Here is a 240,827-nt window from a genome sequence, read left to right as displayed (position 1 = left end):
AGATGATTACGTTATTGCAAGTGAAAGGCATCGTACATGGAACACAAGAGCTGTTTGCTTGATTTATCAAAACAAAAACACACAGTCCGGTTGGTGTCTCCTTGATGTGGAATGCCGGCTTACTTAGGCTGGTTTACTTAGTGTTTGAAACCAATGAGGTATCGGCTCCAGAAATCTTCAGTTAGCCCAGTTATCCTTCCCCAAGTATTCTACCGTGACGCGAAACTCAGTCGCAGGACTCATGAAAAGGCTTTTTTTTTTTTTTAAACGATAATAATCTATTCTTTCTAGTGTATGCTAATAATACAAGATTATTTGAAATGGTACATTATTTTACATTCTGAAAATCTTCTACATATCCTTTTAATTTTCTACCTAGGTCTATATAGGCATATACAGAGGCATATTTTATGGAAAATAATTTACACTTTTGAAGCATTATGCTTTCTCTTGACAAACGATGTGCAATAACTCACATGAAAGCAGGTGGCATATAACCTTCCATTTTTATGAAAGAGTAAGGGATTTATGTCTATGGGCCCTTTATCTTTCTTTTTTTAATCTAGAGGTTTCCATATCTTCTATTTTAACTAGTCAATCATTTGAGGTTCTAGAGTGGACCCTGGCAAGAGAAACAATTTGTTATTCATGAAATAAGAAACAAGGATAATTTAGTTTGTTTTATTATTTATTTATTTGTTAAGATTTTATTTATTTATTTGACAGAGCTCAGAAGCAGATAGAGAGGCAGGAGGGAGAAGACTCCCCGCAGAGCAGAGAGCATGAATGCAGGGCTCCATCCCAGGATCCTGGGATCATGACCCCAGTGGAAGGCAGAGGCTTTAACCCACTGAGCCACCCAGGTGCCCCTTTAGTTTGTTTTATTAAAAGACCTAAAACACTGAAGAATAAGAGTGTATTTAAAAATTCCTTTTCATTGAAAGGAAGTAGAAACCTGTCTTTTAACTCTAAGGCCTTGGGAGACACTAAGGATCCATGATTCAAAGGCAAAAATACAGGTCATGAGATGGAATACTATTCTGTAACAAGGCAAAGGAAATAAGGAACAGCAATCATCCTACTTGATGTCAAAACAGTTCTTTCACATATTGCAGAATACACCTCATTTTATTCTTCACTTCATTGCACTTTGCAAGTATTGCTTTTTTTCTTATTTTTACAATTTAAAGATTTGTGGTAACACTGTGCTGAGCAAATCTATCAGTACGATTTTTCCCACATTTGTTCATTTTGTGTCTGTGTGTCACGTTTTGGTAATTCTAGCAGTATTTCATATTTTTCGTCATTATTATATTTGTTATGGTCCTCTTGATAGTGATCTTTGACGTTACCATTTGAATTCTTTTGGGGGTATCACAAACCTCCTCTATATCAGATGGTGAATTGAATAAATATGTGTGTTCTGGATTGTTCCACCAACCAGCTGTTTCCGTGTCACTCTCTCCTCAGACCTCCATATTCCCTGAGACACACCATTATGGGAATTAGGTCATTTAATAGCCCTATAGTGGCCTCTAAGTGTTCAAGTGGAAGGAGCAGTTACAGATCTGTCAACTGTAAGTCAAAAGCTAGAAATGACTGAGATTAGTGAGGAAGATATGTTGGAAGTAAAGGAAGACATGAGATAGGCCCAAAGCTAGGTCTCTTGTACCAAACTGTTGGCCAACTTGTGAATGAAAAGGAAAAGTTCTTGAAGGAATTTAGAAGTGTTACTCCAGTGAGCACACAAATGATAAGAAAGTGAAACAACCTTACTGCTTACATGGAGAAAGTTCTAGTGGTCTAGATAGAAGATCAAACAAGTCACAGCACTGCCTTAAGCCAAAGCCTAATCCAGAGCAAGTTTCTAACTCTCTTCAGTTCTGTGAAGGCTGAAAGAGGCAAGGAAGCCACAGAAATTTTAACCTGGGGATGTTGGTTCGTGAGGCTTAAGGAAAAAAGTCATCTCCAAGATGTAAAATTGCAAGGTGAAACAACGATGATGTAGAAGCTATAGCAAGTTATTTAGAAGATCTAGCTAAGATAATCAATGAAGGTGACTACACCAAGCAACAGATTTTCAATATAGGTGAAACAGCCTTCTATTAAAAGAAGACGCCATGGCACTTTCATAGATAGAGAAGAAAAATCAATGCCTGGTTTTAAAGTTTCAAAGGACAGGGTTACTTTCTTGTTAGGGGCTAATGAAGCTGGTGACGTTAAGTTGAAGCCAATGCTCATTTACCATTCCAAAAATCCTAGGGCTCTTAAGAATTATGCTAGCTTTACTCTGTACACTATACATGGAACAACAAAGCCTAGGTGATGGCACATCTGTTTATGATATGGTTTACTTAATATTTTAGGCCCACTGTTGAGATCTGCTCAGAAAAAAAGATTCCTTTCAAAATATGATTGCTCATTGACAATATTCCTGGTTACCCCAGAGCTCTAACAGAGATGTAAAACAACATTAATGTTGTTTTCATGCCTGCTGACACAACATCCATTGCAACAATCCATGCAGCCCATGGATCAAAGAGTAACTTTGTTTTTCAAGTCTTATTATTTAAGAAATACATTTCATAAAGCTATAGCTGCTATAGATAGTGATTCCTCTGATGAATCTGAGCACAGTGAATTGAAAATCTTCTGGAAGGGATTCACCATTTTAGATGTCATTTAAGAACATTTGTAACTCCTGGAAAGAGGCCAAAATGTCAACATTAATGGGAGTTTAGAAGAAAAATTCATTCTGATCATCACGGATGACCTGGAGGGATCAAGACTTCAGTGAAGTACAGAACTGTTGATACGGTGGAAACAGCCAAAGAACTAGAATCAGAAGTGGAGCCTGGGAGTGCCTGGGTGGCTAAGTCGGTTAACCAACTGGCTCTTGGTTTCGACTCAGATCGTGATTCCATGGCTCATGAGATGGAGCCCCATATTGAGTTCCCCGCTCAGTGGGGAGTCTTCTTGAAGATTCTTTCCCTCTCCTCCTCCCTTGTGTTTTTTTTTCTCTCTCTCTCCCTCTCTCTAAAATAAATAAATATTTAAAATAAAGAAGACGTGATTGAACTACTGCAATCTCATCCTTTATCCGTTTTTCTATTAGGAGAATGTAGCTTGTTCAGACTTTTTTCTATCACCAAAACATAGCTACTCCTATACGAATACATATCTCCTTGTATATATGTATGACATTCTAAGTAAGGCCCATATTGTGGAATTGCTTAGAGAGGAAATATGCATTGTCAACTTTACGAGGTTTTATCAAATTTTTCTCAATATTCTTGTCAGCAATGGATAAGTGCTCAATAAAATCAAAACCCCAATTTTTATTTACACAGCTCATAATAATAAACAGTAAGGAACTGGGGGATTTAAGCTGACAATTAGTCTTAATTATTGAAATCATTTTTCCTTCAATAAAGTCAACAAAAATTAACATTTACTTAAAATTTACTATATCATAATCACTGTTACATATTTTCTCTTTATCATTCCCTTCATCTTCATTGTAAATTCCCTTCCTCTATGTTCATCTGTTTTGTTCTTTAAAATTCCACGTATTAGTGAAATCAGGTGATACTTATGTCTCTGACTAAGAATCCTGCCACAAGAGGGAGCAATTGACTAATTTATTTCACTTAGCATAATGCCCTCTAGTTCCACCTGCATCATTGCAAATGGCAAGATTTCATTCCTTTTGATGGCTGGGTAATATTGTGTGTGTGTGTGTGTGTGTGTGTAACATCTTTATTCATTCATCTGTCGATGGACATCTGGGCTCTTTCCATTTCTTGGCTATTGTGGTCATGCTGCAATAAAAAATCATCTAAAGATTTAATAGGTTTACTTATTACAGATTGTTTACAAGATAATTTCTCAAATATAACATATATAAATATAACATTTATTGAGTGCATACTCTGTGTCAAGAACCATACCACTATCTTCCCATTTTACAAAAAACAAAGACAAGGCTTAGGAAGGTCAAAAAATAGCTAGTAAACAGCAGTGTCAAGATGGGAAATTAAATCTGCCCAACCGTCGTGTTCAAGTACTCCACAACCATGCTATCCACCTTTTTTTTTTTAATTTTTTATTTTTTATTATTTATTTATTTGACAGAGAGAGATCACAAGTAGGCAGAGAGGCAAGCAGAGAGAGAGAGAGAGAGGGGAGGAAGCAGGCTCCCCACTGAGCAGGGAGCCCGATGCGGGACTCGATCCCAGGACCCTGAGATCATGACCTGAGCCAAAGGCAGCAGCTTTATCCACTGAGCCACCCAGGCGCCCCAACTATCCACCTTTTTGAATTAAATTTATTGTTGAAATTTTTATACTGTGTGGAAGGTAATCAAAAAATGAGCGAACATTTATTTCACATTTTCTGTATGAGAACTACTGTAGCAGAAGTCAAAGAAATATAACATGGTTCTGGGCCCCTTCACTTCCCCTCAAAAGCTTAGATTCTATTAGGATTACAAGACACCTAAAAGCATCAAAGGCATCATGGTAGCAAGTGAAAATAGTCAGGTGAAAGGTTTGTAAGTGTGTCTTTTCATCTATCCAGATCTTTTGCTGCTCTCAGGAGAGAGCAAATGAATGAACATTTAGAAGAAATCAGTTAATTTTGTTGGACCCATAGTGTTTTCTTAGCTTTTCTAAATGTCAGAAGATCTTCCATCTCTTTGTGAAGATACCTGATGAATGAAGGGATCATTCACCTGGAGAGAAGAGTCCCAAGGGGACAGAAGAAACCAGTAACAAGCTTGTAGACCTTGGGATCACCTTTCCAAAAATAACTTTGGATCTGAATTATGGGAGTGGAAGCTTAGGTGTTGGGGAAACCTTTATCAATATGACAGGCAAAAAAATTTTTTTTTAGTGTTGTTTAAAAAATTCCTTATAAGATTGAACATCTTTTCATATGTTTATTGGCCATCTGAGTTTTTTCTATTACAAATTGCCTATTTATGTCCTTTGTTCATTTTTGGTTTTTGATTTTGTAAGCAATTTCTGCTGAGGTGAGTTTTAGGCAAATTGAGTTTGAGATAATGTAAGTCATTGAAGATGTATGATGAAGTCTCCAAGGCAAGAATACAAATGAGCAAAAGTAGATTACTGATTGATGTAGCTCAAAGAGAAACAGGATCTTGCAGAGACAGAAAAGAAGTATTCGAAGTGACCTGGAAAAAAGTGTCCTCGTATGATCCTTACCAGTCACACTTCCTTTTACAATACAAATTTGTGTGGCATGCACGACTGCAGGAAGTCCAGTTTTTTGGTGTTTTTTTGTTTGTTTGTTTGCTTTTTTTTTTTTTTTTTGGAGTGTTCTTCCTCAAGTACATTCAAGAAGCCCCAAGGGAGCTGATTCATGCCCAGATGTCCGTCATTCTAGTATTATTATTATATAGTATTATATAAAGTATTATTCTTTTCTTAGCAAAAGAATAATTTTCTGGACCAAAAGTCAGTGTGCCCCTTGAGGCTAGAGGATTCCACAGAGCTGCTCCTGATGCTGTAACTCCAGAATGCGCTGCTGAGACAGGGTTGGCTAAGATGCCTGGTATACTGCTTTCTGAAATCAGAGCAGTCTGAAGACATGCCCTGACTAGGCCATGTTCCTGATGCCCAGAAACCATCTGCATCATCACTACTGTTGCAGGAACTGAACCTCAGGATAGCTGTCTGCTGACCCTGGCCAAGCCAAACAGCCGTGGCTCTAATTATGCCACCAAGGATACTGTAGATCCTAGTCCACACCATGGCTGTTCCTCATTGCACAGGGGAGAATTGTCAAATGCAATCTATGCCAAATATAGCCCAGCTTTACCACCTTCAAGTGCTCATGGTACACACAGACCTGGTTGGCCTCCAGCTGGGTGTGCTGGGGACGTATTCACTAATGAATCCAGATTTAGGATTGACTTTTCCCAGCTCATCTCTTCTCCTATCTTTCCCTGTCCTCATGGTAAATCATTTCCTAGGGATATTGTTGCTCTTCCCTGTTGCCTAATTTGGGTTGGGCTGTCCAAGTCCATCTAATGATATTGATTCTTTTGAATTTGACAGAGAAAGAAACAAGTACTCACTTCCATTCCTTCCAAAAATGGTATCATGTGTTGAGGGCTCTAACCAAAACACCCTCTTTCCCAGCAGCATCTCTGTTTTCAACAGTAATGAAAATGTTTGGGGGTGGAAGGGAGCTGTCTAAATGTCCTGTGGCATTACAAAAGCACCTTCTCTCACTATTAACTAAGCAAAGTTAAACTGCAATGTTGAATTCCTAACAGAGGTGGGCTATCCATGATGTTAATGAAGCTTAAGGGTTATTTGCCCTGACTCCTTCCAGGTAACAGGAAGGGCCCTCACCATGTAATCACATGCTCATGTACTTTCGTAAAAATAGCAAAAGTAAGGTATTTTTGTATTGCTTTTCTTAAAGAAGCTTTCTCCCCCCAATTATGTGACCATTGTGCTCTCTAAAACCTGGATCTATCTCTGATCTCTGGCAAAACCTTTTTGTTGTGTAACTTTTAGGAAACAAAGCAGCATAATGGCATCAAGCCGATCTGATTTCATCCCAAGCTTCACTTCTTACTAGTTGTGTAATCCTAAGAATGTTCCTTAACCTCCCTGAACCTGAGGTTCTTCAGCTAGAAAGTGGGGATGAAAATCCATGTCTTACAGCATTGTTGTGGGAATTAGAGCACCTTGTATGGTGTTTGGCACATAGTAAGTAATCAAAAGCATTTGTGTTATTATAACTTTGCCAATTGCAAAAAAGATCTTTGCTTTGGAAGAGTGGGTACTTATTTCCCAGCTTTCTTACATATCTATTTATTCTCTCTTCTTGCTAAGCCCTGATCAGAAAGAGCCTTGGACATGAAAGAATAAGCCAGAAGAATGGGGCTCTGCTCTGAGCTCTTAACTGAGTAATTCAATTGCTAAGCACTATTTTCTTTCTTTTTTAAAGATTTTATTTATTTATTTGACAGACAGAGATCATAAGTAGGCAGAGAGGCAGGCAGAGAGAGAGGAGGAAACAACTCCCCACAGAGCAGAGAGCCCAATGTGGGGCTGATCTGAGGACCCTGGGATCATGACTGGGCTGAAGGCAGAGGCTTTAACCCACTGAGCCATCCAGGAGCTCCTATTTTCTTTTTTCATATCTCAGATTTGAAGTTTTCTGGGTGCCTTGACTTTCCTGATGTTATATTACAAAAAAAAAAAAAATTGTATCTGATGTAGAAGAGATGCTAGGATTCGAAGCCAATGGCCGAGAAAGAATTCTTGAGATGCCTTTGGTGCAAAAAGGTGATTTTATTAAAGTGCAGGGACAGGACCCATGGGCAGAAAAAGCTGCACTGGGGTTATGAGGAGTGGTAGATTATATACTTTCAAGTTGGGAGGGGGTTAGGGATGACTTAAGTTACTAAGACATTTTGGAAGCAAGGTTTCCAGGACCTTGGGGTGTTAACTATTGTTAGGAAAAGGTCATTTACTACTGTCTAATAAAACCTTAGTCATGAGACCCTTCAGTTGGATATCAGTGGGCCATATGCTTGGGGGATGATTGTCAACATATCTCTTGGGGAGTACAGATAAAAGAAGCGTCCAAGAGAATTTTTATACATTAAAGTAGACTTACAGGATCCCATCCCTAAGAATAGCTTTTGCACTTAGTGAAGTATTAACATCAAGGCAGCCGAGTCTCAGAGGAATGTCACTTTGCTTGTTTCAAGAACTTGTCAATGGCCTATAAGTAGTTAGGAAATTAAATAATTTTTCTTCTGCTTTTGTTTCTCACATCAAGATCTAGGCAAGAAGGTTAGAAAATGTCTTTCAAAACCCTTTATTTTAGGTCTAAATCTCAAAGAGAAAATTCAATACTGGAAGTATAATTAAAGTCAATGTTATTTCAAACATGATGGGAAAGGAACAAGGTGGTGGTCTTCAACTTGCATACCAATATGTTAATTCAAGTGGCCATGTCCAGTAATATAGTGGTTCTTTTTTTCAATTAAAGTGCCAAACATATTTAGTCTTCAAACTACATGATGGGGGGGGTATAATTTAGTCATGTCCTCGGTTTAAAAAATATGAAATTTAAATATAGGTGCTCTAGTAAAAAAAGACATGGGGATGAAAGAAAATATACTCAAGCAATTATTTGGAACACAGAAGAAACCCAGGGAGATTGGTACATTTCTTATAATTGTTTAATTAACTGTTTTGCCTGTAGGTTACACTCTAATTCACTGTAACCTTAGCTTGTAATTGAAATGTTGTTTTAGTTAAGAAGACAAAATGACAATGAATCCTTCTGTGAAAGGATTTCAGCCCAAGGCATTTAATTCTGTCTCAGAACACAGGTCAAGTGGGTAGAAGAAACACATGCTTCTGAATTCCTTACTACAGAGCTTCAGCATCTTTGTCTGGCTTATTTTGAATATAGGCCTGCTGCCTCTTTCTCCCAGTGCACACATTGCCTGCCCCCTCAAGGACAGTAGTTCTCGGGCACATAGGGTTATCTTCATTTTTCCTCATTGCCCTCCCTTCTACCTCACAAACACAAAGGAGAGTGGCCCTGTAAAGTCAGTTGGAATTCTGCCCCCCAACTCCCTTCTCACTGGGCCTTGTAGACCAGACTTAAAGGCAACCCTTTCCAGCTTCTCTAGGCTTATTTTCTATCCTCTTCCCCTCTATATGTAATCTACCTTTCCCCATATTCCACAAGCATTTTCAACAATAGTCACAACAAATGGGAAAATTGCAATGATTTTCTAAATCCCTAAATAGTTTGAATACAATCCCCAAGTACTGCATTGCTGTACCAACATTCAAAGTCTGTTGGGAAAATCTTTCATTATTGTGAGGAAATGGTTAAAAAAGACAGCCTCTTCATATGGCAAGTGAGCAGAACATACTGAAAATACATAGGAAATCTGTCTGGAAACCTAATGATAAACCAAACTGCTCAAAACGCTTAAATAAAGGGAATGAGAGATAATTGAAAAGAAATAAAAAAGGAAAAAAAATACTCTCATAACTCCTCAGTGTTGGCCCCTCTTATTTTAAGTTTTACCACTTTTAGGAAAACAAGTAATAACAGAAATGGAAATACAAGGATACAAGGAAGTTGCAAATATTCCAATGTTCTTTCAGAAAACTCCCCTGGGCCCATTTCTCTTGGCACAGAGCTTTGGTATTTTATTTTAACAAGACTTTGGCATTTATTATAGTGTGACGGTTATACTGATGAAGTCCCAGAACCCAAGTCAGGTTCGGTGGGGTGAGGTTCGGAGCTGATGACTAAAGAAAGAATTCTTAAGACATTTGGTGCAAAATGGTGGTTTATTAAAGCACGGGGACAGGACCCGTGGGCAGGAGGAGCTGCTGCCCCGGGTTGTGAGGAGTGGCTGGTTATATACACAGGAGTTGGGTAGGTGAGGACAAAGGGGTGTCCAGAAGGGCTATTGGGGCAAAGAATACTATCAGGATATTGAAGGCCTGGTTACTATCAAGTAAAGACAATTGGGAGTCTGGTGGAATGTTACATTCCTGCTATCAAGCATCCTTGTTAATGAGATTTAGGTTTAGAAGAAATTTAACTTTATTTACTTTTCCTTCTACCTCCGCCTCCTTCGGTTTTTTATGGAGGGGAGGGTGACATTAGGGCTTGAGGAACTGAGTTCTGTGTCTTTGGAAATTGGGCTATTGATAAGGTAACTTCTTTGTTGTAATCTCAAGGACATTTGCAAACCAAGGGAGACTCCTGTCTTGCAGGATTGTGATCTCAGCAAGTTAACTATTTATCATTTTATGGCAGTCAGGGGTGCCTGAGGAATGCTACACACATGGAGGGGAGCGGATGAAGGGGGGGGGTGCAAGGCGCCAGCTTTTGCTTTGTCCTCAGCCAGCCTCCTGCTCCCTCATCAATACTGGTTATCTAAATAGTCCAGGTCAAGTCCTTCATGGTGGCAGTCAGCTGATGAGATGCTGGCAAGGAGAGGTCCAGGGAGCTGGTGTGAGCAAAAACTTTATCTCTTTTGGGCACAACCACCAGGGCATTAACACTATCAAAAAAGCAGTACTCTGGGGTGAATGTTAAGATGGTTCCCTTCTTCATAGACAGGGTGGAAGCTAAAAAGAAAATGACATAGGTCAGGAACCTGTGAACCTCTGTCAGTCTTTTTTTTTTTTTTTTTAAGATTTATTGAGTTTAGGGGCACTTAGATGGCTCATTAAGTGTCTGCCTTTAGGTCAGATCATGATTCCAGGCTCCTGGGATTGAGCCCCACAGTAGCTCCCTGCTCAGCAGGAAACCAGCTTCTCCCTCTCCCACTTTCCTTGCTTGTTATTTTAAAGAGAGAGAATTTTTTTTAAGCAAATTTTTTGAAATATTTTTATTTATTTATATGGCAGACAGAGATCACAAGTAGGCAGAGAAGCAGGCGGAGAGAGAGGAGGAAGCAGGGTCCCTGCTGAGCAGAGAGCCCGATGATGTGGGGCTCCATCCCAGAACTGTGGGATCATGATCTGAGCTGAAGGCAGCGGCTTTAACCCACTGAGCCACCCAGCGCCCCGGAGAGAGAAAATCTTAAGCAGACTCTCCGAGGAACATGAAGGAACATTGAAGCCCAATGTGGGGCTCAATCCCACGACCCTGAGATCATGACCTGTGCTAAAACCAAGAATCAGATGCTTACCTGACTGAGCTACTCAGGGGTCCCTCTATCAGTCCAGAAAAGCAGATAAATATGTCAGATAATGTGTGGAACAATATAGAGCTTTAAAAGCAAAATTATTGAACAGTTGTTTATCAGAATGTGTCTACCTTTATTTTTATGTTTTTGGTAAAATTTTATTTATTTATTTATTTATTTGAGAAAGAGAGAGAGAGAGCATGCACATGAGTGGAGAAAGGGGCAGAGGGAGAGGGAGAAGCAGACTCTCCACTGAGCAGGGAGACCAATGTGGGGCTCCATCCCAGGACCCTGAGATCAGAACCTGAGCCAAAGGCAGGCACTTAGCCAACTGAGCCACCCAGGCACACCAAAATATGTCTAATTTTAATTTAAATTATTAATGAGGGAACCAGGAATTAGACAATTAGACAAAAGAGCTGATTTCCATTAATGCTTTCTCACACACACACAAATGTTTGCACAGTTAGCAAAAGAAGGCATTGCTAATTGAGACACAAAACTGGTTAACATTCTATACTGCAATAAAATTGTAACAGCTTCAGGGTTAATTTCTCTAAAGGCTTTCAAATGTTAACATCTTATCAAGTCCTTCAAGGGTAACCTCTAACTTTCAAGGGCTTAACACTATCTGCCCTTTTATCTGTTGTGAGTTGTTAGTCAAATACACTTTGAAAACAAAATTACAACAGCCACCATAATCAGTTGAGGGTAAGCCAGGACTGCATGGTTTCCCTCTGCCCTTCCTCTGGAGAGTCTCCTTCTGGTATTATCTGTGAAAGTTCTTAATATTTACTTTGTAAAGGAGTCAGTATTTTCCAATACCAATGATGCAGTTTTGGAATGTTGGTGAGGTCTGGAGCCGACAGCCAAGAATGAATTCTTGAGATGTCTTTGGTGCGAAAAGGTGATTTTATTAAAGCATGGGGACAGGACCCGCGGGCAGAAAGAGCTGCTGCACTGGGGTTGTTAGGAATGGCTGATTACATACTTGAAGGTTGGGGGGAGGTAAGGAAAAACAGAGGTGTTCAAAAGGACTTTCATGTGCTAAAGAAGATTTACAGGATACTGGAGGCCTGGCTATTGCCCAGTTCACATTGTTTTTCTTCTAGTAAGGCAATAACATTAAGACAGTTGGGAGCTTTCTGGAGGAATGTATACTCTTTCTATTACAAGCCCTTGTCAATAGGCTGCAAGTGGTAAAGAAACAACTTTGTTTACTTGCCCGATTTTTCTGTTTCCCACATCTCTGGAAGGGAGGGTGATATTAGAGCTCCAGGATAAGGAGTTATAGGTCTCTGAGAGTTAGGCTATTGATAAGAATGCATTTTCCTTGTAATCACTAAGACAACTGGTAAACTAATGGAGACTCATGTCCCATAGAACTGTAGTCTCTATTCATTAATCATTTGTCCTTTTCTTCCCTTCATTTCAGGGCAGTTAGGAGGGTCTGAGGAAAGTCACACAGATCCCATGGGGGAGGTAGATGTAGGGTGTCAACTTAAGCTTTGTCCTCAGCTTGTCTTCTGCTCCCTCATCACCATCTTTGCTCGACTTGTGTGTAAAGGATTCATAGGAGGAGCTGTGTTTAGGGATTCCACTCATGACTTTCACTATTTGGAATGTGTGAAATCAGTTTTGGCTGCTCAGAAACCTTTTTTTGTTCAACAACTAATTGCTCACTGAGGTCTATTTAGGCAAAATGACTGTTCCCTTTCTAGCTGCCTTTACTGCCAATGCTGCCTCTCTCCAGTGCAAGAGCCAGAGGACTGTTTGTAAAACCAGGACCAAGAGAGATTGTGGTGGTAGGGATTTATTTTTCCTCTTTACTTAAAAAAAAAAAAAAATTCTCTATTGGAGAGAGAGAGAAAGAGAGAGCATGAGCATGAGCAAGGGAAAGGGCAAAAGGAGAGGGAGAATCCCAAGCAGACTCCACGTTGAGTGAGGTGCCCAACTTGGGGCTCGATTGCACAATCCTGAGATTACCACCCAAGTCCCCAACTGGCAGAGCCAGCCAGGCACCCCCCTCCTTATCCTTGTATCCCTACTCCTAACATAGGGTCTGGCACATAGTAGACATTCAGTAAATGAAGTAAGCATATACAAACTTAACTAAACTATGATTAATGATTTGTCCATGACTTTATCCAATACTGGAATGTGATAAAATTGGATAAATGGAGTTTGTGAATTACCTGTTCAAATTTCACTATCTTTTCAGAAAGGAGGACAGCCAGGTGTCCATCCTAGTAACCTCACCCTTCTTATGAAAAATCTCTTATACATTCATCCTCCTGCATTTGTCAGGCTAAATACCTCAAAATTTTGTCCTTATAAATGCTTTAGAAGAGACAGTAATTTGAATATGTTTCCAAATTTTGTTCTTTTGTGGTTTGTAGAGGAGAACTTCTCTTCCTTAGGGGCAATATTAACTTCTCAGTGATCAGGTATGAAACTAGCAATTTGTTATTTCATACTTGTTTGGTATTTACTGCAAATTGCTCCAGACAAGCAGGGAAGAAGCCCTTTTCAAGAGTGAAATATAATATCTGTCATAGACCCTATAGTATTTCCACAAAGTTTGTAAAAATCATTTGAGTTTATTCTTTACTGGGTAATCTGTGACACAGTCTTAGGAAGAATCTTATTCTAATGCAACAACATTTACTTAGTTTGTGTGTTTGCATGCACACAGACTCGTGTCTGTGAGGGAAAGAGAGCGAGCACTTAAATGTTTGGTTTGATTATTTTTGTTTGAGGAAAAAATCTAGATTTTTAGAGAAAGGTTGGCTAAGGTTACGTGAGCTCTCTGCTAAGGCAAAATCAATTCATGGTAGCAGAACCCTAATCTCCACCCTCTGGCTGCCTTCCAAGAGAACTGGGAGGATGCTGAACCCTCTAACTCAGATGTGGCTGTATTTGATGCTTAGATCCCACAATCTCACATTAGTCATAGTTCCTAGCCCTCTGGGTGAGGCAGGATACAATTTGTTCTGATGAAATCTGCACCTAAGAGGAGGAAACTCAATGGGGAATTAAGCTAGTAAGATGAAAACTCTTTAGAATCAAGTGATACCTGAGTTTTGTAGGCAAGCTGAATCCCCCTTTCTCTCTCCCCCGCCCCAGTGGTGTAAAAAAATTATATTTCCTGCTTGAGAGAAAGCTCTAGGGGTTTGGAAGCCACAGTTACAGTGTCCTTGGAGAACACTGACTTCTCTGTTGTTGTTAAGGAGAAGGTTAAAATGAACATATATTTCATCTAGTTTGGGGACCCAGTAGAATCCAGAGGAATGGAGATTGTTTGAGACAGAGTATTTGAGTTCTTGCTCATGGCTCATATCTTGTCCTCATTTTGTCTCTAAAGCAATTTTCCCAAAATGTTTTCCCTTCTCTGGTTCTATGTAAATAACTACCCATACAAGAGTAGAGCAAGGAAATAAATAGCAATTAAAATACAAACCTTTGTTTTGCAGCCATCCCCCAAACCCTTCCTCTTTGTATCTGGAAACCTATGCTTCTGTATGTTTCTATGGGTTTAACATTTTTTCCTTAGCAGAACCATGGTAGAATGTCTCAGAGGTCAGTAAAACCATGGCCTGTAAGAAAAGTAGGACATCGTAACTTAATATACTTGGGAAAATCAGTATGAACTCAAGACTTTTTTTTTTTTTTTTAAGATTTTATTTATTTACTTGAGAGTGCAGGGAGAAAGTACAGAGGGAGACTGAAAGGGACAAATAGACTCCCCCTGAGCCGAGAGCCCAAGGCAGGGCTCTATCCCAGGACTCTGAGATCCTGACTTTAGCCAAAGGGAGATCCCTAACCGACTGAGTCACTCGGTTTCCCCAAATTCAAGACTTTAAAGAGCTGTGTATTTTCAACTCTGCAACTTTTCAAATGCCCCAGCTGGCGGTGGTGTTTGCTCCTCACCAACTCTCCTCTGTTTAAATGCTCAGATTTGTATCTTCAATACTTTTCTCCGTTGAAGGAGCCTGGACTCCTTGGACTGCGGCAGTTTCCAAGACTTGAGGGAAGGGTTGGAGGGTAGAGGGGAGGGGGGATTTAAATGGATCAGGATGTATCCTTCTGTTGCCAGAAAACAAGGATTCTTTAAAAACACATAGCATGGGGCGCCTGAGTGGCTCAGTGGATTAAAGCCTCTGCCTTTAGCTCTGTAATGATCCCAGAGTCCTGGGATCGAGCCCTGCTCCCTGCTCGTCAGGGAGCCTGCTTCCACCACTCTCTCTCTCTCTGCCTACTTGTGATCTCTGCCTGTCAAATACATAAATAAAATCTTAAAAAAAGAAAACAAAAACAAAAAAACACACAGTTCTGGTGCCAAAAAGGCAAAGGAGCCAAATTAAAGGTGTTTCACTGACTAAATGTTGAAAAATTAAAAATGAAATTATTATTTTTAGGACGTTCATAATAATACTCAAAAGAAGGTTAAAGTAAATATTTAAAAAGGTGAATAAAGGGTGCCTGGGTGGCTCAGTTGTCAAGCGTCTGCCTTCAGCTCAGGTTATGATCACAGGATCCTGAGATCAAGGCCCACATTGGGCTTCCTGCTCAGTGAGAAGCCTGCTTCTCCCTCTCGCACTCCCCCTGCTTGTGTTCCCTCTCTCACTGTCTCTCTCTATCAAACAAATAAGTAAAATCTTAAAAAAATAAAAACAAAAAGGGTGAATAAAAGAATGGTAAAGATGAACAGATTTGTTCAATTTTTACTTTGTATTGAAATTAATTGGTAAAGACAGTTGGTAGTTTTTTCTTTCAATTTCTCTGTCTTGCTAAGAGATCATCTTTTTTTTTTGAGATCTTATTTATTTATTTGACATAGAGAGAGATTACAAGTAGGCAGAGAGGCAGGCAGAGGGAGAGGAGAAAGTGGGCTCTGCACTGAGCAGAGAGCCTGATTTGGGGCTTGATCTCAGGACCCTGAGACCATGATCTGAGCCAAAGGCAGATACTTAACCCACTGAGTCACCCAGGTGCTCCTAAAAGATAATTTTTAAAATAAGGCATTATATCTATATGATTTTCTCATGTAGATATACATAAGTCTATGAGAAAGAATTATTTAACTCATTAATTAAAGAGAGAACCATCCTCATGTTACTACTTGGTCAAAGGAGAATGCGAAGAACCACATATTACAGGCAATAAGGAAAGCTGAAATGCATTTACAGAGATGTAAAATGGGTCTATTTAGAGATAATAGTAAATTGCCTTCAACTGTTAATTTGCATTTACACAGATAAAAATTATTTGTACTATTATTAGTTCACTGCAATTTATAGAGTTGTAAAATAGTTTGTAGTGGAGGAAAAACAAATTCTTCTTCTATCTTTCTAAGTTCTCTCTAAGTTCTGAGACCTCTGAAACAAAAGACATTGACAAGAGTTTATTGACTATAAATTCTTTGCAACAAGAGAGACTTCATAAGAAAAAAAAGGCCTGAAGAAATGGTTATAACTGAGGGTTTTAGTGCTGGGTTGATGAAAAGTGAGAGAAGTAGAAAAATGTGGTAGAACAAAAAACGGGCATGAGCTTAGTATAGTAAACTGTGGTAAACAGAAAGACTTGTTTGTTCAGATTCTTCTTGGAGTCTTGGAGATAAGGATGTTCTTTTCCTCGGTGTATGGGGGGAGGCAGGGAACAACCTCTTACATAAAGATTTTATGACTTGCTTCAGGAGAAGGTTGGAAAGTCCTTCCTACACACACCATTGCTCAAATTCCTCCAGCTTAAAATATTCCATATGTCAAGATGCCCTATTTTGGGGTAGTGTGTCCTGAGCCCCATCAAGTTCAAAGACAATGAATCTTGGAAAAGTATGCTAGACAGGAGAGCCAGTAATTTTTTTTTTTTTTTGCCTATTTCAAAGTCTTTTAAAAATTTTCCTGACAGTCTGTTTAGAAAGTATACAAATGTTTTTTTTTCTATGTCTACTGTTAACCTTAAAAATAAAAGTATCAGTTATTTTCCAGGAAAAATGGGTTTATTTGGAAAAAGCAGAGAATTGCCATCCAGGACAAGCAAGCTATGGCAAGAACGATTAGCAGGCATGCCAAACAAAGAAGTATACTCTTTTATGGAAGAAAGAGGGAAGTTGAAGAAAGAGGGAAGGAAGAATGCTGTTATAAACAAAAAGTCCATCTGAGTAAATTAGGAGTTTAAAGTATGGTGCCTTTTCATTGGCTGAGCTGTGAGCTGTGACTTTCTCTCATTGGCTGGGCTATTGGGCTGAGGAGGAAAGCCTTTTTTCCTCCTGCTGGGATAGTAAAGTAGCACTGGCTTTTAAGGCACATCTCCTCTGGTTGGAGTTGCAATTGACTACTAGTGGTAGAACAGGAGCGCTCCCTTGCTGAAGCTCCAGATTCTATTTTATTATTATTATTATTATTATTATTATTATTGCTCCTTCTATTTTAGTGAGGTTTCCCATGATTAATTTTCACATAATATACAGAAAAGAATGTATGCAGGGAACATCAGAGGAGGTGAGGTAGGTATTATTCCTAGAAAGAGAAAAATTGACTCAAACCACCAGCTACAGTAACAGGAGAATAGAGATTCGACTTTTATTCAGCACACACCGCAGCCATGCAGGAGGATAACATAGTCCAAGAAAATAAAGAAGTAAAATTATCCCAAAGAAGAGAATTAACTAGGTAGGCTTAATCCCTCACCACCCAGAAGAAAATAACTCTACATCCTTGCTCTGCAAAATATGGTTCAAGGGCCAATAGCATCAGCATCACTTGTAAGATTATTAGAAATGCAGAATCTTGGGGCGCCTGGGTGGCTCAGTCATTAAGCGTCTGCCTTTGGCTCAGGTCATAATCCCAGCGTCCTGGGATTGAGCCCCACTCCCTGCTTCTCCCTCTCCAGCTCCCCCATGCTTGTGTTCTAGCTCTTGCTATCTCTATCATAAATAAATAAAATTTTAAAAAACAATTTTTTGTCAAAGATTTTACTTATTTATTTGAAAGAGAGCACGAGAGAGAGAGAGCACGAACAGGGTGAAAGCTGGAGGGAGAAGAAGACTCCCAGCTGAGCAAGGAGCCCGGTGCCGGCAGTCAGCCGCTGGATCACACAGGTGAACAACTGATCCACTTAGAACCATTCTGCACCCATACAGCCATTCTGTTTTTCAGTTTCTGTACAGTAGTCAATACATTACATGAGACATTAAATACTTTATTAAAAATAGGCTTTGTGTTGGATGATTTTGCCCAACCTTAGGCTAATGTAAGTGTTCTGGGTATTACAGGATTTCTCAGCCTTTAGTGCCCATCGCTCTTGATCATGCCACTTGGAAGAATGAAGAGGTAGAAGAAGAGTGGTGCGCAGCAAAGTAAAGTGTATTGAGCGACAGTACAAAGCTCCTGGAGAGCAAGAGGACCCAAGAGGGCTGCAATTGGAGTTTCTAAGTTTAGGGGTTTCTATGAGCTCCTTTGTGGAACTATCTTAAGCAGTAGGGGTGTGCTGAGTTGTGTCAATCAGGGCTTTGATCACCTATCTGTCTGCCTATTGGGCTAATGTCTATGTGCTGATGGTCTTTTTTGCTGACATCTGAGGGCTGGTATCTTAACTGCTCTTTGCCCTTGGTAGGGACAAATGCTTTGTGTCTGTCTTATTTTAGGATGTTTTGCAGAAGTCATTTCTGCAAAGGTTGCAAAACAGAATGCTAGTTGTGGGTGTGGGCTTGCCTAAGCTGGAAAACAGGATGTCAGTGCTGTTTTATCTTAGTTGTTCTGACGCCATATTTTCTTGTTGGGGACCCTAGTCCTGACTTTGGAATGGTCCAGCTAACTCCTAATATGAGTATGATTATTTTTTTATTTTTAATTTAATTTATTTTATTTTTTAAGTCAATTTTTAAAAAATATTTTATTTGTCAGAGAGAGAGGGAAAGCACAAGCAGGCTCCCCACTTTGCAGGAAGCCTGATGCAGGCCTCCATCCCAGCATGCTGGGATCATGACCTGAGCCGATCAGGTGACTAAGCCACCCAGGTTTCCTGAGTATGATTATTTTTTTTTTTGAAAGATTCATTTATTTCTTTGAGATAGAGAGAGCGAGAGCTCTCTAGTGGGAGAGGCAGAGGGAAAGAGAATCTGAAGCGGACTCCACGACTCCACACTGAGCATGGAGCTTGATGCCAGCCCAATCTCAGGATCTCGAGATCACAACCTTGAAATCACAACCTGAGCTGAAACCAAGAGTCAGATGCCTAAACAATGGCGCCATGTAGGCACCCCTGTTCTGAGTACATTTAAAGTAGGCTAGTCTAAGGTATGATGTTTGGTAGGTTAGTGTATTACATGCATTTTTGACTTCTGCTATTTTAAGATGTAACCCCACTGTAAGTTGAAGAAGATCTGTATAATAGAGATTTAATTAGAAGATCTGTATAATAGAGATTTAATTAGAAGATCTGTATAATAGAGATTTAATTTTTTTTTTAGATTTATTATTTACTTGACAGATCACAAGTAGGCAGAGAGGCAGGCAAAGAGAGAGGAGGAAGCAGGTTCCCCACTGAGCAGAGAGCCCGATTCGGGGCTTGATCCCAAGACCCTGGGATCACAACCTGAGCTGAAGGCGAGGCTTTAACCCCCTGAGCCACCCAGGCACCCCAGTAGAGATTTAATTTAATAACTAGTCTTTGGTGTAGAATCATCTGGACTGTGTGATCATATTCCAAATCCAGTTGAAAAGCAATCACTTGACTACCCAAAACCTGCAGTGCTGGTAATCAATATAATATTACGCCTGTGTTTTGTTTCTAAGTTTTTAAAAAACATTTATATGAATTGATATGTAAAATTTGTGATTTTAAGTAATTATTTAGAGAGTATACTTTAATAAGTTTATAACCAATGTTGAAATAACTGGGAAATTTTAACTTCTTACATCTGTCATTTAGTTTATCAGTTCTATGAATAGTGTATAAATGTTTAAGATAACGCTAGTCACTTGGTATTTAAAGAAATGCTAAGGGGCATATCTCAGTCACAGTGTCTGCCTTCAGCTCAGGTCATGATCTCAGGGTCCTGGGATGTAGCCCTGTGTTGGGCTCCCTGCTCAGCAGGGAGTTTGCTTCTCCCTCACCCTCTGCCCATTCCCTCTGCTTGTGCTCTCTTTCTCTCTCAAATAAATAAATAAAATTAAAAAAAATAAGTAAATGATAATTGCTTAATGCAATGCATCAGTCAGTTTTCTCTTGCAATTCTGATGTATAAAATGTATAAAATTTATTTCATATTCATGGTCTTCAGATGTGGCTCTCCTTCAGATTGTGAGTTGAGGTTAGGCATGTTCCATGTGTTTCTATTGTGGCACTAGTAGCTACTCAGGGCTTTTCTTAAGGCAGATGGCAGAAGTGCAGGAGAGGAGAGAGGAAACATGTGACTACTTTAATGCCTTGGCTCAAAACTGACAGGCTCTCTTTTCTGTCCACATTCCATCATCTAAAGCAAGTCACAGGGCCAAGGGAAGAATGCTGTGCCTACAGTAAACTGTGTCGAAAGAGAGAGGGCAGGAAAATTCTGAGCAAATAACATAATCACACTTAATGTACATATTAGATCAAAACACTGGATATGAACCAAAATAGTAGTTATCATTTTCCATGCACAAAAGCCTCTCATAAATAAAAGACTTTAGCTACAACAAAGTTCTGAGTAGTGAATAATCATTTATTTTTACGGGGTCAAATGCAATATGATGTGAACTTAACATTATTTGATCTTTGTGTTTTTGAAGCAGGTTTGCAAAATTACTCATGACATAGAAATTTAGAAGAGATCTAGTTTCTTTATTCTGTTTATAGTGATTTGGTCTTGTGGCCTGGTAGGTGGCAGGAAAGATAAAACAAAACCAAACAAATTCAGTTTAATCTGGGGTAGAGTGTATTGTGATCTAGTAATTTAAGCTACTTCATTAAGTGATTCTCAGATTCTCATATTTCTCACATTTTTAGTCCTCACTAATCTTTTATCAGTGTACATAGGGCCCCTTCTCTGTAAGCACACGGGGAAGGAGTATAGCTTACTGTATTCTTATAGTAGGGAGCGGTGTCGCTATGACCTTGTCCTGGTTCTTGATTGTGTACTGGTCTGTTCATTCAAGCTTTAGCTAAAAACTTCAGTAGTTGCTCAAGTTGTCTCTCTTTTCCTGGTTCAGTCAGGCCTCATTACCCTTGTCATTGGCTTGGCCCCATGTCAACTCTCTCTGGCTGTAGACCTTTCTAAGTCTCCTCCCATCCAGCACCTGGACAGGCTGTCCATCCTGAATACTTCTACTGTGGGATCATCTCTCCCACTGCCACAACAGTCCCAAGGCAGGCTGCAGACTCTCACCTCGGTGTCCATGTCACCAAGGCAGGCTTTGGAGTATGAATCAGGTTCTCTCCTCCCACCTCCCCACTTCTCCCAGGGACCCCAGCACTCCAATTTCCTAATCATGCTGGGGATCTCATGCTGAGAGGAAGTCAATCAATATAGCTCCTCCAGAATACCTCATGGGTAAGATGATCATCTTGGAACATGAGTTTCTCACTTTCATGAGAAAGTGAGTTTCATGCGTTTCACCTTTCCCTCCTTCTGACTCCTCTTTTCTTTCTCATGATCCCCTGGATCACAAGAGAAAGGTTTATTTCTAACTTCTCTATCACATTCTTTGTCCACCACAGAGTAGGAAGTTCCTTGGCATAGTTTTATAGACAAAAGAGGAAAAGCTCTATGATTTGGTGTTCCACATCTAGTTTTTAACATGTTAAGTGGAGCCAAAGAGATGCAGAAAATCTCTTTCACCTTGATAATTTCTCATTGCAAAATCCTAGCTTACATATCAGAAGCTGACTGTTACTTCTTTCCTTCATAATTACCATCCTCCCCACAACAGGCACCCAGTTGGATGCGTTTAGCTTGTTCAGGAGAAAGTCATGACTAGGAAAAGCAAAAGGGAAAAAGCACATGGATGTTTCAAAGTCTTGCTGTTGCCCTGACACTTCATATTTGTCAGGGCTCAAGTTGAGTAATATTTTAGGAAATCAGATCTGTTTCCACTTTTAGATCTATTATCTTCTTAGGCAACATGGTAAGTAGAGAGGAGTCTAGAGTATATATGACATGAAGGTTGATATTCACTTGTAAACAGTCATTAGCTTTTTGTACGTGTGTAGTTTGGGGGTTGGGGGAGCAGCCAGGAGGTGATGAGAATTATCTAATAGGAAAGAAAAATAAATCGTTCATCTCAAAAATCACCTGTCATTATAGTTTAGACTGTAGAAATCCTTGTCATGTCTATCACTTACCCTTAATCTCCGATCAAAGGAAGTCTCATTTGCATTGTCATGATTACCAGTTCTCTCTCTCTGTGCCAGACCCTGGGATATGTAACATTGGTACAATGAACTGCTGCTCTGTGGCATTAAGCACCTCTGAAGGACATCCCATCTCTTCCCTTGGTGGGCGGTTCCCTACTATTCTAGCAGGAGCCATACATCACAGAATTAATGCTGCCCCTGCTCTTCAGAGCTTTTAAGAAATAGAAAATTCTTCATAGGTATCATTCAGCTTCTCCAATCCTATCCAGAGTAGAGTTTTGTAGAATCTCTTGGAGGAGATTTCACTACAATCCCCAACTCCACCAGGACTTGCTAAGATCTGGGAGATGAACTGATATCTCCAATGAGAAGGAAACACCACATCTACTTCTCTTCTATAACTGGGATGGCACCCAGGCTAACAGAGACACCCTGATAGCAAGACACTTTGATAGCATCATATCCTGTGGAGTGATACTCTGAGAGTTACAAGTGTCTTAATAAAAGACAATATCTCTCTCAGCTATCTCCCGGGACCTTTAAAATCATTTTAAAATGCAGAATCATATTGGTATACACTTTACAGGAAAATCTGGACTCTGAGATTGATTATCCAGTCAACAGAAGAGCTGCAAGTATTTTAGAACCATTCTTGGACAAAGGGAGAAACAGCACTCTAGGGACCACTATCGTATTCCCACTCTCTGCAATAGGAACCCAGTTGGCATGAGCACAAGGCCAGTGAGACTGAAGTTGCATGTTCAGATCTCTAGGATACAGTTATCTTGAGCCTACCTCATGGCCTTATATGAGCATCCCAACCCCAAGGTTCTCCTCATAAGGAAAGCAAACAAGTGATTGGAATGATGTCTCAAAGCTCAGGTCTTAACTAATCCTGTAGATGGATTTTGTCCAGTCCTATGAACCTAAGGGACCCTAATAGTAGTAGGGCCCAAGAGTCTCAGTATTTTCAGTTTTTGCTGTAAGCTTTGTCAAATTCAACCACCATTTATAGCTCACCAAGGTTATATATTTTATTATATCTGGGAAGAGGTCCCTACTGATCTTTGATTCCAGACACTGAATTTAAGTGGATTCAATGATGCTTGAAGCCCCAAGAAGAACCTCAAGAAAACTTAATATTTTTTTAATGTATAAAATAGTGATCTTCCTCATCTAGATGGGTATACCTGCAGAAAGGGTATATAAGAGTCTCTGAGAGAAAATATTAATTTTTGAAACTTATTTAATATTTTAGTATACTTTGGGAATTGGATAGTAAGTGAAAATTTCCTATTATCTTGGAGTTTCAGCGGAAGCTTCAAAGGCCAAAAAGAATATGATACCAAGTGCTCTTACACCATCAGGAGGGAGGGAGACAAGAAGACTCCCTGCTGAGCGGAGCCTGATGCAGGCCTTGATCCCAGGACCTTGAGATCATGACCTGTGCCAAAATCAAAAGTTGGACACTCAACTGACTGAGCTACCCAGGTGCTTTCAGATGAGAAAGCCAAAGTTGAGTGAGTTGTCCAGGGCCCACCAGCTGGTTAGTATAAACTCTTTGAAGATTGATACAGAGTCTTAAAAATCATCGGAATCCCAGCACATGGCACAATGCTAGATACAGGAGAGGTTATTAGAGAGGATGTTGAATGAATAAACAAATGTATGACATAAGGCAGAGAAGACAATGGGATGCTGCTCAGCCTACTTCTAACTTAATGTTCTTTGTGCGCGCCGGGATCTGGATGCACAGTTTATACAGAACTTAGAACCAGGGTTGGTTGTGGCTTTTAACGTTCTTGTGCACTTTTGGTGACCAGAGCTTGATTTAGGGCCATAGTATGCCTGAGGGCAAATCGGGGTGGGTAGATCCTGGGGTTATCCATCCAGTGCTTCGAGGTGGAGTCAGAAGGGAATAGCCGGAGACTTAGTGGCCTGGCTTCCCTGGGGGCTGCTGGCTGGCTCAGAGCGAGCGGGTGGGCGGACTTAGGGAAGTTCGTGGATGTGGAGGGCAGTGGGGCCTGTGAGCTTTCCTGGCTAAATCCCTGTAGAAGGTGAGCTGGTCAGACTTCTTTCTAATTCACTTATTCCCTTTATTTGGTAAAACTGCACTGAGAATTCACTACGTACCAAACACTGCTTAGGAGAAGGAACACTGTCCAGGATTAGTAAATATTTCTTTCCCTGGCATTCCGGTCATCTCCGTTGTTTCTCCTCTGCTTTTGGCCAGGGAAGATGCGGCTTGAGGCCAGAGGCACAGGTCTTTGTCCCATTTCTGTCACCTCCTCCCTGGGTAAACCCCTGGAACAGATTTCTTTGAATGTCCTCTACTGATTTACTTTCTACTCTCTTCTCTCTGGCTCCCTGCACTGGGAGGCTAGCCTGGATGAACTGCCCTAGAAAGGGCTCCCTTTCTCTCTGGCTTTTGTTGAATTCAGCAAAAACAGGACACTGGCTGGAGATAGGGTAGATGACGGTGAGGTCGGGGTATTTATTCCTCTAGCCCCTTCCGCCCCAAGTGTCCAAAGCTGACTGGTAGTCCTTTCCACACAGGCCTCTGGTTTTAGTAACTGCTCCCTTTTCTCTCTCCTTCAGAGCCTGGATGGGAAAACTTTCCCGTGGATACTGGCTCTGTTGCTTTTCCCAAGTCCTGGCCACAGCTTTATGATAAATAGACAGAGTGTGTCTGCCACGTTTGGGAGAGAAGGTAAGTCCCAGTGAGGATTTAGATGTGGGCTGTGGTTAAGATTGGGGGCTGAGGGTAAGAACTATCACACGAGGGGAAGGACAGGGAAGGGGACAGAGAGGCAAGAAAGTGGAGAAAGGAGGCAGCAAGAAAAAGAGAGGCCGAATTAGGCAAAGCCAGCAGAAGTCCATGGTAGAAGCCTAACCCAGGAGTCTTTTAAGAATGAAGTGCCTAAAGAAAAAAAAAAAAAACCTAAATAATGAAGTGCCTTGGTTACTTAAGTGTAAGGTCTCCCTGTCTCCCCGGAAATCTTAGGCGGAATCTACTGTATTCTGGAACATTATATGTGTGTGATTTTGATGTGGAACCTAAAGAAGGTCACGGGTTTGACATAAGAGGTAACAAGGTCTGGGGTGGGAGCAGCTCAAGAGGCCACTGGAGACTGGACCCACGTGGTCCTGAGGTGGAAAGTCACTAAAATCCTGGAGAGGGCTCCGAGCTTCTCTTGGCCAGGAAGGTGGCAGGAAGGGCTAGGAATACCTTTAGCCATAAATGGAAATGCATGTAAAAATGAAGGATTTCAGTAAGATTATCCCTAAATTGTTGAGGGATAGATAGAAAAAGAGGGAGTTGAGGACAAGGAAGGGAGTGCATCTTCTTTTCATCCTTTTTTCATGATAATATATGAGGGAATTTGGGGTTATATGACAATATAATGTTGGGAAGAGCCTAGTTAGATTGTGTACCGCTTATTCCCCTGTAACATATCCTTTACATAGAGAGCTAATTTCACACAAAATGGGTTTAGCTTAGAACCAAATGGATTTTGACTTGGATTAATTAAGTGGCTGTAAGTAACAGATTATCTGACTAACCATGGCTAAACAATAGGGGTCTTTTATCAAGCATAAAAAGAAGTTTAGAAGTGGGAGGTCTCAGAAGGCTTAAGGATGCTTGAGCTCTTGGTCAGAGAGGCTGCCGTCCTCTTGGCTTTCTCCTCATGGTCACATGATAGCTGCCACTGTTCTAAATGTTCTGCCCTCATCTGATAATACTTAGAAAGGAAAGGGTTTTCTTCTCATGTGACTTTCTCTTTTATCAGGAAAGAAAATCTTTTTACTAACTCCCAGCTGATTTTTAAAAAAGATTTTATTTATTTATTTGACAGAGAGAAAGATCACAAGTAAGTAGAGAGGCAAGCAGAGAGAGAGGGGGAAGCAGGCTCCCCACAGAGCAGAGAGCCTGATGCAGGGGCTCAATCCCAGGACCCTGAGATCATGACTTGAGCTTAAGGCAGAGGCTTAACCCACTGAGCTGCCTAGGTGCCCCCACCCAGCTGATTTTTCCTCACAGTTAATTGACCCCCGTTGTGTTACACTTTCATCCTTAAGCCAATGTAAGTAAAGGGTACTGGAAATAACCATGATTGGCTTTGGCTGCTTATGATTCATTCCTGGAGGAGTATCCACCTTCCTTGAGCATATTGCTGTCTGGTACTTGAACACATCTGACATTCTGGTAGTGATGAAGAAGGGAAGAATGCAGTTTGATCTACAGTGTCTGTTATAGGAGCCTATGCCAAAGGTTCATAATGGTGGATCTGTGTGAGCATGGCTACTCTGATGAGTCACTGTTCTTCTGTGTTCGAGACGATTCTCCTTAATAACTAAGGCTCCTCTCTCATCCCTGCCACATGGATTAATGCAAAACATTGTATTCAAATTTCTGAGTTTGCACTTGTGATAAATAACTCTCATTCTTTGGTACATGGTGTTTTAACATAAAGCACACTATTGTTCCAAATTCCCACTCTTTGGTTCAGATGTTTTTGAGAAAGAACAATATGAGTCATTTTTCACAGGATTGAAAATCTGAGTACCTCCCTTTGGAATAGCACCCAAATATATAATAAAAAATGGCAATCATCCTCACCGTCATGTTTTGTGTTCCTGGTATAATAATAACACAGTGATTGGGTGTGGTGAAAAAATAAAAAAAAATAATGAATACTGTTATGCTGAAAATAAATAAATTTAATTAAAAAATAATAACACCGTGATATAATCACAACAGTGATGATGATGATGATGGTGGTGGTGGTGATGGTGATGGTGTGTACCATTTATTGAATGGTGCCGGACACTGGGCTGAGAATATTTATGCATACATGCATTTTTAATTCTCACAACAATGAAGGTAGGATTAAATATGCTCATTTTATAGATAAGAGAGCTGAAGGTTAGAGAGGTTGTAGGACTTGCCCAATTTTACACAGCTGGGAGCTAAGCTCTGAATCCTACTGCTGACTCGAGTGAGCCTGCTGGATGACTATGGTGTGCTGTGTTCACAAAGTTCATGAGATCACCTGCTCCAGATGAAAAACTAGGGTGGGGAAATGCAGTAGGAAGATAGATGTTTTCCAATGGCTAAAACTAATCCTTACTTAGGAGGAATTCAAAATTCATTTGTAAGAAGATCTTTTTTTAAAGTTTTTATTTCAATTCCAGTTAGTTAACACATGCCATAATATGAGTTCAGGTGTACAATATAATGATTCAACACTTCCATACAACACCTGGTGTTCATCACAGGTGCCCACCTTAATCCCAATCACCTATTTAATCCATCCCTCCAACCTCCCCTCTGGTAACTATTCAATTTGTTCTCTACAGTTAAGACTCTGTTTCTTGGTTTTTCTCTCTCTCTTATCCCGCCCCCCCCCTTTTCCTTTTTGTTTTGTTTCTTAAATTCCACCTATGAGTGAAATCGTAGTATTTGTCTTCCTCTGACTGACTGACTTTGCTAAGCATGATACTCTCTATGGATCCATGTTACCGCAACTGGCAAGATTTCATTCTTTTTATGGCTGAGTAATGTACTTCTTTATCTACTCATCAATCAAAGGACCCTTGGGCGATAGTCGCCATAATTTCGCATTGTAGATAATGCGTGTCGTTTCTTGGGTTGTTGATTTTAGCCATTCTGGCAGGTTTGAGCTCATATCTCATTGTAGTTCTGATTTGTACCTCCCTGATGATGAGTGATGCTGAGCATCTTTTCATGTGTCTATTGGCCAACTGAATGTCTTCTTTGGAAAAATGTCTACTCATGTCTTCTGCCAATTTATTAACTTGATTATTTGTTTTTTGGGTAGTTTGATAAGTTCTTTGTGTATTTTGGATTCTAATTCTTCATCAGATATGTCATTTAAAATTTTTTTTTAAATTTCTTTTCAGTGTATCAGAATTCATTGTTTATGCACCATACCCAGTGCTCCATCCAATACATGCCTTCCGTAATACTTACCACCAGGCTCACCCAACCCCCCATACCCAGATATGTCATTTGCAAATACCTTTTCCTATTCTGTGGGTTGCCTTTTATTTTTGTTGATTGTTTCCTTTGCTGTGCAGAAGCTTTTTATTTTGATGGAGTCCCAATAGTTTAGTTTTGCCTTTGTTTCCCTTGCCTCAGGACACATCTCTAGTAAGAAGTTGCTATGGCTGATGTCAAGGAGGTCACTGCCTGTGTTCTCTAGGATTTTATGGTTTCAGGTCTCACATAGATCCTTAATCCATTTTGAATCTATTTTTGTGTCTAGAGTAAGAAAGTGGTCTAATTTTATTCTTTGGCGTGTTGCTGTCCAGTTTTCTCAACACCATCTGTTGAAGAGACTCTCCCCCACCCCCCGCCCACTGGATATCCTTTCTTGCTTTGCAAATATTAGTTGACCATGTAGTTGTGGATTCATATCTGGGTTCTCTATTTTGATCCATCAATCTGATCTACGTGTAAGAAGACAAATCTTGAGCTTCAGTTTAAGGGAAGCATTATTGTATTTTCAAGGTTACCTGGAGTCAAGTCCAAGCTTTACCATTTACTAGTTGCAAATTATTTCAGCCGCCAATTCCTTAGTGTCTTTACGTGTAAATAGAGGTAATAATGTTATCTTCTTCACAGAGCTGCATGGAAGATTAAATGCGTTAATGGATATAAAGCACGTAAAATAGTGGCTGAAACTTGATGAATCATTGAGACGATATAGAAATATTTGGGCTTGGGCTCAATCACATGGGCTTGGATTTGACTCCTGACTGCTCCTGAACAGCTTGAGCCAAAATTCTAGACTCTCTGTGCTTAATATAAGCTTGTGTTAATAAATGGGTTTTAAGAATATGACCTGCTTATAACATTATGTCGACAACACTGCCTCTCCCTGTGTGCTCATTTCTTCCTATTTTGATAGGTCTGATTGATAACAAGTGACCAGTAACATCAGGTTGATGCTGCTTTGAGTATGGTAGCTCAGACTTCTCTGCTCTGAAGATAATTAGACCTGAATGCAGCATCTGAAATTAATGTCTTGCCAAAAGTGTGCAGCAAGTAAAACGTGGTTTTAAGAACTCAAAGAAGAGGGAAATGTTGGGCAAGGAGATTGCAGTTACCCACTAGGTATTTTATCTTCTGAATTTCTCAGCAAAGGAAGCTGGTACTAAGCAGGAAGCAAAGATGCATGGCTACTTGCTGTTGTTGCTTGTAAAAACATCTTGAAAGAGAATGGCTGTGGCTATGGTGTGTTGGGCAATTCTCCAAGGGTCCCAATTCTTTCTTCTCCAAAAATTACCCCTCCTCTCTCTTCAATAGATATATAAGAGATGATTACCCAAAGAAAAGGAAAACACTAATTCAAAAAGTTATATGCACCCTTATGTTTAATGCAACATCATTTACAATAGCCAAGATATGGGAGTAATTCAAGTGTCCATAAATAGATGAATGGATAAGGAAGATGTGGTACACACATACACACACACACACAGAAATATAACTTAATCATAAAGAACAATATGATCTTGCCATTTGTGACAACATCAGTGGACCTAAAGGTTATTATATTAAGTAAGATAAGTCAGAGGAAGAAAAATGCCATGATTTCACTTGTATGTTGAATCTAAAAAACGAAACAAATAAGCAAACACAGACTGGTTATCAGAAGGATGGGAGATGGATAAAATAAATAAATAAAGGGGATTAAGAAGTTCAAACTTTCAGTTATAAAATAGAAAAGTCAGAGAGATGAAAAGTAAACCAAAGGAAATATAGTCAATAACATTGTAATATGTTCTATGGTGACTATACTTTTCGTGGTGAGAACTGGATAATGTATAGAGTTGTTGAACCATGTGTTGTACTCCTGAAACTAATACATTTTATGTTCGTTTATACTTCAATAAAAAGAAAAGAAAAGAAAAGAGTATGTGATTTCTTTAGAGCTTCATTTCTAGTCAGATGCTACAGAAGAAGGAAATCTGACTAATGAATTCACCCAAGAGCATTAGTGACTTCTGTAATTGCACTATATAACGAAAAACCAGAAAGAACGGCAATTTACAAAATAAGATAAATAAATGGATTTCTAACCAGAGTTTAGGCTGTCAGGAGACTTTCTAAGGCTCCCCACATCTCGTGTGGTCTACTTCTCTCCCAGAAACCCCGGTAGACTAGGCTTTGTACATGCCCTAGGGTATGTCCAAGCAAGCTAAGTGCAAAGTTGGCCTCCAGTAGGGGCACAGAGATTCACTTCCTTTGGTTTTATGTCTTCATTTGGGACAGAATTTTTTCCTAAGACACAAACCAAGCACATTTAATATCATGAGACTAAAATACTATCTTAACCGGCATAATATGAACAGCTACAGCCATGACCTTATCTTACAATGATTTTTTCCTGCTCACTCAGTTTAGGCCTGCTCAGTCCTGAAGGCAGAAGGTTTTTATTTTGTGAAATTTTTATTATCAGACCCAAACTCCAAAAAACTCAGGCCAAAAGACGAAGTTCTTTCTTGAGTCCTTTGCTCAACAAGTTCTTTGCTCAAGCCATTTCTGTAAATGCTACTTGCCTTTGAGTTTTATGGAGATGAGTGAAAAATATTTCCCCTTTGGTAAGTATCAGGGGTTCAGATGAGGGCCTATAGAAATCCTGATTTGCTGGACTGCCATTCTGCTTTCTGGGATAAAATGGTAATTAATTTTAAAGCCTAAGACTTTTTACAACGGAGCTGACAGGCCAAAAGCAATTTTCGGTTTTTCCCAAGGATTCAGGAAGTAGAACTCCGTACCATACTATTAAACATTTGTTGGCAGGGCCTTGCTAGATGTTCCTGAGAGCTCTTGGCAGAAGGTTTAATGGAATCATCCTTTTTCCCTTTATCACCCCAGCAATTCACGGTTGATTTATAGTACTTTCTGAGAAAGGCAATTCTCAGTCCTAAGGGACGTCAAAATGAAAAGCACACCAAATGAAATGTTTAATTTCATCAACCCAAGGATTGAGTAAAAAGTCTTTTTGTCCTTAGGGCTTATAATAACAAAATTAAATAACCTTCTGTTGGAGAGACTTGTTTACACAAACACTTAAAAAATAAACTTCTGGCATTGATTATGTGTCATTTAAAATTGTAGCAGAGCAAAACATGGGAACGTAAACCTGTTCAATTCATTCCTCATAGGATCATATGCATTTTTTCTGTAACAAAGAGATCCTAGAATATGTCTCAATAGGATGAAAATTTATTCCTTATTATTTCTTAAATTACTAGGCTATTTTAGGGTTACAGAAAAATCAAGCAGAAAGTAGAGAGTTCTTGTATACTTCCCTTCCTCCTTACTAACTCCCTCCTCCACACAGTTTCTCCTGTTAAGAACATCTTGCATTAGCGTGGCACATTTATTACAATTAATGAACCTATATTGATCTATTATTATTAAAGTCCACAGTTGACATTAGAATTCACTTTTTGTTTTGAACATTCTATGGATTGAAAACACATGTAATGACATGTGACCACTGTTACAGAATCACACAGAATACTTTCACAGTCCTAAAGATCCCCATTTTTCACCTATTCATTCCTCCCTTCCCTGGCAACCACTAAACTTTTTCTGTCTTCATAGTTTTGCCTTTTCCACAATGTTGTATAGTTGGAATTATAAAGTACGTAGTTTTTTCAGACTGGCTTCTCACACTTAGCGATATACATTTAAGTTTCATCCATCTTTTCGTGACTGGACAGGTTTTCTTTTATTTTTTAAGAAGTTATTTTTAAGTAATCTCTATTTGTAACATGGGGCTCAAACTCACAACCCCAAGATCAAGAGCCACATGCTTTGCTGACTGAGCTAGCCAGGTGCCTTGTTTATTTTTATTGCTGAATAGTATTTTATAGTATATAATTGTTTATCCATTCACCTACTAAAGGGCAACTTGGTTGCTTTCAAGTTTTGGCAAATATGAATAAAGTTGCTGTCAACATTCGCATATAGATTTTTGTTTGGACATAAGTTTTCAACTCTTTTGAGTAAATACCAAGCAGTATGAGTGCTTGGTCACATGTAATAAAAATTTAGTTTTATAAGGACTGTCAAACTGTCTTCTAAAGTGACTGTAACCCTCCACATTCCACCAGTAATGAGAGTTCCTATTGTTCTATATACTGGCTGTCATTTGATCATGTTAATGTTTTGGATTTCAGCCATTCCAATAGGTACATAGTGACATCTCACTGTTGTTTTAATTTGTTTACACGCATTTTAAAGTGTCCTAAAACATATTGGTACCTTCTGATCTGGGGTGTTTAACCTAGAATTGACGGATCAGATTTAGACCTTTGTGTGATTGTATGTAAAATTGTGTGTGATTTTTTTCTTTTTTGGAATGTAAGACTTATTATTTTTTTTAATAAATTATTTATTTATTTTACAGAGTGAGAGAATACAAGCAGAGGGAGCAGAAGGGAGAGAGAGAGAAGCAAGCTCCCCACTGAGCAGAGAGCTTGATCCCAGGACCCTGGGGTCATGGCTTGAGCCAAAGGCAGATGCTTAACCAACTGAGCCACTCAAGACTTATTTTTATTGTTAGAATTTATGGGAGGTTTAACAACCAAAAAGACAAAGAGAGTCCATTTTAGACATTTTACTATTATTATTTTTTAGTCTAATTAACCCTTACAATATTGCTTTTTAAACTATTAATTATGGGCAATTATGTTCATGATCATCCAACACATTTTAGAGCATTTTTAACGTGACAAACACAAATATTAGGCCCTAGAGATAGCTCAAACACACGTGATCTCTGTTCTTAGGAAATTCAGGCTGTTGTAATTCAGATTATCAGTAATTATAGAGCAAGACCCTAAAGTGCTCTGTCATTTTGAAGATCAACCCTGGGTGCTTAGTGCTGGTTGTGCCAGTAGATGTCATTGTGGTGTGGGCCAACTAACTGATCAGTGGGTGTGAACACGTGGAATTCAGAAATGCCTTTTTTTTTGTCTTGATGCATGATGTACATACATATAAAAAGGCATGATGTGGATTTTCTTTTCTCTTACTGACACAGACTCAGAGCTGTCATAAGTATAATATTGTGGTTATTTTGAAAGCTAAAGGAGATTTTGAAGCCTAAATAAAAAATATTTGTGCAGGCCAAACAACAGTATAATGTCTAATAGTGTAGTTGGCAGGTTGAGCCTGTTAAGCTTTTAATGTGATCTTGAGGTTTATTACAATCTCCATGTAAAGAAAGCCCAATAATAAACATTACTTACATCTAGTAACATTTTCTAGATGTAAAGGAGTAACATTTTCTCCCATAAAACCCAAAGACAAACTGATCGCTTCTAGTAGCAGTGAAAGATTTACATTTTAGTGTTTATGACATATATCTTGTTCCAGACAGTATTCTATTGTGAAATGAAAAGAACTTTGTACAAGAAAAAGTTGAACTAATGGTCAAAAGCCTAGTTTTCATTCTTAAAGTACTCATTCATTTATTAAATAAGTTATGCTAATGTCCAAGATTTTCCAAGCCTTTTATGAGCAATGCAAATACAAAGTGAATAAATTATATGCCCTGCCCATAAGGAGATTTTATATCTAGTGAGAGTGAGTTTTGTTTTTGTTTTTGGAAACAAAAATTAGATTAGCAATTACATAGACCCAGACTCAATCTGATTTAACATGTGTTTTAGCTAGTAAGCCAGTAAGAAATCAATGAGGTACACTAATATGCAGTTGTGCTGAGGCTTAGAATTTTTCTTTAATACAGAGGGGTTAGGGTTCTGGAGCCAGTTACTGAACCAATAGGTATGTCTACCTTACTGTTTGGTAGACATATCCTAAAGAGGTCTTGCCAAATGCACACCCTTTTTTCATATAGAGAGTCACCATGAAGAGGCTGCTATGTTTTAAAATGTTCATCAATGGGACTCCTGGGTGGCTCAGTCATTAAACGTCTGACTTTGGCTCAGGTCATGATGCCAGAGTCCTGGGATTGAGTTCCACATGGGACTTCCTGCTTGGCAGGAAGCCTCCTTCTCCGGCTCCCACTCCTCCTGCTTGTATTCTGTCTCTCTTTGTCAAATAAATAAATGAGATCTTTTAAAAAATAAAATAAAATGGTCATCAAGTAAGTCGGTGAAAATCGAAAAGCTGTCCGATTTCTAGTGGGAGTAAGAAATGTAAGAAAATCATTTTTTAAAAAGATTTATTTATTTATTTATTTGACAGACAGAGATCACAAGTAGGCAGAGAGGCAGGCAGAGAGAGAGGGAGGGAAGCAGGTTCCCTGCTGAGCAGAGAGCCCAATGCAGGGCTCTATCTCAGGACCTGAGTTGAAGGTGGAGGCTTTAACCCACTGAGCCACCCAGACACTGCAGAAAATAATTTTTTGAGGTCAGCATTATCCTGATACTGAAACCAGACAAAACCAGCACAAGAAAATAAAAACTAACAACCCTAACCCTGCATAAACATAGACCCCAAAATCACCAACAAAGTATTAACAATCAAATCCAGCTAGATATAGAAAAGATAATGCATTCTGAACAAGGGAAGGCAAGGTGGCTCAAGATTGAAGCTAAATCACTGCAATTCACCATATCAATAGACTAAAGAAGGAAAACTATTTGATCATCTCAATAAATGCCAAAAAAAGCATTAGCAAAATTTAGTATTTATTCATGGTAAAAACTCTGAGTAGAAATAGGAGGATCTTCCTCAGTTTAATAAAGGACATCTATGAAAAACTTATAGCTGACATTATATGTAATGGTGGAAGACTGAATGCTTTCCCTTAAGGTCAGGGATAAAAGAGAACTGTGTACTCTCATCACTGCTATTTAAGTACTTTATTGGCAGTCATAGCCAGTGAATAAGGAGAGAAAAATAAGTAAAGATATTGAAAAGGAAGAAATAAAACTGTCTCTATATACAGATGATATGATTGTCTAGATAAGAAATTCCAAAGAACCTATAAAATAGCTACTGGAACTAATAAGTGAATTTAACAAGATTGCAGGATACATGCTCAATACACAAACCCAGTTATATTTCTATATATTGTCAATGAACAACTGAAGTTAAAATTAAAAAAATCACTTAACAATAGGACTGAAATCATTAAACACTTATGTATAAATCTAACAAAATATGGGTAAGATTTGTATGCTGAAAATTATAAAGCACTGATAACAGGATAAAAATCTCTAAAGAAAGACGATATCTGTGTTCATGGATTACAAGACTCAAGAGTGTTAAGATGTTAATTCTTCCCAAATTAATGATCAATGCAGCATAATCCTAATAAAATTTTTTAGCAGAATTTTGTTTTTGTTTTTCTTTTGGCGAGGAAATGGGGGAAGGGCAGAGGGAGAAGGAGAGAGAGAATCTTAAGCAGGTTCCATGCCAACGACCCTGTGATCATGACCTGAGCCGCAATCAAGAGTTGGTTGCTTAACTAACTGAGCCACCCAGGCGCCCCCAGCAGACTTTTTCTTTTATAGCAAGTGGCAAGTAAATCCTAAATGGAAATGGAAAAGCAAGGGATAACCAAAACAATTCTGCAAGGGAATGGCTGAAACAAAGGAATGGTGGAAGCGATTCTGAAAAAAGAAAAAATTTGGAGGAATCACTCCACTGCCTGATTTCAAAACTTATAATAATCCTGTTAAAAAATGGGCAGAAGACATGAATAGATATTTTTTCCAAAGAAGACATACAGATGGCTAACAGACACATGAAGAGATGCTCAACATCACTCATCATCAGGGAGGTACAAATCAAAATTATCACTTCACATCTGTCAGAATGGCTAAAATTAACAGTACAAGAAACAACAGGTATTGGTGAAGGTGTGGAGAAAGGGGAACCCCCCTGTAGTGCTGGTGGGAATGCAAACTGATGCAGCCACTCTGACAAACGCTATGGAGTTTCCTCAGAAAGTTAAAAGTAGAACTACCCTATGATCCAGCAAGTACACTACAAGGTATTTACCCAAAGGATACTAAAATAATGATTTGAAGGGATATATGCACCCTGAGGTTTATAGCAGCATTATCAACAAGAGCCTATTATTGGAAGAGCCCAAGTATCCATTGACTGATGAATGGATAAAGAAGTTGTGGTATATGTATACAATGGGATATATTCAGCCATAAAAAAGAATGAAATCTTGCCATTTGCAAACATGTGGATAGAGCTAGAGAGTATTATGCTAAGCGAAATAAATCAGTCAGAGAAAGGCAAATACTATACAATTTCACTCATGTGTAGAATTTAAGAAACAAAACAAATGAGTATAGTGGGGAAAAAGAGAGAGCCAAATCATAAAATGGATTGTTAACTATACAGAACAAACTGAGGGTTGTTGAAGGGGAGGTGGGTGGTAGATGGGTTAAATAGGTGATGGGCATTAAGGAAGGCACTTGTGATGAGCACTGGCCGTTTTATGTAAGTGATCAATCACTAAATCCTACACCTGAAACTAGTATTATATTGTATGTTAAATAACTGGAATTGAAATAAAAACTTGGAAGAAAAAAAGAAAAAAAAACCTAAAACCTTATAGGCCACAGTAACCAAGATAGTGTAGTATTGATAAAAGGATAGATATCGATTAATGAAATAGAGTACAGCAAGACTGGTCAAACTATAGCCTGAAGGTCTAGTTTGCTTGTTGCCTATTTTGCAAATAAATGTTTATTGAGGTATAGCCAGACTCACTTGTTTACATGTTGTTTATGGCTATTTTGCTGTAATGATAGATTTGAGTGGTTATAGTAGAGACTATATGGCCTGCAAAGCCTAAAATATTTCTTATCTGTCCCTTTAGAGGAAAAGTGGTCTAACTCCTAAAGCAGAATCCAAATATAGGACAACTCATATATGGCCAATTGATTTTTTTTTTAAGATTTTATTTATTGGGACGCCTGGGTGGCTCAGTCAGTTAAGCTGCTGTCTTTGACTCAGGTCATGATCCCAGGGTCCTGGGATTGAGTCCTGCATTGGGCTCCTTGCTCAGCAGGGAGCCTGCTTCTCTCTCTGTCTCTGCCTGCTTGTGCTCTCTCTCTCTGAGAAATATAAAAATATTATTTATTTATTTATTTGATAGAGAGGGAGGTCACAAGTAGGCAAAGAGGCAGGCAGAGAGAGAGGGGGAAGCAGGCTCCCTGCTGAGCAAAGACCCTGATGCGGGGCTCGATCCCAGGACCCTGAGATCATGACCTGAGCCGAAGGCAGATGCTTAACCCACTGAGCCACCCAGGCGCCCCTGGTCAATTGATTTTTGACAAATTGTTGAAGTAATTCAATAGAGAAAGGGTAGACTTGAAATACATACATACAATATATGCTGGACATATACTTCTAAGAATAGGAACCTTGACCCATATGTCACAGCCTTTTAAAAGCATAACTTCAAATAGATCATAGATCTAAGTGTAAAACTTGGACTATAATCTCTAGAAGAAAACATGTGAGGATCTTTGTGAACTTGAGTTAGGCAAATAGATCTCAAGTAGCATTCAAAAAGTGCAGACCAGAAAAGCAAAAGTTGATATACTAGACATGATCAAAATTTAAAACACTTATTCTTCAAAAGACACTGCTGAGAAAATAGAAAAAGAAGCCACTGGGAAAAGAACATTTACAAACACTATCTAATAAAAGACTGATTACTTTAATATGCAAAGAACTCTAACAACTCAATAATAAGAAAACAGAGAATTGCATTAAAAAAATCAACAGCCTAAGGGCGCCTGGGTGGCTCAGTGGGTTAGAGCCTCTGCCTGTGGCTCAGGTCATGATCCCAGGGTCCTGGGATCCAGCCGTGCATCGGGCTCCCTGCTGAGCAGGGAGCCTGCTTCCCTCTCTCTCTGCCCGCCTCTCTGCCTACTTGTGGTCTCTCTCTGTGTCAAATAAATAAATAAAATCTTAAAAAAAAATCAACAGCCTATTTGAACAGACATTTCATAAAACAAGAGATACAGATGGCAAATAAACACTGAAAGTATGTTTAGTCATTAGGGAAATGTAAATTAACACAGTGAGATCTTACTACAGTCTTAGTGTTGCCAAGGATTCTGTGCCGCTGGAGCTCTCATACATTGTGGGTGGAATATAAAAGGTGCGGACACTAGGAAAAAACCATGTGACAGTTTCTTATAAAATTAAACATGTACTTACTACGCAACCTAACTTATCTTCTAGGTCTTTACCCAAAAGAAATAAAAACATGCAAAGACTAGTATGTGAATATTTATAGTAGTAGATTTATTCATAACCAATCAAAACTGTAAACAACTCAAATGGTCATCAACCTGTGAAGGGATAACTGTGGTATCCCCATACTGTATACATTCATACAGTGATGCATTCTACACCACGAATTCCATACGATGCAATAATACTCTGCAACAAAAAGGACAAACCTTATTTGCATTATCCTAACCAAAAAAAGCTAGTCTTATAAGGCTGCATGCTATCTGTTTCAATTTATATGGCACTCTGGAAAATTTAAAACCATAGGGACAAGAATAGGCTGGGGACTGACCACAAAGGGGCACCTGGGATCATTTTGGCATGGTAGCAATGTTTTATATGGTTATATGGCTGAATGTGTTGGTCAGAATTCATAAAATTATACATCTGAAAAAGGTGAATTTTACTCTACATAAATTATATCCCAATAAACCTGACTTAAAAATAGCTATCCAGGGGCGCCTGGATGGCTCAGTTGGTTAAGTGTCTGCCTTCAGCTCAGGTCATGATATCAGGGTCCTGGGATCAAGCCCCACATCGGGTTCCCTGCTCAGCAGGGAGTCTGCTTCTTCCTTGCCCTCTGCCCCTCCCCTCTGCTCATTCTCTCTCTCTCTCATAAATAAATAAAAATCTTAAAAAAAAACAACAGCCATAATGAGGAACCTGGGTGGTTCCAGTCGATTAAGCATCTGCCTTCGTCTCAGGTCATTATCTCTGAAGTCCTGGGATTAAGCCCTGAGTCAGGGTCTCTGCTTAGCACTGTGTTTCCTTTTCCCTCTGCCTTCTCTGCCCTACCCCACTCGTGCTCTCACTCACCCTGTTGCTCTCTCTCTCTCTCAAATAAATAAATAAAATCTTAAAAAAAATAACTATCAAGTAAGAAAAATATTTTGAGTAAAAGTTGAAAAGCCGGCTAACCTGTCCTAGGAGGAAACTCAGCATTCAAGCTAGAAATTTAATTTAGAAGAAATCCGGAAGCCCACATAAACATTTGCATGTTGAAACATTTGATCTGTGAGATCTCAGAGTGTATACCCTGGGAGTATTAAGGAACTATGGCAGGTACCATAAAGTGTAAGAGTCTAATAAGAATCTATTTTTCATGTAAGAGACATACAGGCATCCAAGAGAGCAGGTAGTTTACTGTGCCTAGAGTCTCAGGCAAGCCTAACAGATAATGACATTACCTCCTGAGTAGCTTCTTTAAGGATGAGACAGGAATAAGACTGAAGAGACAAACATTCTAGACAGAAGGGACAACCTAAGAAACTAAGACTTGAGAGAGCAAAGCACCTTCTAGGAATAATAAGTATTTTTGAAAGTTAAAACACCGTTATTCATTGTATCTCACATTTATTAACTTTTCTCTTGTTTCATTTGTTCCCTTCATTTATTCCACACATTCCTGAGAACCTACTTTGTGGCAGGTACTAGGCAAGGCTTAAGGAGATAAAAATAATTTATAATTTCTGTTTGCCAGGAGCTCATGGCCAATTGTACACACACACACTCTCTCACACACACATGCATACATGGGCACACAAAGAACTGTTACAAGAGTTTTAAATAAGGGTATGTGCATGCCTCTGCAAGGTGCTCAGAGACTAGAGTCTAACTTAATATGGTGGCTGTGAGCAACCAGTAGTGAGGGAGTAAACTTGAAAAGACAAAGGATATTCAAGTTGAATCTTGAAGTATGAGCAAGATTTGTCAAATAGACTTGCAAGGTGGAAGGGACAGTATAGGCAAAAACATAGCCGTGGTGCAGAACATGGCCCTGGGAGAAAATGATGAGTTGTTAAGTATGGGTAGAGAGCAAAGGACAACGTGCATCTAAATGCATAAAAAAGAGGGGTGGCTAGCAGAGCGGACAAGGGCCCAGCATGCTAAAGCATTTGGACTTCTATAGATAGTCGGGAGCTGCTGAAGCATTTTACTCAGAGTAACGACATGATCAGATTTGGGTGTTAACAGTGCCATTTTGCCAGCTTTCTGGAATGTGATTCGACAAAAGAAGAAACCAGAAATAGAGAAACTGATTTTACAATTGCTACAAAAATGCACTTGTGAGTTGCTGAAGAGCTGGCCTGTGACAGTGAAAGTCTAGGTAAGGGGCACTTTCAAAAAGATACCTGATGGACATGTGAATCAGTTGCAAGTGCATGGGGGAGTGGAGGGACAAAACGGAACTTGGTGTATCTACCAGAGCTCTAGTTTGAGTTGTAGGATTGTGAAGATATTAACTGGGTTTAGTTATTATAGGAGAAAGAGCAAATACTAAATGCAGTTGTCTAATAAGGATTCATTTTTCACATTCTTCACATTGGAAAATTCACAAGGATTCATTTTACACATCCCAAACCATGTAAATTTGGGACGCCTGTGTGGCTCAGTTGGTTAAGCGTCTGCGTTCAGCTCAGGTCATGATCCCAGTCTTGGGATAGATCCCTGCATTGGACTCCCTGCTCAGTGCAGAGCCTGCTTCTCCCTCTGCCTGCTGCTCCCCCTGCTTGTGCACTCTCTTCTATCTGACAAATAAATAAACAATTTTTTTAAAAAGTAAAAACGATATAAATTTAAATTAGGGAAAGATGTAGAAATATTCTGGATCCTGTCCTCCTCTTCGCCAGTCAAGGACATGTTTTTTTGCTCATTCTTATTCAAATACAGACTGAAACAGAATGGAATCTGAGACCTCACAAACCATGTGCAATTTACTCCCAAACTGTTTCACTAGTGATACAATGGTTACCTTAGAAATGAGATAAAAAGAAAGTTGTTTCCTTTTGTGTTCCGAATAATTGTCTTGTTGCCTAGGAAGATAAGTTCTAACCTCAGGCTCTCTGTGAAAGGCTACCACCTTTTTTCTTTGTTGGTACACTACATTCTGCTTTGAGATTTCTTTTGAAATCTCAGAATATGTTGTTCCAAGTTTCTTTGAAATGCCTGTCTTCAATATTTTCTGTAATTATAATAATAGTTACTGAGTGTCTAGTATGTGTCAGGCACGGTGCTAGGTGTTTTAGAAGTATTATTTCTTTTAATTAAAAACATTTTTTTTCAGAGACAGAGCATGTGCATGATCAGGGTATGGGTGGGGCGCGGTGAGGGGGAGGGGGAGAGACAATCTCAAACAGGTTCCACACCCAGGGAGCCTGGTGTGACGCTCCATTTCATGATGCTGAGATCATGACCTGAGCCAATATCAAGAGTCAGATGCTTAACTGACTGAGCCACCCAACGGTCCCGCAGTATTATCCCTTTAATTCTCAGTAGCATTATGAGATAAAAGATAGTTAAAAGAAGAAGAAGCTCTGTGAGTTTAAGAATCTTGCCCAAGATTCCCTGACTAGTTAGTGAAATGAACCACTATTTGCACCTTGATCTATCTGATTCCAAAGCCCTTGAAATTTCCATTGTGTCATACTGATTCAATCTATGTATAGAAAAAAAAATTTTTTTAATGGAAGAGTTTAAACAGAGACAAAAGAATAGGGGATCATGTAATAAACCTCCTTACACTCTTCCCCCAAATATCTCCAAATATCTCATAGACAATCTTGTTTCATCTTTACCCACCTATTTTTCTCCACTCCCTCCTTCTACCACTGAATTATTTTGAACCAAATCTCAGGCATCATATCATTTCATCTGTAGACATTTTTGTATGGAGATTTAATAGATAGGTATTCTTAAAACGTCCAACCATTATACTGTTATTACATCTGAAGAAGGAGCCAATAAAGTCCTTAACATCATGAAATCTACAGTGTCCCTATTTCCCTGATTGTCTTAAACATTCTTTTAAACGGTTTGTTGTTTGCATTAGGATCGCTGGCACTAATTTTTACTTGAGATACATAGTTTCATTTAATTAAAGCACCAGCTTGTTTGGTCTATCATTGCATTCATGTGCATAGAAGCTAAGGGGAACTCAGTAACAAAATGTAAATGAATTACTGAATCAGTGAGTGGTATGTGGGTCTCTATTTCTTTTTTTTTTTTGTTGAGATATAATTGACACAATATACTAGTTTCAGGTGTGCAACATAAAGACTTGGTATTTGTATATATTGTGAAATGATCATCACAGTAAGTCTAATTAACATTTATCACCACAGAGCTACAATTTTTTTCCTTGTGATGAAAACTTTTAAGATCTACTCTCTTAGTAACTTTCAAATATAAAATACAGTATTATTAACCATAGTCACCATGCTGTACATTATATTCCCAGGGATTATTTATTTTATAACCTGAACCTTTTGACCCCCTTAATATATTTCTGATATAGACCAGAACAGACAAGACTGGAAGTCAATCCCATTTGTGATTTGTGTGAAATGAATCATTACTTTGACACCTTAACAACACGCAAAGTTTCACAGTGTTTGGCCAAATCTGGTCATCTTCAATTTCTTTGCTAACTGCCTCAGAAACAAGATGGAGAATTGAATAAGTGTAGAATTTTAATGTAGATCTTCTATCAGATTAAAATGTCACACAATAAAAAATGTAAGAGTTGTACACCTTTAGTTGCTATACCAAATCTGGTGATGCGCAGGTATTATAATGTATTTCATGGTGGTCGTGTTTTTGGAATAGATAATGTTTGTTCCTAGTACCCTCCTTCTCTTTTCCCAGTTTCCTTTTTGCTGGGCGTCCATATTTCCCTATGTCTTCCTAGAGATGTCTACTAAAAACAGGCTTGATCTGATTCCAAACTCACTCATTCTCTAATTTGCCAGTTCTTTACCTCATCCTCCATTCAAAATCCCTTTCCTCAAGGAAAAGCAAAAGTCATGGAAAGCCCGTAGGCTCTGGAGTCAGACAGGAATGTAGTGGAGTCCCATCTCCGCTACTCTGTGACCTTGGCCAAGTTGGTTAACTTTCCTAAACATGGGTTTTGAGATTAAACATTGGGTTGTTGGCAGACATAGAACTTGCAGGTAGTGCATTCAACCAAACTCTTTTTTGTATGATCAATCAAAAAGATTGATGGCTCACTGGATACACAGACTAATGGTAGAGACTCAGAGGTGGGCAGAGAGAAGACATGCTATTAACCAGTCTTTCTTCATTTTGTTTTATTTTTTACTTTTACTTTAATTTTTAAAATACTTTACTTACTTATTTGAGTGGGGGAGGACCAGAGGGAGAGAAAATCTGAAGCAGATTCCAGAGTGACCACGGAGCCCAACGTGGGACTCAGTCTCACCACCAAGAGGTCATGATCTGAGCTGAAACCAAGAATTGGTTGCCTGACTGACCCCACCCAGGTGCCCCTTGCTTTGTTTTTAAAAAGACCAAGACTCATATGCCATCTTCCCACAACTATTTCTTCAAATCACCAAAACAAAGTAGGCTGAACTCCCTTTCCCTGCTCCACACACCCCTTTTGGGCTATATGTTGCCATTTTGTGACTTGTAATCCCTTTCCAGATCCCTTGGGAAGTTCCCTGAGACCTGATTTAGAGGCAGGGGGGGGCGGTAGAGAGCAGAGCACACAGTATGGTTTGCTTCATTTCACCCGCCATTAGAAAAGGCACTGCCTACAACTATTCATCTCAGGAATGAGAGGAAAACAGTCTTTTAAATATCCAGTTAACTGGTATTTCACAGCATGGCCATGGGCAAGCAGAGGTCAGTCAGGGGCTGCCTGAGTGAAGTTGCCTATTGTATGATTCAGCATATTGTTCTGGGACCCATCCTATAACATTTGAAATAAGCCTTCTTCTGGCAGCCACTAAGTGAGACAAACAAGTTCTCTAACATCTTACAGGCAGTTTTAAAATGGTGCTCTGGGGACGCCTGGGTGGCTCAGTTGGTTAAGCAGCTGCCTTCGGCTCAGGTCATAATCCCAGCGTCCTGGGATCGAGTCCCACATCGGGCTCCTTGCTCGGCAGGGAGCCTGCTTCTCCCTCTGCCTCTGCCTGCCATTCTGTCCACCTGTGCTTGCTCTCTCCCCCCCCTCTCTCTGATAAATAAATTAAAAAAATAAAATAAAATAAAATAAAATAAAATAAAATGGTGCTCTGGGAAGGCCTGGAGTTCCAGTGATGATGGAGAAGAGGGTAGGAGAGCAGAAAGGGTTGTGGCACTCCATTTCTGTTCTGTAAGTTCTGCTTTGTTCAGTCTTATTTAATTTATTCAGTCTAAAGGAAATATTTGGAAAAAGAACAGAGGCTGCTCTTAAACACACACACACACACACACACTGGCAAACCAGTCTTGGATATTCTGTTCAAAAGGAAGTTAAAGAAAGATAATAGGAGCAGGAGTAGACAAGGAAGAAGTAGCAAAGCCCTTGAACTTGTCTTACAAAGAGATTGTATTACTAGTATTAGGTGTTTCCAATGAAGTTAAGAAAATATATGTGTTCATGCTCATGTGTGGTTGGTAGAACCTTCTGAGTGGTTCTCAATTCTGTTTGCACACTGTAATCAACCAAGGAGCTTTAAAAAGAATACCGGTGCCTGGATTTCACCCCACAGAGTTTCATAATGCTTGGTTATTAACTCACTTCTGGTGTCTAGTAATTAAAAACATATATCCATATTGTAATATGGATAAACAGATAAATGTATATATAATAATACACACACATAAAATATATGTAAATTGTATAAAAAAGTTTAATAGGGAAATTTTCCATAATTATAGAGTTGAATTATTAAAAATGACTGCTGATAATGTCATCTTTGGATATTTCCTCAATTTTATATTCTCCTCTGCTCATGAAGACACAAGATAAATGGCCATAAGCTTTCCTGGCATTGTGTTAGATAAAGAGAGGCCATAAAACAAACTTTTATCATTTTGTGTTTTCTTTATCAACCAGAGGGATAATAACATACATTCATCTTCATGATCTATTCCTGACTCCTGGTTACAATAAAGGCATTTTATTTTATTTTATTTATTTTTTTTTTAAAGATTTTATTTATTTGACAGAGAGAGATCACAAGTAGGCAGAGAGGCAGGCAGAGAGAGAGGAGGAAGCAGGCTCCCTGCTGAGCAGAGAGCCCAATGTGGGATTCGATCCCAGGACCCTGAGATCATGACCTGAGCCGAAGGCAGCGGCTTAACCCACTGAGCCACCCAGGCACCCCAATAAAGGCATTTTAGAGAGTTATTCTCTGGATGAATTATCTGATGTCAAACACTTGCCTCAAAATATGACTATAAGGGGTATTGGTCATGGTCTTGGAAAACACAAGGCCATAAATGTTCACTCTGCTTAAATAATGTTGTAGGAAAATACAAGTATTAAATAAATTCAGAAGCCATTTATCATAAATTTATTCCAAAACTCAGTTATTTTCAAGATGACAAAGTTAAACAGCCCACAATGAACCATATAGCATTAGAATATGAAGCAAACATGGATGCTTCTCACTTTTCAAGTATTTGAAAGAGCTGTGTTTCCTAAGTATATTACTTTTCACCATTAAAAAGGATGTGATGATAAAATCATGAAATGATTTGTCCTGAAGAATCCTTTAAACCTCATGGGAGTGAATCATGAAATATTTACAACAAATAACCCTTCTGAGCTCAGAGAGTAAAATTCTTCTTTCCTTAATGTAGTTGTTTTAAAGAGCATTCTATCTTCGCGAGCCATGGACTTTGTTGTCATGAGCCAAATAACTTCCTCCATCTCTGCCTGTGGGTGCTGTTACCCCTCTATTGCAGGGTGGGGTGGGGGGTAGCTGTAAAAGGAGAGAGTAGACTCCTTACTCCGTGGAATCTGTTCTATTCTGAGATTAACACAGGTTAAGAAAAATAGTTCTGAACTTAAAAATGTCCTTCTAAATGCATAGCCCACTTGAAAAAACTCTGGGAAGAGATTGTTAGGACAGCATGAATATGGGGGTGCTTACAGAAGGTCTAGGATTGTTCTTGTCCTTGATAAGTTCCTCTCACCTGGGTTCTTAAAATTAGAAAAGTTTTAGTCAAGAAGTCACAGATAGAATTTTTCCATTCCTAGTGTTATTTAATAAGGTCACTTTTGAATGAAAATATTTGGGAAAATAAACAAACAAACAAATAAATAAATAATCCAAAATGTTCCTCCTTGTTTGGCAAATAACAGTTGCCATCAAACAATAGGGAGGGGGAGAAAATGAACATTTATTGAATACCTATTGTAATCCAGGCTCAGTGCTAGGTGCTATTGTATGTACTATCTCCTTTAATCCTTACAAATGTCATGCAAAATGTTATTTTACAGATTGAAAATTAAAGTTTCAGAGGAGATAAGTAACTTTCCCCAAGTCATAGATCAGAAGGGTGGTGAAGCCAACATTCAAATTATAGCCTGCATTCAAAGTTCACTTTCTTTTCATTATACTAAACTGCATCTTTCCTAAGGGCCATCTGTACCCCAGTGTTTATAGAGCAGCAATGGCCACCATCGCCAAACTGTGGGAAGAACCAAGATGCCCTTCAACAGATGAATGGATAAGAAAGATGTGGTCCATATACACTACGGAGTATTATGCCTCCATCAGAAAGGACGAATACCCAACTTTTGTCGCAACATGGATGGGTCTGGAAGAGATTATGCTGAGTGAAATAAGTCAAGTCAAGTATCATATGGTTTCACTTATTTGTGGAACATAACAAATAGCATGGAGGACATGGAGAGATAGAGAGGAGAAAGGAGTTGGGGGAAATTGGAAGGGGAGGTGAACCATGAGAGACTATGAGAGACAATCTGAGGGTTTTGAAGGGGCGGGGGGTGGGAGGTCGGGGTACCAGGTGGTGGGTATTATAGAGGGCACGGATTGCATGGAGCACTGGGTGTGGTGCAAAAATAATGAATAATGTTATGCTGAAAATAAAAAATATATTAAAAAAATGAATTAAACCATATGAAACCAAATGAATTGTAGTATTATAGAGTTTGTTTGGTGGGGGTAGAGGAAAGTGGGCCAGGGAGGAGTAGTGGTTTAGCAAATGGACTGTGGGAAGAGATAGACCTAAATCCCAGATTTTTTAGTCAGCAGGCCACTGAATTTAGGCAAGTTACATACTTCATAGGGGCTAGTCTTAGTATTAAATAATAGGTGTGCTAAATAAAATCATTGGCAGTGCATGGCACACGACTGCTCAATAAATTCTAGCTACAATTATTTTCATTTTCAGGAATTTAAAGACTCTGTTCCAATACATTTAAAGAAGTAAAAGTGGGGGTTCTGAGAGTCTTAGTAAGTTTTTCAAGAACATAAAACTCATCAGAGGCAAAACTAGAATTGGAACTCTGCTCTTTGGGCTCCTGATAGAGTCTTGCCATTTTTCTATGGCATGGTACATTCACAGGAGGATTTCAAGAAAATGTTTTGAGTTATTTGAATGATGACCATATTTTCTAACCCCATGGAACAGAATATTGGAAATATAGGAAAACATTTGAAATATTTTCTTTAAAAACCCTCTGATATGGATACTGTTAGTATCTTAAAAGGCATATCTTCCTCATCCTACTTCCTAACATAATGCCAATTTAGTCCAGGTGTCCACCCCTTTCCCATCTCTTGGGGTGGATTTTACATAGCCTAACACATGGACATGGAATACATGGAAAATATATTTTATAATATATGGAAGGTTTGCTAAAACTCAGATTCTGGACTCCAACTCCAGCATTTCTGATTTGATAAAGCTGGAGTAAAGCACAACAATTTGTTTTTCTAACAGAGTTCCAGGTTCTCAGAAGCTTCAACTGTGGATGTGGGAATAGAAGTTTGAGAATCACTGGTTGAAATCAATCAATGTCATTCCTCTTTTCTGGGGATGGGCAAGTGCCATGAGTTGGTCCAATCTGACTAAAAGCGATGATTCATATTCCTTGGTTGGAGGACTTACTTTCTTCTGTTGAAGATTACTAATGAACAATCATTGGTTGCTGGCAGCCATTTTACTACCATGGGGACAGAAGAAGTGGGCAGAGCAAGGAGAAGGATAGAGCCCAAGCCTTTCATAACATTGAGCCACTGAATCAGCCAAACTAGGGGCTTTATCTTCCTCCTTACTCCCTGATATGCGAAGTTGTGTAAATTTGCCTTGTTTAAGGTACTCCAGATCAGAGCTTCTGTTATTAACTACTTAATGTCAGATACTTTCCTAAAACTCAATGAAATGAAAGTAAATGTATTTGAAATAACTAACATTTTTATTTAATGCCAACATTTCCTTTTCCAAATAACTGACCCCTTTTTTCTTTCATTAATGAGATAATAAAAATATAAATAGAATTTATTACTGGCCTTTAAATCATAGAAAGTGATGAGTAAAAGCCCTATTCTTAATGCTTTCGTGATAGACTATCGACAGGAAAACAAATTTTCTTTCAAAAGCTTGGGTGTGGGGACGCCTGGGTGGCTCAGGTGGTTAAGCATCTGCCTTCAGCTCAGGTCATGATCCCAGCATCCTGGGATTGAGTCCCACATCGGGCTCCTTGCTCGGCAGGGAGCCTGCTTCTGTCTCTGCCTCTGCCTGCCACTCTGTCTGCCTGTGTTTGCTCGCTTGCTCTCTCTCTGACAAATAAATAAATAAAATCTTTAAAAAAAAAAAAAAAAAAGCTTGGGTGTGATTATTTAGTAGTTGTCATAAGAAACATATTTTAGTACATTTCTAAATTAGGAAAAGCTTGCAATTCTTAGACAAGATAAATTCCTTCTAAGGGCGTTGATCCACATAATCTTAGTAATTGCAGTTTGTCAGTCTCCATTCTGTTCTCTAAGTTCAGAAAGGAGCAGAAGTGGAATGGATTACTTTACCTCATCATGTTCAAAACTCTTCATGTTTTATATTTTTACTGTAAATAACTGCAACCATGATAAGGATGTTAGAAATTAAAAAGCAAAACTCTCAAGTAACATATCAACTCTTCCTTTTAGCATCACAGAACTGAATTTTTTCTTTACCCAATTCATCCCTTCCTTGTAGAAACATTCCATTTATTGTTTGTGACTGTAAGCAAACAAACATTTTTGTCTGTGATTCTGATACATTTCCATGTAAGTATTCTCTGTATGGAAGGTTATTTTATTGTAACATGATCAGTTGTTTCCCTTTCAGAAAATGTATGTTAACTAGGGACAGAGCCTATCTAAGTCTTGAAGTTATTTTGAAGGGAGCCAATAATAAGTTTTAGGTTTTTTTGTTTCCTCTAAACCAAAGATCATGATGAATAGAAATAATAGCATTTGGTGCTACTTACTCTGTGTTAGGCATTATGCTAAGGGCTTTACAGGGATTTTCTTATTTCATTCAATCATTAATTCATCCAACAAACATTTGCAGAACTCCTAACATTTGCCAGTTTGGTACTACAGACTATTTTCTGCTAGAATGTTCATCAGGATGGAAAAGAGCAGCAGTCTGATTTCGGATCCCAGGACAAGAGCCACACAAGGAGGTAGGAGATGGAGTGGCTCAGTTGCTTAAGTGTCCAACTGTTGGTTTCAGCTCAGGTCATGATCTCAGTGTTCTGAGATCGGGGAGGAAGTCTGGTTCCTCTCTCTCTCCCTCTGCCCCTCCCCCTGCTTGTGCACTCTCTCTTTTTAAAATAAATAAATAAATCTTTTTAAAAAATCATATTCTCTCCCTTTTATTCCCCGAGGTTCTGCTCCTGCTGTGATATCTCCTGTTTATCAAAGTTTGTTCCTTGATAGCTCCAAAAGAGAATGATAAATATTATTTTAAAAGTTTCTTTGACTAAAAATTTTGAGGAGAAACATGGGAATTCAACCATGCAACACAATTCTTGACTATAGAAGTTCTCTGTGCCTTTAATATGCTTCAGGGCTGTCCAAGAAGGTGCCTCATTTTTTTTGCTTTATGTCCCAAACTTATTTGACCATAACCCCCTCCCTTCTCTACCCACCAGAGAAGGCACAGGGCCAGGGTTCCATGACACACATTTCAGGCAAGCCTGATCCAAGCTATTTTTGCTTTTAAAAGGTTTTTTTTTTTTTTTTTTCATTCCTCCCTCCATGTCACAGCTCTCTAGTGCTCAAAAGCTCCAGAATTGTGAACTCTCCAATCCCATGTCAATCTTCTGCATCTCCAACACATCTAGTTTTCAGACCTCATGGACATTTCTAGTTACATTTATGAAAGGCAAACTAGATGATTCACTTCTCAAATCCCTTCCTTCCTGGATGGTATCGTGGCCTTGTTCCACAATGACTAGGGGAGGAAGGAAGAAGAAGACAGAAGGAGGAAGGCTATAACCAGGAGGGAAAAAAAAAGTACATTTCAGTGAATAAGTGAAACTTGGCATGGCCCTTCTGAAAAACTGCCAACTCCTGACTGAAAGCAAAATGTATAAAAATTAAAGTCATGAATCGTGTTTATCCTAGATGCAAAATGAAAGGGAAAACTTGGAAACTGTCTGCTTAATCTTGTCATGTTTCAAAGTCAAGTCCAATAATTCTTGGAGGAGGAGGTGTGGAGAGGGAGGAAATGGTCTTTGGCACTTGGATCATGTAATTTGGCATTTATGTTCATTAAATATCTTAACCATTTCAAAACTCGGGTTTCTTTTGTGTGGGGTGTGTAGCTGTATATTGTTGTGAGTTACTGCACTAATGAAGTCCATTTGGGAAAGAGCAGGATAAGTAGCAACAACAGAAAAAGGAAACCTCTTAACTCTGGATACCTTTCCCTTCTCCAAGTTAATACATGCATCAGACCCCACCATTCTCTGGAAATGAGAAAAAAAGTAGTAGCCTCAAGTCGGGGAGAGGGGGGCTTGTGAAGTTCTGTAAGTGATAGCTTTCTTTTTGAAGAGAATTTTTTTGCATGAGCCAGGAACCTGATAGGAAACTGAATTCCCCATCCAAAATTGTTCATTGGAAGAGGTTTTAGAAAAGGGTGTATTTATGAGGATGAGAGTGTGGTTAAGGGCGCCAGCAATGATGTTGTAGTACTTAGGGACTAACAACAGTGAGAAGTTATTACCATTAGTAGGTCTGAGAGGGCAAGGAAAGCCCTTGTGTTTGCTGGAGGTGTTTACTGGAGGAGGGGCCACCCCATAGAAGCTGGACTTGTAAATATAGGGGACCAAAACAGGAAGGAGGCAGGAAAAGAAATACCTCTATCTCTCTCTTTCAGCCCTCAATTCTCCTTCAAGTTTCTTCCACTGGCCAAACTCAGACAGAACTAGAGCACGAGAGAAAAGGAGGTCAGGAGATATAGTGTGAGTAGCGAGACCAGACCAAGCAAGGCTCTGGTGAGGAAATGGAGAGTAATGAGACCTCTAACCTCTGGGTGAAAACTTTGAGCAAGACCTCATTATGTCAATAAAGAGTAAATTTTACATTTGGATCAGTCCAATTCCCTTATTTTATAGTCGAGAAAACCAAGAACTATAAAGATTATTCAAAGTCACACATCTTTTGAGATCAATGTAGGGGTTTCTGCCTGATCGTGACTTCTAGGTTAGTAATGCGTTTTTCATTCTCCCACTTACATATTTCAGACCCTCTGTGTCTACTCATTATCGTACTTCTGTCTCAAAATTCAGTTTCTCACATCTCCTGTGCCTTTTAGAGAAGGAAAAATAGGATTTCTTTTCCAGGCAGACATATGTCACCAATGCTGGGCTATCCATCTGAATAAGGTGCACAAGACACAGGAATGAAAATATGATTATATTCATGCCCAGCTACATCTCTTCAGGCCATCTGGATGGAAAAGAAAAAAACCTAGCTCACTAGCAGAGGTCAACTTGATTCTTCCAAATGTACCACAGGTGTGTTGTGTGACAGTCTGAATGGATAATCAATGTGGTTGAAAGGTTGCATCTATTATTAGGTTCAGTGGTGGCTTTGGCCTCCCAGGGAACACAGGGCACTTCAGGTTTTAATACTTTAGGGTCAGCCTCAGGGAAATTGAGAAATGGTTGATCTTTGCCTTAGAGTTACCTGGTGCCCACTCCTTTATCCAAGATTCTTTTTTGCCTATTGTCCTGAGCTAGTTCCCAGCTTAGCCGGGAGCTGGTCTTTCCCTCCCCCAGCCTTCCACCTGCACCTTGAGTGTGACTTCCTTGAATGTGGCCTAGCATTTCAGATTGTGCTTGGCCCTTTGTTCAGTCAAAGCCCATCTGTCCTTTATGGTTTCCCTTTCAGTGAGATTTCAAAAGGAGTCTACTAAACAAAGCTTTGTCTAACTGTCCAGAGTTGTAACTTAGTTTTTTAACGTGTTACTCTTCTCAAATACTCTCCCCATATTCTCATCCCTGGCCACTGCTTCCACATTTAGAGAGTCTCCACATTCAGGTAGAGTCCATGATGGGGGTAATGGGGTTTCATAGACTCCAGTCAACCCATGACAGAGGCAGCAGGGGGAAGATCATCTAGCTATCACTTCTTGGTTGAGAGGAAAAGGATGGTAATTCGCAGCAAGTCCCTTCCCCCCACCCCCACCTTTTAAAGTAGGCTTCACACTCAGGGTGGAGTTCAGTATGGGGCTTGAACTCATGACCCAGAGATCAAGACCTGAGACAATATTAAGAGCCGGACACTTAACTGACTGAGCCACCCAGGCGCCCCTCACAGCCTCTTTATAAAACAGAAAAGAGCTTCTCATCAGCTCCTGTTGCTAGTGGGAATACAGGGAAAAAAAAAACCTAAAAAAACAAAAACAAAAACAAAAACCCCCACAAACCCCAAAACCTCTGTCAGGTAGAATTTGAGGTCAAGTAAACTTTTCTTTGGTCCTCAAAGAACATCATGTTATTAGAGGTTCATCTACGTTTTCAGGGAACATGCTTTGTCTATGAGTCTTTCAAAGAAAGATCTTTCTGGGAGATTTTTATTTCACAGTGACCAAACACCTGTCAAAGTTCACTTTTCCCTTGCTTAAAAGAACTAGTATTATCTAGACCACTATTAATCATCATCATATTTTATGACTGATAGCTTAAGTTATTTAGTTGGAGAAACTGCCTTCAACTGTTTTCAAGCTATACATTTTGAAAATCCATCTGTTTTTTCCTCTTTGTACTTAACCTCTTTCCCATCCCTCTGTCCCAGCCTCTGTTGGCAGATTCTTCTCCCAGAAGTGTTATCTCAGTAATGTAATGTTAGTGACAATATACTGGAGTTCAACAGAAGGATTGACCAGAAATCACCTAGTCTAGAATTTCTCACTACTACTTTCAGGCCATGTACACATAGGTAACTAACACATGTAGTCTTTGGTTTACAGTAGAGACTTATTGTCTCAACTGATTGTTGATCTTGGAACTAGTAGACAAATAGGTCCTGGAGATCTGATGCACCTATAGTGAGTATAGACAACAATATTGTATTATAATCATCAAACTTGCTAAAAGTCTAGATTGTAATTATCCTAACCACAAAAAAAGAAATGATAAGTATGTGACATGATAGAGGTAATAATTGTAGCTACAATGGTCATTATATCACAGTATGTAAATATATCAAGTCAACATGGTGTATACCATAATTTGTATGTTATACGTCAAATATATTTCAATTAAAAAAAGATTGTTGGTTCTGAATCAGGATGTGGCTGAGCAGTGATTTGCAATGAAACAGACATGCAAGGATGCTTGAAAATTGTAGAGCATGGAAAAATCTGCATTAGTCATCAGGGAAGGGCAAATTAAAACCACAGTGAGACTACTTTTACATATCCACCAGAATAGCTAGAATTGTTTTTTAAAAATTTTATTTATTTATTTGTTGGAGAGAGTGAAAGAGAGAAAGAGAACACAAGCAAGTGGAGCAGCAGGCAGAGGGAGAAGCAGGCTCCCGACTGAGCAAGAAGCCCAGTGCAGGACTTGATCTCAGGATCCTAGGATCATGACCTGAGCCCAAGGCAGATGCTTCACTGACTGAGCCCCCCCGCCAGGTGTTCCTGGAATGGCTAGAATTTAAAAGACTGGTAATAGAGATATTGACAAGCATGTGGAGCAACTAGAACTTTTGTATTTCACTGATGGCTGTGTAAATGATACCATTACTTTGGAAAGTGGCTTGACAATATGTAAAGAATAGCACATGCTGATCCTAGACCCAATAATTGGACTCTTGAATAGATAATACAAAAGTGTACATACATGTATACTGAGAGTCATGTACAAGAACATACCCAGAAGCCTTATTTGTAATTAATTGCCCTCCTCTGAAAACAATCCAAATATCATGAGCTGTAGAATTGCAGATACATTATAACATATTCATATAGCAGAATACCATACGACAATAAAAAAGAATATAATTACAACAAGAAATATGGATGGACTCCACAAATGTAATATGGACAGAAAAAAGACTCAAAGTATATATTCTGTATTATTCTTTTTATATAAAGTATAGTAGGCATAGATACATTAAAGCAATAGGAGTCAAAACTGAGGTTGTCTTCGGAAAGGAGGGAGAGAGCGGTAATTGGAAGCAGGCCCAATATAAACTGGATTGTTGTCAACCTTTTCTCCTTTTTTTTTTTTTAAGTTTTTTTGTTTATTCATGTGTGTGTGTGTGTGTGTGTGAGAGAGAGAGAGAGAGAGAGAGAGAGAGAGAGACCACGATTGAGGGCAGGAGCAGGGGTGAGGGCCATTGGGAGAGGGAAAAGCAGATTCCCCACCAAGCAGGGAGCCTGATATGGGGCTCAACCTCAGGACCCTGGGATTATGACATGAGCTGAAAGCAGCTGCTTAACCAGCAGGGTCACCCAGTTACGCCTGTTGTCAACATCCTTTGTCTTGACCTGGCTCAGTGGTTGCAGGGTTCACCCGTGACGATCTGCTAGTGTAACCATATATTTTGTTTTATCTATTTTTCTACCAGCATGTTATGTTTTGATTAGAAAAAATACAATTACAGAACTGGAAGACTGATCCATGTTAACATAGCCTGTCCCTCCTTGACCCTTTCAGCAATCAGTCCCTCTGATTGTTTTCAGCTCCTGACACTGTCTTACAGCTCATGATCTCCAAAGTGGGACACCTTCCTAGGTACTGTCCCAGGCTCAGATATCTACATCCTTCCCTCTGTCCTCTCCATTTTCTTTTGTTAAGGGACATGGTTAATTAATTTTTTCTAATTTTCTGATGACTTCTCTTCCTGGTAAAATTCAAACTTGAAAAAAAATCCTAAAGAGTGATTTTTAGGGATTATTACCATGATTCAGCCCATAGAGGTAGAGGTTTTTAGGGGGAGACAACACCATTTAAATAACACAGGGTAATTGGGACTGGACATGTATCCCAAGCCTCTATTGAAGACTTGCCTCAGGTGAACAGAGAAGTCCAGACAAGGTGTTCCTTGGTTTTGCCAGGATAACAGGTATCAAGAAAGAACAGCTTGATGACTGTCTAGGTCACTGCAACATGGTGGTAGAGGAAACAGGTGCTGGGCTTGTCCTTGCTGAACACCAGTGATGATGTTGAATTCGCTCACTGGAATTTTTTTTTTTTCTGGCATAAATATCAGGGTGTGGTGCTGATGACTAAGTACATGAGGACAAAATTGAAAAATGGAAGTATTACTCATACATCAGATTCTCTAAAGCCAAGAGTTACAGACCAGAGTGAATGGGCTGGCAAAACTCTTTGGGGATGTGCCTTTTCGTGCCATTCTTTTTCATCCCTCTTCTTGCAACTGGGCTTCAAGTTCCCAGATTCATTTACCCTTCAACCAGTACTTGTGCTTGTTGAATTGCTTCTGGGGTACCACTTGGCAAGGAAACCAATGAAGCATGTGGCCCAATTGCTGTTTCTGCTCTCTGGGTGAGAGGTTAACACAAGGGAAACAATTTTGGAAACATGCAAGGTGATATACAATGAAGTGTTACATTGAATATGACTAAAATACTTTGTATCCGATGAATACAGTGAGTAGTCAGAAAGGGGAGAAATCATGTTTCCATTTGGTTTATGGAACCTGAAAATAATTCATAAACCAAACTGAGACTGGGGAAGAAAACTGACCACTTTTCATGTTTGTCTTTAACCTGTGTTTCTGAAGTTCCTCTATAGGCCAAGCAATTTTACTATTGCGGGATACCCAAAGATGACAAAACACACTTCCACCTCCTCTGGGGAGGAGTGGTGGTGGGGAGAAGTGGGGGGACTATCACTGTTTCTCACAGTATTCTACAGATTTTTTCCTGTGTTTTCTGATCTCTGGGTCTCTGTTTGGAAGAGAAAAACCTACATAAATTTTGTGCTTTTATACTAAATACTAGTGAAATCTTCTGCTTGTCAGCAGTAAGAAGAGCCTCTCTGCAGAATTTATGACAGCACTTTAAAGAGTTTTGAATAATGCATTGGCTAAGGTAAAGGGAATAATGTTTAACTGAGGTTTACCTAGGCAGAATTAATAATAGGCAGTGTATAGCCAGCTGCCTATTCATCTTAAAAAATAATGTACACTTCTTTTCCTTCTTCTTCTCCTCCTTCTTCTTTTTGTCATAAACTCTACCTGTTTTATTGTAGAAGATTTGGTAATTTAAAAACATGTATGAAGAAGAAAATTAAATTCACCCATGATTTCCCCATGCTTCTGTATAGCTGATATATACTTTTGACATGAACATTTGAAAACTGATTATGTCATCTATGCTGTTTTGTAACCATATTTTTTGTCTCCTTCCCATGTCATAAAATATGTTTGCAAAAACATAATTAACATAATGTTAAATAAAAAACACAATTTAACATAATGTTAAACATAACATACCCAAGAAGATGTCCCAAACACAATTCTTCTAGAAGACATTGGTTAATAAAATGTCTTAGGAGATCTATGTAGATGTTTTTCATTTCCAGTCACTTGAATATAGCAGCTACTCATTAGGTTTTCCAGCCCTACCCACCTCTCTGACTTTCTCATAAATATGAGCCAGCTTGGCTTTATTAATAAGAGATAAGAGAAAGGAGACATTTCCCCTCAAAATATCTGTTATAAAGATACCGAAATTTCAGTTTCAGTTTGTGACTCTAAAAATGTGGAGAATGTTTTCTTCTTTCTGGGATGCTATTTCTAGAGAAACTTGTAACCTACCTTGAAGGATAAAGTTCTATTCGTAAAATGCAATTGATCTGGCTTCTTTCACTGGGCCCACAATTCTGGGAGTCTACTTATTGGCTTATACAAGAGTGAAAGGTACAACCATTTACTTAGAATATCTTAGGGGATACAGATGGGAATCTTAAAGACTCTGGTAAGAGCTGGGACCTCACAGATGTTGAACACAGATGGGAGTTAGCGTGATTCATTGCAGAATGGGTTATCTCATTGCCCTCTTGACAGCAGGACTTCATTGATCCCTATCTTTATACAGTGACTCATCCTACTCTCTCTCTACTTCTACTGTCCCTTTGTTACCAATTCATCCTCTCTATGCTTCTTCTCTGCCTAATGGCTTCAGTTTACTCATAACTTGCCCTGCTTAGGGCTTCTCAGGGTATCTTTCTCTACCTGACTTTTAAATTTCTGCTCCCATCATGTGATTGATTTTCTCTTTACATTTCTGGTTCAAATTCTTGAAAGAGAATGGACATAGGTAGCCACCATCCCTGACTGGGCAGAGTGTTCTTATCAGGTCACCTTTTAGGCCTGGCTGCCTGAGGTTCTGTGGTTCTATGAAGGGGGTTGTAGTGCACAGATCATGTCTCAGCCTGCTGCCTCAGCTGGGTGTTCTGGCTGGAGTAGCTCTCTTAGAAGGGGAATCTGGCCCAGCAGGACAGAATGGCCTCTTAGGCACATTCTTCTTGTTTGTTACAAAAAAAAATTTTTTTTTAAATATACCACTAAAATAATATATTTTTCAAGGATTTTTTTCCAAGACAAAATTCTCCTGACTCTTCCATTTTAAATAGTCATGTTGCATAGAAACAAAGAGTCAGTTGGTGATTATCAAAGGCTTGAGGCTGGGGAAATGGGGAGATGTTGGTCAAAGGGTACAAACTCCCAGTTGTAAGATGAATAAGTTCTGGTCCTGTAACGCACAGCAGGGTGACTGTAGTTAACAATACTGTACTGTAGTCTTGGAAGTTGCTGAGAGAGTAGATTTCAGATGGTCTCACCACAAAAAAAGAAAAAAAGGTAATCATGTGAGGCTAAGAGTGTGTTAACTAACCTTATTGTGGTAACCATTTCACAATATATGGATATGAAATCATCACATTGCACATCTTAAAGTTACACAAGTTTCTGTGTCATTTATATATCAATAAAACTGGAAAAAATAGTCATGTTACCTAGCTATTTTCCAGCTGACTCTAATAGAAATATATTTGAGCTAAGTCTTTCTTAAAGTTCCTTAAATTTAGTATTATGGGGAAAATGTTCATGCTTTATAATGTTCAACTGACATTTTAATAAGTTTATTTGTAAGAAGGTAAATGCATTTTAATAGTTAATATAGAACTGTGCCTACAGATATCAGAGATTAGCAGAGATGGATAGGGAGGGTCTGGAATATGCTGATTTTCATAAAGAAATTACAAAATATTTCCTTTTTGAAACAGAACCTTCTCAGGCATTTTCCTTAGCACTTCGGTGCTAAAATATAAATGGTTATGTGTAATGGTTAACTGCAGACTGTTATTGTTGGAAATTACTTTTATATGCACAAATTGTGGTGGAAAGGAGAGTGGATTGCAAACATAAATTTGTGTTTTAATTTTATTCTGACTTAGAAGGCAGACTTAACTTAAATTGTCTTCTATATCATCTCACCACTGTAAAACAGGAAGTGAAGTCAGGGGAAAAACTGCTTCCTGTCTTGCAGAAAGGAAACAAATATGTAAATATACATAGGCAGTTTTCAGTCTCTGTGTCTCTACTCAGCCGAGCCTATGCGCAGTCCTGATTTAGCATGAGTAAAATATGATGTCATTCCCCTATTCTCAACTCTGGCGGTATGTTAGAATTACTTGGAAAGCTTTTAAAATAATCCCTATTTCCATGCCCCACCTTCCAGTTTTCTGATTTATTTGGTGTGGGTGTGGTTTGGGCATTGATATTTTTGAAAGGCATCCTAAGCAATTCTAAGGAGCAGACCAGAAGCCACTAGGCAAGAAAAAAGGACTGAACATTTGCATTTGCCTTCAAGGTCAATTTCCTATTATCATCTCCCCTCACCTCCCCAGCTTGCTGAGTGTGAGGCAGCTCATCTAGCTTCCCATGCTCTATGTACATTTCTTGTGCTTTGCTTCTTCTATTCCTTTTTTCAGGCATTCCAAGTGTCTCCTCCTCACACATTTTTTTTCTGATTCAAATTCCTGCCCATTTTTCAAAATAAGCTCAATTTTTGCCTCCTCCATGAAGCCTTTTCTGACTGCCTTTGACTAGAGGTCTTGCTCCCTCTTCCGAACTCACGAAGCAGTTATTTCCTAGAAAATAATCTAAATAATGCATCAGTCGTGTTCTGCTTTGTGTCTTCTCTTCTACTGTGTTAAATAGATTATTCTCACTTTTTTATGTTTGTTATCCAGCTACTTACACTGTAAGCTTCTAGCATTACTTTGTATCTTTGACGAGCTGAAGGTTTTGCACAGTGTAGGAAGTCAATTGATATTTTTCTCTTCCTTCCATTCTCACTTCCACCAGTGTGGTTCAGGCCTTTGTTTCTCCTGGAGTCTTGCTCTGGTCCTACTGTGCTTTTCTAATGTCAGACTCTTTGACTCCTTAAATCAAGCCAATGCACCAGTCACATGGCCAGTGGCCAGTAAAACTAATTGTATACTTGTATCCTGCTCATTCTTGCTCTCTTCCTATTTTTTACTCTACATGACCCTTTGGCTTCCTTTCCCCCTTTGTCTCCTAACTCTTCTACTCCCTATTCTGCCAGGACTTAGCAAAATTCAGTTTCTCAGGTTTTGACCCATTGTGTTCTCTAAGATGTTAGAGTATAATGTACTTTCTGAATCTTCCTGTCCCATTCCTTTGGGCCAACACTTCCCCTGGCCAGGCTCTGGCCCAGGTGACCTAAATTATTCTGCCAGCAGCCTACGTTTGATTTGTCAAGATTCCCCTCAAAGAGAATAGACACTCTATACACTGTCTTTAGGATTCTCACTCTTTAGAAGAAAGCTGATTGAATTGTCTGCATCATTAAAAGCTTCTGTTTGTCCCTTATTGCCTACAGAATGAGGTCTAAACCTGAGATGTCCAATATGGGAGTGATTCACACCCAGATAAGAAAAAGGGAGTTCCTAATGTCAGAACAATCTGGCTATGACATCTGTCATCCCATTGATTGCTAGGGTTAATTTGGCTGATCTGTCTTCCTGGGTGGGTGTCCTCTTCCCCTCTCAAAGCCGAATGTAGGTCAAAGAGGACAACTTGCACTGAGAGAGGAAGATCATTCTTTCAGTAGCTGTGCTCCCCTGTTAGAACCTACAAACAAGCTCTCAAGGTCCATTTATAGGAGAAGGCAAGGTAGTCAAACTTACTCCAGACACATCCAAATGAGGTGTGGCAGGTGGCAGTCTGTCTTTCTTTAAAAAAAAAAAAAAAAAGTTCCTCCTAACTGTGCCATAGGTAAGTGGCTAGTGGCTGTCATATTGGACAAAACAAATACAAATCATTTCCATCACTACAGAAAGCTCTGTTGAATGGTGCTCTTCTAAATACCTTAGTATATAACTATACTTAGAAGTGTAGTTCATGAGGCCTTTTAAAAACTCATCTCAACTTTTGCTTTTACCTTTTTGGCTGCTACTTACCTTCAGTCCTACCTACTTTCTCAGTGTTCCCCAACACCTAAGTGCCCTTTTACAATTTGATGCCTTTGAACTTGCTGTTCCTTTTTACTAAAATGCCCTTTGAGTTTCTTTTCTGGCAAACTCCTATTTACCTTTTAAGATCCAACTCAAACATTACCTTCCTTGTGAAATTCTTTGACCTTCCCAAACATAATAATTTCTTCCTTTGTGTTTCCGTTGCTCATTAAACCTAGTTTTATTGCCCTATCACTATATTTTGTTATTTGCTTATAAATTTGGCTATGCTCTTGGAAAGGAGATGCTGACTGCCCTAATGGTTACCTGAAATTGTTTGCTTGATGCCTGTTTGATATCAAGTATTTTCTTATTTATGTGCTTGTTATTCGTGTATTTGGCATGCTTAAAAAGATCATTCGGTGCTTGCTTTAAAGTCCTTCCTCTCTGTGGTATAAACCCAGAATGACTTCCTGTTTTCCAGGTTGAAGTCCATTTCTCTTCTAATTAATTCTGACTTCACTTGAGAGGGATGTGATAGGAAGAGTTGACAAGGTCAAAAAGAGGATCCATATATGTAGGAGCTGGTTCACATGTGCTCGGGTTCTGGTAGCCACGCAAAATATTTAGTATGTGTTTGGAATAAGGGTGGGGAGGGAATATGGAGAAAAATAGCACTTGGAGAGAAAGTTGGGGAATTGTGCTTGACTTTTTTGAGGTCAAGGCCAAAAGCAATGTGTAATAAGGTGGGAAGAATTTTAAAGACCATTTTGCAAAAGCATACATTTTTTTCCCTCTTGGTATTTGATAAGATTTTAATAAATTCTTGTGACTCGAATTAATGGGAAGTAAATCCTCCCGACCAAGAAATTAAAATGTGTTAGTTTATCTTCCGTGATTAGGGTTAACATCACTCCGAAAGGCTTATTTTCTTCTGAGAGGGCTATAAATCCGATTGGCTCTGGGTGTGAGAGACCCGAGTTGATCACTCTCACTAGCCTTGCAGCAAATCCTACCGTCAATCATTTTCTCTTTGGCACCCCGACCACGCCCAGTGCTCAGAACACGCCCATCTAAGTCGCCCTCCCTCCCACCTCATGGCTCCGCCCCAGGCCTAGCAGAGGAAGATTCTCATTGGTAAAGAAGTTGTCCTGGTCCCGCCTCAGGACACGGCGATAGGCCGAACCGGAGTGGGGCGGTGGTGGTTGGCTGCCTGGAGACGGGTCTCTCGCCGTGCCTGTCAGAGTGGCTGGCGGCAGTGGCGGCTCTCGGGGCTGGCTTGTCAGTCAGTGAGCTGAGGGGGAAGATGGCTCGCTGGGACCCGTTCTGTTAGGAAGAAGGGGGGCAGGTGGTGCTGCTACTCAGGAGAAAGCGGAGCAGCCGCTGTCGCTGTCGCTGCGAGCCAGACAAGTCGAGATTCTGGAGGTGGAGCTCGGGTAGCCGTTCTGGTGAGTCCGACCGAGCGACCCACGCCGGGCCCCCAGGGCGGCCGGCAACGGATAACTTTTTTGTCAGGGAGGAGCCGGGGCGAGGCGGCGGCGGGGAGGGGACCGGGACTTTGTCCCCGGGGCGGCGCCTTCGTTGGGGGTAACGGCTCCCTCGCGAGGCGCCGCGAGTGGGCGCGAGAAGGCACTGGGCGCTAGAGACGTCGGAGGAGCCGGAGCAGCGGGGTCGGGTGAGTGGGCTGCGGCCGGCGGCTGCTTGCCCCGAAGTTGGGCTCAGCCCGTTTGCTGACTGGGCGGCGGCAGCTTTGTAAGCGTGGACTCGGGTCTTTCTCTTTCCCGGCAAGAAGCAGTCCAGACTCGGGGCGTGCCCAGGGTGCAGCCGCTTGGGCCAGACCCGCCGCCCCTCAGCCGGGGGGTGGGGCACCCCCATCCCGTGGCGGCTGATGCTCCGGCCTGGCCTCTCCCACTTCAGGGAGGTTACCGCTCTCTGTGTGTCTAGTCTAGTGACCAAAATGGTCACCGTCGACCCCCCCCCCCCCCCCACCCGCCGCCCCATCTTTAAAAGCAGCGTTCGCCTGGGTCCTTGGTGTGTCTCCCAGGGCGGTGAGATTCAGAAAGCAGCTACGATTCCTTCCTTGGTCATTACACTGGAGATCCCCTCTTCAGCACTTGCTCCCGTCTAGGAGTTATTCCTCTCCCGAGGTTGATTTTTTTAACGTGCTCGGGAATCGTCGGGGGTTTGTCTGAAAATGGTTGCTTTAAAAGACCCCAAGTTTGCAGGCTTCAGCAAAACTGCGTATCCGCCCTTCAACGTGCACAACTATGCTCTGTACCCCTAAGTTCAGGCGTTCCTGAAAGATTTGAATTTTGCCCTAGTGGTTTCATACTGCACAGGATCGAGTCTCTGGTAAAAACGCTATCACACGCCCGGCAGCGTCTCCGCTCTTCAGGTAGGGGGAGTTTGTTCCAACAGGCAGCTACTAATTTCAGACACCTTACGAGAGGCAGTAGGACCAAGCTGTCCTTTTACAAATTATTTGTCCTTTGGGTCACACAGTACTTTTGGGAGCTGATATGCCACATCTTTGGTTCGTGTAACACTTGACAGTTTGAGGTTTTCAGCTTTTAAAATCTTATCTGCATAGAGTCATTAGGATCGGTGTAACCTTGAGTCAATGTGATAGACCCAGGAGGGTTGTTTTCCGTAAGAACATTCTCCTAACACCCACGGACTGGCTGGCCCTCCCTCCAGTTTCTAAGCATCTTTTCTTTGGGCTAATACATTTTAAGGTTTACAAGATGAATATTGGTCCCAAACACCATTTTTTTTTTTTTTTTGGAAGCGCAGGGAAACGCAAGAAAAAAAATTTTAAGATCTGCCTGGCCAATAGTAGCTTTAAAGTCATTTATTCAAAAAATAAATAAAGTGGCTAAGGGGAAAACCATCACATATTTAGATTAAAAAATTCTGGATTTGGCTTATTTTATTCTCTTTTTGATTTACTATAATTTTTATTGTAGAGGGACTATAAAACCTCTTAATTATCAACATTAACAGTACTTGGATATAGATACCCGGATAAGGTGTTGGTTAGGTCAGTATGTTATTCTTGCTATACTTTCTTTGTTGTGTTTCTATTTTATGAAATATAATCTTGGTTGCATTTCTTAGAGTGGTGGTGTTTTGACGGAGTTTAAACATATCTTTTAGTCAACTGTCTTGTTCAGGATCCTGTTGCATGATATTTATTTTATAATGAATATTTAAAATCTTTGAAAAATTGGTCAGGATTCCATAGTTTCAGTACCATTTTGGGGGTATCAAGTTTACGTTTTGTAAAGAATTGAAATTATGTCAAACATATATTTATTTTACACTGCCCCAGGCTGAATATGTTCTAGGGCAGAAATGGATGTCATAATGCTTGTCATTAAGAAATTTACTCTCTGATATACAAGACAGAACAAGTAACAGTTATAATACCATGGGATAAATGTGAATTGAGATATGCCTAGTGTAGTAAGGGAGCAGAGTAGGAGATAGCTACATCAGTTTGGATGTAGGGGGAGTCCGGAGCACACAGTGCAGTTTTGAAATATAATTTAGCCAAGTGTAGGAGGTCAGTAACTTTCCAAGAGGAGAATAAGTGAGAAGGCAAAAAGGCATGAGAAACTATGGCAGTTTGGAGAAGTCATTGCCAATGACATTGACATTAACATGACCTGAATGCAGGGGTTAGATAAGGAAACAGTGGAAGATGAGAATAGTGAGGATGGTAGACCAGGGCATGGTTTCCTTGGCTATAGGGATTGGATTGAGGGCAATGAGTAAGAAGCCATTTAATGAATTTTTGTTTGAAACTCTTACCCTGACACAGTGAGGAAGAATCTGATAGGTTTTGTCACCTTTGTAAAGAAAGGAGAAGTCAGGACTCTGAGGATTTTACTTGGTTCTAGTAACTGGAAGTGAGGGAAGATGGTTTAAGTTCTATTTGCGGTTTTTTTTGAATTTGAGGAAGCTGTGGAGCATTCAGGTCAAGATGTCAATTGGCAGTTGGATCCATGGGCGTGGAATTTACAAAGGAAATCAGGATTACAGGGCAGATTGGGGGTTGAATTGAAGCTGTATTGATTTGGTTATATTGAAATGATTCAGAGAAAGCTTTTCGTATGATCAAAGCAGCAGCTGGAGTACAGACTGATAAAAAGCAGAAATGGGTAGAGGAATAGTGGAAAGAGAAGAGTAGTAGTTAGAAAGGTAGGGGGAACATCAAAAAAGGTGCTAAGGAAGGAGAGAATTTCAAATAGAGGGGGAATGGGTCAACAATTTTGAATGCTGTAAAGAGGTGTCAAGTAAGGAGAGGACTCCAGGGACCAGGGAATTGGTCAGGATTCCATAGGTGACTTTAACAAGTACAGTTTTTGACTGAGTAGTGGTTCAGAAAGCAGTCTTGGGAAGATTGAGAAGGAATGGGTGATGATAAAATAGACATACTTGAGTGAAGTATTTCAAGAAAGCTGAAGAAGGAAGAGAATGATTGCTATAGAGCAGTGGTTCTCATTCATAGCTGCACATTTACAATTATCTGGGGAGCTTTTAAAAATCTTCATTTCGGGCGCCTGGGTGGCTCAGTGGGTTAAGCCGCTGCCTTCGGCTCTGGTCATGATCTCAGGGTCCTGGGATCGAGGCCCGCATCCGGCTCTCTGCTCAGCAGGGAGCCTGCTTCCCTCTCTCCCTCTCTCTGCCTGCCTCTCTGTCTACTTGTGATCTCTCTGTCAAATAAATAAATAAAATCTTAAAAAAAAAATCTTCATTTCCAGGGGAAAGCCCATCCCAATTTAGGGTTGAGGTGGAACCCAAGCGTTATATTTATTTCAACAGCTTTGTTGTAATATAATTGGCATGTAATAAACTACACATATTTAAAGTGTGCAGTTTAATGTTTGACATAGGTTTTCATTTCTAAAACTATCACCACAATCAAAATAATGAACATATCTATCACCTCCAAAAGCTTCCTTGTGTCTATTTGTAATTTCTCCCTCTCATCCTCAGGAAACCACTGCTCTACTTTTTGTTACTATAGACTAGTTGCACAGGTATATTAAAGTTCCCTGGGTAATTGCAACGTGCAGGCAAGGTTGAAAACCACTGAAGAGGGATAAAAGTTGAAGGAGTGTTACGTTTGTTTCTTTACATGCATAAAGAAAGTGAGAAGTAAGAGATTTAGGGAAGATGAGATATTTACAGGAACTAAATCCTTGAGGAGATGGAAATGGATGACACTCAGAGCTTTGGTAAATAACAAAGGAAGACAATTTGGAAGCAATTAGAATATGATGTTAAAGATAGCACATTTCTTTGTTATCAGCATCCACATCGTCGTCATGTAGTATCAAGACTGATTTTTTGAGTACTCAAAAAAACTAGAGAGCATCTTAATATTGTGGAAATGGATGCTGCTCTGGAAAACTCCTTAAATGGAGCTTGGGACCCCTGGCACCACCATGTAAGGCTTTGTCATTTTTTTGGAGGGGAGCAGATGGAATTAACAGTTTGACTATTGCTTATATGGTGAGCCAAGTACTGCCAGAGTGTTTTTGGTCCTGTTGGAGTTAGGCTGCATATCTGCACTGAGGAAAGAGAATATTTAACGTTTAAAAATCATCTTTATCCTCAGAAGAAATCCTGTTTGTTTGCCCTTTGGATATATGCTTTAAATACATTGGAGGGTAAAATCATTGCTCTGTCTCCCAAATGAGACTATGAAGGGTTGTGATTAGAAGTTGTCAAAGGCCCATACTTTCTATCCTGAGAAAGGTAATATTTATATTTCCCCTCCCCTCCCCCCTCTCCTTTCCTTCCCCCCTCCTTGCTCCCCCTTCCTCCCTCCCTTCCTCCCTCCCTCCCTTCTCTTTTCTCTCTCTCTCTCTCTTTATTATTTCTGGCTCAGTATTTGGATATATTTAAAAGTTGAACTCTACCAGTTCTGATGTCTAGGGCTCATTCCTCCCTTTTGATTTTTACCTCTGGCAGGGGGCTGAAAGCAGAATTGTTAATTCTAAATATTGTACATTGTACTTGATCATAAATAAAATGGAGCAAAAACTTTTGTCTGATTTTTAAAGTTCTGAAAATTTCTTTCACTATGATTAGAGTATCAAAGTATGATCTGACCTAGACATCCCTAATTTTTGTGCAGCCTAAAAGAGCGGGGATATCAATGTTAGCATGATTTTAGATACAATTGTTACTATAGTGATAGCAGTTTTGTAAACATTCTTTGTTTTCGTAATTACTAATGTAAGATATAATAACTGTAGGAAATTTGGAAAACTTAGGGATGCATACATGATAATAACATTTATAATGCCTCTACCCAGAGATAATATTAACACATTAGTGAATATCTTTATAAGTTCTTTTTAATGGGTATTTACATTTTTGTGTTAAAAAAAAAGAAACCATAGTGTATATACTATGTTTTTGCTTTTTTTTTTGTATATGCTGTTTTGTTACTAGCTTTTTCCCACTTAATTGAATAAATGCTTATCTGAGTCAATAAAATATTCTTTTATGGAAAAGCATCATTTTAAATCTATTGTTAATATTCCAGAATATGGATTTACTATCATTTATTTCAGGTGTTGAAAATTTAAGCTCTTTCCAATAATTTTGAATGAATAGTGTAGCAGTTAGCTTGATAGATTAATCATTGTCTGTATCTTTATTTCCTTAGGATAAATTCTGAGATCAAAAGGTATGCATATTTTAATTATTTTTAATAAATAGTAATAGATTGCTTTCCAGAAAGGGTTAATATCCATTTCCAACCTTTTCCAGAAAGGGTTAATATCCATTTTTTTGGGTATGCATGAGAATACTGACAATTCTCCATTTTCAGCACTATGAATTAAAAAAGTTTTTGATGTTTTTGACATGAAAAACTGTATTTTCTATATTTTAAAATCTCATTAATTATTAGTGGCATATATATATATATATATATATATATTTTTTTTTTTTTTTTTTTTCCCTAGGCTTTCTATTCTACTTCTTGGGGCTGTTTATTTTTTGTTCCAGTAATTTCAAACAGTCTTACTTTATCGTAACTTTTTAATGTACCTTACTGTATGGCTGTGGGAATTCCTATTATCTTTCTCAAAACATTTTTAGCATTTCTCATATATTTCTTTTTTCAAATTGCCTTTAATTCAATTTATTAAGATCTCAAAAAACCCCAGTGGGATTTCAAATTAACTTTTTTGAGGTAGATGTGATATCTTTACAATATTTTCATCATTTCTTCAAGTCATTTAAAAAAATTATTTTCTTGTTTTTTTATTAACTAAACTCTACCCCCAATGTGGGGCTTGAACTTACGATTCTGAGACCAAAATTCACATGCTCTACTGACTAAGCCAGCCAGATGCTCCCAGTCATTTTTAAAAGACTCTGTGTTTTATAGTTTTCTTCATGTGGTTCTTCCTCTTTTTAAAGTAATTTTTTTATTTTTTAAAACTTGCTTTTGCCAATGGAATCCTTTTTCATTGTATTTTAAAGAGGATTGCATCTTTCCAATGCAAGATATAAAAGTTGGTTATTTATGTGTATTATTTCCTAACTAGTCATTTTATGAAATTATTAATTCTTACAGTTTTTAAAAAAGATTTAAATTTATTTATTTGAGAGAGAGAGAGAGAGCAAACACCAGTATGGGGATGAGGAGCAGAGGAGAGGGAGCAAATCTGAGGCAGACTCCCTGCTGAGTTAATCCCAGGACCCTGAGATCATGACCTGAGTTGAAGTCAAGAGTTGGATGCTCAACTGACTGAGTCACCCAGGTGCCCCTTAATTCTTAGGTTTCTATTGGATTTTGTAATACAGCAGTTACAGCATTTGTAAATGATGATAATTTTGTCTTGCCAATATTTAATCCTTATTTCTTGCTTTACATTAAATGTCTAGAGTAGGGTGCCTAGGTGGCTCAGTGGGTTAAAGCCTCTGCTTTCAGCTTAGGTCATGATCCCAGGGTCCTGGGATGGAGCCCCACATTGGGCTCTCTGCTCAGCAGGGAGCCTGCTTCTCCCCCTCTCTCTTCCTGTTTCTCTGCCTACTTGTGATCTCTGTCTGTCAAATAAGTAAATAAAATCTTTGAAAAAAATGAAAAAAATGTCTAGAGTAATGTTAAATTTTATTAGTGAATAGTGAGCATCTTTGGCTTATTTCTCCTTTGAGTGAGAATGCCTTCAGTGTCTCACAGTTGTGTATTCTTTCTGAAAACTTTTTTCTTCTTCTTTTTTTTTAGCATGTTAAGAAATTAGTCTTCCTTAACTCCTTTTCAGAATTGAGATTTAACTGGAAAAAGATAATAATCACATACCTTCATTGATATACATTGAGATGATCATATAGTTTTTCTTCTTTTACCTATTGGTTGATGAATTATGTTGGAAGACTTCCTAATAGATTTCACCAAACATTTGCTGTCTTTGTAAAGACAGTTGTCTTTGTAAAAACAACTTGATAAAAGCATACTTCTTTAGAGTAGTGCTAGATTTGATTGCTTTGTGAGGTTATCTTTACTATTCCTCTTACATTACCTTTTTCAGGTTTCGGTTTCTGAATGTACTAGCTTTGCAAAATAATAAGAGGGAGGGGCATCTGAGTGGCTCAGTCAGTTAAGCTTCTGAATCTCTCTCTTTTTTTTTTTTTAAAGATTTTATTTATTTATTTGACAGACAGAGATGACACAATGACACATAGGCATAGAGGCAGGTAGAGAGAGGGGGAAGCAGGCTCCCTGCCGAGCAGAGAGCCCAATGTGGGGCTCCATCCCAGGACTCTGAGACCATGACCTGAACCGATGGCAGAGGCTTTAACCCACTGAGCCACCCAGGTGCCCTGAGCTTCTGACTCTTGATTTCAGCTTAGGTCATGATCTCAGGGTGATGAGATTGAGCTCCAAATATGGCTTCCCACTATGCAGGAAGTCTACTGGAGATTCTCTCCCTCACCCTCTATCCCTTCCCTCCATGCATTCTCTCTCTCTCAAATACATAATAAATCTTTAAAAGAGAGAGAGAACTGTATGGTGACTAACATAATGTAATAAAAAAGTTATAGAAAAATAAATGAGAGAGAGAGAGAGAGAGTCTTTCCATCTTTTGTATGCTCTGGCAATTAATCTCTTCCTTAAGGTCTGAAATAATTTAGCTGTAAAAATGACTAGGCATTTTGGATTGAATACAATTTTTGAGACTTTCATATGTGCTACTTTCTAAGTACTTTGTATAATTAATTTCATTTAATCTTTGCACAGGTTTGTGAGATATATTATTATCCTTAGTCTATAGATAAAGAAACTGAGACTCGCAGTGGTGAAAATACTTGTTCAAGTTCAGCAACTAGTTAGGGGTAGAGAGTTTAAGCTAAAGTCCTGTCTGATGCTCATGTTTTTAGTACCCTAATTTTTTCCTCATCATATTCTTTCTTTATTCTCAGTTACTGAGAATAAGGAATTTAATTTATTTTTTTATTAATTTAATTTAATTTAATTATTATTTAATTATTTTGAGTGTCTTATTGTTTTCCTTTTTGCCTAATTAATTTCAGTTTTTGGTAAACTTGTCATAATTTTTACTAGTCCGTTTTTTGTGATATCATATCTTTTGCTGTTTTCTAACAAATACATCCAAGTATGGTTATGGTAGAAAGTTCCAGAATGGGAATAGGATGATAATTGTATAATGTACTTTATATAATTTACATTTTAATTTATTGGGGATTCAAGATCAATTTGCATTCCTGAATCTAGTTTGTACCTTGTAAAGAATGTTAAGTGCAACACAGATAAAATTTCCAGAAATTGTGGAAATAGTACTTCTCCATTTTAGTTTAAATATTTGTCATTATTGAGGCTTGCATCAGGATAGCCTTTTAGTAGTAAATGTTAAGTGGTATTTGTTTGGTGTTTGTTTTTCTGAACAAAGAGTCTTTTGATGAACTGTTGAATATTAGTTGCTTTCTCATACAAATGCATAAGGATTCATTCAGTTATTTGTACTTGACTTAATGAAAACATTGTATATAAGTTCTTAAACTGTACTATGAAGATTATTTGAGGCTTCATCTATTGGAAGATTTATGTTTACTCTTTTATAGAATGATGTTTAGGCTTGGAAATTTGAGAGAATAATGTAAGCCCTAAAGGTGCTTAAATTGGGCTAGCAGTTATAAACTCTATTTAAAAAAAAAATGATTTTTAAAAATTTATTTGAGAGAGAGAGAGAGAGAGAGAGAGAGAGAGTGGGAACCATGGGGAAGGGCAGAGGGAGGGGGATAAGCAGACTCCCTGCTGAGAAGGAACATGGGGCTTGATCCCAGGACCTTGGGGTCATGACCTGAGCCAAAGGCAGATGCTTAACTGAGCCACCCAAGTGCTCCTTATAAACTCTATTTGAATCTTTTTGAGCTTGCCTGGGTTTTCTTTCCCTTTCAAATGTAAAGGATTCATTTAGTTTAGGATATTGGTTGTGATCATGTACACATCATGTACTCCCCACCTCTGTCCATGGGGCTATGAGAAGTTGCCAGTCTGACCTCTTTAAACGTGCCAGGTTTATATATTCCCTTTTGAACTAAAATTTCAATGTTCTTGCTGATTTGTTAATCCATAGATATTACTGTGGTGCATGGAGTAGCAACATAGCCCACCAAGCAGTGTATACTTTAGTAGTGTAGAAGAGGGAGAGACTCTTTTGGGAAATTATGAACCTTCAAGTGGGTCCTGATAAGGGAATGGAAGGGAAAGTGGAAATATCCTAGAAATGAGTTGGAGAGAGAAGTGTCTAAGTAGGGGAGATAGAAATGTGCATATCAAATGGACTGTTCAAGAAGTAGAGAAACTCAGAATGGTTATGTGGGTGATAGAACCAGAATATTGAGGACAGTGAAGTCTTCTTAGAGTTTTGGAAAGGAAGATGCTTGTGGCAAGGTTAAAGAGAAAGAATGTTGAGGGAAAAAAAAACCCCAATAGATTTGTCATTTATTATTTTTTTTAAAGATTTTATTTATTTATTTGACAGACAGAGATCACAAGTAGGCAGAGAGAGAGGGGCCCTGCTGAGCAGAGAGCCCATAGTGGGGCTTAATCTCAGGACTCTGAGATCATGACCTGAGCTGAAGGCAGAGGCTTTAACCCACTGAGCCACCCAGGTGCCCCAGATTTGTCATTTCTAAGTGATGGAAAGTATGGATGAGAACCAAATACACACTGTAAAGGGGATAAGGAATAAATTGATGGTGAAATAATTGGAGGCAGTGGCAAGAGATTAGGCTACTAAATCAAAAGTTAATCAGTGAAGAATAAATAAAGATGAAAGTAACTGGAGAGCATTAGAATATAATGAAGCCTTCCTTCTATCCACAGCCCTGCAATCTCCCCTCTTAGGAACTGTAAGCTTCTGAAATGCATTCTCAGTTGTCCAATTGATAAATCCTTTGTTAGTAATAATTAGAGCTATGATTATTGAGCCTCTATGGTGTGCTTTATTTGTATTATTTTTAATCCCTAAAACATTCCTGTGATGCAGACATTATTACTACTTTTCACAGTGGAGAGATTGAGATTGGAAAGTTTAAGTAATTTGCTGAAAATGAGCACAAGTGTTTTGGACTGTTTGTTGTGCCATGTTGCTTTTTTTGTTTGTTGAGGTGTGTTAAAAGCACTAGAGGGGAAGTTGTGCAAAAGGACTGTAAGGTATGATTACTCTCCAAGTAGAAAGAAGTGGAAGAGAAATTTTAGCTATGTTGCTATAATTTGTGTTAACTGCATTTTGTATTTAAAATGTTTTATAAAAAGATTCCCTTTTTTATTTTTTATTTTTATTTACTTATTTTTTTAAAGATTTTATTTATTTATTTGACAGAGAGAAATCACCAGTAGACAGAGAGGCAGGCAGAGAGAGAGAGAGGGAAGCAGGCTCCCCGCTGAGCAGAGAGCCTGATGTGGGACTCGATCCCAGGACCCTGAGATCATGACCTGAGCCGAAGGCAGCGGCTTAACCCACTGAGCCACCCAGGCACTCCGGATTCCCTTTTCTAAAAAAAGATTTCATATATTTCTTTGACAGAAAGAGTGAGAGAGAGAGAGCGCACAAGCAGTGGGAGCACCAGGTAGAGGCAGAAGCAGAGGGAGTAGGAGGAGCAGACTTCTTGCCAAGCAAGGACCCCCACGCAGAGCTAGATCCCAGAACCCCAAGATCATGACCTGAGCTGAAGGCAGACATTTAACCAGCTGAGCCACCCAGATGCCACTCCTTTTTTTTTTTTTTTTTTTAAGATTTTATTTATCTGTTTCAGAGAGATAGATTGTGAGAGAAGAAGTAGGGAAGAGGGGCAAAGGCAAAGGGAGAAGCAGGCTCCCTGTTGACCAGGGAGCAGATATGAGGCTCTAACCAAGGACCCTGGGATTGTGATCTGAGCCAAAAGCAGACGCTTAACCAACGGAGTCACTCAGGCACCCCAAAAGAATTCCTTTCAATAAGCTTCTCTACCATATGTGTAACATTTAATTTTTAACAAGTCCCTTTCTTTGGGAAGATAAAGTGCTTTTTTTATCCATAATATGATAGGTTGAGAGGAAAGGAAGAACTGGCCAAGAAAGGTGACATCAGGAAAAGTAAGGGTAAAACTTGTTCTTTTCACTATGAGAAATATGCTACACAGGTGTATGTTTTAGGTTGCACCTCAGGAAGGCCAGCCTCTTCATGGAAATGGTGTTGAGCTGGTCACTGATGTAATCAGGGTAGATACTTTCCATGTCAACAGATTGTAAAGCTCCAGAGTTCATAGTTATATAATGTGATTTATGGCACTTAGATTCCATCGGTCAAGAATTGGTTATTGGTGAAAGGGTCCAAACGGATGTTTAATTTTCTGCTATAAATCCTTTCTTCAGAAATAATGCATAATTGAAAAGAAATGCTTAAACTACTTTAGGGATTCTAAACATTCTTACAGTACTTTGAAGTACTTGGGGAGGAACCAAGATAGAAATTTTTGTTGTACTACTTTTAGTTTCATAATCAGTTGCAAAGCAACATCTAAGTTACATTTTGTTAAACTCATATAAAACTTAATATTATTGAAAACTTAAAAATGTATAATTCAACCTCTGCTGAAACAAATTCACTGCTACCCCAGTTAGTATGAATCAGCATGATCATACTGAACTATTTATTGCAGATTTGCATCCTATAATTTTTAAATCAAGGTAAACAACTATCTTAATAAGATCCATTAGGTTTCTGACTGAGACTAATTAAGCAGAATTTTATAGTACTGTCAAGATCTGTTGCTTTTATTATTATGGCTCGACTACTACACATTACCTTCATTGTGTTTACTTGTATTTTTTCATTGCACGCTCCCTTTGCCCCCATCATTTTCGAATTGAACTTCTGAGCCTCTATTGGCAGACTTTATTAATGGTTGAGAGTTTCATTCCAGTTTACAGAAGGGCAGTGACTCACTCTAAGACATCAACTCAACCCACAAGTCAACTGGAATTTGGTTCTCTTAACATTTCTCTTTTCCTTTTGTTCCCAACATTAGAACAGGGAAAACTGCCACTTAGAATGGAAAAAGCATTAAAGAAATTAAAGTAGAGCTGTGCTTTGGAAAGTGTATTTCTGTATGCTATAATTTTGGGGAAAGAGAGAAGAAAAAGTGGCAAATGATAGCAAAAGTTTGCAAGGTAAAGTTTACATTGGGCTTTCTTTTGCATTCCTCCCCATTTCCTCATAACATTTGTTTTTATTTTTTTGTGCTTATACCCTGATTTGCCTTGCTTTATTTAATAAGGGATTAAAGGGCACTTAATCTTGCTATGTTTTAGATTTAACTTGTCTCCCCTAGTGGACTATGAATCCTTCAAGCCAGGGACTATGTCATATTCAGCTTTGTAAACCTAGCATCTATGACATAGTACACATTCAATCTATTCAGTTTATGAATAAATGGATAATATTTAGATACCTCTAGAACAAGCAAAGAGAGTGAGATTACTTGCTACAACCCCAATTTATTACAGCTGAATAAACTGCATCATGGGCTGAATCATGTTTCCTGACTTCCTTTTTATATGTTGAAGCCCTAATGCCCAGGACCTCAAAATGTAACTGTAATTGGAGATGGGGCCTTTATGGAGGTGATTAAGCTAAAATGAGGTAATCAGGATGGGCCCCAGTCTAATTACTGGTGTCGTTATAAGAGGAAATTGGGACAGGACTTGGACAGACTGAAGATGATGTGAAAACACGGGGAGAAGATGGCTACAAGCCAAGGAGGGAGGGCTGGAGCAGAGCCTTTCCTTATGACTCTCAGTAGGAACCAACCCTGCTGACACCTTGAGCTTGGACTTCTAGCCTCCAGAAATGTGAGAAAATAAATTTCTGTTGTTTAGGCCACAATCTGGTACTCTGTTACAGTAACCCTAGCAAACCAATATGGGTGACTTGTCTGCTTGGATGTAGCAAAATTCCAAATACACTTAATTTACCTATCCCCAAGGAACAGTTTGCAGTGCTCAATGCCAAAACCTTAAAACTAATTGGGATGGTTCAATGGAGAAAGTAATAATTATTCGTCTCTTTTTCATCTCCCCCCACAGTACAGGCAATGGCAAGCAGCTGGCTGATTATTTAGTTCAACTGAATTTGTTTGGTTTGGCAAGGAGAAAGTGTTTATGGAGTATTTGCGTTCTTAAGTGTTCAAGAGCCTCTGCCAGTAGACTTGGTTGCTTTTTCAAAGTAGAAACTGGAAGAAGACTGAATAAAATGCTTTTGAATACAATGTTAATTTGAACTAATTGCTTGTTGCATAATCTTAGCAACATTACTTTGCCTGTGTTGTAATCAACAGGGGCAGAGCAGTGTATCTTTTGGCTGGTGCCTATTGCTTTAATAGTTGCCATATCCTCTGATCATCAACCAATCCTGCTGAGTTGCCTTAGTTATTTTCAACATTTTTCACCACATGCTTTAGCCATAATATAGATAATATGCATTTTTTTTGCCATTTCCTTCTTTTTTTTAATTGAACAAATATTAAATAGTTCTGTGTTTATTCAACTCCTTTATACTGTTTTGAGATATTTTGCTGAAAGAGAAAAATTTTGAACATATACACAAGTAGAACACTTATTCTTTTATCATTTAGAAGCAGTTATCAGAGTTTTGAGAATAGGATTAACTAAATTAACTAGTGAACTGTGTGTCACTCTGCTAAAGATGATTTTGCTTAGCATTCTATAATACTGTGTGTATCCATCAATACTAAATTCTGGCCAACAAGCTATATGTGTATATGTGTTGCCGAAGTGAGCACTACTGTGTATGTAAGTTAAAAGGGACTCAGGAGAGGAGGACTCCTTAAAAGAAAGAAGGAGAACATCCTCTTTCCTCCTTAACTATTTCCTGGAATGTAAGCAGGATAGCTATGGTAGCCATTTTGAAATGTGAAGTAGCCTTGAGGATGGAAGGATTTTTCTAGGATAGTAGAACAAAACAGGCAGCTGCTACCATACCAGCCCTGGATTGCCAGCCTCTTCCTATTAATTTTTAATGAGAAGGAAATAAACTTTTTGTTTAAGTCATTGTTATTTGGATTTTACTATAGTATGCACTTAATTTCTAGCCAATAGAATCACTTAAATTATAGTAATTAAAAGTGTGGTAGAGATCAGGAATAATAAAAAAGATATTGAAATAAAGAGTCCAGAAACAGACCCAAGTATATGACAATTTAATGTATATTAAATGTATTAATTCTTACCTCTGGGAAATGGTTGAATAAATGGTGTTGACATTACTGGTTATTCATTTGGGGAGAATAGGTTAGATTCACACTATGTGTGTGTGTGTGTGTGTGTGTGTGTGTGTGTGTTTAAAAAATCCAGAAGAATTAATGATTTACCACATAAAAAATAAAACAGCAATAACTCTAGAGGAAGACATTGGAAAAGATTTTTATGAAGCAAAATTCAGTATTAATAAAGGAAATAATTATCAGACTTGATTATGTAAAAATATATAACTCTATACAATGAAAATACCAAAAACAAAGGTAAAAGAGAAATGGCAAAACTGGGAAAGTATTTGTAGCATTTAAAAAAGATAATCTGTGATAAGCTCTATATTTAATTTATACATTTATTTTTTATTTGTTTAAAATCAATTTAATTAACAGAGTATATTATTAGTTTCAGAGGTAGAGTTTAGTGATTTATCAGTTGCATATAACATCCAGTGTTCATTACATCAAGTGCCCTTCTTAATGACTATCACCTAGTTATCCAATCCCCTATCCCAACTCCCTTCCACCAACCCTCAGTTTGTTTCCCATACTTAAGAGTCTCTTATGGTTTGTCTCCCTCTCCAATTTCATCTTATTTTACTTTATTTTTCCTTCTCTTCCTCTATGTTCATCTGCTGAACAGGGAGCTCAATGTGGACTCAATCCTGGACTCGAGGATCATGACTTGAGCTAAAGGCAGTTGCTTAACCAACTGAGCCACCCAAGTACCCTCTGTTTTGTTTCCGTAATTCTACATAAAATCATATGATAATCATATGATGAGTAAAATCATATGATAATTGTCTTTCTCTGACTTTAGTCTCTAGTCTTTCTCTGACTTTAGTCTCTAGTTCCATCCACATCATTGCAAATGACAAGATTTCATTCTTTTTGATGGCAAAGTAAAATTCCATCATCTATATATACCACATCTTCTTTATCCATTCATGTGTTGATAGACATCTGGGCTCTTTCCATAGTTTGGCTTGTGGACATTGGTGCTAGAGACATTGGGGTACGAGTGTCTCTTCAAATTACCATGTTTGTATCCTTTGGAAAAATACCTAGTAGTACAATTGCTTGGTTATAGGATTGTTCTATTTTTAACTTTTGAGGCACCTCCATACTGTTTTCTAGAGTGGCTGCACCAGCTTGTTCCCAACAGTATAAGAGAGTTTCCTTTCTCCACAGCCTCACCAACATCTGTTGTTTCCTGAGTTGTTAATTTTAGCCATTCTGATGGATGTGAGGTTTTGATTTGCATTTCTCTGATGCCAAGAGATGTGGAACACTTTTTCACGTGTCTGTTGGCCATTTTTATGTTTTCTTTGGAGAAATGTCTATTCATGTCTTTTGCCCATTTCTTGATTGGGTTATTTGTCCTTTGGGTGTTGAGTTTGATAAGGTCTTTATAGATTCTGCATACTAGCCCTTTATCTGCTAGGACATTTGCAAATACCTTCTCCCACCACTCTGTCAGTTGTCTTTTGGTTTTGTTAACTGTTTCCTTTGTTGGGCAAAAGCTTTTTATCGATGAAGTTCCAATAGTTTATTTTTGCTGTTTCCTTTGCCTTGAAGACATGACTAGCAAGAAGTTGCTGTGGCTGAGGTCACAGAATTTTCTGCTGCCTGCGTTCTCTAGGATTTTGATGGATTCCTCCTCACATTTAAAGTGTTTCATTCATTTTGAGTTTATTTTTGTGTATGGTATAAGAAAATGGTCCAGTTTTATTCTTCTGCTTATGGGTTTCCAATTTTCCCAACACCATTTGTTATAGGGACATTTTTCCATTGGGTATTCTTTCCCGCTTTGTTGAAGATTAGTTAACCATAGAACTGACGGTCCATTTCTGGCTTTTCAATTCTGTTCTATTGATCTATGTGTCTGGTTTTGTTTGTTTGTTTTTTGTTCCAGTACCGTACTGGCTTGATGATTATAACTCTGTAATAGAGGTTGAAGTCTGGAATTGTGATGCCACCAGCTTTGATTTTCTTTTTCAACATTTCTCTGGCCATGCTGGGTCTTTTCTGTGACCCAGCATAGCCAGATTTTAAGATTTAAGATTTTCTAGCTCTGTGAAAATGTTGATGATATTTTGGTAGGGATTGCATTGAATTTGTAGATTCAATGGTGGAGGGTGGTGGAGAGAAAAGGAAAAGGGGTCTTGCCAGGCTCCTGTGTTTTGCTGGGGCCCTGCTCCGATGATAGTCACCCTACTGTGCCAGGGTTTGTGGTTTACGGCAACACAGAGCATAAAGCTTGTGCCTAGACTTGCAGTTTTCAGTCAACTTTCCCGCTCTGATGCTTGGAAACTCTGCTTCAGTCAGGCACCTCCATTCTTTTTGTCACCCAGGGGATACTGAGACCACACTGTCCTACCTGGGATTTTGCCCTGCTTAGCCACCTGAGCACCTTTAGGCCAGGGGTGTCCACAAATGTAGCAGACTTCTCACAGTTCTGATTTTACACACCACTCCTTATCATACTTTCTAGTAGCCGCCTTATGCAAGCTCCCTACCCCCAAGGTTTATCTTCTAAATTTTGCCCCGGATTCATGTCTCTGCACTTCCTACCTTGCAAAAAGTGGTTGCTTTTTTACTTGCAGAATTGCAGTGATTCTTTTCTCAGATCTCCAATTGATTTCACAGGTGTTTAGAATGGTTTGATAATTAGCTGAATCCCTGGGACCAGAAGAAATGAGGGTCCCCTACTCCTCTACCATTTTAACTCTTCATGTACATATAAATTTAAAAGAAAACATAAGCAAAGTATGAGTAGGAAATTCACAGAAGAGGAAATAGAAATAATAAACATTTGAGAAGATTTTCGAAGAAATGCAAGTAGAAGTCTGCACTGTGGCTTTTTTGGCCCCAAAATTGGCAATAATTAAGAATATTAATAATGTCTACAATTGTTTAGGTTGTAGGGAAATGAGCACTCTCATCTATTCTTAGTGATATGTAACATGATATAACCCTTTTGGAGGGGAATTAAGTATTTATTTATTTATTTGACAGAGAGAGATCACAAGTAGGCAGAGAGGCAGGCAGAGAGAGAAAGAGAGAGAGAGAGAAAGGAGGAAGCAGGCTCCCTGCCGATCAGAGAGCGCGATGTGGGACTCCATCCCAGGACCCTGAGATCATAACCCAAGCTGAAGGCAGAGGCCCAACACACTGAGCCACCCAGGTGCCCTTGGAGGGCAATTAAATTTTAATCACAAGTAACCTTTGATCCAGCATCCTTAGTCTATCCTATAGAAGTAGTTGCAGAGATATGAGAAAGTTTATCACAACATTGTTTGTATAGCAAAAATTGGAATCAGTCATTTTAAAGGACTGGAAAAAAAATTTGAAGATGGGTAATAACCCCTAACTTACTAGATTTAACTTAAGTGTTAATATTCAGACTTTTTTTTTTCCAAAAGAGACCAATTTCTCTATGTATGTTCTATTAGTTATCTGTTGCTGTGTGACAAATTACCCCAAAACTTAGTAACTTAAAAATGACACAGATTTATAATTCTTGCAATTTTATGGGTTGACTGGGTTCAGTGGGGGCAGTTCTGCCTCTGTATAGCTGAAATCAGTCTAGCTGAAATCACTTGTGTAGCTGTATTTATCTGGGAGCTTACATGAGGCTAAAATCCCCAAGATGGCCTTTCATCTTCCAAGATCTTTCTCCATGTGGTTTCTTAGCCTCATGTCTATCCCTGAGCTTTTATAGCATGGTGGCTACCTTCAAAGAGGAAGTATTTCTAGAGAACATACCTCTGCTGGCTTATGCTTGGTTAAAGTCCTTTGGCCAAAACAGATCACATTGCCAAGCCCAGTATCAATGTGGGAGAGAACTGCATGAAAGTGTAGATAGTAGAAGGGTATGTTTGTTGAAAGCCGTAAATACAGTGGTGATAGGCTGCCACACATGGAAAAAATAAAGGTAAAAAGATAAATTCTTGGTGGAGAGTGATTACTTTTTTTGGGGACGGGGTGAAAAAAATCAAAACACAAATTGACTATCCTATTATATACCTCTCTTATCAATAACTTTGTAGGAAAATTATTATATTTATATATTTATGATTTTTTTTTTTTTTAGTATAGTTGACACACAATGTAACATTAGTTTCAGGTGTAGAACTTAGTGATTTGACAAGTTTATTCACCATGCTATGTTCACTGCAAGTGTAGTTACCATCTGTCCCTTACATTCCTATTACAATATCACTAACTGTATTCCTTATACTATGCTTTTTATTCCCATTATTTATTCATGGAAGATTTTTTTTAAAAGATTTATTTATTTATTTATTTATTTGACAGAGAGAGAGAAATCACGAGTAGGCAGAGAGGCAGGCAAAGAGGGAGAAGCATGCTCCCTGCCGAGTAGAGAGCCTGATGTGGGGCTTGATCCCAGGACCCTGAGATCATGACCTGAGCCAGAGGCAGAATCTTAACCCACTGAGCCACCCAGGTGCCCCTGGTAAAAATGTACTATTATGTAGACATGACTGGGTTTATAGTAACAAGTGTTTAAAATTTTGTCATTAAAAATTTCAAATATAATAGGTATCAGTAAATATAACCACCATAGTCAAAAGCTGTTTGGAATTCTCAGTAATTTTTAAGAGTAAAGAATTTTCATACCTGTCACTTACATAGTATATGCATGGAAAAGGGTTTGAAATAACTCAATAGTCTGACAGTGCTTTCTTATGAAGAGTGGGATAGCAGCATTGAGAAGGATGACATTTCTTTTAATTATGTGGAAAAAAGATGCGTTTAGCAATTTAAAAAATCTCCAGTATACAAAAATATTAGTGGAGATGAGAGATTAATAGTCCACCAAAGTGTTTATAGTTTTTTATTGTTTTCTTTTTTTAATAGAAATTCTGAAGTTTTTTTTCCCCAGTTGCATAATAAGCAGAACCCTTGTTTTAGCCTCTGCATTGCTGATTTTGTATATTTCTGGTGATTTTATCATGATTCTAGCACTTGTAATTATTCCCCTGGAAAAAATAAGGTGCTACCTTGATTCAATTTCCCCCTCATCTATCTTCCTCACGTCCTTTGCCATCTGGATTATAGGCTTCTATAGACACAGACCATATCTTACTGTTCTTTGCTATTATGACAAAGTAATGGACATGGTTTGCATTCTACTCAGTAGGCACTCGTGACTTATTGAATTATTAATGTTGCAATATGAATATATAGGAATATTAACTTTTTGCATAAATAAAAACATTGAGTGATTTATCCACATTACCTCCCATCCTAAGTCTGTTTTTGCCTAGTTTTGTTCTCTTTCTTTGTTCCCTCTCTGGCACTGACTGGCCTGTAGTCCGGATAAATTGTATGAGCTAGACTATAGACAGGGCTTGAATATTAAATTTGCCAACTTGAGGTCCTAATTTACTAACTATGTAAAAAACATTATCTAGCACCATACTAACTGCTTATACTGTATCTTGAATATTGATATTGAATGTTCAATGAATTGTACTGAGGTAAGTTTTATAATTTGAAATGTTTATACTTATCTCTTAAAATCTGTCAACACAAATTTTGTAATTTGTATCTTAGTTATTAGAGTTTCATGGACTTTGATTTACTGAGGTAATACTTGAATCATTTAGTATATACTATATATTTTGTTAAAGATGCTACAAACATTTGGAAAAATCTTATTTCAGCCAATAATTGGGCTTATAGATTTCTATCCAATATTATATGTAAAATCATTCAATTTGTGATACTTTTATTCTTTTTTTTAAGATTTTATTTATTTATTTGACAGAGAGAGATCACAAGTAGGCAGAGAGGCTGGTAGAGGGAGAGGGGGAAACAGGCTCCCTGCCGAGCAGAGAGCCCGATGCAGGGCTCCATCCCAGGACCCCGAGATCATGACCAGAGCCGAAGGCAGAGGCTTTAACAAACTGAGCCACCCAGGCACCCCTCTGATACTTTTATTCTTAATGAAATGCATACTTTGTATTAATGGGTGCTTCAGAATTCTTATAAAAATCTAGTAAAAGATTTTCTAAGCCAAGATCAATCAGTTAATCATTCTTTGAAACAATCAATCATATTTTGCTGTTGTGACGTACGCTACAGTGCCATAGTTCTCTCCTGACAATCTGCTTTTCCAACACATATACTTCATCAACACAAGTCCTGAGTTTTTCCTGGGTAGGTTTTAAAAAGCAGAGAAGTAAAAGGAAAATATGGTAGAGGGGAAAAGAATAGGCAAAGACATGAAGGTTGGAAAGGCATGATGTATTTTGAAGAATAGCAATAAGTAAAATTTAGATAGGTAAATTATAGCCATATTGTAAGAGGAACTTAAGGTGGAAGATCTGATAGAAATGATGTGGAAAATTTTCTAGTATGTTTCTGGAGAAAAACAGTGTTTTAGGAAGATTAGTCTGGCAGTAATTGTGTATTGTACACTGGAGAAGACACAGGATCAGGAACACTGTGTGAACTGAGTATACTGAGGCAGTACAGCTTCTGACTGAGGATGTTGCTATAGAGATGAAGAGCAGATGTTAAATTTGACAGGCATTATGAAGGATGAAATGGATTCCTTTATTCAATAAATATTTATTAAATACTTACTGTATATATATTTATGCTTCTGATATCTGGGTTGAACTTTGCTGATAATCACACCGATTTATTTATTTATTTATTTGAGAGAGCATGAGAGAAAGAGAGAGATCACGAAGGGAGAGGGAGAAGCGGACTTCCTGCTGAGTGGAGAGCCTGTTGCAGGGCTTGATCCCAGGACCCCAGGATCATGACCTGAGCCAAAGACAGACCCTTTTTTTTTTTTTTTTTTTTTAAAGATTTTATTTATTTATTTGTCAGAGAGAGAGTGAGTGAGAGCGAGCACAGGCAGACAGAGTGGAAGGAAGAGTCAGAGGGAGAAGCAGGCTCCCTGCCGAGCAAGGAGCCCGATGTGGGACTCGATCCCAGGACGCTGGGATCATGACCTGAGCCGAAGGCAGCTGTTTAACCAACTGAGCCACCCAGGCGTCCCTTTTTTTTTTTTTTTTTTTTTTAAAGATTTTATTTACCAAAGACAGACCCTTAACTGACTGAACCACCCAGGTGCCCCATCATCCACATTTTAGATTTTAAAATTATGAATATTGATGGTGAAGTTCTTAACATTCTCTTTTCTGATGATTTGTAATTTAAAACTTTTTTTTTTTTAAATTTTAAGTGGGTTCCATAGCATGGAGCCCAGTGCAGGGCTTGAACTCATGACCCTGAGATTGAGACCTGAGCTGACATCAAGAGTTGAATGTTTAACTGACCGAGGCATCCAGGTGCCTCTAGTGATTTGTAATTTTAAATATAATTTTACAGACATTTTTAAAATCAATGGCAAATATTTTTTTCCTAATCTTCCAAAAGAATTTGTACTTTGTTTGATTAAATACATTGGCCAAATGTGGAGAAAGCCAAGTTGCCCTTCAATAGATGAATGGATAAAGAAGATGTGGTCCATATACCCAATGGAATATTACTCAGCCATCAGAAAGGGTGAATACCCAACTTTTGCATCAACATGGATGGGACTGGAGGAGATTATGCTAAGTAGAATAAGAAAGTCAGTTATCATATAGTTTCACTTATTTGTAGAACATAAGGAATAGCATGGAGGACATTGGGAGAAGGAAAGGAAAAATGAAGGGAGAGAAATCAGAGTGGAAGATGAACCATGAGAGACTATGGACTCTGGGAAACAAACTGAGGATTTTAGAGGGGTTGGGTATTAAGGAGGGTCAGATTGCATGGAGCACTGGGTGTTAAATGCAAATAGTGAATCATGGAACATTACATCAAAAACTAATTGATGTATTGTATGGTGACTAACATAACACAATAAAAAAAAAGGGAATTAAAAAAAAATAAACACATTGGAAGGCAGCTACTTAATATGAGAAATCCCCTGGCAAGGAAATGGGCCTTTCTTAATGAGAGTGCTTTATTTTTAAAAAATTATTAAAGAGATTTTTTATTTACTTATTTGAGGGATAGAGAGAGAGAGTAAGAACGAGCAGGGGAATGACAGAGGGAGAGAGAGAAGAGAAGCAGACTCCTGGCTGAACCAGAGCCTGATATAGGGCTTGATCCCAGGACCCCAAGATAATGACCTGGGCCAAGGTTAGTCACTTAACTAACTGAACCACCCAGGCACCCTGAAGAGTGCTTCAATTTTTGAAATATCTTACATTTATATTTGTACATAATTAAGAATGTTCTAGTACCTGCGAAAGTCCTTTCTTTATAGTCTTGTAATGCCAACATCACTTTGTGCCATACTTTTAGCATCTTGTGGATCTGATTGCCACATCAAGTAATACTTAAAATAGGTTGTTAGTTTAAAAGAAACTGAAAAGTTCTTTAAGTTCAAGGCCATTTTCTCTGGTAATGCCAAGAGACATGAAGTATAGATGCATCCACTCAAAGAGCCATATTAATTATCCTTATAATATAAAAGAACATTTTCTTTAAGTAATGTAGCTAATACATAATAGTTTGCATGCTGGAATATAAATATAAGGGCATTGTGAGGCATTGGAGATAAATCATCGTGTTATAAATAATTTGCATCTTAGTTTGCTGATGCGGAAGTCAGTGAAAATTTAAACTTAAGGTATTGTCTCCATTTTCAAGATGTAAAAATACTTTTGTCGAATTACCTTTGTAACTTTAAGTATACTGCCTATATCATTGCTTTTATTTTTCTCTCCATTAGATCCCATTGAAAGTCTGGGCTTTAAGTGATTCATTCCATTGGAATTAAATTGTTTTTGGTTTCATCTTCCTGAACCTTCATCAGATTCTTTGTTGTAATTCTTATACATTTTTATTGCTTTCCTCTTTGATATTTCTCCTGGTTTTTGTTTTAGAGATTTCTATTTCGTTGCCCCTTTTGGAACCTTTCTCAGCCTAGACCCCTATTCCTTCTCTATACTAAAAATGGCTTCCACCATGAATATTGACTTAGTTTGGGGCCTCCTATACTTAGCCTATGTCCACTTTGGGAAAAGTCATTTATTGTTATTTCACTCATAATTACTTGACACATGGACAGCTTTACAACAGGTCTCTAGCTCTGATTCCTTACTTTTTCTTTAGTACAAAATTCCTTCCATTCAGAATGACTTACTGCATACTGCATACCATGTCAACTACCATCAAGGTAGAATTCAGGGCCCAAACGAGTAGAGATTCACAGGTTTGTTCTCTTATTCATTTAATGGGCAAATGTTTATGAACCTGTTATGTGTGAGCCAGCTTAAAAAGGCCAAATATGACTTAGGTTTTTAAGAATTGGTTGGGTCAGTTTGAAAAAGGTCTTGGGGTTTGGCTGACTAAGCCTAAAATGAGCTCTTTCTGTTAGACTTGATTGCTAAGGAAAGTTAAAAATATTGAGGTTTTCCTGGTTAAATTGTTGTGCCTTATATTCAGTTTGTTAGATTTCTCCTGGGATATTATAGTTATGGTAGATACTAGATATGTTTACTATTTCTGCCCATGCACAGCCTCTTCTAAGTAAACCTGTATCTACTTGAGTCTATATCATTGATCTCAATCCTCTGGACCTAAGGGAGGTATCTGTTCCATGGATGGTCAGTCTCTGGGCTGGCTAGTGAGTTGTAGTCAGGATCAAAGTCAGGATCTGGTACAATCAAAGGTTTATTTAAAGAATTTAGGTTTTGGAAATTGAGAAATACAGGTTTGGGTGCAAAGGAGAGTGTACACCTGGAGCAGAAAGATCATGATAGTTGGGACTAGAATAGCCAAAATGGACTGTAGTATGAGTAAGTTAGGAAGCCATTCAACAAATAAAGAATGGCACTGAGAAAATCAGAGAAATGAAAATAGACTGACAGCCTTTAAAGATAAGGATTTAAGTTAATAGTTTCTAGTTTTTAGATTCAATTTCCTTAAGCCCCTTTTGTGCTACAGTTCTTTCCCTTGGATTTCTTCAGGATTTTCTTTTTTTAAGCTAGCATGCAAATAGCCTTGACTAAAGTAACGTATAATAATTTATTGACAATTTGGATTTCTTTTAGGTAAGAACAGACAAGATGGTAAGATCTTTGAGAACCCCATCACTGAGATGAACCTTTTGACAATAACGTAACACATGCCTCAGTGGTGCAAGATTATTTTTAAGCGTTCTGTTTTATACTGTGGTTTGTGATGGTTTTTATGACCTGTTGGCTTCCTGACAGAGTGAAAATGTGTTTCTTGGTGGTTTTATTTTATAGTTACCATTTCTGTAGTCTTTATCTTTCCGCCCACCCTTTGTAGAATGGTAGAGTTTGTAAAACTTCAGTATTCAGGATTATTCAGTTTAAAGGCATTTTACATAGAATTATGCTCTGCATTTTGCCATCCAATTAATGAAAATCATACCTTTGGAAAATAGCAACATTATATTTTATGCTTTGAGATATGGGTATTGGACATAGGGGTTCTGTGGTCTTCTACATATATCCCTATCTAACATTAAAATAGCACATTATCTGAAAATGTCTAACAATGTAAGAACATTTTACTAAACTTTCTTTTGAATAATTTATTTTTATATATGAATGTGAGATGAGCAGGGACTTAAGAATCTTTTAGATTATTCCCTAATTTTCTTTTTAAGATTTTTTATTTATCAATTTGAGAGAGTGTAAGATTGAGACCATGAGCAGGGGGGTGGGTCAGATGGAGAGGGTGAGGCAGACCCCCCGCTGAATGGGTCGATCCCAGGACCCCAAGATCATGACCTGAGCTGAAGGCACCAGCGAGGTGACTAAGCAACCCTAATTTTCATCATAAGAGTTTTACTTAAAATTTCTAAAATTTCTAGACATAGGAAAGATCTATCACTGTCTTAAAGAATTTTGGAAATTTTGTTTTCTCTTCAGCAGGCTTTTATATTGAAGTTACCAGTAATAGAATTATTAATTATTCTGCCAACCTGAATACCTTAGTGTATTATTTGGCTTAAAAAATTTGTATTATATTAATTGTCTCAAAATTTGCAAATATCTTACACTATAAAGCAGAAAATCAAATGAAACCTCATTTTTCTTAACTGAAAGTTTCAATGGAATCATTGACATCTCAGGAAAATTTTGGGGTGTTGGCATCAGAATGTTTTCAAAATAAGATTGTTTATACCTAATGAATAAGAAGAACTTATTAATAGAGTGGCAGCTCTGATGGTTACTATGATATATTGGTTTCATTGATTCAGCATAGCATATATGATAGGGTCAATACTAATCAGTGAATTTTATTTCTCCACACTTAAAATTCTAGCCAACCAGTGCACCATATCTGCTGTTCTTAACAATAGGATCAGGCAAAAAGGTATATATACACAGAATATAATCACATTTGTTGAATATTCATAGGTTATGTTCTATTTATGATAGATTTTACTAATTTCAGAAAAAATCTAATTCCTTGATGGCAGGGACCATGTTCTGATCAAGCTAATATTCTCTGATAGGTGTTAGCACAGTGCCTTTCACGAAAATGTATACCCTAAATGTTTGATTAAGACAGTGTTTTGGTTATCCATTGCTTCCTAACAAACCAACCAAACTTAGTGCTTTCAAACAGCAAATATTTTTTATGTCTCACAAATCTGAGATTGACTTAATTTAGCTTGGTAGGTCTTCTGCCCTATGTTGTCAGCTGAAACTGCAGTCATCTGGAGACTTGACTTGGCTGGAATGTCCAAAATGGCTCAGTCACATGACTATTACTTAGCGTAAACTCTCAGCTAGTGGCTCTATTCTTTTCCATATGTTATGGTAGCCGGATTCCAAATGCATGAAAGTAGAAATGACATTTTTCTTAAGGCCTAGCCTCAAAGTTTTACAGTATTTTATTTTATTCTTTTGGTCACAGCAACTTATAGGGCCAGTTAAGATATTAAAATGGTTGTTGACAAATAGTTTTTTTCTAACTTCTATTTTAGTTCAAATCAAATATTCCTTCCCTAGATAAAATATTCTCCTGAAGTCCAGGAGGATTTGAGAAGAATAATAAGACGGAAATAGGAAATGGGGAGAGGGATTGCTATATTTCTTCTAATTGTCCTAGCTTTTCCAACAGAAACACCCAGGCCTGCTTGTCATAGCACATTGGTATCCCAGTACGATTTTATTTGTTCTTGGAGTAGAGAAAAGATGCTTTAGTCAAAAAACATTTCCCATAGGAAAAATCTCTGCTCTGTTTTTGATAACCAGACATTTGTTTTGTGATTTATGGGGAAAATAGGCCTAAATTATAGGTCTTCGGAATGACGTCCTGCACCTGGTCCCATAAATCATATTTCTTCTCCCGTGCCTTGAGAGGAAGCTTTATTCACTTGAGGTAGTGAGGCAATGGACAACACTTCTTTTTAAGCAACAGCATAGATACCCTATTCTTTCATAGGATATTCTAGTTGACTTGTCAGTTTCTAAGCAGTAAAATCCCTAAGATTAAATTAATTTTATTCTGTAACATAATTTAAGCATTTCCTTCTGCTCTGTTTTCCTGAAATTCAGCTAACTATATATTTTAAAGATTTTTACTTATTTATTTGACAGAGATCACAAGTAGGCAGAGAGGCAGACAGGCAGAGAGAGAGAGAAGGGGAAGCAGGCTTCCTACTGAGCAGAGAGCCCGATGCAGGGCTTGATCCCAGGACCCTGAGATCATGACCTGAGCCAAAGGCAGAGGCTTTAACTCACTGAGCCATCCAGGCGCCCCATCACCTAACAATCTTGATAATCTGGTGGTGCTTAATTTACTGCTATGACTCCATTTCCTAAGACAAATGTTTACAATTTCATGATGTGTTTTATAGAAACACATTTATAGAAACTTGATTTATTGATTTATAGAAAGATTTGTAGAAACTTGATTTTCATAATGATATAAAAAAGAAATGGTTATAAATGATTTGGTAGTAATTTGCAGTTAATACTTCATGATGAAGGGAATGATGTAAAATAATAGTAAGGAAATTAGAGTTTTACAGTGAACATTGTAAATACATTTTTCTTTTTCTTTTTTAATTAAAGTATAGTTAACATATAATAATATATTAGTTTTAGATATACAACGTAGTGATATAAGTTATATACATTACAAAATGCTCACCATGATAAGATAATTATACTTTGTCATCCTAAAGAGTTGTTACAATATTATTGACTGTATTCCTTATGCTATACTTTTCATCCCCATGACTTATTTATTTAGTAACTGGCAGTTTATATCTCTTAATCCCCTTCACCTATTTCACCTATCCCCTCCACCCGCTCTCCTCTGGCAACCACTAATTTGTTCTCTTATTTAACTGTTTGTTTCTTTTTAAAGTTTGTTTTGTTTTGTTTTTTAAATTCCATATATAAATGAAATCATATCATATTTGTCTTTCTTTGTCTTTCACTTAGCATAATACCCTTTAGAGCCATCTGTGTTTCACAAATGGCAAGATTTCATTCTTTTTATGCCTGAGTTATATTCCACTGTACATATGTATGCCACATCTTTATCCATTCATCTATTAATGGATGCTTGGGTTGCTTCCATATTTTGGCTATTGTAAATAATGCTGTAGTAAACATAGTGGTGCATATATCTTTTCAAGTTAGTGTTTTAATTTTCTTTGGATAAATGCCCAGAAGTAGAATTATTGGGTTGTTCGGTATTTCTATTTTTAGTTTTTTTGAGGAATTTCCATACTGTTTTCCATAGTGGCTGCCCCAGTTTATAATCCTACTAACAGTGCACAGGGGTTCCCTTTTCTCCACCTTCTGCCAACATTCATTATTTGTTGTCTTTTTGCATATTTTTTTCTTTTTATGTTCTTCCATAAGTGGATTATAAGAAATTATAATAAGTTATATGTCTCTTTTGTGTATGTAGCACTTTTGTGTATGCTTTCTGGAAAGCTTCTTGGGGAATCTGGGAATTGTTTGTTAGAGTTAAAATAAGAATATAACATGGGGACTAAAGAATAAGGCACTAGATTTAGAAAGGTCTTAGTAGATCTTAAAAATATATTTAAAAATTCACAAACTGTCTGCTTGTGAAATAGAATCCTAGCAAACTTTCTAATATAATTTTAAGTATTCTAATCCAAGATATATTTGATAAAGATAGGAAGTTAGTTACATAGCAGAGAAATCTATGATGTTTTATTTATTTAAAAAAAATTTTTAAGGGTTTTATTTATTTATTTGACAGAGTCAGAGACATCGAGAGAGAAGGAATACAGCAGGGGGAGTGGAAGCAATTATGGAAAGAAGGGAGGGAGAAGGGAGAAGGCTTCCCGCTGAGCAGGGCTCCATCCCACAACCATGGGATCATGACCTGAGCCAAAGGCAGATGCTTAATGGCAGAGCCACCCAGGCACCCTTATGATGTTTTAAATATGAGAGTGTATTTTGAATATTACATGAGACATCTAATTAGATTTATAAAGCTGCAAAGTTACATAATCAAGACTATCCTAAATGTTAATAGGTTACATATTAGATATGAAATGTGGGGTGGGTTAGCAACTATAGAGAGCCTCTTGCTGAGTGTTGGTAGAGAGAAACAGTTTTTTAAATCATAGTTTCTATTTTGTGGTCACTTTGCTTCTTGCCCTACCTAGTCTTTAATGGTGCCTTTAGTCATAATTGTTATTCATCTTGGAGACCAGGGCTAATGGAGAGAACATTTTTAAAAATAACATTACAAAGTTGTAAGGACAAAGAAAAGCTTTATCAACTGGGAAACAGTTTTTTACCTATCTTTTTACATTCTTATCCTATACTTAATAAAATTCCATTGTTCTGTTTCCCATATAATGCATTGATATTTCCAGTCACATTAAAAAGTTTTTTTAATTTAAAATTTTTTCTTCCAAGATTTTATTTCAATTCAAGTTAGTTAACATATAGTGTAGTACTGGTTTTAGGAATAGAATTTATTCATCACTTATATGTAACATCCAGTGCTCATCACAAGTGCCCTCTTTAATGCCCGTCATCCATTTAGCCCATCCCCCCACCTTAACTCCCTTCCAGCAACCTCAGTTTGTTATATCTCTGTCTTTTAAAAGACTTTTTATTTTTTTGAGAGAGGGGGAGAGAGAGCATGCACGAGAGGGAGGGGCAGAAGGAGAGAGAGAGAAAATCTCAAGCAGACTCCGTGGAGCCTGATGTGGGGCTTAATCTTATGACCCTGAGATCAGGAGCTGAGTCAAAACCGAGTCAGATGCTTAACTGACTGTGCCACCCAGGTGCCCCCTTCAGTTTGTTCGCTATAGTTGAGTCTCTTATGGTTTGCCTCCCTCTCTGTTTTTATCTTACTTTATTTTTTCTTCCTTTCCCCTATGTTCATCTGTTTTTAAAATTCCACATATGAGTGAAATCTTTCAGTATTTGTCTTTCCCTGACTGACTTCACTTAGCATAATGTACTCTAGTTCCATCCATGTTGTTCCAAAAGGCAAGGTTTCATTCTTTTTTATGGCTAAGTAATGTTCCATTTTTTTTTTTTTTTTGGTGCGTGTGTGTGTGTGTGTGTGTGTGTGTGTGTGTGAGTGTACCGCATTTTCTTTATCCTTTCCTCAGTGGATGGAGATTTGGGCTCTTTCCATAATTGGGCTATTGTTATAGTGCTGATTGAGGTACATCTGCCCTTTCAAATCAGTATTTTTGTATCCTTTGAATAAATACCTGATAGTTCAATTGCTGGGTTGTAGGGTAGTTTTATTTTTAATTTTTTGAGGAACCTCCATACTGTTTTCTAGTGTGGCTGCACGAGTTTGCGTTCCCACCAATAATGTAAGAAGGTTCCCCTTTCTCTGTATCTTCACTAACATCTGTTGTTTCCTGAGTTGTAATTTTCAGCCATTCTGGTGAGGTGTGAGGTAGTATCTCATTGTGGCTTTGATTTGTATTTCCCTGATTATGAGTGACATTGAACATTTCATGTTGTCTGTTACCCATTTGTATGTCTCCTTTGGAGAAACATCTTTTGCCCATTTCTTAATTGGATTATTTATTTATGTATTCCAAGTCACATATTTAGTAATTATTCATTTTATATTTTTCTTAAGATACTTTTCTTTTTATCAAATTTTAAAAACGTCATTTGAAAGGATTTTTGGTAAGTTTTATCGTATTTAGATTTACTTTGAACTACCTTGATTTGGTTATCTAAAATTATATATCTAAAATTGACTTGGTAATCAAAAATTATACTAAAATTATATTATAAATATAATATAAATTATATTATTTCACTTATTAACATTTTATAGCATACTTTAATATTTCTATGAAATTGTTAATTTAATTAAAATATTTCAATATTGTACTGAAGATTTTTGACTCACCATAAAGACAACTAAAATGCTTAAGTATGTTGCTGTCCTTAAAAAGCCAACTAGTGACAAGTCAGCATGATTTGACTTTTCATTCACATTTGTAAATCAGTACTATAATGATTTTCCTTTTTTAAATTACAGCAACAACTGGAAAGGAACTAGTGTGTCTCTTTCATAAACTTGTTTGTCACCTTAGTTTAGTGCAGAGAGTAAGGTACAGTGGAAAGTAATGTGCCCCTTTGGCAATAATGTGCCCTTTTGGCAACAATGTACCTCTCTGAGAAGCCCTTGTGTAAATCAAATATCATGGAAGTATTGAAATCGAAGCTTTATGTGTTCTTACATATATTTTAAAATAAGAATGATATAGAATGTTAGCAGGGGACATGAATATCTTTGAAGTGATCTTAATCCCATTTTTGGAAGGTGCTTTCAAATTACATTTGTGGCAGATAATAGGCTACATTAGTCTATATTTGCTACAATAAATTTACCTTTAAAAATTAGAAATGTCTATCTATACTAATTTTCATATAAGATCTGCCCTGTACAGTGGCTAATATCTTTCTACAGATTTGGAAATGAAGGTCTTGAGTATGATCTTGCAGTTAAAACATTATGCAGACAGTGAGCATCAAATCAGCTAGTCATTAGAGAAGTGCATATTAGGACTGCAGTGAGATACAACCACATGCCCATTAGAACAGGTAAAATGAAAATTAGTGGCTACCACATGCTGGCAAAGATATGGAGAAACTGAATAATTTGTACATCATTGGTGAGAATGTAAAATGCTATAGTCTGGAAGAGTGTATATCTGGAAAATAGTTTGGCAGTATCTCCAAAAACTAAATTTGCAACTATCATATGAACCAACAATCACACTTCTGGACCTTTATGTTATAGAAATGAAAACTTTTATTTGCACAAAAACCTGTATAAGAATATTCATGGCAGCAGTAATCATAAAAAATGAAACAACCCATACATATTTCCTTTAGTAGGCCAATGGATAAATAAACTGGTATGTTCATAATATAGAATACTAGTTTGCAATAAAAAGGAACAAAGTATTGATACATCTAAGAACTTGGATGGATCTTGAGGATACTATGCTGAGTGAAAAAAGACCATCTCAAGAAGTCATATAATATGTGATTGTATTTATATATCAGTCTCAGAAAGACAAAATTGTAGAGATGGAGAACAGATTAGGGCTTTCCAGGAATTAGGGTTGATGGAGATGAAGAAAGTAGGTGTGACTCTAAGGGGGATAGCACAAGGTAGATCTTTGTGATGATGGAGTAGTTGTGTGTCTTGATTGTGCTGGAGGTTACAACAATCTACACATGATACATGATAATATGGCATAGAAGAAAACACTCTCTTTGTAACAGTGTCCATTTCCTAGTTTTGATATTATATTATACTTACCTAAAATGTAACCATTGAGGGAAACTGAAAAAAGAGCACCAGGGCCTAACTGTACTATTTTGTTAATGAAGTAAAATTTCACTTAAAATTAACCATTTCATATTGTACAATTCAGAGACATTTAGTATATTTACAATCTTATGCAACCATTAGCTCTATCTAATATAAAAACATTTTTATCCTCCCAAATGGAAACCCATACCCATTAAGACTCTCTGCACCCACATCCCCTTTGTCATAGGCTCTGACAACCACTAATCTGCTTTCTATCTTTATGGATTTATCTATTCTGAATTTTTCATATGAATGGAATCATATAATATGTGATTTTGGGTTTGAATTCTACTATTTAGTATATTTTTTGAGGTATAATCATGTTGCTCATGTGTCAATCTTTCATTTCTTTTTATGACTGAATAATATCCCATTGTACAGATATTCCACATTTTGTTTATCAGTTTATCAGTTGATGGATATGTGGGTTAACACCTTTTGTTTATTGTGAATGGTGCTGCTGTGAACATTCGTGTGCAAGTTTTTGTTTGAACACTTCCTTTTCTTTTTCTTTCTTTCTTTCTTTCTTTCTTTCTTTCTTTCTTTCTTTCTTTCTCTCTTCTTTTTAGGATTTATTTATCCAGGGGCATCTGAGTGACTCAGTGGTTAAGTGTTTGACTTTGGCTCAGGTCATGATTCTGGGGTCCAGGAATGGAGCCCCTCACTGGGCTCCCTGCTTGGTGGGAAGCCTGCTTCACCCTCTCTCTCTGTCCCCCGGCTCTCTCTCTTTCACACTCTCTATCTCAAATAAATAAATACAATCTTCAAAAAAAAAAAAAGATTTATTTATCCATTTAGAGACAGCAAGGTGGGGAGAGGGACAGAGGAAGAGGGAGAGAAATCCCCAAGCAGATTCCCTGCTCAGTGTTCAGTCTGACAGCTTGGTCCCAGGACCCAAAGATCATGAGCTGAAACCAAGAGTTGGCCACTCAACTGACTGAACCGCCAGGCACTCCTGAACATCTACTTTCTGTTCTTTGGGATATATTCCTGGGATTGGAATTGCTAGGTCATATGGTAATTCTATGTTTAAATTTTTGAGAATTGCTAAACTGTTTTCCATAATGGCTAAATCTTTTTACTTTCCCTCTGACAGTGTACAAGGGTTATAATTTCTCTACATGCTTGCCAACCCTTGTTATTTTACTTTTTGAAAGAAAACTTGTTACTGCATATTTGAAAGTTGCTAAGAGAGTAGATCTTAAAAGTTCTCATGATAAAAACAATTTTTTTTGTAACTACTAATGGTGATGGATATTAATTAGACTTACTACAGTGATCATTTCACAATATATACAAATATTGAGTCATTATGTTGTATACCTGAAAGTCATATAATGTTATATGTCAGTTATATCTCAAAAAATTATTATGGTCGTCCTCATGGATAGGAAGTGATATCTCATTGTGGTTTTGATTTGCATTTCACCATAGACTAAAGGTGGTGAGAGTCTTTTCTTAGTCTTGTTGGCTGTTTGTATATTCTATTTAGAGAAGCATCTATTCAATTCTTTTACCATTTTTAAGTTTGGCTGTCTGCCTTTTTTGTTGTTGTTGTTGCTGAGTTGTAAGAGTTCTTTATACATTCTGGACACTAGATCTTTATCTGATACATGATTTGCAATTTTTTTCTCCCATTCTTGGGATTGTCTTTTCACTTTTTGATAATGTCCTTTGATGTGCAAAAATTTTAAATTTTGATGAAGTCTATTCTTTTCTTTGGTTGCTCTTATTTTTAGTGTCATATATAAGAAATTATGGCCAAAAACAAGGTAATGAATATTAACCCCAATGTTTTCTTCCAAGAGTTTTACAGTTTTAGCTTTTATATTTAGGTCTTCAATTCATTTTGAGTTAATTTTTTTGTTTGATGTGATGTAAGGGTGCAGTTTCATTCATTTTCATGTGAATAGCCAGTTGTTCCAGTACCTTTGTTGAAGAGACTATTCCTTCCCCATTGCAAGGTCTTGGTACTCTTGTTGAAAATCAACTGAACTCTCAGTTCACTTCCACTGATCTATATGTCTACCTTATGCCAGTACTACAGTGGTTTTAGTTGCTGTAGCTTTATAGTACATTTTGAAATTGGAATGTTAATTCTCCAATTTCGTTTTACTTTTTCAAGATTGTTTTGACTATTTGGAGTCCATTGAAATTCCATATGAATTGTAGGATCAGCTTGTCAATTTCTGCGAAAAGGCATTTGGGATTTTGAGAGGGATTACATCTAAATTGTTTGGGTAAGTATTGCCATCTAAATGATAAGTCTTCCAATTCACAAACATGAATAATTTCCATTTATTTATGTCCTTTTAAATTTCTTACAGTAATGTTTTATAGTTTTCAGTGTGCAAGTCTTGAGTTTCTTTTGTTAAATTAATCCCTGTTTCTTTTGTTAAAAAATTTTTTTAAAGATTTTATTTATTTATTAGAGAGAGCACAAGCAGGGGGAGCAGCAGGCAGAGGTAGAGGGTGAGGGAGAAGCTGACTTCTCACTGAGCGGGGAGCCTTATGCAGGGCTCAAATCCTAGGACCCTGGGATCATGACCTAAGCTGAAGGCAGACGCTAAACCTACTGAACCACTCAGGTGCTCCTCTTTTGTTAAATTAATCCCAAATTATTCTTTTTGATGGTATTGAAAATGGAATTCTTTTAATTTCATTTTCAGATTTATTGTTATAGTGTAGAAATAGAATTGATTTTTTTTTAGTCTTGATCTTTTATTCTGAAGCCTTGCTGAATGCATGTATTAGCTCTAATATTAGCTTTTTTTGTGTGGATTCTGTAGTGGATTTCCCTATATAGGATCATATCATCAATGAATAGAAATAATTTTACTTCTTCTTTTCTAATTTGGATGCTTTTAACTTCTTTTTCTTGACTTGATGTTCTGGGAGTAGTGAATGTAAATGACATTTTTGTCTTGTTCCTCCTGATCTTAGTGGAGGATTTTTTAGCCTTTCACCATTGAGTATGCTAGTTGAGGTTTTTTTTGTAGATACCCTTACCAGGTAGAGGAAATTCTCTTCCATTTTTACTTTGTCAAATACTCTTTTCTTCATGAAAGGGTGTTGGATTTTGTCAAAAAAATTTTTTTTTGCACTAGCCGAGGTGATCTTGTGTTTTCTTTTCTTCATTATATTAATGTAATGTATTATATTGCTTGATTTTTGTAATGTTGAACCTCTCTTGCATTCCTGTAATAAATCATACTTGGTTATGATGTATCATCTTAAAATGCTGCTGGATTTGGTTTGTTAATATTTTCTTGAAGAATTTTGCATCTATATTCAAAAATGATATTGGTCTAGAGTTTTCTTAGATGTCTTTGTCTGGCTTTGGTATCAAGGTAATGCTGGCTAGGAAGTATTTCTTAGGAAGTATTTCTTCTATTTTTGGAAGAGCTTGAGATGGATTGGTGTTAATACTTTAAATGTTTGGTAGAATTTACCAGTGAAGAAGGAGCATTTAAAAGCCCTATCCAGGGACGCCTGGGTGGCTCAGTTGGTTAAGCAGCTGCCTTCGGCTCAGGTCATGGTCCCAGCGTCCTGGGATCGAGTCCCATATTGGGCTCCTTGCCCCACAGGTTGCCTGCTTCTCCATCTGACTCTGCCTTCCACTCTGTCTGCCTGTGCTCGCTCTTGCTCGCTCTCTCTGACAAATAAATAAAATCTTTAAAAAAAAAAATAAATAAAAGCCCTATCCAGGGGGCACCTGGGTGGCTCAGTGGGTTAAGCCTCTGCCTTCGGCTCAGGTCATGATCCCAGGGTCCTGGGATCGAGGCCCACATTGGGCTCTCTGAGAGGCAGGGAGCCTGCTTCCCTTCCTCTCTCTCCGCCTCTCTCTCTGCCTACTTGTGATCTCTCTCTCTCTTTCAAATAAATAAATAAAATCTTAAAAATAAAATAAAATAAAAGCCCTATCCACCCATAAATCTCCTTTCTCAACAGCTTTCTTCCCAGTCTTTTTTTTTTTTTTTTTTAGGTTTTATTTATTTATTTGAGAGAGAGCAAGAGAAAGGGAGAGAGCATGTACTATCGGGTGCTCCTCCTTCCCAGGCTTTTTAGCCTGGCTGTTGCTTTTCCTGACCATTATCCCTAGTTCCAGGCTGCTCTGGTCCAATGCTTTTGCCTTTAAATGCTTCCAGCATATGCCGCTTAGGAAGCTTCCTAGCCCAGGGCATATCACTATATATATTGGGCAAAACAAAAGGCAACCCTTTGTACCAGTCTTTTAAGGAGCCACCAGACAGAATGAAGCAGTTACAGACAGTTCTTTGAGAATAAGGTCCCTATTGCTTTCTGTGTCACTAGCAAACTGCACCAAGAATTCAGGCTTCTCTGTCTTCATGGCCACTGCTGGTCGGAGAAGTTTGGGGTTGAAGATGAGTGATTTAAAATGTCCCAGTGCTTGCTTACCACAATGCAGAAGCTTCTTTCTTCACCAAACTTAAGAGAATTTACAACAGTTTATTTGCAGTTTTGGGCAGCTTATTAGTTTTTGTGGAGAGATAGAGCTCTGAAATTCTCCACTCCTCCATTTTTGGTGATATTATTGCTGTACTATAGTTTGCAACTTCCTATAAATCTATGGGTGTTTCGAAATAAGAAGTTTAAAAAATTATCCTAATTCTCAGACCTTCTAAGGGGACAAGCTATGATAAATTCATAGAAAAATAGTCTTTGTGATTGTGTGCAGATATTAGTTATAGAAAGTACTTTCTTTTCTTCTGAATAATTTGGTTTAGAATATGACAGCAACAGAGGAATTGATAGAAGGAGGTAGAGATTATTGGGACTATTGGGTGCTCAGTCAGTTAAGTGTCTGCCTTCAGCTTTGGTCATGATCCCAAGGTCCTGGATCTAGTCCCATATCAGGATCTAATCTCCTTACTCAGCAGGGCCACTCCTCCCTCTGCCTGCTGCTTCTCCTGCTTGTGCTCCCTCTCTCTCAGAAAAATAAATAGAAATAAAATATTTTTTTTAAAAAAAGAGCTAGAGATTATTACCCTAATTTGAAGATCTCTAAATTTTAGTGTGTCCTTTCATGTGTTCCTAGTTGCTATCGTATTCACATCTCATTTTGATGAGATGAATGTTAGTCTTCTTTGCTTTAGTTTCGGCATCACCTGGATATACCCTTTTGTGGATCTTGAAGAGGTAGGTATGATATGGTAGAGTGGAATTTGAAGGATATTTTATGACTATCTTCTATATTGAAAGGAAGGTAAGTAGATATAACTAGCTAGTAAGGCAGATAGAGTTGGATTTAATTAGAACCCAGCATGGGGTGCCTGGTGGCACAGTTGGTTGAATGGGGGACTCTTGGTTTTGGCTTAGGTTGTGATCTCAAGGTCATGAGATCGAGCCCCATGTGGGGCTCTGCACAGTCTCTTGAGACTCTCTCCCTCTCCCTTTGCCCCTTCTCCATCCCTGATGTTCTGTCTCTTCCCCAGCCCCCCAAATAAATAAATAAATCTTTAAAAAAGAACCCAGCTTAAATACTTTTCATTAGTGGTTATCGACATTTTTTTTTTTTTACTTCTCTTCTCCCTTAACACTTGCCACTTTTTTGTAGAGAATAAAGTAAAAGTCCATAGTTATTCATTTTGGAGTTAGCTTTCAAATTCTTGGTTCAAGATGGAGTCAAGAAATCTGAGCGATTTTGAAAACTTGTTGAACTTGCTTAACTGATATGTGTCAGCTTTATTATATTGACATTAGCTATAAAATATGTATAAAATATGACAGATTTATTTTTAAAAAGAGCTTGCAGTGTGTGTAAATAGGGACTATTCATTAACTTATGAGATCTTTCTGGAATATCTCTTACCTGACAAGTACTGGACTAAGTGCTGAGAATAGAATGTGGGCAAAACCAGATTTAGTTCCTGCTCTTAAAACACAGTACAGGGGCACTTGGGTGGCTTAGTCAGCTAAGAGTCTGCCTTTGGGTTGGGTCATGATCACAGGGTCCTGGGATCAAGCCCTGCTTTGGGTTCCCTGTTTGGTGGGGAGCCTGCTTTTCCCCTCTCCCTCTGTGGCAACCCCTGCTTGTGCTTGTTCTCTCTCTCTCAAACAAAATCTTTAAAACAAAAACAAAACAAAAATAGTACATCTCTGCTTAGTATACTATGTTACAAAAACAGACTGCCCATTAAATCTCTCCAGCAACACTTTATTTCTTGCTCGTATTACCTGTAGTTGATTGTTAATTAGTTGTCACTTGGTCTACATGTCTCTCATTCCAGGATAAATAAGTAGCTTTTATCTGGGACATTTGGGTGTTCCCTCATTCTCTGCTCTCTAGCCATATGGATTTCTTTATTTTCCTTGAACAAACCCAATGATTCATTCTCCAGAGCCTTTTCCTGTAACATTCAATTTGCCTGGCACACTTTATTATACACCATACAACACCATCTCATCATGTCCTAGTTAACTCATACTTCATTAAATCTCAGCTGAAGTGTCAGTTACTTAGGGAAACTTTTACTGACCCCCAAGTCTGTCTGCTTGCACTAATTCAAAGTGATCATCCAGTAATTGAATTGATTATTAGAACAAAAATCAGTACTCTTTAGAGGATTGTAACACTCTTTAGAGGATTATAAAAGCTCTATAATTTATCTTCCATAATGTCCAGTTTGTAATCAAAGTTCATAGCTATGCAAAGGAGGAAGAAAATGAAACTCAAGAAAAAAGAACAGCCAATAGATATCAACTCCAAGATGGTTCATAAATTGGACTTAGCAGAGAAAGTTTTTAAAGCAGCTATTATAAATACGCTGAAAAAATAATGCTTAAGGATTTAAAGGAAGATAAGACCTTAATGAATTAATAGATAGGGAATATCAGAAAAAGAGGAAAGTGAAAAAGAAAACAAAATGGAAATCCAATGAGAAATTCCTTGTATGAATGTGAGGGTGATCTGGTTGTGACATGTTACTCTATTGATCACTAGGCTTGATTTGGCTGATCTGGCTAGCTAGGCAGTGTCCTTTTCTTCCCTCACTGCTCTAAGTGCATCCCTCCCAAAGCTGTGTGCCCTGTCGAAGAGGACGACCTTCCCCAGTAGTGGAGGACCATTCTTCTGTCAAGGGCATACAAGTAGCTATGCTCCCCTGCTAGAACTTCCAAATAATCTCTCAAGGTCCATTTGTAGGAGAATGTAGAGTAGTCAAGTTTCCAAGATTCCAGACACATCCAAATGAGGTGCTGCATGTGGCAGTCTGCCTTTCATTAAAAAAAAAAAAAAAAAAAAGAAAGAAAGAAAGAAAAGAAAAGAAAAAGGAAAAAAGAAAAATTTCCTGTATGAATTTAATAGATTGGAGATAGCAGAATAAAGAGTACACATCAGTAGAAATCATCCAATCTAGGAAACACAGGAAAAAAAGATTGTAGGAAAGTTAACAAAACTTCTGGGATCAGTGGAAAAATATCAGAGTTTACATATGTGTAATTGGAGTCCCAGAAGAGGAGAGTGACAATGGTAGGAAGTATATTTGAAGACATAATGGATGGGATTTTCTCAAATTTGATCAAAAACATTGCTTTACTGATCTGAGGAACTCAGCTAGCGCCAAGCAGGATGAATTTAAAGAAAAACACACATAAAAGCGCAGCTGGGTGGCTCAGTTGGTTAAGGATCTGCCTTCAACTCAGGTCTTGATCCCAGAGTCCTGGGATCAAGTCCCCAGCTGGACTCCCTGCTAAGCAGGGAGTCTGCTTCTCCTTCTGCCCCTCCCCTACTTGTGCTCTCTCTTACAAATAAATAAATAAAATCTTTCTAAAAAGGAAAGAAAAACACACAGAGGCTTATCATAGCTAACCTGCTGAAAACCAAAAATAGAGAAAAATATTGGTAGGAGCCTATTTCAGATATGCCATGGCACCCATGTATTAGATGATTCACTGGAACTCACAGGACTCATAGGCAGTTATACCTGCTATATTCTATTACAATGAAAGTATGTAAAGCTGGATCAGTAAACGGAAAAAGATGCATCAGCTAAAATCAGAAGGCAACCAGGCATACGCTTTCATAGCTCTCCCTCCTGGTGGTAGCATAGGACACACTTTTTTCTCCTGCACGGAATTCTAGCAACACATAGGAAGTACTTGTCCCCAGCTCACCAAAACTGCCACAAAAAGAAATAGAAAATTTTAAATAGCTCTACATCTGTTAAAGAAATTGAATTCTTTGAGTAGGTAATGATGTTTTAGATAAGACCCAGAAAATACTAACCGTGAAAGAAAAAAATGACAAATTGGACTTCATCATAATTAAAACCATCTGCTATTTTAAAAAACACCATTAAGAAAATAAAAAGGCAAGTCACAAGCCAGGAGAAAATACTCACAAAATAGAATTCATTTTATTTTATTTTATTTATTTTATTTTAAAGATTTTATTTATTTATTTGACAGAGAGAAATCACAAGTAGATGGAGAGGCAGGCAGAGAGAGAGAGAGGGAAGCAGGCTCCCTGCTGAGCAGAGAGCCCGATGCGGGCCTCGATCCCAGGACCCTGAGATCATGACCTGAGCCAAAGGCAGAGGCTTTAACCCACTGAGCCACCCAGGCGCCCTAGAATTCATTTTATAGTTTGGTACAGTTTTATAGTTTTATAGTTTGGTACAGTTGGCTGTTGGTGGTGTTGTGTATATGTATATAAAGTTAAAACATATTGTTACTATATGACCTAGGAATTCTACTCATAGGTGTTTCACCATAAATAAAAATGTATCCACAAGATTTGTATATAAATTTTTCCAGTTGCTATTGTTGCATAACTGTCACAAATTTGACATAAATAAAGCCATTTTGTCACACTCATGGATTCTATAATTAAAACTTTGAGGAAAGGCAGATGCAGATGGCTTTTCTCTTTTCCTCAATATCTGTGGCTTTAGCTGAGAGGACTCAAAGGCTAGAGATGGCTGGGGGCTGGAATTACCTGAAGACTTGCTCACTCTTAAGTTTGTCTGCCGGTTGATGCTGACTGTTAGCTGGGATCCAGTAAGATTGTCAGCAGAGAATAGCTACACATGGACTCTCCATGTAAGTTAGTCCTTGGGCATTTTCATAATACAGTGGATAGATTTCAAGAATGATGGTCCCTAGAGAATCATTTGCAAACTGTATCACCTTGTATGACCTAGCCATAGTACTGAGCTTACTTACACTCAAGGGGAGGTTACCTTGATTCCACTTCTTGATGAAAGTTGTGTCCAAGTTATCTTTTAAGGAGATTGTGTTGTGGTTATCTTCAGAGAATACAATCTGCCACATGAGTGTTTATAGTAGCTTGATTCATAATAGCCCCAAACTGAAAGTAATCCGTATGTCCATCAGCAGCTAAATAGGTAAAATTTTGTGGTATAGTCATGCAAGTCAGCAATGAGAAAGAACAAGCTATAGATACACTCAACAGCATGAATAAATCTCAAAAACAAGCTGAGAAGATGAAACCAGAATCACATGTACATAGCATATGATTCCATTTGTTTGAAGTTCTTGTGCATGCTGAGTAATCTATAATGATAGAAATCAAATCAGTAGTTCCTTGGGATAGGGGGTTGGAGGATTGACTGGAAAGGATGGATACATAGAACTGAACAGTTGTAATGTGTATATTTTATTATATATAAATTATACCTCAAAGTTGATTTTTAAAAACTAAAAAAAAGTTGTAAGGACAGTTAGGAATTAGAAATGAGTATACAACTCTTTTGGGGAGTTTTAATGTAAAAGAGGAACAGAGATGTGAAAATAGCTGAAGAGGAAATGAAGTAGAGAGGGAGAAATTTAGGGAGAAGAGGCTTGTTAAAGTGATTTTGTTAGGTAGGCAAGAGAGGATTTTTTTTTTTTTTAAGATTTTATTTTATTTATTTGACAGAGAGAAATCACAAGTAGATGGAGAGGCAGGCAGAGAGAGAGAGAGGGAAGCAGGCTCTCTGCTGAGCAGAGAGCCCGATGCGGGACTCGATCCCAGGACTGTGAGATCATGACCTGAGCCGAAGGCAGCGGCTTAACCCACTGAGCCACCCAGGCGCCCTGGCAAGAGAGGATTTTGTAGTGTATTCTTCAAAGGCTTGGCCTCAGATAGGATTATGGACAATTCATTTAGTTAACAGAAGGGAAGATGAAGTGTAAAGATACAGATGCTTTTAGGTAGGTAGACATTTGAGAATTCATGAAAGTTCTCTTCTGATCAGTGAGGTAGGAATTAAGATTATCATCTGCAAGTAACAATGGGAAGAAGGTTTTAGAGTTTTGAGTATCTGGAAGAATGTATGAAACAATTAAGTAGGAGACTGGGAAAGTGAACAGACTATAGGGAACTGCATGATTGCCAGGCAACATTAAGGGTATACTTAAGATTCTTAGTCATAACTTTTTAAGTGTTGTTTTAGTTGTTTTTTTCACCTTGTTCAGCTGTATGGTTGCTGACATGGACCATGTGGAGAGTTGCATTTCACCAGAGTTGTATTTTTGCCAAGGGAATAAAACAATTAAGGGCAAAGTAGTTGAAGGAGTACATTCAAAATGGTGATTAGAATTAACTAAAGAATTTGAAATGGGCAAGGAGAGAAAGGAGAATATTGGGAAGTGACATTATATCCTGGTATGGTCAAAAGTTTTTGGGGTCTGAGTGCATAAAAGGATGTATTGAAAAGATAGGGAAGGTCAGAGGTCAGTGGGGGGAAGACAGTGGTTTCTCAAAGTATCATTTGGGGATCTTTTGGGGGTCCCTAAAATCCTTTCGTGTAGTCTACAAGCTTAAAACTATTTTCATAACAGTAGGACTTTTATTTGTCTTCTCACTCCTATTAATGGGTATACAGTAGTGCTTTCCAAAGGCTACATGATAAGGGATGACTAATGGGATATATGTTTATAAGTTCTTGTGTTTTAAAAATTTCTGTTTTATTTTTGAATGTTGTAAATACCAATAGATATTAACCTACATAAATAAAAAGCTGTTTCAGAGCCTCAATAATTTTTAAAAAATAACTTTATGAACAACTTTAGATTTATAGAAAAGTTGCAAACATAGTATGGAGTAGTCCCATATATCTCACACCCCAGTTCAGTTGCTCTTAATGTCATTCAAAGAATGTGCATTTGTCATTACTAATTACATTGCTCTTGACTAAATTCCAGACTTTATTAGGATCTCACTAGTTTTTTCATTACTGTCTTTTTACTTCTAGGATCTAATCCAGGTTACCCTATTGTATTCAGTTGTTTTCATGTCACCTTAGTCTCACAGTCTTTTTCTGTTTTTGTTTGTTTGTTGTTTAGGACCTTGTTACTTTTGAGGAATACGTATCAGATATTTTCGTAGAACATCCTTCAAATGTTTCTCTAATGTTTTCTCATTATTATACTTGGTTTATAGGTTTTTTGAAAGAATACCACAGGGGTAAAGTGCCCTTCTCATCATATCAGGGGTACATAATACTCACATGACATCTCAGGTGAGGTGAATCTTGATCAAGTCAGTGTTTGACATATTTCTCCACTATAAAGTTACTATTTCCCCCTTTTGATACTCTACTCTTTGGAAACAAATCACTATGTCCAATCCATTGTCAGTAGGAAGACAGGGACTAAACCCTTCCTGGATATATCTTTTGGAATTCTTCTGAGAGGAGGACTTGTCTCTTGCTCTCTAACTTTTGTTTATTATTTCATTGTGGACTCATGTATGTTTATTTTATACTGTGGGTAATAATTCAGTTCTATGTTATTTGTTATGTTGCTCAAGTTATTCCAGCTTTGGCCATTGGCTATTCTTTCAGGTTGGTTTAATATCTTAAAGTGTAAAATGGCCTTGACCAAGTGTTTGAGAATAGCTGGTATAGGTCATGATCATAGGATTGAATAGCTGAGGCAGGGAAGAAGACAATGTGGTTGGAAGAGATTTTTAGGAATTAAGAGTTCAGGGTGTGAGAAAATAACCAACAAGAATTCCAATTTCTATCTATCTATCTATCTGTCAGAGAGAAAGGAAGAGAGCACAAGTAGGAGGGGCAGAGGGAGAAGGAGAGAGAAACTCAAGCAGACTCCTCACTGAGCGTAGAGCCCGACTTAGGGCTGGATCTCATGACCCTGAGATCATAACCCCAGCCAAAACAGGAGTTGGGTGCTTAACCAGCTGTGCCACCCAGGCACCCCAATCACCAAGAATTTAAATAGGAGTAGTTTGAAAGACAGACAGTGAGCCAGAGTTAAAGTCATTTAGAAATGAAGGGGAGGTGAAGGGGATTTGACTGATAGATGCAGCTACATGAGTTCAAAGCAACTTTGGGTGGATGGTTTGAAAAGAGAGAGGAAGAATGATTTGAAAATGATAATAAGGAGAAAGAAGGAGGACAGTTACTTTACCTCCAGGCTTAGTGGTTTCTTCCGGGGCTACCTGAGGAAAAGCAGTCACTCTGAGAAGTTCACAGGGAAAACTGTCTTCAGAGAAGGACTGGGTTTCATATTAGAATAAGAAGAAAGAAAGAAGAAAGAAAAACATTCAGAGAATTGTTGAGGACACAGAGGATTTTACTGCTAACAGATTTTCAGTTTCAGAAGGCACAGTGAAAAAAACCTCCTTCCAGAATTTGAATGGGATAGGAGAGGAGGGTAAAACAGATGTGCAAGAGTTATGTAAATTAGTGTGTGAGGGCTGAGTGTAACCTGGGAGCTGTAGTGGTGTCCAACATAAACAGGGAACAGGGATGAAGGAAATGATGACTGGTCTTGTTAGACCTGAAGCAGATAGTTGTGGTAAGACTGTGAATGTTTCAAGAGTAGGGAGGTAGTTTTAAGCCTCTCTTTTGAGCTCTGTGGAAGAAGGTAAAGAGGTATGGGCAGGGACAATTTTACTTGAGCTTGAATGCATGCTGGACAAGTGAGTATTCAGACTAACTCAGCTGTGCAACTGAGGGCTCCCATATGATCTCTGTCAAGTGGAAGATAAGAGGCCTGGGGCTGTTACTATTGTATAATATACACACAGAAAAATGCACGAATCGGTGTGGAGTTTGGTGAATTTCCACCAAATGAACATACCTGTGTAACCAGCCCCTACATCAAGAAGCATAACATTACTAGAACCCAAAAAGTAACTCCCTCAAGGGCAGCCGTTATCCTAGCTTTTTTTTTTTTTTTTAAAGATTTTATTCATTTATTTGACAGAGAGATCACAAGTAGGCAGAGAGAGAGAGAGGAGGAAGTAGGCTCCCTGCTGAGCAGAGAGTCTGATGCGGGACTTGATCCCAGGACCCCGAGATCATGACCCGAGCCAAAGGCAGTGGCTTAACCCACTGAGCCACCCAGGCGCCCCCGTTATCCTAGCTTTTAACACAATTGATTAGTTTTGCTTGTTATTGAAGTGTATTCAAATGTAATATAGGAAAAAATATTTTTCTGCCTCCTTTTCCCCAACATTATGATATTAATATATTTATATTTTGATATAATAATATATATACACATAATTATATATAATTATATATCTTATTATTATCATTGTTGTGTAGAACTCCACATACGGTGTACCATAATTTATCTATTCTACTCTTGATGAATATTGGTTTGCTTCTACTTTTAACTATTTACAAAACCTGCTGCTATGGAAATTCTTAAGCACATCTTCCAGAAAACATATGTTCATGTTTCTGTATGATTTTTTTTTTTTATTTACTTATTTGACAGACAGAGATCACAAGTAGGCAGAGAGGCAGGCAGAGAGAGAGGAAGGGAAGCAGGCTCCCTGCTGAGCAGAGAGCCCGATGCAGGGCTCGATCCCAGGACCCTGGGATCATGACCTGAGCCGAAGGCAGAGGCTTTAACCCACTGAGCCACCCAGGCGCCCCCCTCTTGATTACTTTTAACCTTCTAAAAATTAGTCTCAATTTTAACTAGGGAGTTATTTTGAATTTTTGTAAAAATTTTATCTCCCCCAATTTTCTGTAATTTGATGTAGCATGGTTTTATTTGTGATAATTTTCTGCCCTACTAGATAAACATTGGATAAATATTTTAAAACCCTTATTTGCATTTATATTTACTTTGCTTCATTTTGCTTCACAAATAAATATTAATATAACAAGAGAAAAGTAAGTATATCCAGGGGCAGGATCTACCTGGTGGATGGCTTAGTTGGTTAAGTGCCTGACTGGCTCAGGTCATGATCTCAAGATACTGGGATCAAGCCCTGCATAAGACTCCGCTTAACCTGGGAGTCTGTTTGTCCCTCTCCCTCTGTTTCTACTTATCAACTCTGCCCCCACCAACTCATGCGCTCTCTCAAATAAATAAAATTTTTTTAAAAAAGTAGATCCAGGCGGAAAGAAAATAAGAGTAGGAGTATAATATGAAACAAGAAAAAGGATTAACTCAGGCCTGCTTTTTTTGTGTACAGAATTAGGGCAGAAACTGTGACTCCCACTTTATTATAATCAAAGTAAAGAGAATCTGTTATGAGAATCACAGTATCCATATGTAAAAGCAAACCAGTTACTCTAAAGGAGAGTTTTTCCTGGTAGGGAAAACTGAAGATGTGGATTTTCTATTCTTTTGCATTTTAAAGGTGGTAACGTGATCTAGCAGGATTTTTGGTAACATTTGGGACATAATTCCAAAGCCCAGTTTATTCGAGTGGATAGTTCTATAAAATCAGTAGTATGGTACATACATGTATTTTTTGATAGTCTGACTTGACCCGAGGATAAAATTTGGATTAAAAAATAAATGGGCTATTTTTGCTCTAAAAAAATAACATGCATATCTCTCAATTCCTAATGAATGAATGAATGTGTATGTATACACATTGTGTATGTATATGTGTACACATATTTTTCTTAACTATGGTTTTGTTTTTTTCTCTATTTTTTTAACCATGTTTTTAATGGGAATTAGACAATAGAAACTTTTTATATTCTTAGGCAAGAACCTATGTTGTTTATTAAGGCGTGTCTGTATGCTTTGGTAGACAGCTGAGCAGAGGCTATGTGAGTTGATATTCCTCAATAATAATATTGCATAGTATTGGGTGCCTAGGTGGCTCAGTGGGTTAGAGCCTCTGCCTTTGGCTCAGGTTGTCAGGACTGACAATCTGAGTCCAGCTCTCTGCTCAGCAGGGCGCCTGCTTCTCTGTCTCTCTCTGCCTGTCTCTGCCTACTTGTGATCTTTGTCTGTCAAATAAATAAATAAAATCTTAAAAAAATATATTGCATAGTATTAAAACTTTATTGCCAGGTACATAAATAAGTGCTTTTATTTGCACTTTTTAATTTAATCCTAACAATAACCCCTTGAAAGTAGGTGCTGTGGCTATCTGTATTTCACAGATGAAAAAAGTAAGGTAAAAAAGTTGCCCAACGTTGTACTACAAATAAGTAATAGAATCAGGATTCTGTTTCTGGCAATTATGCCTCTCTTTCTACTACATTATAAGGCTGATGAAAATTAAGAAGCCTAATGAAGGATTTGTGCTTGAGTTAGGAGGTTAGGAAATTCAGATAGAGCTAAGGTTTTCCTTCAAGAAACAGTTTTTAGGTCTACTCTCATACAGATGGGTGAAGAGAACTACTTTGTACTTTCACAGAAGTTTTGCTTGAGATAAGTTTGTTTTGCATTTTCTTTAGCTTCCTTTTCTCCTCATTTTTACCTAGCTAAATCCCACTGTTCTGAATAGCTATTGTTGAATATGATTATTATCTTGAATATTATCACTTTTATTCTTATTTTATGATTATTAAGCTTTCAGGGAACCAAGTGGCTTGTCTAAAGAAATTATAAAGAATCAAAATATAAGCAAATGGAATTATTTAAATGCTTCCTATAAAGTCAATTTTGCAGCATGTCTTTTTATATTTTTACAATTTTAAAATATTTTCTGAAGATGCATGATATTTTGGAGTTATTTCTTTGAAACAAGGGAAAGTGTTTAGTATGTTTTGCAGCTGGCGTTCCTAAAAGCTGAACGAAAACTGCAGAACCAATTTCCTTATGTTATTTATACTTTTATTAAAATTCTTGTGTTTGAATGCTTGTTTATGCACACTGTTTTGAAATGAGCCTAGTAATTTATGTTTTAAACTGCTTTAATTTCACAAATAAGAAGTAACTAAATTTTATAGGACTAGTTCTATTCATAGTAATCTGACTTTAACGTATGTTCAAAATTTTAACATTTTTTTATGTTAACTTTCAGGTCGAAGGTCTAGAACAGATGTGGAAAGATGTTCACTTCAGAGAAAGGGGCTGTGGAGGAATGGTTGTCAGAGTTTAAGGTAATATTTACTGTTTCAGTATAATAATTATATTCCAAAGAAGTTTTGTTTGGGATTTAAATCCCAGTGGCTGTTTTTAAAATTTTATTTTACTGGGGCGCCTGGGTGGCTCAGTGGGTTAAGCCGCTGCCTTCGGCTCAGGTCATGATCTCAGGGTCCTGGGATCGAGTCCCGTATCGGGCTCTCTGCTCAGCGGGGAGCCTGCTTCCCTCTCTCTCTCTCTCTCTCTCTCTCTCTCTGCCTGCCTCTCTTGTCTACTTGTAATCTCTCTCTGTCAAATAAATAAATAAAATCTAAAAAAAAATTTTTATTTTACTTTTTATAATTTTTATTTTTTATGACTGAAAGTCTAAGTATCTATGGAAGCAGAAATATGTTCCAACAAATCTTAATAAGGAATTTTTACACATAGTAATTCTTTCCAGGAAATAAATTCCTTTTTCTCCCAAATGGTTAAAAGAGTTTGTTTTCTCCTTTTCATAGCAACCTCACAAAGAATGGTTAAAGTTTCTGAATGTTAATGTTACCCCCTCCAACCATCAAAGATTCAGTGTTAAAATGTTTCTCCCAATTTGGAAGGGAACAGGAATGGGTATGATCAACAATGGGGAGAAGATGGGAAGATATTTACCCACCTTTCTACCAATGGATCCTTCTTTAGGTGGCTAACTTTTGTTTTCTTTTCTTAAAAAGTTTTCTGTATAATAGCTAAAATTGTGGGGTTTTTTTTTTTGTTTTTGTTTTTTGTTTGGTTGTTTGTTTTTTGCTGGGGTGTGGTGCAGAGGGAAAGGGAAGGAGAGAGAGAAAGAGAACCTTAAGCAGGCTCCACATCCAGTGCAGAGCCTAATAGGGAGCTCTGTTTCACAACCCTGAGATCATGACAGCCAATATCAAGAGTTGAACCCTTAACCAACTGAACCACCCAGGAACCCCTCAAATTATATTCTTTAACCAGTAAATTACCTTCTCCTTGTCCTTTAGATCTTGTTACACATAATTATGTGAACTTCATGATCCTAAACCATAGGAATGAAGGGTTTGGGCTGTAACTGTCACTTTTTTGTCCAGCCTAATCAGTCCATGACTTTCAAGGACAAATGTATAGCATGACTTTGAAAAAGTCAGACCTACTGGCTTGTTTCAAAGAGGGAGACTACAACAGGCACTATATGAGCATTTCACCAAACAGAAGAAAAGACAAAATCATGGTATTTGGAGGAAAGGTGAAGTTTAGATGAAACTGAAATGAAGCAATATTTTTATGGGCTTGATCAAAACAAAGCAGAGCTGTATGTAATGGAGTCAAAATCTGGTGTGGACTTCAAAGTGGACCCAGGGTCATGTTGTCTTGGAAACTACAAAATTAAATCTATGTGGAATGTTATGCTCAGAAACCCCTTATCTGAAGCTCTGGCTCTGTACCTTGGTTGAAAATCAAACCTGCTTCTCTGTGTCAAGGTGACTTAGATCCTCCAGGCAAAAGTGGGACGTTTCATTCTTACTGATTCATGTTTATACAGCCACGGTTTTGATATCTGTGATTTTAGATAACAAGCCTTCTCAGTGAATAAGAATATAGTTAATTACTCAAAAAGAGAGGTTGTAATGAAACTTAAGCTGCAGTGTGTCCTTGAGAGAAGCAATGTTTCCTGTTAATTTTGCAGCTTGCCTTATCAGTCATTATTATCTCATCCTGACAAATGCCTGGGCATATTTTCACTTTGTCAGTTATTATAGTCATGAGTTGAGTATCCTTCTACAGATCCCCTAAGTCATCATAAGTGATGTAGAATCTTATAAAAGTGCACTGTATAGTGCCTTCTACATATTTTAATAATTTGATTAAACATTCTGCATATGTTGTTTTTCTAAGTGTTTGAGTTGTTTTGAAGTCTTTTTTTTGCTTCTGGAGTGTTTAACATGGTTCATTATATCATGATTTAAAAAAAATATATTTATTTATTTGAGAGAGAGAGAGCACAAAAGGGGAGAGGAGCAGAGGGAGAAGCAGACTCCCCACTGAGCAAGGAGCCAGACATGTGGCTTGATCCTAGGACCCTGGAATCATGATCTGAGCCAAAAGCTGATGCTTAACTGATTGAGCCACCCAGATACCGCATGATGATTTTTTTGACAGGTTGATGGAAATTGTCAAGTTTAAGAGTTGAGTACTAGGACGCCTGGGTGGCTCAGTTGGTTAAGCAGCTGCCTTTTGGCTCAGGTCATGATCCCAGCGTCCTGGGATTGAGTCCCACATCGGGCTCCTTGCTTGGCAGGGAGTCTGCTTCTCCCTCTGCCTCTGCCTGCCATTCTGTCTGCCTGTGTTCACACTCTCTCTCTCTCTCTCTCTCTGACAAAAAAAAAAAAAAAAAGAGTTGAGTACTACTTCTAGGGCATTCTTATGTTTAATAGTGAAGTGAAATTTGCAAAAACAAATATAACCAGCCCATTAGCTGTTTTTTAGTATGGGAGTTGTGGAAAGGGGGCATGTTAAGGATGGGGGAAGGGTCAACTATTAAGGCAAATAATCGAAAATCATGACTGATCCCCTTACCTTCCTGTTTATTCCCTTGCTCTCCTAGCTTGGATATGTAGCACTCTAGCAAGTGTAGCAGTGAAGGGTAAGGGGGCAGTGCAGTAAGTAGTATAGGCAACAGCATGCCTAGTGTTTGAGGAAGTGGGTAGTTGGGGCAGAGGGTTGCAGAGGTGACATGCAGAAGACTCAGCCAGACTGGTTACATTGGTAGGTTGGTTACTTTGAGTAAATAAGTAAATACATGGAGGATGATAATGGGAGTTAGTTTCTCTATGTCTGAGAAAAGAATTAGAAACATGGAATGAGGAAATTGAAGAAAGAATGCTAAGGTGTTAGCTTAGAATTGAAAGAATCAGTATGAACTCATGGATCTAAATATGTATATGATAAATTTATACATGTAAAACTGTACATAAAGGCATCCATGTATTTCCCAGCTTTATTCACTGGGAGGGCCAAGAAACAATGACACCCTGGTAGTAATGAGTACACCATGCACCCAGATCTTGTATTCTAAATACGGTCTTCCACTAAAAGAAACTAGAATGTGAATAAAGTATTATCTGAATAATATTTTAGCAATATAACATATATTATGTGGGTAGCACTATTTTATCAAAATTTTTATGAGTTTAATTCAAGGATAAGGAAACTTTTCCATTGGAAGAAGGGGAGTAAAATCCTGGGCCCCGTGAATTAAAAAAATAATTTTCCTCTGGCTCCCCCAAGATTAAATTTACCCAATTTTCTTTTCTTTCTTTCTTTTTTAGAGTTCTTATTTATTTATTTTACAGAGAGAGCATGAGCTGGAGGGAGGGGAAAAAGGAGAGGGAAGAGCAGGCTTCCTGATGAGCAGGAAACCCATCCCAGGGCTTGATGCCAGGACACTGGGATCATGACCTGAGCCAAAGGCAGACGCTTATCTGACCAAGCCACACAGACACCCCTAAATTTAGCCAATTTCCAATCAATTTAATATAATGAATCTTTTAAATTTACATTGTAGCTAAAGAGAAGATACTTTCTATTCCTTGTTTAATTTGGTAAGTGTTCCTGAAAATTATTTTGAGTGTATTCTGAATTCTGTTAATATGTATTGAATTCAGCTCTGTTTATGTTTGATAAAGAGATTAAGCTTATCAGGCAAAATCAGCAGTATATTAAAGGTAATAAAAAGTAGAGAAGTGTTGAAAACATATTTTAAGTACTTTTTAAATTAGAGTGTCTTGTCTTTTGAGATGATTTGTGATGTTAGTTACAAGTTTTGGTTAAAATATTTAAGAAAGGAAGTTTGGATATATATATACACACACACATATACACATAATAGAGAGAGAGAGAGAAAGATTGAGGGAGAGAAGAGTGGAGAAACCTCTGTTTGGTTATTTAATTTGATAACCATGATACTATTAAAGCTATAAGATCATCAGATTGATGAAGTAGTCCAAACACATAGGTACTCAGAAACCTTTTGATGTAATCATTATTATTCTGCTAGATGGTTTTATGATGTTGGAAAAATCACATTAACTTTTTATGTTTCAATATCCTCATCAGAAAGAGTGAAGTGGGCGGTCTGTGAAGATGATTTTAGTTCTACATTGTTCTATGGTCACAGTCTGAACTTCCAGCCCTATATTCTCCATGCTCACAAATGCACAAGGACAACACAATTTGTTTTGTGCAATTTTTTTTTTCTTTTTTTGCCTTTGGAAAAACTACTCATACCTACTCTAGCTATGGGCCCTCATTAAATATTCTCTTTGTATACCAACAAAGTGATTAGACTTGAGACTTCATTATTTTAGTATTTCATTAATAGTTCAGTTTCTTTTTTTTTTTCAAGATTTTTTTCAGGATTTATTTATGTTAGAGACAGAGTGAGCACAAGTTGGGAGAGGGGCAGAGGGGGAAAAGAGAGAAGCAGAATCTGGCTGAACAGGGAGCCCTTGAGATCTAGACTGTAGGACCCTGAGATCATGACCGGAGTCGAAAACCAAGAGTTGGTTGCTCAACTCACCCAAGTGCCCCTAGATTTTATTTATTTATTCATTTGAGAGAGAGAGAGAAAGAGTACACCCACATGCATGAATGGGGGGAGTGGTGGAGAGAGGAAGAGGGAGAGAGAGAACCTCTCAAGCCAACTTCAGTAGAGTGCAGGGCTGAAAGAGGGACTTAATCCCAGGACCCTGAGATCATGACATGACCTGAAACCAAGAGCTGGCTGCTTAACCAACTGGGCCACCCCGGCTCCCCTCAGAGTCTATCTTTTTAAAGATGTATTTGTAAAGTATTATCTTTCAGATTGTATTGTGTTTTTCTTAATGTTATGTGTAGATTTATCTAGCAGATTTCTAGACTCCTAATTTTTTCAATTTTCTGGTAATCACTGAATCTTAAAATCTAATCTATGTATAATGTTGAATCGAGTTGTTTTATTTATTGGCTCTCCATCGTCTGTCTTCATTAATTCTCTTCCACCCAACCCATATCACCTCCTTACAGTTTTAAAAAACCATCTGCTAAATGATACTTTAGTATGAAGCATCTGTCTTCTTCAAATTTTGCCAAGACTAATTTCCCATTACTTTATTTTATTTATTTATTTTTTGTCTCCAGTTCTGTCTTCTGAAAAGTGAGCAAGCTTAGGTGGTATTTAAGAAGACCAGTACAGGGGTGCCTGGGTGGCTCAGTGGGTTAAAGCCTCTGCTTTCGGCTCAGGTCATGATCCCAGGGTCCTGGGATTGACCCCGCATCAGGCTCTCTGTTCAGCGGGGAGCCTGCTTCCTCCTCTGTCTCTGTCTGCCTCTCTGCTTACTTGTGATCTTTGCCTGTCAAATAAATAAATAAATAAATAAATAATCTTTAAGAAGGCCGGTACCTTTGAACTAGTACAGTGCAAGAAAATATAAAGGTTTGCTGTAATAGTATTTAAATCCATTGGGCCCTGTCAGATCTTAAGTTTTTCAAAGCACTGTTCATAAACGCAGCAATTATATTTTCTTCTTCTTTAAACGGCTTTTCCACATTTACAGAATGAAATAATGACAGAATTATGCACTAATTTTTAAAAGACCCTTCCTCATATTTAGCAGCATAGTGTCCTAGGCCTAGGGTATTTTCTGGGGTTTGTCAGAGAAGAGCTATTCTTTTGCCTTCAGCTGTTTCACAGAAAATATTTTACCTCATGAGGGTTGATTGGTACATAAACTGAAAATTGTAATTCACATTTTTAAAAAGATTTTATTTATTTATGTGTGAGAGAGAGACAGACGGAAATAGTGACAGATAGTGAGAGGAAAGATTGAAGGAGGCTTCCCGCTGAGCAGGGAGCCCAGCATGGGGCTCCATCTCAGGACCCTGGGATCATTACCTGAGCTGAAGGCAGATGCTTAACCAACTTAGCCATCCAGGCACCCCTGTAATTCACATTCTTAATGAATGTTACAGTTTTAGCCTAGATAGTATATGTAATATTATAATAATCTTTCTATTTCAGTTCACTAAGTTTTAAATTTTATATTTAGACACACACACACACATATTTCATATATATAACTCAGGTTTATTTCCATTTAGGGAGTTAAAAATCTGTTGTTTATTTGGGCGTTATTCCCTTTTATATAAATTCCCCTAGTATTAGGTTACTCTTGATCAAATAACGGAAATGAAATGTTGCCTGGAGATCTTTTGTGACATGCTTTTGAAATATTGAAGAATGCTCTAATCTCCTCTTTATGTAAGCATTTGCAGTGAAACTTTTTTTTTACTCTGGAGAATGGTGGAAGGTTTCCAGATAGTTCACATTTACTTACCATTCTGGTAAACAAAATATCTTATTGACTTAAAAAAAGAATCTATTCAGTTATATATCTTAAAATGAAATGTGACATATTTTTAAAGAATCTACTGAAGTGTAAACAGTGGCAATGTTTGTTTCTCATTTTGCTCATCTCTATTGAATCCCTTCAGCAAAGGTTTGAGTATGAGGGCTTATTCTGAGTGCCATAGATGGAGATATTATAAAATAGTTCTTGCCTTTAAGGAGCTCATGGTAAAATAAGAATGAATCATATATCCTTAGTATAAACATATGCTGTTGAATTTTCTGAGTCTGTTTATGCACACGTACACCTATATACATTAACCATAACTGTTTTAAATTACAAAATACTAGGAGATGGGACATGTAAGAAATAGTGTGTATCTTGGAATGACTCTTAGCAATATCTTGAGACATTATATCTACTGCAGGGTTAATATTTGTTGATTGATTGAAGTAATTTGCATGAGAAAAAATAATGACTTGGAGACAGATATTAAGGAAGGGATATACTCTAGAAAGGTAGGTTTTTGTCATTTGTTATGATGAAGTGTTTTGTTTTGTTTGTTTTGTTTTGTTTTCAGATTTCCCTACTCCTTATACCCAAAACTATCTGACTGGAGTATTATCTCTTCCCATTCCTTTCTGGTCGTGGTGTCTTTTCTGAATGAATGGTACCAGCAAGCTGTAATTAGTTGTCCATATTTTAAGTGGCATTAGGAAAATTAGTTTGCTGGTAGTGTGGCTATCTTTTTCTCCAATTCTGAGAAGTCTACAAATTTGCCCCCAATTCCTAACTTAATAGTCACTATATGTAACTCAGGAGTTACTTTGATAGATGGTCTGTGGCCTTAAGGTTTGAAACATTATTCAATCCTTATACAACATGTTTATTAAGAAATAGGGTCAATACACTAGTGAGATTTGTAACTTCTTTTTTTTTTTTTTTAAAGATTTTATTTATTTATTTGACAGAGAGAGATCACAAGTAGGCAGAGAGGCAGGCAGAGAGAGAGAGGAGGAAGCAGGCTCCCTGCTGAGCAGAGAGCCCGACGCAGGACTCGATCCCAGGACCCTGAGATCATGACCTGAGCCGAAGGCAGCGGCTCAACCCACTGAGCCACCCAGGCGCCCCAAGAGATTTGTAACTTCTATAATGCTACCAAAAATGTATCTCTGGCTTTACACATGTTTTGTATCCTACTTCTAACCTGAGACTGTGATCAAAGATGAAATGTTAATGTTAATTTATATCCCTGTTCATGATAAGAAAATTAATTATATTTTTGTTGAGGTATAATTCACATGACATAAAATCCATTGTTTCAGAGGGAAAATATAGTGGTTTTTGGTATAGTTACAATGTTGTGCAAATAACACCAGCATCTAATTCCATCACACCAAAAAAAAATCTCTATGCCTATTAGTCACCCACAATTCCTCCTCTCCCTCAGTCTCTGGCAACAATTAATCTACTTTCTTTTTATGAGTTTCCTTATTCTGGATATTTCATAAAAATAAAATCTTTTTTTCTTAAAATTTGTTTAGACACTTCCAGAAACATCTTTATCAAATTATGCCACAAATTTGAAAGACAAGAGTTCTTTAGTTTCATCTCTGTATAAAGTTATCCAGGAGCCACAAAGTGAGGTAAGTACTCTTACAGTTTATTGTGCTAGTAGCATTCAGTTGGTTGATTTTTAATTTTTTATTGTGAAATATAACACATATATAAAAGAGTAAGAAAAAGTATATGTTTAAAGAACTTTGGTATATATTATGGATTGTTTATCTGATTACATTTGAGAAATGGCGTGGTGGGGGGGTTAAGAGTAGAATACTATATGTTCAAAAAATAGTAGAGTAGTATGGTTTCACTTATTTGTGGAGCATAACAAATAGCATGGAGGACATGGGGAGATAGAGAGGAGAAGGGAGTTGGGGGAAACTGGAAGGGGAGGTGAACCATGAGAGACTACGGACTCTGAAAAACAATCTGAGGGTTTTGAAGGGGCGGGGGGTGGGAGGTCGGGGTACCAGGTGGTGGGTATTATAGAGGGCACGGATTGCATGGAGCACTGGGTGTGGTGCAAAAATAATGAATACTGTTATGCTGAAAATAAAAAATAGATTTAAAAAAATAGTAGAGTAAACAAAAAAGAACTATAATAAAATGAACTTCACTGTACCGTCTCCTAGGCCAAGAAATAGAATTATTACCATATTCTAAATCCATCTCTGAACATGTTCCTTCTCTTCCTTTATCTTCTTGTGTGTCTGTTTATCTATCCATCTTGTTAGAAGTAGCCTAGAAAGTCAGGGCCATTATATGTATTGATTGATTCAACAAATATTTGTTTGCTCATTATGAGCCAGCTTCAATGCTAGGCAATAGAAAGTCAAAGATAAGTAACACATGGTCTTTATCCTGAAAGAAGAAAGGGAGAGAAAATAAGTAAATACATACATCAAGGCAATGCCTAGATGGATATGCACAATTCCAAGTATGCAAGGTGAGAGGACATTCCAAACTGTTGGGTTAGTGTATGGAGGCCTGAGAAAATGCAAAAATATTTAAGGAATGGCAAGCAGTTTGGCCCAGCTGGTGTTTCTCTGTCCTTCTTTTCTCTTACCCCCATCTTCTTTTCTTTTTTTTTTAGAAAGAAAATATAGTTTGAAGGTGATAAAATGATCGATACTCCAGATTCTGGTGCTTACAAACCCCATCATTCACAGTAGAAATAGAAAAGGGTTGGAAATACTGTGGAAAGTAAATGGCATGGTACTTAGAAAAAAAGCGAATAGGATAATGCAATAGATAACAAGAGAGTAAGACTGGTACTGAAGCTGGAAGGATTAGTTTAGGCTGTAACCATGGTGAGTCTTGAATTCCTTCATAAGCAGTTTAGACTTTTTTTGCACTGAAGGCATGAGTTGGTCAGATTATTGTTTCAGGAAGTTGGCTATGTGGAGGATAGATTGGAGAATAGAAAATTGAAAGCAGCAGATGCTGGGACAATAGCCCGGGAGGGAGCTGTTGAGAATGGAAAGAAGTGGAGTAGAGGGGAGGGATATGAGGTATGTAGTTTTTGTTTGTTTGTTTGGTTGGTTTTTTTGTTTTTTTGTTTTTTGGTACCTTAGTTTGGTAGATCACATGGCAGCTCTAACACCACTAATGTTATCATTCATTGGTAAAATAACTTATACCCTTAGTCCGGTCCTGTGTAGATCTATGTGCCTTTTGGATGAAGCTCTCAAAGCTTCTCAAAGCTTTGGAAAGGATTCTGGAAAAACCCAGCTTCTGATTATGCTATAAAGTACATCATGACTTTTGCAAGCTGAAGAAAAGATTGGGGATGAAATTGACAAGCCCCAAACTTTACCTGGAATTACTGAATAAAGCAATCATATTTTGCCTCTCCCTTCCTTCTCCCCAAAGCTTTCCAATTTCTATCGTATGTGTAGGAAGCTTGTTTTCTTGAAGGGTGTTAGATTTTAAAGTATTTGGGTAGAAGGTATTTTAAAGTTTTCCATGTTTGAGAATTATTTCACCAAAAAGAATAGGTATAGATATGCTCTTTATTTTTAAAAACAAGTTAAATCTTGTTTCTAATTTACTGTTTAGTATTTTGAAAGTCTTAAAAATTATTCTGTGATGAATGGTGTTTTAACCAGCCTACTTTGGATATAGTTTATAAGGTAAATTTCTGATAGACTAGTTAGGTTCATAGCATTTCTTTTGTTCAGAGTGATTACAGCTCTCATGGTTCAAACCAGTATTTCTCAAAGTGTTTGTGGTGAAGAACTTTTAAGAAGCCTTTTAAAAAATTGCAGTCTGTTACAGACCAATATGTGTACATAATGTACATGATGAACATGTAACTCACATCATATATGAAGTACCACACAAATTTGATAACCCCTAACTGATCTATACTATATCCTGTTCAGTAAGTCTGCTGATCACCTACTTGAATGTTGTAATATCAAGTTGCTGCAAGTTTCTAAATGCTTCCAATTTCTGTATTTACATTGCTGGGCACTGGTAACATTTGTGGATAGTCTTTGGTCCATGGACCACACTTTTAGAAGTGCTAGTTTAGGAGGTTTTACATGTTAAGTTTGTTGTATGTTTTTATCTTGATTCATGTGGTAAAGATAATGTGTATTCTGTATTCTTAAATCACAACTCAATCTTTAAAAATATACTTAGAAGTGTTTCTAAAGTATAACAGTATAATTTACCTCAATATCATAACCCACCTTTTCCTCTTTATTTTGTATTTTAATTTGGAGATATTCTTAAAATGTTGATCTCATCCATTGTCTTTTGGCATTTTTGAAATTTGGGTAATGGTTTGGGTGTTATTTGAAGTTTGGCAAATTTGTTATTTGGATTTTATTAAGAGTACTTTTTCATTATTCAGTTTATTTCATTTAGCAAGTATTTATTGAACCCATATAATATGCCAGAAATCCCTTAGAAATGTAGCAGTGAACAAAATACACTAAATTCTTGATCTTTTGGATTAGAACTTGTATTCTGGTAGGTGAGGTAGACATTAAGCAAATACCTAAATAAACAATACAGTGTTAGTTAGTGATAAAACTATGAAGAAAAATAAAGTGGAGTAGGGAGAGTACATGTTGAGATTCTGGAGGTATTATTGGTTGAATCAGCTCTGAATGAACAAGGGGGGAAACACAAAATTAGGGGCAAGAGTTTTCCAGGAGATGAAATAGTAAACGCAAAGACCCTGAGATAGGAAATGTGTGGTATGTTCAAGAAATTATAGACAGTTTATGGGTACAATGCAGTTTGCTTGACTAGTCCTTTTAACTGACTATAACTTTAAGACAGCCATATGATTAGAGGCTAGCAGAGCTCAACTGTGTTATGAAACCAGCTGTTTTGTGAAAGAGCCATATAAAATCTCTTTGGTGCTCTAGGCACAGGGAGCCCAAACTAAGGAGAGATCATTCAGGGGGTACTGACACCTGAACAGTGGTGTCCTTCCAACTTTTCTGTATCTTTTTCCTACCTATGCTCCTGAGTAATAGTTCAAAGTAAAAAAATTAATTTGCGAGATTTTCTTGTAAATTTATGCAAACTAAACTCTTTTTCAACTTCTATCCCTGCTTTAATCATTCAAAGGCATTTTAATGTCACATTTCTATTACCATTAGAAATCTCTCTTAGGATGCAGACTTCTTACTTACAAATGGATTTACAAAAGTTTATTTATAACCTACTTGCTTTAGAGTCCAGAATGTATTTTAGAATGGGAAAAAAGTACATGATGACTAGGTTCTTCTTAGATCCACAAAAAGCCCATTTAATACTGAAAATATACTCGAGATACAATTCTCTCTTAATAATACTGTAAAATGTACCCACCAAATATAATACGTCCATGAGAAAATACATACAAAAAGTCAAACCAAACACTAGTTAACACAGCATGTTCTAATGTTCTATTGCTTGTCTCAAATATATTTAAGTTAGATATGTCAAATACTGGCTGTATTTCTCATCTTATGTATTTGTCTATGCTTTTCTGATATTTTTCAGGTATGTTTGTAATGGAGTCAAAAAATGTTAGCTCCAGTTCTAACATTTGTGAGCTGCATAATTTTGGCCATAGTAGATAGCCTTTGTCTCAATTTCCTTGTGTAGAAAGTATGGATAATGATATTCAACCCTACAGTGGTGTGGGAATTGAACAGGTTCAAGTCCTTTGAAAGTACTTTGCAAGTTGTAAAACACTGCACAGATATTGGTATATCTCTCTCTTGGTTTGACATGCATAATTTCATCTAACCTCATTTTAACGGTGTTTTCTCCACCCCTTTGAAGCTGTCTTCATTTGGTCCTGCTTTCATAAAGCAAAAACTCTTTTAATTTTCAATTTTAAATTGGCTGTAAGATATTTTGAGGGTGTTTTGATTAAAGTTGATTGTGTTTCATGCAGACTATTGAATCAATTTTCAACATAAGATTTCATAATTTTGCAAATTTTGTTTGGTTACATAAATTGCTTTAACCAAAGATTTCCCAGGTATTTAAGGATGAGGGCTGTTATACAACAATACAAGATTGCTGACATTGGTCCTCAAAGAAATTTTAAAGACTCTACTCTGAAAGCCAAACATTTCCCTGCCAGTTTTTCTTTTTTCCTACTACCCCCAACCTAGTTATTTCAAATTCCTACTTTAAAAACATCTCTTGTTATCTATGAATGGGGTTACTTTGCCTCTAGCTGTCCAGTTTCCTGTTACCCTTGCCATGCCCTCTGACAACCATTTTGGGAATGAAAAAAATATGCCTTAACTGTCAGTAGTTAGATAATTTTTCTATAGGAAAAATTAATTAGACAATGTTTATTGCAGTGTAATTTCCACTATACCTTGTATATATAATACTGACTTTAATTATACCCAGTATATTTTACATATTTAGCATATTTGAAATCAGAACATCTACCATATCTTAGTTTCTGTTCATTACAATTACTGGAAGTAGAGATTTTGTTTAGTAAATTAACTTAAATCTATTGCCTAAGTTAGTGAAGTGAATGAACTCTAGTTCATTCAACTATATGAAAATAAAACAGCCTGAAAAATTTCTGAAAAATCAGTACCCCGTGAATCTCTTCATATATTTATGACTTGTGTGTGATTATTGTAAATGCTTTAAAGTAATCCTTACATATAAGAGTATCTTATGTTAACTTTCTGTTTTTAAAAAAGTGTCTATGATATAGTTACCTCTATTAACTGGGTAATGCTGGCATGTGGTGGGAGAGGAAAAAGTTATAGATAACTCCAGATTGTGTCAGATAAAATGATAGCAATGTTTAGATTATCCAGGGACAATGAATCATGATTTCAATAGAGATCTAGATCTAGGGTGCTGTAATTATTCAGCTATTCCACACACATTGCTGTGGGGTGCTGCCTAATTATAAGCTCAGGAGGGTAATATGATGATTCCCATTTCAATTTCTCCAACCCTGTATGTAATCATGTATATACTGGCATGTTTTATCAGAAAAATAAATTAGGATTATTAGGGAAGAAACTTCTTACAACCTAACTATTTTAATAAGTTAAAAAGCTGGTATGAATAACAATACCACTTTAGAGTTATAGATTATTTTAAAGTTTACAGGTGCTTCCAAATGCATTTATTTTGAACTGTTTGGCCTTCCACTAGAAGTAAACCTTCAAAAGTTTGCTAAATAACTTAGCAGTGAATAGTTTTGCTTTCAAAAAAAAGAAAACATTTATATATTTCAGTAATTACCAATCAGGGAAAGCCATTTTTATTTCCTGTGTCATTGTCATTCAAATACAGTCTAATCCTTGAATTAACACTTCATCTTTTTTCCAGTTGCTAGAACCTGTCTGTCACCAGCTCTTTGAATTCTATCGCAGTGGAGAAGAGCAGTTGCTTCGATTTACACTGCAGTTTCTTCCAGAATTGATTTGGTGCTACCTTGCTGTCTCAGCCAGCAGAAATGTGCATAGCAGTGGATGTATTGAAGCTCTTCTTCTAGGGGTTTACAATTTGGTTTGTATTTAATGTAATTTGTTTGTATTTAACAAATGTTTGTCAAAAGCAAATATATAACCTTTTCAGCAAAAGTGAATACATAATATTAACTACTTTTCATTGTAGTCAAGCTAATATTTGTTTTTCAAATGGAGGTTGAAGGGCATACAGGCATACATATAATTAATTATGTGACTATACCTTTTTGGATTGATTGAAGGCTGAAAATCAGACCATTTCAGTTCTTTTATAGATAGATCTAAAAATATCAATGTTGAATTTTAAATTTTTAAAATTTTAAAATTTATTGTTTATAAATTGTCTTTTAGTGGCCTTCACAGAAAGCTTAGGAGAAGAGATCTAGTCTAATATGTACCTCTAATAATTTCATAAAATCTGGACTGTTTCTGGATTTACATACCATTGATTTAACAGATAGTTTTCATTCTAGATATTTAGGGTTTCTACTTTTTAAAAAGGAAAAGAAATTTAAGGGCCTTTTCTTGACATATTTCATAACTATGTTAATTGATTTAGAAAATGTAACTTTTTACATAAGGATAACCAGTGATTATTAAGACATTACGCATCTCTATTTCAGCTATCCTATGTTATGAAGGTTAACTCCTGGTGTTTATAAATATTTGATAACTGATTATCATAGTTTATGATTTTAGTTGGCCTTAAAATTGCTTTCATTTCAGGTCTTTTTTTAAGACTAAAAGCTTATAATTAGTTTTTAAACTTTTGTATAAGAAATAAATATTTTAAGATTTTTTTCCACTTTTATAGGAAATAGTTGACAAACAGGGACATAGCAAAGTACTGAGTTTTACGATTCCATCTTTATCCAAACCATCTGTATATCATGAAGTAAGTGACATTTTATCAAGGTAAATTTTTTGGTTCTAAGATTTGAAATTGCTATAAATTAGGGTCTGGTTATTGAGGCCCCCCAAAATTGATTAATTTATTACTACCTTAAAAAGTATAAAACACCAGACAAGGTATTTACTATTCCTAAAGTGAAATGAGAAATCAGAATTATAAAACTTTAAAATCTGATTGTTTAAGAGATCTACTGAAAATACTCATTTTGAAATATTTTTCTCTCCTTTTGATGGATAAAACTAATCTAATATTTTTGTATGTGGCAATTATGTATTTCTGGGGTAGTACTTTTTTAAGTTCTTATTTTAATTCCAGTATACTTTACATACAGCATTATGTCTGTACAAAATAGTGATTCAACAGTTCCATACATGGCCCAGTATTGGTGTAGAATTTTTTAAGTTAAACTAATTTTATTTTTATTTGTGCTTTGGTTTTTAATTAATTGTTAAAACTTTGAGCAGTTGGAATATTTTTAAGATATATGATGTTCATAGCAATCGTTCTTAGTGGTTATAAAATCTTATTATCACATTTTCAATAGAATGGCTTTTTCTTCTTTATTCAAATGTCTCTAGCCTTCCAGCATTGGGTCCATGGCTCTGACTGAGAGTGCATTATCCCAGCATGGTTTGTCAAAAGTTGTGTACAGTGGACCTCACCCCCAAAGGGAGATGCTGACAGCACAGAATAGGTATACTGTGGAGACATAACCTACCACACTGATTTTTTTAAGAACTATTTCAGCATATTTATAAATAATGTTTATGAGCTATATGTACACTTTACTTGGTCATTTTATACAAGAGAAAAACATATTTGTGTGATTTGTTACTTTATACTTTGGTTCAGATGTCATCTGGAGCATTGAATTTTTAAGATAATTTGCACGTGACTGTGACTTGAGAAGTCTTGTCTTTTCAGTTTTGTATTGTTATTGATATGGTTATATTGTATGGGTCTGTTCTCTAACATAATATCTTTCCATAATGCCTGCCTAATTATGGTTGACTTCTTAGAATTCTAAAGATTTGTAAATATTCTTTTGGTTTGTTTTTAGGTTTGAAGTGTTAACATTCCTTTTGTTGTGTTACAACGCTGCCTTAACCTACATGCCCAGTGTTTCTCTTCAATCATTGTGTCAAATTTGTTCAAGGTAAATAAAAATTCTAATGTTTTTAATATTGAAATATATGAATCTAAGATTGTGAATTTGTTACATATCTAAATTATTTTTATTTTGTTTAATCATTTAAAGCATTCAAGAAGTTAATGTGAAACTCAGCCTACCTAGCATTTAGAAAGCTCCCAATAAATGGCAGTTCCAAAAAACATAATGAAGAGGGTAAAACTGAATTACATTTCAGTGGAATATTTAATCAGAAAAGAATCATACTGCATAATTAAAAAGATGGAACTGTTAAAACCTTTTGATTTTTGGCATGTGGTTTGTTTCTGTTTTGTTACTTTGTTTTTATTTATTTTTATTGTGCTCTAATTTGGTACCAAGAAACAAGTAAGAGATACTGTTTTTAAATTCTCCTTGTTAAGAAAAAAAATGAACCAAGAGGTTGATTAAATAAATTACAGTAGTCCTTAGGTATGCTATGTGAACATTTAAAAATTGTGATTTAAATTAAATTAAATTTATATTTAAATTAAATATCTACTATTTAGTGATAGTATATATGGAATGATTCCAGCATTGACAATATTAATAATACTTATGTCTACTTGGTGGAATTATGGTTTATTTTAATTTTTTTCCTATGTGATTTTTTTGTCATTCTTTAAATTTTCTATGATGAATATATTATGTTTGAAAAAAAGAAAACAAAACAGAAGACAGAGAAAATGCCTTTAGTAATACAAGTAAATAAGGGGAAGTGGAATTAAGAGGCTTCTCGAATAATTTAGATTTGGGGAACTCATTTAGAAGATGCAACTTTAGAAAGTTAATAAGAGGGAGGGTATCTAGAGCAATACTTAAAATCAAATCAACTGCAATTGCACTACTTGGTATTTACCCCAAAGATACAGATATAATGAGAAAAAGGGCCATCTGTACCCCAATGTTTATAGCAGCAATGGCCATGGTTGCCAAACTGTGGAAAGAACCAAACTGCCCTTCAACAGACGAATGGATAAGGAAGATGTGGTCCATATACACTATGGAGTATTATGCCTCCACCAGAAAGGATGAATACCCAACTTTTGTATCAACATGACGGGACTGAAAGAGATTATGCTGAGTGAAATAAGTCAAGCAGAGAGAACCAATTTTTATATGGTTTCAGTTATTTGTGGAGCATAAGAAATAACATGGAGGACATAGGGAGATGGAGAGAAGGGAGTTGAGGGAAATTGGAGGGGGAAATGAACCATGAGAGACTGTGGACGCTGAAAAACAATCTGAGGGTTTTGAAGGGGCAGGGGTTTTAAAACCAAAAGAAATACAGATTAAAAACTAGCTATAAGATTTTGGCCAAGGAATTTTTTAGTAGAGGCATTAGATTAATTCTATGCCAAGGAAAAATTGAAAAAAAGAAATTTTGATGTTCAGCATCTGTAAGAAAATGAGGGAGGAAAAGGATCTAAATAATTCAAAAGACTTAAGCTATTTAAGTAATTCTAACTTTTAAACCACAGGAGATGATAGAAGAGGAACTCTAACAAATTTGTCATTCCTATCTTTTTAGTTTGCTTTTTTAAATTCTCAGTGGCTTAAAATCTACTTATTCATTTCTCTTAATTTCTGATTTCCTTAGTCATTTATCAAGTATTCTAATTAAGATATTTTGTACATTTTTAAGACTAATAGAAAAGAATTAGAAAACACTTATATTTAATCAAGCAAAGCCTAGTCCGTATCTATGGAAAGAAAATTGATTATAGAATTGTGATGACAAGTAAGTTATAATTGGATATGTTAGTTAAAGAACAAGAACTTCCTGATGATTTTAGTCCTAGTGCAGGTTTTTCTGCAGAATCAGGTCACCACACTGTTTTATGGCTAATCCATTTTGGCCACGTGGCAGTTGTTTTAGTTTGCTGCTGGATTTAGTTGTTGATGATGTCTATGCCAAAATGATTGACTGGGTCGTCTAGGGGAAAGGATACATAAATACAACCAGAAAAATTTCATAGAATATTTGAGCTGGATTCAGTGACAAATGTATCCCATTCTTTCTTTAACTTTGTTAAAGATTGTAATGAATTGTGGAAGTAATTAAAACAGTCTTGGACACTTCCTGCCCTCTGCCCATACATACAAATCCATTCTACTCAACAAAAATCTGGTTGCTCTAAGCTTTGCTTCTCTGAATCAGACTTATGGCCGGCTTGGTAGCTGTTTTCCTCCTGTACAGCATGTATGAACCACTCAAAGAAGAGAGTTAAAGAGAAGCAAGGATTAGACCGAATGAGTTTTAGTCAATAAGTTTTTAATTTGCTAGTACTAAACATTATTTACAGCCCTCCTAAAAGGAATATAACTACCAGTACTTCAAATAAACTTTGCTAGTGTATACTGAAGTCCTCTAAACTGTGGGAAATAATTTTCTTTTTTTAGTGTTGATTTCTCTGTTTAATGGGTGGCTTATCTTGCCTTTTGGTGTGAAATATAAATTTTAAAGATTAAACTGTACTGAGCTAGTAAGTTAAATTCTTTCCCATTTTCTAAGGGAGTCTCTTGATTTTGTTTATCTGGTGAGTCTTCTAATTGACGGACTTAGATATGTACTACTATGGATTATTGATCAGTGTATTTGTTCCTGTGTATCTATAGTGAAACCCACCCCTCTCCTCACTACTAAGTCTGCCTTCCTGACCACCTAAACAGATTTCTTATAATCTTGTCCATTAAGGATACTCTTTGTGCAATTTGGGGATTAATTCTTCTGACTGATAAAGCTATATATTTATATTACATATAATATATTTATGTGTATATACTTAACACAGCGTATGCTACCTTGTCACCGTCCAATAAGTGACAGCTATTATATATTGTACACTAATAATGAACACACATACTCACAATAGATGCATAGTATTTTTTTTTCTTGTCTGTTTGCTACTACTACCAAGAGTTCTGTAGCATTGTCTTTTTTTAAAAATTTTATTTATTTATTTAACAGAGGGAGAGACAATGACACAGGGGACACAAGCAGGGGGAATGGGAGAGAAAGAAGCAGACATCCCACTCAGCAGGGAGCCTGACACAGGGCTCTATCTCAGGACTCTGAGATTGTGACCCAACTGGGAGGCAGACACTTAACTGACTGAGCCACCCAAGCACCCTCTAGAGCATATCTTATATTAGATCATTCCTTGTTGAAAAAACCTATAGTTGACTTTTCATTTCTTCTTATTTTAATTTGTAAACTTTTTTTTTTATGAAATCTAAATCTTATCTAAATCTTCTCCATCCTTTACAACCCAATTAAAATAATCTTTTATCTTCCAACTTGAGCACAGTTTTTATGTGTGGTATTCTTTTGAGGAAAGTGACAGAAGATTCAGAATTTGTTAAGCTCCTAGTTTCAAAAAACAGAAACACGAGAACAAAAAGTGCCCATTACTGTATAGGCAATTATTGTATTTTTCTTTTTTTCTCCTTACTTACCCATTTTCTGTTCACCTGAACTTCTCCTTAACTCCTCTCCTTACTACTTAAAAAGCAGAGCAGAAAAAGAAGAGGATTTCATATCTATGTCTGATTATTTCATATCTATGTCTGTTACCCAGGTGGATAGAAAGTAGAACTGGACCAAATTTTAAATATTTCTCAACATTTTCCCCCTTTTTTTCAGTTAGTTTTTACTTCCCAGTCTAATGATCTAGTAATAGTTAATCTATTTTTTTTTTTTTTCTGGTTTAGGTTCTGGTATATTCATGAGTCAATATTCTCTCCAGTTAGCCTCACTGGAATTGTGCCTTCTGATTATTTTGTGGCTTGTAATTCAAAGTATTTGGACAACAATCCCAAAAGTTTACTTTTAGGCTGGGAATGAGAACAGTGTCTTTTAACAGAGAATGAGAATCATGGCAAGAGTTTTTATCACTTAAAAATAGATACTTAGAACTTCTCCAAGAAATGTATTTACGAAATATGCCTTCCAAAGGATTTTTATTTTATTTATTTAATTTTATTATTTTAAAAAAGATTTTATTTATTTATTTGTCAGAGAGTACAAGCAGGCAGGGTGGCAGGCAGAGGCAGAGAGAGAAGCAGGCTCCCTGCTGAGCAAGGAACCCCATGTGGAGCTTAATCCCAGGACCCTGGGATCATAACCTGAGCTGAAGGCAGCTGCTTAACTGACTGAGCCACTCATGTGTTTCTTTTTATTTTATTTATTTTAAAGATTTTATTTATTCGTCAGAGAAAGAGAGAGCACAACAAAGGATTTTTATTTTAATGTGGTTTATGAGTTTGGGAAACATCTATATGTGACCAGAGGGTAAATTTAATACAGAAATAGGAGTTAAACCACTCAGCTACTCTTTGGTAGATTTGGGTCCCTGTGTTTTGAATTTGTAAAGCAAAATAGAGAACTTCAGAACTTCAGGATATTCCTCTGATGAACAGAGGAGTTGGGCATTCATGGGGCATTGATACTCTTACTTTGTTTTACATTTTATTTAAATTCAATGAAGGATCTCTGAGAAAAGAATATCCTTAAATAGATCAGAGAACTGAAGAGTAAATCAGAGAATTCTTGATTATTAAAAGGAATGGAGAAAAGAGGGTCAAGAGGTACTTTCATCAGTTAATGATGCAGCTGGATAGGACTAGATTATTTTGGGTCTCAGCTCAAAGGTCATTTACTTGAAGAGGCCTTCCATGACCATCATCTTTCTAAAGTAACACCTTCTCACCCCAGTTTATTTTCTTTTAACATTTATAACACTATAATTACCTGGTTGGTTCATTTGGTATCTAGTCTGTCAACTGCTGGAACTTCATGAGGTCAGGAACTTTGATGTTTTATTCAGAGTTCGGAGAAGTGCCTGGCGTATGGTAGAAACCTAGTAACTATTTGTTGAATGAATGAAAAATAGATGATCCCTTCCATTTCAGATTTATGATCCATTAAGTACAATTAAGATTAAAGGAAATTAAAAAAAAGATGAAAGGAAATAGTTCTGTTTTTGCTTTTTAAAAAAAGATTTTATTTATTTTTTTGACAGAGCACAAGTAGGCAGAGAGGCAGGCAGAGGGGTAGGGGGAAGCAGCCTCCTTACTGAGCAGAGAGCCCGATGTGGGGCTCAATCCCAGGACCCTGATATGACCTGAGTGGCCGAAGGTAGAGGCTTAACCCATTGAGCCACCAGGTGCCCCTGTTTTTGCTTTTTAAAAGTCTTACATTGATAAATGCAAAATTCCTGCAGTCAGTTGCCACAAATGTGTAAAGTTTTAGTAGTTACGAAAAACTAACTGCTGTGGTTTGTTTGTGTTCCCCCAAAATTCATATGTTGAAATGTTAATGCCTAATGTGATGGTATTAGGATGGTATTAGGAGGTGCTTTCATAGCCAAGAGATGCCACAAAGTTCCTTGTTTCTTCTGCCATTGAGAATACTATAACATTGTGTACTTCCAACGAACTCAGAAGAAAGAACCCTTTCCCAGTTTTTCTGTGAAAAACCAGGCAGCAAAAACACTTTGCTGTTGCCAGCCGGAGGCCTCTACAAACCCATCTGTGGTCATGTTTGTTAGTGTTATTGAAAGAGTGCTTAAATATTGGTTTGGCAGTTAAAGATAAATAATGATAACTTAAATGATATTTCTTTCTCTTTCACATAAAAGTCCAAGCTGGTAGATGGTCTGGGGGTAGATCGGCTCTGTGTCTAAGGTATTCAGGCTCCTTCTTGATTGAGATTCTGCCATTCCCTAGGATGTTCCTCTTCTCTGTATGGTGATGGATCACTATTTTTTAATCTACCTTCCATATCCTGCAAACAGGAGGAAAGAGAGAGTGGGAGGCATGAAACTGTTTTTTAAGGGAGCAACCTGGAAGTTGCACCATTTCAGCTAGCAAACTGTTGTCCAGAACTAGTTATATTGTCACCCTTAGATGGAAGGAAGGCCAGAAAATGTGATCTCTAATAGGTGGCCATTGTTCTCGTTAAAATTGGTTGGGGAGAGTGAAGGAGAGGGTACCTTACATATGTTATTAAGTGGAAGAAGGGAAAAAAATAGATGTTAGGGTATTGACCTCTTGTCACAGGTAATTTTTACCACAATCACATGATTATACTTGATGACATAGAGGAAGACCAGTTCCTAAAGGTAAGAGGGATAGAGGTGCTATTAATAGAAGACGCTGGTGACAGGAAAAAGTAACATCTATACCATGTATCTACAAATCAGCATATCAGAAACTTAGCATCTTCTAAAACAGTGTGTCTTATTTGTCCAAGTTCATTTAATACCACTGTCATCCAACCAGCTATCCAAACTAAATGTGGTAATAATGTTACACTCCTCTTGTTTCTTCAGTATCACCCCAAGATTATACTTCCTAGGTGGGAGTTTCTCCTTCTCCCCACAATTACTTGTTTAGTTCAGGTCACCTTCATCTCACTCATGGGATATTTTGACAGTCTGCTCTCCAGTTGCAGTGCCCTGTTCTGATGTAGCCTGAGTGATATTATTAAAAGACCAATCTGATCATGTCATTCCCTTGTTAAAACAACAAAACAAAAACTTTCAGTTGCTTTCCATTGCCTGCACGATGAAACCTCTCAAATTATAAGATATGCCATAAACTGACCCCTGTTATTTTCTAGTGTCTGAGCATTCTATCCTACCATTATTGTCTCAGTCTATTTGGTGTCATGCTGTTTTATTAGAAAACTTCACTGTTTTTGCCCACTCCTGTATTTTCACCAGGAAGCCTTCTCTGACCCTCTACTTCTTCCACTAGAGTTTGCCACTGTTTCCTTTTGCTACCTCTGTAACTTATTCATTGTAGGTATTTGTTTACTCTGCCGTCTCCATGACTAGATTGTGCATCCCTGAGGTAACTACATCTTTCATCTGTATTCCTAGTGTCTGACACATTATAAATCTCTAAAAATATTTATTGAATGAATAAATGAATTAATTGAAAAAATCCTATCTTTTATATATCGGTTCTCTGTTATTGACCATCATCCCTATCATAAAGGTATACAGGGTGTAAGAAAATGAAATTTTTCTGAGTTTCCTTTTTTAGATAATAGAGGAGTTTCTAGGCTAGTTTGGGAACAAACAAAATTCAAGTTGGTTTTATTTCATATATAGTTAATTTTTTTCCAGTTTTTATTTTAGGCATCTCAGGCTGCTATAACACATTACCGTAGGCTAGGTAGCTTAAACAGTAGATGTTTATATCTCACACTTTTTGCTGAGCAGTCTAAGATTAGGTGACCAGCATATCTGGTTCCTGGTGAAGGCCCTCTTCCTGGCTTACAGGAAACTGCCCTCCTCACTGTGTCATTCACATGGCAGAGAGTGAGTTCTGGTCTCTCTTCCTCTTTGACTAAGGGCACTAAACCCACCATGGAGACTCCCATCCTTGTGACCTCATTTAAACATAGTGGGCCACCACCAAATACCATCACACTGAAGTATTAGGGCTTTAGTATATGAACTTGGGGGAAAACACAAATATTTAATCCATAAATATCCCTGCTCCTTTTTGCTCTCTCTCTCTCTCTTTTTTCTTTTTTTAAGATTTTATTTATTTGACAGAAAGAGAGAGGTCACAAGTAGGCAGAGAGGGAGGAGGAAGCAGGCTCCATGCTGAGCAGAGAGCCCTATGAGGGTTTTCATCCCAGGACCCTGAGATCATGACCTGAACTGAAGGCAGAGGCTTAACCAACTGAACCATCCAGGCACCCCTCCTTTTAACTCTTGATTCAAAAGAGTTCTAAGATCTCCTCAATATCAAATTTTTATTTTTACTTCAAAGTTACTTTGAATTAATGATATTCTCGAGGGCCTGTTTTTGAAATGGTCTGTGGTATGCTTGAGAATGTTTAAATGAAGGCTTAGATTCAGTCTATTGACTAATAATATGTTAAGTGAAGGTTTATTATATCAACCACAAGACATTATGAGAAAACAGCTCTTTCCCAGTTTTATTAAAATTAAAAACTTATTATTTAAAAGCAGTGCATGTTGGTCATAGAAAATTTAGAAAATATATATAAAGAAGAAAATAAGTCTATAATCTCACTCTATGACTTTGTATATGATGTTTTTGTAGTGACAAACAGCATTCACCTATTTGTTTATTACAAAATGGGAGCGGGTTTCATGCCTTACTTTGTACAGTTTTTCTCCCGGTGCCATTTAAACAGTCTTTCAAAACATCATGTTTAATTGTTTCATAGTATTCCCTGAATTATTTATATAATTGGTCCTCTGTTTTGGACTTTAGGTGGGTTCCTATTTAATATAGTAAATGCACCTTAACATTTGTACTCCTTAAATATCCTTCACTGTAATAAGTACTTTAAATTTCAATTGTGTTCATGGTAGTTTCTTTTTTAAAAATTAGTAAGATCTATTGGTCTTTCTGTAGGACTCTACCTTTGATGTCATGCAAAGATATGTAATGATTTTCTTATGTTTTATTTCTTTTTAACATTAAAAATTTCAATCTATCTGAAATTTATTAATGATGTATTTTGAGAGACTTGAGTCTAATTTTAGAGTATTTTCTTGGAGGCTGCACTTTGTGTCAAGAACTTTGTCAGCAATAGAAGATCAGACCATAGATCTATTTATGATAATACCACAGTTCAGGTAATGGATTTTATGGTAACTAAAAATTTTTACTTATTCGATAAGACTAAAATTAGTGAGCCAATTCTGAGAATCTGGTTCACTTACTATGTAATAATATACCTCTAGCTTTATACATTCAACTCCTCCCCCTCCCCTGTTTCACTTGCTCAGGAAAATGTTACAGATGGATGTTCTGTTTGGAAAGATTCTATGTTTCATAGCTATTAGGTTTTTTATGAGAGCATACCTAGTACATTGTTGGCTTATAAATGTTAAAAAATAAATTACCAGAATTTTTACCAATTTTGCAAACATATTTTGTTTTTTCTAGAATCTGTGTTTGTGGCTATCCCCGACAACATGTAAGAAAATACAAAGGTATAAGTAGCAGGATACCAGTTTCTTCAGGATTCATGGTGCAGATGTTAACAGGGATTTATTTTGCCTTGTAAGTTTATTTAATATGCAAAGTCAATCTTTGATCTCTTTGAAAAAATCATAGTCTGTTGTTTTATTGTTATTATAAACTTACTGGATAGATAATCAGCATCTTTTTATGAAAGAATATGAATCAAGATCTTTTTTTTTTTAAGATTTTATTTATTCATCTGAAAAAGTGACAGAGATTGCAGGTAGGGCAAGGGGCAATGGGAGAGGGACAAGCAGACTCCCTGCTGAGCAGGAAGCCTGACACAGTGCTCAATCCCAGGACCCTGAAATCATGACCTGAGCCAAAGTCAGATACTTAACTGAGCCACCTGGGTGCCCCATATATGAATCTAGATCTTGATAATAGTTTTATTACTTAAAATATATCTCAATGTTCTAGAGAATTTGTAACCATCTATAAAACATTTTATCTTTCTTTATCTCAAGGACAGAATGAAAATTAGCAACACCCACATATACTCACAGTTTCTTTCTTCATTACTCTTTCTTTTTTGCTGTAATTTCCAAATAGTTTTTTTTTCCCAATGAAGACCTTTTTCCATTTCCAGAAATCTTAACTCTTGAAAAACATCTTAGGGCCTCTTTGATCACAAGTAGCTTATTATTACTATTAATTTCTAATATTAATGCTCAGTCTTACTTAATGCCTTGGATACTAGTATTTTTCTTTAAACCCTATTTTCTTCTACACATATCTTATTATACTTTGCCTTATATTCATTTGATACCTTAACTTTTCTTAGTAGATTATAAACTTCCTGACTGAAGGTAGAATTAATGATCTTTAGACTAAATACGGCCTGCTGCCAGGTTTCTTACAAGTTTTATTAACATACACTTATACCTGTTTACATAATGCCTATGGCTGATTTTGTGCTACCATGACAGAGATGAGTGGTTGCAAAAGAAATTGCATGGCCCAGAAGCCTGAAGTATTTATTGTCTAGCCCTTTAAGAAAAAGTTTATTGACCCTCATGTTAGGCCATTAGTATTGTCCCACAGCTCTTGGATGCTCTAATCTATTTTATTTTCTGTCTTTATTGCTTTGTGTTTCAGATTTAGTAATTTCTGTTGACCTATCTTCACATTCATTAATTCTTTTCTTGATGATGTTGAGTCTATTAATGAGTCCACTAGCAGGGTTCTTCATTTCTGTTACTGTGTGTTTTATTTCTAGTCTTTTCATTTGACTCTTTCTTATGGTTCCCATCTCTCTGCTGAAATCACCATCTGTTCATACATGTTTTCCATCTTTTCCACCTTTAGTATATTAATCATAGTTATTTTAACTTCCCTGGTAACTATACAATCTGAACCATTTCTGAATTTGGTTCTATTGTTGTCTCTTGACAATGGATTGTTTTCTTCTTGATTTTGTGTGCCTTGTAATATTTGATTGATTATCATTTTGTTCATGGATAGAGTAGTAGTGACTGAGGTAAATATTATTTATGCCTGGAAATGGCACATCTCTTTTCTTCCAGGCTTCTAGTGGAGTTATTATAGGCAAGAGTGAGCTGAGGTTGGATTTTGTTGTTGCTGAGGTTACCATCATGGCACCACCTATTTCAGATTCCTCTCCTGGTACCTGGAAGTTAGGGTGTAAGCTGGATTGTTGGAGCGGTTTTCTCAATGTTCTTGGTTTCTCCTCGCTTTTAGCTTTCCCTGTGTGTCTGCACCAAAGAAATGGTCTTTCTCCATGTTCTTTTCCCTCCTTCAGCAATAGAGTGCGGTTGCTTGTTTCTGAATGTGTACTGGCCTGGGTGGGGTGTTTGGGGGAAGTGGTAGTTCTCTGCTGTCCTCATCCAGCCTCAGTTATAAGCAGGACGTATGTCCCAGCATCTGAGGTTGGGGGAATGAGGTAGCTTTTCAGGGATCCTGTCTCTCCTCCAGTGGTAAGAGACCTCTAGTCTCCTGATCCTTTCCCACAGGTAGAGGTGTTTTGTTTTGTTCTTTTTTTTTTCTTTTTCCTTCCCTCACAGCTGCAGTAAATCTTCACCTCTGCCCTTGGGGTGAAAAGGTTTGCTGCTCTTTCCCCAAAGGCTTTAAAACTTTTGTTTCACATGAGAAAAAGGTCTGGCTGGATCTTCAGGCCTTTCTTACTCAGGTGGCCATTCTCCTTTACGCCTGAACTACCAAGAGCAACTTTCTTTGGTCCCTCGCCTTGCCCCCAGTTTCTCTTATGAGTGCCTAGAGGAGGTTTGTGGAAAAGAGCTTGTAAGTAAGTGTGAGCTCCCCTATGTATCTGCTCCTAGACTTTCTTTACACTCATGCTGGCCCACACTGGGCTTTTAGCAGTTTGTTTAAAAGTTTTGCTGAAGTCTTCTTTCCTGCTTGCATTGTGGTCTATCTCTCCTTAGAGGCATCTCTCTGCCCTTAGGTTTCAGGCTATGTGACTACCTTGTGATTTTAGTTCCTTGCTGAATTAATGGAAAGATATGATTTTATAGATTATCTGACTTTTTCTTATTTTTAGGGTGGGAACAATGCTCTTTCCATTTTTTAGGCCTCACTTGCACTCTTGATATAATTAATTTCTTTTCTTTTGTTGTTGTTGTTCTTGTCAGATGACTGAGCCACTATTTGTCCATTTTTATCATTTACCTAATTTCTAGAGTTTGGCCATATCTTTGAAAATTAATATACATACACACTTCCCCCCCAATATCTCTCTGGTATTTGCAGCATATATCATCTGTACTTCTAATGACTGTCAGAATGCAAAGAAGTTACTACTTAAGATACTGTAAGCCACAGTAGTTATAGATTCTCATGAAAACTGTGGGAGTTACAGAGTAATTTGACCATTAAATGTTCTGAACATTATTCTAAGGTATATAATTTATTATGCTCTGACTTGCTTTGAAAGTGTAAAATCCTTTGAGATTGCCTCACTTTTTTGCTATCTGATCTATAAATGGACATGTTCTTTAGAGAAGAAATATATACCTATAAAATTTTCCTTGCTATTAATATTAATAGGCTTTCAGATGCAATTGAAAGGAATTTAAAAAAATTTTAAAACATAAAAATATGTTTTTAAAGAGTGGAATGCTAAGCAATGTGCTAATGTTATCTATTACTTTACTCCTTAAAGAGTTTCTCATTGTATTTTCTTCAAATATATAGAATTAATTGAAAATAATTATACTTTATTTAATTTTGCAGTTATAATGGAGAATGGGATCTAGCTCAAAAAACACTGGATGATATTATATACAGAGCTCAGCTAGAATTATATCCAGAACCATTGTTGGTAGGTGCCTCACTTTTTAATGTAAATTTTATAATTTAAAATTTCTCAATTTAGAACTATAAATTGAGAAGTAGCCATTCATAGTGCATTAATGTCATTAAACTCAGTGATTCATGCTTCTGTTATACTAGGAAAATTTTATCCTTGAAAAGGTATTTATAATTTGAGAATTTCATTAAATTAACTTCTTGGATACTTTTAAATTTATAAGAATGTTTTCCTTAACATGCTAGAGCTACATTTATTAATTAGCATTTGGTGTTTGGAAACATAATTTCAATATTTTGAAATTTTAAATTTCATCATTTACATATTTTTTTAAAGATTTTATTTATTTATTAGAGAGACGGAGAGAGAGCACAAGCAGGCAGAGCAGCAGGCAGAGGGAGAAGCAGGCTCCCTGCTGAACAGGGAACCCGATGCAGGGCTTGATCCCAGGATTCTGGGATCATGACCTGATCCGAAGGCAGCCACTTAACCGACTGAGCCAACCAGGTGCCCCTACATATTATTTTTAACAATAGTTTCCTTCTGAGCTCTTACTCCTTATTCTAGAAGATTTATATTTCATCTCTTGAAATACCTTGGAGAAAATATTCTTCTTAAAAACAGTTAACATTTGGCATTTTGTTTTACATAAGCGTGTAACATATCTGTTAATACCAGTCTTAAACCATATATTTTTTTTCTTAGGTTGCTAATGCCATAAAAGCTTCACTGCCTCATGGTGCCATGAAATCTAATAAGGAGGGTGCAAGATGTATTCAAGTTGAAATCACACCAACTTCCTCTAGAATATCAAGAAATGCAGTAACCAGCATGTCAATAAGAGGTCATAGGTGGAAAAGACATGGTAAGAAATAAAAAAGTCTTCAAATTAGAGGATTGTTGATTCTATCACATTTTTGTCTTTACTTACAGTGCTATACTTTTTAATTTATTAAATAATATTGTGGTGGCATGGAAGAAAAAGCTGTTGGATCACCTTTAAGCCCTAAATTATTATCCACAAGTGATAAGCAGTAAGGCAAATATAGCCCCTTATGTTACATATATGAATGTAAATTTATTTAAACATTGTATTGGTTTTTAAATTTTATCTCAATAGAATAGGAGACCAGGAAAATGAATGTTAAAATTATTCACTCATGGGTTTCTATTCAAAACTATCTGCAAATATTCTTTAGTGTTTCTTCTCAGCAAACTCTTTGGCAAGTAAACTTGCATGTTGAAGTAGAACAACTGATAGGGACTTTGACATTTTCTTTTGTACTTCCTGGTTAAGAATGCCATCATATTGATGGCAACTCTGGCTAGGCCTTTCTATTTCCTCAATGTTAATTTTCTTCCAGGACTTTTGTTTTAATATTCCTCCTTGACTGCTTCATTTTATTACTGAAAAATTCTATGGTAAATTAATTTTATGTATCATGGCTTTCTCAATGCTTTCCCACTTCTCTCCCTTTTCTTATAATTTATTATTTTTATTTAATTCCTTATTCTTTTTATAACTCCCTTCCTACCTACAAGTTATTGTAGTGGCAAGAATCAGTGTAAGATTACTGTCATCTACCTCAGAAGGTAATCAATAGTAGGGTGAGAAGCAAAAGCCACTTGTTTGCCCCAAGCAAACACATATATTACTCTATTTTCTTGTAAACTGGTGAAATGTAGCTCCTTTTGGTATATTTGGTTTCCATTGTCTCTATGGTCTCTGCAGAGAAGATACCGAAGTGAGAAGAATATTATTCATGGTGAAAGAGAGAGTTGGTGATGAGAACATTGTTCCTACTTAGGAGTTCTAAGAGATAGTATGTATAAAGAATGATAATGGAAAATTCCAATTTAACCAATAATTGTTTTTAGTCTTATTTTTTAAAGTAGTATGATAATTCTTGAAATTTCTTTAGGAAGTAATAAAAGAGGTGGTAATGTTTGCCATTAGCAAGGCAAATGATGCTATGTTTTAAAACGTTCAGAGTCTAACCATACTTCAGTTTCTTTAGTGAAAATATGCTACTGAATGGGACTAGATTATAGGTCAAAAGTCATTTAATTAGTATGGTGGCATCCTAGAGATCAATCTTCTGTTTTGGCATTAAGAGTTGAAAATAGGCACAAAGGCAATGAACCAGATCATGTAGGTCACTGTGGCCATAATTGCTCCCAAACTACTACAGGAAATGCAAGAATGAATTTTAATTTCTTTCCCACATTTCCTTCTTGCTCCTTAGGTGACTATAGGGGGAATTAGAAAAAAATATATAGGTTATGCAGTTAAAAATGTGAAATATTGAAGTTCAATTAAATTCGTGTATGTGTGTGAGAGAAAGAGGTGTGTGTATGTATCCATGCATGCATTTAACAGAATAAGATGTTTACCCTGCAGTAAAATGGAAGCAATTTTCTAGAAGTAGTTTATAGGAATAAAGTTCAGAAATAAGACAAAAGACTACTCGAATATGTTGTATCTATTAGATTCTTACATATCTTCCAAATTTCATTTTGTCTGCCACTTGAGGGGTTGGTTCTATGTCTCAAGGCTATAGCCTCATTAAAGTAATCTTCCTTATCTTCCTTATCACCTATCCCCTGACACTCTCTCCAACCTTAAAACTGTAACACTTGGGCAATTCTGCGGTGACAAAAAAATCACAGATGAGGATTTAGAATAGAGTGAACTATAAAAAAAGGAAGTCAGGTTCATGTCTTGGAACAGAGGCAGAATATGGCGTATCTCCCTTTTATCCAATGACCAAAATGCTACTCTAAGATACTCACTTATCTCCACAGGTATGTTGCATTCTCCTTTTTTATGGTAGCCTTGGTTTTCCTTCCCAGAGCAGTATTTTTCACTGTTACCCTGTCCTGTTGAATTAAAAGCTACTGTTTTCCACCTTTCTAATCCTGTTTACTACTTTGAACACCTTATTATATTCTGAGCTAACCAGCATTGGCTTCTTGTGGGGAAGATAGGTAACTTTGTGATAGCTGTTAAATATATAGACAACAATCCCCAAGTTATAAATGGATTTTTAACTTTGTTTATATATAAATTATATTTATTCCATTTATATGTTCCTTATATAAATTTTAGCAAAATTTTATTAATACATTAAATTTTGCAGAAATAATGTTAAAGGGTTTGCAGATCCAGGGGGACCCACAAAAGCCTTTCACCTATAATGTTTCTGAAGCATAGGATGTAGGTTTAGTTTGAGTATGTGAAAACACATTTAGAGTTTCTTTATTTGATGATCCTCTACATTGTTTCCTGTTGCACCTATATCCTTACCACTCCCTTACTATACCAACCCTCCCAGGAGGAAGGATTTCTTCTCAGATGCTGAACTGTATCACACAGTAGGAACATGGAATATGCACCTTTAAGACTGTGGTAATAAGAGCTGGGGAAAGAGAAGGAACAAGAAACATGAACTTTAAGGAATATTCTTTTTATCCCCTTGTCTCTTTTTTTGTTATTGCCAGTTGCCAGGAAAGAAAAAAGCTATTTGTCTTTTTTTCTTTCCTTGGGTCTCTCTCCTTTTTCTTTTTTCTTATATTTATGTCTTTTTTAAGAATTGAGATATAATTGACATACATTATATTAGTTGTGGGCATACAACATAATTATTATATATATATTTATATTTATATATATAGCAAAATGATTACTACTCTAGAGTCTATCAAGTCTAGTTAACATCCATTGCCGCACAGTTACACATTTTTTTGTGTGTGATGAGAACTTTTAAGATCTACTCTGTTAGCAACTTTCTTTCTTTCTTTTTTTAAGGTTTTATTTGTTTAATTGACAGAAAGAGAGATCACAAGTAGGCAGAGAGGCAGGCAGGGGTTGGGGGAAGCAGGCTCCCTGCTGAGCAGAGAGCCCAATGTGGGGCTCGATCTCAGGACCCCGAGATCATGAAGGCAGAGTCTTAACCCACTGAGCCACCCAGGTGCCCCAGTTAGCAACTTTCAAATATACAGTATAGTATTATTAACTATAGTCACCTTATATCCTAACATTCCCAGGACGTACTTATTTTATAACTGGAGGTTTATACCTGTCGACTATCTTTACTATCTTTACCATTTTGCTTCCCACACCCTGCCCCCTACCCCTGCCTCTGGCAACCACTAACCTGTAGCCTGTATCTATGAGCTTGGTTTGTTTGTTTGTGTTCTACATATAAGTGAGATCTATGGAATTTGTCTTTTCACTTTCCTTAGCATAATGCACTCAAGGTCCATTTATTGCAAATGACAGGATTTCCTTCTTTTTTATGGCAGCATAATATGTCATTATATATATGGTGCATTTTCTTCATCCAACCATTGACAGACATTTAGGTTGCTTCCATATTTATGTCTATTTATTGCCTGTCTTCTTTTTTCTCCTTTTTCTAGCCTATCTGGGGAGAAAAGGGGAGGAGTAAAACAGGCTCTCACGAGCAGAACTTTCTTTTTTTGTTTACTTTCTTTCCATCTCTTTTTATTACTAAAGAATATAGATAATTAAGCCATATGAACATATTAGTATGTTTGCATATCTGATCACCCCAAATTACAAACACAATAAATGGAACAATTAACAATTATTGTGCTAACAAACACAGTAAATGGAACAATTAATCACATATATTCTTTTATTTGTAACAGAAAAAACTTGTTATCCTTATAGCAAAAACTAATTAATACTTTAGTGGTTTTAAAACTAATTTGGGGGGTGCTCAGTGGGTTAAAGCCTCTGCCTTTGGTTCAGGTCATGATCCCAGGGTTCTGGGATGGAGCCCTGCATCAGGCTCTCTGCTTGGCGGGGAGCCTGCTTCTACCCCTCTCTCTCTGCCTGCCTCTCTGCCTACTTGTGATCTCTGTCTGTCAAATATATAAATAAAATCTTTAAAAAAAAACATAAAACTAATTTAGAACAGTTTTTCTTTTTTTTTTTTTTAAGATTTTATTTATTTATTAGAGCTCACAAGCAGGCAGAGAGAAGGGCAGAGGCAGGCTTTCTGCTGAGCAGAGAGCCTGATTCAGGGCTCAGTCTCAGGACCCTGAGATCATGACCTGAGCTGAAGGCAGAGGCTTAACCCACTGAGCCTCCCAGGTACACCAGTTTTTATTTCTTACATTAAATTTTTTTTCTGAGGTCTTTTAGAATGTTGCGTATCCACCATTCTTTTCTTTAAGTTAAGAATTGTCCAAAATTTACATTTTAATAGAAAGTATTCTTTTGGAAAGTAAAAAAATTAATAGCTTTAACACTTCCACACATTTCAGAACATGTATTCCTTGCCATGGTCTTATTACTATTGAATAACAGCCCAGATTTCTAGGATTATATTTTGACCAGTTTAATTGCTTGGCCCTATATTTATTATATAATAATTGATAGTAGATTTATTTTTTAGAGCAGTTTTAGGCTCACAGCAAATTCGAATGTAAAGTACAATACTCATATACCTTCTGACCTCACCCCCCCAATACACACATATATCCTTCTCCACTATTAATACTCTGCACCAGAGTTATATTTGCAAAGCCCTGTAATTTTAATTTGAACCAGACAGTGTATCCTCATATCACTAAAGAGAATGGCTTTTAAAGAAAATTTGGTTTCTACTGAGATACTAATTTAGAGAGACATTTTGACAATTAGTATGTTTGCCTAATTTTCCCCACTTCTCACTTGATTATCGTAAGATTGTACTGACTTGGCTTAACTTAATGGTATGTCTTCAAACTTTTTAAACTTGAGTATAAATTTCTGAGGAAAGTGTAATGACTTTATGATTCCATGCCAATACAAATGGAAAATGAAATTATAGTGTAGGACTGTTGCTTTTGACTTTTAAGGATCATAATTTCAGAAATAGTAGTTTTATTTATATATTACTAATTATTTTAAGCATATCATGTTTCACTTAGCCTATATTTTTTAAACCTAGATATTCAGACCACCTAGAGATTGAAGGCTATTTAGAAGTCATAATTTGAAGGTAAAATGCAACTACGAAAGGATAATAGTAGAATAAATATTTTAAAAGGATTAAGTTAAGGAATGAGTAGGAGTGAGTAGGTTATGACCATAACAAGAATCAAAATGAAATTTCCAATAAGAAAAAGAAGATAAAATAATGAGATAATTTATTAATTTTTAAAATTAATAACAAAAATGCAATTCTATTAAACATTTCCTTTTAAAAATAAACAGAAATAGCTTAAAGGAAAACTTAAAGTATTTCTCTACAATTATGCTTCAGTTCTATAGTCATTCTTAAATTTTACTTCTAAAAGATATCTTCATCATCCACCATTTCACCTATAGCCCTTTTTAAAAAAATTTAATTTTTTCAATGTTCCAAGATTCATTGTTTATGCACCACACACAGTGCTCCATGCAATACATGCCCTCCTTAATACTCACCACAAGGCTCACCTGTCCCCCTACCTCCCAGCTCCAAAACCCTCAATTTGTTTCTCAGAGTCCACAATCTCTCATGGTTCATTTCCCCATCTGATTTCCCCCAATTCACATTTCCCTTCCTTCTCCTAATATCCTCCATATTATTCCTTATACTTCACAAGTAAGTGAAACCATATGATAATTCCCTTTCTCTGCTTGACATATTTCACTCAGCATAATCTCCTCCATTCCAGTCCATGTTGATATAAAAATTGGGTATTCATCCTTTCTGATGGAGGTGTGATGTTCCATTATATATATGGACCATATCTTCCTTTTTTTTTTTTTTTAAGATTTTTTATTTATTTGACAGAGAGAGAGAGAGATCACAAATAGGCAGAGAGGCAGGCAGACAGAGAGGGAGGAAGCAGGCTCTCCGCTGAGCGAGAGCCTGAGGTGGGGCTCGATCCCAGGACCCTGAAACCATGACCTGAGCCGAAGGCAGAGGCTTAGCCCACAGAGCCACCCAAGCACCCCTGGGCCATATCTTCTTTATCCATTCATCTGTTGAAGGGCATCTTGGCTCTTTCCACAGTTTGGTGATTGTGGCCATTGCTGCTATAAACACTGGGGTACAGATGGACCCTCTTTTCACTACATCTGTATCTTTGGGGTAAATACCCAGTAGTGCAATTGCAGAGTCATAGCAAAGCTCTATTTTTAATTTTTTAAGGAACCTCCACACTGTTTTCCGAAGTGGCTGCACCAACTTGCACTCCCACCAACAGTGTAAGAGGGTTCCCCTTTCTCCACATCCTCTCCAACACTTGTTGTTTACTGTCTTGTTAATTTTGGCCATGCCGACTGGTGTAAGGTGATACCTCAATGTGGTTTTGATTTGAATCTCCCTGATAGCCAATGACAATGAACATTTTTTCATGTGTCTGTTAGCCATTTGTATGTCTTCTGTGGAGAAGTGTCTGTTCATGTCCTCTGCCCATTTTTGACATGATTATCTGTTTTGTGTGTGTTGAGTTTGAGGTGTTCTTTATATATCTTGGATATCAGCCCTTTGTCTGTAGTGTCATTTGCGAATATCTTCTCCCATTCCGTGGGTTTCCTCTTTGTTTTGTTGACTCTTTCCTTTGCTGTGCAGAAGCTTTTGATCTTGATAAAGTCCCAGAAGTTCATTTTTGCTTTTGTTTCCTTTGCCTTTGGAGACACGTCTTGAAAGAAGTTGCTGTGGCCGATGTCCAAGAAGTTACTGCCTATGTTCTCCTCTAGGATATTGATAGATTCCTGCCTCACATTGAGGTCTTTTATCCATTTCAAGTTTATCTTTGTGTATAGTGTAAGAGAATGGTCGAGTTTCATTCTTCTATACATAGCCATCCACAATTTTCCAACACCATTTGTTGAAGAGACTGTCTTTTTTCCACTGGGTACTTTTTCCACCTTTGTTGAAGATTATTTGACTGTAGAGTTGCAGTTCCATACCTGGACTCTCTACTCTGTTCCACTGGTCTGTGTGACTGTTTTTGTGCCAGTTACCATGCTGTCTTGGTGATCACAGCTTTGTAGTAAAGCTTGAAATCAGGCAACTTATGTTTTCTTTTTCAACATTTCCTTAGTGATTCAGGGTCTCTTCTGTTTCCATGCAAATTTTAGGATTGTTTGTTCTAGCACTTTGAAAAATGCCGGTGGAATTTTGATTGGGATGGCATTGAAAGTATAGATTGCTCTGGGCAGTATAGACATTTTAACAACGTTTATTCTGATCCAAGGGCTTGAAATGCTTTTCTTTTTTTTGTGTGTGTCTTTTTCAATTTCTTTCATGAGTGCTCTGTAGTTCCTCGAGTACAGATCCTTTACCTCTTTGGGTAGGTTGAATGTCATAAGTCTTGAGATGGAACATTTATTTTTGCAAATCTGATTTTATGACTTACTGAGAAAACTATTAAGTTGAGAAACAAAATTGCTGATAGTTATAAAAGTATTTTGAAAAACACAGAAATCATAATTTTAAACTCAAATGTGGTGAACTTTAAAGAGTTGGCTATTGGAATTTCACATCTGCAAATAGAAATGTATAATACTTAGGTTTTTATTTTAAAAGTTGTCTTACTTGTTAAGGAAATTTAGAAAAAATATTTGGCAGTTTTATAAAAAGGTTTAAATGTTTTTAGTATCATTTTGAGAAGCTCCATTATTTTCAGATTCTAAAATGGTATTTGAGGAACAAATTTTCCTTTCCCAATATAAATAGTAAAACATTTGGACCAAAAATAAGCATTTCCTTCTGACCAAAGTTAGTATTGCATGAATTTTAACTGGCACTCTTGATATGGAGCTTTATAATCATGGAGGACAAAATAAAATAGGAAATATTAGATGACTCAAAGAAAAAGAACATATTAACCAGAGCTAAAATATCACATTGTCCATTCGATACCTTTAAGCATTAAACTAAAGAGGAAAGTCTCAGAATCCTGGCTTAGCCAACTTTAGAAGAAAATAAAACAAAACAAAAAACTAAGTTTATTTCTAGGTAAAATACTTTTCTACATAGAGAAGCAAAATATTTCAGAATTATTGATCCTACGAGACAAAAACACTTATTTATAAATTTTTGTGTTCTACATTTTTTATTAAGGAGACCTTATATTAAAGAGATTTTGCTATGATTAAAGAATTTATTATTTATTATTACTTATCATTGAGCACTACCCTTTCTCCTGCTCCCCAACTACCACCTTTGTAGGAGCATTTGTTACATGTTGCACACAGAAGAAGAAATAAGCTTTTGTAGATAGTTTTGGTCTTTCTGGCTTTGAAGATCTTTAATCATCGTGAAGGATGCCAGTGGGTCTGGCAGCATCCATATGTTGCAAATATCAAAGGCTTTTTGTTTTTATTTTTTTAAAAGATTTTATTTATTTGTTTGACAGATCACAAGTAGGCAGAGAGGCAGGCAGAGAGAGAGGGGGAAGAAGGCTTCCCATTGAGCAGAGGGCCCGATGGCAGGGCTTAATCCCAGGACCCTGAGATCATGACCTGAGCCTAAGGCAGAGGTTAACCCAGGCATGCCCCCCTCTTTTTTTTTTAACTTGAGACTTAATAAAGATGACGAAAGAAGTTGTTGAAAGTGACTGAATCCACCTCAGTAAGAACTGTTTCGTTTTTTATATACACAACAAATGCGAAAGACTTGACTGATCTTTACTTAAGGAAACTGGGAATAGCTTCTAACCAATATGTATTATAAATAAAACATTCTAGTCCATACTGTGTTTTACTTTGTGCCCAGGTTGCTATTTTCTTACTTGTAAAGTCTACTTCTGGCTTCAGGACTTGTGTTTTTAAGTCCTAGTATTTGTTAATGTCCTTGCTCAGAGTGCAGCCCTTTAACTTTGGGGGGTCCTTATTTTGTGTTCCTGTGGCAGCTCTGATTTCCTCTAATCTGCCTTGCAAATTACTGGCCCAGGCTATAGATTGTTTAGAGTGCTGTTGTTTTTTTCCAACCCAGGACACACTTCATGTTCATTATTTTGTATTACACAAATATGACTTCTGTTGCTAAGAAATGCTAATAACATACACACAGTTTGTGTACCTGTCATTGGCTGCCCATTGCAATCAGAGCAAAAGCCAAGCGCCATACTTTGGCATAGGTGGCCCTAATGATATGATATCTTGCCTATCACTTTTACCCCCCTTGAAGACCTCTCTCACCTTTCCTTCTAACTTTCAACATACTGAGCTGTTTCCATTTTAGAAGCTTTGTCCTAGCAACTTGAGATAATTAAGCTGAGGTTTGAATGATGAGAAAGTGGCAGTGTCTTCCACATCATTGTGTCTTCTTCCACATCATTGTGTAGCCAGTACTTTATCACCATTTAGATCGCAGCTGAAATGTCCCTTCCTCAAAGAGGTCTCCCCAGACTACCCATCTAAAGTAGACTTTTCCCTTACCATGCTTCTTACTCTTTCCCATTATACTTATTTACTTCATTGCATTTTGCACTGTCTGAAATTTTGTTGTTTCTTTAATTTCCATACTGCTGTGTAAGCTCCATGAGGGCAGGTTCTATGTCTGTCTGGTTGGCAGTTGTATCCCCAAGCACCTAAAACACTACCTGGCATATAATAGGTGCTCAATAAATAGGAGTTAAATGCATGAGTGAGGGAATGAATGATAAAGAAATTTATAATATAGACTGAGCAATTCATTCCTTCTTTTTTTTGAAAAACAATGTAACAAACATGATAGTAAACTGGGTAGAGGGGTATTCACTTATAATCCCAGTACTTAAAGAATTATCATTTTATAGATTTTTCCTATTTGTGTATCTATTTTTCATACATGTACTGTACTTGAAATTTTTGATGTGTTTTTTTTTTTTTGGTTAATGTTGTCAAACATTTTCCTAAATTCTCCCAGTAAGTCCAGTTGTTTTAAAGGCTATCTAGTACCACATTGAGTTGATATTCCATTGTTTAACCATTTCCTTAATATGCCAAATAATTTGTTTCTAACTTTTTGCTATTATAGATAATACTGCAATGAATAGCTTAATGAATATAGATAGCATTTTTCTTCCACTGAATAGGATAAACTATAAACATAAACTGGCTGGATTAAAAGGTATGAAGTTGTTCAGATATATTATGACATTTTAAATATTTATACCTTATAAATTGTAAAGGAATGTGTATCACTTTCTTTTAGAGTTTACTCAAATACTTCTCATAATGTCAGAATTGTATGATGCACACATTTAAGGATTAGATTAATTTTTTAAAGCTTTGGCTTATTTTATTAATTTCATAAAGGAATTTTTAAGTACCTTGTATCATAATTTATTCCTTTAGATTTACCAAGGAGTCTGAGCTCAGAGCTATGTAAATTCTATGAATAAATAAATTATTCCTATATTAAGTTTCACTTTTAGTAAATAAGGTAGCCATAAAAAGAAAAAAAAACTATAGCTAGAATAAGGAATTTCATGAGTGATGTAATAGAACAGATAATTGGGATTATAAAATTACATATGAGGGAAATCATAACTTTTCATGGTGAGTTTTAATGATATTTGCAATTTTTTTTACCTTTTTTGTTTTCTCAAAGCCAGAAGAAATTTTATAGGGAGAAATGATTTGAGTGCCTTTGAGAACCAATTTGGAAATGTCTATTAAAAAAGTATTCTTTAACTCTCCTAATTTCTCTGTGTGGAGAGAAGGTTACCTGTTTATAGAGGTCACACAAATAAAATACTCTCTGAGACGTTTCTCTTTGGACCTTTTTTGAACTTTTCGAATTGTTTGAAGTCAAATGTAAGTATTGTTTTTTATAGGTATAGAACAACCATGACATCTCTTGCATATATTTAAGTTCAAGGGTTTTGAACAGGTTCTATTTTCTATTTATATCCCCTTATAGTATCTCCTCTATAATTTTCTTTTTAAAAAAAAAAAAGATTTTATTTGTTTATTTGACAGAGAGAGAGATCACAAGGAGGCAGAGAGACAGGCAGAAAGAGACGGGGGAAGCGGGCTCCCTGCTCAGCAAAGAGCCCGATAAGGGGGCTCAATCCCAGGACCTTGAGATCATGAGCTGAACACGGGGGCTTAACCCACTGAGCCACCCAGGTGCCCCTCCTCTATAGTTTTCTTAAAGAAAGATTAACTTTTTCTCTTTAGCTATGTTATCCAGAGGATAGCAAAATAAAAGAACTGTAGATTTAAACATACATATGGCATTATTAAGCATTATATATATATGGCATTATTAAGCATTTTATGAAATCTGCATGTAGAGATGGGTATTTCACTTTTCCAAAACAAAGAGACTTTATTTTCTCTGCCATCTAAAAATTATTATTAGCATAAGCTCGATATTATTTTTTCCTTTTTACCTTGTCAGGTAACACATTCCCAGATTACCTTTCTCATGTCTTCTCCATGTTTTCTTTTTCTTTTTTTTTTTTTTTTTAAAGATTTTATTTATTTATTTGTCAGAGAGAGCGAGCGAGAGCAAGCACAGGCAGACAGAGTGGAAGGCAGAGTCAGAGGGAGAAGCAGGCTCCCTGCGGAGCAAGGAGCCCGATGTGGGACTCGATCCCAGGACGCTGGGATCATGACCTGAGCCGAAGGCAGCTGCTTAACCAACTGAGCCACCCAGGCGTCCCTTCTCCATGTTTTCTCACTTTCATTTATTTTAATAATTTTACCATGTAACAGGAAATTCATTTACTTTATCAGACAAATATTTGTTGGGCACCTACTCTATGCAAACAACTTTTTCAGATATTAGGTATGTAAAAATGGCCAAAAAATCCATGCTCTTGTGGAACTTACACATCCAGTGGATAAGATAGAGAAATAATTATAGTTTAGAGAGTGATAAGTGCTAAGAAGAGACAAGGTAGAGAAGGGAATTTATGAAATATATTTTTTAAAGATTTTATTTATTTATTTGACAGAGATCACAAGTAGGCAGAGAGGCAGGCATAGAGAGAGAGAAGGAAGCAGGCTCCCCAGAGAGCAGAGAGCCTGATGTGGGGCTCCATACCAGGATCCTGAGACCATGACCTGAGCTGAAGGCAGAGGCTTAACCCACTGAGCCACCCAGGCGCCCCAGGAATTTATGAAATACTGAGGATATGGACACTTGTTGGGGGATGATCAGAGAAGGTTTCACTGAGAGGGAAATTTTTAAGAAAAAAACTGAAAGAAGTAAGAAGGTGAGCCATGTAGGTAGCTATGTGGGGAAGAGCATTCTAGTCCTAGGGAATAGCAAGACCAGTAAGAAGGTGTGTGCAGGAAGATTGGGTCATATATACGGGAAGAAGTTGAAGAAATAATAGAAACCAAGATCATGTAACAAATGTTTGAGTTATATAGTTATCTTTATTCTGTAATTTTCATATTCATTCTTTCTAGCTCTATACAGAATCATGTTTTCTTTTTATAAATTTACCTTAATAGCTTAAAAACTTGCCATTTTTACCATTTTCAAGTGGTAACATACACAAATTACTCAAAAATTTGTGCTTGTGAAAAGAAACACAATCTCATTTTTCTACTTGCCATTTATTTTAATAATTTTTTAAAAATTTAATATCATTGTTTTGGGGGCTGCAGATGTTGACTAGTATCCCAGTACATGTGACTGGCAAATCCCATTGCCTAGTGCTACTTTATATAATATTCTTCTTGTCATTTTCTTAAAAAATGTTCATCATTGCAACACTATTTTAAATTAATAATTTTCAATGGTGTCTTTTAAAAGCTAAACCTAATTAAAAAAAATAAAAAATACTAACCTTGAGAGTTATTGACCTGTTTAAGTTTTCTTGGAGACCTTTATCTGCTCTTGCTCTCTATTCAGCCAAAATAAATTATTTGCTTTCTATGAAAAGACCAGGCATCTAAGCAAATAAGTTAAACCTAATGGAAGGAAGTCAGATTTAACTCAAAGGACTTTAATGAATTGAAGAGTTTGACTTTGTAATGTTAAGTTAGAATTTTAATAAGATTTAATAAGAATTTGTAAGGTTAAGTTAGAATTTAATAAGTTAGAATGGACATTTGAAGTCTAAAGAATTTGCTGTTTAGTTCACCCACTGAATAGTTGTAACTCTTTCTGAACTTCAGTTTCCTTGTCTGTAAATGGGAGTCAAATTGCTTACTTCAGAGAATGTAATTTAAGAATATATATGAATGCTTAAAAAAAACTGTTTAGTACCATTCAGTGTAAGTAGTGTTGCTTTTTATTTTATTAGGCCATCTATGCTTACCTTTTATGTTCTTTGGCTTTGCTATGTGTGGATAATTTCCACAGCTTATAATTTTTTTTGGACTGGATGGTCCCTTTTAATAGATCTTTTTTGAAACTGCTTCTATAGGTAAATGGACAAGGCTTGCTTGTCACCCAGCAATGTGGTGGTGATTTTACTCTCAGTTCCAGCAGCCTCTGGCATTTATCTCAGTTAGATATTTACTTGCCCTCACTCTGAAGACATCTGTTAGCAAGGGGAAGTCTGCTTTGTTAGAACTTTTTAATCGCATTAAACCTCTATTAGAGGTGATACCACCGAATCAACATCCTTTGGCCTATTTAGGAAGTAAACATTTCACTTAAAGAAACTTCGGTCAAAAGTTTATGAAGCATGAGAGACTATGGACTCTGAAAAACAATCCGAGGGGTTTTAAGTGGTGGGAAGGTGGGAAGTTGGGGGAGCCAGGTGGTGGGCATTAGAGGGGGCACGGATTGCATGGAGCACTGGGTGTGGTACAAAAACAATGAATACGGTTATGCTGAAAATAAATAAAAAATAAATTTAAAAAATTACAGTTAAGTAACAACAACAACAAGTTTATGAAGCACTAAGTAAATGGGAAATTACTGTACCAGCACATTGACCCACCAACCCAGGGCAATGTGAAGCTTTCAGGGCCCCCTGAAGTGCATATTGCTGCTAGGTATGGAGTACCCAGGGCATTCATAATAACTTTTGCTTTAAGTTTTCAAAAGTTGAAAGAATTTGAATAGAGCAGTGGTTCCCAAACTTTGCTGCACATTAGTCACTGGGAGCTTTTAAAAATCCTGATGTCTAGGTCATACCTCATACTAATTAAATCATAATGTCTAGGGTGAGAGCCAGGTATCAATAGTTCTTCAAGGTTCCCAGGTGATACCAATGTGTAGCAAAGCTTTAGGAATATGTGGCTCTGGCCTTTATTCTTTTGCTACCTATTACTGTTTCACATGCTTAGCATAATGAGTGAGAGCTTGAAAATCCTATCATGAGAAACACTTGAAAGTAGTAGGTAATGTCTGTCAAGCAGATTTGTGTTCTACATTTTTTGAGACGTATACTGTTTTACATAGTCTTATGTTGTTTTGAACTTTAATTTTCATTGCTGACCCATAGTAGATGTATTTATGTTATTTTTCCCATTTATTACAGCTATTTCCTTGACAACTTTAAATAAAACCATGCTTTGTGGCTTAAGATACAGAATAAAATATCTACAAGTATTAACTAGTTAGGAGTTTCATTCCTTTGTTTTGATTATAATAGCTGCTTTCAGAATAAAAGACCAACAGCCAAATTGTTTTCCAAGTCCATTTTTATTTTTCTCCAGTTTAGTAATAAACTGTTATAAGCTGGCCTAAATTTATGGTATGATTATGAATCTGAAGGAATAGATTATTTAGTTGTGTCACAGCTGCATTAATATTTCCTAATATACACAATGATTGGTGTGTGAGATAGAAACTGTACTTGCAGCATTACTAACTGTGATATTATGAGTGAATAATCATTTTCCCAAGATGGCACTTGATTAAGCCAGCCTCAGTATAATCTAATAAAAAAATCAAATTATAAGTGTGCAAGGAGAGTTCCTAAGTGTCTTGATTCCTACTGTTGACAGGATTTAGAGTTTTGGCTGTACATCCTGGAACATTTGCCCAAGGTTTGACCTAAGTTCAAATGGCCACAGTGTTATCTTAAAAACAATAGAAATTCTATTATGATTTGCAAAAAAATTTCTGTTTCATGGTCCATGTCAAATATGTGTGTGAAAAAATGCAGAACATGAATTGATGCTGTGAGTTTTTTCATTGTCATTTAAAATTAAAGAATATCACCCTACCATCTCCAATGTTGTCAGAGCAATGTAAATTATGGAAATTTCTACAGTGCAGATATTTGGCTTAATTCATAACATTCAGTCATCCAGTTTTTGTTTTGGATCTTTTGTTTTTCTTGTTTTGCATTTTTATTTTGTTTTGTTTTCAGCCATCATTTTGTCTTATCATCTTCAATTCTAGAGCAACCTGACAACAGTAATGATACTACTGAATTGGGCATCCTTGTCATTCCTGAGATTAGTGTCACAAATGTGGCCGGAGAGAGAACCGGGAATGGGGAAAAAGGCAGAACACTAGGAGAGATTGATGCTCAGCATATACAGGGTGTGCAGGAAACAGCCACAGATCCTAGAACTGAGAGCAAAGGCTTGCCAGAGATCAGGAGGCAAAAATCTGTAAGAAAAATGATGGAGGATGGAATAAACTCACCTGGCAGAGTGCAGTTTTAGCAGAGCACTTTCTAGCTGCCCTCTAAGGTATCTCATGGCAAAGGGCCACTGCTGCATGTCTTAAGCCACAGTTGCACAGTCACAAAAAATTTGCATGTCATCTAATAATCAGAATGCATGAATTATGCACCACAATTTCTCAATGATCTAATGCTCTTTGGAATGGTCATACCTGTATTTTCTCTGAGTAAATTGTTATGAAAACTAAGGCAGAAAATTACTTCCAAAATAATTTTCTGCTTATGTTTTGAGATCTGAAATTATTTTTTTATCTTTGCATTTTTGCCATCCTTGATTTGAAGGATAATGTATATAGAATTTTAACAAGTTTGAGCTCATGATATATATGTTCAGTTTTTTTAATCTAAGTAAAATAATCTAGAATGTAATATGCAACCTTTAAAAAATATTTAAAATATCTTTATACCATTTTTTTTTTAAGTTACTCAGTAAGAGCTTTGCTACTGGGGGAGAGTTTACCCCTGGTTTTTCTGTGTGGTATTTTTCCTAATTATTTCTGATCTTTTGCATGAATAGTAAGAGAACTCTTTCTAAAAACACGGGTTGGGGGGGTGGTTTATGGCATGCTTTTTGTTTAATATACTCTAAATTACTCTTAGTTACAATGAACTATTTTTTCTATTTTATAGAATGTTTTGATTTATCCATTAATTTTGGTCTATAATCTGTTGCTTTATGTAATTATGCTAAAGTTTAAAATATCATTGATTTGGTATTAATCATGAAACAAGAATTATTTAAAATACTTAATATTAATTAATCTTTGTTATTTCTTTGTTTAGGAAATGCAGAATTAACAGGTCAAGAAGAACTGATGGAGATATCTGAAGTTGACGAGGGATTTTATTCCAGGGCTGCGTCTAGTACCAGCCAGTCGGGTTTATCAAACAGTAGTAACAATTCTAGTAACAAGACAAGTGTAGGAAAGACTCAGAGACGGTCAGCAGGAAGCAAAACTGGAGGAAAAGAAAAAGAAACTCCAGGAGAGTCTTGCAAAGATCACTTTGCCCGAAAACAAACTCAAAGAGCCCAGAGTGAGAATCTTGAGCTTCTCTCTCTGAAGAGACTGACATTAACTACCAGCCAATCCCTGCCTAAACCTTGTAGCCATGGTTTGGCTAAGACTGCCGCAACTGTGTTTAGTAAATCCTTTGAACAAGTCAGTGGTGTCACAGTCCCACATAACCCATCATCTGCTGTTGGCTGTGGGCCTGGGACAGATGCCAATAGGTTTTCTGCGTGTAGTCTCCAAGAAGAAAAGCTTATTTATGTTTCTGAAAGGACTGAACTTCCAATGAAGCATCAATCAGGTCAGCAGAGACCTCCTAGTATTAGCATTACTCTGTCCACAGATTAATTAGTAATCGTTTTCTCACGTAACCAACAAATCTAGAGGGACAACTTTGCTTCTTTATGAAAGTGCCCAGGGTCTGTCATCCCTTTTCCAGACAGGAGCCCTGATGGCTTAAATTCTGAAGGCTACCTTGACTTTATGAAGGGAATGATATGTAGGTTGCAACAAGTTGAAATATGGTTTTGTTATTTCTTGGGTGTATTTTCGCCCTTGATTTGAGTCTTTTTTTCTTTCTTATTTGTTTCTGTTGCTCTAAGATTGTCAGTTTAATACATTTTGGCAGATTGTCTGATCAGAGTGATTACATCTCATGAGAGGTTGTGAATTCTTTTTTTAAAATAATTCCTACTTTGGTAGTTGTATGTTTGACCTTCAGAGTCAAAGGGAATCTCCATGTATGGGAACTGTTTCTGAAAGGAGGCAGAGGTGCAGCTCCTGGAAGTCTCCAGCTGACATGCAGCGTGGCAGTCTGAAAAAAAGGCATGGGAGAAAACAAAAATGATGTGTATGAAAAGTGCCTGATAAAAATATTTGTAATCAGATTATCCTTGAGATTACAAGAATCCTTGATATAAAGCACTGGAAAAATGCCTACTAACTCGGTACCTAGACTATAATTCCAGGGCCTGGGTAGAGGGATTTCTGTTGTTATCTTTGGAACATTTTTATATCAAAAATCAGATTGCTAGTAGATGTGTTGTCATGAAGTATTTGATCTGGATTTAGCAGGTGAAAACGGAATAGGCTATGAAGCTCACTTATCCTGCTGCTTGACTTTGGAAACCTAGATAGTTTGGTTTCCTATAATTCAAAGAACACATCATTGAAGACTTCCTGGAAATCAATGTAAATCGTGCAACGCAGCTCTCAAGATACCAGTGTCAACCATATAATACTGAATTATTTGTCAGCAAATGAAGGATATTAGGTAATATTTTTGTCTATAAAATATTGTGAAAGAAAACATATGGTTATTTATGTTTGTGTTCTTAAATTTAAAACTATAAAATGTGAAAAATTTAAACTTTTTTTCTGAACACGCCTATTTTAAATATTCTTTTTATGATAGAATAATCAATGTAGTAGCCTCCAACTGAAAAATAAAAATGAAAAGGCAGTATGGCAGAAGCTAAACAAACTTGATGTAGCTATGGAGAACTATGTGACCTCCAGGTAGATGTAAAATTTGATGTTTGCTAATAGTAGTTGTTTTGGCTATGGTTGAGGTTCCCTGTAAATCAAGTATCCTTAACTAATAATTCAGAGGGAGAGAGAGAAAGCAAGGCTGAGGATGAGAGTAAGTTGACTGAGAAGGAAGGCCTGGGGAGCAGTCCCCTCTTTGCGTCTTTCACTGTTAGTACATACATAGTGGTTTCCTTATTTGCAGTCCCTCGCTCTGGTCACACAGAACATACTGGTTTTCCTTTTGTACCTACTTATGCAGAGCTCAAATGTGAGAAATTAATAGTCCTGAGGAGTGTTAAAGCATACACTATGAATGCAGTTTTGACTGTTAACTGCTTTGGCTACCATTTTAAATTTAATTCTTCAAAAAGCATGAACTAGTTTTCATTCATTAACTCTGAATAGAATATGGTTTTTAATATAAGTGAATTTGAGTTTTTTAGTTCCAGTAACAGAAATGGAATTAGATCTATTGTAGTAGGAAAAAAAAGACAACCAATCAGACAGTAAAAGTTGATATTGTATTAATTTAACAGGAATCCTGTGTACAATTTAAAATAGTTTAAAATGTCACTGTGAATTTCCTATCGTCTTTTTATAGTTCTTTAACAAAGAATTTCCCCCTAGGCATGTAGCTACTAATAGTATTAATAGTCTTAAGAACTAGTTTAGAAGATTAGCATTTTAAGCAAGTTAAGGTGCTTAGGAAACTTGTAGAAAAAGTTTGAGGAAACAGCTGGCACAAATGAGAGATCAGATTTTAATCATCAGCTGCTATAATGGATCTTCATTTTGGTATTATTCTAGATTATTGCTACTCCTGTAGTCTGAGGACCAGTACATAGCATCGGCATCACTAGGCATCTTGTTAAAAATGTAGAATTTCGGAGCCAGTTTTGATCTGCTGAATCAAACCTGCATTTGAACAAGATCCTCAAGTGATTTTTGTGCACATTAAAGTCTTACTTTTATTTACCAATACTAATTTACCAAGTTACTTACCTAGTATTTAGAGTTCTCAGTGGTCTCACAACTCTAGATCAAATATGTTAGATACTACATATTATAATCTTCATTGTTTTTAACAGCTGATGAATTTTTTATAGTGTCCATAACACTTATTAATCCTCTAATTCTAAATTTCTATTTCATTTATTTTTACAATAAAAATATAGCATTTTATATTTTTCTTTTTAACTGTAATTGGAATCAGCGTTATAGATGCCACAATTTTACGTATGAAAGGGGTACCATCCTTTTATACAATGCAGAACAAATCTGCATGCATATATTATTTTAAAAACTCTGAAGGCTTACTCAGTGCAGTGGATCTGAATTTATGCTTCAAATTATTTGCACCAGTTGATTTTCCAGGGTATGAAGTTATGTTAATAGTAAAATTATTTATAGTACTTTTGATACTATTTCAAATAAGGATTATACATTTGAAAATTTTTATAAAAATTATAAATATTAGATAATGTTAACTTTGGTAACAATTACAGTGATCCCTATTGCTCTCTTCCTACTCATCTTTTCAGATTGAGTTGGAGTCACATTTGTAGGTTTTCTCATTAAGATCCTGATATAACCATTTGGTCACAGGTCTCCTGCATATCCAGAATAATACCCTTTACCACAAGAAGGATTCTGCCCAAATGGGTCCTTGTACCCAATACGTCAAAGGATCTGAACAGAAATTGTAGTTCCATTCCAAATTTTAAGCCCTTAGAGGTTCTTGAACCTCTTCCAACCTCTCCCTCTTCAAAACCCAACTTACCTGAGATATTCTGATGAAGCTGGGTCCCAGCATTTGCCTTTGGAATGAAGTGCGGGAGAGAACAAAAGTAGACTTTCCAAGAGGACCCAGGGTAAGTGAGCACCATGGAATCCCTTGTACACTACCATGGAACTTTTTAAGGCAGCTCTGTAGTCTTGAAGGTTAGAAATCCTGAGTCCTTAAATGATGACACAGTTTTTTTTGAATAAGCAATGTTTCATTGCCCTTTTCAATTATGACGCAATTGCTTAGCAAACGTTACTCACATAAAAACAAAAAGTTGAATTAAAGGGAAATATATTTTTTTAAACCAAAATAGATAAAAATGATTTCAGTTCTAAGGGATTTTTTTCCTGTTTTGGAAGAATATAATTAAAATATTAAAACCTTTACATTCAAATTATAGAGAAAAAGTGTACTCTGAGACATAATTTTAATAAATATTTAAAATAAGGCTGTTTAACATTTGAATCTATAGGCACAATAAATTTATACTTTATTAAAGGGAAGCACACATCAAGGAATCTTTATGATAAATAATGTGAATGAAAAAATGTTTTTTAAAAAGCCATTAAAGAGAAGAATAATTTCATGGGTACATAAATTAAGCATTTTAGATAGAAATTAATGTATAATAGTGTATTCCCAATCTTTGGATGAAAAATAAAAACTATTTCTTTAATTAGCATGTATTTATACTTTTAGATTAGTTGCTTAGTAAAATTATACTCAATACTTTGATTGTTCACATTTGTTTAATTTTGTTAAATTCTTTATCAGAACGTAAATACATTGTCTTCTGTACTTTGTGTGTACCTAAAGAGACTAGCAGTGAACATTTTGGAAGATGTTTTTGTGTTTTTTAATAGTAAAGTTCTAGAGTACCAGTGTCTTGATATAAAGTTTCTGTTAGTAAACTCAAGATCTTATTTTGCATACCTTTGCTTCCTCTTATGTGGAGTTTTTGTATACCTCTTATCTTTTAATCATGTAGTGATACTAATCTTTTCATAGTAAATATACTTGTTACTAATTGTATTCCTAGAGTTTACATTCCTAAGAATAAATTATGACTTTGCATATTTTTATGTGCTCTCTACCTTTTTAAGGCTATGGAAATAAACTGGAGTTTAGTTTTTTGAAGTTTTGTATATTGTGTAAATGTTGTCCATATGCAATACTTTATACAACAGTGTTGCCTCTTGTTTTATTGAAATAAAAACTGAAAAAATATTTTTTCCAGATCATTTTACTCATTAAAAACATCATCATAAATTTTTGCAAAAGTCATGATGTGGAGGAAGAAAGTAAAAGAGGAAAACTTAGGTGAGTTGAGCCATTGAGAACTTTTGGGAGTAAGCCATAGGACAATAACATCTCGTTTTTGGCTTTGTTTTACCTGGCCCAGGGATAGGAAGTGATAAGTCCACTGATGTCCATTCAAAAGAAAATGAGCTCCATGGTTCATAAGCTATTGATGCATTATTTATCATACCAGAAGCACAGGCAAATTTAGGTAACAATGCTTTGCCCTTTTATCTTTAATATGAGTCATGAGTCTTGATCTTTTGAGTGCAGAGATTCTATGCCCCTAGTTCTTAGCATAGTACTTTTTGCACAGTAGGTATTGAGACATTTAAGGAATGAGTGAATTAGGCTGATGTTAGTTTTGGGAAAAATCAAGAATAGAGGGCCTCCAAAATATTATATTACAGTAAAATTTTAGAATTTCATTTATTGGCTCTAGGAAATCTCTGTGGTACTACTTGAATTGCTTTACTGTGTCTGCTTAGAAACAAGACCCTCTTAGAAACTTGAAAAGAAATTCCTGTTATGTAGTTGATTGTATATTTGGATAATTCCATTTTATCTTAGGAGCTAAGTAATTTGGGAAATGTTTCCGGAACTACTATTAGAAGAGTATTCATAAAGAACCACAGCAGTGGTTTTGTGAGCAGTATATTAGCCTTATGAAATACACACTCTTGTAGTGACTTTAGTAATCCCAATAAATAGTTAACTCACCTCCTAGAATCTGACTATGCTAATACCAACATAATTATTTTTGTAATTATTAAGAAAGGCTTTAAAAACAATTCTAGTCATTTGCTAATTTTCCGTGCATTATTATGGTGGTGGTGGTGGTTATACATAGCTATATATGTAACGAAAATTATAGTCTCTATTAATTTTCAAAACAATTCTATAAAATGAGTAGAATCTCCATTTTACAAAAGAGGAAACTGAAGTTCTGAGGGCAGACAACTTGCCCAAGATCATGTAGCTGCTGGGTGCAAAGCCAGGGCTTGAACACAGGAATTATGGCTCTCACTTTCCTTTTTTATTACTTGGTGAAAGGAGGTACTAAGTAGATACTACATAGTGGACATATATATGAAATTCAACCATCCCATCTGTCTCATAGGTGATAGAGTTAAGTTTTAATGCAAAAATAAAAGTTTTCCAAAAATAAATTATAATATGTTTTGTAGAACTTTAGATAATTATGTTTCAGTAGTAAATTGAATGCTGGCTATTCTATTAAAGACATGGTAAGAAAGCAAATTAAGGGGCGCCTGGGTGGCTCAGTGGGTTAAAGCCTCTGCCTTCAGCTCAGTTCATGATCCGAGGGTCCTGGGATCAAGCCCCGCTGGGCTCTCTGCTCAGCAGGGAGCCTGCTTCCCCTTCTCTCTCTTTCTGCCTGCCTCTCTGCCTACTTGTGATCTGTTTGTCAAATAAATAAATAAAATTTTTTTTAAAAAAGGCAAATTAAGATTTTTATTAATTTTTTTTACCTGCCAGATAGCTAGAGATGAAAGAGGCTGATACTAGTATAGATGTGGGAAAGCATTAGTCTCTGAGATAATTGGCAGAACAATTAAGGCAGCTAAGTTGGTGAGCAGTTCAGCAAGGTCTATAAAATTTTAAAGTGCACATATCTCTGACCAAGCAATGCTATTCTTCTATATCTATTCCATTCTTCATAAAATCTGTAGAAATTTGAGCATAAATGTGTGAAGGTATTCATTGCAGCATTGCTTATAATAGCAAAAAAAAAAAAAAAAAAAGGCAATCTAAATGACCATTATTAGAAGACTGGATAAATTACAGTACATGCATACAGTGGAATATGATGTAGCTATTAAATATAATGCAGATCTGTATGTGATGATTATTTAAGATTATATAATATTATATATTATAAGAAAGATTATATAATGTTCCTTGAAAAAATTGTGTCATTCATTATATGTATGTGTTTGTGTGCATGTGTGTATATATCTATATATATATGATCCCATTTCCATAAGAAGTGGATGGAACATTTAATCAGTATTATTTTTATAATATGCTTCTATAACATATATTATATATAAAACATATGTATATATAATATGTATATAATATATGTGTGTATGTATAATATATACATGTGCACAAACATGTTTGCTGGTATACATGGAGGAAAGCATTATTTTTCTAAGCATGATTTAAATATAGCCTGCATTAGGAAAAAAACTGGTGCTTTTTAAAATAGAGATTCCTGAACCTTGTGCTAATCCCCCTAAATCAGGAACACTGTGAAGCATGAAATATGGAAACCTATATTTCCAACAAGTTCCTCAGTTAATTCTATATGAACTTAGTATTTGGCCTAGTAGCTGATAGCAATGAGTTGATAATTTTTGTATATCTGGCAGTAGTTTGTAGTTAGAAAAGACAAACTTCTTTTTAAAAAATAATGAAGTGAGGTGAAATTGACATACAATGTTATATTAGTTTCATCTGTAATGTAATGATTAAATACTTGTATATATTGAGAGATGGTCATCACAAGTCTAGTTAACATCCATCACCATACATAGTTACAATATTTTTCTTCTCTTGTGATAAGAACTCTTAAGATTTACTCTGTTAGCAACTTCCAAATATGTGGTAGAGTATTACCGAGTATAGTCATCATGTTGTGCATTACATCCCCAGAGCTTATTTATTTTATAACTGGAAGTTTGTACCTTTTGATCCCCTTCCTCCACTTTGGCCACCCTCTCTCATTCCTACTTTCTGACTTAATTTCACCTAGCATAATGTCCTCATGGTCCATCCGTATTATGGCAAATGGCAAGATTCTCTTCTTTCTTTATGGCTGAATAATAATCCATTGTTGACCACAGTTGGCCCTTGAGCAACACAGGTTTGAACTACATGGGTCTACTATATGCAGATTTTTGTCTGTAAATACAGGGCTGTAAATGTATTTTTTCTTCCTTACTATTTCCTTAATATTTTCTTTTCTCTAGTATTATAAAAATACTGTACATAATACATATAACATACAAACTATGTGTTGACTGTTTATGCTATTGATAAGACTTGTGGTCCACAGTAGGCTAAATCTGGGGGAATTCAAAAGTGATATATGGATTTTCAGCTGCATGGGGGGGTCACCACCCCTAACCTCTGCGTTGTTCAAGTCAGCTGTATATGTTTTCTTTATTCATTCATCCATCAGTGGACTCTTAATATTTTATTTATTTATTTGACAGAAAGATCACAAGTAGGCAGAGACAGGCAGAGAGAGAGAGAGGAGGGGAAGCAGGCTCCCTGCCGAGCAGGGAGCTCAGTGCTCCCAGGACCCTGAGATCATGACCCGAGCCAAAGGCAAAGGCTTAACCAACTGAGCGACCCAGGTGCCCCATCAATGGACTATTAAGGTTGTTTCAGAAAGGACAAACTTCTTGAAGAGACCTTGTTAATAAAGCAAAACTATGAAAACTTACTGCAGTAGCTGAGTACACTGCCTTGATGTGCTTAGCCATACCTCAAGACCAGAAGGTTAGATGTTAGAGGTTTGGGAATCTGTGCTCAAATGGTTTAAGGCATATCTGTCAAGAGAGGAAACGGGTCAGATTTGACTAAATTAATGAAATGGGTTAGGATTCGTGGACACAGTAAGCAAGGACCTTGAGGAGTCTTGATAAACTGTTTGATGAACGAGCTGTATGCCCAGGTAAGCAAATTATTGTCTCCATCCTATCAGAATTTAAAGCAAACAAAAAATTAGGGACTGTTTTATTTTTTTGTTTGCTTTGTTTACAATCCTCTTTCCTAGACAAAGATTTCCCGGAATAAACAACTAAATCATATTGACACAGGTGAGCTAAAGTCTTACCTAAATTGTATTGACACTGATGGTTTCAGGTCTGTTTCTCCCCATTCAAAGATTATAAGTCAATATTATAAATACAACATATTGATAATGTCTCTTAGTGACTTCTTACGGTTCTACTGAAAATTTATAAATTTCTTCTGAAGCTTCTTGACCCCTTTATCATGCTTGGTTCCTACTTGGTAAGTGCTCTAATATAATCCACATCACAATGTATTGTGATTATCTTTCCACACTCTCTTCCACACAAGACCATTGCCCTGTGTGTTAGTTTGGTATACTACCTATTACATAGTAGTAAATAAGGATTTGTTTTACTAAATAGAATGTGAATCCAATCCAGAAAATGGCTGGCAAATAGGAGATCTGTGTTGTTCCTCTTTCATTCAAAAGAAGTCAGGGAAGCTCCTTTGATTCTCCATCATACATCCACACAGAGATAAACGTGAAAGTTGTAAAACCTGACTACTTTGGTTCTTTAAAGTGTATCTGCATAAAAGTTTCTTAAGAAGCAAATTATGATACATCATGTTTTGTTTTGTTTTGTTTTACTTAAAGTAATGGATACCATGAAGATTTTCTGGGCTAGCATTCAAAATTTATTTTTTTCTTCTATCATATTCTTTTCTGTGTATCTATGGTGCACATGAGTGATATCTATACTCACCAGAAAACAAAGTAGGAAAGACCTAATTTCAACACAATAAATCCTCATTTCTTGTTTCATTGCTTCCTTTTATAGAGGCTACAAATATATTTAATTTTTATGTCCCAGGTCCACTACTATCTAATGAAGGTTGGTAGTACATTTATCTTAAAATTTTTTACTCTATTTAACTGAGATGCTTCTACTTCTATCTTACTCTGCGTACTATAATTTTTACTAACATTTTCTTCTCTAAATCTCTTAATATATATAATCTTAAGAAACAACACATCACCAATTCCTCTTCTGTTTCAATTCTACTCTAGTGTAGAATCTTGTTTAAATATCCATTTATATCCATCAAGTTGAATTTAATGAGGCGGATGTCTCAAAGAAAGAGAAAATAAATGAGCAAGAAGGCAAGCCCATGAACTATATTTATAATAGGAGAGAATACTGTATTTCCCAGTTCATAGAGGAAGAAAAAATGGAGCCTTATTGTACAAGCAGTAAAGACAGTGGTAATACAACCCTACTCAATGATGGTATGGAAAACAGTAAGGAAAGGAACTCCTTAGAGTGAGAATAAATCTAAGCAGTATTTCTTGTCTGTTTTGCACAGAAGGTGAGATTTCTAGGTCTACACCATCTTATGACTCATAGTTGGTGAAGGACATGAAAGTAGTAAGCTAGGAAGATGAATGGTAAAATTTGGGAGCTAAATGTATAGTTGAATTTCTCAAAATTGTCTTAGATGGTAAGCATAATTGTTTTCCACATAAATACTGAACAAAGACCCTACTGCAAAGGAGATGCTAAATAACTAGATGGTCAAGTTGATTCTGAAAGTGCTGACAGATCTTTTTTTGATATCCCAGTCCTTGCTCAACCACATTATGAACAAAGTGGCTATCCTGGGAAGATTGGGACTATACATGGACTTCAAAAATATGGCCCTCTTTTCATCAAGGCTACCCTGGTTACTTCCACTGCTAAGAGTCCCAGTAAGCAGGGGGACCAATCCTTAGATGTCATGCCATAAGGTGAGCAAATAGTTGGTTAGCTCCAGGTTTATGATATTAAATCTCTTCTTATGAAGAGGCAGCTATTTTTCCTCACAGAATGGGCTATGTGAATCTGGATTTAGATTTGCCTTCCCTATATGCTGTGCTTATATGCGCAGTTTTAAACACTCTATTCATCATGATTTTTCTCAAAATGTTGCACTTAAGGAGCTTATTTTATAGTATAAGAAATAAGGTAGAAGAGGAATTCCACTTCCAGTAATGGCAAAGTATGTAGTGTAAACATCAAGATTTCCATGGACAACTAGATAATCTGAAAACAATCTTTAAAATAGAAAATTCTAGAAAGACAAGACCAGCATTAGGGCCAATTCTTACCTGGAGTTGTTGGCTGATTCTAGAAGAAGCACTTAAGGGGACAAACAGGGTTTTTACTACATCTGGGAAGAGAGGAGGATAAAACTTGAATAATAGTGCCTGCTAAGTCATGGGAGAGAATGAACTGAAGATACACTCACCCCCCTACACACATACACAGGGACTTCAGTGAAGCCTCAAATGGTTCTGGTTCCTGAAATTAGATTAAAGTAATCCTTTAGGTGCTGAATGATAAACAAATGAATACTCCATGGTGGGAAAAACCTTCATCATTGTAAGCCTCAAATTCTATAATTTTTCAAATTAAATTTCCAGCAGAGAAGAAAAAAATAGCCAGACACTTGTGGAGCACAGCACAACTCAATGAAAACAGCTGTGACATGGACTAAATTATTTAAAACCAGTGTTTGAAGCCATGAAAGAACTTTTAGACAAACAGGACTCTAAGAGCCAAAATCCCAGAGAGAGGGTGTGCAGAAAAGAATTAACACAGCAGGCCTGAGACACTATTCTTATAAAGCTCTGCTTGTCAGGGTGGGCTGTCGCTGGCATCTGAAAACCTGGATTATGAGAATGTTCCTACCATTCTTTAACTGATAAAGTAGCTTACTATGTATAAACTGTTTATACAAACAGCAAGCTTATTCTGAACACCTACTTTCCTTCTGGCATTCTGTAATTATGATACGTGCTAAGTAGAAGGTGCCTATCACCAGCTTCTAATACAAACCTTGGGCAATAAATCTAATGAGTGTCTGTGGCAGACAACATTTTACATATGTTGTCACAATTCAGTACTGGAGAAATTAACCACATTCTGTGTGATTCCATAGGGAAAGGATTCTTAGAAGCTTATGCCTTGTTTCCTTCGGATTTCATCCCATGCACTTTATCCCTTTGCTGATTTTGCTTTGTACTGCTTTGTTACACTAAACCATACCCATAAGTATGACTATACGCTGAGCCCTGTGAGTCCTTCTTCTGAATCATTGAACTTGTGAATTTTCTTGGGGATTTGCAACACAGTAATCAGAGAGGTGAGCAAACATCCTGCAGCTACTTCTTCCTTTATGGGATTGCCAGGTTTTTTTTTTTTAATTTATTTTTTATTTTCAGCATAACAGTATTCATTATTTTTGCACCACACCCAGTGCTCCATGCAATCCGTGCCCTCTATAATACCCACCACTTGGTACCCCGACCTCGCACTCCCCGCCCCTTCAAAACCTTCAGATTGTTGGGGGAAATTAGAAGGGGAGGTGAACCATGAGAGACTATGGACTCTGAAAAGCAGTCTGAAGGATTGCCAGTTTTTGACACAAATCTGAGTAGAAGGCCCCAGAAAAAAGTTACTGCTAAGAATCAGAGATGCAAACAAATTCTGGAACCACATTAGACTGGAGAGACAAAAAGTTTAGGGTCACTTACCCAACCAGCATTTGGGAGACCTAAGATCCCAATAAAACAGGAAGGTTTAGAGAAGTGAGTCTGACATTCTGCTGATTTTCTCCTTGGGTATTTCTGAATTCTTGGATTGTTCAGAGCAGAAGGACTTTAAAAAAAAAATAAATAAAATAAAGGCAGAAACCTGAAAGCCAAAGCAAATATTTTTTTTTTTAAGATTTTATTTATTCATTTGAGAGAAAGAGACAGCACAAATGGGGAGAGGCAGAGGGTGAGGGAGAAGCAGATTCAGCTGAGCTGGAAGTTTGACATAGAACTCGATCTCAGGACCTGGAGATGACCTGAGCCAAAGGCTGACTTTTAACCATCTGAGCCACCCAGGCACCCTAAGATTTTTTAATGTATATTGTATCATGGCATTGAAGAGGCAAAAGAAAGGCCCTAGAACATACCCTAGAATCTCATTTAAGAATTCTGAGAGTTACACTGTAAGAACAGGAGAGAATCTGAGTAAATTAAACCTTATAAAATTGCAACCTAGTTTCACATCCACTGAATTATAGATTGGATTAATGTGATCTGCCTACACAGTCTTCCTAGCAGGGAATAGGGCGATCCCTTTCTGTAGGAAAATAACATCCAGAGACTGTACAGTATGTCATATACGACACCTAGTATTAAGTAAAAATTACTATGGATGCCAAAGAGCAGAACCATGAGGAAAAATAGGCAATAAAATTGGACCCACAGATGACCTGGTTATTAGGGTTATCAGAGATGGACTTGAAAACAGCTTTGATTAATGAGTCAAGATGGAAAATTTCATGAGAACCAGAATCTGTTTTTTAAAAAATCAATTTGAAATTCTACAACTGAAAAATGCAAACTCTAAAATTAAAAACTGAATATATATGCTTAAGCAGATTGGGGAATGTATTAAACAACCCTTTTTAAACAAAAGAGGGAGATTGTTAGAGTTGACTTTTAAAAGAAATTCTAACTATATTATGACTACAGGAGATAAGCTTTTAGATTCAAAGACACAAAAAGATTCAAAATAAGATGATCCAAAAAGATATACCATGCAAATAGAAACAATAAAAAACAATGGTTGTACTAATACCAAACCATTAGATGTTAAAACAACAACAAAATGTTATGAGATAAAGAAGTCATTTTATAATCATGAAAGTGTCAATCTATCATGAAGCTATAAAAATTATAAACCGACACTAATAACAAAACCCCAAAATACATGAAGTAAAAACTGGCAGAATTGAAGGGAGAAATAGACAGTTCAATAATAGTGTGTGTCTTCGATACCCACCACTTTCTTTTTATTTATTTTAATTAAAGTATAATTAACATACTGTGTTATATTAGTTTTAGGTGTATTCAATAGCCCACTCTCAATAAGGGATATAATGATGAGGCAGAAAGAAGATCAACAAGAATGTGCCCTAGTAATTCACTGTTGGTGTGTTAATTTCTTAGAACTGCTGTAACAAACTACCAAAAATTCTGTAGTTTAAAACAACAAAAATTTGACTTACAGAGGACTCTGTGCTACCTTGTCTCACAGATACAACTAGATAACAATTGCATCAGAGCCTAAATAACCTAAGGAATAAATAACCTAGAGAATGCCCTGAAGACTGACAGAACAAATTCCAGAACGAAATGTAGAGTTGAGGCCACATTGAAAGGGTAGGAGGGTTCTTTCCACAGTTTGGAAACTATGGCCATTGCTGCTATGAACATTGGGGTACAGGTGGCCCTTCTTTTCACTACATCTGTATCTTTGGGGTAAATACCCAGTAGTGCAATTGCAGAGTCATAGCAAAGCTCTATTTTTAATTTTTTAAGGAACCTCCACACTGTTTTCCGAAGTGGCTGCACCAACTTGCACTCCCACCAACAGTGTAAGAGGGTTCCCCTTTCTCCACATCCTCTCCAACACTTGTTGTTTACTGTCTTGTTAATTTTGGCCATGCCGACTGGTGTAAGGTGATACCTCAATGTGGTTTTGATTTGAATCTCCCTGATAGCCAATGACAATGAACATTTTTTCATGTGTCTGTTAGCCATTTGTATGTCTTCTGTGGAGAAGTGTCTGTTCATGTCCTCTGCCCATTTTTGACATGATTATCTGTTTTGTGTGTGTTGAGTTTGAGGTGTTCTTTATATATCTTGGATATCAGCCCTTTGTCTGTAGTGTCATTTGCGAATATCTTCTCCCATTCCGTGGGTTTCCTCTTTGTTTTGTTGACTCTTTCCTTTGCTGTGCAGAAACTTTTGATCTTGATGAAGTCCCAGAAGTTCATTTTTGCTTTTGTTTCCTTTGCCTTTGGAGACACGTCTTGAAAGAAGTTGCTGTGGCCGATGTCCAAGAGGTTACTGCCTATGTTCTCCTCTAGGATACTGATAGATTCCTGCCTCACATTGAGGTCTTTTATCCATTTCGAGTTTATCTTTGTGTATGGTGTAAGAGAATGGTCAAGTTTCATTCTTCTATACAAAGCCATCCACAATTTTCCAACACCATTTGTTGAAGAGACTGTCTTTTTTCCACTGGGTACTTTCCCCAGCTTTGTTGAAGATTATTTGACCGTAGAGTTGCGGTTCCATACCTGGACTCTCTACTCTGTTCCACTGGTCTGTGTGACTGTTTTTGTGCCAGTTACCATGCTGTCTTGGTGATCACAGCTTTGTAGTGAAGCTTGAAATCAGGCAACATTATGTTTTCTTTTTCAACATTTCCTTAGTGATTCAGGCTCTCTTCTGGTTCCATGCAAATTTTAGGATTGTTTGTTCTAGCACTTTGAAAAATGCCGGTGGAATTTTCATCAGGATGGCATTGAAAGTATAGATTGCTTTGGGCAGTATAAACATTTTAACAATGTTTATTCTTCTGATCCAAGGGCTTGAAATGCTTTTCTTTTTTGTGTGTGTGTCTTTTTCAATTTCTTTCATGAGTGCTCTGTAGTTCCTCGAGTACAGATCCTTTACCTCTTTGGGTAGGTTTATTCCCAGGTATCTTATGGTTCTTGGTGCTATAGTAAATGGAATCAGTTCTCTAATTTCCCTTTCTATATTTTTATTGTTAGTGTATAAGAAAGCAATTGATTTCTGTGCATTGATTTTGTATCCTGCCACATTACTGAATTGCTGTATGAGTTCTAGCAGTTTGGGGGTGGAGTCTTTTGGGTTTTCCATATAAAGTGTCATGTCATCTGTGAAGAGAGAGAGTTTTACTTCTTCACTGCCAATTTGAATTCCTTTTATTTCTTTTTGTTATCTGATTGCTGTTGCTAGGACTTCTAGTACTATGTTGAACAAAAGTGGTGAGAGTGGGCATCCTTGTCATGTTCCTGATCTCAAAGGAAAGGCTGTCAGCTTTTCCCCATTGAGAATGATTTTCGCTGTGGGTTTTTATAGATAGATTTTATGAAGTCAAGGAATGTTCCCTCTAACCCTATACTTTGAATCGTTTTAATCAGGAATGGTTGCTGTTTCTTGTCAGATGCTTTTTCTGCATTGATTGAGAGGACCATGTAGTTCTTCTCTCTTCTCTTATTGATTTGTTCTATCACATTGATTTATTTGTGAATGCTGAACCCTCTTGCATCCTAGGGATAAATCCCACCTGGTCATGGTGGATAATCTTTTTAATGTACTGTTAGATCCTATTAGCTAGGATTCTTGTTGAGAATCTTGGCATCCATATTCATCCAGGATAGTGGCCTGAAATGCTCCTTTTTGGTAGGGTCTTTGCCTGGTTTGGGGATCAGGGTAATGCTGGCTTCATAAAAATGTCTGGAAGTTTTCCTTCTGTTTCTATTTTTTGAAACAGCTTCAGAAGAATAAGTATTATTTCTTCTTTGGATGTTTGTTAGAATTCTCCAGAGAATCCATCAGGTCCTGGGCTCTTGTTTTTTGGGAGGTTTTTGATCATTGCCTCAATCTTGTTACTAGATATTGTTCTATTCAGGTTGTCAATTTCTTCCTGATTCAGTTTTGGAAGTTTATAGGTTTCCAGGAATGCATCCATTTTATCTAGGTTGCTTAACTTATTGGCATATAACTGTTGATAATAATTTCCAAGATGCCCTTCAACAGATGAATGGATAAAGAAGATATGGTCCATATGTGCAATGGAGTATTATGCCTCCATCAGAAAGGTTGAATACCCAACTTTTATATCAACATGGATGGGACTGGAAGAGATTATGCTGAGTGAAATAAGTCAAGCAGAGAGAGTCAAGAATCATATGGTTTCACTTACTTGTGGAGCATAAGGAATAACATGGAGAATATTGGGAGATGGAGAGGAGTAGTGAGATGGGGAAATTGGAGCGAGGGATAAACCATGAGAAACTGTGGACTCTGAGAAACAAACTGAGAGTTTTGGAGAGAATGTAGGAGGTTTGAGTGAGCCTGGTGGTGGGTATTAAGGAGGGCATGTATTGCATGTACTGCATGGAGCATTGGATGTGGTACATAAACAATGAATTTTGGAACAATGAAGAAAATTAAATTACATTTTTTAAAAAGGGTAGGAGGGATAGAGATCTGGTAGCTAGATGGAATAAATAGTAGACTTGAGGAAGCAGAAGAATGAATCAGTGATCTAAAGGACAGAGTAATGGAAAGTAATCAAGTTGAGCAGGGGAGAGAAAAAATTATGCAAAATGAGAATAGAGTTAGGGAACTCAGTGACTCCATCAACTGTAATCCCAGAGGAAGAAGAGAGACAAAAGGGAGCAGACAATTTATATGAAGAAATAATAACTGAAAACTTCCCTAGTCTGGGGAAGGAAACAGAAATTCAGATCCAGGGGGCACAGAGATCCCCCAACAAGGATCCCAAGGAGATCCACTCTAAGACATATAGTAATTTAAATGGCCTAAAGTAAGGATGAAGAGAGAATTTTTTTTAAAAAAGATTTTATTTATTTATCAGAGAGAGCATGCACAAACAAGCAGAGGGGTAGGCAGAGGCAGAGAAAGAAGCAGGCTCCCTGCTGAGCAAGGATCCTGATGCAGGACTCAATCCCAGGACCCTGGGATCATGACCTGAGCTGAAGGCAGTGGCTTAACTGACTGAGCCACCCAGGTGTCCCTGAAAAGAGAATTTTAAAAGCAGCGAGAGAAAAGTCAGTTATGTACAAGGGAAACCCCATAAGCCTATCAGTGGATTTTTCAGCAGAAACTTTGCAGGCCCAAAGTGAGTGAAATGATATATTCCAAGTGCTGAAAGAAAAGTCTCTATTCAGCAAAGCTATCATTCAGAATAGAGAGAGCGTTTCCCAGATATACAAAATCTAAAGGAGTTCATGACCACTAAACCAGCCCTACAAAAAAAGTGTTATAGGGGACTCTTTGACTGGAAAGGAAAGACCATAAATAAAAGTAAGAAAACTAGAAAGCACAAAATCAGTAAGAATAAGTATATCTATAAAAATCAGTCAGGGGACTCACAAAATAAAAAAATGTAAAGCATGACATACTATACCTAAAACATGGGGAGGAAAGGAGTAAACAATGGGTTTCAAGTTTAGCGACCATCAACTTAAAGTAGACTGCTATGTGCAGAAGATGTTATATACAAAATGTAATGGTAACCACAAATCAAAAACTAATAAGAGATATGCAAAACATAAAGAGAAGGGAATACAACTATATCACTAAAGAAAGTCAACTTCTGGCAAGAGAACGGAGCAAGGGAAGAAAACAGACACAAAAACAGACACAACAGAAATATCAATAAATACACACCTATCAATAATTGCTTTGAAAATAAATGGACTAAATGCTCCAATCAAAAGACATAAGGTGATGGAATGGATTAAAAAAAAAAAAAGACTCATCTATATGCTGCCTACAAGAGACTCATTTCAGACCTAAGGACACACACAGATTGAAAGTAGAGAGATAGAGGGACATTTATCATGCAAATGGATGTGAAAAGAACACCAGGGTAGTAATACTTATATCAGACAAACTAGACTTTAAAACAAAGACTGTAACAAGAGACAAGAAGGATGCTCTATAAAAACAAAGGGATAAAGCAACAAGAAGATATGACAATTGTAAATATTTATGCACCTAACATGAAAGTACCCAAATATGCACAGCTGTTTATAACAAACATAAAGGAAATCATCTATAGTAATACAATAACAGTAGGGGCCTTTAACACCCCACTTACACCAAATGGACAGATCATCTAAACAGAAAATCAATAAGGAAATAGTGACTTTGAATGACACACTGGACCAGATGAATTCAACAAATATATTCAGAATATTCAGAATATTCCAACCCAAAACAGAAGAGTAAAACATTATTTTCAAGTGCATATGAAACATTCTCCAGAATAGATCAATATTAGGCCACAAAACAAGTCTCAACAAATTCAAAATGATTTAAATCATACCATGCATCTTTTCTGACCACAACACTGAATTCAAAATCTACCACAAGAAAAAAACCTGAAAAGAGTATAAACACGTGGAGGTTAAATAACACACTACTAAACAATCAATGGGTCAACCAAGAAATCAAAGAAGAAGTTAAGAAATAAATGGAGACAAATGAAAATGAAAACACAAGCATCCAAAATCTTTGGAATGCAGCAAAAGCAGTTCTAACAGGGACGTTTACAACAATACAGGCCTACTGCAAGAAGCAAGAAAAATCTCAAACAACCTAACTTGACACTTAAAGGAGCTAGAAAAAGAACAACAAACAAAAGCCAAAACCAGCAAAAGGAAGGAAATAAAGATTAGAGTAGAAATAAATGATACAGAACCAAAACAAATAATAGAACAGATCAACGAAACCAGGAGCTGGTTCCTTGAAAAGTTCAACAAAATTGATAAGCTTCTAGCCAGACTCATAAAAGAGAGAGAAGAGAGAGGACTCAAATAAACAAAATCACAAATGAAAGAGGAGAAAGAACAACCAACACCACAGAAGTACAAAGGATTATAAGAATATTATGAAAAACCATATACCAACAAATTGGGAAATAACTGACTTTAGCTTTTCTCCTAAGGTCAGGAACAAGAAAAGGAAGTCCACTCTCACGACTTTTATTCAACATAATCTTGGAGGTCCTGCCATGGGAATCAGACAACAAAAAGGCATAAAAGTCATTCAAAGCTGTAAGGAAGAAGGAAAACTTGTAACTATTTGAAGATGACATGATTCTATATATAGAAAACCCCAAAGACTCCACCAAAAAACTACTAGAACTAAGAAATGAATTCCATAAGGTTGCAGGATAGAAAATCAATGTACAGAAATCTGTTGCATTTCTACACACTAATGATGAAATAGCAGAAAAGAAATTAAGGAAATAATCCCATTTACAATTGCACCAAAAATAATAAAAGTACCTAGGAATAAACTTAACTGAAGAAGTGAAAGACCTACCCTTACCCTGAAACTATAAAACACTGATGAAAGAAGTTGAACACAAAGAAATGGAAAGATATTCCATGCTCATAGATCAAAAGAACAAATGTTGTTAAAATGTCCACACTACCCCAATCATTCTACAGATTTAATGCAATTCCTATCATAATACCAACAGCATTTTTCACAGATCTAGAACAGATATTCCAAAAACATATAAGGAACAACAAAATAGCCTGAATAGCCAAAATGGCCTTAAAAAAGCAAAGCAAAGCTGGAGACATCACAATTCCAGGCTTCAAGTTTTATTACAAAGCTGTAGTAGTCAAAACAGTAGGGTAGTGGCACAAAAATAGGCATATAGATCAATGGAACAGAATAGAAAGCCTAGAAATAAACTCTTGTCTATATGGTCAATCAACTTTGGACAAAGGAGACAAGAATTGTTTATGTCAGAGTGTATCATCTCTGCACTTATCCTACTTTGAGTTTATTGAGTTTCTTGGATATGCAGGTTAATGTTTTTTCAACATATTCGGTACATATTTAACCATTATTTCTTTAAATTTTTTTTTTTGCTTACACTTTTTTTTCTCTTTCTGGTGCTCTCATTACTTGGAAGTGTACTTAAAGTTGTCTCATCTTTTTTAAGACCCTTAGTGTTTTCCATTCTATTTTTCTGTTCTGGTTATACAGTCTCTATCAATCTATCTTCAAGTGTACTGATACTTTTTTTTGCCAATTCAAATCTATCATTGAGTTTCTCTAATGACTTCACTTTAGTTATTCTACTTTTCAATTCCAGAATTTCCATTTGGTTCTTTTTTATCGTTTTCCCTCATTGATATTCCATATTTGATGGATATTGTCATCATAAATTCCTTTACTTCTTTATGCATCATTACCTTGAATTCTCTGAATATATTTATAAGGGATACTCTGGAAATTTTTGTCTGTTAATCTGACATCTGGTCTCTCTCACAGGCAGTTTCTTCTGTTTCCGTGTGTGGCCCATACTTTCCTATATCTTTGCATGTCTCAATATTTTATTCGAAAACTAGATATTTTAGGTAATATTTTGTGGCCATGGATTCTGATTTCCCTCCTCTCCCTCCAGGGCTTACTTTTGTTGTTATTTATTGGTGGTGGTAGAGTTGGTGGTAGTGTGTGTGTATGTGTATATGAGACTCCTCTAGATTATTTTAGTAAAGTCTGTTCTCTCTCACTGTGTGGTATCAGTCTTTGGAGGGCACTGACTTTGGCATGGACACAGTCCCTCTGGAAGTGAGGAGCCTGAAGCCTCTGGTATTAATCACATTGTTGGACCATCCAGGGTGCTCCAAGGCCCACGGGTAAACAAAGACACTCTTATTAGGCAGGGCATTTCAAGGGCTTAGAGATCACCTCCCAGGAGCTCAGGGCAAAGACCAGACCTCTCTTTGGGTAACTCAATTCTTTACTGCTGTAGGCATGAAGATTCCATGCTGGTGGGAATGCAAGGTGTATTAGAGGGTGGAAAGATGGCTAGTGGCAGGTTAGAGAATTACTTATGCAGTGACAAATGGAGAGGGGGTAAATGCCATTAACACAAGAGGTAGATCAAAGACATGCATGGAATTAACAAGCATATTTAAGAAATGTGCTTTTTGTCATTACTTCCCTTAGCATAGTGCCAGGAAGACCACAATAGAGATATAACAAAACCAAAATCATAAGCAAAAGAAAAGCTAAATTATGTCTGTGTGCTGGAGTATTGGGTTATATTTTACCACAGTGCCATACCAGAATATCTAACCAAGGAAAGCTACTTAAAATGAGCATAAAGGGAATTTACAGCAAAAAGTTACAGCAATGGGCATTAAAGTTTTGTTATCTAATAAAATCTAACCAAATCCTCCAAAAGAAATCTGTCAAATGGACCTTTGTGCTACTACACTAGACAGTAATAATATGCCTTACTCATTTCCCCATTTTTCATCTTAAGCTATTTCCACGTTTTAAATTATTAAAAGCAAAATTTTAGACTCAAAATTGGGGGCAAGAAATATCTTAAAGATCAATGAAGTGTAATGTTTATTTTAAAGGTAGCACTCAAACTGCCTGCATAAAAATCTGGGCAGATTTCCCAGCCCAGAAGTTTCAGCAGATGAGAGGGGTTGGGGGTGGAGCTGAAGAATGTGCATTTTCATAAGCATGTCCCTCTGGATCTGACAGTGTGTCCTTCAAAAATGTTTTGCACACACAATTACTTCCTCATGATGATTTGTTTAGATAAGTCCCAGGAAAGCATTTGTTTCAATGAAGTATCTGACACCTAGAAAGCCCTCAATAAACACCTTTCAAATAGTTAACTCTCCTAACAGATCCCTAGATTCAAGAATTCAGATGGAAGGGCTAAGGGTTTTTGTATTGAGGTCACCTGGACAGACTAATGAGCCAGCCTCAGCCGGTCTCTGCCTAGATGTCACCAAGTGGGGATACTTTGTTCTTGTTGTTGTTATTTTTTACTTTAGTTTCATAATAAAAGTTTGCTTTAATAAGCCCAGGCATGTCTTACCTAAGCTTAAGGAGATGAGGAAGTTTCCTTACCTCTCCTAGACACCTTTGTTCTTTGTTGGGAGCTTGGACCAGATTTGGCCAGGTGACTGACTTGCTAACTAAATGTGAGAATCATTCCCTTTTGGAACAACACATCACATATAGTTAAACAAAGCCAAGAGTTAAGTGACTTGTCCAGGGTTATATCAATACTTTGAACACACTGGTTCAAATTATTACCTGTATAATTCCTTAAATGGAATTACCAACTTAAAGACATTAGTTCTTTTATGGTTTATTGCTAGATAGATTTTTTTGAATGATAAAAAAAATTGCATTGCTCCAAATTATGCATTACATCTAGATGTTAGCAACTATGCGTTCCTCCCCCTGCCCTCCAACCCCACTCCTATCAACCAGTGCTTCCAATCTTAAGCTTTAATTCATTTCTAATTTTTTAAAAAAGATTTATTTATTTATTTCAGAGAGAGAGCATGCACGCACACATGTGTGCAGGGGGGAGAGGCAGAGGAAGAGGAGAGAGAAACTCAAGCCGACTCTGAGTGTGGAGCCCAACCTGGGGCTTTATCGCACCACCCTGAGATCTCAGACCTGAGCCAAAACCAAGAGTCGGACACTTAACCGACTGTGCCACCCAGGTGCCCCTAACTTACTTTTAATTTTTAACAGATGTGTAATTGTGCCCTAGAATATCCATTTCCTTATTAAAGAAACACAGCAAGATGGTGCATTTTTCATTTTGGTAAGTTAATATCTGCCAGTTTCTATGTGTAAATGATTTGTTCCTGTTGACCGTAAATCAGGTGGAAAAAGACACTAATTTTAGACATTTGAAATTATTGCTTAATAATTTGGATAGTAATTTTTTTTTTTAGATTTTATTTATTTATTTGACAGAGAGAGAGTGAGAGAGCACAGCAGGGGTAACGGTAGAGGGAGAGGGAGAAGCAGACGCCCTGCTGAGCGAGAAGCCCAATGCTGGGCTCTATCCCATGACTCTGGGATCATGACCTGAGCGGAAGGCAGTCACTTAACCAGCTGAGCCACCCAGGCACCCCTGGATAGTAAACTTTTATCAATAACTTATTAAGCATTTTATCTCTTTGACTTTCCTTTAATATTGTATACTTTTATAGAAGTTTTATATTTTATGTATATCTGAAAATGGCCTCCATTTTGTCATGCATTGGTCTTCAATAGCTGAGATAAATACACGAATTTTTTCCCTTTAATATAAAAATAATGAGCACTGCGTAGTACATAAAAGTGAAGAATCAATTTCACAGACCTGTACCCCTGGGGATAAAAATATATGTTTATAAAAAAAAAAAAGTGAGGAATCACTGAACTCTACCTCTGAAACTAATAACACATTATATGTTAATTAACTGAATTTAAATTCAAAAAATAAAAATAATATTCAATGTTTAATACTAGCCTTTTTAGAATTCTTTTCAAATTTTGATGTATTAAAAAAAAATCTCTTCTCTGTCTTCTTGAATTGTTTCTGCCTACACTGCCTCTTTGTTTAGAGTGGTATGTGAATTTTCTCTTCTTTACTAAGGAGTCAGTGGAGATGGAAACATTAATTGATCTGAGTCAGTGAGTATCAATGTCATTCTGGAAAAAAAGGATGCTAGCAATAAGATAATGAAGATAATATTGCTATTACTACTACTATGATTATTAATCATCATCATCAAATTATAATGGTGCCAAATAGTCTTGTTCACTATTCTTCCCAGATAAATTTCACTATTAATTTATTAAGAAAGTGGGCTGGAGAGTACAACTGGTATTTAATTTAATCTAATTTAGTAAGTCTGTTAATATTTTACTTAGCTTTCTTAGACAGGAACAAGTCATATGTCTTCATAAATTTATCTTTCCTTCCCTCTATTAGAGTTTTGTATTTTTCTGTAAATAAATCCCTTCTATGAGATGGTGAAATTATTAATCAGATTAAAGAAGACTTCCATAACTAATATATTTCATTTTTATTAAATAATGTGTAGAAATGAAACAGATTTGATATCCTATGTGAAAACCCAGAATACATAATGCCATGTAAAAATATATCTGCATTTGGGGAAAGATTAGAAATAATGATATGAAATAAAGATTTATTTAGGAGATTATGGTAATTTTTTCCTTTTGGGGAAATTTCCTTTAATGTTATTATTAAATTCCTATGAGAAGAAATTAAACAAGATGATTTTAATAAAGTCTTTTCTTTTAAAATATGACTTACACCATTTTCCTCTTGAAAGCATGATAAAGCCTGCTCTATTTCACTTTGCCTTCCAGAAATAAGCACTATGAGGTCCCAAAGATAAATTATTTTTCACTTTCAGTTACTGAGTTTTCTTTAGGATTGGAATTTTTACATCCTCTATGTTATTGGTCTTACTATATTTATTTTCTTGTTTTTGTTTTATCAGCGTTAATATTGTATTTACAATATTCTGGCATTATAGGTAGCAATAAAAAACTTTAGTTAGAGTATAAGAAAATAATGTTCTCCTAATTTTTCTTCTAAGATTTTACAATAAAAATTTCAAATATTAGAAATGTTGATTCCTAGAATCGATGATTATTAATACTTATGTTCACATTATATATATTGCACATATAAGTCCATATTTCTCCTGTTTTAACTCTCTTGTATTTGTTGTCTCTTCTTCATTAATTTGTTCTTCAACAAACATTTACTAAGCCAGCAGTTAATTTTACTGACTGGCATTTTCTTTTTCTCTTATTATTTGAGTTAATGGTTTTATATCAATTTTGGGGGGCAGAATCAACTATTGGTGCTATTAATTTTAGTTTTCCTTCTCCTCAGAATATGTTTATTCTCAGTTTTACTATTTCCCTTTTCTCTTGGCTTGTTATTTAGTTTGTTTTCTTTCTCAAACTAATGTAGAAAACCAGGTGATGTTTCCCTTTTTTTATTTCTTAGTATTAGAACAATACAGTCTTCTATAATGTTCTATTTCTACAATATCCCATGAATTTTGACATAATGCATTTGTGTATTGTGTTATTTTGTAATTTAACTATGCATTAGGAAAATATATAGAAATATATTTCTATTTGGACACTTAAAATAAAAAGATTTTATTTTTAAGTAATCTCTACATTCGACGTGGGCCTCGAACTCACAACCCTGAGATTAAGAGTCACATGCTCTACTGACTGAGCAACCCAGGTACCCCTTCACTTTGGACACTTCTAAATTCTCCTGTTGTTGTATATCATTTTGTTGTGCTCTGAGTATATGGTTTGCTGAATTTCTGCCATTGTGCATTTCCTAGTTATGTCATTGTTCCCCAAAATATGGCTACTTTTTGTGAAAAACCCACAATAATTTGAATATATATTCTTCCCTTATCATTAACTTTTTTATGAACTAAGTTATTACTATTTAATGTATTATTTTATTCAACTTTTAATTTTTAAGGAAACATTTATGTGTATGTTTTGTCATAGTCTTTCTGATAATGGAGTATTGAGGTTTTTTAAAGTATATTTTTATTTCCATTTCTTTTTGTACTTCAGGCATTTCCTAGTTTATGTCTTTTGTTGCTGTATCCTTTGGGTTATATAATATCGATATTGTTAGGTTTTCTCTTTTTATTTTATTTTTTATTTTTTTCACGTTTTTGTTTAAATTCCAATTAGTTAACATACAGTGTATTAATGTTTCAGGTGTAGAATTTGGTGATTCTCACTTACATATGACACCCAGTGCCCATCACAAGTGCCCTCCTTAATGCCTATCACCCATTTAACCCATCCCCTGCCATCTCCCCTCCAGCAACCCTCAGTTTGTTCTTTGTAGTTAAGACTCTGTGTCTTGGTTGGCTTCTCTTTTCCACCCCCTCTCTTTTTTAACCTTATACAGTTATATAGGGAGCTTGTTTACTTCCTAATGCTTTTGGTAAGAAATCTATTCACTATCATGAGTGTAATCCTGTATCAAAAAAATTCAATTTTCTTCATCCTCAATTTAGATCATCCCAATTTTTAGTTTGTCTATGTATTTTTGTTTTAAGATGCCCTTTAAAAGCATCAGATTTATTGGATTTCTTTTTAATCCAGATATTTATCTTTTTTTAATTGGAGTATAGTTGACACAAAATGTTACATTAGTTACAGGAGTACAAGATAGTAAATTCAACAATTTTATACATTATGCTCTGCTCACCACCACAAATGTAGCTACCATCTGTCACCATACAATGTTATTACAATACCATTGACTATGTTGTGCTTTTATCCATGTGACTTACTCATTCTATTACTGGAAGCCTGTATCTCCCAGTCCCCTTGACCTATGTTGCCCATCCTCCCACCCCTCTTCCCTCTGGCAACCATCAGTTTGTTTTCTGTATTTAAAGTTCTGTTTCTGGGCGCCTGGGTGGCTCAGTGGGTTAAGCCGCTGCCTTCGGCTCAGGTCATGATCTCAGGGTCCTGGGATCGAGTCCCGCATCGGGATCTCTGCTCAGCAGGGAGCCTGCTTCCTCCTCTCTCTCTCTGCCTGCCTCTCTGCCTACTTGTGATCTCTCTCTGTCAAATAAATAAATAAAATCTTAAAAAAAAAAAAAAAATAAAGTTCTGTTTCTGCCATTTGTTTTGTTTTGTTTTGTTTTTTTAGGTTCTGCATATAAGTGAAATCATATGGTATTTATCCTTCTCTGTCTGACTTACTTCACTTAATGTAATACCCTCTAGGTCCATCCATGTTATTCCAAATGGCAAGATCTTAGTCTTTCTATAGCTAAGTAATATCCCATTGTATATAGACATATATAACATTTATCCATTCATCTTTTTCTCTTTTTTTCAGGGAGGGAGAGCAAAGGGGAAGGGGATAGAGGGAGAGGGAGACAGAATCATAAGAAGACTCCATGCTGAGCACAGAGCCCGATAGGGGTGCTCTGTCTTACAACCCTGAGATCATGACCTGAGCTGGAACCAGGAATAGGGTGATAAACCTACTGTGCCACCCAGCTGCCCTGATCCATTCATCTAGTGATGGAGACTTAGGTTGCTTCATGTTGGCTATTATAAATAATGCTGCCATAAACATAAGGGTGTGAAATATTTTATCTTTTTTAAAAAGGAAGTTTAGCCAAATCACATTTCTTATTTTAATCAATTCCTTTGCATTCACATTATTCCATTATTACAGAAGCTTAAATATTGTTACTACACCTCTTTTTTTCCCTTAAAGGAAATATAAGCAATTTTCTTGTACCTCTTTAATTTTTTTGACGATTTTATTTATTTATATGACACACAGAGAGAACAGAAACAGAGGGAGCAGTAAGGGAGAGGGGAGAAATCTCCCTAGGATCAGGACCTGAGCTGAAGGCAGCAGCTGAACCAACTGAGCCACCCAGGCATCCCTCTTGTTCCTCTTCAAAAGTATTCTTCCTGGAATTCTTAGCTGGCTCAGTGGGTAGAGTATGGGACTCGTGATCTTGGGGTTGTGAGTTTGACCCCCATGTTGGGTGTGGAACTTACTTAAAAATAAAAAAGAGAATCTGAAAAAAAATATATATATATAATATAATATTATAATATTATATTAATATTATATAATATATATAATATATATATACTATATATATATATACTCCAATTCCATCAGGAGTCAATCACTAGTCTGCTTTCTGTCACTAAATATTAATTTCCATTTTCTAGAATTATATAAATGGAATCATAAAGTACATACTTTTTCTGGCATCTTTCATTCAGCATAATTGTTTTGAATTCATCCATGTTATGGTGGAGAGTCAATAGTTTATCCTTTTTATAGTTAAGATAGCTAAATAGTGGGGTACCTGGATGGCTCAGTCGTTAAGCCTCTGCCATGGGCTCAGGTCACGATGCCAGGATCCTGGGATGGGACCCTGCATTGGGCTCTCTGCTTAGCAGGAAGCCTGCTCCTCCCACTCCTACTCTCCCTGCTTGTATTACCTCTCTCACTCACTCTTTCTCTGTCAAATAAATAAATAAAATCTTAAAAAAAAAGATAGCTAAATAGTAGCTGAGTGTATGGGTATATGACAATTTGTTTATCTCTTTACCTATTGATAGACATTTTGGTTGTTTCCAGTTTTTGTGTATTACAAATAAAGCTGGTATGAATATTTGTATCCAAGTGTTTATGTGAATATATGTTTTCATTTCTCTTGCGGATATATATAGGAGTATGTCTTGGATTGGGCTGCTATAACAGAATACCACTGGCTGGGTAGTTGATAAACAATAGAAAATTATTTCTCACAGTGCTGGTGGCTGGAAGTCTGAGATCGGGATGCCAGCATGGTTAGGTGAGGGACTTCTTCAGGGTTGTAGACTTCTCATTGTGTCATCACACAATCAAGGATCTTGGGAGCTCAGTGGCATCCCTTTTACAAGAACACTACTATTATTCACAAGGGCTTCACCTTTATGACCTAGCCACCTTTCAAAGGTCCCACCTCCTAATACTATCCTATCAGGCATTACGATTTTGGCATATGAATGGGGGGGGCAGGGGAGGTATATAAACCTTTAGATCTTAGCTGAGTGGTATTGCTGGGTTGTATGGTTACTCTATGATTAACCGTTTGAGAAATCACCAAACTGTTTTCTATGGTGGGGGCACCATTTTATACACTTACCAGGGGTTTATGGGAGTTGCAATTGTTTCACCTCCCTACCAACACTCATTATTGCTTGTGTGTTTTTTTTTTTTTTTTTAATTCTAACCATCTCAGTTTATGTGGAGTGGTATCTTTCTATGGTTTTGATTTGCAGTTCCCTAATGACTAACAATAATGAGCATCTTTTTATGTGCCTAACGGCCATTGATGTATCTTCTTTGGTTGTTGAAGTACAATTTTTTTCCCCTTATGATCTGTATTTTAGTATTTCTATATGAGAAACACTGTTTATCCTGAGGTAAAAAAATTTTCTCATTTGTTTTCATCTAGGGGTGCTACAGATTTAAGTTTTACATTTATTTTCTGTGATACAGTTTGACTTAAATTTGTGTGTAATTTGAAGAGAGTTCATGTTTATTTTTCTCCATATAGATATGTAATTGTTCCAATACCATTTGTTGAAAAGATTTTCCTTATCTCATTGAATTACTTTAACACTTTAAAAAAAATCAGCTAACCATATATGTATGGTTCTATTTCTAGACTGTATTCTGTTCCATTGGTCTATATGCTATGTCTTTGCTAGTAGCAAACAGTCTTGATTACTGTAGCTCAGAGCTTTTCAACCTCAGCACTATTAAAATTTTGGCCCCAGTAATTCTTTGTGGAAGAGGTAATAATTATCCTGTGCATTGTAGGATTTTTAATGGCATTTCTGGCCTTTATCCAGTGCTCTGCAGCTACTGTAGGTAGTATATAGATAGATCATATTCTTTTATTCACTCTGCCAATCTTAGTTTTCTAACTGGCATGTTCACACCATTTATATTCAATGTAATCATTGATATGTTGGGACTTAAGCCCGCCATTCTGTTTGCTTTCTATCAGTTTCTTGTTTTTGTGTGTTTCCTTTTTTTCTGACTTAGTCTGAGTTGCTTAAACATTATTTAAGAATTCACCACATTTTTTAAAAAAATTCTGTTTTCTTTCAAACATATTTGTCTTTTTGTTTAAAGTATGCCTTTTGTAGGGGGCATATAGTTGAGTCTTGCTTTCTTATTCACTCTGACAATCTTTGTCTTTTACATGATATGTTTAGATCATAAACCTAATATAATTATTGATATGGTTAGATTTATTTCTACAATTTCAATATCTCATCTTTTATAGCCTCTGTTTCTTGTTCTTCTATTCTCACACTTTTGGTTTTTAAAAAGTTTTCTTAGTATTTCATATAAATTTATCTGCTGGTATTTAGGCTGTACCCCTTTATGTTATTGCTATTTTTAGTCATTGCTCTTGGCATTACAATATACATCCCTAGTCAGATTTTTTTTTTAAATACAGTGGATCAAAAGCTATCCTGGAAGCCCACACAACAGATGTTCATTTATATCTGATTGACTAAAACTGGTTCTTATCTAAAACTGGTTCCTATATTTACCTTTATAGCAAGATAGTGACTGGGTTAGACAAAATAAGATTCATATTCTGGAAATGGTGCAGAAATCCATCTAAACTGAAATAGAGGGGTCTCTGCCTGCTACCTGAATGAATTGGCATTTGTTAACAGAGAAAAGGGGAGTGAATATAGGATAAATAACAGTCAGTGTCTGAAACAGTGATTAATCTTATATAGTATACCTAGTTTGCCAAATTTTAAATCTCAATACTTTTTAACACAATTCTTTTTTTGTTACTTTTTGTTATTAGTAATTTATTTTACTAAGGAAAGCTACCCCCTTCAAAGTATTACACAAGCTCTAGCCGTTAGAATTCGTTGCTACTATACCTCCCATTCCCATTTTGTTGTTTATTTGTGTTAGGAGTGCCCTTTAGGACAAAGTTTGTACAAAATTGGCCTTTGGTAGATAATAATTATAATCTATTAATGAGTGAGTGAATAATGAATGAAGGCATAGAAGTAGTAAAAATAAAATTTGATAAAAGATCAGTTCAAATTTATCCTAGAGGATCAGAATTTCTTCCAATGAGATTATTTTGCCATAAAGGAGATAATCATAATTAAAACAAAACAGGAAAAAAACTTAATTTGTACCAGTGGGTTGTTTCCTTTCCCATTTTTAAAGGAAGGTAAGTGTCATAAATAATGTTACCTGTGAGTTTGTTTCAAAAAGGCCACATAGCCTTTTTAGTATCTTTTATTTCACATGTTTTGGTACATTATAGATATACCTGAGAAAATCAGCTTAACTGGGGAAAAAGGAATTGGCATTTGCAAAGTTTAATTAAATATAAAATGCTTGACTTGTGAAAACCAGGCCTGTGGTTTTGAAAACACATTTCCTACTTTCCTCTCTAATGGGATCTTGCAGCTCTTTATTAATAATGATTGAATTATAAATTCTCTAGGGCAGAGACTGTATTTTCTATCTCATTAGCAATTTGTGCATGCAGAGAGACAGGTTGTTCAGCCTCAGGATGGTTTACGATTTAATAAATGAATACACAGGCCTTATCTTACTGAATTTCCTTCACCTTCCAAGGAAGTAGTAAAGTAAAATTCTTCCACTTTTATGGATATGGAAGCGGAGTCTTAACAATAAATGGAAAATTTAAATCCACATTGTTCTAGCTGAGACTGAGATCTTCTCCTCAGCCCAATGCTCTATCCTCTACATCAGCTTCTTCAGGCCACCCCTCCCAGTGGCAAACTTCCCTGGAGTTGGGCTGCTACGATTTGTATGGAGACTCTCCTGCCACCTAAGTGTTTCCCAAAGCAACAGCATGGGCAGTTTGGGTAGGAAATCATTTATTGCGTAGGGCTTTCTTATTTAGCTTTGCTGGACCTCACCTACTAAGTGCCAAGACTGTCCCCCTGTCATTGTGACATCCAGAAATGACCCCCACATTACCAGATGTCCCATGGGAAGCAATACTGTTCCATAACACTCCTCCAGGCTGCTTCTCGGCTGTTAAATGGCAGGACTGGCAACCACAAGGAATAAAAATAGCCTTGACAAAGCATTTTGAACATCTTTGACCAAACACATATACCCTCCTGTATGCAAGGCTGCTCTAGGACACAGGAGGACACGATTAGAGGGGATAAAAAGTATTTGAAATCCCTCAAGCAAAGGGAGTGCCAAAGATTAGAAAAGGAGCTGGCAGTTGGAGTTGAGGAATTGCCCCCAAATAATCCTGATGATGACAACAATAATGCTGGCATTGAGTTATTGCTATGTACTGGTGCTGTGGTGAGCCACTTAGATGTATTTTCTGATTTAATTCTCCCAGAGGTGCCACGCAGTTGTTGCTGCCATTATCCTCGTGTTATAGATTAGTGGATTACCATCATCTCTTGCCGTAGCCATTACTATGACCTCCTTTCTCCTCTTTTCGGCTTCCATGATCACTCCCATGTGATCCTCCACAAAATCAATCTGAGCCATTTTTATAACATGAAATCAGATCATGTCACTCCTCTGATAAAACTATCTAACTACTTCCTGAGACAATAAAATCTAAGGTCCCACAGTGATCCATGGGCACATATGCCTGCCCCGCACCCCTCCCCGTCCTCACCTCTTGCTCTGCCTCACACGGACCGCACTCCAGCCACACAAGCTTCTTTTCCAAAGCTTTGTTCCTGTCCGCAGTTGCTGTTCTTTCCCCAAGACTTGATGACCTCCCTTACTGCATTTAGACTCTAACCCAGCCTCATACCCAACAGAGCCCTTTCCTGATGGCGTCCCTTCTTCACGCTCCTCCCATTGTCTTGCTTTAATCTTCTTCAAGGCTCTCTCGATGCCACTTGACATTATATTAACTGCTTCTTTATCCAGCTGCCCATTGTTTCTCCTTTCATAAGAATGGGAGCTTAGTAAGTGGGGGCTTTGTCTTGCTCACCCTTTAGAAAATTGTTGGCGGGGCGCCTGGGTGGCTCAGTGGGTTAAAGCCTCTGCCTTGGGCTCAGGTCATGATCTCAGGGTCCTGGGATCAAGCCCCGCATCGGGCTCTCTGCTCAGCAGGGACCCTGCTTCCCTTCCTCTCTCTCTACCTGCCTCTCTGCCTACTTGTGATCTCTGTCAAATAAATAAAATCTTAAAAAAAAATTAGTTGGCATATTAGTACTTATTAGTAGTGTGAGTGTGTGTGTGCGTGTGTGTGTGTATATATATATATATATATATATATATATATATATGTAACTCAGTATTTGTTGAGTACATGTGGCTTAGAGAAGTCAAGTCACTTGCCAGATAGAGCTGTCAGGGGCGGATTTATACTGTGAGCTGCTAGAATGTCAGAGAAGACTCTTCTTTGGGAAGGGAAAAACTACAGATGGCAGAGAAGCTTAGGATGGGAGATGGGAACAGAACAAGAACAAGGTCTTTCTCCTCTCTGCCAGGGAATGTTCAGAGGAATTTTTTTTTTAAGTCCATGCAATAACCAAAGAGAATTTTACAAAAGGCAAAACTAAGGTGCAGATACTTTCAGAGACTTCAAGTCAAGAGTCTGCAGGTAAACTGAAACTAAAGCCCATTTCTCTCTCTGGCTGCGCGTTATGTTAGATGGTTGTATGCTTTAGCCTTGCTTCTTAATTGTTATATGAAAGGAATGCATGCAACTGGGAGCCGTGTGCCCTTAAAACAGCTCTGTAGGGGTCATTTTGAACAAATTAATTCAGGCTTATTTCAAGAATAACCAAACCAGAATTGCAGTCTGCCCATTAATTTTTGCTTTGTTCTATTGCTTTAGAGTTATATTCAGTTTATGAATTTTTCTCTTCCAGTTCTTGACATTGTATCTTTTTGTCCCTTTCTCCTTTTATACCATAAATCCCAGGGAGTCTAAGTAGCTCTATGTTGAATACTTTAAAAATTTTTTAATTTTTAATTTTACGAATTTTTAAATGGTTTATCTTTTTGGCTAGGGGGAAGCAAGGGAAGTCGACAGAATAAATCCTCAAGTGATGTGGACTCAGTTTCTTGCTGGAATTTGCAGAGCCGATTTAAGTATGATCTTAGTTGTCAGAAGATTGCTTTTAAAATGTAGAAATTCAAGAAGACAGCCTCTGAGAATGCAAATTTTGAAGAACTTGGAAACTTTTTCATTTCAAATATAATATTAACCACAGAGCTCATCTGGCTGGATATCACAGAGCGTACAACATAAGGAAATCAAAATAATAAAAACAGCCTCTCTACCTTGCTGGTGTTTGGTACTATCTTTGCCCTACACCGTCTCCTGCATGTTACTGTTTACAGAAAGAGCAGTGATCATAAGAGAACTAAAGGGTAGGATATTAAGTCACAATGACTGGCTCAGAAGCAATGAATGGATTTCAGCATTCACAGTATGAGGACTTGCAATATGGAAATGCTGCTTCCAGGGTTTGCCTCACTGTGGAGCGGGGTGGGGAGGGTGGGAAGCAAAGTTTATGTGAGGGAAAAAAAAGTGATAAGAATGCCTGAAAGTCACAGAGTGTTTAAGACAAAAATGCAGAGCAGTTCATAGGGAGGGTTAAAGAAGTAAGGAAAGCCTTTGGTCTGAGGTGGCCCACACATCTGTGGGATTCAGGGGTCTGGGTTTCCAGAGGGATGACCTGGTGGGCTTCAGCACCTGTGGGACTGTTTGCAGAGTTCTCACATTTCTGTCATTTCCCCAATACCTCTGGAGATGTCTTGGCAAGATAGCATTTACCTGTGGTGCCAGTGGGTTAAAGCCTCTGCCTTCGGCTCAGGTCATGATCCCACAGGGTCCTGGGATCGAGCCCCGCATCGGGCTCTCTGCTCAGCATGGAGCCTGCTTCCTCCACTCTCTGCCTGCCTCTCTGCCTACTTGTGATCTCTGTCTGTCAGATAAATAAAATCTTTTAAAAAAAAAAAAAAAGATAGCATTTACCTAAATGCCTCAATTTACCTAAATTTTTTTTACCTAATTTTTTTTTTTACCTAAATTACCTAAATAAATGCCTCAAATAGAACTACATTTTAACAGACTGGTACTGTGGAAAGGGTTGCAAATGAATAAAAATGAGGAAGAAGAAACATTAGACCTGTTGGTTAATTTCACATGTTCATCTTTCCATCATACCTAGAATGCCCTACTTAGTCACAGGAGAAACGAATTGTAATTCTAAAGAAATTATTAAATACACAACACACAATATGAACATGCATTTTTAACAATCTAAAATGAAATTTGTTTTCAGTAATTCAAATGGTTTCACTTAGAAGGGAAATATCAAAAAAGCCAGTCAGAGCTTTTTCTAACATGAAGTTAATATGAATAGAATGGTTTCTCAGAAAAGGAGTGCATAGTGTACATATGGAGTATTTTTGAGACTATCAGTCTAACATAGACATAGTAGTTTTAATGATTGCTTTTTAAAGTCCTGAGTATTTTTGCCAAGGTGTCCATATAATACATTTAAAAAATATATTTTATTGAGAGATAGAGAGAGCAGGAGCGCAAGTGGGGGGAGGGGCAGCAGGAGAGGGATAGAAAGAATCCCAAGCCGACTGCCCCGGTGAGCTTGGAGCCTGACAGGGGGCTCGATCTCAAGACCCTAAGATCATGACCTGAGCTGAAATAAGGAGTCTGACACTTAGTGGACTGAGCCACCCAGGCGCTCCCATAATAATCCCATTTTAATTTGCTAATGATTTGCTTTCAGTTTACATAAAAGATCATTTAGAGCTTGCAGTCCATTCTATCTTGGGGAACTACTGGCAGATAGCAATTTCATTTCCTGATTTTAGCCCTCAAGTTTTGAGGATGAAAAGATTTATCAGGGAAACTTACAGAATAATGAATTTCCATTATTAGCAGGGCAAAATGGGGAGATTTGCAGTGTTTCACCACCTAAAAAACTCCCAAGTCTTTTGTACCTGTTAGTGTTTGAAATATACAATTAAGGACAAAATTTTAGAAAACACTGTTGCCTCTGGGGACCCTCTTCTGTAATGGCATTCCTATGGGGGTGTAGAGAAGGCCTCCATTCCCAGGGCTGGGAGAATTGGGTGTCTGTGTGTGTGCCTTCCTTTTCTTTGTGGTCCAGACATGATCAAGGGACCTGGGAAGAAGCACTGTGATGACTTGTGAGGCTGAGAGAGGGGTCTTCTACCTCCAGGGGCAGTGGGACAGCACAGAAGGAAGTCAGTGCAAGGGAAAAGGAGCTACAGAAAACTATCCAGTTATGGGGCTACCTTACTGCTTTGCCTAAGACTGGCCTTGATCTCTGCAGGCTCTAAACTTGTGAATAGTGTGGGGAGGCTGGGGGATGCCAGTGGGGGATTTGAGGGGAAAGAAAGGTTTGTTTAGTTTTTGTGGATTTTGTGTTTATTTAGCCTTCTGTGAAAAAAAATGAGGGTTTATTCCAATGCTCATTTAACTATAACTCTGTTTGATGCAGGGAGTCTACGGGCTGAAGGCTAACAAATGAATTCTTTAGTCAACTAGAGAAGATGGGGTTGACAGGTTCTGTGCTTTGTTTCTCTATCTCCACTGACGAGGCTGATCCTGGCAATAAAGTAAGAAACAAGTTCTGGAGACCTTAGTCTTGGAATTCTGGGACTACATTTAGGGAGTGGGGACACAGTTGGGGATGTGAGCTGGTCCAACAGAATACTGAAGGAGTAGGGGACCAAGGGGTGGAACTTAGCTTCCCTAAGGGCTCAGCACCAGGGGCTGTCGGGCAGGTTATACTAAGGACACCCTAAGTCTTTACAACCAGCTGCAGTTCAGAAGATAAAGGGAAAAAGATACGTGATGGTTTGCTGAGTCTTTCTCTCCCAGTCATCTAACATTGCAGCCCTCATATTCAACCTCCTCACATACTCCAAATGTTATCACTGCTCATCCAGACCATTATAGGTCCCAGTTTTCTGTTTTCCAGTGAAATATAATATTTTTGGTTTTAATAATGATATTTGCTTTATGCATTCCAGAAACCCTGATAGTAATAAAATGGTTATTGTCACCCATCCCTCTCTTCTCTACTGATTTAAACACTGATGGTTGAGTTGAAGGGAACCCCAACAAAAATACATGCTTTGGGCACCTGGATGGCCCAGTGGGTTAAGCCTCTGCCTTCGGCTCAGGTCATGATCTCAGGGTCCTGGAATTGAGCCCCGCATCGGGCTCTGTGCTCAGCAGGGAGCCTGCTTCCCGCCACCCCCCTCCCCGCCCCGCCTGCCTCTCTGCCTACTTGTAATCTCTGTCTGTAATAAATAAAAATCTTAAAAAAAAAAAAAAGGACATCCTTGAGGTTTCATCTGAATCATCTAGCAGGAGAGTATCTTGGTGATGAACTGGAGAGCAAGAGAATTACTCCATAATACACACACCTTTCAGGTGAGGAGCAGGCACTGGCTAAGATTTTGGAAGCACAAAGGCTAACAATCTTGGTTCTTTGCTTTAATCTCCTCACCACTGGACATGGTGTTCATTACCTCTTGACTAAATGAACAAACCTTTTTAGGGTACTCGAATCTCACCCTTTTAGTTCTCACTTCCCCATACCTGCCTCTCACATCCTAATTCCATCCCCAACAAGTAACCCAGATAAAAATACTTTCAACCAAATTCTACCAGAATAATTTGTGTATGCATGACACAAAAATATCTTGACTCCCGTGATGTCAAACAAAGCCCACATACCATTGAGTAACATGTGTGCATTAAAAGAATGAGGGAAACTAGACTTTAGTTTAGGAAGCGACCTAACTTTGTGGAAAGCATATACCTGTTGGCAGGAAGAACTTTTTCAGAAATCATCAGCTTTTGCTCACTCCCACAACTTTTCTCATTCTGATACCGGAAGAAATAGTTTTTCTGTCCCCGTGTCCAAAACCCTGACGATTGTAGCTATACTGGAAATTAGAACCCATGTAATTAAATTCTTTCATTTGATAGATAAGGCACCTGAAATTCAGGTTGCCTTAATAATTATGTTAAGGTCTCACTTCTAGTTAGAAGTACTAGAACCAAAGAACAAATCTCCAGACTCTCAAGCTAGGGTCATGTCTCCCACAAAGAACAGAGAAGGGGGCAAGAGATGGGCTGTCATCAGACCTATTAAAGCAATCCATTCAGTTATTAGGAACAGACACACTGAGAAGAGTGAAAAAGGTAGAGCTATTTATATGTGCTAACATGGAAATATCTCTAGACATTATTGAATGAAAAAAGCAGTTGCCAAATGGTGCACAGATTATGAGTTCATTTATGGGAACCAGAATGAATAGTGTATTCTCTATGGACAAAAGTCTGAAGGGTACATTTCACCCTGATAACAGTACTTACCTCTGGGTAGTTACCTCTGGGTAGTGGTTAAAGGAAAGTTTTTCTTTCCCTAAACGTATTGTTTGAATTTTTCTGAGGAGAGACTATTTAGGGAAGAATTAAAAATTAATCCCGAAGAGTAAAACTACATTTTTTTGTTGTACTCCACATCACCTTGATAGTTTTGTTTCTACCACTAGGGATCATGCTCAGAGGGACTCAGTTTGTTTCCCTAATCCCAGTGGAACACCTAGATTAATCCAAACGTTTTAGAAAGGATGGTCTGAAGTGGGGAAGGAGAGCGTGTGGATTTAACTTTCCTCAAAACTACTCACTACCTTCTCCCTCCTGATGATTGCCATTGCACACCTTTACCTCAGGTCAGACCAAACTCCTTGAATATAATAATGATGATGGTGATGATAACTGAATAACGCAAATCCTGCTAATAATAAACGACACTAGTTATGCTCTTTTGAACACGAGTTCTACCGCAGGTACTCTTCTGTGCTCTTTCATGCGTTATCATCTTTCCTTTTTTTTTTTTTTTTTTTTAATCTTTATCACCACTGAGGTACTGAGGTAAGTACTATTATTATCCCCATTTTAGAGGTGAGAAACTGAGGCTTGACGAAGAAATGAGGGAGCCGAGGCAGTAGCCTGGCTGGTGAGTGGAGGAGGCTGAACAGAAACGCAGGTTGCTTGCCTTGAGTCTGTGCTGAGGCTCCCGCACTGGGAGGAACGCCGAGGGCCAGGGTCTGCCGGAGGAGGGCGTCCAGGTTGGAAATTTAACTGGACTGAATTAGAATGCGCTTGACGTTGGACAGACCTTCAGTGTGGTCTGGTTCTCCATGGCTTCCACCTCGTGCTCCTTTGAGCCTTTCCGTTTGAGGTGTCAGCTGCCGCTGGGTTACCACATGAAGGGCGCGATGCTGTCGGGCAGTGTGTGGTGAGCGGGGAAATAATCTCCTGTGGAGAAGAAAAGCTCATCCGCTACCACGTACAAGCCTCGCCACGATTTTGCAATAGCCAGCGCCTCTCACTTAAAATGGCGGCAACCGGAAACTTCTCTGGAAAGAGAGAAGGGCTGGCTTTCTGGGGGTCAGTGAATAACCCCTTGTCTCTCTTTTTTAAAATATTGACTGTGTTTATGTCAGTTTTGTTCCTTAAAGGTGTGAAAAGCCAGCGAGTGGTAAATTTGGGGATGACTTTTGTAATTTATGGGGAGAAAGGTACTTCTCAGGAAGCGAGCTGTCTGCCTCTGAATCAGGAACCATTTTTCTCCCCTCCCCTGACTTCTGTCCAAACTTCGGGAATGATGCCCTTCTTTCTCTGCTGGTGACTGAAGCGTTTCTAATTGATCACAGACAGTTTGAGGTAAGTCACAGGGTACACTGATGCTTATACGACGTATGTATATGCTGCCGTATTACATTTGTAAATACAGCAAATGGGCTCATTTCTCGGTGGCCTCTCTGTGCCCCGCACCTGGGATGGGGGGTGTCGAGCACAGTGGGCAAGAGCCCTGCCCTCATGGGGTCTAGGTGCCCCCGCCCCCCCCCCGGCCGGCAGGACTCTCAGCTCTGCTGAGCTCTCCAGTTTCCAGGACGACAAGCACTTTTTGGAGGGGTGGAGAGTTTTGACAAATATGTGGTCCCATACACGTTTCTACAAGCAAAGCCATTTATTTTAGGCTGAAGCATTTGCAGCAAAACTTCAATAATGTATCTGGAATGTGTCAGATCGAATGCTTCATGATATGTTTTTGGCTTTCTTCGGTAGAACGTTGATCAAGTAAAAGCTTTGTTATCTCGGATTTCTCAACTGAGTGCCATTAAGATGTATGGGCTAAACATGGAGGCAGGCTCGAAAAGTTGAGCTTATCTGAGAGAAATATTTTAGATCATCACAGAAGTGAATCAGAGCTTCAAGGCTAACCGATACTCTAAGTTCTTGGAACTGAAGAAACAGAAGAAAAGATTTTGTCAGCGTGGGGGCGGGGGGGGGGCGGGGAGTCCCCTGTGGCTCAGTGGGTTAAGCGGCTGCTCAGGTCATGATCCCAGGGTCCTGTAGTAGAGCCCCACCTTGGGCTCCCTGCTCAGTGGGAAGCCTGCTTCTCCCTCTCCCTCTCCCACTCCCCCTGCTTGTGTTCCCTCTCTCACTGGTGCTCTCTGTCTCTCAAATCCTGCTTGCTCTCTCTGTCAAATAAGTAAATAAATAATCTTTAAAAAAAAAAAAAAAAGGATTTTGTTGGGCCACAGCTGCTGCTAAATGTTACCCATTATGTTATGAACCAAAGAACTGGAAACCTGCCTGATCCTACCCTTCTCTACCCCAAATGGAAGACTGATTCCTGAAATTCTTACTAAAAAATTGAACCCTGGGGCCACCTGGGTTGCTCAATTAGTTAAGCCTGTGCCTTGGGCTCAGGTCATGATCCCAGGGTCCTGGAATTGAGCCCCACATTGGGCTCCTTGTTCAGCAGGGAGCCTATTTCTTCCTCTCCCTCTCTCTGCTACTTGGTTTGCTTGTGCTCTCTCTTTGTCAAATAAATAAGATTAAAAAAAAAAAAATAGAACCCTTCTGGTTAGGTTGGCATTGCTGTTGAAAAGAGGGTCAGTGAGGGCACCTTGGTTGCTTAGTTGGTTAAGCCACTGCCTTTGGCTCAGGTCGTGATCCTGGAGTCCCAGGATAGAGTCCCAAATCAGGATCCCAGCTCCCCGGGGAGTCTGCAATCTCCCTCTGACCTTCTCCCGTCTCATGCTCTCTCTCACTCCCTTCCTCTCTCTGAAATAAATAAAAATAAAAAACCTTAAAATAAAAAAAAAGAAAAGAAAAGAGGGTTCAATCAATCTAGGAGGACCAGCCCCAAACTTGCACTTGGCCTTAACCATCAGCAGGATTCATCTGTGCCGGCCTGGCCAGCAGTTTGCTGAGGGAATGAGGCACCACAGATGGGCATCAATGCCTCAAAGCCTGGAGGGAGAAAGGTCTGGAGAGCCACAGCCCTGAGGGGCGCTAGCGGGGAGGTGGGCCAGCTCTGCAGGGAGCCAGCTCTTGTTTGCTTCTAAGTGATTTATGACCTATTTCAAAGGGAAAATAAAATGTCCTTCTTTAAGAATCTTAATGAATGTTAATGCATCTTGTTCCAGGTTCCTGCATGTGTCCTCAGGGATGCTTTGAACGTCTCTGGTCCTTATCCAAGCTGAGGTAGGGGAGGTGGTGTATCTGCTTCTCTTGGTACCGTGACCTATAGGTCCGGAAGGGCCCCGGGCAGAGCATATTGTATTGGGAGGTCACAGGTAGCGGTAGGGGAGGTGGTGTATCTGCTTCTCTTGGTACCGTGACCTATAGGTCCGGAAGGGCCCCGGGCAGAGCATATTGTATTGGGAGGTCACAGGTAGCCGAAACTGCTGGTCTCTCTTTCAACAGCCCACAGGGAACATTTGCACCTCCAGCACTTTCTGCACAAAGCAGTCCACAGTAGCAATGCCTGTGTGGAGTACAGAAGCTCTTCCCCCCTGCTTTGTAATTCACCTTTCTATAAGGCCTCTGCGAGTCCAGTGAAAGATCCAAACCTTCCTGCTGTCTCTGTTCAGTAAGCAAGATGTTGAAGTTTTAGAAATTCCTTTTTTTTTTTTTAAGTCTATTTAGAAATATAATAGTCATTAGCAGAAGCCAGCATTTGCTCTTGTGGATGTTATGCCACAATAATGGGTCCGTGATTAAAGGAGCGAGACTGATACAAAGCGAAGGTCAAGCGAAGCTTTATTTCATGCCAAGCATCAAGAATCTAACCAAACGTTCGGGGCCGCACCTCTTACAAGAGAGGGCGACCCTTCTCTGTTTCACAGACTAGCTTTTAAGGGAAAAGGCCATGCGGTCAGGCCTGGCCATGCACAGGTGGCTAATGAGATTATAACACACACAGGAAACTCCACAGTGATGCTAGGTGACCAATTGAGTTACAGTTTACCCTAGTAGATATTTGAACCAGCCTATTACATCTTGATTGGGATTGGCGCCCAAAAGGCTCCCAAAGGGCGGGGCCCATGCGCCTTGGTAACTAGGGAGACAGTATGCATTCCCCCACTGATCGGATGTCTCCACCTGACCTGACCCACCTTTGTATCTGGGCTTTGTTACCTGAAGCTGGTTTCCGGGACTTGTCTCCAAGTAGATCCCCTGGGGGAAGGGGAGCAGGGACAGTTTCTAAATAGGTCCTTACAGTGGATATGTGTTCGTGAAAATGTATCAAAGCATTTCTTTATGATTTGCATCAGTTATACCAAGCTTCGTAAATTTGCCCTTTTGAAAAATTTAAGTTGGAAAAATCACGTGTTCAAGGAGGACGAATTATTTACGCCATTGTTTCTGAGTTGAACGGTTGTTTCTGAGTTGAACAGTAGCACAATATAGTCAAACATATTGTGTGGGATAAATTTGTGAGTCTCTGATTATAGCTGGCTGAATGTTTCCCCCCAAATAATTGGTTTGGCATTAATAATAAGCTTCTGTCAACAGCAATTGCTATGACTTTATTCATATGCAATAAAGCCTTGATAATAATAGATTACACAATTAACTTTCTGCCATTGAAATAAATGAACTATTAGTGGTTTAATAGAATCTAATTGGAATTAAGTTAAAGCACATTAACTTCTTTCAGTTTATGACCATACTATACTTGTTTAAGTGTATTTTTCATTATTTGAAATCTTTTTCTTGCAGCACATGGTAAAGGTGGAAGAATTAAATGACACTGAAAATTCTAGAGAAGAGGGGGAACAGATTAAAACTGCAAGCACCAGATGAATGAAGACAGAGAAGACTCATTTAGGTAAGTCTCTGGTTAGATGTTCTTGTAGTAAGCTCAGCTGCAGAAAGGGTGCACATTGCCTCTGGGGGTTGTAGTGGGGGATGGGGAATACTAGAGCAGTCATCAATCTGAAATTGCTTAGTTCCTCTGAGCCATAGTGGTTTCAGTTAAAACGGGAGGTTAAGGGCGCCTGGGTGGCTCAGTGGGTTAAGCTGCTGCCTTCGGCTCAGGTCATGATCTCAGGGTCCTGGGATCAAGTCCCGCATCGGGCTCTCTGCTCAGCAGGGAGCCTGCTTCGCCCTCTCTCTCTCTCTCTGCCTGCCTCTCCATCTACTTGTGATTTCTCTCTGTCAAACAAATAAATAAATAAAATCTTAAAAAAAAAAAAAACGGGAGGTTAAGAAAATAAGCAAAGATAATCAAGCAATATTTGTCCTAAGAGTTCTACAAAAATCTCAATTGATTTCCCTAATTTAAATGTCACAAAACAATTATCTTTGCTTTCCCATCTCTCTCTTCCAGAGTGTGGGTGCATCTTAATTTTTCCTAATCACGTTTTTAAAGAATGTTGATATTTCAAGTACACAGTGTTATAATTACCAGCACCGTGGATAAAAAAAAAAAATGTCATCTCCTGTCCAGTTTTTACAGTTAAATGTACATTGTGGAGGGGATGTGTAGGATTATTTAGGAGAGGGGGCCTAAAGTTAAGTCCCCAAACTAGAGAAGCTTGCCCCACAGAGAGGATGCTTTACTCCATACTAAATATTCTAGTCCTTTGCCTAATTGAGAAGAGGATTAGTTCACCAGGACCTCAATCCCAAATAAGTTACCTAATGGGAATTCTTACAACACTTTGGGCTGAGGCTTTTAGCTGATTGGTTATAGTCTCCAGAGCTTTCTTGGCATCTTCCTAGACTTTATTCATATCTCCTGGGCTCAGAGGCCAGAATGGGCGAAACAGTGAAACTTTGTTTTTACAAGAGAAGGTAGTAAATCTTTTTTATTTAAAGAAGAAAAAGTAAAACAAAATCCCAATTTCCATTTGTACCATTTTTTAAAAAGGTTTATTTATTTTATAGAGAGAGAGCACATGAGCGAGTTGGGGGAGAAGCAGAGGGAGAGGGAGAGACTCAAGCAGACTGTGTGCTGACCACAGAGCCTGACTCGGGGCTCTATCTCAGGACCCTAGGATCATGACCTGAGCTGAAACCAAAATGCTTAACCACTTTACTGACTGAGCCAGCCAGGTGCCCCCACTTGTACCATTTAGATGGAAGTTTTCTCCAACTACAAGAAGAAAATAGTGGAAACTAAATATGGATGAACTCTCAGATGATACCCCAGAATTGGTAATATTTTTAGGAGGGATAATGGTATTGTGCTCATAAAGGAAAACGTGCTTATTTTTAGGAGATATGTGGTGAAGGGGTAAAGTGTTATGATGTTATAACAAATTATTTTCAATACATATTGGAGATACCCAAGAGATAAAGCAAACGCAAATATTAGCAGTAGTGAAATGTAGATACCCAGTACACGGGCAGTCATGAACCCGTTAAAGATCTGTCTATCAACTCAAAATGTTTCTGGCTGCTCATTAAAAAAAAAACTCAACTGACAAAGGTTTAAATTTGAGAACATTTATTCCTTACTGAATAAGAACTCCAGAAGTCCAGCCACTCAGCAATGGCTGCACAATCCAAGCTGCCCATCTGCCTTGTGACTCTCTGCCAGCTGGTTTCCAACACTGTCACTTCATGATTGCAAGGCAGCTGCTGGGGCTCTAGGTGTCACAGCGACATTCAAAGGCAAGGGGGTGTGTGGGAACAACAAACACAAACTCTCCTCTTGCACTTGCCTCTTTTATCAGCATATTGAATCTTTCCCAGAAGCCCCCCCCACCCCCACCCGCTGCCCCGCAAGAAACCTCAGCTTACAGCTCAGCAGCTGGAATGGTCAGAGACTAGTCCTAGCCGCAGGGGGTCTGGGGAATGGCATCACAGTGAGTGACTTCCATCTGTTGTAATTCCTCCCCTTGGCTATGGACGCACTATCTCCCTAAACAAAACCGATATACTGTAAACAAGAAAAAAGGGGAGATGGCAGCAACTCTCTATTTGTTAAACAGATGCCCTCTTTCTCTAGAGGGAAAAGTGCTCTGTTTGAGTAGGTAACGGAAATGATTTGAGATGAAGGTAAAATTACAACTCACTCTTCACTCTATCGTGTTGCTATTTAAGATAAAGATGACTGGTGTCTAAAAAGAGACTTCAGGTTTCTTATCTTTCTGCGCATGCTGTCTTCAGCCCAGTGTGATAGAAACGTTTTAACCATACATGAAAACTACCTTTTGTTTCATTTTCAAGTTTGATAATGAATTTTAATGCACAGTTGACTTTTATAGGTTGTTCTCATTGGATAGACACTGCGGCAGAATAGAGTATTGACTACTTGTTGTGTTATTACCCAGGGTTGATCCAGTATCCTCCACGTGGCAGGCCCTATAATGGATGGGCCCCATGTTCTCTCATTCATGAGGGAAGGATATGCCTGGCTGTTATGAAAGGTCCCAATTGAGTCCAAGTTACCAGGCTTAAGAAAGAAAGAAAACTGAAAGCTTTCTGCAACTCTTCTAATTTCTACTTTCTTCCCAGTCTTTGTGAGGCCAGTATAATAGGATGCTCTTTACATCTGGGTTCTTCAAATGGAAGCCCATTTATTGGCCATAGCAAATAATAGTCATAACTAGAGTTCCCTCCTGTCCCCTTCCCTATCCTGTCGTACAAGAGAAAGCTTTCTTTTTAGGAAGGATGGGCGTAATCCTCATTGTAAACATATTGGAATGAGTTCCCAGACCAGTGATATCCACTTAATCATCACTGGCATCAATCGTCATGTGTCCTTGGAAGGTGCAGAATTGTATGGCTCGGGGCTCAGAAGGTGTTTTAGTGTCCAGAAGTCCCTCTCCACTACAACAGCCCGTTTGTCTGGTGATTAACATTTGATATTGATGGCTGGCACTGTGCTCAAGCATACCATGCCTGGCTGTCCCCTGTTTCTGGGTGTTCTCTGCCATGTGACTGTGACATTGACAGCTACACAAGGGTTCTGCTGTGGGGCTGGCTTGGAGCAACCCCCAGAGCATCCATCTCTGCTACACCAACCAGGCCTGTGAGGTGCCCTGACTCAAGGATCTTATTGGGGCTGCAACTGTAGCCTGTGGCTTGCCCATCTCCCTGCAGTGACCCCTTAGAGCTGTCCTGTTTCTGATAGAAGCCATGTGACTGTTCTACCTCCAAACTTAGATTTAACCCATAGGATAGATACTTTAAGTGATTGGCCCCCCAATCTTTTATATCAAACATTTCCTTTTAATTTAACTGTAATATAATATAAATATATCACTTTTTAACTAAGGGTTGATGTCCCAGAGAGGAGAGTAGAGGGGTGTGGTGAGGAGTTGACTTTGCTGGGAGCTGACAGGCATTCATAGGAATAGGAAGGAAGGCAGAGCACAGGTATGGGCAGGTGTGGTGCTGGGAACTTGAGGAAGTCCTCTTCCACAGATTTTCTATCTTTAATGACATAGGAAGCAAGGTCACCAGCTCAGAGTGAGGGTGGGAATGAAAAAGGAGAAGTTAGGAAAGTGGGAAATTAAATGTACAAGAGAAATGCCATATGAGGTTGAGGCAGCCAGTGGACCTGCTTATGATTAGTGATTTGAATTTGAAGTGAGATCAGCTAGGCACAGGTAATATACCACTGCACAGACTCTGTCTCCTGGCTGGGCCAGATGAAAGATCTGTAAACATTCCAGAGAATTCCTGATGTGAGAGCAGGTCAGCTCCTAGGAAGAAGTTCTTGTTACCAGCTCAGGGCCATGGGCCTGGCTTGGAAAAGGCTATGGGACCAGCCAGAGACCTTGCTCTTCAGTGCATTTCCTGTCACTAGAAGATTTGTCCAGGGCTGGGGTGGGATATAAGCACCAAAATCCTGGTGCCTCAGGCATTGCTGAGGTGTTGAAGGACTGGGATGAACCTGGGGAGAGGCAGCAGGGCTGGTGGTCTGAGGTGTGAAGGCTAAGGTACTAGTCTTCCAGCTTTGGGGTGTATGGCTGGGTAGTGTTCCTGTGTCAGGAGATGGTGTGTTGACCTTTGATGTCTTCTCAGTGCCGTATGCTGCCTTTGGGTTCCAGAGGGCCTCTGAAGTGACTTATCATAGTTCCTCCATGATTAGCTTGTGGGGTGACTCTATGGTACCCAGTCCCATCTAACACAAAACTCATCATAGTGGGTTATAATTCATTGTCTATTGTCTGTTATCCCTAAATAACAGAAGAGTAAGAACTCTCCTTTTTTTTTTTTTTTTTTTTTTTTTTAAACCACTTTGTCCCCAGTGCCTGGCAAAATACCTAAAAGATAGTAGATGCTCATTACATTTTGAATGCATGAATACATAAAAGAGGGCAGGTATGCAGGCAGGCAGGAATAGATGTGGAATCCTTCCACTGGATCTGTATACTCTGGGTGATGTTTGCAAAGACAGATGAGTTGGTGGTAGCATCTATAGAAAATACAGCAGTGCAGATAGGTAGAGGGCTGGTGGGAGTTCAAAAGAGCTCTCTAAAACAAAGAAGACACACTGGAGGTTGCAGGAGGAGACCATGAAGGCTGGGCTGGGGGATCAGGTGCCATTTTGGTGAGAGTGTCAGAGAGGCCAGAATGAAGAGTGACAGTCAAGATGGGTAGAAGGGAAGTGGAGTTACTGGGTAAACAGCTGAGAGAAACCCCAACCTCCAGCTCTGTGGATGTAGTGGGTATGTTTAAAAGGCCCAACATGAGGCGCCGTGCAGGTCAGAGTCCACAGTGGGGCACAGTGGATGATTCGCTCCTCCTCCCTGTTCCTTTTGGGAAGGGAGGGGGCCTCCCTTTGGGCTGCTCCATCCTCCTTACTTGCTACTCTAACTTTTGTGCCTTGCACCCCAACCTCTGCATTTTCTCATTGGCAAGACTCTCATGCCCAGCTCAGAAAGCTCTCTCTACCCCAAACCTCCTTATGAGCTCAACTCTCGCTTGGCACTCAGATTTCGCTCAGGAGTGACATCCACTCAAAGCCGCTGTTCTGCCTTCCTATCTGGAGGTGCTGCCGTTGCCATGTTCTTCCATTACACTCTGGGCTACTCACTTTAAAGCCTGGATTGCAGTGTGAAGTCTTGCTTCCTTCTCTGCCTCCATTTCTAGACTTAAGAAATGGGATGTGGCTAACTATTCCCGTGGTGGTCACTCAGGAGAATGAAGACTGCTTTGAAAAACAAAATGGGGGGCGCCTGGGTGGCTCAGTGGGTTAAGCCGCTGCCTTCAGCTCAGGTCATGATCTCAGGGTCCTGGGATCGAGTCCCGCATTGGGTTCTCTGCTCAGCGGGGAGCCTGCTTCCTTCTCTCTCTCTCTGCCTGCCTCTCAGTGTACTTGTAATTTCTCTCTGTCAAATAAATAAATAAAATCTTTATAAAGAAAAAAAAAGAAAAAAAAATGGAAGCCCTGAGAATCCCCTAATGTGTTTAGTAAAACCATGAGCCTGTATTTTTAGTTAGCACGGGACTATGCTCTCAAAGAAAATTCACACCAAACAGGATTTTACTTTCTCTGAGTTAATGGCCGATATTATTTAAAGAAATATATATACATATTACTACTTAATAACATTTATCATTTGGATATATGTGTTTTAGGAGCAACTTTGATGTACCTCATGAGTCAAAGATTTTTGATTTATGTAAGCTGTGCTTTGTCAATAATGGGTAAGACCATTCAAATTGAAATTAATGTATTTTGAATTGTTATGAAAACTAGAATAGGCCATTAGAATGTCTCAACATATCTGATACAAGATGCCTGTATATTTTTGTTAAAAAGTGTTTTGAATTACCAACTCTAGCACAGAGAGAGAAAGGTACACAAAACATACATGTGTCAGGAATGCTTATAAGAAATAAAGTGAATACATGAAACCACCACCCAAGTCAATAACAAGGATGTAGCCCACACCTAAGATTAATCCCTCATGGAGCCCTTCCCAATCATGCTCCTTCCTCACCAATGAGAAATAGCCATGAGCCTCACTTTTCTTTGCTTTTCACTTTTTTGCTCTTCAGTGTGATTTTGCCACCACTGTAGGCATCCCTAAATGAGTTGGGTTTAGTTCAAGTTTGGTTTAAGCGTTCTGTAAATGCAGTACTACCACATATACTGTACTGTGTCTTCTTTTGTTTAACATTATTTTTGTGATATCTATGTTGTTACTGGGTTGGTACCTTTCATTGCCATATATTATTTCACTATATAATAAACTACAAGTTATTTTATTCATTTTTCCAAGGAGTCAAATTTTGGCTTTATTAAGCATTTTTATTGTACCTCCATTTTTCTCATTTATTAATTTCTGCTCTTTATCATTTTTCTTCTATTTTCTTTGGGCTAACTTTGCTGTTCCTTTTCTGAAGTCTTAATATAGATACTTAGCTCATCAAATTCACCTTTCTTTTCTGTATCTGTATGTAAGACTGTAAATTTCTCTTTAAGCAGTATTTCAGCTGCATCTGACATATTTTGATATGCTTTGTTAAAAATATTTTATGTCCTTTGTGATTGCTGGCTTGACCAATGGATTTTTTAAAAATATATTTTAAAATTTACAAACAGATGAGGAATTTCAAATTTTTTTCTTACTGATGTTTAGCTTAATTGCCTTGAGGTCAGAGAATGTCCTCTGTGTGGTTCAATACTTTGAAATTAAGATTTGTTAATATGATCTATTAGGTGGCCAGTTCCTACAAATGTTTCACATACTTTAAAAGTCTTACATATTCTGATATTGCTGGGTACAATTTTTTAAATAATCTTTAAGTAGAATACACACACATACACACCCACACACCCATACACTATATTTTTCTTCTTCAATCAGTTACCAAGAGGCAGGTTGTGAGTTAAAATCTCCCACAATGGTTGTCTTTTTCTTCTTTTAATTCTACACATTTTTGAGACATGTATCTTGAGTCCTTGTTATTAAGTACATACAAAACTGGTATTTTTATATCTTCCTAATGGATTGAGCCTTAGCCATTATGAAATGATCCTTTTATTTTAAGCAATGCTTTTTTCCCCCCACTTTAAACTTTATTTTTGTCTGATACTAATTCAGTGAATTCTTTTTGGTTAGTGTTGGCATAGTATATCATTACCATCTTTTCAATCTGATTTTTTATTAATTATTTTTATTAATATATAATATTATTTGCCCCTGGGTCAATCTGATTTTTTTTTGTTTTAATATGTCTCTTGTAAATAGCACCTAGTTGTGTATTTTGTTTAATTTTTTTATTTATAAGATTTATTTTTATTTATTTTAAAGAGGGACAGGGAGGGATGGAGGGAGAGTTAAAGAAGATCCTAAGCACACTCTTTGTAGAGCACTGAGTCCAATGCAGGGCTTATCCCACCACGCTGAGATCATGACCTGAGCTGAAACCAAGAGCCAGATGCTCAACTGACTGAGCCATGCAGGCACCCCTCTAGTTGTATTTTAAAATCCAGTTTGTTAATCTTTATCCTTTAACTGGAACATTTAAATTCATTTATATTTAATGATGACTAGTTATATACTTAAGCTAAACATACCATGTTATTTTGTGTTTTTTATTTGTCTGGCTTATTATGGTTTTTTCTTTTTTTTTTCATCCTATGTTCTTACCATTTCCCCCCCAATTTATCTTTCTGTGTTCTATTGTGGATTTTTCTTTCCACATATCTACAGTTAACTGATTTTTCTTAAGTTATAATCTGCTATAGAACCTATCAATTGCATTTTTAAATTTTTTAATTTTTAAAATTAGCATATAGTATATTATTTGCCTCACAGATACAGGTCTGTGAATCATCAGTCTAACACAATTCACAGCACTCGCCATAGCACATACCCTCCCCAATATCCCCAACCCAGCCACCCTATCCTTACCCCCCGACCCCCAGCAACCCTCAGTTTGTTCTGAGATTAAGAGTCTCTTATGGTGGGCGCCTGGATGCCTCAGTTGGTTGAGTGACTACCTTTGGCTCAGGTCATGATCCTGGAGTCCTGGGATTGAGTCCCACATCAGGCTTTCTGCTCAGCAGAGAATCTGCTTCTCCCTCTGAGCCTTCCCTTCTCATGCTCTCTCTCTCTCTCAAATAAATAAATATCTTAAAAAAAAAAAAAAGTCTCATGGTTTTTCTCCCTCCCGATCCCATCTTGTTTCATTTTTTCCCCTCCCTTCCCCCCATGGCCCCCTGCCATCCCTCTCAAATTCCTCATATCAGAGAGATCATATAATAATTGTCTTTCTCTGATTGACTTATTTCGCTCAGCATAATGCCCTTTAGTTCCATCCATGCTGTTGCAGATGGCAGGATTTGGGGGTGGTTTTTGATGGCTGCATAGTATTCCATTATATACCACATCTTTATCCATTCATCTGTTGATGGACATCTAGGTTCTTTTCTTTTTGATAAGTCTGGCCAGGGTTTTATCAATCTTATTAGTTCTTTCAAAGATCCTAGTTTAGTTGATCTGTTTTACTGTTCTTTTGGTTTCTATTTCATTGATTTCTGCTCTGATCTTCATTATTTCTCTTCTCCTGCTGGGTTTAGGCTTTCTTTGCTGTTCTTTTCCCAGCTCCTTTAGGTGTAGGGTTAGATTGTATATTTGAAACCTTTTTTGTTTTTTGAGAAAGGCTTGTATTGCTGTATACTTTCCTCTCAGGACTGCCTTTGCTGTGTCCCAAAGATTTTGAACAGTTGTGTTTTCATTTTCATTTCCATGAATTTTTAAAATTCTTCTTTAATTTCCTGGTTGACCCATTCATTCTTTAGCAGGATTCTCTTTAGCCTCCATGTATTTGAGTTCTTCCCAACTTTCCTCTTGTGGTTGAGTTCTAGTTTAAAAGCATTGTGGTCTGAAATATGCAGGGAATGATCCTAATCTTTTGGTACCAGGTGAGAGCTGATTTGTGACCCAAGATGTGATCTGTTCTGGAGAATATTCCATGTGCACTAGAGAAGAATGTGTATTCTGTTGTTTTTGGATGGAATTTTCTGAATATATCTGAGATGTCCATCTGGTCCAGTGTGTCATTTAAGTCCTTTATTTCCTTGTTGATCTTTTGCATAGATGATCTGCCCATTTCAGTGAGGGGAGCTGTTAAAGTCCCCTACTATTATTGTATTATTGTCGATGTGTTTCTTTGATTTTGTTCTTAATTGGTTTATATAATTGGCTGCTCCCATATTAGGGCCATAGATATTTAACATTGTTAGATCTTCTTGTTGGACAGACCCTTTAAGTATGAGATAGTGTCCTTCCTCATCTCTTATTATAGTCTTTGGCTTAAAATATAATTTATCTGATATAAGGATTACCACCTCAGCTTTCTTTTGATGTCCATTAGCATGGTAGATGGTTTTCTACCCCCTCACTTTAAATCTGGAGGTGTCTTAGGTCTAAAATGAGACAGTCTGCAATGTCTTACAGACAGCATATTGATGGGTCTTGTTTTTTTATCCATTCTGATACCCTGTGTCTTTGGATTGGGGCATTTATCCCATTTACATTCAGGTTAACTATGGAAAGATAATAAGTTTAGTGCCATTGTATTGCCTGTAAGATGATTGTTACTGTATATTGTCTCTGCTCCTTTCTGGTCTTTACTTTTAGGCTCTCTCTTTGCTTTTCAGATCCTTTTCAGTATTTCCTGTAGGGCTGGTTTGGTGTCTGCAAATTCTTTTAGTTCTTGTTTGTCCTGGAAGTTTTTATCTCTCCTTCTAGTTTCCTTCTAGTTTGTAGCTGGATATAATATTCTTGGCTGCCTATTTTTCTCATTTAGTGCCCTGAATATATCATACCAGTTCTTTCTGGCCTGCCAGGTCTCTGTGGATAGGTCTGCTGCCAATCTAATATTTCTACTTTTGTATGTTACAGACCTCTTGTCCTGAGCTACTTTCAGGATTTTCTCTTTGTCACTGAGACTTGTAAGTTTTACTATTAGATGACATGGTGTGGACCTATTCTTATTGATTTTGAGGGGTGTTTTCTGTGCCTCCTGTATTTTGATGCTTGTTTCCTTCCCTATATTAGGGAAATTCTCTACTATAATTTGCTCCAATATACCTTCTGCCCCTCTCTCTCTTTCTTATTCTGGAATCCCAATTACTCTAATATTGTTTAATCTTATGTTATCACTTATCTCTCGAATTCTCCTCTTGTGGTCCAGTAGTTGTTTATCTCTCTTTTTCTCAGCTTCTTTATTCTCCATCATTTGGTCTTCTATATCACTATCTCTCTTCTGCCTCATTTATCCTTGCAGTAAAAACCTCCATTTTTTATTGTACCTGATTAATAGTTTTTAAATTTCAACTTGGTTAGATTTTATTTCTTTTATTTCTCTAGAAAGGGATTTTATTTCTTCAGAAAGGGATTCTCTAGTCTCTTCCATGCTTTTTTCAAGCCCAGCTAGCACCTTGATAATCGTCATTCTGAACTCTAGTTCTGACATAATACTAGTGTTCATATTGATTAGGTCCCTGGCCATTGGTACTGCCTTTTGTTCTTCTTTTGTGGTGAGTTTTTCTGCCTTGTCATTTTTTTCCAGATAAGAATAGATAAATGAGAGAACAAAATACTAAAAGGTAGAAATGACGCCAGAAAAATATGCACTAACTAAATCAGAAGAGACCCGAAACCAGGGGGAGAAGAAAGGAGGAAAAAATACATTTATATTTACATATATATAATAAGTTATATTATATATATATACACACACAAATATATACATAAACACATGATTTTGGGTGTATATTGGTCTGTTAGAAGAAACTGCCTCCCAAAATTTTAAAGAAAGAAAAACTTATATATATTGAAAAATAAGGGTAAAAATGTTTTTCAACATTTCTTTAGTGATTCAGAGTCTCTTCTGGTTCCATACAAATTTTTGGATTATTTGCTCCAGCTCTTTGAAGAATACCGGTGGAATTTTGATCGGAATGGCATTAAAAGTATAGATTGCTCTAGGCAGTATAGACATTTTAACAATGTTTATTCTTCCAATCCAAGGGCATGGAATGAATGGTCTTCCATCTTTTTGTGTCTTCTTCAGTTTCTTTCTGAGTGTTCTGTAGTTCCTCGAATACAGATCCTTTACCTCTTTGGTTAGGTTTATTCCCAGGTATCTTATGGTTCTTGGTGCTATAGTAAATGGAATCAATTCTCTAATTTCCCTTTCTGTATTTTCATTGTTAGTGTATAAGAAAGCCACTGATCTCTGTACATTGACTTTGTATACTGCCACGTTGCTGAATTGCTGTATGAGTTCTAATAGTTTGGGAGAGGAGTCTTTTGGGTTTTCCATATAAAGAATCATGTCATCTGCAAAGAGAGAGTTTTACTTCTTCATTGCCAATTTGGATACCTTTTATTTCTCTTTGTTTTCTGATTGCTGTTGCTAGGACTTCTAATACTATGCTGAACAAGAGTGGTGAGAGTGGGCATCCTTGTCGTGTTCCTGATCTCAATGGGAAGGCTGCAAGCTTTTTCCCATTGAGGATTATATTTGCTGTGGGTCTTTAATAAATAGATTTGATGAAGTTGAGGAATGTTTCCTCTATCCCTATACTTTGAAGCGTTTTAATCAGGAACGGATGCTGGATTTTGTCAAATGCTTTTTCTGCATCGATTGAGAGGACCATGTGGTTCTTCTCTCTTCTCATATTAATTTGTTCTATCACATTGATTGATTTGCAAATGTTGAACCATCCTTGTAGCCCAGGGATGAATCCCACCTGGTCATGGTGGATAATCTTTTGAATGTGCTGTTGGATCCTCTTTGCTAGGATCTTGTTGAGAATCTTAGCATCCATATTCATCAGTGATATTGGTCTGAAATTGGTAGGGTCTTTGCCTAGTTTGGGGATCAGGGTAATGCTGGCTTCATAGAAAGAGTCTGGAAGTTTTCCATGAGAATGAAGACACTTCAGTCCAAAACCTATGGGATACAGCAAAGGCGGTCCTAAGGGAGAAATACATAGCCATCCAAGCCTCCCTCAAAAAAATTGAAAAATCCAGAACACAGCAGCTGTCTCTACAGCTGGAGAATCAACAACAAATCAAACCAACTCCACACATAAGAAGGGAAATAATCAAGATTAGAGCTGAGATCAATGAGGTAGAAACCAGAGATAAAGTAGAACGTATCAATGAAACTAGAAGCTGGTTTTTTGAAAGAATCAGTAAGATCGACAAACCATTGGTCACACTAATCCAAAAGAAAAGAGAGAAATTCATAAAATTATGAATGAAAAGGGAGAGATCACAACTAACACCAAGGAAGTAGAAACAATCATCAGAAGTTATTATCAACAATTATATGCCAATAAGCTAAGCAACCTAGATGAAATGGATGCATTCCTGGAAAACTATAAACTCCCAAAATTGAAGCAGGAAGAAATTGACAACTTGAATAGACCGATATCTAGTAACGAGATTGAAGCGGTGATCAAAAACCTCCCAAAAAACAAGAGCCTGACAGATTCCCTGGGGAATTCTGCCAAACTTTCAAAGAAGAAATAACACCTCTTCTCCTGAAGCTGTTTCAAAAAATGGGCATTGTATTTAAAAATTTTGAAGCCTAAGATGATAGTGTCTTTCTTTAGAGAAGATTTTAACTTTTACCAGGTACATGGTGGGCACCAGCCATTTGGGACCAGTTTAATCCAAGTTCAAGGATTGTGATTTCCTGGGCTATCCTGATGAGGTAAGGCTGGACTACAAGTCCAGACACAGGTTGGCTTACTTGTGGTTTACCCTGTCTTACCCTTGCGGTAGAGTTGTACAGGATCTCAGCTTAAAGCGGGAACTATTTTGTCTGTTTCATCTTTGATGGGCATGGATTTCTAGCATCTGACTTTCTGATATGACCTAAACTGCAGATCTTACAGATTTTACAGTTCATTCTTTGGAGTCAGCAGATGTCTCAGCGTGACCTGGGCTTGCTTCTTGGGGCTATCCTGTTCTCAGAAGTATTTATCTGATATTTTGTCATGGGATTCTTGGCTCTTTGAAGCTTTTAAGATTTTAAAATATATTCTGTCCGGCTTTTTAAAATATAATTACATTGCATTGTAAAAATGTTGCAGCTGCACTGCATAAATGTAGAATTTTGACATTCAGATTCTACATCCTGCATGCTACATGTCCTTTGGGAGAAAGGCATCTTCCTGGATTTTAGGTTTGTTCCATCTTTTAGGTTAATAATTAAAACATGCTCTGCTTCTTCACCTTGCAGGGGGATGGAATGTGGCGCTTTGCCATTTCTGTGTTCCTGATAGAATTATATGGACACAGTCTTCTTCTAACAACAATATTTGGCTTAGTGGTACTGGCTCTGTGTTAATATTTGAGGTCTTAATTGGTGATTGGATTGGCAGGGAACCAAGAAACAAAGGTAATGTTCTTAACTATGGCACATACTTATAAGGAAATTTATGATCTTACTAGCTTTTTTGATTTATTTAGTGAAATAAAATGCAGATAGAAGCTTAATAGAGAGCATAACTTTTAAAAAACTAGAAAAAGCACATACAGCTTTGTACCCTTCCTCAGTATTATATTTAAGACATTGTAGTTTTTAGATTCTTGCCCATCACAGATTTTTAATATTAAACTTCTGAAAATACACTTTCTTTTTAATACTCTGATATTACCTATGTATAATATACTTGTGTTGTTTTTTTTTTTTTTAATTAAAGGCAGTTTCTATGTGTAAAAGATATCTTTTGTACCAAGTAATCTAAATTAGGAACTAGTATCTGGAGACTTAGTCATTCAAATGTAGACTATTTTTAGCATTTGGCTTTAATATCTTATTAACCCTCTTATAGCAAGTAAGGATGTAGGATTTTTTTTTAAGAATGTAAGATTTTTCAAGTTTTTCCTATTTTGATTGCTCATCAACATTTCATTCCAGCTAGGAGGCTTGGGAAGACATTGTCTGAAGCCATGCCTTTGGAAAAGCTAACTTACGTAAAGTTGGTCCTTTGACCATATATATATATATTTTAAAAGATTTTATTTATTTATTTATTTATTTGAGAGCATGCGCATGGGGGGGTGGGGGGAGGGCAAAGGGAGAAGCAGACTCCCTGCTGAGCAGGGAGCCCAATGTGGGACTCGATCCCAAGACTCTGGCATCATGACTTGAGCCAGAGGCAGATGCTTAATGGACTGAGTCACCCATGCCTGCTCAGTTTGAAGAATTCTGTGAGATACAGGATTTGTAAAGCACTCAGCCCTACATCTATACACAGGAAAAAATGGATGACGTTGCTGTTATCAAAAAGATAAATAACTTGCACTTTCAGAACATGGTACAGAAGTTCCATGGCAATGTTAGACTTGCAACATAAGTGAATTAAAAGATTTCTTAATTCTGGCCAATGATAAGCTTCTACTTTCCCTGTAAAAAATGTATCTGCAAACGTGACTATGGATTATCACTTATCACAGATAGTGTGAGGTAGAATTTTTTTCAACAATGGCGCTAAATGGAGGAATCTGGCATCTTCTTTGTTTTTTCTTCATTTATAAAACTTGGATCATTCACGTTGTGATATATTCAAATTGCCAACTTTAAAAACTGGAGATCTTGTCCAACCCTATATTTGTGGAATTGGTAGTCTCTGCTAGAAAACGTTCATGAGTTGGTAGCCAAGATAAAGGAAGCTATCACGGGGAAGTCTATTAAAATATACTCCTTAACAAATAGTAGAAACCCCTTATAATCATGTCTTCTCTTAAACTACACTTATTTGGATGTCCTATGGTTTAAATAACACTACCCAAAATAAAACAGCTCTGTGGATAAAAGCTAGTTAACATGTGTTGAAAGTGTCCTCTATCTCTAGGTAAAAGAAAATCTTCCTAGCCTTTGTTAATTGCTTTTAAAGAAATCTAAAATAAAATATAGATTCTGTTTTGAAACTCACTATGATTTTTTTAAGTGATCCTGCAAATATGTTCTTCAGCAATGTTGGAACAGTTGAGAGAGTGAGCTTTGGGGTCAGCCTACCTGGATTTGAATCTCAGCTCCTGCCTTACCTTCTCTGTGACCCTGAGCAAATAAACGCACCTCTTTGTGCCTCTACTTCTTAATTCATAAAAGGAATCTACTGTCAGTCTCTTAGAGTCGTTGTGGTGGGTCAGTGAGTCGGATATATGGAGATGGCTTAGAACTAGGCACCTTGGCACTAGGTAGTTTTCAACTAGTTCTGTCCTTCATCCTCCTCCCCCTCATCAACATGTTAGCCATGATAACATTATGACTAGTTAATATCATTGTTATTGTTGTTAGGATAGCGGGATGTGACAGAAAAGAGAAGACAAGAGACAGGAGTTAGAATAATTAGCTCCAAGTAACCTTGTCCTCAGTTTATTTATTTATTTATTTATTTTTTTAAAGATTTTATTTATTTATTTGACAGAGAGAAATCACAAGTAGATGGAGAGGCAGGCAGAGAGAGAGAGAGAGGGAAGCAGGCTCCCTGACGAGCAGAGAGCCCGATGCGGGACTCGATCCCAGGACTCTGAGATCATGACCTGAGCCGAAGGCAGCGGCTTAACCCACTGAGCCACCCAGGCGCCCCTTGTCCTCAGTTTATTTATCTCTTAATTGTTCAAGTTCAACAGAACTGATCTTGAAGGCTTCTTTCAGGTTAAAAATCCTGTGATGAATTCATAGTTAGCCTGAAAAGAATGCTTTCTGTTTCCACCACAGTTCACCCCTTGCAAGGCTAGCCAGTCTAGCAAATGGATCCTGTTAAATTCACTAGGAGGAAGGAAGGACTCAACCACTGAGTTGTAATATTCCCTTCCCCTCACTTACGGGGATGAATGCAGTGGTCTGACAGCTGAACCAGATCATCAGTATATCTGCTCCCCTGTCCGTTGGCCAGGTGATGGCATGGGCATCTCATGTGATCAGTTGTGGTTTCATTCTTGGATAGAACTTGGTTTCACTTCTTGTGGAGTTTCTATTTCTGTCCAGGGTTTATCAGCTAGCTCCCCAATTGGCTGTAAAACCCCAGCAACAAATAGGGGGGCACTTCCAAGGAAGGCAACAGGAGGCTGTGAAGATTCAAAGTCAGATGAACTCAGAGACAGCAATTGTCCTTTTTTCGCCTTTATGTCAGTATTTCATTTCTTCTTTCCAGAGCTTGTGTCTGATTTTAATTTCTACATTTTGCCTGCAAATGTGCCTTAGAAACCGTGAAAAAATGAGAAGGTTCCAACTGTGCCATTGGTCATATAGTTCATATGGCTGATCTCATTGTTGTGGGCAGAAGGGGCCATCATGTGCAGTCACACAGGTTGTACACTGCCCCATTCCAGGGGCTTTAGAGAGACTCTGATGTGAGTAGCACTCCCATGGGACTATGCAGTATTTGACCTCTATAATCTATTTCATGGTCCTGGGGGCAAATTTCTTCTTCCTCTCTCACTCATAGTTCTCCTCCTTAAAGATGCTAAGTTAGAAAGACAGTCATGTCAGAGAGTATGGGCTGCTCTTTAGCCAAGACAGTGTCATAAACTAACCATTTCTGCTCTCTGCAGTGGGGTTTTCCTGTTTTGTTTTTGTTTCTTTGTTTGTTTAAGTAGGCTCCACACCCAGCTTGGAGCCTAATGTGGGGGCTGAACTCACAACACTGAGATCAAAACCTGAGCTCAGATCAAGAGTCAGATGTTCAACAGACTAAGCCACCAGATGCCCCTCAGTAGTGTTTTTTAAAACAGAGATTCCTTAACATTAGGATGCGATGGGAGGAAGGGGGGCATGCCAATAAATATGACCTCAAGATGAAGAGCTCTCCCTGTCCGCTAACAGTGCTGCCCGTTTGCCTGGCACAGCAGAGTTCAGGCCTTGCTTCTGAGATCAGTTTCTTTTTCTGGACTTCTTATAGTTAATTATCCTTTCTTGCAAGCTGTTCTGCAATTGAAGCCTACCAGATCTCATTGTATGAATAAAATTTGTGTATTTATAGAGACAGATACATGCATTTAGATGACGGATGGGTAGGTAAGTAGTTAGAAAGATAGATAAGTGGATAAATTGTGCTGTAGCTTTCCATCTGTCCCTTTTAGCTGTATAACCAGGCAGAGTCAGACTCAGACCATGTCTCACTGTCTGTACAGTGGGGGTAACAATGGCTGGAATGCTGTGGTGAAAAGATCGCCTCTGCAAAGCCCCATTTTACTCCCTGACATGTAGTGAAACAAGTCAGTGTTGGCTGATTTTTCATCAGTGTAATTGTTATTATTTTTATTTATTTATTTTTTTTAAAGAGGATCTGGCAATGAATTCTTTTCTACAACTGAGAAGCTAGTTCTTGGCCTACAGTGGGTTTGGCCTGACCCCCTCTCCTTCCTTCACAGCCCTCTTTGATTCCCATGTTTTTTGTTTTGTGTGTGTGTGTGTGCATGTGTGTGTGTGTGTGTGTGTCCCCCCCCCCCCAGAGCTTGTCTTCATCTGTGCTAAACGCCTCTCACAAAGGCTTCTTTCTTTTTAAATCTGCTTACAGCCATTGCCGATTCCATGCTGGAAGACCAAATGCTATTATCATTTTCTTTTCATGATTATCTTTTTTTTCCAAAACCTAACCAAAGGAAGTATCCATCACTGTTTTTAAAAGCTCATTACCGTGTTTCAAGCCTATGAAAATTTGTCTTTCACTCTCTGCTGTATTTTCTCTCCTGTCAGTGACCACCTTCCTGACCTCACTGTGTGTCTTAGTTTGGGTTCTCTCAAAAGCAATCCTTGAGAGGAAGATTTGGGGTGAAAAGTAATCTATTTGTCAGGTGATCCTGGGAAGCATGGCAGTGGGTGGGGGGTGGTGGATGGGAAATGAGGCAGGGAAGGGAGAAGAGCCAATAAAGAATGTATTGGCCTACAGGTTACAGCGATTGGCACTCAGTCTTGCTAGGGCCCTGTGAGACACTGTGTAGGGTTTACCTCAGATTTGTCCCACCAAGGACCTAGGGCATTTCTCCACCAAGTGCTGTTCCCAGAGGTCTGATGCCTGGGCACATTCAGTATAGCCTGCCCTTGTGTTTCTGGGGCTGGAGAGAGACTCTGTTAAAAAGACATGGCTGCTCGGGACAGGAAGCCATTGTCACCCACAGGAACTTCTCAACAGAGAAGTAGATGAGGGTGGAGATGGGCTGAAGGTATTGGGGCAGGGCACTGATGTCAAGCTTATTAGATTTTATTTTAGGTGAAATGGACTCTCAGGAAACCACAGATGGATTCATCAGCAAACCCAAAACTTTGGGAAGGTTCAAGGATCACAAGTCTAACCTTGAAGGACCACAGGCTAGAGCCACAGGGCTTCCCCTCTGCCTCCCAAACCCCTGAAGGTGGCTGCGCACATGCTGGGATGGGTGGGATGCATACTCCAGGCAGACTGTCTTCCTAGCGGGCTTGGACTTGGCCTTCCTCTACAAGATGGTACTGGGCTTTGACTGCATCACCACTGGCTACACCTACAACCAAGGGGTTGGAGTCTCCCTGCTTAGCCTCCTCACAGCCCTGTCAGCTTTATCTGGCCTTATGGGTACCATGCTCTTCCCCAGGCTCAGGGAGCACTCTGGCTTGGTCACCACAGGATTGTATACAGCTCGCTCCATGGAGGCTGCCTGATACTCTGCATCTTTTCTGTCTTTGCTTCTGAAAGTCCATTTGATGTGGCTGTTTTCTCACTTTCATGAAGCAAAAACTCTTCTTCAAACCATGTGTTGCTAAAAGAGAACCAGGTACATGTTTATGTCTTTGAAAGAAACATGAACCAGTCTTTCCTCCCAGATGGCTCTTCTATCCACTGGACCAATAGCACATTTTTTTCTTTGAAGGCAAGCAGGACCCCAAGCCTCCTGAGCCTTACACCTCCACTGTCTTGCTCTTCTTGGGTGTGATCCTGGCAAGAATCGGGGAGTAGTGAGTCTGGTGTGACATGGCATTCTGCAGACTGAGATTATGCTAAGAAATCTTGATGGTCTCATCATGGTGTCATTGTGAGTCTTTATCATTCATTCACCTAGAACATATTATATGAAAAGAGCTGTCCTAGACACTGGGGATAAGAGAGTCATTTCATCACACAAAGGCTTAGCCCCATGGAGCATAGAGTCTGGATGGCAGGCCATTGAGTAAATAGTCAGCAACTGTCAGTAATACAAAGTGAGAGGAGCAAGGTGGGGAAGGGTTGGCAGAAGATTGAGAATGTATAAGAGGGACACCAAACCTGGTCTGGGGAGTTAGAGAAGCCTTCCTAGAGGGAGGCACAACTAAGAGATTCCTGAAGAACAAACAGAGCAGGTGACATGAAGAAAGAGCACTCTAGGCTAGACAGATAATTGTACAAAGGCAAAAATGCGAAGACATGGAAATTTGGAGAAGTGAAAGTAGTTACTTCCTACGAGTCAAGCATGTCAATGCTACAGAAGGCATCTAAGTTAAAGGAGCATTTTAACCTGGATCCTTTCTCTATGGAACTGGGATGGAGAGATAGGAAAGACGACAGAGCTCCATGGGGCCCATACCTTCCTCAGCTGCTTAGGGGAAGGGACGGAAATAATTTCCCAGGATGAGGTGCCTAACTCTGAAGGTCTACAAGCTTGTCTGCCCTAGGAGCTTGGTTTTGGACCTTTGCCACTAACTATGTGTCATTCATCCATAGCAATGAGAACTTACCTGATTTAGTAAGGGTTTTTAATTGTTTCTGGAGTTTTTGTTTGTTTGTTTGTTTGCTTTAAGTTTGGTCAGTTGATGCATGGTGAATCCAACAGTGACATGCTGGAATCAATGGTGATGCCAATAGCAATCCTTTAACAGCTTATTGGCCCCAGTGATTAGACCTTAAGATTCCCAACCTGGGCAGAATCTGGGCCTTGCTCTGAGACATGGAAACCCTGAGATCAGATTTCAACCCAAGCCTTGTTCCCTCCCCCAAATCCAAAGTCACCACCTTCAAAACCCCTCCCTGAGGCCTCAGAACCAGTGGATTCCCCAAGCCCAGGTCAGAAATGGAGGAAGTGGAAAGTGTGGGGGTGAGTGGTGGGAGGTGTGGATCAACAACCAAATCTATCTTCTTCGTTCCTCCAATAAACCTTCCTGTGTATCTCCTCTGTGCTCTATGTCCTGGGCTTTGGCAAGGTCCCTGACCTCTAGGGGCTCAGAGCTCTACCTTCTCACTGTTGGAGCACGGTGGGGTGAGAGCATGGGGGTAGAAGAGTATTTTCCTTATTTCTGTCATGGAGACCCAGAACCCCTTGGTTCACAGAAGCTTTGGAACATTGGGAGAGGATAAATGAGAGTTTGTAGATCTAGATTCAAGAGGTTATAGAACCATGGGTTGGCCTGGGACCCTTATTCCTCTGATGAAGTGTGTGTGTAGGAGAGAGAAATTGTGCTCTGAATTCTAAATGACTAAAAGAAACGTTCTTTCATCTGGAATTCATCTCACTTCTAAAATATTTTAAGTGAAGTACCTGACAGGTAGATTATTTTCTATTAGGGTATTTGACTAATACTCCAGCCTTTAACTGCATGAGCAACTGGGAGCAGATTAGCCATTTATGATTTATGCAGTTCACAGTCTGATCATAAACTGTTTAGTTCAAAAGGAGGGAAAAGTCCACCTCCACGCTTTCTGACACAAATGAAATGGTCACATATGGAGAACACAGAATGTCATCGGCAATGCCTGTAATCCAGAGAAGCATTCAGCATGACAAGCTTCTTGCTTTTCTCTACTGCAATAGCAATTCTTTTTGCTGATCCTTGATGAGTATTCCAAAGACACAGAACACTAATGAAGGAGACAGCTCAGGACCTGGAGCCAGACTGCCTAATGATGTTGACAAGTAACCTAAGTTCCCTGTTCACCATTTCCTTCTCTGTAAGACAGGGTCATAATGAGAATGCCTGCCAATCAGGGAAGTCATGAGCACTGGGGCTCCTTGCTAGGGTGAATTTTTTTTTTTGAGGTTTTTTTTTAAATTTATTTATTTGACAGAGAGAGATCACAAGTAGGCAGAGAGGCAGGCAGAGAGAAAGGAGGCAGCAGGCTTCTTGCTGAGCAGAGAGCCTGATGCGGGGCTTGATCTCAGGGCCCCGAGATCATGACTTGAGCCGAAGGCAGAGGCTTAATCAACTGAGCCACCCAGGCGCCCCGCTAGGGTGAATATTAACTCTCATCCCCAGTTGTCGTCATTATTCTCTCTTGGCTATACTTCCGATGCTTTCACGACCCTGGTGTAAGGGTGGGTGTGGCAGTGACACAGAACCACAATGCCAAGGGGCATGGATACTGCATATTTCCCACACACCCACTGCCAGAAGGTGCCCTTTATCTTTATCCCCAGCAGAATTATACATGATCTTGGGGTTGTGTGCTGTTGACATTGCACACGTCCAAAGCACCAGTGCCCATAAGGATATCTTGCGTTGACATGGTCAGCATGGTCAAGTCTGGTGGTGGTGGTGACTGGTCCTCTGCTCAGGATGGGTGGCCTGTGGCCTGCCTTGGCTTTCCACCAGGCATCCCCAGGCGAGGCTCATCTTGGGCATTGGCTCAGTAAATAATTGTTTCCATTTTGAGGGAACCTAAGTGATAGAACTCTGGTGACAACAAGACTTGACACATTGCCCGAAAGTCACTTTGCCTTTTAAAATCTAAGAACTTTAGGGGTGTGTGGGTGGTGCAGTCAGTTGAGCATCTGACTCTTGGTTTCTAGTGAGGTCATGATCTCAGCATCCTGGGATCGAGCCCCACACTGGGCTCCACACTGCTTGAGATTCTATCTCCCTGTCCCTCAGCCCCTACTTCTCATTCTCTTTCTCCAAGATACATAGGTTTTTTTTTTTTTAATCTAAGAGCAATACCTCTTTATGCCTTCAATATAGAAATAATTCTGTCTTCTGAAATAAACAGAGCCTCTTTATGTGGCTGAAAGTGTGGAGAGGGGGATACAGGGAGAGAGGAGGCTAATTCCTGCTGTGCTAAACCGGGAGCAAAAACAGAGAGTCTGGAATTGGAACCAGATCAGAAGCTCAAGATACTGCTCTCTGTCCTAAACATTTTTGGAGAGGAGGCAAAAATACACCCTGAATGAAGTTATATTGCTAGGTAGTAATGCTGTGGTGATGGTAACTCAAAAAAAAATACTTATAAACTTATAATACCACAAATTATGACAGTAACTACCATGCACAGAGGGCCAGGCATGATGCTACACACTTCACAACACTGTCTCATCTAATTCTCCAGTGAGGTAGTGCTCTAAAGATTTTATTTATTTATTTGGCAGACAGAGATCACAAGTAGGCAGAGAAGCAGGCAAAGAGAGAGGAGGAAGCAGAGAGCCCTTTGCGGGACTTGATCCCAGGACTCTGGGATCATGACCTGAGCCAAAGGCAGAGGCTTTAACCCATTGAGCCACCCAGGTGCCCCAAGGTAGTTCTTTAAATATTCCCATTTCACAGACATGGAAACTGAGCCCCAGAAAGCTTCATTTACCCAACTTGACAATGCCATTAGGTGCAAGAGCTGAAATTCTCACCAAGGTCTCTGATACCTATTTATACTTATTCTAGCCCAACACTGCTGCCCTGTAGGTGTCTGGTCCTTTGACCTGACCATGACCCAGCTTCTTTAGGAGAACTTTCCAGAGGCAGAGCGAGGGGCTGTGAACCGTGCGCAGTGCTCCCTGAACTACCTCATGGACCTCATCCAAGTTGTCCTTGTCATACCGGCCCTGCGGACTCAGCGGTTTGGCCTGTTAGTCTTCATCTCCGTACTGTCTGTAGCCACAGGGCACATGCTGTGTTTCTTTTATGTGAGAAAGTATCAGATTACAAATGGCTGTTCTCCAAAGTCAGCAAAGGAGGGCACTTGAATCTGATAGGTAGTCACCTCTGACTGCTCAGAGCTCCAGTAACCCCGGCCCCATCTTGCATGGAGTGTCCGCAGCCTTTGCCCCATATTGCTACTGGGAGCCTTGTTCTGCTGTTCCATCTCACAGTAACTGTGTTGAATGCGTCTTTACAGTAACAGGTAATTTGAAAGGGCTCTGGCTTATAGCAGGCTCATCAACTGAACCCAGATTCCACCCCAGACAACTTAAAGGGTCTTGCTTCACTTTTGCCAGGAGAGTAATTCAGTGGTTTCAGGTTTTTTTGTTCTCTGGGTTCTAACATTAGACAGAATATTTTGGTCAAGGTTAAAATTAGAGAGGGTGGAGCATGGTCAGTGATGTTTGATATCAATTCCTTGGATATGGGTTTTTGTTTTACAGGTGAATTGAGAATGTTCTTTTGACGTGTTAAGGGCTCCTCAAGAAGTCTTGAGTTATTTCTCACAGAAGTAGATAATTGTAATCATTTTGGGGTGATTTATGGATTCAAAGGCTTGGTTAGGGATCTGATAGACCCCCAACAGACTTGGGCAAGTTCTGCCTCACTCTGCCTTCTGATCGAGTGAAGACTTGCAGTTCGACCAACTCTGGTTAAGAAAACCACAGATTTAGGGCACCTGGGTAGTGAAGTTTGTTGGACATCTTACTCTTGGTTTCGGTTCAGGCCATGGTCTTATGGGTTATATGTTTGAGCCCTGTGTCAGGCTCTGGGCTCAGCAGAGTCTGCTTAAGACTATCTGCCCCTGCCACACCGCTCCCTGCACACATACTCTTTCTCTCTCTAAAATAAATGAATCTTTAAAAAAGAAGAAAGAAAGAAAAAAGAAAAAGCAAGCCACAAGTTTGTGATGAGAAGATTTTGAGTTTCTGGCCACTTATAATCAATGTTAAAACTAGAATTTTGAGAGGCCTAGAAGAAAATCCATATACATACAGCTCCGTCCTTAAGATAATAATGAACTACTATTTTGTAAGTGCTGTGATAAATAAGTTCACATGGCAGAGAAAACAACAACGCTAGTGAATAAGCCTCTGCAGGCCTCAAAGCCTGTGTGTGGGTAAGTCATGGTTTGGGACTGGCCTGGTCATACTCTGTACCACCTTCACAGGTGGGCATTGTTAGGAATAGCATTTTCTAAGACCGAGTTCCTAACCCTCTGCACTACTAGCATTTGGGGTTAGATAAGCCTTTGGAGTGGGAGTGCCCTGTGCCTTTGGATTGGGGGTATTTTGCAGCATCCCTGACCTCTGCTCTCAAAAGGCCAGTAACACCCCACACCCACCCAACTGTGAGAATCCAGTGTGTTCAGAGAATACAAAGGTCCCTCAAGGATAGCAAAATGGCCTCCAATACCCCATACCCTCTAAAGAATCACTGCTTAAGAGAAATGTAAAAACTAAGGGAAAAATCCACCACTTACTGTTCAAAAACAAAATGATAAACCTCAACTCTATGGTCAACTAATCTTCGACAAAGCAGGAAAGAATGTCCAATGGAAAAAGTATCTTCAACAAATGGTGTTGGGGAAATTGGACAGCCCCACATGGAGAACAATGATACTGAACCACTTTCTTACACCAGACACAAAAATAAACTCAAAATGGATGAAAGCCCTAAATGTGAGACAGGAATCCTTCAAAATCCTAGAGGAGAACATAGGCAGCAACCTCTGTGACCTCAGCCTCAGCAGTTTCTTGCTAGACAGTCTCAAAGGCAAGAGAAACAAAAGCAAAAATGATCTACTGTGGCTTCACGAAGATAAAGAACCTTTGCATGACAAAGGAAACAGTCAACAAAACTAAAAGGCAACCAAGAGAATGGGAGAAGATATTTGCAAATATCTTATCAGATAAAGGGCTAGTATCCAAGATCTTTAAAGAAATTATCAAACTTGGGGCGCCTGGGTGGCTCAGTGGGTTAAGCCACTGCCTTCGGCTCAGGTCATGATCTCAAGGTCCTGGGATCGAGTCCCGCATGGGGCTCTCTGCTCGGCAGGGGGCCTGCTTCCCTTCCTCTCTCTCTGCCTGCCTCTCTGCCTGCTTGTGATCTCTCTCTGTCAAATAAATAAATAAAATCTTTAAAAAAAAAAAAAAGAAAGAAAGAAATTATCAAACTCAACACCCAAAAAACAAAACAAAAAATCCAGTCAAGAAATGGGGAGAAGACGGGGCGCCTGGGTGGCTCAGTGGGTTAAGCCGCTGCCTTTGGCTCAGGTCATGATCTCAGGGTCCTGGGATCGAGTCCCGCATCGGGCTCTCTGCTCAGCAGGGAGCCTGCTTCCTCCTCTCTCTCTCTCTGCCTGACTCTCTGCCTACTTGTGATCTCTCTCTGTCAAATAAATAAATAAAATCTTTAAAAAAAAAAAAAAAAAGAAATGGGGAGAAGATTGACCAGACATGTCTCCAAAGAAGATCCAGATGGCCAAAAGACAAATGAAAAAATGCTCAACATCACTTGGCATCAGGAAAACACAAATGAAAACCACAATGAGACACCACCTCACACCTGTAAGAATAGCTAAAATTAACAATTCAGGGAGTATGGGAGTATTAGCCATCAAAAAGAATGAAATCTTGCCATTTACAACTATGTGGCTGGAACTAGATGGCATTATGTTAAGGAAAATAAGTCAGTCAGAGAATGACATATACCATACGATTTCACTCATATGTGGAATTTAAGAAACAGATGAACATAGGGGATGGGAAAGAAAAATAAGATAAAAGCAAGGAGGGAGGCAAATAATAGACTCTTAACTATAAGGAACAAATAGAGTTGCTGGAGACGATATGGGGTAACTGGGATGATGGACACTAAGGAGGGCACTTGATGTAATGGGTACGGGGTGTTATATGCAACTGGTGAATCACTAAACTCTACCTCTGGAACTAATAATACACTATATGTTAACCAAATTGAATTAAAATAAATAATTTTTTAAAAAGACAAAATGATAAAAAGTCATTATTAGTAGTAAGGAAGCTACAAAAGGGGATTTTACACGGACCTGCTTTTTAGACCTAAGTGAAATGAGGGAAAGGAAGAATGTTGTGGAACATTTTGCTTAACATAAGGTAGTTTTTAAAAATTGTTTTTAATTTAAGTTCTGGTAATACTTATGGTGCCACCTCCCCAGTCTTTACCTTCCATTGAATGTGAAAGACAGATTACTACAGACGCACACACATACACCCCAAACTAACTAGGTCAGGAAACCAGAACTGTTTTTCATATGGATTCTTCACTAAGGAGGCTATATTTTGATGAGATGTAGCAATACCAAGTCCTTTGGTCCCTGATCCTTCTAATGAACACACAAGTACTTGCACATAGTCTTAAAACAAGAGAGTGTTTAATAAATACATCCTGAAGCCTTTTATTTTATTTGTATTTATTTATTTTTAAAGAAAGATTTTATTTATTTACTTGACACAGAGATACACAGCAAGAGAAGGAACACAAGCAGGGAGAGTGGGAGAGGCAGAAGCAAGCTTCCTGCTGAGCAGGGAGCCTGATGTGGGGCTGGATCCAAGGACCCTGGGATCATGACCGGAGCTGGAGGCAGATGCCAACGACTGAGCCACTCAGGTACCCCCTGAAGCCTTTTATTTACAATCTCCAGAAGTGCTAGTTGCTTGAGGGTAGAATTTGTGTCAGGTCTCCTAAGCATCCTGAAAAGAAGAGCTGTTTACCTGGGAATGCTGTATTGTGAGTGCTAATCTAATTTAACTCTTGCTTCTCCTTCAGGTCCTATAGTAGGATGGCAACACTCTGTGGATTGGAACCACTATCTGCCTGTTTCCATGAATATTTTGATTCTTGTTTTAGATTAGTACTGCCCAACAGAAATATGATGCAAATTGCATTTATATAACTTTCATATTTCTTTTAACCCAGTATCCAAAATATTATCTAATATATGGTCAGTATAAAATTGAGATATTTCCATTCTTTGTTTATATTAATTCTTTCAAAGCGGGTATTTTTTACACTGCAGTGCATGTTGGTTTGGAGTAGCCAGGTTTCAAGTGCTCCAGTGACTTGTGGTCAGTGCCTACTGTGTTTAGGAGTGCAGTTTGACCCTATGATGATTCCCAAAGTTGCACATATTTCTCTACTGGAGAAGGTCTGTAAATGATAGTGTGCTCTATGTTGGGTCTGTTATCAAAGGAACGAGACTGAGACAAAGTTCCACAAAGCCTTATTCTATGCCAAGCATTAGAAGTCAAACTGACAGGCCAGGGCCGGCTCCGAAGAGAGCGACGTTCCTTGGTCTTAGAGACTAGTTTTTATAGGCCACAATCGCAGACATCTACATATGTGGCTTTGGCTGATTGGATGTCTTCTACCTGTGTGTTTTAGCAACGGTTACCTGGAACCGGTATCAGTAACTGCTGAGGCATTTATTAAACAACAAAATGTCTATCTTGGCAACATGGAGTCACTCTGGCTAAGCAGGCCCAGGCAGGCCCTAAGGGTTTAATAGGTTTTAACATGGAATCGGCCCCAACACTCTGTTCTGCATGGAGGTAACTTGCTAGGGTATTTGTCCAAGGGAAAATGAATGGTATCAGGCTCTCTCCTAGAAACAAATCATTATGACATAGATCAAACTGATTTGACTGGACTTTATCTCTTTATCTCTGCAACAGATTTATGTGGAGCTGTCCCGCTGAAAATGCAGATGGCAGTGGTGGAGAGTACAAGAAATTGGCCCCTTGCAGTGTAGATAAGCTCCACTTGGGGGCCCTCTAGTCATGGTTGCATAGTCCCAGATTGTGATAATATAATATTGGAATCAGAGTTCTTCAGTTCATGAATATGTGGTAAATTTTGGAAAGACAAACTTTGAGTGCAAAATGAAAATAAACCTTTCAAACACATATCTGGTGTTTGTTTACACAATCTCAACATGGCTTTTTTCTCAAGAGGTGATATCCCTTTGCCTTGATAATGAGCTGGGGTCACTGGAAGACCAACCATACTATTCTGCGTCAAGTCTATCAGTTTCCATGATCTTTAGGTCCTTGTTTAGTCATATGGACACCTTTTCTGTACTACTTCTTCCTTCAAGGTGCTTGAGATCATGAAGGGGGAAAAAAAACTTCTTTCCACTTAGGTTCCAGGGTGCTGAGAATGCAAATTATCCCACTTCCTCCTCCTTTTCCATTTTAAATTCATATTCAAGGGCCTAATGACAAATTTGCCAACAGGCTCTTTTTGTCAGCTCCCAGGAGGCTCAGAGCCAAATTGGCAAGAGCCTAATGCACGAGGCCTAATGGCTTGGTTTTATAATCCTGCTCTCCTCTTGCTGAGATTTTATCCCCTCTTGTCATTATTGTATTGTTTACTGTTTGTTAGAGACCCTAAATCATCCTGGGAATGCAGTAGTGATGGTGTGTGTGTGTGTAAAAATAATCTCTTCAGAGTTTGTCCTAACAACTGGATCTTTCATGTACAGACTCAGATACTAAGTGAAGTTACTCCTTCTAACAGAAGTTGATGGAGGCATATTCTGTCCCTGGCTTCATCTTACATTAGTGATATGTGTAAGTCACACCACGCAAGTGCTGTACAGGCAGGAGTTGTCTATCACAGGACTTAACACACAAGAGAAACAAATAGAGTGAATATTTACCAAATTATGAAATTTTAAGGTTTTACAAACCTCAAAAATACTTATTTTAAGGACTGGCTCAGCCATTAATTGTGGGTGGCTCAGTTAAGTGTCTGCCTTCAGCTTGGGCTTTTCCCTCTTCCACTCCCCCTGCTTATGTTCCCTCTCTTGCTGTCTCTATTTAAAAAATAAATAAAATCTTTAAAAAAAATACTTATTTTAGTTTGGAATAGTCACTTGAACTACAGAGTTTCGCTTGCTTTTTAAGAACCATAAACTATTTTTAGTCAGGTCTTAATACTGTTGAGTACCTCTGTCAAAAATGGGATATGCCCATTCTTGACCTCTAATTATGTGACTCAATCTACCTGAACCAACATGAGCAAGAGCATAACCATGGTACTGGGCAAGTCACATCTGGGGAAGATAGTAACTGGAGTTCTTAAGACTTTACATTTTCAATGAAATCATAACCATTAGCATAAAGTCACATTGCAATCACATTTTCTTTTATAGTCATAAAGGTTCTCTGTAAGCCCAACCTCCTCACTCAGAATTAATAAACCCTCTTTGGAAACATTTCATTCAACTCCAAATCTGCTTCACTTCTCATGGTACCTGGGCACAAAATGACAAGTAGTTGAATAGTCCTATTGGCATCATCCCAGTCTCACCTTAGCTCTGCTCAGCATGCGGGAATGTGCTATGTCCAGGAGGGCAAGCTTACACTGCGGGACCATGGGGCAGGCTCCAACTCCTAATCCCATTTTTGGCATTTGCTGGACTTAATTTAACCAAGGTATCAGGCAACAGTATAAGGGGATTGGGGGAGATGGACCAGGGTACATATCCAACCCAGAAGCAGAGAGGCATCTTAAGGGGGTTGCTTGCGCCTGCGGCAAGATGGCATCATGCAGCCATCAGAACACATGGTCACAGGGCAGGGTTCAACAGGCTTTGTGGTTAGACTTATTAAAAAAAAAAAAAAAAAAAAAGACCTACTTATTACCTACAGTAGAGAACAATGACTCACAACCAAACTTGGTCCACCCTTCCTTGCGAAAGCATCCTTGAATATCCTGAGTTCAGGCTGATTTTTTTCAGGAGGAAACCATGTGGCTGATGCATCAAGCTTTGAAATCAACCCAAGCCCAGTTACTCAGCAGCTAAAACCTCACCAAATTGCTCGAACTCCCAGGCTGGCGTTGGTTGAAGCCATTTTAAATTTTCTTAGGACACGGAGTGGAAAAACAAAGCTACGAAGAACCCAAAAGCAGTGCGAACCCAGTTATAGGGCATAGAAAGGTAACAGAAATTACACACTCCTGTGTTCTGCCACCATGTGGCCACTAGAATGGACTGTCGAAACTGAGGGCAAAGTGCCTGGCAGCTGACTTAAAAAAAATTCAGCTGTCAAGACCAGAGTATGTGTTGTTGCTTGAAATATCCATAGAGAAATTTTATATCCTCAATGAGTAAGCCAACATAAACCTTTTGATTCCATTTTACTTGGGTATTTATTGTGTGCACGAGTTACTTACTTGACTATCCCCAAAATGATTTTGATGTTTTGCCATTTTTAACCCCTCAGGAAATCATTCAACACTGATCCAAAACTGCTTTGCCATAGATTTCATTGGGAAGGTCATTTAGATGCCAGAGAAGTTTTTAAAAAGTCATATTTATTGATGTGTAATTTACATTTAGCAAAACTCACCCTGAAATTTGACAAATGTAATCACCACCATGAACAAGATATAAAACATTTCCTCAGAACTCCCTCATGCTCCTTTGCAGCCAGACCCTCACTGATCCTTAAGAATCCATGTCTCCTGTCAAAGGAATCAAGTGTAATCATTAAAATGATCTATTATGGAAAAATTTATAAGCATATAAAACCAAGTTTTTTTTATAAAGATTTTATTTATATATTTGATAGACAGAGATCACAAGTAGGCAGAGAGGCAGGCAAAGAGAGAAAGAGAGAGAGAGGAAGAAAGAGGCTCCCTGCTGAGCAGAGAGCCCGATGAGGGGCTCAATCCCAGGACCTTGAGATTGTGACCTGAGCCGAAGGCAGAGGCTTTAACCCACTGAACCACTTGGTTTTAGGGGTGCCTGAACCACCCAGGCACCCCTAAAACCAAGTTTTTAAGAGGCTACTTTGAAATGTATCTTCAGGACTGTCAAAAGAATTAGATTTACAAATAAGCTTTGCAAATTATAAAGCACAACTGACAAACTTGTCAAGATAGTGGTGTCAAGCTTTAGGCTGGGGATAGTTGGCTGGTAGACATGGAACTATAGTCTATGAAATTCTCTATGGGGCATGTAGATGTTCTTAAAGCTATTTGGCACCTGCTCAAAATTCACCTCTGCTGCTACCATGAAAGGGACAAAGGAAGGAAAAACATATAAATATATATAAATAAAAATTACCACATGTGCAAATACACATTATCTACGTGAAAAGCTTCCTTCAGGCAGCAGCCCTGTAAAAGAAGTATCACAGCAGGTAGTTAGAGCAGCAAGTACTAAATGTGCTAGTAAGAAAAATTTTCAAGTAAGTAACTAGAACTCCCCAACATACTATATGTTGTCCAGTCAGCAATGTTCTGATATAAAAGTGCATGCTTAACTCAAACCCTATTTTACTAAAGCTAACAATCTACCTCAACCTTCTGGAAGACTCAAATGCAAAATGGCCACCACTGGAAAAGATACTTTCAAAGATTAAATGTCAAATACTTAAAAATCCACTTAAAAAATAACCTTTCTTGGCATAATAAAGTATTACCTATATACTAGAGGCTTTCCCCCTTTCTAATTAAAACATACTTTCAGCAGGGAGAAGGGATGTGATCCTGTAACCGTAACCAAGTCCTATTTTGTTGGCCTCAGGTAAATCCTTTAACCCATCAGAGAAGCATATCTAATCAGATTAGGGTTCTCATCCTTGGCCAAGAATTCCATTCAGCACTTAATAACTCAAGCCAAATTCTCTCCATTTGGTCCATACCTGAAGTTTGTCAACATCTTGAACTGGACTGAGCCTGGGAGAAAAGTGAGAACAACATTAGGAATATCATGTCCCTTTTTATGGGTTGGGGCTTTTTGTTTTGTAGAGTGTCTTTAATTGTAGTTATCTACTAGCTACATTTGATGAAGAAAAAGCTTCCTTTTGAATAGAATTTCTGTAAAAAGGTGACATCCTCCAAAATTTCCTCACACTTGAGAACCTCCTTGGTAACATTCAGCCAGGAGTAAAATGAACAGTGAATTAAGTTCCTATCATCTGGGATTCCACAGAATTCATGTCAGTGACAGCTTGATCTCTTTGTTACATTAGCCTGGAATAGTAGCAATTTTAGAAAAAAAGTAAATACTACTGGCAACAGTTTGTACCTAGGAGACATTAAAACAAACTCCAAACAGATTTAAAAACCAAAGGAAGCCTGGAACTTGTTTACCCAGAGGCAGAGAGCTAGCAAGTTGAGAAGTTTCCAGCTCCTGTTCAGTTTCCACGATCCTTAAATAGACACTGGCTCAAGCTGCTGCTTCCTTGTCATGCTGCCTGGCTCTCTGGGCCCATGTTTCTGTCTCAGATGGAAATGTTGAAATGTTGGCTCAAGAGGAAGCCCCAACATATAAAGCAATTATAAAACAAAGCCTGACCACTGTATTTGCTGGTGTGGCAGTGCTAGTCACCAGATGGGGGGATGCAGGGCAGGGAACCCTGGCCATGTGCTTTGGACTCGTATATATGGCTATATGGTGGCAAAAGGGTCCCTACAGCACAGCTTGCAAAACTACCCACCCCCCTCTAAAATGGATAAAATGGATGTCCCACTGGGTTTCCTAATCAGTAAGATTGAATTATTTTCTAATAAGTGCTAAATCCTTTCATAACTCTAGGACAAACATGTGAACCTCACAAGCCTCATATTTCAAAGGGAGATTCCTAAGTGATACCTAAGATATCTACAAGGAGTTCTTCATTCAACTTAAATTTAGATCTCTACAAAATTCGGAGACCAACCCTTTCTACAGCAAGGTGTGCCAATGTCTTAGTGGACACAGATCAGAACCCCAATGGTTCAGATTTTTTTCCCCCAGGACAGAAAACCATGACTTTGGGGAGAACATTGCAGGCTCCTTGAAGAGGGCTCACAGCAGTTACCAGCTTTGGCAAGACTCATCCCAGACCTTTGGAAAAGCCCAACTGCCCTGCAAAGTGTCAAGGCAAAGGCGTCTGTAGTAAGCGGCTGCGTCCCCTCGGTTTGTGGCTGGCACTGTAACCACGCTGCTCTGCACGGAAACCTCAAGCGCTCAGATCCACCATCTCCCTCACTCTCCAAACTGGCAATGTCAGGGGTCATTGCCAAGAGCTGGCAGACTGGAGTCCCGAGTGCGGCGGCAACGCGGATACCCAGCAGGCTCGGCGCCCCCCCGGCCCCCAGGGGCGTTCTCCGATAGTTCTCTTTTCGTTGAAATAGTGGCCTGGAGCCCTTGAGCGTCGGGGCCACAAGCACGAGATGTGCAGGGACTGGGGGGGGCGTGGTATTTAGGCGCCACGAGGTCGCTTCCCGGGGACTAGGGTCCCCGGATCCCGGAGCCCACCTAAGAGGGCTCCTTCCCCGGGATCGGGGTGCTTTTCCCAAGGGGCGCCTAGCTGAGGCCGAACCGGGGTCACGGAGACCCGGACGGGGCGAGCACGGGGACAAGGAGGGAAGCGTCTAGTAAGTGCCACCAGAGACCCCCCACGTGGCCTGTTTCGGCGTCGAGCCGGTCTTAAGGTACTTACCCAGTCGCGCGCCGCGGCGGAAAAGAGAGGGCGTTGGAGAGACCAAGTTTAAAAGGAGTCTGGGCGATGGGGCACCCTGCGGCAACCAACCAAAAAGTTACCCGAGCGCCCCTCCCGGCCCTGTACCCGCCCCGCTGGGGGCGCCCGGTGGCTCTCGCACCCCCCCTGCCGGCGCCCGGGGCTCGGAGCCTGCAGATTCGGGCACACCTGCCGGAACACCTCTCTAGGTGTGGTGTGCATCTACCTCAGGGCATTTTAGATGAAATTCCTGGCATCAGATAATGTTAGGTACATACACCACCCCTCCCACCACCAAAGTATTCCATGCCTTCCCTCAGGGTGGTCTGCAAGCCACAGAAGCACGGCTGCCCAGGAGCCGCTCTCTCCAGCCTTGTCCTTAACCTGCTTTTGGAATTTTGAGATTTGGAGCTTCCTAGAAACTGGGACACTTGAGATTATTTTGGTTGGAGGGAGTGTTTAGCGTGACAAGTATTTTCTGAGTGCCGACTGTCCCAGGCAATGTGATTGGTGCTGGGGGAATAAAGTGGTATGAGAAACTGCACCTGCCCTCAAGGAATGGAAAGTGCCGTCCTCCTGGGCGATGGAAGACCACACAGTGTGCCAAGGGCACAGCAGGAACCACTGAGCCCAGCCAGCTAAATGGTCAGTGAATCTAGAATCACCAGCAGGAAGCTCACCGCACATCAAGTAGCGGAGAGGTAAAAATCAGAGGTGGAGAGAATTAAAGTGGAATTCTAGAGTAGAAGGTACTTTATAGATCAGCTAGAATTTTCTCTGGTGGAGTAGAACTGGCCTTATGATGTTCCCCAAAAGCAGAGTTGTCATGGTGGTGGAATATAAGCTCCATGAGGACTCTGTTTCCTTCTCTGCTGGCTCTCAGAACTCAATATAGTGCCTGAAATATGTTTGGGTAAGGATAAAATGACTGCAGAAAAAGATACTCACCATTTACCCCCCCAACGTAGTTGAGTATTCACGCTATCAAAGTCTCAGAGGCTCATAATGGTGGCAGTGATGGGGACTTATCCCAGGCTGTAACTCTCCTGGGTCACCTTGAGTGTGAATTTATCCCTGCAGTACCTGGCCGAGGCCTTGGGGCACGGTAAGGACTTGAAAAAACCTGCTGGATTTCCTTTCTTGGTCTGCTTCTCACACACTTGCAGAGAAGGCATTCTGGGGCCTCAGCAGGTGTTGGTCATTTCTCTGGCTAGTTTTGCTGCTGCTAGTGGGGAACTTTACCACTTTACCCTGCCCCCCCCCCCACGTTTCTCTGTCAAGGAACTTCTGCTAGATAATGCCTCTGCCCACCATTTCCCCATGGCCTTCTAGAAGAGGAAAGAATTTCAATAAAATCCAATGCTAACATGAATTTTGAGAGCATGCAATCCAAGGTAGGCTTGTGACTGTCCATTCTCCACCTGCCCCCTCTTCTCAATAGAAGAGGCTAAGATTATCTTCTCTGATGAGAGGGGAATGGGAGGGAAGAAGGGACCACGTGGAAGCCATTGAGGGTTTTCTTGGTTCAGTACACAGTTGGGTACATTGTAAGTGTCATTACCTTTATCTTTGTGGTTTCCCCATAGTCCTAGCTAAATGAAATAGTATTTCTCATTAACTGCAAAAACATGATTCTGCATTTTACTCATTTAAAATTTTTGGCCCCCAAGTACATCATGGTGGGTGATGTAGATGATCAGCCAATGGCTCATCTTCCTCAAAGAAGAGCAAATCCACTGGAAGGCTATAAACTGAGGACTCCTGTTCTCTTGCTTCCCTCACTGCACAGGCTCAGTGTAAGGCTATGATGACTCATGGTCTAAACTGGGATGGAACTAGAACAGACTGAACACCGAGGATACAGTGTTGCTAGTAGTAAAGGGAACACTTCAATTTCCATTTTGTGTTTTACCTCTGTGTTGGTTTTGGATGTGGAAGGGAAAGAAAGAACATTGTTTATCACCTTCCTCCAAACCCTGCTGTTGCCCAGTCCCTATACCCAGGAGATGCTAAGACTCATTTGTTCTCAATGAACTGACATCAGACACAGATCTAGGGCATTTGCTTTGATGAATTAATTGGCCCATTCATTTACTTTGTCTCTGTGTTGAGTGCATATTTTATTGTGTTGTTGTAGTGGAGAGTCAGAAGCTAAAGGAACTGCAGACATTTGTCACGATTTAAATGATCACTCCAGTTCCGTAACAATTTAATTGGTCATTGGGCCATTTGGCACATGCAGGTCTCTGCCCAGCAGCCTGCCTTTTCCAAGCAGCTGTAGACTTGTTTTCAAGCCAAGAGAGAATGTCTGCCCACGCTGAAGTCTGTTGGTTTCATCTGCCTAAATAAACTTGTGTGGCTGATTTTGGCAATTAGAAGGTGAACCTGTATGTGTCCTGGGAGCACTAGGGTGTGGATGTGCTTCTTTCTGATCCCCATGTGGGTACAAAACAGATGATTTTAAAAATCCTCTTTCGGGACACCTCTCATTTGCTCTGACAAATAAAATCTTTATTTATCAGAGCCGGAGAGAAAGAGAGAGAGAGAGAGCAAGAGCAAGCAGAAGCAGGGGGAGTGGCAGGCAGCGGGAGAAACAGACTCCCTGCTGAGCAAAGAGCCCAATTCAGGACTCAATCCCAGGACCCTAAGATCATGACCCAAGCCAAAGGTAGATGCTTAACCGATCGAGCCACCCAAGCATCCCATACATAATATCTTTAAAAAAAAAAAAAATTCCCAGGTGCCTGGGTGTCGCAGTTGGTCGTGATCCTGGAGTCCGAGGATAGAGTCCCTGCATCTGGCTCCCTGCTCAGCAGGGAGTCTGCTTTTCCCTCTGACCCTCCCCCTTCTGATGCTCTCTCTCTCTCTCTCATACTCTGTGTCTCTCAAATAAATAAATAAAATCTTGAAAAGAAAAAAATTCCCTTTCAGGGTTCTTATTTACAAACTTTAGCTATTTTCACCATACTTCTAGGAAGTATATGAATAAAGATATAAAATAGAATTTTATTTGGTTATATAGCAATATATCCAAAGTAATAATGATCTGGTTTGTTGCAAAACAAAGAAAAGGAAAACATTGACTACACATACTTCTACAAATAACCTCTCAGTTCTTTTCTTCTCTTTAATAATAAAACTCCTCCAAAGTGTCTATATTTGTCTTTAATTCCTCTTCTCCCCTCATTTCTTAGTTTAATTATGGTGGTCAGCCCCTGAGATGGTCCCCAGTGGCCCCATCTCCTGCTATCCATGACCTTCCTCTTCAGTATAGGCTGGACCTAGTGAATTTCTTCCATTGAATAGGATACAGCAAAAATTAGGGGTTGGCATGTGGCATATGTCATTAAGGAATTGCAAATTAATACAATGAGAAGCCATTATATATCTACTGGAATGGCTAAATTTCAGATGGTGATAATACCCAATGTTGGTGAGGATGTAGAACATCAGCAATTCTCCTTCACTACTGGTAGGAATGCAAAACAGCATAGCCATTTTGAAAGACAGTTTAGCAGCTCCTTATAAAACGAAACATACTCTTACCACATGATACAATCATGATCCTTGAAAGGAGTTGAAAACTTATGTCCACAAAAACTTTAATATGAATAAATTTATTCCTAATTGCCAAGGCCTGGAAGCAACTGAGATGTCTTTCAACAGATGAATGGATAAATAAATTGTAGAGCATCCAGACAGGATCAGGAACCTGACATGACGCTCAGTCTTGCAGTCCTGAGACCATGACCTGAGCCAAGATCAGGAGTCAGGTGCTCAGCCAACTGAGCCATCCAGATGCCCCGCACTTGGGTTTCTAAAAGGTGTCTTGAAATTAACTTACCTGAAACTCAACTCTTGATATCTTACCCCTCAAAATTGAGTTTCTCACCATTAATCCACTTGAGTACATAGCAATTTTATTCTTCCAGTGCATATGGCCAAAATCTTGGAGGTGTTCCAAACTCCTCTCTTCTCTTGCACCTTCGTTGATCAATAGCAGATCCCATCATCTCTCCCTTTATAAATCCCAGATCTGCCCACTTCTCAACTACACAAGTCCAAGCACCATCATCTCTCTCCTGATTATTTTAACAGCCTTCTAACTGACATTTTGCTTCCATCTCAGCACGTAGAGTCCATTTCCACACAATGACCAGAGAGAACTCTTTAAAACATTGGTAAGATCATGTTGCTCCTCTGCTCAGACCTCTTGAGTGGCTCCTCCTTTCTCTCAGTGTGAAGGCCGGGTTTTTTAATGATCTACAAGACTATCCAAGATGTGGCCTCCATTTCTCCCCCGTCCTTCTCCCTGGCAATTTCCCCCTTGTTCACTTGCACAGTTGGGCTGATTTCCCTGCTGCCCCTCGGCCATGCCAGCATTCTCTGCCACACAGCTTAGTGCTTGCTGTTCCCCCGCCTCCAATGCTCTTCCTCCAGGCTTCAGTTTGCCTTCACTGTATCTTCCTTCTGATTCTGTTCATAAGCCGCTTGTCATAGCTGAATTGTGTTCCGCTAAGATCTATGTTGAAGCTCAGATCCCCAGTGTGACTGTATTTGCAGGTAACGCCTTTAGGGAGATAAATGAGTTAAATGAAGCCATGAGGATGAGGCCCTAATCCAAAAGGACTAGTGTCCTCATAAGAAGAGGGAAAGTCACCAGATCTCCCTGTCTCCCTTTCTCTCTTTAAGTCTCTTTGAACAGAGGCAAGGCTTTGGGAGGACACACCAAGAAGACATTGTCTATAGCCTTACTGGAAATCAACCCTGATGGCACTTTGATCTTGGACTTTCAAGGACCTTCCAGAACTGTGAGAAAATACATTTCTGTTGTTGAAGTTCCCCAGTCTGTGGTAGGTGGTTATGGTGGTCCTCCCAGTGACTGCACCCCTTAGAAGGGAGGCCTTTCCCGACCCGGCAGAGTGCTGCTGCCCCACCTTCCTCCACCCTTCGAGCCTCTCCTTACTCTGTCTGTTCTTTACACTACTCTAGCCTCCTTTTCTTTCTTGTTTGTTGTTCTTCTGAGATGTGCATCTTAGACCCTCACAAAATTGTTGTTTGATGCTCAAGATTGAACTCGGGCAAAACTCCGCCCATGCTAACATTGCTCAGAGAAAGGCCAGTGCTCAAAAAAGGAAGAAAATACTATCAGAAAGGGAGCTTTAGTCACAGTGATGCCCTAATTTACACAACCTCACCCGCACAACGCTTAGAACCAGTTAGGGTTCTAGGGGTCAACTTTATGGCAGTCTTATTTTCCTCACATATCAATTCAAACTGGTGGAAAGGGACCCCGTTTCTTTCTATGTTTCTGTTTAGCATCCTTAGGCTGTGACTTTGGCCCTTCTGAACGACACCTTGTTGTCACAAGATGGCTCCTGCACATCCAGCATTTCATCCCCTTTCCAGGCAAGACGACTGGAAGGGAGAAGACAAAGGCAAAGGCCAACAAAGTAGCTCTTTAAAAAAGCACTTTCCCACAAGCCCTCTGTGGTGATTTCCACTTACATCTCATTGGCCAGAAATGTGTTACATGCCCTCCTCTAGCTGCAAATGATAGTAGGAAATGCGTTTTTAAAAAAAAAAAAAAAAAGCTGGGTATGGCAGAATAATGGAAACTGTGTAGGTATTCAACAGTGTGAGCCTCTTTTGCACAAGAAAAGCAATCTTCCCAGTATTCAGTCCCAAAAGAATATAGCCCCAACCTGATGTTCCATGTTCCTACTTTAACCCAGATGGAGTTTTAGGTAGCAAGAACAGCAGGTACAGAATCCCCAAGTGGACAGTGAGAAAGAGCCACAGAACAGAAGCATGTGGGACAGAGAATAATTGCAGATGAGTCTTGTTTCGTTGTATTTTTAGGTGATTGCTCAAATTAGCATTGGCAAGCGTAGATTTCGAGAGGGTAGGGACTATGACTGCTTAATTTCTGTATATAAAACCCCGGCTGCCTGAACCTCATGCAGGCAGTTGCTAATAAATGCCTTTCAGAGAAACAATGATGAATATGGGAAGCCACTCAGTCGCATTGTCCATTTTGATGAACGTGTGTTCATGACCCACATTAGGAAGTCTGGAAATAGCTGCCGGGTTCGTCCAAATTTGTGCTGGGTAATTGCATGCAGCAATACCGCAAATGGCTTCTCCTAAATCACGTTTATAGCTTTCCAAAAAATGATAATGAAACAATGAATAATCCTTTTGTTCTCTCCAGAGATGCATCTAATACATGCGTTTTATTCCTAACCCTCGATGTAACTAACCATCTGTGCAGCCGGAACTGTTCCGCCTTGAAGGGAAGTGACAGGATCTGTTTAGCTTCTCTTGTGATCACCCTTCGTCCTTTCTTCTCTCCGCACCAGATGTAGCCTTTACGGCAAGCAGTGATGTCACCAACGTCTGTGCTTGCTGCTAGATAGGGCCTAACGTGCCCAGAGGGCTTTATGCTTAGTAAGTCAGGTAAATGTATTCAGGTTCCATCATTTAAATAGACATTGGAGGTAAATGTTTAGTCTGTTTTTGTAAAGGGCCCAGTCTTTGGGGTTCCTGCTCCCCTTTCCTTCCCTTCTCTATGGCATCTGGTGAGGGTACATGGGAGGTACTTAGGGCACCAGAGGGAAGACAGGCTGATCCTGCACTGAGGATGACTCAGTGCAGCTGGTCTTTGCCATGGTGGGAGCTGTGTTGTGACAGTGACCGCTGAAATGTGACTGCTCCAGTCCTAGCTCTTCTCTGGGGTTTGTGGCTGAAACCTGGGGCCTAGTCACTCATGAACACACTTGCTTTTGGCTTGGGCAGGCCTTGGGAACCTGCCCTGGGTGATGCCAATGCCACCTGCCCTGGGCAGCCTGCCAACCCATGCCTGCCCCATTGCTTTCTCCATAGCATGTACTCTTGTGCCCCTCTACCTAGCTCTTGACTGACCTGCTTTCTCTACTAAAACATTAAGTCCCTTTCCAGATTACTTACTTAGGAGTCTCCCATCCCCTGGGAATGTGAATGGTTACAGCCTTTTCTAGTTCTTTCTGTGTCTCTATCCCCCCAGCCCAGATATGTGCCATTCTGTATTGATTAAGATCATGGACTCTAAAATCTTCCTTCCTGTGTTCAAATCCTTGTTTTGTTACTCTTAGCTGTGCACACCCGGCAGGTTACTCAGCCCACTGATGCCTCCCTCTCCTAATTTGTAAAACGGGGAGGATAATAGTAGCATACTATATCTATACTACGTATACTACAATGGGAACATTGTGAGAAACACATGAGTTCCTAAATGGAGGGCCTGACACACGGAAGGCACCAAGGAAGTATTCGCGGTTGTTTTACCAACTGCCTTTCCTATTAGAAAGTAAAGTCTGGGCAGGCCAGAGCCTTGCCTGTTTTTTTTTATCTCTCTATCTCTAGATCCCCATGGAACAGAGAGACACTTAATTACCCTTTTTTGGATGAATGAATAAACGAACATATCAAGAAACAAAAAAGAGGAGGCGCCTGCGTGTCTCAGTGTGTTGAAGTCTCTGTCTTTGGCTCAGGTCATGATCTCAGGGTTCCGGGATCGAGCCCCATGTCGGGCTCTCTGCTCAGCAGGGAGTCTGCTTCCTCCTCTCTCTCTGCCTGCCTCTCTGCCTACTTGTGATCTCCGTCTGTCAAATACATAAATAAAATCTTAAAAAAAAAAAAACAAAAAAGAGAAAAACAATGTATTCCCCCAAATATTACCACCCTATCACACTCTCTCCATTAAGATATATGTCACCCTCAAGATTATTTACCCTGCTTATGGTTCTCCTAGGAAGGCAAGAACTAGGTTTTAG

At 38.0% G+C, this 240,827-nt stretch overlaps 1 protein-coding gene and 1 non-coding gene across 8 annotated transcripts; one reads left to right on the top strand and one right to left on the bottom strand.

The window, feature by feature from the left end:
* The first annotated feature begins 62,279 nt into the window (after window positions 1–62,279).
* Window positions 62,280–190,629, top strand: FAM126A (family with sequence similarity 126 member A). Of its 7 annotated transcripts, none has more exons than XM_013051668.2 (12): window positions 62,280–62,498; window positions 110,966–111,044; window positions 118,952–119,053; window positions 124,797–124,976; window positions 125,751–125,831; window positions 126,428–126,543; window positions 126,910–127,005; window positions 135,961–136,077; window positions 139,249–139,336; window positions 140,030–140,189; window positions 155,587–155,882; window positions 156,659–156,788. In XM_013051668.2, exons 2-11 carry the CDS (start codon window positions 110,994–110,996, stop codon window positions 155,853–155,855), a joined length of 1,260 nt encoding a protein of 419 aa, XP_012907122.1. In that variant the 5' UTR covers window positions 62,280–62,498; window positions 110,966–110,993; the 3' UTR covers window positions 155,856–155,882; window positions 156,659–156,788. The 7 variants fall into 7 exon arrangements, with proteins under 7 accessions (XP_012907122.1, XP_012907123.1, XP_004743408.1 ...); XM_004743354.3 differs by lacking the exons at window positions 62,280–62,498; window positions 155,587–155,882 and adding exons at window positions 96,866–96,986; window positions 106,154–106,232 and having other exon boundaries at window positions 156,659–161,428; XM_013051669.2 differs by lacking the exons at window positions 155,587–155,882; window positions 156,659–156,788 and adding an exon at window positions 190,353–190,629.
* Window positions 190,630–231,083: 40,454 nt separating this feature from the next.
* On the bottom strand, window positions 231,084–231,154 carry LOC123387123. The gene has a single exon (XR_006601480.1). It is a non-coding gene; the product is annotated as a small nucleolar RNA SNORD93 (small nucleolar RNA).
* Between the last annotated feature and the right edge of the window lie 9,673 nt (window positions 231,155–240,827).

This window comes from Mustela putorius, unplaced genomic scaffold (assembly GCF_011764305.1).
Source record: "Mustela putorius furo isolate JIRA1106 unplaced genomic scaffold, ASM1176430v1.1 tig00003845_pilon_pilon_pilon, whole genome shotgun sequence".
NCBI lineage: Eukaryota > Metazoa > Chordata > Mammalia > Carnivora > Mustelidae > Mustela > Mustela putorius.
This window is presented reverse-complemented; position numbering and strand designations above follow the sequence as displayed.

Bases quoted from the DNA above. Each gene is read 5' to 3' on its own strand.
- FAM126A (XM_004743351.3), top strand. From the start codon at position 110,994: ATGTTCACTTCAGAGAAAGGGGCTGTGGAGGAATGGTTGTCAGAGTTT. The intron at 125,832-126,427 runs GTAAGTGACATT...AAATGTCTCTAG, and splicing joins AACCATCTGTATATCATGAA to CCTTCCAGCATTGGGTCCAT. The intron at 126,544-126,909 runs GTATACTGTGGA...GTTTGTTTTTAG, and splicing joins ATGCTGACAGCACAGAATAG to GTTTGAAGTGTTAACATTCC.